This window comes from Pongo pygmaeus, chromosome 4, assembly GCF_028885625.2.
Source record: "Pongo pygmaeus isolate AG05252 chromosome 4, NHGRI_mPonPyg2-v2.0_pri, whole genome shotgun sequence".
Classification (NCBI taxonomy): Eukaryota; Metazoa; Chordata; class Mammalia; order Primates; family Hominidae; genus Pongo; species Pongo pygmaeus.
Genome location: NC_072377.2, coordinates 66,626,840 through 66,915,197, shown reverse-complemented (window position 1 = coordinate 66,915,197; position 288,358 = coordinate 66,626,840). Strand labels below are relative to the sequence as shown.

The 288,358-nt window shown below is 39.9% G+C and overlaps 2 protein-coding genes and 1 pseudogene across 2 annotated transcripts; 1 reads left to right on the top strand and 2 right to left on the bottom strand.

Annotated features, from left to right (window-relative positions):
* Positions 1 to 73,462: 73,462 nt before the first annotated feature.
* On the bottom strand, positions 73,463 to 286,588 carry ZSWIM6 (zinc finger SWIM-type containing 6). Its single transcript, XM_054487360.2, has 14 exons — positions 285,915 to 286,588; positions 146,237 to 146,593; positions 128,319 to 128,467; positions 124,782 to 124,932; positions 98,099 to 98,278; positions 93,572 to 93,748; positions 93,152 to 93,298; positions 89,384 to 89,530; positions 87,862 to 88,122; positions 83,973 to 84,108; positions 80,630 to 80,787; positions 79,846 to 80,009; positions 77,666 to 77,747; positions 73,463 to 76,176 (listed from the first exon to the last, which is right to left on the bottom strand). Exons 1-14 carry the CDS (start codon positions 286,564 to 286,566, stop codon positions 75,314 to 75,316), a joined length of 3,624 nt encoding a protein of 1,207 aa, XP_054343335.1. The 5' UTR covers positions 286,567 to 286,588; the 3' UTR covers positions 73,463 to 75,313.
* LOC129036362 (large ribosomal subunit protein uL3-like) lies at positions 225,763 to 227,021 on the top strand. The gene is given in 2 exon segments (XM_054487361.2): positions 225,763 to 226,722; positions 226,724 to 227,021. Coding segments are annotated over 2 exon segments (1,221 nt in total). The 5' UTR covers positions 225,763 to 225,772; the 3' UTR covers positions 226,995 to 227,021.
* Positions 248,760 to 271,884, bottom strand: LOC129036363 (ATP-dependent RNA helicase DDX25-like; annotated as a pseudogene).
* Positions 286,589 to 288,358: the final 1,770 nt, after the last annotated feature.

Genomic DNA, 288,358 nt, shown 5'->3' with positions numbered 1-288,358 from the left:
CCACAAAAGGATACATATAACATACATGTAAGATATGAAGCCAGGACCCAAGTTAAAAATATAGAAAAGTTACAGGCTTCCCTGTATGTTCTGTCATACACGTGCACACACATCTTAATAACTTTGAAACATTCTGTGTGTTTCATGGCCAATGCTCATCACCAGAGACACACATGTGGGTGTGCACACACATACACACACAGGCACCATTCACCACAGCAAAAGGCTAGGAATAAAATAATAACCTTCCTTTTCTACTTGTCAGCCCAGAGCTCACAACTCAGCTGGCCCAAGACACCATGTGAACCTGATAGCCACACAAAGTTAGACCCCCAATGAGTAGAACGCTGGAGAGGGGGAACATTAGAGTAATTCTCATCAGCCCTTCTGTTTTCTAACGGGGAACTAGGACAGAATGCCACACACCCAGGACTTCAGGGCAGCTTTTCTTCCTTCCTGCTGCGATAATCATTACTGTACACAGCCCAGCAATTTGGCGCCTCAGCAACCAGACTCCTGGTAGGTGCCTGGGCTTGACCATTACAGGGGGATATTATGATCATGATTACATGATGACTGAGCCGTCCAGCAAAGTGACCAGTAATTTGCAATCTAATGGCCATTCAGTGGTGGGTAATATTATGGACCTTACCCTGCAATTGTAAAACAACCAGCCCTCTCTAATGTAGCATTTTTCCCATCAAAAGCCCAGCCTTTGCTTTTGATTTCTGTTAATCAGTGGCTGTGCCAGCTTTGGCTTTAGATTTGGAAAAGCTAAACAAGGGAGCATGAAATGATACACTTCTCTTTAGAGCCCCTGAATAGGAAGTTTAGGCAGTTCTGTCAAGTGGAGGAAAAAAAATAAGTGAAAGAAGCATCTGGAAGGCAATTTCATTTCTTAAAAGAGCAACCCCAAAACCTTTGCAGAACATAGCAAGAGTTGCCTGGGAATCTGGGAGACCAACAAAGCCAGGCATGACAAAGAAGATAGGTATGTACACAGGTCCAGTTGGGTCTAATTGGGTGCACACCACAGCCCATGCTCACTGTGTGCATGCTCACACATGTATCTGCATGCATGCACATGTATACACAAAAGAATACAACTTCCTCTAACCACAGGGTTGCCTGCTGGCAGACTCCCAGGTTAGGTTTTGAGGGTCTCTCCTGTATGCTGTTCACAATTCTACCACTGGTAACAGCTCAGTTCCATCTACCCTGAAGTCAGTGGGCATGGGTCAGGAGAAAAGACTGTCTGAATTGGAGGTAGATGGATCAGGCCAAGAGGAACAATGGACAAGATGAGATTGTTGTCATTCCTGGACTCCATAGAGTCTAGATTTGGCGTGTCCACCTGCAATAAATTCAGAGGGGGCTTTTAACAATGGAACTGGAAGGTAAAGAGAGATAAATGGCAAATAGCTAAAGAGGAAGATGACGGAGCCAAAAAAAAACAAGAAAACCAGTTCACACTATCAAGCAAGAAAACAGATACACTAGAAATAATGGTAAACATTGGGTTGACTCTTCCAATCCATTCTACCACAGATGATTAATCTAAGCCAATCAAGCAATCCCAACGGACATGTGACTGAACCAGAGCCTATGAGACGTGAAAGAAAATTTCCTCCCTCTTAAGAGAAAGCCAGAGAAAGGGACAGTCTCTCTTCCTTTGGATATCATCACATCCACATGTGATGCCTGGAACAGCAACAACTATCTTGCTACCAGCCAGATGAAGAAGTTAATATCAAAGATGGCAAAGGGATGAAGCACAAAGTACATGGGTCTTTCATTATGTCATTACTCTAACAAACAGCCAAGCCTGGTATCTATCCAACTGGATCATCAAGTTATGTAAGATCATATGTATTCTTTATTAGAACCAATATCAGTGAGGTTCTCTATTAATTGCAGCTTAGAGCACATTAATTGAGATCAGAGCCAAATCCAGGAGGAAAGGCCAGAGTGGACCCACAGCCAGACTCAGTGCTGATCTGCTGAGAGCTACTCACCCACTCCTCTAAGCCCAGGATCAGCCCCAGAGCAGCCTGGAGCTAGCTGAGTGTACAGGCGTGGAGTTCCCAGCTCAGCTGCCACTCGGGTTTGAGAGGGCAGAGAGCCAGCCAGGCCATGATAAAAATCTATTCAAGGGCTACGGAACACAAATGTCCCGGCCAGTTGGGCACTCTCCCTTTCCTCTAGAGGCCTCCCCTCAGCCTCTTTCTCAGCCAGGGCCCACAGCTGCCAAACATAGAGGCTGACTCCTCTGCTCCATGGAGCCCCCCTTGGAACGCTATATCCCCTGGACAGCTGGGGCTTTGGGGCACTTGTTCCCCTGCAAAAACTCCTCATTCCAGAGTAGTGAAAATGCACATTTATTTTTATTTTCATTTATTTACTTATTTTTGAAACGGAGTCTCGCTCTGTCACCCAGGCTGGAGTGCAGTGGCACAATCTCGGCTCATGCAACCTCCACCTCCCAGGTTCAAGCTATTCTCCTGCCTCAGTCTCCAGAGTAGCTGGGATTACAGGCTGTGCCGTCACACCCAGCTAATTTTTTCTATTTTTAGTAGAGACAGGGTTTCATCATGTTTGCCAGGCTTGTCTCAAACTCCTGACCTCAAGTGATTCACCCACCTCGGCCTCCCAAAGTGCTGGGGTTACAGGTGTGAGCCACCGCGCCCGGTCAGAAATGCACATTTAAAGGCATCTTCCCTCACATTCTCTGTTTGGCATACTGGGGATGGCAAAAAGGTTGAGTTGAATATGTTTCTAGTAGAAGTCAGTATTTCTGACTTTCAGCTTCAATGTTTCCTGAGTTCTTATGCTATTTGTGACTAATAGTCTTCCAATGAGAAGGGCAGTCCAAGGATCATCAGTGTTGACTTAATTACCCTTCAGAGATGCACAGGATACCAAAAGCAGAAAAATCTCAAAAAAAAAAAAAAAAAAAGCACAACTCTTTATTTTATAGATGGATAAACACGGAGGTCTAGAGAGATGAGACAGGTGGTCATGGTGGCACATACTCAGCAATTGATTGTTATTTCTGTCATCAGCTATGACACAAAGTCAAGGTAGGGGTGCCCAGAACATGGTGGCTAATGTTTCCAAATTAATAGTGCCACTTCACAGAGCCCTCTGGGGACAAAGCTACTTTTTCACCTAACCATTTTTTTTACTCGTAAATCATGAGCAACACTGCTGGTGCATCACACTGCTCCGTAGCTAACAGAAACCAGTGCAAGTGCTTGTTACACATTTTCTAATTTCAGAAAAGGAAAAGGGGTTGTTGCCTGTGAGTACGGAGGCCAAGCTGCATGCAAGCTGTGCTAGCAGGTAGTGTGGGCACTGAGGGAGCCGGGGGCCATCCTGGTCTGCACGGACATACCTCCTCCAGAATGGGCTCTGGGAGCAGCCAGAGTCTCAGAGCTGACCCCATTCTGTTGTCTGCCTGCCCAGGAGGCGATCTATGGGCCATGGCCATGCCCACATCAGTGCTAGGCTGGGCCAGTCCCACAGAAGCCAGGGAAGCTATAGCCCACCTTGCCCCAAGAGAGAGGACACAAGACCTAGCACAGTGGTTCCCAAAGCTGGCTGAACATTAGAGTCACTTGAGGGAACTTTTCCCTGCCCCCCCCCCCCAGACCAATTCAATCAGAATCTCTGGGTGGGAGCTCAGCATCTGGACTTTTCCAGTCGGCCCCAGGTGATTCCAACATGGAGCTGGTAGACTGTAAATCCAGAGGTAAACAGTGTGGGATGGCACAACCCAGGCAGTGGCTTCCCAGGCTGAGGGGAAGGAAATACCTCTATCTTGGGACTCTTTCTACTTGTAGTGAAGTGTTTCCTGGTCAAAGGCACCTTCGTGTGTGCTAGATATGGCATTGAATAGGCCCACTGCTGATCTGCTAATCACAGGTAAGAATTTGGCCCAAGCATGAGCACACTGCCTTACCAGGGGGCAGAGGGATGGGATAGAGTAGGATGGCAGCCCACACCATAACTTCCTACCTCCTGGCCCATGAGATAGAGGAACATCTGGGCATTTGAGCTTCTTTATGCAGCATGGTGTCACAGGATGCCATGGGAGAGGGGTCCTCATTCCCATCTTCTCCTCTGACTTTCTGGAGGAACTGATACAGAAGGCAATGCTGTTTTTGGACTGACTGTTCTGAACCCTGAGATTTATAGCTGGAGATCTCTGAGAAGGGGCCAGTGGTTTCAGTACAGGACTCAGGATCAAGATCAACTGGCTGCTTAAGTGTCAGGGACATAATTTAAGATGGCAGTTTCCAAGCTTGTCTCCAGAGATTCTGATGCTGAAGGTGCAGCAAGCTGCATGTTTAAGAAGTTCTCCAAGTGACTTCCCAAGCCCTGCAGCCAGCTGGTCCTCCCTCCACAAGAGAAGAACATTGAGATTCAAAGGTCCCAGTTGCTCAGCCTGGGAGGGCACAGCACAGCAGAGTTGAAAGACCACGGACCTAGTCCTTCCAACAGAATTGGAATAGCAGCTCTGCCACTCACTGGCTGGGAGACATTGGTGAGTCTCTTAACCCCTCTGACCCAGAAATTCCACTATTAGAAATTCCCCTGAGGCCATAGATTCCCAATGGCATGGTTTATAATAGTAAAAAATGAACCAACCTAATTTTCCATCAACAAGAGACTAGTTGTATGAATTATGCTGCAGAAGACTGAAGATTCTAAAAGGAAAACAGCAAAACAGCAGCTGAGCTCTGCATGTGCTCCTGTAAGAAGTGGAAAAAGTGTCTGGGCACAGTGGCTCACGCCTATAATCCCAGCACTTTGGGAGGCCAAGGCAGTCAGATGGCTTCTGCTCATGAGCTCGAGACCAGCCTGGGCAATATGGCAAAACCACATCTCTATAAAAACCACAAAAATTAGCTGGGTGTGGTTGTGCACGCCTGTAGTCCCAGCTACTAGGGAGGCTGAGGTGGGAGGATCGCTTGAGCCTGGGAAGCAGAGGTTGCAGTGAGCAGAGATTGCGCCACTGCACTCCAGCCTGGGCGATAAAACCAGACCTTGTCTCAAAAAAAAAAAAAGAAGTTAAAAAAGCAAGGCATGGTCCAAAGATGACATCCTTACCTCTGTCCCCTTCCCGCCTCCTCAGTGGCCTCTTCCTTCACCCTCATCTCTCACATTTCACAGAAGACCCTCAGTCTGGTTGACTCCTTCTCACAAATGTCTCTAAGTTGATGCCCTTCCATCCCCACTGTACCACTTCTGTGTGGACCCCTGCAACAGGTCCCCAACAACTCTTGGCACCTTCAACTTAGCCCCAGGACACAGTCTTACAAGCAAACCTGATCTCTCTTCTCCCTTCCACCATCAGATCCCTTACCAGGGCCTTGAAAGTCATTCCCAACCCCTCCCTACCTCTTCAGCCTCATCTGTTACAACAGCTCATTCTCCAACCACAGAATTTTCAATTCTTAAAAGGCATCCGGTTTTCTCTCTTACTTCCAGATCTGCTGCTCTCTTCCTCCCCCCACCCCTATTCCTGGCCACAGCCACACACTCTTCATTTAGCTAAGGTGTCATCTCCTTCACAACTTTTCCCTGGTCCCCCACCCCAAGTCCAAGTGCCCCCTTTCTATCCCCTGGCCTCCCCCGTCATAGCACGTTTCTTGCCTTAGTGTAATTGCACGATACGTTTCAGTGCATCTTAAGGTCTGGGAGAGGAGAGACTCGACCCATTTCACCCCTAGATCTCCAGGGCGCAGCAAGACCATGAAGCAGATGCTGAATAAATATTTGTCTAGTGAATAAACAATAGCGCTCATCACAATGTATTAAAGATTATCTGAGCTCATTGATGGTGAACTCTGTGTGTCAGGTGATGAGGACAGAAAGCTGAATTGGACAGTGTCTGGAACATAGGGAAAACCAAAAGAAAAAAATTGCCAAATGAGAGTACAGGAAGGCTGTCTTCCTCATGCTGAACACTTGACTACCCCAAGCTCTAAATATCACCAGTGAGACACAGAACATCACACAGCAGTAATCAAAGCTGATGAAATGGGTTAGAGAAAACTGATGAGATTATTGTGGAGGTCAAAGAACTTCATGAATAATCCAATTCTCCCTCAGAAAAACATAGACCACTTTGAAAATTAATACTTTTTTTTAAGGTATGAGGAGTGTACCCTAAGAAAAATATTATTTGGAGAATACTAGGTATCTTTTGTGTCCGTTATTAGTGTTGAGGACCAGTATTCCTCTTATACACTTAGATTGCATGCAAGAATATGAGCATTCTCTTCTTTTTCTTTAGTGCATTTATCATAATTTGCAAAAGCGTATTTATGTGAGTGTTTGTTAAATACCCAGCACTGTCACTAGTTTTTAAAGCTACGTAAGCAGGGGTAATGTCTGTTTTATATCCCCAGCACCCAGCACAGTGTTCTAGCACTTAGTAAGTGTTCAATAAATATTAATTATCTGAATGAATGAATGAATGAATGAACACACAGAGAATACAGCATGGGAGCTCATTCATCCTTGGAAAAATATTGAGCATTTGATAGGAAAAAAGCCATCATGAAACCACTTTGAAACACAAGGCAAACAGGAAACAGGGATAAGCCAAGGTCACTAATGTATCAGATTTTTTAAATGAGAGAAAGAACCAAAAATATGGAACCAAAAAGAGAAATGCTATAACAGACCATTGATAAATTCAGAGCATTGTTACACCACTGAGCTGTGAATAAAATCCTGCTTACCTAATGCATACAGAGAGTTTATGTATTGTTTGTGTTTTGCTTAGATGGCAACACCATGGCTGGCCCCATCAGCCTCCATGTTCAACTGTCCCAATCAACTGCCGGCTGTAATTAGGGAGTGCTGGGAAAAGGACGTTGGAGAAAAATCAGCTTGCATATTTTTTTCTTCCATTGTGGCTGGCTCATTTGAATGATAATGTATTGCAGTCTGGGGTGTGACATTGAAGGCACTGAATAATGAGGCAGCTCTGGACTCCAGTACCTGAGCGGCCAGCCGGTTAGTGGCCAGTGACAAAACAGTAGCAGTATCTTTGGGCAATAAAAAGATGATCTCCAAGTGGCAGGAGACAGATGCTGGGAAATACCCCATTGTCAGCTCCATCAGGAGCTTCCATCACTGAAAGCTTCATTTATTTTATTCATAGTCATTTTTCCAGCTGAGAGACCTTGAAGGCATCTGGCTGGTGGCATCCTGAGGTGATAAAACACTGGGGTAGGCAACCAAGAGAGGTGCAGAATCCCTGTCCCCGGGGGATGCTTAACACCCACAGAGCCTGTTAGCTGTTTTCAAAAAACCAGGGGTGAACTTGATTTGGCTCAGGGGACAGAACCAGATGACAGCTGGTGGGCCCTGCCAGTTTATAGGTTTCCAAATATCACTTTATTTTTGTTAACAGAGACATCCCTTGAAAGACACCAGCATGTGTAGACACCTGGCTCTGGACACCTGAAGCCAGGTATGGTGGATGATGAGGAGGGCAGTCTCTGATTCTAGACTGCCTGGGTTTGAAGCCTGGCCTGCCACTTATCACCTGCAGGACAGTGTGTGCCTTAGTTTCCCCATCTGTAAAATGGAAAGATGATCATAACAGCACTTCCCTCAAACACCAGGTTGTTGCAAGGTTTGATTATGTATATCAGTGTCAAATCAGTGCAAAAACAGTACCTCATCCATATTCAATGCCCACTAAATATTAGCTATTATCAGCATTGCTCTATGCAAAGGCCAGGAGACACTCGACCTCCGGGTGGCAAAGCATGACTTAAGGAGATCAGTGTAGACTCTGGAATTAAACTCATCCAGACATTGCTCAACAACCTGCTAGCTGCGTGACCTTGGGCAAGTCACTTAACTTCCTGAGCCTCAGTTTCTCATGTTAAATGGGAATACCTAATAGTAACTACTTCATAGGGTTGTTATAAGGGATTTATTAAATAATATGTGCACTTAGTACAGTACCTGGCACATAGCATGGGCTCAATAAATGTAGGATCATAATAATAATGTTAGTCCTATGCTGCTAGTATTATTATTACTACAAATCATCACAGGGAGTTTTGTCTTTAGACAGTAATAGGCTGTCATGAAATGTTCATGTGAGGACTTGTCTGTCCAGGTCTTTGTGCTTGAAATCTCACTCTGGCGGCAAGTTAGAAAGTGGACTAGAAAGTATAAGTCTGGCCAGGGAGACCATTCAGAAGCTTCTGCCGTAATCAAAATAATCAAGGCAGAGGTTGGCAATCACAAAATCATCTTTTAAAATTCCTGAAATAACCAGGACCTAAGCACTCGCAGTGAACTAATTTTATTCCAGTTTGTTTTACTGCTATGTCATCCCTTTTCCTGTGGTACTAGTAGAGATGGTCTAGTTCACTTGGGAAAAATGACAAGGTGAATGAAGGGATCTCTGTCTCTCTCTCTCTTTCCCTCCCTCCACATACCCCTCACTCCAGTACACATTGTTTAATTTGTCTCAAGTGAAATGTGCAGCTCAATGCTATTAATAATATATCACACCAACACTTCTTAAAACCTTTCTGGAACAAAACACAATATTAATACACAGACAAATCATGTCAGTGACTTGGGGTTGGGGAGTAGGGGAGGAATTGACAAGGGGTAAAGATGCTTTGAATCTGTACCTAGACACCAACCCTGAAAAAGGCACCTTGGGTACCAATCTCCTAAATCTTCTGGGCCCAGAGCCTCAGAAACCTCCCAGGAAACAGACTGGAGCCGCTTCCCTGCCCCCAACTTTGGTGTCTAGCCCCGCCCACTTTCGTTCAGTCGACCAGCATTTCTAAGTGTTCTTTCACACAGGAATTTGGGGGCACCCACTGGCTCCCCACCATCTGCTGAACCTCCCCCTTCCCCCCAAGTGACAGGACTCACCTTCTCCATCGATCCTCGGGCTTGTCAGCTGCGCCGGATGCCTGAATGGCAAAGCCCGCCGAACTGGAGCCCAGACAGTGCTCATCATCCTGTCACCAGGACAAAGGGAAGAAATCCCATTATGTCACCTTCCACAAGCGAGAGACAGCGACAATTTCCCCCATAAACACTGCACTGACACTGTTATGATGTATCTCAAGCACTTCTAATCAGTATGGAAGTGGAGAGACTGCGGAAGCTCTTCAGCCTGAAAGATGCCATTCAGCAGTAACTATGGTCTCCTGTTGTTATTGAAATGACCTGGCTGGGAGCAACCACCACTCTGCACCCATCACATCAAATATAAATATATATATATGGCATTTTCTATCTTTTCAGAGTGCATGCACACTGTTCATTTACTCTGGGTGAGCGCCAGAAGTCAGAAGTATTTTAATTCAGTTCCCATTTTTTCGCCTGTTTTTACCCATAGCCCTCTCTGTGTTTTCTGACTTCCAAATTTAAAAAGGGAAAAGCTTTTTCCTTCTCCTGAAAGTACTTTTCTTTTTCTAGTTTTGAAGAGGGAGAAGACTTTTATTTTTATAACTTCCTCTTGCCAACAGCAGCATTGGGCTTGAGTTTCTAAAGTGTGATCAACACTATTCAACTGTGAAAGTGTTTTTAGTTTAAAACTCGTTTGCTGTCTCCCTGCAAATTATTCATTAATTCCAAAGGGGTACCGGGTACATTGCAGTGAAGCAATCTGGTAAATACCACTTAAACCATAAGATCAAACTTAATATCACCACTAATGGGACAAACTGACATCACGTGCTTCCTAATATGATGTAGTGAAGAGGATAGAACAGCACTTCTGTGATATTCCTGCCAAAACATGCACAACCTGAATCAAATCGTGAGGAAATACCAGGCAAACCCAACCTGAAAAGGCTTCTACAAAACAACATCTCTACCCTTCAGAAATGTCAGTGTTGCCAAAAACAAAGCCAGACTGGGGAACTGTTCTAGACTAAAGGAGACTGAAGAGGACTGCAAGATAGATCATAGTATTGCATCCATGTACAAGGTCAAGAACTCGATTATTGCATTGTGATTTTCTAAGAGAACACCCTCGTTCTTAGGAGATACATGCTGAGTATTTGGAAGTAAAGGTTGCGATGTCTGCAACTTATTCTCAAATGGCTTAGCAAATAATAATAAAAATGTATATATGTATGTGTATAGGGACATTTACAGAGAAAATAAATGTGGCAAAATAGTAACAGCCAGTGGATCCACCAGAAGGATCAATGGTTGTTTGTTGCACTGTTCTTACAACTTTTCTGTAGAGAGAACGAGACGTGGTTCTCTCTGTCTTTCTAACAATCAAATGCAGGAATCTCTGGCTTTCTCTGTTCTCACCCATAGACATTCCAACTGCCACTTCTGGTCAAGTAGACAGCCAAGTTTATCTCCATGAGCGAGTAAGAGACAAATGCCGGTGCCCAGGAGGATGGGCCCCTCAACCATACAGTCACTATGTGTACCCTACCCGCAGGTCTGACAAAGAACCAAGGGCTGCAATGGTTCTGAGGTCCACCAGGCAGCCGTAGGAGCCAGTTGTGAGAAGGGCAAGTTCCACAGGCTTGGGCTCTTAGCTGAAAGAGCTCCTTTCAGAATTTTCTTTTTCTTCTTTTTCTTTTATTGCCTTCCCATAGAAGATTATAGATAGCTGAAGTTTGTGAGTTGGATTACTTCCATCCATAAAATAAAGACTATAAAATCTTTCCACCCTAATCAGAAAAAAAGCATCCTTTTGTACCACTGTATTCATCAATATGTCATATTTAACAGTTACAATTATTGACAGGCATATAAAACATTTTGTGACAGAGAAAATAGCTTCCTATAAAGTGTTTATTCTTTTTTATTGATAATAAGTTGACTTCTCTAGCTCTACCAAGAGAATACGGACCACTAACAAGAGATCAAATCCATTTATATGACTTCCTACAATCACTCCTTTTACTCTGGGGTTCTGGTCTAGACCCTGTCTTTTAAATTTCAGCATCAGTGAGAGCTTGGAGCCCCAAAGCAGGGTCATATTACTTCTATAATGAGGAAAGTATAATTCTAATAGCATCATTTACTACAGCCTTTCATTTTTCTTCTTCAAGACAGACTGTGCTACTGTGTGCCTATGATTTAAATCTTTAAAATAGAAAAACTTCAACTGCAGAGGAATATTAATCCAAGGATCTGTCTGCATGCAATGCCAGGTGGGTACTGTATATAATAATAATAATGATGTACTAATAATAACTATAAATATAATTGCTACTTTTATTTAATACCTACTGTATGCCAGATATTTTACGGAGGCCACAATTTACAGATGTGCTCTGCATAAAGGTGTCTGGCTGCAAGGCACGTGAGGACTGAAATCCACTCGCAAATTCTTTGTCTTTGTGGCGTCTGTACCATCCCAAAGCAAGGGGTGTCTTTTTGTGATCTGTTATGATATGCACAAGTGCATGCCTTGCTAATTTACATATCATTTCTGGTCACTAGGACATCAGTGCATTATCCCAATAAGGAAAGCCACGTTTCCCTGATTCAAAATGTATATGCTTTCTCTCATGCAACATTGCCTTTCTACAGAAAGAGAATATACAGATAGAATTATTTTTTTAATTCTAAGGGAACATCAATCAGGCATAGAATTGATTCTGTTAGAAGTGATGGTTTCATGTCACAAATATTTACCTGCCCTGCACAAGAAGCAGTTCAGCAGCGTCCGTGGGGGCAGTGGAGTTGAAACCCGAGGTGGTCCTCAGGAGCGTACATGAGAAAGATGAGAATGAGATGGGCAAATAATTACAGCCCTAAGGAAGATAGGAGTTCAACAGAGGGAGCAATTTTAGCTCTGAGAAGTTCAAATGACATTTGAGTGAAGCCTTGAAGGATGAGAAAATTGTACATACAGAGATGGTGGTAGGGGAAGAATTCCAGCGAAGGCAAGAAACCTCCATCTGTGAGAGGAAATAGAACCCCCATTGTTGCTGTTCTGGCCTCAGCCTCCTAGCCTCCTGACCTCCTTCCTCTCGGAAGTGGCTGGGTCCTTTCTCTCTGCTTTTCCCTCCCCATCCGAGGCCCCGTGGCCTGTTGCTTGCTCCATCACACTGGCCCGGTGCCACAGTAAGCTCTGATGGACCCCCAGTCCCCTTCCTTGCGCCCACACCAGCCAGGTGAGGTATGCGAGAGAAAAGTGCCACCGTGTGGCGCCAATGGTGCCCCCCCCCCCCCCAACTCCAGCGTCCACCTGTTCTGGCCCTTCAGTCATGCCTCCCAGTCCCTGGGAGCTCTCTTCCCATTCCTCGTCACCGCCAACTCAAAATGGAGGCGTTCCCCCAGGGCGCTCCCCTCCATCGCTATCCTTCATCCCCAGCAGGGCGGTGGCTCCACCTCCCAGCTCGCCAAGGGCTGAGGCAGGCCCTCATCAGCTCCTCCTCCCCCACCCTCACCACCGCCCCACAGGTGTGTTTCCCACATACCCTCATCTCCCGCCTCCTGTCAGAGGGGAGGCTGGGCACCACCTCCACCCATTGCTCAGGGCCTCCCCTCTCTGGCTCTCTCACAGGTGTTACTGGGGTCATTATCTCTTCTTGCCTCCATTGTAACCTCTTCTTTCACTTTCCTTTAGTCAACCAATTATTTATTGTTTTCCAAGTGCCAGGCACTGCTGTTGGGGCTCAGGATATAGACAAAAATGGTTGCTGGTTGAAGTTGATAATCCAGCTCACCTTCCCCCTTGCCTCTTCTGCCTCAGCTCTGGATGGGTTCCAGGGTCTCCAACTGTGTTCCCAGCCACCAACGCCTGCGACTTGCTTTGCTCACTCCAGCCTCCCAGCCTGCGCCTCTGCACCGGCCTTGCCTGGACCGTCATTCCCACCCGGTCCCTCCATTGCATCCCTGCCTCCCGCTGCTGCGCACTCTCCTGTGTGCTCTGGCCTGGCCTGCAGCTGTCATCATTCACCTGCTGCAAGATGAAAGAAACACCTGCCTAACTTTCTGTCTCCACAACTAGACTGGATGATCCTCACAGCCCCGAACTGTGGCTCCTTGGTTCTTTGTGTCCTTGGCACCCAACAAAGGACCTGGAACAGCCTCTCCATGCATGACAACTGAAGCATTCCATGCTTACATACAATCATTATCTTAGTAGCTTTCATATATAACTATGTGCCAGTCACTGTTCTAAGCACAGTTCTGTACACATTATCTTATCCTCTCAACTATTGTTCAAGATAAGTGCTCTGTAATCTCAGCACTTTGGGAGGCCGAGGTGGGTGGATCAAGAGGTCAGGAGCTCGAGACCATCCTGGCTAACACGGTGAAACCCCGTCTCTACTAAAAATACCAAAAAGTAGGCGGGCACCTGTAGTCCCAGCTGCTCGAGAGGCTGAGGCAGGAGAATGGCGTGAACCTGGGAGGCGGAGTTTGCAATGAGCGGAAATCACGCCACTGCACTCCAGCCTGGGCTAAAGAACGAGACTGCGTCTCAAAAAAAAAAAAAAAAAAAAAAAGATAAGTGCTAAGGTGACCTCTGCTCTTACAAAGGAAGATACTGAGGGTTACAGAAACTAAGCAACTCACCCCCGTTCACACTGCTGGAAAAACGGGGAGCCAGAATTCCAGCCTTATTCACTGCAAGCACCAACTCTTAACCATCACTCACTAGACCTCCCCACAGAGTAACATAACATGACATAACATAACATAAGGAATGTTGTGTAGACAAGTGATTAGTGGAGGAAAGGAGCTAACATTTGAATGCCTACTTGGTGCCAGCACCTCGCTCCATCCTCTTAATTCTTACACTGCCTCTGTACCATGTACCTATTTGATATTACCATGTAGTAACTTGTCAAATTTGACTGATAGGCTCAGAGAAGTTAAGAAACTCAATCAAGGTCACACAGTAAGTATGTAAATGGTGGTCCTTGTTGAATCCGGGGCTCTCTAATAACAAAACACTCTGTCCAGCACAGGATTCAGTGCTCCCTGGTGGACACTAGGGTCTCAGCACCTTCTGGGGGTATGTGGGCTGAGCCCAGCACTTTGGGAGGGTAGGGAAATTCTCTCAATTTCTGCAATGTAATCAACTCCTTTCAAAGTTCTTTTCACAGGAGCTTGAAAGGAGAACAAAGCTGGCCCAATTCTTCCTCTTTTCACATTTAAAGAGTTTTGTTTTGTTTTGCTTTGCTTTTTGTGCCGCTAATTCCTATTGCTTTAAATACTAAAGTGTGCACTAGACCTCACTGAGTTTTTAACACAGATTTCTGGTGGTCTAAACTCCACCCTTGGTCTCTCTGCCTCTGGGAGGCATTATTCTGCCTGCATAATCCTGATCATCATCCTCAAGACACTGAGCTGATGAATGGCCACAATTCCATTCCCCACCTCCACGCCGTTTCAGAAAGAAGGAAGCAGAAAGACGAAGCAGCCTCCAGAGAGGCTCAAACTTGAAAGAAATAAAATGTCTACAAGACGAAGACAGTTTAAAATGAGCAGGACAGAGAGAGCACTGACAAAACACGTTTTATCTGTGCTGCTCAGAGGAATGGGATGGGGTGGGAGAGATGGTCTTGGGCTCACAAGGACATCAGTCTGGTCCTAGAGAATAAAGAAGCTGTTTTCTTTGGGGAAGCAAGGACTGAACATCCCCCAAGCCTCTGCTTTTGTTCAAGGACACCAGCAGCAGGATGCACTAGCCCATGGTGTGAGAATTTGCTTCCCCGCATTCCTAAACACTCTCACTCAGACTCCTGTGTCCTCTCCACCCAACTCTGAGGGTCACTCAACCCTCTAGATCGTGAGGCCCTGCTCTGCCTAGGGTTAGTCAGACTTCTCTGCTCCAGGAAGTGAATAGTTTTCCTCATTCCCACGAAGTAAAAATGTCATGAGAAATGCAGGGGCTGTGCTTGTTGAGGCAAGCCCAGTGGTGATATTCACAAGTCATGTCCAGCACAAGTGGGAGCTCCCAGGGGCCAGGGGAACGAGGCTGAGATGGACCCAAACCCACCAACTGGGAAGGCTCCACTGTGCTCGCAGTTTTAGTCAGGCTCAGGGACTGCGGTGTTTCTCAACCTTGGCAAGCATGAGACTTACCTAGGGGGAACCCTAAAACACAGATGCCTGGGCCCTATCCCCAGGGATTCTGATTCAGCAGTTCTGGGGCAGCACCCATGAATTTACATTTCTAGCAAATTTCCAGGGCTGCAGCTGCAGCTACTGCTGCTGCTGGTAGAGACGCATCCTCCACACTTGCACTACTGCACCCTGTCCCTCAGCCTAGAACTCCAGGGACTAATAAGAGATTAAAACATTGCAAAGGCTGGCCTTTGTACAGCTTGTGCACTGCCTAAAGGCACCTGGATGAGGAGATGAGGAAGGTGGCAATTGAATTCATGCCCCACCAGCCAAGCTGTGTGCTCTGCCAAGAAGCTGTGTTGGCCTGGAAAAGAGGGCTTATGTGTCCAGAGAGAGCACCTTTTTCTAACTCATCCATCCAAAGAGAATAGCTTTTTCTAATTTACACAAAAGCATACATAGGCAGTGATGACCTTAAATAAATGTCCCTTATTCACCAATACACATAAAAGGACATCAAGTGCATACATACTCTGAGACCACCGGAAAAGTCACAAGGTCACAGAACCTTCCCAACCTTAGTTCTTGCTTGACATTGAAGCTCTCAATCAAATGAGAGACAAGTCGTTTCTGCAGCCTTAGGGATAATCAAGGCATGTGGTGCTCTCTCTTCCCGCACATCCTCAGAGCACTAGGCAGGAATGCTTGCACAGAAGGAATGTTCTGTAGCTAACACCCGTGGCGGCTCCTAGCAGTCACCACTTCGGAGCACCTTTCATATCCCAGGAAAAATGCTCCCAGACAGCTTCCCCCAAGCAACTGGCCCAGTTGGCTAACAAGCCCTTTCCTCTCCATCCAGTCTCTCCTCTGCTGCCACAGCAGGCAGAGCCTCTCAGCTGCAGTTCATCCCTCTGGGAAGCCTGGGCAGTCTTCTGCCAGCTGAGCTGCATGCCAACCAAGAGTCGGCTATGTGTGTTCCCAAACCTACCAATGCCAGCTGTGTGTGTCACTGTGATCAAGTAATTTAATTAACTATCCTGTAAACTGGTAAAACACACACACACAAAAAAAAGAAAGAGAGAGAGAACTTTTTGTTTCCATGAAAATTAAGTTGATTGCTTTGGAAAAGCTCAATGAAGGCAAGTTTCCAAAAAAGATTACTGTCAAATTAGATAGCAATGGAGGGAGACAAATGTAAAAGATTGAGGAGAGGCATGTGAACATCTAAAAGAATTCCAGACTCAGATTGTTTACCAAGCATTTTAAGTTCTCCATCTAAAGACACTGACGTTAGAAATCATAGACAAGGTATTTCAAGAATGTTTTATACCATAAGGATGGGGGAATCTGGAATAAGTAGAGTCCACACTGAAAAACGAGGTTTGGTCCTAAAGCAAAAGGATGGGAAATAAATGCATGTTCATGAGTTTTAAGTTAAAATGCATTTAAGTCAATATAGGTACCAGAGAAAGAGTGCTGGAAACAGCTGCATCAGGGGGCCCAGGTCACTCTTCCCCTTTTCAGTTGAATGGCCTTGGACAAATAACTGTCCCAAGCCTCAGTAGGCTCACCTGTGAGTGGACAGAAAGCCAACTTACAGGTGAAGAAATGCACAGTGCATGAATATGGGTGGCTACCTGCTGTTTTTGCCAGCCAGGTCCCTCCAGAGTAACTACTCTCCCTTTCTTCCCTGAGGAACCACCCCTCCCCAACCCTCAGCCTCAGACCTCCCAGGGGCAGAACACCTGGCTCAGGATGGGCAACCTCCACACACCACCTGCCTGGCCACCAGGACTGCTTTAAGAGTGGCCCATGGCTCATGTCTGGCCAGTCCAGACCAATAGGATTCAATTCTCTCCAGGATTTTATATCAAGGAGTTGGCCTTGCTCTGCCCCCGGTTTGGCCACTGTGATGATGTGGCCCTGAAGCTGCCTGGAGAGCTTCTAGAAAACCGAAAGGTACAAAACTAGAGGAGGAGAATGGGGGTGGATGTGGGGGTGGGGGAGTGAACAGCATTTGAACCCTGAATTGAGCCAATCCTGAAGCTAGACTTTTTATTACGTGGGCTAATACATTCCTTTTTTTAACCTTAAGACAGTTTAATTCGGGAGTTTTTGTTTATTTTCCCCAGAAGCCGACCCTAAGGCAAAAACTCTACTGCAAGTAGTTTATTTGGGAGATGACCCCAGGAAACACAAGAGGAGGGAGAGCAGGGCATGAGCCAGGAGAGGGAAGGAAGCCAGTGCATTGTCCCTTATTCCACCAGTGCCACTGGGAGAAGCTGGAGCATAATTCTGGGGAGGAGCTCTAGGAAACCGCAAATCACACCACCCTGGAGTTGTCCCACCTGAGGCCAAGGGAAGGGGTATTGACCCACCAGCTTCCATCTGTCATTAGTTGAGGGCTGCTCCAGGGTAGGGTGAAGCGCATTACCTCCCTACCACTCTGGCCAGACCTGCACATAGGCAGTGGACTTCTGCTTCCAGAAAAGGCCCTCGAAGAGTTGCAGGAGCTGGCAGCTGGAAGTTGAGTTGGTAGACACAGAAATGATGGGGCCAAGAGGGTATGGTGGGCACCAGCAGCATCTGCTGTGTCTGGGTTCTCCATCACTTGCAATAGAAAGACCTCACTGATAACATCATACTTACATGCTTAGCAGCATGCCTGGGATGTAGTAAGCATAAAAAATTGCAATCATCATTGATATTATTATTATTATGATTATGATAGTTACTGACCAGTAATGAGCATTATGAAGACTCAGCTTGTTATATAAGTATTGTCTTGTTAATTGAAGAATTCTTCAGGTAGAGGTAAAGAGGTAATATCTCAAAGAGTCCCTCCTCAGTCTCTCAGGTACTCATGCCAACCAGAGCTCCAGGTTCATAACACTCCACCCATCAGCTGGGCCCTCCCTGTGGCAGAAGACCTAAGCCAGGCGGGGCAAACCACAGAGAACATGAGAAGCCAGGTGGGGAGGGGGTTGCTATAAAGTTGGAGAAGATGAGCACAAAAGAGATCTTTTTGTCTCTTTTTCATTTTCCAATCTTGGTTGCAGTTCCTGCTTTTCATCTTAAAGCCTGGATGGAGAAACTGATATAATGTTGAAGACTATGACTCATTAATAATTAATTGTTTAGAACAAACATACTTAAATATTTCAAGGGTTTGGCTTGAGAGGTTTTGCTACAATAGGCCAAAGATCTGTCAAGAAGAAAGATTTGGCCTTACTGAGATCACACCCAGCTGATCTGTGTGGGTCTTGGGATGGGTCCAGGGCAGGGAGCCAGTAGAGCTTCAGGTTTGGGCAGGGGCCCCTCACTCCCAGGCTGGGAGGGGAGGCTCCCTCTTCCTGCATTCCAGCAGCTCCTGAGTCCCATGGTCACATGTTCCAGGCCCTTTTTATAAGCATTTTACACCCCTGTGAAGTAGGAACTATTTCTTCCCCATTTTACAGATGAAGAAACTGAGGTGCTGAAAAGGCACAAAGCAAGTGAATTGCAAAGCCAAGATTTGAACCCAAGCATTCTGGCTCCAGAGGCCGCCATGCTCTATATATTTTAAAAAGTCGTGCTTTGAATACATGGTTTATACAAGCCCAGGTTAGGTACGGGCCTTCTCCACACCACCAGGAGATTGGGGATGTCCTCCCACAGTTCCCCTCTACCTACTGCCTCCCTCTGCTCTGCCTGAATAAGGTAAATAGTGAATCTGGTTGACTTTGTCCTTTTAAGCATCCTTTTCATATGACATGTTCTTCAAGGGCCACCATTCTCTCAAAATTTTCTCCTGCAAGCTCCACCTAAGTAAGGCAGGGTCTATTTCATCAGCCTCATGAAGTACAAATGCTGCCGAAAAGCTGTTAAGTCCCATTTTTTAAGAAATGGGACTTTTTAAAAACAACAGTTTTTCAAGGAGGTCTAGGGGGGAGAGAAGGCTTAGCAGGAACTCTAAAAGTAACGGGGAACCGCATGGCATTGACTGCATGCAGAATTGGCCAGACGTGAATTCAAACGGCAGCTGTACTCAGTGACATTGAGAAAGTGACCCATTCTTTCAGAGCCTTGGTTTTTTCTCATCTGTAGATTGCAAACAATAGTGCCTATTTGACAGGGTTGTTGCAAGATTTCAGTGAAGTAGCCTAGGCAAGGTTGGTGCCAAGCACAGGGCAGGGCACACAGTGGGTTTCCAATACTTGCTCATTCCCTTCTTCTTTTTTCCTAGAGGAAAGAAACAGGGCATGTGGAAGGTTAATTATCCTCCAATTCCAGGAATAATGGAAATGGTTTTGCTGATGTCATGGGAAGAAAAGCCTCACTTGGGAATGGATGCTGTCTGGGGAAGAAAGCGCAGCTCAGCATCTATACATTGTGTGTGGATTACTTAGCTCAGGTTTCCTGCAAATCACTACTATGAAAAGATGGCAGTTGTTGATGTGGCCAGGGGAGGGGGGGAAGGGAAAGGATTCTTTGCTCAGATCCCCACATCCTCGGCCCACACGCTCACCTCCTGGGACTCCAGCTTTGGACTGAACATGAACCCTGCAGTTTGTGAGTTTGTTTGCTTTGGGCAAATAATGACTTCCTGTTTCTTAGAAGACAGAGCAGAGCTTCCCAAGCTTCTCTGCCAGGCAGCAGCTCTAACCAAACAACAGGAATGCATGTGGGGTAAACAGAATGGAGACATGGGGATGAGGCCCGCCCACTGAGCAGCCCCAAGAAGTGGAGCTGGGGTTTGAGAAATAGGGCATTTCAGCTTCCCCAACCTTCCAAGTTTTAATGAAATCCCAGGAGCATTTTTTAGGACTCCAAAGTCTTGCCCACACACACTACATCTGCACCGTGAAACTCTCACTGGACCTCCAGAAGCTGGCACAACTATTCTTCTGCCTCCCGTACCACTTGGCAGCTCTTCCTACCCACTGGGCAGTCTGAAATCCTCTCTGTCCAAAAAGGATGCCAATCTCATTTCCATCTCTAAGTCCCATAAATTGTCCCACTTGCTTTCCCACCCCTCTCATATGCTCAGCTCATCCCTCACTTCCTACAGGAAGCTCTGCAGGACTGTTCCTCTGAGCTTCCTGTTCACAGCCCTCAGCACTCGGTACTGTTCACTAAAGTTAGTCTCATTTCCACAGCCCCAAATTGTAAGTTTGTCTGAGGGCAGGGGTTTGAAAACTAGCCAATGTGTGTGAACAGCTTTACAAGCTTGATTTCATTTAAATCTTTACAACCCTTGTGAGGTAGGCAACTTGCATTATCCCCATTTTACAAACGAGGAAATGAGAAGGCTCAGGAAACGTAAATAACATGCCCAATATCACAGAGTTAGTTAGTGGCAGAATCGAGCAATGATGCCGTTCTGATTCTCGCACCTAGTCTCGTGAACACTACGAGATGTTGCTTCTTAGAGCAATGTTTGTTAACTGATTGATTGACTAAACCAGAGGTTCTCAAAAGGTGGCTCCCAACCAGCAGCATCCACAGCATCTAGAAACTTGCTAGAAATGGACTTTCCTGGGTCCCACCCCAGACTCACTGAATCAGAAACCCCAGGGCTGGGGCCCAGCAATCTGTGTTTCTAAGAGCCTTTCAGCGTTCTCTGGTGTGTGTTGTTGGTGTTTGAGGCTACCTGACTAGACCAGGGATTAAACTGTAGACTTTGCAAACCAAGAAGTAAAATTGAAGCTATAATTTAGGTACTTAGCTGACAAGATAGAAAACCAATTCCCACAAAATTTTTATTGATCAAATTCAAAATATGATAATAATCATTGAGTATGATTTTTTTATAATACAGATCTAATAATGAGAAGCATGAAATTCATTTGTGGGGATAACATTTTGCTTATTTGGGGTTCAAAGTTAGTGTTCCCTATGACCAAATAATTGCAAATGTTCATGTGTAAAAAAACCTTTCTTAGCTCCCTGTACAAAGCAGGCAGCAGACCAAATTTGGGCTGCAGGCTGTTGTAAGTGACCCCTGCGCTAAACCATCCCAGCTGAATCCGTAGCATTTGGTACACTTGGGTCAATTCTTGTCTAAAGAGGACAGTCACTATAAACAACCAGTTTGGTGACTCTACACCTCCAATCCCACTCTCCCCAGCCCTCAGAACAGTTGCTAAACTGAATTGACAGGTTTGACCAGGCATTTTGGCATCCTAAGCAAGGCTGTGATAAGTCAAGCAGTCCTTGCCTTACATAGCTCCCCGATAGGGAGAACAGCTGTCCAGCCAGGTGGCTGAGCAGCTGCAGGAAGCCCTCAGCCCTGCTCCTGCCACCACCTGTAGCTTCCATCCCTTCCTTATCTGTCCCCTCCTGCACTTCCCTAGGGCTACCCCCACAGAGCTTGCCTCTTCCTGCTTGCCCAAGGAAGGTGGGTGTCTGGAGAGGACAGAAATTGACCTCCCCTCCATTTTTGTCCTTGGCCTGGCTTTTTCAGCACCTGTCTGAACTCTCAGCTGGATGGGAGATTATAGAGAGCTGACACATAGAAATAACAAGAAGCTTTAAAACTTTTCTGGTTCCTTAAAAAGATGGGTGAAAAAACAATTGGCTGATGCCCTTGGATTAAATTATGTCCCCTGAAACAATATGTTCAAGTCCTAACCCCTAGAACCTGTGAATGTGGCCTTCTTTAGAAACAGTCTTTACAGATGTCATCAAGTTAAGATGAGGTCATACTATATTAAAGTGAATCCTAATCCAGTGACTGGTGTCCTTATAAGAAGAAGGAAATTTGGACATAGAAACACAGCGGGAAACCGAGAGAACACCATATGAAGACAGAAACAGATATTACAGTGATGTTTCTACAAGTCAAGGAACAAAAGATTGTCAGGCACTGTCAGAAACTAAGAGAGCATCATGGAACAGATTCTCCCTCAGAGCTTCTGGAAGGAACCAAGCCTGCCTACACCTTGATTTTGGACTTCCAGCCTCCAGGACAGGGGGAATAAATTTCTGTGGCTTTAAGCTACCCAGTCTGTGGTGCTTTGTTACAGCAGCCCTAGGGAGCTAATAAAACTGATAATAAAGAAATGGTAAAATACAGTGAGAGATGTCAGAATCATGAACAAGAAAAAATCATTATGCTTTCAAAAATCCTTAGCATATGAGACTTTGCTTCTGACAAAAAGTTAAGCAAAAAAAGCAGATTTCAAAATAAATTCTGCAATTTTAAAACTTGCATTTTTACACACATTGGTGCAAACCAAAGGTTAGATGAAAGTGTAATATACTCGTTGCAGTATTTATCTCTGGGTGGGGAACCAAAGTTAACATGGATTCTTATAATTAGAAAAAAATGATAATTTAAAAAACAATTAAATAAAAGTAATAATCTATGTTTACCTTGGACAAGAAAAACAAAAAGTGTGAAAGCAAAAGGCAGTTGTCTAGAATCTGAGCAGTTGTGAAGTGGGTCTCAGATAAGCCTGAAGACTAGATTGCTGAAGGGGCAGCTGGAAGTTACTAGGAGAGCAGCTAAAATAAAATCAGATGCCAAGACTGCTTCTCAGCCTGTGCTGCACTTCAGAATCATCTGGAGAGTTTTGTTTTTAGTTTTTTTGTTTTTTAACAAACCAATGTCCAGGTTTCACCCCAGTCCACCTGAATAAACCAGGGGAGTCCAGTTAGGATTGTATGAAATTTAAATAACATTTTAATTACTCTTTGCTTTGAGAAAATCCTGTATAAGAAAACCTGAGTTTAGCCAGATCAGTGAGGGGAGATGACAGTATTCATAATAGGTAGCATTTTTGGACATTTTCTACATGCCGAGATTATTCCATATTATTTACATGGCTTATCTCCCTTAAACATCAAAATAATGTTATTATCATAGTTACCATGATTATATATATCCATTTTAGAAATTAAATAACTGAGACTCAGAAATGTTAACTATCATGGCCAGGATCACATAATAGGTAAGTGGTACATAGGAAGTCAAATTCCTCACTACCACACTATATTCCATCTTTAAATCTTAGGACATGATTATCCAAGCTGCAAGTTTGGTAAAGAAGGTTGTTTGCTGCTCAAATCCGGGTCACTATCTAAAGCCCTACTTTTCCCCGAGATTTTCACAGCATGGCCAGCATATGTCAAAGCACCTTCTTTAGTGTATCCAATTGATTTAAAAACACAAAGTCCATTATGCACCTGGGAGAGCTTCATGCTGTCAGAACTGAAGGTGGTAGACTTCTATCCTTAAAGATCTTTGCTAAACTGTACACAATTCACTGTTTATGGTGAATAACCAGAGAAATTTCTCTATGGCCTCAGGACCAGAGACTGTGAGACTTCTCCTGAGAACCTTCTTCTCATTCATCATATGGACCTAAAACTCGATATTATCACCTCACTCCTGGCTTCTACTTCTCTTTTCTACGTGCATTTCTCCACTGTCTTAATTTCTTCATCCATTTATTACTGATTCTATTTTGCCTTTTTTGCATTGTATCTGGTTTTATATATCACTTAAATCAGTGACCTTGAAATTGGCTGCACTTCAAAATCATCTGAGGAGCTTTTAAAAATCCTGATGTCCAGATGACACCGCAGACCAAGGGCATCAGGACCTTGGAGTTAGACCACGCATCAATTCTTTAAAGTTCCTCAGCAGGTGATGAGCAGCTAAATGTTTCAAAATTCTTCCTGGAAAAATATGGGGAAATAAATAAATAACAATATAGCCCTAAACCATCTCAAGTTTCAAACAGCGAACTTACAGTCGTTATACTCACAGATCATATTTTTAAAAATGTTTTCTCTGCCCCTTGACCCTGAAGCTTTTGTGTTGCCATGAAGGGCCACAGAATTTTGCTGCTTCTATTGATTCCCTTTAGGTCTCCTCCTCTGCTGTCCTTCCAGCCAAGCAGCCTGCCTCCTCCCATTCAGAAACCTCCTACCACTCCCCCCATATTTAGGGACCCCCTCCCCACCATTTTCCAACATCTGTGCCTCAACCAGGGACTTAAAGAGAAACCCAAAACCACAGCAAACCACTCTTGTGTAATTTGCTGAGCTGCCAGCCTAAAAAAGAGACTAAATATTCCCTTTTTGCTGTTGTTTAAATGAACTGTGAAACAAACCAAAGTTGTGGTTTTGTTTTCCAGAAACAGTTTAGTAAACTAGTTTAATGCAGAAGTAAAGACAATATACTTATAAAGCTACACAATTCCAAAAGAAAAAAATCCCCGAAGGGAAACTTAGGTTCCATTCACTTAGAATCAGATACACACATACACGAATAAAATGGGGAGAGGGAGGGGGCAGAGGTAGCCCAAGCATAAGAATGGCTAATCGTTGAAAAGCATAACAGACGAGCCCTGAAAACAGAAGCATAAATGTTATCTGCATAGTTGGGGCGACAGCCCAGTGCATAATTTTCATAAATATGAAGCTGCCATCTACCCTCATGGGAAACCTTGCCATCCTTCATGCCCTTGGCCTCTCCTGTTCCGTTCTGTCACATTCTCCTCAAGAAGTAAAGCTTAAGCCCAACTCACTGTGGACCATTCATCATATAGAAAGTACTTCTTGGTCATCAACTCTGCCCAACTCTGCTCTGGAAGCCATGAAGGAGCCAAATAAAGTAAACTTTACTCATGCGAACAGCAGGTGTTAATGAGTATCTACTATGCCACGGCTCAGGCTGGGAGCCAGAGATGCAGAGATGAAGAGGCGTGTAGACGGAGTCTCCATCTTCCAGGGCTCACAGTTTCCTTGGGGAGCACACCTGGCATAGCTAAAAGTCAAAGACTGTGTTAAGTCCTTTAGCAAAATTGACTGATTGCCTTCCAGTTGCCAAGCCTGCTCTCAGTTCTGAGACGGACAGTCTGCGCCCTCAGGGAGTCTCCAGGCCAGTGCAAAGCCAGGCTGACAGCCCCCATGAAGTCGGTGGTAAAGGTACACCTGGGAAGTTAGAGAAGGCAGACCCAGCTTTCTCCAACCTTGTCCTTGGCCTTTTACTCACATCTTCTGTTCTGGCTCCTTATGCCTTTCATCAGTTCTTCAAACACCCAGGCTACACACAGGGCCTCTGCCCTGCCATTTCTCTCTCTAGATATCTGTCCCCCGATCCTTATGGGTGTGACTTTTTCATTCTCATCTGTCATATCTTGGCCCAAATGTGTTCATCAGATCATCCTCAGCTACCTATCAAAGGAGAGCCACTTTCATTATTTTCTGTATGTATTGCTTGTTGGTTTCTTTCTTCATATTGCCACAGTTTTAATGTATTTTATGTATTTGTCTCTTTACTTGGATTTTTGTCTGTCTTGTCTCTTGAAATACATGCTCCATAGAACCATGTACGCCTTGACTCCTGTATCTCAGCACCTAGTATAGCACTTGACACATATTTGTTAATTGAATGAATGAATAAGGTGATACAAATCTGAATGCCAATACTCATAGTTTCAAACATTTAAACAGTGCCCGTGCCAGGTTCTAGATGCATTATAATTATTAACTCATTTAATAATACTTAAGCTAAATCTTGAAAGACAAATACAGGTTGCCAGGTGGAGAAGGTAGGTAAGGGTGTTCCAGGCAGAGAGAACAGCACATTCAAAGGCCTGGAGGTGTGAATACACCCAGCACAGTCAGGAGCTGAGAGTAGGTGGGTATGGAAGGATGGTGGAGTAGGGCAGTAAAAGTGGTCAGAGACAAGCTGAACACAGAAGAGGCAATGAGACGTTTTGGGAGGCAAAGACGTGATTTTGTGCTGAAGGCAAAGTAGAATCACTGGGGGAAAGATTTGGAGAGTCCCTTGTAATTTTACAGCAACCAGTGCTGATGGTTCATCTGCCAGCCCAGGGGCCTTGGTTTTCTTCTTGTGCTTTATAGGAACATTTCTCCACCCCAGGCTCCACTTCCAGCAAAGATGCACATAGTGACTCTTGTGATACTGAACTTTATGTGTCAACTTGACTGGGCCACAGTGTGCCCAGACATTTGGCCAAGCACTATTCTAGATGTGTCTATGAGGGTGCTTCTGCATAAGATTAACATTTGAATCTGCAGACTGAGTAAAGCAGAGTGTCCTCCCCAATGTGGGGGACAGGGGGCACTCCACCAATCAGTTGAGGGCCTGAATAGAACAAAAAGGCTGACTCTCCTCTGAGTAAGGGAGAATTGTTCCTGCCTTCAGATTGAAATGGAAACATTGGCTCTCCTGGTTTTCAGGGCCTCCAACTTGGTTTGGAACTACACCATCAGCTCTCCCAGGTCTCCAGCCTGCCAACTTACCCTACAGATATCGGTGCTTGCCATTTATAATCATTTGAACCAATTCCTTAGAATAAATCTTTTTCTGTGTGTACATCCTGTTGGTTCTGTTTCTCTGGAGAACACTGACTCATTCAGGCATTCCTCAAATCTTAACATTAGAGTGATGGGGCAAAGCGGGAGGGAGAGCACTCAAGGGGCTCAGAGGAAGAAGAAAGGAGCAACATGGGAGTGATGAGACAGCAGTGGAGAAGGCAGAACCAAGCAGCCAAAGGCCACCTCTGCCTCACCCCTGGGCCACTCATGGGCCCCAAAGCCTGCACTCAGTGGATGAATGCAATCCTAAAGGCATCAGGGGCAGGCTCAGCCAAGCATTGCCCAAGAGATTCAAGATGGCAGCCCCTGTCCTGTATCATCAATGAGCTGGCATCTGGCCATTGATAAGAGGGGACTTCTGGCCATTGACCACGGCACCAACACGAAATGCCCCCTGACAGTTTTTCAGCAACACCCTGTAGATGCCCATCCTCTACACCCCAACCCCTTCCAAGGACAAGGCTTCCAGCAAGAAGGAGTTTCCCGGCATCCTTCCCCATTTTCTGCTGTTCTGTCCCTCACTCTACTGCGCCAAGCATGTGGGACTGTGGCTGGCAATGGAGTATCCCAGAAGGCGTGGAGATAGAAAGGGTGCTACTTGAAGGGGCAATTGGGGTCAAAGTCTCTCAAGGTCTGAAGAGGGGCTGCCCCTCTTTTTCATTTGAGACCTAGAATGGCAGACCTTCTGGTATGGATTAAGTATGCTGTTTGTCTTCAGTAGGGCCACGGGAGATAATTACAACAAAACAAGATAGCCAGGAGAGGGACCTGGCTAAGATAAGATAAGAGGGACCTGGTATAAGAATACTGTGTTTTGAGTCAGCAAACTTATGTTCCAATTCAATTCAGTTCTGGCACTTGCTCACTAGATTGCTTCAAGCAAGTTAATTTGGTATAAAATATGTCAAATAGGGCTCATAATACCTACTGTGTTAAAGATGGCCCCCAATTCACTACTCTTCTCGCAGTTTATTTCTTCCACTAAAATCTCAGCCAGCCTTTGTGACTTGCTTGACTGACAGAATGCCAAGGAGATGACACTCACTATCAGCCATGGATAGATCATATGTCATCTCAAACTTCCACCCCTGTCTCTTGAAACTCACTCTCTCATGCCCCCTCTCAGGACCCAGTTGCCATGTGCTGAGAAGCCCAAGCCACATGGGGAGGCCACCTGCAGACCTTCTGGGCCATCAGCCCCATTGAACATCCAGCCAGCAGTCAGCTACCAGCCCTACTAAGCAGCCCCACAGCACATGCCAGGCATGTGCATGTGCATTAAATTGGGGGAAGTTTGCAATAAAATCATTGGAACACCTCACCTCTAAAGCAAGTGACTCCCATGTGAAATTCGTCATTTAGATTATAGAAAAGCACCTTGTAAACCATAAAGTGCTCCACAAATGTGAAGGGTCATTGTTAATATCACGAGTTCCTGCACTTCCCTTCCCATCCTGTCCCAAAGGGCAGCTGTGGGCCCTTGTTTCACCCCATGGCAATTTTCTCTATGCCCAAGCACTCAGATTTTCCAGGTGTGCTGTTTTTTTGTTTTTGTTTTTGTTTTTTTGAGATGGAGTTTTGCTCTTTTTATCCAGGCTGGAGTGCAATGGAACGATCTCGGCTCACCACAATCTCCGCCTCCCAGGTTCAAGTGATTCTCCTGCCAGATGCAGTTTTAAAGGAGGTCAAGATTGCAGAGAGGTCCCCCAGAAGCCCCTGGGGTTGCTTACCTGAGGTTCCTGACTTATATGCCTGCACTCTCATCCCTACATCTGCTCCCAGCTGACATTTCAAGCCCTGAGTTTCCCAGTGCTCAAATATATCTGGATATGGGGATACAAACTCCTCTGTCCACTTGTGCCCTCAGAACTGGATGCTCTAAACTGTCCCTGAAGCTAACGCTCTCCAGCCAGTCTCCTACCACGGTGATTTACTGTCATGGTGAACCACAGAGTCCTACATTCAAACAGAGGGTCACAATGACAGTAGAGGGGATATATGGCCATAATTAGCTTACTATGATTTCTTCTCTGATGACCTTAATAAACCCACTGCAAGAGAACTGTGGGACTAATTCTTCAACACAGTTTGTTCACTGACATAGATTCTTTGTCCTGAACCATCTTCAACAGAGTCTTTCTCTTTTTCAATACTCCAAATATGACATCAAACATGAGTGAGTGTTAATGACAGACATTTTCAAAATTCACTCAACTTGAAATGTTCTGGTCATTTAGAGTAGAAATAAATAAAAAGATCTTTTTCATCTAGAATCCAGTCCTTTGGATGTAAAATTAATAATTATTTCTGGATTCCCCACTAGATTAGTATTTGAAGTTGGGTTACTCTTGTCACCAGTCCCTCAACTGGTCAGTGCAGACAAAAGACAATGTATCACTCCTGCTGCCTCACAAACCTGACAGCATCGACCGCTGCCTCCTCATACCCTGCAGAGGGCGATGCCTATGGCATCATTTGTCCAGAACACTCTGGCTATCTGTGCTCCCATGTGGCAGCTGAAGCCTGCAAACATTTCCCTGGTCAATTCCCGCACCAGCTGGCTTCCAGTTAGCTTCTGCCAATGTCAGCACTGGCAGGAGACTGGAAACAGGGATGAAGTGAGAAGGCATCTTTTTGTTCCTTCTGGTATCATCAGTGGCAGCAGCAGTAGCAGGCCAGGGGGACACTCCTGGGTTCCTGGGCTGTAGTGGCAGCAGCTTTGGCAGCTTAGTGCTTATGGTCTCTGGCTCTTGCCACAGGATCCCAGGATCCCCACAGTATCAATGAGAGCACAGGCTTCTGGCTTCCCTAAGGTGGCAGCAGCAGCAGCAACAGCAACAGCAGCAACAGCAACAGCAGCAGGTATACCCCAGCAGTTCAGGAGTTCAATAATCCTGAGTTTGGGGTAACGTTATGCAAGCATACCTCACACATATTGCAGGTTTGGTTCCAGACCACTGCAATAAAATGAATATCACAATAAAGCAAGTCACATGAAATTTTTTGTTTTCCAGTGCTTATAAAAATCACGTTTACACTATGTGGCAGACTATTAAGTGTGCGGTAGTAGCATTATGTCTAAATAAAAGTATATACCCTAACTTAAAAACACTTTATTGCTAAAAAATGCTAACAATCATCTGAGCCATCAGTGAGTCATAATCTTTTTGCTGGTGGAGGGTCTTGCCTCAATGTGGGTGGCCTCTGAGTGATCAGGGTTGGAGTTGCTGAAGGTTAGAGTGGCCGTGGCAATTTATGAAAATAAAACTGCAAGGAAGTTTGTTGCATCAATTGACTCTTTTTTTTCATGAAAGATTTCTCTGTAGCATGTGATGCTGTTTGATAGCATTTTGCCCACAACAGAACTTCTTTCAAAATTGGAGTCAGTCTTCTCCAACCCTGCCACTGCTTCCATAAACAACTTACATAAACAACTAAATTTATGTAATATTTTAAATATCTTGTCATTTTAACAATGTTCATGGCATCTTCACGAGGCGTATATTCCATCCCAAGAAATCACTTTCTTTGCCCATCCATAAGAAGCAACACCTCATCCATTCAAGCCTGATCATGAGATTGCAGCAATTCAGTCACACCCTCAGGCTGCACTTCCAATTCTAGTTCTCTTGCTATTTCCACAACATCTGCAATTATTTCCTCCACTGAAGTCATGAACCCCACAAAGTCATCCACGAGGGTTGGAATCAATTCCAAATCAATGCTGCAAACTCCTGTTAATGTTGGTTATTTTACTCCCTCGCATGAACAATGAACATTCTTAATGGTACTGAGAATGGTAAATCCTTTCTGGAAGGTTTTTGATTTACCCAGATTCATCAGAGGAATCACTACCTATGGCAGCTATAGTCTTGCAAAATTTATTTCTTAAATAATAAGACTTGACAGTCAAAATTACTTCTTGATTCATGAGCTACAGAATGAATGTTGTGTTAGCAGGCATGAAAACAAGATTCATCACTTTGAACATCTCTATCAGAGCTCTGATAGAGGTACACTGTCTCTGACCAGGTACATTGTCAATAATATTTTGAAAGGAATATTTTTTCTGTGCAGTAGTTCTCAATAGCAGGTTTAAAATATTCAGTAAACCATGCTGTAAACAGATGTGCTGTCATCCAGGCTTTGTTCTTCCATTTATAGAGCATAGGCAGGGTAGATATCTCATAATTCTTGAAGGCCTCAGGATATTTGAAATTCAGTAAATGAGCATTGGCTTCGATTTAAAGTCACCAGATATGTTAGTCCATAACAAAAGAGTCAGCCTGTTCTTTGAAGCTTTGAAGCCAGGCATTGACTTCTCCTCCTTAGCTATGAAAGTCCTAGATGGCATATTCTTCCAATACAAGGCTGCTTCATCTACTTTGAAAACTCTGTGATGTAGCCACTGTCATCAATGATCTTAGCTAGATCTTCTGGATAACTTGCTGCAGCTTCTCCATCAGCACTTGCTGGTTCACCTTGCACTTCTGTTATGAAGACAGATTTTTTCTTTAAACCTTATACACCAACTTCTGCTAGGCTTCCGACTTTTCTTCTGCAGCTTCCTGACCTGTCTCACCCTTCTGAATTAAAGAGTGTTAGGGCCTGGCTCTGGAATAGGGTTTGGCTTAAGGAAATGTTGTGGCTAGTTTGATCTTCTAACCGGACTACTAAAACCTTCTCCATATCAACGATAACGCTATTTCACTTTCTTATCATTCATGAGTTCATTGGAATAGCACTTTGAATTTCCTTCAGGAACTTTTCCTTTGCATTTGCAGCTTGGCAAACTGTTTGTCCCAAGAGGCCCAGCTTTTGGCCTGTCTCAGCTTTCAGTGTGCCTTCTTCACTAAGCTTAATCATTTCTAGCTTTTGATTTAAAGTGAAAGATGTACAAATCTTTCTTTCATTTGAACACTTAGAGACTATTGTAGGCTTATTAATTGGCCTAATTTCAATATTGTTGTATCTCAGGGAACACAGAGATGGGGAATAGCCAGTCAGTGGAGCAGTCAGAATACACACAACATTTAACAATTAAGTTTGCTGTCTTATATGGGCAGGGTTCATGGCACCCCAAAACAAATACAATAGTAATATCAAAGATCACTGATCACAGGTCACCATAACAGATATAATGATAATTTAAAAGTTTGAAATGTTGAGGGAATTGCCAAAATATGACACAGAGACATGAAGGGGAACATGCTGTTGGAAAAATGCTGCCGACTTGCTGGACACAGGATTGCCACAAACCTTCAATTTGTAAAAAATACAATATCTGCAATGTGTAATAAAGTGAAGCACAATAAAACAATTTATTTCTGTATTCCCTTCAGCCTAAGGTTGGTAGGGACTTCCTGCTTCCTGTGATTCCTAATGCCTGGGTAACTTCATTTTTCTTCCCCCCTTCCCCGACCCCCTGCCTTTGGCCCTTCTGACACTTTTTGTCCAACAACAACAGCAAAATCCCTGCATTGAATTCTCTCTGTTTGATACACCTAGAGTGGTTTTTATTTCCTTTACTAGACCTTGCTATTATTCAGTAGTCTAAGCACCTACAGAAGACACTGTTTATTTCCTACTTAATATTCATCCCCCCGTCTTTCTTGTAAATGGAATTCCAATTTTGACCAGATCAGCCAGGTTTCCAGATAAATACTCACTTTCCCAGTCTTCTTTGCAGCCAGGGGTGACTATGTGGTGGTTTTTGGTCAATGAAATATAAGTAGTTTTCTGGGATCTCAGGGAAGGTTTTTGCTTTCCTGATAAGATGAAACAGACAGGACTAACATCATCTCTTTCACCCTGTTCTCTGCCTTGAGCGTAGACATGGCATTTGAACCTGCAGTAGCCCTCTTGCATCTGAGTCACCAAACATGCAGACAAAAGGCAATGCTCTAGCAATGATGTAACGGAAGAATAGAAAGCCTGCGTCCATCGTGGCATTGCTGAGCAGCTAAACCACCACCTTAGCCCTAAGAGTCCTGCTTCAGTCCCATTCTGTAATCGTCCTACATTCTGGAGCTTTTCTAATAAGTTCCACCTCTTTTCAGTAACTGCTGTCTTAATTTGATTACATAGGAATATTGGAAAGTGGTCCCAGCTTCTGCTCAGCTTAGTTTTCATGTAGACTTATACTACAGGGGCTTCTTCAAAGAGTGGGAAAGAGGCAGATTCAGAAATGAATAAAGGAGTATTCCCACGAGCAGGGGAGCTGACAAGAGGGTGTGTCTGGGCAGAAATCCGACAGGAGCATCCCACATAGTATTTGACCTCCCTGTTCTCATTTTAAATTGCCCTTTATAAAAAGCTCACCACACTATTCTCATTAGAGCCTCTGAGATAAGATGGAGTAGGTCAGAGGCAGATTATTTGACTTGTGGCCAATAATACAATATCACAAATCCTTTCCTCTCACTCTACTTTTTTCCTCTTCTTTTTTTGTTTTTCCAAAATTGGCTTTGGAGCCCCGTTTTTCCAAAGAGGTGAGCTGAGGATCCCTGCTGACCACTGTTTCTCTTGGCAGCAGGTCTAGTTTGATCAGTACCCAGTATTGCTGAGTCTCACTCCCTGGGAGACACCCACCGCCTGGCCATGCTTTAATTAAGTGGACATCTTGTTCCTGGAGAGGTTGTGCAGCTGCTGTGTTTTGCTAGTATCTTGAAGCCAAATTAGAAATATAAAAATCCTTCGCGTTTATTTTCTGAGTTTCTTGACCTCTGGCGGGAATTGCCCCCCTTGTCCCCCTTTCGCCCCCCCTCCAGCCATTGTTCTTTAGGAAGTGTGGCCAAGGGGGGAGGGCAGCTCCCTTGAACTGGTCACCTGCACATGCCTTGTTAATGAGTGCTCTCTTTGTGAAGAAAGGGAGGGAATGAGGAGAAACCTCATTTCTCTCCTTCGATTTGTTTTTTAATCAAATCAAATTCTTAATTACATTTGGCTGGAATGAAATTATGCCTCTGAAGAGCTTCCAGATGGAACTAGGAAAGTGACTTTAGCTGAACTCCACAGCCATTTTGGTCCATATAAGAATGTTTTCCCCTAAAGGGGCTGTCAGCCTGGTGCTTTTGGTCTGAGGGACAAAGGGCACTTCACCATCTCTCCCTCCAAATGTTGCTTAGAGATGTCTTTCCTGAATAGGTTGGGGAACTTCTAAGTGTAGGGATTCTCTAACAAGTCAGCTAGATAAGGACTCTGAAAGGTGGTCCTGTGCAAAGGCATGTGGGATTTTACAGATGCTGACCTGCCCCGCAGCAGCTGTGTAATACTAGGGAGTGCATAACCTCTCTGAGCACCACTTTTCTCAGTAGATTTCTCTTCATGGGATTATTGTGAAGATTAAATCATATGGTTGGCTGGGTGTGGTGACTCATGCCTGTAATCTCAGCACTTTGGGAAGCTGAGGCAGGCAGATTGCTTGAGTCTAGGAGTTCAAGACTAGCCTGGGCAACATGGCAAAACCCAGTCTTTACCAAAAATACAAAAATTAGCTGGGTGTGGTGGTATGCACCTGTGGTCCCAGCTACTCAGAAGGTGGGTGGGAAGATCACTTGAGCTGGGGAGGTTGAGGCTACAGTGAGCCAAGATTGCACAACTACACTCCTGCCTGGGTGATAGAGCAAGACCCTGTCTCAAAAAACAAACAAACAAACAAAAATATATGGTTTGTGCATGATATTTATTTCTTCTTTTTTTCTTATTTTTCATCTTTTTTCATCAGAGAGAAGCTACCCGTAACACAATTAAAATAAATTCTAAGAGGCTGCTTCATTTAAAGAATCTTTGGGCCGTGCATGGTGGCTCATGCCTATAATCCCAGTGCTTTGGGAGACCAAGGTGGGAGGTTTATGCAGGGAGTTTGAGACAAGCTTGGGCAACATAGCAAGATCCCATCTATACAAAAAATAAAAAAATTAGACTGGCATGATGGCACGTGCCTGTAGTCCCAGCTACTAGGGAGGCTGAGGTGGGAGGATCCTTTGAACTAAGGAGTTCAAGGCTGCAGTGAGCTATAATTGTGCCACTGCACTCCAGCCTGGGTGACAGAACAAGACTCTCTCTCTAAAAATGAACAAACAGATAAAAAAAAGAACCTTTGTTTTATAATCCACTGTTTTCAGGATTTCATAAAATGGTCCGGTAAACAATCTTATCCTAAAGATAACTAACATCTTCATCTCTATCCTGGCCCCAGCGTCACATGTCCCGAAGTTCTGCTATCCTCAGCCTTATGATGGAGTTTATATTGCCTGAATATTCTCTTTCCTCCTGTCTGTGAAAGGTCTATTCAACATTATCTCCTAGAAGTTATTTCCATAAGGCAAACACAAGTCCAGCTAAAGGGAGTCTGGCTAACTTGATAGGATAGCCTTTGGGAGCCCAGGAAGGATGCTTAGAAATTCCTTCTTGCTCCATCCTGAGCCCAATGGGCAGGTAGGAAGAGGGAAGGAGGGAAGAGAGCAGATCTGGTCATGCGGGGCAGAGGAAACTCATATTTTAACCATTGGATTGCTGGGATGTGATGAATTAACCACCTCATCCAAAATTGAAGCTGTGAGGCCCAGCCATATGACCAAGTTTACCCAACACTCAATTTAGATCCCAGCAGTCAGGGAAGATAGCATGGCACCTGTTGCCGAAACCTTCAGAGCAGGGCAGCAAATGTCTTGGCATCCAAATTGGCCATTCTATTTCCATGGCACATGTCACCATAAGCACATGTAGAATTCCCAGAGAGGACTTGAACTGGAACACACTTTCAGGAGAGCTTCTTTTAGATTTTTATCAGAGGCTCATACCAAATCACCCTAAGTGGCTCATCTCTCTCTCCCTTAGTCCAAGGGTTATTGCCTAGAGAGCTGAAGTCAAGCCTGCTCCATTTGCTCAGGGAAAAGAAGAGATTCTACTTTTTCCCTTTTCCCACCATGTTCTTCATTCCCTAGCTCTCAGTTGAACTAAAACATTATGAAACATTGTGCTTCTCAATAAAACTGTTATGAAAATCTCTGTTGAGATACGATTGTTTACCAAGCATAGCTACTTTGGGGCCAGCTATTAATCATTAGGTTTAATTCACTGATTTATTAAAAAGAGGAAGTATGTATGAGTTTTTGATTTTGGGTTTTTCGTTTTTGTTTTTGTCTTGGAGACAGGGTCTTGCTCTGTTGCCCAGGTTGGAGTGCAGTGGCACAATCATAACTCACTGCAGCCTTGAACTTCTGGGCTCAAGGGATCTTCCTGCCTCAGCCTCCCAAGTAGCCCCAAGTAGCTGGGAATAAAGGTATGTACCACCATGCCCAGCTAATTTTTTTTTCATAGAGATTGGGTCTCACTATGTTGCTCCAGATGGTCTTGAACTCCTGGTCTCAAGCAATTTTTCCATCTCAGCCTCCCAAAGCACTGAAATTCCAGGAACAACTACAGCCAGCCTGTAATGAGTTCTTGTACTTCAAAAATTCCAAAATGGTTCTCTGACTACTATAGGATGGCTTACTTATCCAATTTCAACCACATTTTTCCTTACCTTTCTCTAACAAAGAGGCTAAAGCTAAATACAGATGGTCCCTGAATTACTATGGTTGGATGTACAATTTTTTAACTTTATGATGGTGCAAAAGTGAAAGGTATTCAGTGGAAACCGTACTTCAAGTACCCATATAATCATTCTGTTCTTTCACTTTCAGTACAATATTCAATAAATTACATGAGACATTTAACATTTTATTAAAATATAGGCTTTGTGTTAGATGATATTGCCCAATTGTAGGATGATGTAGGTATTCTGAACATGTTTAAGAAAGGCTAGGCTAAGCTATGATGTTTGGTAGTTTAAGTCTATTAAATGCATTGTCAACTCATGGTATTTCCAACACACAATGGGTTTATTGGGGGTGTGATCCCATCCTAACTCAAGGAACGTCAGTACTCAGTTTTCCTAGCCACGTTCCAGCCAGCAATGGCCATGTTCTAGTCAGTGGACGTCACAGGGAAACACTTCTCTTTCCAAGTAAAAAGATAAAGGGTCTCAAGGAAAAGACTGGCATTCCCCCTTCTTCCTGTGTGGAGCAGTCTTGCAAACAGGAAGCTTGAAGCTGCATGCTAAGAATGATGGGACAGGATGATCCAAAGCAACTGACAGCATCTCAGAGCAGCGGGATCAGTCTTGGGCTGTCCACCTCCACACTTCTTGTTATTTGAGGAAAATAAAGTCCAACTCATCATTTAAATATCTTATAGTTGGATCTTCTGTTAATTGTAAAAACAAAAACAAAATCTTCTTCCTAAATTGTACAGGTATGATCACACAGAGACATCTAAGATCCAGCATATTTCTTCACTTCTGATCACAAAGAATCACAATTAAAGTGTTATTACATGTTTTGGTGGTGTGGGGAAAGGCACAAAGAGGAAGACTTCAAAATCCCCCACAATTTCCAGAACTGGGGAAAGAGCTGCTGATATTGTGTTGCTTGAATTACAGACTTCCTATTCCTTTGTATTCAGGGATTTTTCAAATTTTGATATTTAGAAGGCTGGATGAGACTCAAGTCTCCTGACACAAAAACATGAATGGTTTCACTTCTCAAACATTTCAGTTGAATGTTTGCCAAAGTTTTTATCTCAGGGAAACTATTTGCTGAGTTTCTAATATTATGTAAAATACTGAAGTAAGACTTCCCCCAGGGGATTATATTACTATTTAGTTTTATATTTCTTCTGATGCCTCCAATAAATCATGAACTTCTTCAGAGATGTCAGAGGGCAGTCTCTCTTTGACTGCAAATGACAAGCCATGAATAATGCACACAGGTCTTTCACAGAGAGGCTCCCAAACCATACAGCCTATTGCCTTTGTCTCTGGCTTGCTATTGGACAAACTGCTTCCATGGAGCCTGGTTTCTGACTTGCTGGATGAGCTCTGGGCTGGTCAACCACTATGAATCCCTGGGGTCAAGCACACCACCATAGAATCTGGGGTATCAAGAGGTGGCTCCAACTTCCAAAAGAATGAAACTAGAATACGCCAGAGAAGGCAGCCAGTGTGTTCTAATCTTCTCAACTAGACTAGAAACTCCTTGAGGGCAGTCTTAGTTCTCTAAATTTCCTAAAGTAGTGCCTGGATCTTAATAGTGGCTTTATTAATATTTATTGTATGGAAGGATGAACATGTGGATGGATGGATATGTGGTAGGTGGGTGGGTGGATGGATGGATGGATGGATGGGGTTACCCTAAAACTTAAAGTATAATAATAATAAAATAAAATAAAATAAAACAAAAATTAGCAGAAATAAGACTACCAGTATCTAAGCTCATAAAGAGTAGAGACAATAGTAAATAAAAGTTTGTTTACTGAACAGTAGCTCGGGAGAAACTTCATTAAAATAGCAAATGGAGAAGATATAAATATAGATTACTTTATGTAGCAAAAGGACAGCTTAGAGAGCCTACTCACTTGGAGGTAGGGCAGGCATAATACTTTCTCCAATGTTCTTTATCCTAACACATATTTTCAACATGCTTTCTCCCTCCTCATTTTTTATTGAATTACCAAAGTAACAGTGTATACTTTTTTTGAGACAGGGGTCTCACCATGTTGCCCAGGCTGGTCTTGAACTCTTGGCTTCAAGTGATCCTCCTGCTTCAGCCTCCCAAGTTGCTGGGATTACAGGTATGAGCCACTGTACCCAGCTTAGGAACTGTGTATACTTACCATCAACACAAATACATTAGAATCTGGCTTTCCCTTTAGCCAACCTTTTGAATCTGCTTTTAAATACCTCATTAATGGCCTCCAAGGTGCAATATCTGTCTAAAACATCTTATTCTCAGATTATATGATGTTTTAACACTTCTCAGCACTTCTTAAATTTTCCGAGTTTCTTCTTTCTTGGTTTCTACTTCTCTGCATTCTCTTACTCCTTCACTTACCCCATCCTTACCCTGCTTTTTTTTAGGTTTGCTGCCTCTTCCAAGCTCACTCCTTCCCATTCAATAAGCTTTTGTCACATTCTGCCTTCATCCTCTTCTCTGCTCATGCTACAGTCCTCTGGTGATCTCATTCACATCTCTAACTTCAAGTATCCTTTTGGGGTAGATGGTCCCCATGTGATGTCTTTGACCCCAAAGTCTAGACTGTATGTCTTCATCCACCCTTTAATTTATCAAACATTTATAGTGACCTTGTCACACATGATGTTACTAAAAATTGAGTACCAAGAAAAACTTGACTTCTTTTAATGAATCAAAGTTTAGACAGGAGACATAAGTAAACAACAATAATGAAGGATAACAATTGCCACCATAGAGGAGTACCCACCAAGGAGACCTCAAAGGAAAGACCAAGTGGCAGGTGGCCCAGCGGATGCAATGGCAAAGGGCATTCTAGGCTGAGAGAAGAGTAAGGGTATGAAGACTCAAGAGAGCTTTTATTGATCACCTAGTAACTATCAGTTTCCTGTCAAATGCCAGGCACCCTAATAGATGTTTTCACAAAATAATATTACCTCACATTCACTCAGTGATTATTAAATACCAGGCGCTTTTCTAAGTGCTTATCATAGAGTATCTTACACAATCTTCATACAACCCAAAAAGATAAACATTATTACCCTCATTTGACAGATGAAGGAACTAAAACCCATCTACAAAGTGAGCTCTGTGGCTTAGTTAAGGCTTGAAACAGGAAGCAGCAGAGCCAGGGTCTTAGGACTGTGTTAGCTCCATGAAGCAGAAATTCCTCAGGTTAACAAGTAGAAGCAGATCTTATTATAAGGTAAGCAGATGTCTCCTAGAACTCAAGAGTAAGAGCTATGAGAAGCTGGAACTGGGGCCTGCAGAACCAGCAGATCAACGCAGCTACTTTCTTTCTCCTTCCCTCATCAGATTGTATGTCATCCCTGCTCCTCACTAACTAACCACTTGTTCCACCCTCCTGCCTCTCTCTGCAGCTGCAGACTGGCCCTCTCCCCTTGCACATCATGCTCCATTATATCATCATGGATGCTCCAAAATGGCTTCCTTGTCCCCCCAGACTACAGCACCCTTACAAGTCCAATATCCACAAAGACGGATCATAGTCATGTCTACTAATTCCAAATTCTCGTGAGAGAAATTTGGATTCACCAGCTTCTATCAGGTAACAACTCCTGACCCCATCAACTATAGCCAGGAGTGGGTAGAGGTGGATTAGAAAGTACCAAACATGGAGGCAGGAGAGGCAATTCTCAGGGAAAGATGCATGGATTGGGCACACATCCTCAAAACATGTCTTTTTTTTTTTTTTTGAGACGGAGTCTCGCTCTCTGACCCAGGCTGGAGTGCAGTGGCACCATCTAGGCTCACTGCAACCTCCACTTCCCAAGTTCAAGCAATTCTCCTGCCTCAGCCCCCCCAACTGGGATTACAAGCGCCCACCACCATGCCTGGCTAATTTTTATATTTTTAGTAGAGACGGGGTTTCACCATGTTGGCAAGGCTGGTCTCGAACGCCTAACCTCAAGTGATCTGCCAGCCTCAGCCTCCCAAAGTGCTGGGATTACAGGAGTGAGCCACCACGCCCAGCCAAAACATGTCTTTTATAGTTTACGTTCCATCCCAGGTGTTCTGAGTTCAAGTCATATTTTTTTCTCTATGCCATACTACCTTATCTTAAACAAAGCATATCTAAAATCAAGCTATGCCCCCTTAAACAAGCCCCTCTTGTTTTCCTATCTTAATTACTGACTTAACATCAGCTCACTCTTTCTGTTTAACATTTCAAAGTTAACTTCAATATTTCCCTTTCTTTAATACCCTACACCTAACATTCGGCCCTAAAAATATTCAAAAAGTCTTCCAGATTAGTCACTTTTTCCAACCCCAAAGATCATCTGCTGTTTCAAAATGCAATAGTGACTATCATGACTTGTAAACCAAAGAGCCAGACCAACATTTTACTCAGAAAGCCCAAGAGTAAAGTTGTTTGATGAAAGATGGATTAAGCTATTTTAGGCTGAATCAAGAAAATTGTAGGAACAATCATTATTAATAGTATACAAAAGAAAACTAGTAGCAGATGCAGGATGACACAGTGAGTAACATTTGTAAAGTGAGTAAAGTGAAAGGATGGCATTGGGTTTGGTCTATTTGGTTAAACCTGAACTGATGAACTGAGAAGGAGATAAAAGAAAAGGAAGAGTGAGCAAGTGAGATGGTACCTGGGGATAGAAGACAGCAAGCTAAAGACATGGGTGACAAATGGCAAGAAACTCACCAAGATTAATGAAGGTCTCCACAAAACAAATATGACCAATCTGAATTAATGTCTCCAGCAGTGTTCTGGTAAATATTTAACCATTGGCCTTCCAGGGGGAGAATGGCCTGAATTTATGCCAGTTTCTGTGGTGTAAATACTCCCACTATGGCCATTTCAAACTACCATTGTAACCTCACTGAACGAGAAATTAGGAAGAGATGCTTGCAATTGACTTCCATGAGCCAGTGACCATTGTAACCTCACTGAACGAGAAATTAGGAAGAGATGCTTGCAATTGACTTCCATGAGCCAGTGAGACCTAGTTCCAGCACACCACTGGGTATCTCTAACCTCCCTGGCTTTCAGCATGGCCTAGAATGGCGGGAGCTTCCGCTCACCCAAATTAGAACCCCTTCGAATAAAGAGTTCCCCACTCAGCCAAATGAAGTGATTCTGGGGTCTTTCTGTTAGTTAAAAAAAAAATAAAAAAATCCTATCCTATTCCAAGATCAAACATCTCTCCAATCTTCCCATGAATCAATTTGTGACCTACTATACATTTTAAGACATGACAAGGCAAGCTTTGAAAAGGGCTCTTGAAGAACAGAGGAAAGGAAATCTCTGTTGGCATGAAAGAGTTAGAATTGGATCTGGATTTGGTGGGTGGGGAGTACAGGAGGGGAACGGGCAATTGCAGACATGGGGACTAGATGGAGACTCTGAGGCGGGGATGAATGGTCTGTTCGGGTGTGATATTTAAGTGGCGGGAATGGAGGTAGGTGTGCCTGGCTGTTGAGAGGTGAGCTGGGTCACCCTGTGTGGGCCACTCAGGCTTATGCAGCATTGTCTAGCCACAGAGAGATTTTGTCAAAGCTGCACAAAGGGGATGACTCTGGAAGCAGTGCTGTTTATGGACGGGGTGGCAGGGCTGTGAGTGTGCACATGTATGTATGTGTGTGTGCATACATGTTGGGGGAATGGTGAGGGTAAAACAGAAAAATATTAGCAAAGAGACAAGACACACGAGACTTTGTATTTGAGAGAGAGGTAACAGTAGGAATGGAAAGAAAGCAATGGATTTAAGTGAATTCAGTCAAATAAAGAGATAACTGATCAAGATGATAGAGGGGATAAGAAACTCTATAAACACTCATAATAAAAGTGATTAATGTGTGGAGTTCAGGTGGGAGCTGAACACTATGGAACACAGGTAGAAGTGAAATCCTTACTGCATCATCTTTCATGTTTTTGGATTTTTGAACAACATAAGTGCATTTCCTATTTTATAAATGTAAAGATTTCAAAATAAATTTACAAAGACAGAGAGTGAACAGAAATGTCTGATCAAGTCTCCTGGCTTTATTCAAAAGAGCTCAAGGTAGATCTCTAAGACATCTTCGGATGTGAAATTTCCCCAGGTCCTCAATCACCAAGGCCAACTCTTAATGGGCTGCAATGACTATAAAATGTCTGTGCAGGAGTTAGGGATGGGCAGGGAAAGATGCAAGGTGGGTATGCATCTGTGAATGAAGCTTCTTGACTCACCTATTGAAAATCACAATTCAGAGTCCAACAGCCCTTTCTCTTTAAACTTCCTCCCCAAAGTCTTGCATCTATAGAAGTATTATTTACCTCTTTATTTGACCAAAACCTCTTGAGTCCACTGCTTCCTTTTAATTCTCCCTGCTACCTCTCTTAAATCCTAGGTCTCATGACCTTGAAATGGTTTATTTACTATCTCTTTGCCAACGGTCTTATCACTTACATCCCCATCACACCCCCAACACACATGGGTACACACGTACACACACGCACACACGCATGTGCACACTCACAGCCCTGCCACCCCGTCCAAAGACTACACTGCTTCCAGAATCACCTCCATCAAGTGCAGCTTTGACAAAGGCCCTTTGTGGCCAGACATTGCTACAAAGGCCTGGGTAGTCCACCCAGGCTGACACAGCTTTCCCCTCTACACCAAGGCACACCTGCCTCCACTGCTGCCACTTGACTCTACCACTCCCAAACAGATCATTCCCCCCCCGCCTCAGGGTCTCCATCTAGTCTCCCTGTCTGCAATTTCCTGTTCCCTACCTGTACTCCCCGCCCGCCAAATCCAGATCCAATCCTAACTCTTTCATGCCAACAGAGATTTCCTTTCCTCTGTTCTTCAAGAGCCCTTTTCAAAGTCTGTCTTACATATTTTCTATAAAGTATGCTAGATTGTAGGTTCCTTAAATTAAATGTATCTTTTGAAAGTGGACCCCATCTTGTTTCTCCTGAGTCAGCACCTACTTAGCATCTTACATATTACACACGCAAGAGAGAAATTGCCAACTGTCCCCTAACATCCAGTCTCTGCTTGTTTCTTCTGGTAAGAGAAGGGCTGGCTTTTAGCTGTGCGCATGGCCACCTGGTAAGAGCTACATTTCTTAGTCTCCCCTGTGTTAGTGGCCATGGGCAAAAGTTCTAGCCAATGAGAAGTGAACCAAAGGGTATACGCAGCTTCTAGGTTTTTCCCTTGAAGAGGAACGTGCTCTCCTCTGTCCTCATTTTCTTTAGCTGGGATGCAGATGTGCTGACCAGCCATGTTGGTCCAAGTAGAAGCGAGTGAAACACCCTAGTAACAGGACAGAACAATGACAGAAAGGGCTTGTCCATCCCAGATTCCATGAAGCCACCTTCCTAGCCAACCAAGCTGCTTATGCACAGACAGTTATACAAGACAGACATATTTCCACTGTGTTTAAGCCACTGTTCCTTTGAGTCTGCCTTAGAACCACTGCATTTATATTCTAAACATTACAGGGTGCTTAATATATGTTTACTGAATTAAATTCAGTGATAATGGAATCTGCGTTTGCACAGGAAATAAGAAAACTGAGGAGATCTTTCATTGTGTGTTTTTCATTTTAATCTTCTTTAAAGATGGGGTCTCATTCTGTTGCCCAGGCTAGAGTGTGGTGGTGCAATCGTAGCCCACTGCAGCCTCGAACTCCTGGGCTCAAGCAATCCTCCCCTCTTGGCCTCCTGAGCAGCTGAGAACACAGGTGCACACCAACACTCCCAGCTTCATCCTGTGTTTGTGTTTAAGTTTTAGGCAACTGTATCTTGCAGGACCCATTCCACAATGACCCTGCCAAACAGAATTCCCATTAGAAACTAAACTGACTCTGTAGCTACTGTACTGATTATATACACTCATCCCAAGAGCAAACACACTGAAGATGTGCCAGAAATCAACTTCATTGGCAGGCCTGGCTGAGTGTGGCAATTCTCTTTGCCTGGGTGGTGGGGGGAGGAGTGCCACATCCGGGAAGGCAAATAAAAACGAGACATTCCCCAGAACAGCGTGACCAAGTGTGGCTGCTTAACTAAGGCCCCGGCAAACATTCTTTCAAAAACTTCTACAACCTAGAGTGTCCTTTGACTTTCTTCTGTGTTTAATCTTCTAATTTTCCAAAGTGACAGGATTCCCCAAGGAACCTGAGCATCACACGAATGGAGAGCCGTCTTCTCATCTATTAATTCTGCCACAGTTAACCCACCCCTGCCTTGGAGCGGATCATCCAAGATGCTCACAAATGAGCACACAAACTCCCACCCCAAGGCTGCTCCAGGGCAGGGGGTAAGGGGCCAACAGAAGGGATGTGTCCTGTCCTTTATCAGAAAGCATCTATGCCTCCCTGAACTGCCACCTCCCCTAATCACTACGTTCACATCATGCTCCTTCCAGGAACTGCACACCACATGTCCAGAGAAATAGGAGATACAGGAAATGAGCCAGATGCCTGGGCTGGAGATGGGGCTCATTGTTAACCAGAAGGGGTCAGACAGAACTAAGCAGCCACACATGGCATTCCAAGGTCTGGGATACAAAGGGAGGCTGTATCTGCCCATTCTAGAGACAGTTCAGAGGTTGGATTCTAACTTTTTTAGGTTGGAATATCTTCCAATCTGGAGATAGGCCTCTCTGTCTCCAAGCTACAGCCTGCAGGAGGGATAGCTTAGCTCAGTGGTTACACTATTGCCTAGGCTGGAGTGCAGTGGCACAATCATGGCTCACTGCAGCCTGAATCCCCCTGGGCTCAAGTGATCCTGCCACCTCAGACTCCCAAGTAGCTGGGATTATAGGCAGGCATGCACCACCATGCCCAGCTAATTTTTGTGAGTTTGTGTTTTGTTTCTTTGTTTGTTTGTTTGTTTTTGTTGTTGTTGCTGTTGTTTGGGGTGGGGGGACAGAGTCTCGCTGCGATGCCCAGGCTGGAGCGCAATGGTGCAATCTCGGCTCACTGCAACCTCCACCTCCCGGGTTGAAGCGATTCTCCTGCCTCAGCCTCCTGAGTAGCTGGGATTACAGGCACGTGCCATCAGGCTCGGCTATTTTTTGTATTTTTAGTGGAGATGGAGTTTCACCATGTTGACCAGGCTGGTCTCGAACTCCTGACCTCAGGTGGTCTGCCCACCTCGGCCTCCCAAAGTGCTGGGATTACAGGGGAGAGCCACTGCACCTGGTCAGGTGTTTTTTAGAGATAGGGTTTCACCATGTTGCCCAAGCTGGTCTCAAACTCTGGGCTCAAGCGATCCACCTGCCTCAGCCTCCCAAAATGCTGGGATTGCAGGTGTGAGCCACTGCGCCCAGCCTCTTTTTCTTTAAGCAAGAAACATTGAAAATACAAAGTTGTTTCTGTGTGTGTATGCACATATGTGCATGGGCATTTTAAACATGGCTGTGGATCAAACCTTCTGAGGCTCTGTAGACATTTAAGGGACAAAATGGGCTCACAGTAGACAAAGCCAACTCTGGAGAGAAGCACAATCATGAGGTCTGTTGGGAAGTGCTCTTGACTCAGCAACTCAAACCAGACATCCAGTCCAGCCCTTTCAGAGCCCATCTGTGGCATTTAAAATGGGGGTGACAGGATCTGCAAGGAGTCTCAGCATCCAGATTGGGGGATACCCACACACAATTATCCTCTCTTCCTTCCTCCTTCAAACCAGAATCACTGACCCCTGGGTGCAGACCCTTCTACTCTGAAAAAAAAACAAATTGATATAAACTCACGTGTGCTTGCTGCATTCCTCTGATTTTTCTTTAATCTTCATTTCCCTCAAAAACCATGTGCACATGGGCCTTGGCTCCTTCAATGGGACTGAAAGCCTCTTGGGGGCAGAAACTTGGACATGGATGCCCTTACTGTCTCCATTGTTGCGCATTGCCTAACACAGGCAACTCCACATGTATTTGGTCAGTTGGTTTGATTTTCTGTGGAAGGGTTCCTCTCCTCTGCACTTTTCAAGAGAAGTTAATGACATAGTCAGATCCCCACTGTCAGATCCAGGTACTTACTCCACAGTGGCTGCTTGTCCTTGGTTGTGAGAAAAAGCTGAGAAAAATGCATGCTGAGGTCTCCTTTGTGTGGCCCAAAGCAAACAGCCTCCCTTTCTTCTCTCCAAATCTCCTTGCTTCTGGAAGGAAGCCAAAACACAACTCAGTGAGTAGAACTGACCTGTAACAATTAGAAGAGAAACTTAATGATAGAATTTACTTCTTCACCATCGCTGGTAAAGGTTCAAACACAGGAACGCAGTCCTTACCAACAGGCAACAGATGGAGTTCAAAGAGATTGCACCGGCCCTGCTGTCTCTCGCTGTGAGGTTGCTCAGTATCCAGAGGCCCATTGTGTCCCCAGAGCTCAAGGACCTCTTCCCTGGGCAGGCTGGCCTCAGGGAAGGGGGAAGACGAGGGGTCCGTGGGGACAGGGACTTCTTCCTATAGGGAAAAAACCTGTCTCTACCTAAAATGGCTTCCTGTCAGAGCCAAAGGATTAGGGAGCTTTTGTCGGCTTCTACCTGGTGACATCAGCATAACGCTGACCTTTTGATTTTTCTTAGCAGGTCCCAAACATCTCCAGACATTACAGCCATAGGTCCCACTTGTGCAGGAGGACTGAGCTGCCTGTTTCCTGGAGGTGGAAAGGCCAGCCCCTTTCCTCATCACAGCACAGAGCTGCAGGGAGACACGAGCTTGGAATCCCCAGAACGGAGAGCACATTTTCATCAGCTGCTCCTGTGCTCTCCATCACCCCTGCCACTTCTGCAGTCCAGGCTCCCACAGTTTCTCAAACGTGCCGGGCGTTTCCCAGGCTCAGGGTGTTGCTCAGGGCCAGGCTGATGGCCTGGGATGCCCTCCCTCAGATACACACACTCCTGACACTCCCTCCCTCATCAGGTTTGCTTGGACATCACCCTCTTAGAGAGCTTTCTTCACAAGTTGCTCCCATCCCCTCCAGCAGTCCTTATTCCCCTCTCTAGATTTATTTCTCTCCGCTACACTTATCGCTGCCCGATGGGCCATCACTTTCCTTACACGTTGGGTTTATTGCCTCCTTTCCCTCTCTAGAATGTAAATACCATGAGGGCCATTATGTTCTCTGCTGTATCCTCAGCACCTAGAATATGCTGGATAAACAGAAGATGCTCAAACTTACTAAATTTTTAAAAAATAAACAGAGGAGTTACTATCATCACTATTATTAACCACGTGGGAGTTTGCCACCCTTGGCATGGGCAGGGGGTGAAATTCACCCAGGAGTTGCCCCCCTGGAGAGGAGATAAAGATGCCCCTAGCTGAGCAGCGTACACACTGTGTGAGTTTGCTAGAGCTACCGTTACAAATGACCACAGGCTTAACAACAAAAATGTTCTGTCCCACAGCTCTGGAGGCTAAAGGTCCAAGATCAAAGTGTCAGCAGGGTTGGTTCCTTCTGAGAAAAGTGAGAGAAAATCTGTTCCATGCCTCTTATCTAGCTTCTTGGAGTGTCCTGGCAACTTCTGGAGTTCCTTGGCTTGTAAAGCATCACTTCAGTCTCTGACATCAACTTCACCAATTTGTGTGTGTCCAAATTTCCCCATTTTATAAGAACATCAGTCAATTTGGATTAGGGCCTACCCTAATGACCTCATCTTAACTAATTACAACTGCAGAGACCCTATTTCCAAATAAGGTCATATCCTGGGGTTCTGGGAGTGAAGACTTCAATAATATGAATTTTAGGCAGGGAGCAGTTGAGGAGTGGTGGAGGCGTTAGACACAATTCAACCTGTAACACTCCCATCTTGTCTAGAGGCAGAAAGGTTGCCTTTTGGCCAACAACATTCTTTCTTCACGCCCCTCTCACTGCTTCTCAAGGGAAGGACCATGGACATGAAATGGGGTTGGTCCAAGACCAGATGAAGAGCCTATTTCTGCCTTCCTCTGCCCCTCCCTTTAGATGACTGTTGTGTGGGCAGTGCAGCCTTCATGAGCCTCTACTCCCTGTGGCCCAGAGAGAGGCCACCTGCCCATCCAGCATCCTGCAGACCCACTGATGGTTCAGCCCCTTGGCTGGATCCACATCCATTCATCAGGAAAGACAACTTAGGGCCTTTCTGTCTAGCTCCAGTCCCGCACTAGCGGGAGCATATCAGCCTCCCAACATAAACTTTGCTCAAATAGTGCTCCTTAATGAGAGCATCAACCCTGAAAACCCAGGCAGAGGGAATAAGCATCAATGAATCCCTGAAGCAAGTGGGGGCTCACAGCTGGGTTCCAATGGCTCACGCTGACACCCATAGCTGGGGATGGGCCAGGAGGAATTTCCCAAGGGCCTGGGGCAGGTAGAGCTGCCAGCACCTAACTAGGGCACCATGCACCCAGTTCCTGATACAAATGCTTTGAGAAATAGAAACGACAAGATTTACCTTGAGCAGCAACCAATATATCCTCTCCAAACAGCACATGCATCTTCAGAAGGCTCAGTAGGATTTATTATAGAGCTGCCCATTAGCATCAGCACACGAGGCTGGTGTCAGTGTCTCATCATAAGCCCTGGTTCTTGGTGTTTTATAACCTACAGCAAATCGGTGGGGCAGTCCCTCCTAGAGCCTCACCCAGGTTTTAATTCATGTGTGTTCACCCCTGGAAAGGGTGCTAAAGAACACGGGAATGCTGTAGATTTTACCGGAACTAAAACTGGAATATCTGAAACCCAGTGGTGTAAGCCTAGGTGTGTGACCTCAATAAATCCTGAACCTCCACTTCCTCGTACTGTCTGCACAATGATACTTCCTTACTGCTCATTGGAAGGATGAGATAACTATGTGTCCTGTGCATAGTAGGTACGCAACTAAATGCAAAGAGAGTCTTAGCTGAAGAAGGAAAATCTTCCAGGAACGTACAGGAACATGCAATCAGTCCCACACGTTGGGGGCTGTTTTACCACCCCGCCCCCTTTCCATGGTGCCTGCTGCAGCCAGAGGCAAGAGACGTGGGAGTTGGGGCTTTTGGCAGAGTGCAGTCTGCCGCACCTTTTCTCCTGCTCAGATTTAAATTAAACTACGAAATTTGCATTCAGTCCCCTCAGGGTCTGGCTCAGTGACCGAAGCCTCAGGTTTGAAATAATTCCGCTCCGGGGAACTACAGGTTCCAATCCCTGAGGGATTTCTGCTAGGCCTGGCATCCTTCTGAGACACATCATTTGAATAAATGCAATTTAGTGAAGCCAGGCCTTTGGAGGAGGCCTCTGGAAAGGAGAGTAGAGGCCCGTGGGAGGGTGTGGAGGATCAGCATTTTCTCAGGGTTTTCCCAGTGTCCTTGCCAGATGTCATGAGTGCTCATAAAACTTTGGGGAAACCAGAGAAAGTTCCCAGAGTGCCTTGTGCTCTTCCCGCAGCACATCCCCTCCTCATCTTTCCTGCAAATCCCCCATCATTTGCTTTCTTCTTACTCCCTCTGCCCTACAAGTGGGTGCTTTTTAAGAATGGGATGCTTCTATCTAAATCCTTTTCCAATCTGGAGATGGGCCTCTCTGTCTCAGAGCCACACCCTACAGGAGGGATAGTTTAGTTCAATGGTTACAGCTCTAGACTCCAGAATCAGCTGAACTGCGTAGAAATTCTGGCCTGTCTCGGTCTTACCAGGGGCATCTTCTATGGTTCACATCAAAAGTATACTTATCTCTCTGCATTATCAAACCGCCCCCCCGCCCCCCCGCCCAGTGTTATTGACTTTAAGGCATTGCCACAGTATCCCACCGCCCTGAGCTTGGAGACTCAAAGGATAAAGGAGTCTCCGAGAAAGCTCTCCCACAGCCTTCTAATTCTCCTAGCAGGGGCAGCAAGGAAGTGTCAGAGACAAAGGCTTCATAACGTCTAAGACATACACTCAAAAGCCACTTCCATTCAACTCCCTAAGCTTCCCTTGGCCCACCACAGGCTAACGAGAACTTCTTCAGCTTTTTAGGGGCCATTGCTCTCAGGGCCCTGATCTACATGGGAAAAATCTAAAGGGCTATGGAGCAAGGGTAAGAGGTGGAGCAAGAAAGGAATCCTGTTCCAAGTTGGATTCCCCGAGAAGGACAGAGATTAGTGTGCAGCATGTTTATTAGGGAGTCCTCAGGGGACCAACAACAGACGGAAAAAGAGCAGCTGGAAAAGGGAGCTGCTGAGTAGCAGTCTCAACAGAGGCCTCTGCTGAGTAGCAGTCTCAACAGAGGCCTCTGCTGACTGCACAGGGAGCTGTGGAGCTGGAGCGCCCCTACGGAGTCATCCCAAGTCAGGGAGGGAAACCAGGCCTTCACATCTCCCATGTGGATTAGTCCTTGGATGTGGGCTGCTCCGGGAAGGCGCCTGGCTCTGGGCAGGGTGGCTCTCTCGGCAACGCACTTCCCAGAGTGCTGAGTGCTCAGGGCTGTCTTCCTGCAGCACACCCAACAGCTGGGTCTAGGTCTTCGGGTCCCAAAGGGGTTACAGACAGCAGATCACAGTGACCACCACCAGCCCCGACCAGGAATACCTCCACGTTAGGAGAGCCAGAGATCTTTAACAATTGGTGCAGTTAAAAGAGGGAATTTCATTTTGGCCAGGGGTACTTCCAGGCCTACCTTGGCCACTGAATCTAGGACTGTCCAACAGTCACCCAATTCATTGATAAACAGTGAAAAAGATTTCAGGTTGTAGAATCCTCAAGCCAATAAGGAATCGACAGCACCTGATTGAACTCTCAGGCCAGGTGAAGACCCCCATCGCACCTCCAACAGATGGTCTTCAGCCTTTGCCTGGATATTCCAATGCCTGGGTTGGGGGGTGGGGCTCCCTTTACCACAAGTCTGACGCCACTATTTATTAACAGTCCTTTCTAATGTTAAGTTACTATCAATCTCCCAGGAAAGATCACTCATAACTCACAAAATAAATCTCTCAGTCGGGCTGGGCTCAGTGGCTCACACCTGTAATCCCGGCACTTTGGGAAGCTGAGGCTGGAGGATCGCTTGAGGCCAGGAGTTCAAGAATTCAAGACCAGCCTGGGCAACATAGTAAAACTCTATCTCTTAAAAAAAAAAAATGTGTGGCATGGTGGCACGTGCCTGTAGTCTCAGCTACTCAGGAGGCTGAGACAGGAGGATTGCTTGAGCCCAGAAAGTTAAGGCTACAGTGAGCTGTGATTGTGATTGTGCCACTGCACTGCAGCCTGGGTAACAGAACAAAATCCTATCAAAAGAAAGAAAGAAAGAAAGGAGGGGGGGGGAAGGGAGGCGAGGGGAGGGGAGGGGAGGGGAAGGGAGGGGAAGGGAGGGGAAGGGAGGGGAAGGGAGGGGAAGGGAAGGGAAGGGAAGGGGAGTCAGCCAGGTGCAGTGGCTCACACCAGTAATCCTAGCACTTTGGGAGGCCAAGGTGGGTGGATCACCTGAGGTCATGAGCTTGAGACCAGCCTGGCCAACATGGAGAAACCCGTCTCTACTAAAAATACAAAATTAGCCGGGTGTGGTGGCGCATGCCTGTAATCCCAGGTACTCGGGAAGCTGAGGCAGGAGAATCACTTGAACCCGGGAGGTGGAGGTTGTGGTGAGCCAAGATTGCGCCATTGCACTCCAGCCTCTGAGCAACAAGAGTGAAAATCTGTCAAAGAAAGAAAGAAAGAAAGAGAAAGAGAGAGAGAGAGGGGGAGGGAGGGAGGAAGGAAGGAAGGAAGGAAGGAAGGAAGGAAGGAAGGAAGGAAGGAAGGAAGGAAGGAAGGAAAGAAGGAAGAGAAAGAAAGAAAGAGAATCCTTCAGTCATAGATTATCCTTCAGGTATTAGGAGACAAGTATTCTGTGTCTTCCATGGGCACCATCCGTACGCCTCCTGAACATTCGACAAACATTGCTTTCCTGCCTTCCTGCCAAGCCCTTTCATGTACATTGAATCATTCAGTCTCCGTAAGAGTCTTCACAAGGATACAGGGTCAGCATTATTATCCTTTGTTGTTGCCCTGGAAAATTAGGGAAATTTTTCACAGAAAAGGAGGAAACCAAGTTGGGTCTGGAAGCATGAATAAGAAATCTCTTAATCCCGGAAGAAATAGCATTCCAGGCTGGGTAATAAGACTCCTAAAGACCTGTAGAGTCAGACAGCTTGGCATGTTCAGGGAAATCTTTGGATATGGCTAGAGCAGTCGCTGTCAACTGGAAACAGCTGACCCCCAGGAGACATTTGGCAATGTCTAGAGACATTTTTGTCACAATTAGGGGTGTGTACTACTGGCATCTAGTACATAGAGGCCAGTAACACTGCAATGCACAGGACAGTCTCCACAACAAAAAAATTACCTGGTGAAAAATTTCAGTAGTGCCAAGGTTGAAAAACGCTTTAGAGAGGGCAGGGATGGTGAACAGGTAAACTGGGACTAGATTATGAAGGGCCAAGCTTAGAGGTTTATTATCTCCTGTGGCCTGCAGGACTTCGGAGCCTAGATTTGTTAAGAAAATTGAAGCATAATTTAGAGTGAGCTGAGTCTGGGATCTGGGAGATCATTTAGGAGACTATTGGGATTGCCCATTTATTCATTCTTTCACTAATCATTTGTTAAACACTTGATGAGTATCTGTTATGTATAATACTAGCCTCTGTGCTAGTCACTGTGAGGTCATGATGAGTAAAACAGACCCAGTCCCTGCCCTTGGGGGTTTTACAGTCTAAATGAAGAAGAGAAATATGATTTGAATAATCACACAAATATGTAACTACACACTGGTAGGTACAATGGGGCAAAAGTACAGGAACTACCAATATATTTGACAACAAGAACTAATCAGTGAAGGCTTCAAAGAGAAGAAAGTTTTAAGCCACAGTCAGAAAGATAAAGAATCTAGGCAAGGGACCAGATGAGTCTTCACTGGGCAAAACAAAAAAGATGATGAGCCCATTGAAGGTGTATTTTCGAGGCAGAATCCATGGGACTTTGTAGATCTGTTGTAGTGGGTGAGTGGGGAGAAGTCAGGCCCCTGCCTGCATTCTGCTTCCAGCTGCTGCATGGGTGATGGTGGCCATTCCAAGATGGGACATGACAGAGGAAGAAGAAACTGGGGACCCAGAATGGTATCATCAGACCAAGAGGAGACAACTTCCCAGTGCTTTTGTCTCTGCGCCCTTTGGGCCTCCTGACACACTGAAGTAATCCAGTCACAAACCATTGGTTGGAGCTGCCTTTTCCCACTCCCATTTACCTCATTTTCCCCTTGTTGCTTCTGGAAGAGCCCTTAGAGATGAAGCCCAACTCCATTTTACGTGAAGTGCTGAAGGCCATAGGGGCTGAGTGACATCCCCAATGTGTCCCAGCTGCTTAGGGGCTCAGCCAAAGCTGGTCCAAAATCCCCAGCCCTGAATACAGCAGAACAGAGGCCACGCCCTGCCTCCAGCCCAACCACAGTTCACATTCCTTGTATTGAGGTGCCCATGACCAGTTCTCCGGCCAAGGCAGTTTGGGCTAAATTGATTTGGAAGCATTTCAGCCCCACGTTGCCTCTTCCCCAGAAGTGACGATATAACAGGAGAATGTGGGGCTCACAGGGAGACTAAGTCCATCCAGGAACAAAGACAAGCTTGAGATGAGGCCCAGGAATTCCACTGGTGAGAGGGCACAACCAGCCTGCCTTTGAGGGCTGCTGATGTCCCAGAGATGCAGAGTCTCCCTGGGCGTTCCCTGTCTGAGCAACTGTGAAACAGGATTCTTCCTGCCAGTGCTGCCTGGGGTCCCAAACTGAGAGCAATAGATGCTCAAAGCCCACGCTCCAAAGTGAGGTGTGGATTTCTAGCAAATAGCCTTCTCTTACCTGTAGCATGGAGGTGGTGATGGGCATTGCTGGAGGACTGGTCGGAGTGAGGGTTCAGGAGCGTGAAGAGGCTGGTAGGAAGGTCTTCTTCAGAGAGGGCCGGACCGTGTCAGGAGCTGTCTCCTGGGGTGGGAAGAGTCAAAGTGAGGGCGCTCTCAAAGAAAGCACTCCAGAGGAGTGCGATTTGTGTCTGCGGGACTTAGACTGTGCTCATGCCTGCTTCTAGATGGGCCCCAGGAATGGAGCATGCCTGAGGAAAAGGCAGGAAGAGAGGGAGAGACTCCAACAGAGGGATGGGCTTCTGGCCCCCAGAGGTGTAAGAAACACCCCGAGAAATCATTGCCACGGCAAGTCACTGCAAATGAGAGACCCCCAGGTAGCAGTGAGTATCCAAAGAACCCACAAATGCATCACATTTGGGCCTCCCTGAGGGCCCTGACCCAGATTACAGCCTCATCATCTGGGATCTGTGCACTTTTTCTTGCATAACCCCCTTTCACTTAGGCTGGGCCCCAAAACAACCAAAAGAAGAGCAATGGGGTGAGTGAGAGAGGAAGAGGAGCAAGGAAGAGAGACCTTCCCACTGCGGGCTTCCAAGGTCAGGCCTATGCTGTGTGTGCACGTGTGTGCGTGCATGCAGAGCTGCGAGAGTCAAGCAGGGGCCAAGATTTGAAATATATGAGTAGAGCTTTGATTTAGATGTACTGGATATTTAATATTTGTGGATAATTAAAGTATTTTGCATGGTGAAACTGATGATGTATGGAAAAGCCCTATGACCACCCAATGACGTGGAAGGAGGAACCAGGCTACAGCACAACTTGAAGGGCAACGCTCCACCTTACCAAGTCCACCTATGTCAATAACCTGCTTCTATCTATTCAAAGAAGCTGTTGGGCCAGAGCCTGCTTGTGGGCCAGCCACACCATGGCTGGGTGCTGCAGCACTGGAAGGAAGGGGTGGCCAGCCTCCTGGAGCACACTGTGGTCTCTCCAAATACCGAGGAGCCTACCCAGAAACTGTGTAATTGGACCTTTGGGAATGAAAGGGAGAAGGCAGTGCAGGGCTTTCCAGATAGAAAATTCCAGACCTCAGAACTAAGCCTGATTCCCCATGGGCCTCTGTGGCTGCAGCACAGCAAGGCCCACCAGGAGACCCTCACCCAGGCCTACTGCCTGGCCAGGATGTTTGCCTTGCATCCCCTCTCACATGGAGGCATGGGGGCTGCAGTGGAAATGGCCTTGCTCCCTCCCAGAGTGCGGATGAAAGCATTGACTGTGGGCCTTTTCAGCACATTTCCTTCCCAGGAAGCTGCTGCTTTCACGAATGAATTCCTCCCCTTGACACGGAGGATAGCTGTCGCCTGTCTCTCCTCGTTGAGGCCTCGTCCCTTCTGGATGTTATGAGAACAATGCCTAGGGCCACTTTTATCCCAAAAGTGGCAGGAACTGGCCACCTCAGTGCTCGGGGACTGGGCCGGCATAGGTGGAAGTCACCCTGGCTCACGGGGCCATGGCTGCATGATTCAAGGGAAGGGCTTGGACTGGGGTGGTCAGTGGCATGGAAAGGAGGTTCAGGGCTTGTGGTCGACAATCTGGGCCTGCGTCAGTGTCCTCTATCAAAGGTCAAAATGAATCTCTTATTCTGACCAGCAGTGTGACTATGGAGATGTGACCTCACATTTCTGAATCCCATTCCCTTCATCTATAGTGAGTGTAATAATGTTAAACTCAGGGGGCTGTTGAGATAATTAAATAAGAAAAAGTACGGAAAGCGCTAATAGCAGTGCAGGCACAAAGATGGTGATGTGGTTAAGCTTTGTGTCCCCACCCAAATCTCATTTTGAAATGTAATCCCCAGGTATTGCGGGAAAGACCTCATTGGAGGGTGACTGGATCATCGGGGTGGTTTCCCCCATGCTGTTCTCATGATAGTGAGGGAGCTCTCATGAGATCTGACGGTTTTATAGATGGCAGTTTCCCCTGGGCTTCTCTCTCCTGCCACCATGTGAAGAAGGTCCCTGCTTCCCCTTCGCTTTCCACCATGATTGTAAGTTTCATGAGGCCTCCTCAGCCATGTGGAACTGCGAGTCAATTAAACCTCTTTCCCTTGTAAGTTACCCAGTCTCAGGTATTTCTTTATAGCAGTGTGAGAACGGACTAAAACAGACAGTTTTCAGTCAATGTTGCTAGCTTAAGAATAAACCCATCCATTTATCTCCTTGATGGCCCCACATTAGCCAGCTTGCCCATAAGCTTCTTATCTCACTGGCTGTTCTCCAAAGACCATGAGTAAGGTTGGGAAATACAGCCCATGGCCAAGGGAAGGGTGTGTCAGGGCAGTCTGTTGGCAGCTCAAGTCACCAATAGACCCACAGTCCACAGGCCAGATCTTATCCTCCCAGATTTACAAGCCATCTTCTCTCATATCTTCAGTGACCTCTTTTAGTGATGGGGGCTTAAATAAAGTATAGTCACATATGGCCCATGGATAAGCAGCCTGTCAATGTGCTGATACCAAGAGGAGAGTATGGGGGAGGAAAGGGTGGTCCGTTTCCAATGTCTGCAGTGCTCACAGCACTCTGTGCAGGATTCTGATGTCCCCAGTCCCAAGGTTCTCTTCTAGTCAGTGGAACCACATTGTTCTTTCCTCCCAAGATATGCATTTTTCTGAGTTGCATTGCAGATTAGACACCGTTGTGCCTTCACCAAATGTGTTACTATCACTGATTTTATGTCACTATGAAGTAGATGTTTCTATGGGCTTGGGGAGAGCTTAGTATCCTCTCATTATGCATTGATTTAATTGGTTTACATTTCACTGCTCCCAACTGACCACATAACTAAGATACTGTACATGGCCCCAGTTTTCCGAGGTCTGGGACCATCCCAGTTTTCAGCCTCTTAGAAAGCCTCTATCTAAAGATGATCTCCAGCCCAGTAGAAGGGACAGTTCTGGCCTCTGAGTGGGACAGGACAATAGCGCCACATCAATGTCTAAAGAAAAACACACCTCTGGCTCTTCTAAACCATTATACCACACATGCCATAGCCAAGGCAAGGAGCCAACTAAGAGCAAGAATTTGGGGGCCATATAGCACCTGTTAGAGAAGAATTTAAAGGACATAAAGAGGAGAGTTTGGATCAGAGGCTGCTCAGAGTGGAAAAAGTTCAAACTTGTTGCTAGATTGTCTGGTTGAACTTGGCTGCTGAAAATTAAATGTGCATCTTGCCAAATTGAAACAATAGTCCAAATCTGTACCATGGGGCATTTTTATGTCTTCACTGCTAAATTCTTAATCCTGGAGGAGGCAGCACTCACGGCACCTCTTGGAAGCAGACACCCGGCCCTTACCAGACAATGAACCTGCTTGATATTGGCCTTCTCAGCCCCCATAAATGTAAGAAATAAATTTCTGTTCTTTATAAAGTATCTAGTCTTAGGTATTCTGTTATAGCAGCACAAAATGGAATAAGACAGGTGTGTTTCTCCAAGCCCAATAGTGGCAGAAGTGAGTATGGTGATGCATGGTATTCCTGCACAGTTCAAGAGCTCTAGAGTTAGCTCATAAGCTATCCCCAGTGAATAAAACTGACAGGAAGCTAACTGTTATCTAAGAACCCCCTCAGCCCAAACAAACGGGGGCCCATGCAAAGAGGTTTGGGAAAGGAAAAAGACTGGAGAAGCCCAGACACCACATTAGCAAGAGAGAAAAACTGGACTCTGGGTTACCTCCAGTCTGGCAAACTTCTGGTTCCAGTTGGGGTAGACCCCTAAATAAACACTTCTGTTCTGAGGTGACTGAGGTATGGCTCTATTCTTTGACATGGCAGAAGCACTCATTAAACTGTCTTCAGCCAAAGAGATAGCTGAAGGCTGAGAACTCCTTGAGCACAGGATGGCTCCTTGTGGCTGTTGTGCTGTGAGCTGTGCCCTTTGTTTAGGAATCAAGTAGCTGCATTTACTGAGTGCCTCCTCCATTCCAGTAGGCCCCTTTTACACTCTAGATTCTTCAACCCTCACAAAAACAAAGCAGGGTAGATATTATTAGTTCCATTCTACAGATGAAATAGATTACCAAAATGGCTTAGAAAAACCCTATGGCTGGAACTCTCACACATTATCAGTGGGAGTGTAAGATGGTACAGCCAGCTTGGAAAATGGTCTGATGGCTCCTTAAAGTGTTAAACGTGGAGGTTTAACCGAGCAATTCCACTCCTAAGTATATACCCAAGAGAATCTAAAACATATGTCCACAAAACTTGTACATGAATGTTCACAGCAACGTTATTCATAATAGCCCAGAGTGGACAATCCAAGTGCCCACCAACTGATGAATAGATAAACAAATTGTGGTATATTCACACAATGGAAAATTACTCAGGAATAAAATACAAATACATGCTACAACAACAGTGAAATTTGAAAACATATTGCTAACTGAAAGAAGCCAGTACAAAAGACCACATTTGATTCCACTGACATGAAATGTCCAGAATAAGCAAATCTGTAGAGACAGAATATAAACCAGTGGTTACCTAGGGCAGAGGATGGGGAGAAATGGAGAGTGACTGTTAATGATTTTAAGATTTCTTTTTGGAGTGAAGAAGATGTTCTGAAATAAGATTATGGTGATGGTTGCACAACTCTGCAAAGCATATTTAAAACCATTGAATTGTATATTCTAAATGGACAAATTATATGGTCTGTAAATTATTTCTGAATAAAACTGTTTTTAAAAAGTAACATGGCTGGCTGAACCCTGATGGGTACCTGTGCCTACAAAGTAACCTTTGAATGTAATGTTTACAGCTGTTTTTCCAAGAAGAGCACAACCGAGGTTATCTGTGTGTTGTGGGAGAAAGCACAGAGCTCTGATGACAGGCAGATCTGGACTTGTGTGATCTTGAGTAAGTTACTTAGTTCTTCTCTGAGAATTTCTAAGACTCTTGAAGATGACATGGGATAACTCCTGCCACAAGCTCCTGTATACCCTTGTGATTGAGTATATGTTAATTATAACCCTCCCATTTCCTAAAAGGGCAACTCAAAAGAACATGCCAGTGTCTTGTCCCTGAAAAGGGAAGAGGCCATGAATCAGGGGAACATGATAAGATTTTAGGAATAGGAATAAAACTCCCAGGGTCTAATGTGAGGACTCAGGCTCAGTAACAATTCTAAAATTCAAGTCTTGGTTCCAACACCCAGGCAGTGATACTGAGCCTTACACTGGTAGAACTTGAGATATTTATTATACATCTCTTCTTGCTGGTTATGACTGGCTCTGCAATTAATGGGAGGCTTGAGAAGCCTGTGGAAGCTACAGCACAGGACATCAGAAACAGGGCTAGAAGGTGGGACACTTTCAAACAAGTAACAAGAGACCTGGGTAGTCCCAGTCCTTTAAAGATTTTCCACATCCCACATGGCCATTTGAATCTATAAAAACTTAATTTCATTGTTGTGAAACGGTAAAATAAATAAATAAATGCCGTAGAGATGGGAGAAAGAAGGTGGCCCTACTTAAATTATCTTAGCTTCAACCTTTTCATTAATCTCATTTATTCCCAAAGATTCCCATTCCCATGTCAAAATTCTAGGCCAAAGGCCTCAGGACACTCCTTACTCCTCAGATCTTAGAGGGAAAAAGAGGAAGCAGTGCGCCACCACATTCAGTCCACAGGCTCTGCTAATCCTTCTGTCTTCTATTATGTCTTCAGCATTTGCCTGTTTTTGAAAAGAGGCAGAGAAAGGAGAGAAAAAAATCTACAGGTGTGTGGTTAAAACTTCAGCTCCTGATTTTCAATTCAGGCAGCCCACTTAAGATTCAAGAATAGTACCATGCTTAGTGATGTAGGTGCTAGAAATATCGATAATAATAAGTACCTCACAGGATTACTGTGGAGATAGAATAAGATGCTGACCCAGTTCAAAACATTGTAGATTTGGAGTCAGGTAGAAATAGGCCTGTGTATGTCTGAAAGTTCTTTAAACCTCAAACACCAACCTCAAAAGGCTGTTGTGAAACTTCACTTATAAACTTCCTAGTGCAGTGCCTGGCATCAGTAGGCCCCAGTGAAAGATAGGAAAAGTGATGCACTTTGCACAGTGCTTGGCACTTGGTAGATCCCAGGGACAGTGGGAGTCAGATAGCAAGGGTGTAAGTGAGAAGAGGACCAGAAGACCCCAGTGTGGAAGACACCAGAGGAGACCTGTTGGACAGGTAGTTGGCTCAGTCTGGCAACCTCATGCCAAGGGTAATTTTTGGTATCAGACTTCAAAAATGAGGCTTCCGGTGGGGAAAACACCTTTCCTGGTGTGCCTTCAGGAGGGAGCTAAGTGTTCCATCCAAGGAACTGGGCAACCTAGCCGGAGAAGGGAGTCTGAGATCAGAGAGGAAGGCACTTCTTGCCAGAAGCAGTCACAAACATGAGAGGAGACTAAGCATCCACAGTGATCAGCAGCATTTGACCTCACTTGGTGGCAGCTGCTCCATCCAGCCCATTTCCAAAGTCCACAATTCTGCAAGACGCATAGAAGTGCAGTGGTTTGGAACAATTCACACCCCCCAACTCTTCTGTGCCAGTCTGAGGCTTCTATTGAGCTCTTAGATTCCATAATAAAGAAAGAGGGCACTGCTCACATAACCAGTCTTTTGTGCATACCGTTCCTGCCTCAGTGGGTTGCAAGTTTTCTGCAGAGAAAAAAGACAGCTACTTTTATTAAACCTCTTTGTGGTCCTCAACTTTTCCCCCAACCTTCTTGATGACAAGCTTCTCTCCCTTGAGTCATGCACATTCATCTCAGAGGCCAGAGAGGAGAGGTTTTCACATCAAGGCAAAGGGTACCTAGTAAGAAGAAGCTATAGAAGAGGTGGTGAGCTGGGGTATAGATGAGAACTAGAGAAGGTATCTTCCAGCAAAGGGTGGTTCTCACCAGGGCCTTAAATGTCTTATGTTAAGAAAAAAATGGTGTGCATTTCTTCAGGCAGGCGCAAGATGATATTCTGGAGACTAGCAGAGGGAGCTCAGAGTCAAGTTAATAAGCCAGAAAAGGCAGGAAATAGAGTGACCCAGAAAAATCGTTAAAGAAAAAAGTGTTGTAAACCTGAGGCTCTTAAAGATATATCAAAGCCTGGGTTAAAAATAATTTATTAATTAGTTCATGTAAGCTCATGGTATAAAATTCTAAAGATAGAAGTGGAAAGTTAAGTCTCCCTTCTACCACTGTATCTTAACCAAGCAGATCTTCTCCCTAAAGAAACAATTCCTTGTCATTTCTTGTCATTATTAACAATTTCTTGTATATTCTTTGGGAGATAACCTATGCATCTATAAGTATATGTCTATCATCGTCCCCACTACATAAATGGAAGTATACTGTACACATTCTGACTTGCTTTTTCTCCACTTAATATATATTGGAAACTATTCAATAGCTCTAATTATTTACAATTAAGTATATTTATACTATTGTCATTTACCTGCTTTAAAAATATCATTTGACCTCCAGCTCTAAAATACTTGAAAATTAGTGTGTTTGCCTTTCCTTAACCTTCTAGAACCTCACATCATGGTGAAATTTATAACTTCTACATTGAAAGAGCATATGACACTTACATGCTGTATTACAACTATAATTTCCACAGGTGTTTTAATTTTTAGTCCTACAGTTGAATGGGTTCGATGGTCACCATCATTCCTTTTGGCAAAAGTTCTCCACTGATCTCTTAGTTAACCAAAATTTGCCTTTCTGTAGTTTCTTCAAAAAGTGGTTGACAGAGTTGCTGGTCTTGCATATTTGAAAGTGCTTGTCTCCTGCTTTTATATGTGACCAACATGTTTACTGGGTATAAAATTCTTAGATTCCTCACATTTTCTTTACATGATTTAGAAAAGTGTTGATTATTGCTGTAGAGACATTTAATATCAATCTGATATTTTTCTTAGTATATGCAATTTTTCCTCTTTGTTAAGATGCTCATAGGATTATCTTTGAATTTTTGTTACTGTGTTATGATTTGGTTCTTAGCATGCTCATTTTTCTTGGGACATGGCATGCCTTCATAGTACAAATTCAAGTCTTCATTTATTTCTGCAAATATTCTTGAGTAATATTTTTCAGTATTCTCTTTTAGTTACTTCATTCTTTTCTACAGGGATACTATTTATGGATCTCATTGAACGGACATCCCTAGCTATTATTTTCACATTTCTTGTCAAACTGTTCTTCATTTCCAACTCATTTCACTTGCTTTTCAAGCCTTTCCTTCATGTCCGTCTTGTATTTTCATCAGTGTTTATTCCCTTGTGTGCTTATTTCAATGAGGCCTTCAGTTCTCTGTATCCTCCCACCTGGCTTTCCCAGCTTCTTGGCAATGTAACATGGTGGTTAAAAGTGAAAGCTCTGAAGTCCGGATTACCAGAATGCAACCCTGGTCAAGTTATTTGATTTTTGGTACTTCATCTTTAAAATGAGTAAAATGAGGACATCTACCAAATAGGGCTGTTGTAAGGCCTTTGATGAGTTAATACATATTAAAAAGTAATGGTTTTTACCATTACTTTTAATGGCAAAAACAGCAATTACTTTTGCACCAACCTAATAAACACACTCTGAACCATAATGGACACAATTTAAGTTCTGTTTGTGAATTAACAAAAGGAGATTAATAATAATAATAATAATGGCTGAGCTCTTTTTCCCTGAGCTTTTATGTCTCTGCTTTGAGCTCCTAGGTTAATGTGTAACATTTTAAAAATTCATTCATTTTTGAAAATAGGGTCATGATTTTTATGTGCTTGGCAGCCACATTTTTCTGGTGCCTGATTTTTATCTTTTTTTTTTTTGGTAACATGTTTGTATAGATTCTGTGCTGATGATTTTTTTATTATTACTTATCTTGCAGTGAAGTTAGTTCTCCCTGGACAAGGCTTTTGCAAGCAATTCCTATGGGACAGGTCAGCCTGGGTTTCAGACCAGCGGAAATTCTCTCTGGAATCAGAATTGTGTATGTGGGTAAGTTACTTTTTCCTTCACAGAAATCAACATTACAAGGCTTACAAGGCTGTGTAGCATTTGGTGTCTCTCTTTCCCATCCTGTTCAACACACTATCACCTTTAAAGATGATTTTTGTGTGCTTCTCATTTGACCTCACATCTCTGCCACTTGCTGTATCAAGCAGGGGCCAGAGAAGATCCTACCACCCACTGATGTAACCCATTGCCACAGATTCAGACAAAAGAGGGGTAGTTGTGTCCTCTGGAATGTGGAATATGATGACAGAGTGCGAGTTTCTGTTTCTTGATTTCCTTCTTTACTTATTGTAGGGTTGTGGCTTTCATGGCTTGCAAAAGGAGAAGGAAGAGCCCTAGAAATGTCTTTGTCTTCAACAGTATTTATGAGGTCAGACCCCATAACACAGCCATGTTGAGGGAGGAAAGCCTCAGAGGACTAAGGAGTAATTGAAAAGCCTATGACGTTGGTAAAGCCATGTCCCCACATCACCATGGTTTTACAGAATCATTCAGAAATCCAGATCCTGCTCTGGGTAGAATAAAGCATTTCTATCACATCATACAATCTCTTTATAAGGCTTAGATGCTTCACAATCATTACAATCTCTGCCACAGCTTTTATTTATTTATTTTTAGAGATTGGGTCTCTCCATTGCCCAGGCTGGAATGCAGTAGCACGATCATAGCTCGCTGCCCCCTTGAACTCCTGGTCTCTAGTGATCGTCTCGCTTCAGCCTCCCAAGTAGCCAGGACTACAGGCACACACCATCATGCCTGTAGGGACAGGGTGTCAGTATGTTGCCCAGGCTGGTCTTGAACTCCTGGCCTCATGTGATCCTCTCACCTCACCCTCCCAAAGTCCTGGGATATAGGAATGAGCTATAGCACCTGGTTGTCATAGCTTTAATTGGAGAATGAAGATGAAACAGATTCTTTGTTTCAGTAATTTATTGTTGAACAGTTATATTTACTCCCTGACCAGTAGATATAGAGCCTTTCTCCTCTTGAAGTTATCAGAATCAGGAGCACCAAATGACTGGGTAATCGTGAAAGGTGGATATTTAAAGTGTCTCCTTAATTAAAAAAAAAAAAAAAGTAGCAGCACCTGAGGGCTTGTCAGGTTCTTTACTGCATTCGAGCAGTAAGATGGTTTGGCTCTGTGTCCCCACCCAATCTCATCTCAAATCGTAATCCCCATGTGGTGAAGGAGGGACCTGGTGGGAGATGATTGAATCATGGGAGTGGTTTCCCTCATGCTGTTATCGTGATAGTGAATTGGTTTAAAAGTCTATGGCAGTTTCCTCCTTGTTCTCTCTCTCCTGCCACCATGTAAGAAGGTGCTTGCTTCTCTTCACCTTCTGCCATGATTGTAAGTTTCTTGAGGCCTCCTTAGCTATGCAGAACTGTGAGTCAATTAAATTATTTTGTTTACCCAGTCTCATGTAGTTCTTTTTAGCAGCATGAAAATGGACTAATACAGAAAATTGCTACCAGGATAATGGGGTACTACTACAAAGATAACCTGAAAATGTGGAAGTGACTTTGGTACTGGGTAACGGGCAGAGGTTGGAATAGTTTGGAGGGCTCAGGAGAAGACAGGAAAATGTGGGAAAGGTTAGAACTTCCTAGAGACTTGTCGAATGGTTTTGACCAAAATGGTGATAGTGATATGGACAGTGAATTCCAGGCTGAGGTGGTCTTAGACGGAGATGAGAAACTTATTGGGAACTGTAGCAAAGGTCACTCTTGCTATGCTTTAGCAAAGAGACTGGTAGCATTTTGCCCCTGCCCTAGAGATCTGTGGAACTTTGAACTAGAGTGATACTTAGGGTATCTGGTAGAAAAAATTTCTAAGCAACAAAACATTCAAGATGTGACCCAGCTTTTTCTAAAAGCACACAGTCATATGCATTCACAGAGAGATAACCTGAAATTGCAACTTATGTTTAAAAGGGAAGCAGAACATGAAAGTTTGGAAAATTTGCAGCCTAACCATGTGGTAGAAAAGAAAAACTCATTTTCTGGGGAGAAATTCAAGCCAGCTGCAGAAATTTGCATAAGTAACAAGGAGCCAAATGTTAGTAGCTGAAACAATGGAGAAAATGTCTCCAGGGCATTCCAAAGATCTTCATGGAAGCTCCCCTCATCACAGGCCTGGAGACCTAGGAGGGAACTATGGTTTCATGGGCAAGGCCACACGAAACAACACAATCAAAAACTATCCAAATACCAACATCATTCTTCACTAAATTAGAAAAAACAATCCTAAAATTCATATGGAACTTAAAAAGAGCCCAAATAGCCAAAGCAATCCTGAGCAAAAAGAACAAAGCTGGAAGCATCATGTTACCTGACTTCAAATTATACTACACCCTCTTCAACAAGTGGTGCTGGGACAATTGTATAGCCACATGCAGAAGAATTAAACTGGACCTCTATCTCTCACCACATATAAAAATCAACTCACAATGGATTAAAGACTTAAATATAAGACCCAAAACTATAAAAACACTGAAGAAAACCTACAAAAAACTTTCGTGGACATTGGTCTGGGCAAAGAATTTATGACTAAGACCTCAAAAGCACAGGCAACAAAAACAAAATCACACAAATGAAACTATATTAAACGAAAAAGCTTCTGTACAGCAAAGAAACAATCAACAGAATGAAAAGACAACCTGCTGAATGGGAGAAAATATTTGCAAACTATGTATCCAGAAGGGAACTAATATCCAGAATAAACAAGGAACTCAAGCAACTCAACAGGAAAAAAATGAATCAAATAATCCCATTAAAAAGTAGGCAAATGACATGAATAGACATTTCTCAAAAGAAGACATACCAACGGCCACTAGGTATATGTAAAAAATGCCCAACATCACACTAACATCAGAGAAATGCAAATCAAAACCACAATGAGGTATCATCTTACCCTAGTCAGAATTGTTATATTAAAATGACAAAATATAATAGATGTTGGTGAAAATGCAAAGGGCAACTTTTAGACACTGTACAGCCACTGTGGAAAACAGTATGGACATTTCTTTAAAAACTCAAAGTAGAATTACCATTTGATCCAGCAATCTCACTACTGGTAATCTACACAAATGAAAATAAGTCAATATATCAAATGAATACATGCACTCATATGTGTATTGCAGTGTTATTCATAATAGCAACCTAATCAACCTAAGTGTTCATCAACAAAAGAATGGATGAGAAAAATATGGTACATGATGAAATACTATTCAGCCATAAAAAAACAATGATATCATGTCATTTGCAGCAACACAGCTGGAACTGGGAGGCCAGGCACAAAAAGACAAATATTGCATGTTCTTCTCACATATATGTGGGAACTAAAACATTTGATCACGTGAAGGTAGAGAGTGGAAAGAGAGATAACAGATTAGGAAGGGTGAGTGGGGGGGATGGGAGAGGAGAAGTGGGTAAAAAGGTACAAACCTACAGTTAGAAGGAATACGTTCAATATCTGATAGAAGAGTAGGATGACTATATTGAACAAAAGTGTTTCGTACTAGGGTGACAGGCCTTAAATACCTTGACTTGATCCCTACACATTACATACATGTAACACAATTTATCATGCACTCCATATATTTGTACAAATAAAAAAATAAAATGCATTTTTAAATTATTACATTTTCAACTTACAATGGGTTTATCAGGATAAGACCCCATTACAGGTCAAGGAAGCCATCTTTATAGAAGGCTACTTTCTCTACCTAGGTCCTGGGGAACAGCAAGACCAAGTCTCACCAGAAAGGCCTCAGAAGGAACAAACCACTGCTCAAAGACATTGCCTTTATAAAGCATGTGGTGGAATTCCAGCGCTGCCAGACAAACTGCTAAGAGAAAGAGGCACTTGAGAAGGTCACTGAGATAGAGAGAAATGCACCACCCCCACTTCAATTTCACCTGAACCACTGACAGGATACTCATGAAAACCCAGTGGGACCTGAAGGGCAAGATGACCTTGAGCATGAATTCTCTGCCTTGCAGTTTAAGGAAGTGTTTTTCACACATCATCATTGGTTCTGAGTCCCCCAAATCTCCTAGAATGACAGCAATCAAAATTGATTTGGGGAATTTCATCCACAAATTAAATGTGCTGGTTCCCAATATGGAAGCTCAGTGGCTTTGTCTCACTGCCAGTGAGGGGACCTGAGGGTTTGAGGTATGACATGTAAAGGACAAAAAGGCATTTGATCATCAGGAACAATTGAATGGTTTAAAAGTGGATGCAAGTGCAATACCAGCTCTGAGAGCCATCTGAAACAATTTGGGCTGCTTACTTACTATGATTTTAGGAAGGCTCATGTCTTACAAGGTTACAGTGTCTTCTCCAATATATTCCCATTTGTTCTCTTTAGGTGCTGTGTATATGGGATAATGTATTGATTGCCATAGGAGGCCACCCCTGTCTGAAAGTTTGTTCCAAGAGAACTCTTTCGCAGAATGTTTTTTGGTTTCTACCCATGGTTGTCACGAAGAGGAACCTCTGTCAGTATTCAGCCTCTAGGTATTCCCTCATTGTTACATGCAGCATTTCAATGCAGTAGCACTCCATGCGCATGATGGGAAATGTTGTTTCTCTGCCTGGCATGAGGGAATCACAAAGGGAGAAGTGCTCCTGTGAAGGGTTGCTGGCAGAAAAGCAGCAGGATTTGACGCTGGGGGCTGAGATCTGGCTTTGCCCAGAGCCCAGCCTCCAAGCCTACTTTTTCCAGTCCATCTTGTTGCATAATCAACCCTTTATGTAACACGTGGGAATATTGGATGTGAGGACAAAATAAAAATGAGCTTTAAAACTAGGCTTCCTTATACAGATTCCTGCATCCCCTACTAAGACCATCAAAAATCACTAAGTCTGGGGTTGGGTCCAGGAATTAACTAACATAGGTAGTGCATGAACCATGCTCTGACAAACACTGCTATACTAGATGATTCAAATATTAAGGAGATTAAAATGTATTTTGTTACATGAAAAACTCCCCTTCCACTATCTGCTGCTAACCGCTGGCTAGGATGTGGATGTGATGACAGCATCTGGATTAGTCAACTTGGACCCAGAGATGGAAAATGTGGATGTGCTCTGGACTGCCTATCTTGGCACCGTGAGGTGAGCTATTAAGCTTCTATTTGATTTCAAACACCTATATACAGACATACAGACATGCAAACACCTATATGCAGACATACAGTATATAAAATTGGGTTTCCTTGACTCAGGTGAGGATATCCAATTGATCATATCATGTTGTTCTGTTGAGCAAAAATGCAAACATTCAGATAGTTGTTCAAGAGTTCCACCCACTTTGTTGCTTCACCGATTTTAAAACTCATTTTGGCAATTTTTTTGAAGGTCAGAGCTATGTCTTGTATTTCTTTGGATCCTCTATGGCACTAACAGCATGGCAAGTGCTCAAAAACACAATAACTAGTCCATGAGAAGCAGTAGAGCATGACCACTTATGAGTGTGATTTGGAGCCAGTTTCTTGGGTTTGAATATGCCACTTATTAGCTGCATGATTTTGGACAACTTGTGTCTCAGTTTCTTAGTTTCTTCGTTGGTAAAATAAGGAAAATAAATACATGCCTCCTAGGATTGCTATGAAGAGCAAATGAGTTAATCTATATAAAATACATAGAAACAGGGTCTGGCACATAAATGTAAAATGTGGTTGCCATAACTATTATGATGATGGTTATTATGGTGATAACCAAAATCATATTACAGGTCCACTATAATGCTAGCACTGGTGCCTAATGTCCTTTCAGTGTCTGTGGATGTGCATAGTGCACTATTCTAAAATGGAACCAATGTTCAAACCATTCTGAAGGATATTTCATCTCTTCTACCTTTTGTGTTACTTAAAGGAACATATTTACAAGGCAGCAGCCCATTTAAAAACCATCCGTGGAGGAAAAGCAGAACTCTTTTGTACATGCCTGTGTTTGAAGACCTGCATCCTTCAAGTTAGAATTTATCAGTGGAGCCAATTATTTTTTTCTGAATGTTAATACACACAGTGAAATAGGGCAATTTCTTTCAAAAAGCATTATTATTTTTTTTCCCTTCTTCATGCTTCTGCCTTGAGTAGGAAGGTGTTTCTAGTCTGGCTCTGAGTACAAAGAGAAGAGGAAAGAGGCTGTTTTCTTCCTTGCCTATTTTAAAACTGGGTTCCCTGTGCAGCAGCAATTCACCCCATCAGAGCCCAGCCTTTTACATAGAGGGGGTCTGGTGTCACCAGACCTATGAACATAAGTCACTAAAACACACTTCAAGTTTTACAGTTTATGAAGATATTTACAAGGTAATGCTTTTCATTTTGCTACTCTTTCAACCTTTCTGTGTGTTTGAAAACTTCAGAATAAAAAGTTGGGAAAAGAAAAAAAAAGAAAAATTAAAAAGAAAAATAGAGAGGAACAGGGATTATTGATTCCTAACTTTTAAGCAACCAAGATCTCCAAAATGTAAGAAATATGAAATTCTTGCCAAATGACAGCACAGAGTAGGAGAAGATCAAAATATTCACAAGGCAGTTATATTTGTAAGGCTGCCCATCAGCAGGTTATTATTGTTCCTGGCACAGAGGACACAAAATGATGATTGCACAGCTGAAAATAAATCTCTCTTCTCTGGAATCCCAGGAGTAGGGGCTCCCTGCTTGGCCATATCTGTGCTCTCTGACCCTCCCCTTTACGTCTGGGGCCAAGTCATGATGGAGTCTTCTCTGGGGTTTTCCAAACTAGAACTCAGAGGAGAGAGTCCTTCTCTGATGGAGAAACTGTGAGATGAGAGGATCAGAAGCTTGTTTTCTATCTGTGGAGAAACTAATGAGAATAAAGTCAATATGCAGAGAACAAAGAAGAAGGGCTCAGTGGGCCAAGTGCTAGAACGAGCCAGCATTTAAAGGCCAGGAAAATCAGGAAGGACTAGCAAAGGTTTACACCAGTAAGAATTCAATCGAGGAAATGAACATTTCCGGGACTCTCAATTTTCGATCAAATCTCTTCACTCACACCTTGTCTCATGGTTTTATATAATTTTAAAACCAGACTCCCAAATGTTTATATCTAGCCCTGAGCTTTATCCTGAACTAACTCCTATTTGACATCTCCACTTGGATATCTTACAGGCATCTCAAATTTAAAATGTTCACTACTGAACTCCTGGTCTTCCTCCAAAAAACTTGCTCCCAGAATCTTCTCCATTCCAGTTAATGTACACTTCTTCCTTTCAGGTGCTCGAATTTAAATTTCAGGGTCATTTTTGATGCATCTCTTTCTCACATGCTAATGCTCATATCAGGAAATGGCGCAGCTTTCCATGAGATGCAGACTCTTGTCACCATCCTCATTGACCCCACTGGGTCCAAGCACCATCATTTTTTGCCTGGATTACTGTTAATAGCCTCTTGTCTCTCGGCTTCTCCCTGGCTGTGCTAACCACGCAGCAGCCAGCGAATGTCTTCTCATCTCACTTAAAAGTCAGATCATATGGTTCTTTTCTCTACTTTGGATCCTTAAAAAAAAAAACCAGGCTGGGCGCTGTGGCTCACGCCTGTAATTCCAGCACTTTGGGAGGCCATAGTGGGAGGATTGCCTGAGGTCAGGAGTTTGAGACCAGCCTGGCCAACATGGTGAAACCCATCTCTACTAAAAATACAAAAAAATTAGCTGGGCATGGTGGCGGGTACCTGTAATCCCAGCTACTCAGGAGGATGAGGAAGGTTGCACTCTAGCCTGGGCGACAAGAGTGAAACTACATCTCAAAAACAAACAAACAAACAAAACCAAAAAAACCACAGAGCAAAAATCTTTACCATGACCTACAAGCCAGGAGCTGCAACTTAACTCTCCTGCTCTTTAGCCCCACCTGCTCTCTCTGTCTCTCTGCCCACCTCACCACCTCCCACCCCATTCTGCCCCAGCCACAGTTCCTTTGCTGGCTGTTCTGACTAGGCTGGCACATTTCCACACCTCCTCCTCGGGGTCTTAGCACTGGCTGTTCCTTCCGCCTCAAACATACATCTGCCCAGGCACTCACAGGGCCAGCTCCCTCACTTCCCTCAGGCATCTGTGGGGACGTCACATCAGCAAGGTCTTCCAGAATCATTCCACCTCAAATCACACCCTTTCCCCCTGCCTTTCTCTACAACACATATCACCAGTTAATACATTTGATACATTTTTATATGTCTCCCTCCCACTAGAATTTATGCTCCATAAGAATAGGCATTTTGCTTTCTGCATTATTTGTCTTTTTAGCGTTAGAACCATGCCTATTGCAGGATAGGCTCACAGAAAAATGTTCGCTGAAGAATCCAATACATTTCTTCTTTGCTCAAGCTAGATTGAACTGGTCCACTTACCAACTGGTGTTAACAGTTCTTAAATTTTACCTCAGTCAGAGAACAACACACACTGGGGCCTGTTGGGGGAAGGGGGTGCTGGGGAGAGGGAGAGCATCAGGACAAATAGCTAATGCATCCAGGGCTTAATACCTAGATGACAAGTTGATGGGTGCAGCAAACCACCATGGCACACGTTTACCTATGTAACAAACCCGCACATCCTGCACATGTATCCTGGAACATAAAATAAAATAAAAATTTTACCTCAGTCACACATTTATTAAAATGTATCAGGTTAATTTTTTTCCTACATTTTCCCATCTTCTCACTGACCATTTAATTTCTGAACCAGCTGCAATTTAACAACTTTTTCAGCAATTTAGAAAAAGTTCAGTTCTCCTTTGCTACTACACTGTACTACTATAACATCGTGACTACAGTGACTTCAGTTAATTTTTATTCAACTTATTAATATTTGAAAGTTCTGAAACATTCATTTTCTCCCTGAAAGTATAGCCCCTATTCTCAAATGAAATCACAAATCAAGAGCCGAAAAATGCAGAATTCCAGTCCAGGCCCCAATTAGGAACACATTCTCTTGCCTTTGAATTATCCAAGCTTGTCACTTCTATTTCTCATTTCTGCTATTCCAATTTTAACAGTCTCAGAAGTCTTTCTAGCACTGGCCCATTGGAAGTTAAGAAAACGTGTACAAATCAAATCAGTTTTGTCTACTTGACCATAGTCGTAAAAATGGAGTTGAAGGCATGGTGGGTCAGAAACGTTGGCTAAAACGGGGGTGGGCAAGTCATGTCATCCTTGGTCTCCATCTGTATTCTAAAAGCTCATGATAGTTTAAGATCTCTCTGCAAAAATGGCCAGTTAACACAGAACAATTTCCATCAGGGAACATCTCAAAGTCTTAACTATTAGAAGTCACCTTTCTTCTTTCTTTGATGCCATCTTTCCTAACTGTATCACAGTCTACTTCATTATGAAATGTCCCAGTGTTTTAGTAGACCCACATAAACTGTATTTGCCCTTAGGCAATGTCAACTTTCAAAAAAGTAAGAATAAACTTACAAAAAAGAATCAACCTTCAAATCACTTTATGGTTTTTATTTCTACTTAGCATTAATGGGATTTTAAATGTCACAATGGACTTATTTACTTTAACTTCCACCTATCGACTTAACCTCTTGACATTTGGAATCCACTGTTAAGACCATATGTCAAATAAAAACTTAAAACATTTCAAAGGAATAAGTATTCTGAAAATTGTGGATTTAAAAGAAGTATTTGTCAATCCCACTTCTGGATATATAGCCACAAGAATTGAAAACAGGGTCTCAAAGAGGTATTTCCACACTCAAGTTCACAGCAGCATTATTCACAATAGCCAGAAGTGGGAGGAATCCAAATGTCCACTGATGGATGAATAAACTAGATGTGATATAGACACACAATGAATGAAAAACTATGCAGCCATAAAAAAGGAAATCCCCTCACATACTACAACATGGATGAGCCTGTAGGACAAAAGTGAAATAAACATTGCAAAAAGACAAATACTTTGTGATTCCACTTACATGAGGTGCCTAAAATATCACAGATGGTATTATAATAGTGCTGTGGCTACCAGGGGCTGGAGGGAGGAGAAAAAGGGCAGTCACGTAATGGGCATATAGAGTTTAGTTCTGCAAGATGAGAAAATTCTGGAGATCTGTTTTACAACTTTGTAAATATTTTTAACACTGCTGAACTGTACACTTCAAAATGGCTAAGATGGTAAATTATGTGATGTTGTTTTTAACCACATACACACGAAAACTATTTGCATCATTTTGGGTACAGATCCTTGATGGAAATACTGGATACAAGTGCCTATGGTGTGCATGTAGCATTTGCCCTTTGTAACTTCCTTCTAAACCACACACACAAGAAAACCTCTCACAAACTCAGCCTTTATTAAATATATTAAGTACTGAGCATCCTAAATTATAGCTTATTTGAGGAATGACCAAGGATTCAGACAGAAAACAGACTATTCTGTTTAATATTTTATCTTTGTGATTATTTGGTTTATGTCTGCCTTCTCCATTAAGCAGACAGTGAGGTCCAGGTCTGATTTTGTTCACCATTACATTTCCAGGGCCTAGCACAGTACCTGGAAAATAGCATATAAATGTTTACTGGATGAGTCAATATAGTATTAGACACTTGGAGATGTAGTACTACCCAAGTCTATAACCACCAAATTCAGGTGCAATAAGAGATATACCATAAAGGAGGCAGAATCAACTTTCAAAAAACTAATTTTAATCAAAACAAAAATTGTTGATCATTAACAAGTTTATAAAACAGTGATTTAGTTACATAAATAAATTGATATCAGTGTATCAAATCTTAATTACTTTCAACTTCATGAGCATGTTTACATGGGTGATGAAGTACAACCTTTTTTTTTTCTTTTTACCTATTATAATAAATAAAATGGAGCGCATGAAATAGTTCTTCTAAACAAAAATACCTACAAACATACCTCTAAGCATGTTCTCTAGTGAAGGGAACAAGAGACACTGGACAACTTTTGCACCAAAACATAAAAAATTGCTTTAAAAAGCACAAGGTTACAGAACCATCAGCTAAAGTAAAGACACTATACTGTAACCAAAGTTGGTATTTAATAATATAATGAACAGTTTGGTAGTTAGATCTCCAGTTTGGTTATTTTAAAGCATTAAGACAAGGCAAGATAGAAGGCTGCTTTTGTTTGAGTAATTTCTAGAGAAAATAAAATATATTAAAAAAAAAGAAAACTGAAAAGTAGAACAGTCATACCTACACAACTTTCTGTCCTGCACAAAGTCAAAATACCTATGCAGAATAGATATATAATATATATAATGTTATTTGTGCACAAAGGTTAGCTTATTATTAGCTCACTGCAAAGGCGTAATGTATCATTATGTCAATTGTTTTGGAAAACATTTTGCGTTTTGTGTCAAAAGGATATTTCTTTTAAGTTTCCTAGGCTAGGAGGCACGAACCCCAATTCCGGCATATTGTATATTCTTAATGCTAAGGCTTGCTGCTCTGGCTGTGTATTTTGTTGTCCCTCTTTATTCTAGTGCCTGTTATAAGCATGTGTGGTGTAGTGGTTGTTGGTGGTGGTGTGTGTGTATACATATATATATGTATACATAAGTTGTATAAATATATATACATATATAATTTCTCCCAATAGATCTCAGTCCAACCATGCAATCCAAAAGGTGGCTCTGCATAGATGCCCAGCATGAAGTTCACCACCTGAGCCAACCCTGAAGCAAGGCGTACTTTTAGTCCTTCTGATAGGTTTTCTCTCAGTTTTTTTTTTGTTTTTGTTTAAAACCAAGCTACTGCAGCTTCAAGTATTTTGCATTACATAGAATATTTTTTATAAATTAGTTAATGTTATATTTTCAATATTCAGACATATACTATAATATATATACAGTACAATAAATGCTCTCATTCTTTTTTTAATTTTTTTGGATAAATCCCTGAGAATGTATGTTGACAGTCGCTAAGTTTCCACATGCACAAGCATCGTGTGCCATGCTTCTGGACGAACAGCACTGCAAAGCCACATGGGTCAGCCTTTTTACTATTAGTATTTCATTTTGTTGGTTTGTTTAAATATGCTGAAAATGTAAAGATGAGTTACAAAGGAGTAAAGCTGAATCCATTCGAGGTACTTATCACAGGATGGAGGTGTTTTGTTTGGTTTTTAAAGCCATTTCAATTATTTTTTTTGAGGCTGTGAACGTATACAGAAAACAGGAGAGCTATGTGGACTTTTGCCACTTGACAACATATACTCAGTGTAAACCAAACCTTTTTAACCTCTCTCTCATATAAAACCAGAAAAAAAAAAAAAGAATTAAAAAAAATAATAAAATAAAGGAAAGAAAGAAATAGGGAAAAAATAAAAAACACACAAACTTTCACAACATGACAATTTAGTCTGCAAACGCAATATAACTATACACATATAATACCGGTGTGGCTCTGTTCTTTAAGTTAAAAAGGGTACAAAGGCAGGCTCAAGTAAAAACAAACCATCCCTCCCATCCCCACCCCCCACCCCATTCATACAAGATCTATCAACCAAACCTCTCCCGAACCAACATCATCAGTTTCTTTTTGCCTTTGTAGATTTGTTTCAGGTTGTCAATAAACTGTGTAAACTGAATGTGTCCATCATGCGCCATTAAGAAGGTCTCTCGGGCTTTGCTGAGGAACTCTATAAATTCACTATAGTGCCGAGGACTGATGTGTGTGAGCCGTGAGTGCGTTGTGTTGATGTAGGCCCCGATCGTGGCATCCAAGAGTTGCCTCAAGGGGGCTTTGTCCAGTGACATGAGCTTACCAGAGTTCCTCCTCCCATGAAGTCCCACCATGCCAGGAGTGGTCAGAGTGCATCTGCGCAAAATGTCTGACAGTACCGTTGCACACTTGACACTCTTGACCACCAGAGGTATTATAGCTGCAAGCTCATTTTTACCAAGGGAGTGGCTAAGTGCACAGGCCCACAAAACGTCATTAATGGCAGGGTGTGTGTCCTGATTGTAGCTCAGGTTGAGATGGGTCATGGCCAGGGTGGCCAGCTTGTAGGCCCTCATGGGGTACCCGCGGTGCTCCATGTACCGTGCTATTGTAAAGAGCTGTGTATAGCTCATGCCGGTCGTAGCAGCATCGAGAACAATTTGGTATGCCGTCTCAAAAGCTATGTGATCCTTTTCACAAAGGGTTAGCGCAGAGAGGGCACAGTTCTGTGGATCCTTCATGGCACACTGCAGTGCAAGTGTCCGGGCACTGCTGGCCAGCTTTTCCTGCTGGTGGCAGTCCAGGTGGAGGCGGACGATGGTGCTGTTGGACATCACGGTAGTTGCAACTATACTTGTGGCCTCGGTGGGAGTAAAGAGTGTAAACCAGGTCTGCATGATGCTGTCCAGGGCATAAACCCCTGCAAGGAACACAAACAGGCTCTATTACTGACAAGGAGGCTGGCCAGAGGTCCTGCCTTATTTTGAATTTTACAACCAGTGTGTTTACATTGTTAACCGTCATAGGACATGAGCTAGGCTAGAAAATCCTGTAAAGTAATGTGCCTGGGAGAAACCTTTAAGAATAAGGTCATTATGAATTGTTATTCAGTGAAATGCCTGAAAGGAACATGAACTTGCTATAATAAAGAACCAATCCTCTTGGTAGCTGGTATTTGTACTGTGCTGCTTGCCATTTCTGACAATGGCTTTTTGCTAATGAGTTCTAGTTCACTGGGGCTTCCTGTCAGAATTTGAGGCTCAAAAATTGCAACTTAACCAAAACAGGGACTTTACATGGCTTGTGTGCTTGTGTGTAAGGTAAAAGTACACATAATACAAAATTTTAAAACACACAAAGAAGCTGGAAAATGTGGCCCATAATCAAGAGAACAAAGTCAACAGAAGCAGACCTACAGATGAATCAAAAGTTGGAAATGGCTGACCATGTCTTTAAAATAATCACTTTACGTTCACAGACCCAATATGCCTCACTTGTAGGAAAATCCTAAAAGTGAATGATTTGAAGAGAAGGTACTAGGTCTCAGAGAGAAATCAGGTTTATATCTCGGGGCAGGGGCAGAGAAGTTGTGTGGCAGTTCTTCAATTAGTATTATTTTTGTTTTGCTTCACTAAAGCATGCCTTTAATGATGTAAAGATAATCTTTATATTGAGACCAGCTTCCCTTTTTCCAAAATAAAAAAACCATTATACATTAGTGAAAGAAAAATAATAATTGTATAGTATATGCTGTGTCATATCTAAACACTGGGATGGCAGTGTTTTCTCAGCATGAAGTATGTATCCCTTTCTGATGCAAATAAGAAAAAAGAACGTTTAACCAATATTTATTTTAAATAGCAACCATTTGTTTCTGTTGGCATTCTTGCTGAGAATGTACAGTTTTCTTCTGAACTGATCTACTGCTGCAGCGGGGAAATAGTTAGCTGAAGGGCCTCACAAAATGGAAGCTTATGGGCAGCCAGGGAATCTTCTTATGGCCAGCTACAATTGCTCACACATCTGGAAGATCACCTAAACCACACCCAGTGGTCATCACTTCTCTGCTGGATACCATGATGTATGCCTTCAGATGATAAAGAAGAAATAGTGCAACTAGGTAACTTTATATATATGAACTGAATAAAAACAGTTTACTCACTGACTTATACCATTTTATATAAGAAGATGGAGCTTCACAAACGTGACCATTTCAAGTTGAATAATACAAGTATGTACAACTGAAGGTTAGGGGTAGGGGGTCAGGGAGAAGGGAGCCCTTGTAGACTGCTAGAAGGAGCCTTGGAGAAGTCAATGTAAAAGAGTGAATATGTTCACGTGTCTGTAACTGACAAGTTAAATCCTACCATGAGGCACCTAAGAAAGCTTCTGTTCCAGAGTTTACCTACCGACTTCAGTAGCACACGTTACCAGCCACCTCACCATCTCCCGCCGTCGCCAATTTAAGGTTGACAGTGTCATTCGCATAACCTATAAAAACAGGATAACAAAATGTTTTGGAAAATTATCCTGAGTCAATGAAAAAAAAAGGGGGGGATAAACTATAAGGCATATAAGGCATACCTACTGTCTACCACCAGGAAGATGAAAGCATAATTTAGAGCAAAGCTCTACATATGAATTTGGATTTGTCCATGGCTACCCCAGGTGGCCTTGCCACAGCCACATTCTCTTCCTGGCAAGAGGCCCATATTCTCCTCCTGGTGGGCCCACTGACCAGATGTGGTATCTGAACCAGTTACTCTATCTTTTCTCATCTGCAAAATCAGAGGGCTGGACTGGAGCATTAAACACAGCCCATGCCCTTTTTCCCTCCCCAGATTTAACATTCCATAGTTCAATTTCTGAGGCTCCTGTGAATTCACTCTAACCAGGAACTCTCAGTGGGGAAAGAGGTATTTTAAAATAATCATTTTAGTTATACCTTCAATCTCTGATTGCTCTTTTCTGGTGACCATGAAGGTAACTCCAGGTTTATGGGGGAAAAAATCTTCCTTGATATCATTAGTGATCTGATTTTGTTTTTCACTTTCTAACAAGAAGTCCCTAAATAAACATATCTACCTCTTCATACTTCCCCCATTCTTTAAAGATTCAAAATATCCAGGGACAACCAGGTGCAGTGGCTCACGCCTGTAATCCCAGCAATTTGGGAGGCTGAGGTGGAATGGATCACGAGGTCAGGAGTTCGAGACCAGCCTGGCCAATATGGTGAAACCCCGTCTCTACTAAAAATACAAAAATTAGCCAGGTGTGGTGGCGTGCACCTGTAGTCCCAGCTACTCAGGGGGCTGAGGTAGAAGAATTGCTTGAACCCAGGAGGCAGAGGTTGCAGTGAGCTGAGATTGTACCCCTGCACTCCAGCCTGGGTGACAGAGTGAGAATCCATCTGAAAAAAAAAAAAAAACACACACACAAAATATCCAGGGACATCATATCCCCAAAGGCCCTGAGGGATTCCTTTTTAGGTTCTAGAAATACTCACAAAGGGCCTGTGAAATTCCTTCTTAGGTTCTAGAAAGAATGAGTCAAGGAATAAGCTCTCATGCATATCCTATTTACCATGAATTCCAAATAACAAGAGAGCTCATGTTAATGGTTCTTTCTGCATCACACCATTAAGATGAGGCAAATGGTGACAAAAATTAGCCAAACAACAAGAATTAAAAAAAAAAAAAAAACTTCTGAACCATCACTATATAGCTTAAAAGCAATCTTCTATACCCTTTGCTTGTACAGTACTCTATGTTACAGTAGTAGGTACATTTTCCCGTGATCCTATTATTTAAACACTATTAGTCACTGTAAGGGAGAATCCACAACTAAAAAACCAGATTAATTATCCAATCAGGGGATTATACTCCCCATACTTTAGGTAACTGGGGTATAACAATTTTGTTCACTGCTTTTTAATGGGAAGAAAGCAAATGTTAATAGAGATTCCATGAGAAAAATGAAACAAACTTTTTAGTTCCTGGTTTATCCAGTGATCTGTTCAGAAACTATAAGGAAGCAAACATCTATCTGCATGACGAACTCAAAATGTCCTTGGTATTCTGTTCTGCTGAAATCTAAAACTGGACTCTGGCCCGATCACTCCTCCTTTACCTGTTTTTCTCAGAGTTATTAAAAGGAGCTAGAACTGCCCATCTATTATGAAAATGCAAACATCAATAAAAATTTATACTTCCTCTAAAAATTTAACCCTAACAACTGAATCTTCATTATACATGCTAGCTTTATTTAAGTCTCTTATTAGCAATAATTCTTCTTCCTTCATTCAAAGGAGAAACAGTGTCGTTAAGGCTGCAATTCAGAAAATGATTTTTTTTAATTGAAAGACACAAAATAGGCTGCTAAATGTACAGTCCATGCACCTTACATAGCAGTCTGGTTCAGTTGGGAATGACCACGTCTCTGAAATACAGTTCTCTCCTGAAGTCTAACAGATTTGTACTCCAAAGAGTCATTTACCTGCACTCAAAAATCCAATCAAACAAAAACAACCCTAAGAGGTGCCTTTATTTAGCAGTCTTTGATGTCCCAGGAAAGACTACCAGTCATGTACCTGCAGGCCCAGCTCCAGAGACACTTTCAAAAGAGTGATGTCTGGCAAACTGTCCATGAGAGTTGCTATTTTAAATGCATCTTGGGCAAGCTTGAAGATGTGTGATGAGGAGTGAATGTTTTTCTGGATGGATTCTAATACTGTTTCCAGCCTCCGAACATCGCCTGCAATGAACAAGGGAAAACCAAACCAAACCAAATCAAAGCAAAGCAAGACAAACAAATAAAAACCATACAACCATACACACACACAGAGGGGGAAAAAAAAAACAAACAAAACATAAAGCACAAGTTAATTTACCTAACATGTTCACAGATGGCACAGGTGTTACAACTAGGGCTCCCATAATTACTGCAATGTCTATGAATCTCGGCTTCACAAAAAAAGATACACCGAGACACACCCTCAATGACTCAAAGCACATATGAACCAGAACCAACATGAGACAGCAAACAGCTCTCCTAGTTTCTACTTATGTATTTTTGGTGAATATTTCAGGAAGAAAAAAATGTAACCCAACTTGTAAATCTGCTTCTGAATTTCAACCATTTATATTTTCTTGGCATGGTAACTAACCTGAACTCTGCTGGCAGCAAGTTAATGATGCAGGTAAATGAGGAAAATGCCACCTGTTTTGCCTTAAAAGCTAACATCTAAAGAAAAAGATCCCTTCAACCTATCTGACATTAACACCACTGCTGAGAATTTGATAGAAAACAAGACTTAAAAAAAATAAACAGGCAAACAAATGAAACAATTATGAGGCCTCAGGACAGTACAGTACCTTTGGCTGCAGTTAGCATGGTGGATGCCAGCTCACACTGCTGGGACTCAATGTGGCTTAGAGTGAACCAGCGAGGGTAGCGGTTGGGAACAACTGATGCAATGTGGTGTGGGCGGGTGAGGTCTCCTGATGGAGCAGTAGATTCCAATACTAGTAACCTATAATGAGAAGACAAGGAAGGTGGCCCCTAGTTATTTCTTGACCATGTCCTTGGCCAGAAAGACTGGCCAGCAGAAGCCAGAAGAGTGGGTAGATGTTCAGGCCTCTAGTTCAGCAAGGGCTGGTACAGCTATACTCTGCTGTGTGGGTGCAAAATACCTAAATTTTGTGGACTATTAATTGTTTGCTAATAATAACTGTTCATCACCCAAACCTTGTTAGTTGTTCATAATCTAAACCTAAGAGATTTTCTTTCTTTAGCACCATTCAGAAAATTACAATATTCAAGGAAATTAAGATATGCAAACACTGAAGAACTTTTAAACACAGGTCTTGATGTTTACCTACAAATTTTGAATTGTATGACTCAAAAAATAAATCAACAGAAACTGATAGTGAAATGGATATTTAAGACTGAGATCACAGTCAGGAAGCAGTGAGTACTTAAGATGAATAAGCTTAACCTATTCAAACATAAAACAAGAAGGGAAGTAAGACAAAAATTACCTCTTTTCCATCCATTCATACTTTCTGCACAATTAGTTTCTTATGACTCCAGGAATTTGACATTAGACTATGTTCTACCAACCATATTACAGAAGATAAATGTGACCTAAGTGTCTGTCCCTTGACAGTTTTGCATAAATTCAGAGTGATTTCTGATTTTTTATTAAGAATATACTGTCATGGCGAAACCCTGTTTCTACAAAATATAAATTAGTTGGGTGTGGTGGCATGCGCCTGTAATCCCAGCTACTTGGAAGGCTGAGATGGGAGGATCAGCTGAGCCTGGGAGCCATGATTACACCACACTGCACCCCAGCCAGGGCAACAGAGCAAAACCCTGTCTCAAAACAAATAAAAAAAAATATGCTGATGAAAAAATTTCTAAAAACAAAGCAAATATTTAGTAATCTCTTCTAAAAGTACCAAAAAGCTTAGTAGAGTACCTAAAACTGAAATAATTTATTTACAACCATCAAAATGCTGGCCTTCAGTCAAGTACACCAGCGTTAAGAACTATGAAATAAGATAAGAGCTGGAGACCAACAAGAGTCAGCTGGGTCTGGGAGTGATGCTGGCCTCAAGGCCCCACCCAAGAGCAATTATTGTCCGGTAAGCCAAATGGCTCATTCTCTTCTCCTTTTATCTAGGAACAAAAAGATGTCAGCAGTAGAGAAGGTGGCAAGGTAGGCAGTTAAGTAGTAAGAATATTGGCAGGGTTGCTATTTAGCTTTTTTTTCTTAAGCTCAGAATATCCTCGTATTCACAGGCAGGTCTTGCCAGACTTACTGTAGAAGAAACTAATCAACATCCCTGGGAAGATGAGAAAATGAGTGCTGAAGATGACCTTCCTTAGCCTTCCCCTTCCAGAATGACTAAGAAGCAAGCGAGCTACATCTCTCTTTTCCTTCCTGTTCCCTGGGATGCCTTGCAATACCTGGTGGCGCACATACCTGCCTTCCATGGCAGACCTTTGGCAGGATAGTAGCGGCAGATAGAAGAGAGAAAGTGGAAAAAAAATTCCCCTGTACCCTGCTAGTATTCCCCATGAAGAAACTGCCTTGGCAGCAACCAAGGACAAATATAAATGAGTTTGTGAGTGTTAGAAAAGCAAGCCTTTCTGCCTGGCACATACCATTACATAAGCCAGAACCACACAGAAACTTTATCCTATTTTACCCTTAAACTTTGCCAGTGGTAGTAGCAACAGCATCTGGCGGCATCATAACATTAACATCTTCCCTTTAAAACAAAATTAGAATTCCTAAGATTTGAGTAAGTATAGAGCTGAGCATATGTCTTCATAAGACAGCTTCCATTTCAGCTTCCAAAAATAAAAATAGGAACCCACTTATTTTAAAATCGTGCTCTAAAACATAAACCAAGTGGTATAATGTAATTTGGTGGGGGACTTTTGCTGTTTGTTATTGACTTATTTTTTGTATTTTAAAAATAGAAAAAAGAATACTTAGGAAGATTCTCCAGCAGGTTAGTAAGATTCCATATTGCCAAGGAAAGCATGTCAAATTACAGGATGTCAGCCTTAAAACACACCGACACATAGGTATACACACAGACACATACACACATCCTTATCACTGCATAAAAAAGAGGCGTCCTGATAGACATAAGCTACACTCAACACTTTCAAAACAGAGTAACTTTGGGGACACTGGTAATTTATAGGCAAGGATTTGTTTTAGAATCTACTTCACTGATTACAGACATAGAATCTTTGATGAAAAGCTTCTTGAGATCAAACTATTAATCAGCACACGCAAGCTTTTAGGTCTACAACATGACTTGTCCTTAGGTGATCTGTACTTTCCATTAGAAGCATAGGAGTGTTTTATTAATTTTTTTAAAGGAAAAAGAAAATGCTGATGTTTTAAGAAAGATGGATGTACCTTTTAGGTCCTTAAAATTTAAAGGTTATTTGTAAGATTAAAATATAATCTTGAACTCATTAAAATATTCACCTTGAACAAACCTGTGATAAAAATAATTATTATGTGAAGTAACTTTTAAAACAATGTAGAAATAAAAAGGTGGGTGGTAGAGAACAATATGTTCTAACTGTTATTGCTGAAAAGGAGGGACTGATGAGGAGATGGAAGCAGTCAGAAGAGAGGTAGGCAGAGCCTGAAGGACCCCAAACAGTGACTCCTTCACTGCTAAATGCACGTCCCACCTTCTCTCAGCCCCCAGTGAATACAGATGTGCCTTGGCAATACAGGGAGTTGCTTTCCCGCACTACTGATGGAATGTGGAATTACAGCAGGTGTGAAGGTCTCCCTCAATTATATTCAAGCCAGTATATATATTATTTACTACTGCTTCAAAAATCAATTTTTTTCAAAACAATTAATCATTTATGAAGGTTTCAACTGTTGCTGTTTAGTGATTAAACTTGGTTTGAATTGTGCTTCACGAAAAAGTAGGAAAAAGCCACGGTGTGCTTGAGTCTGACAGCAGCAAGGATAATTCTTCCCTTACTTTAAACAGAAGCAAAACAAGCCAACAAGCAAATCACCTCCACAACAATCCAGGAAGCATAAATACATAGTTTCTTTAGCTTTTCTGTTGCCTATAAGAAACATGAAGGAGTAAGTCAGTTAACAGCCATGCTTCCCAGTGGGAATGTGGCCTGCCTCTGCCCAGCTGGGCTGTGAATACGTACCGCATTGCTCTCAGTGCAATTTTGTATGCCAATTCAGCATCGTGAGGTAGGAGAGAGGTGAAGAGATACTTGGCAAATGTGTGCATTGGAACGCTCTCCCGATGGATTATTTCACCTAAACCACTATATGGTCCGGCTGTGGGAAGAGAGCATACACATTTTACATTCCTAAAAAATGAACTAACACTTCTTGTAAAGCATATTTTTAAAATGTCACATAAAGTTATAACATATACAAATAAGAATTTCAAGTAAATGACATAGAAAGGAATATAATCCTTAATCAAAAAAGATTCTTCAGGGTATATAGTATCCCTTACAGATTTCACCTCATAAACAAAACCCTAACTGTCCCACAGCTAAATGAAAAACCCAGAACTCAGGGGCAGACAGCATTCACAATACAAGTGCCTCAGAGAAAGGAACCCTCTATAGCATAAAACCTTGCTGCATTTGAGCAACATCCTCTCTCAATGTGTGGCATCAGAGCACCTTGATTTGCAAATGCACACATGACACCACAGCTTAACTATGGAACCTACCCCTGGACCCAAGAAGGGTTAGGGGCACAAATATGCCAGGTTTCCAGAAAATGGTGCTCTGTATCGGGGTGAGAGGTGTGGGAGGATTCTGAACCACAGCTCTCTAACTATACACATTGTTGCCTCTAATGAGTAGCAACAGATATTAATTCCTAGAAAGTGATTATTAATAACAAGAATAGTTACCCATTTCATACGCATCATAGGCAAAAGAAAAAAAATTAAAGTAACTGGAAGTTTACTACTCTTTGGGCTCCTGAAAGCCAATTTTAAAAGCAAAATTACACTTAAGCTGTCAAAATTCATTTCTTAGTAAATTCTGACAGGCGTGGTGGCAGAGCTGACTTCCCCTGTGTGCTCCTTGAATGCTGCTTTGAGAAGGGCAACATAGACTTTTAAAATAAATTCTGAAAGGAAACCACAGTGGTTAGTTCAACCACTTTGCACTAAGGTACTCTGAGGTTTAGTTACTGTAAAGTGTTTAATAAATTAGTTTCCATGTCACCTTCGGGTAACATCTGTTTCATGATTTCTAGAATTATGAACCATGACACCACTGCTCAGAGGACATGCTATATTTGTTTTCCATGAGAAAAATCAGTGTGGTGAAGAGTTTAGAATGCAAGAAATGCAGTTCAGAAGAAATGGTAAGAGCAGTTACTGAACTGGTGGTTGGTTATGAGCACAATATATTCTAGGTCATTTTAATGGAGGTTATTTTTTAATTCAGTTGAGTTTTTTGATAGTATTTTTGAATTATTCATTATATAAGTACTTTAAAAATCATACAAATTTTTTCACCTAAACTAACATCTAAATCTCTAATTTTACCAAATCCATTAATCTTTAATTTTAAATGTTTTAGTGATTTGATATTCTTCAAAAGTTCATACAGCATTATGACTGCACCTTTTGTTCATATACCAAGGCTACATTATTTAAGTTATTAACTGTTACAGACTAAATATGTATTTCTTCCCAAAATTCACATTTGGAAGCCCCCAGCCCCAATGTAATTGTATCCAAAGTTGGGGCCTGCATTAAAGTAAAATGAGGTCATAAGGGTGGGGCTCCGATCCAACAGGATTAGTGTCCTTGTAAGAAGAGACACTAGAGAGCTTGATCTCTCTGTCATGTGAAGACACAGAGAAAAGGTAGCTGTCTTCAAGACAGGAAGAGTGGCCTCATTAGAAGCTGATGATGAGGCTGGCACCATGATTTTAAACTTCCCAGCCTCCAGAACTGTGAGAAATACATTTCTGTTGTTTAAGCCACACAATCTGTGGTATTTTGTTATGGCAGCCCAATCTAAGACACTAACTATTTTACTTAAGGACTAATTATAGCAAATCTGTAGATTAGCCACAGTCTTCATTTCTCCTTCATTTTCTTTCACTGTTTCCCTTTAAACCACCAAGTTACCTTTTTTGTATTATTCAGGAGATCCAGGATACATAATCAATTATTTGCTATGATACCACTCAACAAGTAAAACATTCAGTCAGGTATCCAATAATTATTTGTGGATTAATAATTAGTGTAATTCCTGGACTCTAGTGTACTACTGAATAATGACAACTTGACATTTGGCACCAAGTTTCCCCAGAGGTGCTTGTTCAATATGCTAATTTATCTATCTAATATTGTGGCCAGGAGGGATTAATACTAGCAACAATACTGGGTTACTCCTTCCTCTTTCCAGATATCTGGGCCTGCTAACTAATTTGCCTCTGACATTTGCAAAGAGTATAACTGCACGAAGAACTTGGTGCCCTCGTGTAGTCAATTCAGTCATGGAGTTCTCAATCTTCTAGCATTTACAGTAATGACCCTGTGGCCTCCCCGCCTTGGACTGCCTCCTGTCCTGCACCTATTCACTCTTTGTGGGCCTTGCAGGGCCAGGAAAGGAGAAGAGGCAGAGATGAGTCAACAGTGCTCCTTCTCAGGCACAGTACTCATAAAAATGTTTGACGGGAGGGATGGACGAATCAAGACTAGGGCAAAGTCCAAAAATATTCATGAAAAATGAACATGGAGACATATTTAGGAAGGTAAATACAGATACCACACACTATCAACTTTGAAAATCACAGATCTTCTTTCTAAACTTCAGTATAAGGGAAATCAAAAGTCAGTATAGCCAGTGACAGGCAGCATTTAAAAAATGCTTGTGACTAATGACATTGCTTATAGCATAAGGAATTATATGGGATAAAACTGAAAGAAAACAGTAATTGAAGACTCAGGATCACTCTTGAAATTTGTCAAGATGGGCTTTTTATCTTTACAGGGAAAAAAACAGGTTCAGGAGAGTGCTTCAAAAAATTACTATTAGGAATTTTTACCAAAATTAAGCATGCTATTAAGAAGGTTTACCTGAAGAGCATTTTCCCTTTAAAATGCATTTCTAAAACATATAAAAGTATAATATGTTTGAAGAAAATGTTTTAAGTAGATCTTTTGCTTTGGACAAATAAAAGGGATGCTGAAAATCTAAATCCCTTCCCTATATGTAGTAGTTCTGAACATAAGATGAATATAACATACTTTATGAGCCTATCAATCACAGAGAATCCCATAATAACACACTAATAACACACATGTACTTGAGAGATAGAAGCAATAGTTAGACACCACCTAAATTTGCACAAAAGATTACACTACCACACAAATTACATTTACCTTTTTAGAGGGGAAAAAAACTGAAAAATAGTGTCAGCCAAAATTTGTTAGGCCCTTTAAAACTTAACTTTATGAGAAGAAGGAAATTAGACCATGCCTCAGAGATTCTATGAAACTTTTTCCTTGATGAATCTGTGCCTAATGAATCCTCTGAAATAACCAGTCAGTGCAGCAGAAATTCACTTGCGCAGCCTTCAGTCGTTTGTTAGCATGTGCGTATAACATATTCAAAACCCATGTGTCATGTAACCGCCAATAATTTGGAGGAAGGCCAGCCAATTACTGTTTTATTATTTAATTGATCAAGGAAATAGGAACGTGCCTGCCAATAATAATGCACTAAATATCAAAATTGCATTTATCTCAGGAACAACACAGTCTAAATGAAATAGATTCTTTTCAAGGTTTGAGGCATTAAATGCAGCTATTTTGTAACAGGCTATCATATATAACCACCTAAATCAAATGATACAAATCTAAACATCCACACTTTTTTATTCAGTGACACTATTTTTTAGACAGCGAACATGTCTTTAATACCCCATGACTATAGCAATCAGGATAACTACCATATTACATGCATTCAGATAGTACTTTTAACATAAGAAAGATTAGCACCTAAGTCAAATTGGCTAAATAAGTGGAAAACTTCTGTATCAGGCTACCTTCTAATAGGAAGACTGCTTGCTTGCGAAAAATTTTCACCAGTGTGTCATCCAATTCAATTTCCTGAAGCTTAGAAATGAGCTGCTCCTCATTCCGGCAAACTTTCTCTTGTGTGTACAGCCCATCAGGCATGATACGCTGCTGTCCTAGCCCTATCAGGGCTACTTCCACAGCCAGCGTTAAATAGGATTCCCCTTCTTCTAAGAATTTGTGTGCAGGTAGATGCTGGTATTCCAGAGACTTGCACTGTCCCATATTCTCTGCAAAATGCCACAAAAGAAATCAGAGTTCAGAAACTACTTTTGCAGATGATATGATAAGTACAAACATTTATACTTCCCAGTACAAGCAAATGAATTATTGACTAATGCTGAGAAAGCCAGAAAACATGTTTTTTAGGCTAAAGTGCAGTCTTCCAGTATCTTTTTAAAAATGACCATGAATGATTAAATGTTTATGTTTTGGGGGATATAACATTACAAATACTTTTCTCCCTTGAAAATAAATCACCAAAGAAAACTATAAATCTAAGAAAATATGAACTAAGAATACTTAAGAGAAAAACAAAATTTAATTACACAATAGTAAAATTACATGATGACTTGCACTCACCACTTTTTAAATCTTGGCATTCAAAAAGTTTCCATAATAAAAACAGTAGGGAACACAACATATATAACCCAATTTCAAGTCCTTTTTATTATCCAAGAGTCATCAGTTATCACAAGAGGAATGATTCTTTGAACATTCTCTTGTCTCCATTAAAGTGCTTCTATTATAAATCGTAACAAACTTCAACCATCAAACTCCCAAGGAAAGCGAATTCAGACTCATGCCTTTCACCCTCCTGACAGTGTCTGGGTTACCCACAGTCCATGAAGGCAACTATCACGGGGGAAATTATGAACGGCCAAGACTTGAATTCATCCAGCCATAGAAGCAACAAACGGACATCGTTACTCCCTGCCTTACCTCCATCCACTGCCCTTGGGCAGTCTTTTGAGTCAAGATTCTTAAGTTTCAATGGGCCAAAGTGAAATCTCAAAACACAGCTTTCAAGGAATGTATGATATAAAACAGTTTTAAATGACATTTAATACCCCCCCTTAAAGTAGACTAAAATATTTAAGTGACAAGTCACTTTCAATGCAAAGACAAATTTGAAAAGCACCTAGATTTTCTAGTTCTAAATGCTAAGATGTACATCTTTATTTTATATCTTTATGCTAAGAAGTAGTCATAAATGTGGATAAATTCGTAGATACAGAATCACTGGTTAGAAGAGAATAAATATTTTCAAGATTCTCGAAACAGGCTGCCAACTATCAACTCTAAGACTTTTCCCAGTTTTGCAGCAGCCTGCATGAAAGCATGAGAGTGCCCATTTTCTTGCTCTTTTGCTAACCAAAGGTGCTGTTAACTACATGGTTCCATAAAACATAATGTAGAGAAAAACAATGACTACTGCCATTCAGGGTTTAGAAAAAGAAAAGCACATGAGACAAATGTCAATGCTTTTACCTGTAAAATCTGAGAACCCAGAGAGGTTCTCATCATCAATGCGGCAGGCTTCCATAAGGCTACTGAAGAGAGTGCCCACAGGGTCCAGGGGATGTCCAACCCAGCCCTCTAGATTGGTTATCGAGGTTATGCTTTTATGGGGTAGCTCTGTGTAAGAAAAGGGAATTGAGAAATGGGGGAGTAGAAAGGAGATGAAGGGAAAGAAGTGGGGAAAACAGAGGCTTTATCATTTAATAGCAGCATCCTGATAAATCAGTTGTGAATTCTGTTCGAAATTCTCCTTTAATTAAGAAACCAATCAAAAGGTACCATAATTCCCACCTTGTCAATTATTTTGAGTTCTAAAGGTTCATCTGTAAGTCAATATAAATGGTACTGAATTCCCAGGACAGCTCCCAAACATCTATTTAATTCATGTGTCTAGGGTACTGAGTCAACATTACTACTCACACTATTAAATTATGTTGTATAGGAAAAAATGAATTCCAAATTTTCTTTTGAGAAATTAGGAACAACTCTCCCACTTCCCTAGGAGGGGGCATTAGAGAGGACTAAGAAGTCCCACTGGAATTATCAATTGGTAACTCTACCACGATATGCAGAAGAGACCTCTCTAAATCAGTGTTAACTGGGTCATGTAAATCAAGGACTTGAAGGCAGCTGTAGCTTGGGTTAGACTTGTATTCTCACATGAATATCCTTAAATTACCCCCATCACCTTATGAAAGTCTTCCTTAGTGTGAATCTGTAAGCCATTTAAGAGAGAACCTTTGCCATAAAGGGGAATGATAATAGACGATTATATATCATTTGAACGAAATAATCCTTTTCATTTTCTTCACAGAATATTAACGCTTTCAAGTTAAACTGCAGAATGCTGGGAAAAAAAGCTATGTTTAAGATATATTCCATTGTTGTAAGTAATGCAATATTTTACATCTAAGTGTTTACTAAAGTAATAAATAATAGTAGCTCCTTCTTTTCTTTTTTTTGAGATGGAGTTTCACTCTTGTTGCCCAGTCTGGAGCACAATGGTGCGATCTTGGCTCACGGCAACCTCCACCTCCCTGGTTCAAGTGATTCTCTTGCCTCAGCCCCAAGTAGCTGGGATTTACAGGCAAGTGCCATCACGCCCAGCTAATTTTAGTAGCTCCTTCTTAAAGGGAAACATAATAAAATTTACATACAATATAAAATATACAAGAAAAATACTGCCGTGTAAATATCTGAAGAGCCATTCCATGAATCCAATGTTCCTTCACAAGTCTTCTGGTTTTAAGCAGTCAACTATCAGTACATAAAAATGAAAGACAGGCCGGCATGGTGGCTCACGCCTGTAATCCCAGCACTTTGGGATGCCGAGGCGGGTGGATCACCTGAGGTCAGGAGTTCGAGACCAGCCTGGCCAAAATGGTGAAACCCTGTCTGTACTAAAAATACAAAAATTAGCTGGCCGTGGTGGTGGCCTATAATCCCAGCTACTCAGGAGGCTGAGGCAGGAGAATCGCTTGAACCCAGGAGGCAGAGGCTGCAGTAAGCCGAGATTGCACCACTGCACTCCAGCCTGGGGGACAGGGCGAGACTCCATGTCAAAAAAAAAAAAAGAGGAAAAACGGCTTGGCACAATGTATTGAAATTTAAGTCGAGTCCTAGATTCCTTAAAAAGGTCCTTCTATTCAGTTTCTGTCACTGGCTTTCATAAACATAATTAGTAGGAAAAAAGAAACATGAGCACTACTCCTGGAAACAACCAAATAAATATGTTTGCATATATATATATACACACATATACATATATATGTGTGCATATGTATATATGGATGGGGCTAAAGGAAATGCTGTGCTTATATAAACAAATATATTGTCAAGTGATGGAAACTGAGGAAATACGAGAAATCAAAAATAAATCAAGTAAATTGTTTTTTTTCAGAATCAATAAGCTAACACATCATGCCAAATAATTTTGAAAATGTAGAAGATATTCCATTTACTAATCTTGGCCCATAACAAGTAGCTGTTATGGTACTTTAGACTTGTAACAGCTATGAAAAGCCTATTTTTAAAATACAGAAAAACAATTACCAAAAATAAAAGTAGGGAAAGACATAGGTATAGATATGTAATCCTAGTAATACCTAAGAATGGTTGGAAATAAAAGTTTTCATAGCTTGCAAGATAAAAGAGAAATGGGTCTAAGAATGGTCTAGACCTAAAGGTTACAGAATTATCTCAAAGACAATCAAAGGAGTCTAAGTTAACATACTCTGTAACTTACCCAAATGTAAACATGTTTAGGAACACTAGTTAGTTAGGAACTAACATTTTTACACTTTCCTTTTTTATTACAACATTTGAAACAAATTTTAAAAATCAACGTTTATTCATAAAATTTATAATGATTTTTTTAAAAAATCAGATGATCATCATGAACTGGCTCTCTTTTTGCACAGTATAACAAGTGCTGCATTCTTCGTTTGAATATTATCCTTTATACTATTCAGAAATAAATTCCATTCACCATAAGCTGTGTATGTGTTGGAGGAAGAAGGATTTCAGAAAAATTTTCCAAAGTACCTAGCAATGTATTTTGCACACACCAGTGATGATATGAAGAACATCACGAACTGGACAAAGTCATGACAATCGGGGCTCTCACATTCCAATCCCATCTGAGCTTCCCCCTTTCTTTTGACTTTTTTTCACTGTTAAAAGTTACAACAGACACTTGCTCCAACCTCTAGCCTTTTAATAATTTTTAGTTGTACTCTAGTATGTGTATTATCACCCAAGCATTAAAAACAAAAATATAACCAAAACAACAACAAAAACAAAAACCCAGCAACTAAAACTATCCCTCTTAATGAAAAATAAAATCACAGAGTGAAAACGAACCTGCCAAAGAAACATAAAAATAAAATTTATACCTATAGAAGGAACAACATATACATGGATTAGTCAGAAAAAGCATATACATTTCTTTATCTGATCAGGGTCTTATGCATGTAATTCAACCCTTTGCAATTACTATTACTCAGTAATGGTTATTCAAAATTTAAAAGATTAATAAACTGAGATAAAGAGAAGTTAAATGTGTTCTTTCAGCTGACAGCTCATCAAATGTCATTTACAGAATTTGAAAAATCCAGTTCTGTTCTGGTCACTTTAAGTAAATATAGTAACATGTCCTGATGTACAAATTATTACAGCTAAAAAGTTTTAGAATGCTTACACATTGTGCCAAGCTTTGCTTTAAGTGCTTTACAGAAATTAACTTGGTTTAATCTTCTCAACAACTCTAAGAGATAGGCCCTCTACTGAGCCTCACTGCACAGAAGAGAATTCAAAATCACAGAGACGTCAACTGATTGCCTAAGGCACCCATTTGGGATGTTAGGATTGCTGGGATTCAAGCACAGGCTGTGTGTCCTTATTGTTAGAATTAAAATGCACTTCCACAAAATAAGGCATTTAGCTAACATGCATTTTAAATAATTTAGACATACTTGTTATTAAAACAATAAAAAAATTATCCCCCTTAAAAAAGTAACTAACCTGAGAGATTAAAAAAAAAAAATCTTTGCTTACAACATTCAACTAAGAAAAAAAAGCCCCAAATTTCTCACAGATCGGCCATTATTTTAAATGAATGGTGAGTAAAGCCATCATCTATGGTTTTAGTTCTAAAAGCCATCTCTCCCAGAACACAAAACCTAGTAATGTCATCACCAAGAATCCCATTCCAATGGAAACAAACTCCTTCACATTCACCTTTTTTTTGGGTTCGGAACATTTCCAACTGTTTCTGCTGCTGTCGTCTTAATGTATTAACAATAGCTATTGCTAGTCTCAGTGCTTCTCTGGGGTACCCATGAGAACGTAATGCGTCCACTCTTGCACAGGCTGTAGGAACATGTTCTAAAACAGAAAGTCAAGGGGGTAAAGTTGCCACTGTCAGATATATCCATAAAAAAAGAATTTAATAGTAAGATGTTTCTCCCAAAATACTATTAAAAAGACACAAGAAACAATTTCTGAACTTGGATTTGAATGAAAAACTCAGCTCCTATTGCCAAGCATTCATCCATCTCCCATTGAATCCTTCAATTCTCCACCTCCCATTCCAGTAATGCTATAGAAACTAAACAAAGAAGTAAGTCATGGAAATGTCTTTCCGGTTTGGTCACTTACCATGCCAGAGGGGCCACCCGCGGGAGTCGAAGAGGGAGTTTTCAGTGTCGTCATGGTAACAGTAGTTGGTGTATAGGTCACTGCTGATAATGTGCTGCAAGTGGCTATCCTGCCAGTGGAGATCACATGCCTCGATGGCTCGGGTGAACACTGTCCGATGTGGCCTGTTCGATGAATCTGTTTTTTCCACAATTCAGAAAGCCGTGTCAGCTATTATTCACATGTGAATAAATCAGTCATACCATTCTGTGGCCAGATGTTCATGAACACACCCACACACATTGTCCTGCATCCCCTAAGCAAAAGGGTGAAGGGTGAATACTCTCACATCCTAAGTACTAAGAGGCAGGTCAGCCCAATAGCCACCATTCACTCACTTGTTTATCAAACACAAACATTCTGCAGCCATTAAAGCTAAGGTTAAAGGCGTCCTGCAAAAAGAATTGTCAAGTCTAGTTTCCATGCCAAATACACTCAAAGGAGCCACTCGGCACAAAACTCACAGGAAAACTCACTGCTCCCCACTTCTGAGGTGCTGTGGTGGGCTGCCCTGATGGGATCAACAGCTCTCACAAACACTATGCAAGAGATGCGACACCAGCCATGGAACCTTTCAGGATTATGCAGTCAGCCTTTAAAGATATGCATAAGGGTTGTGCTTTTGGTTGTATTTTTTAACTATATTGTGCGGTTTTGCACAATTAAAACTATTATGCTTCTTGGGATATAATGCTTAAATACCACCTTATATCCCAAAGGGCATAAATGCATATATTTAACATTTCACAAAGCCACACAACATAGCTACAAAACAAACCAGCGCACTTACCTTGCCCCTACAGGCTGCCTCCTGACTCCTGGGCAGGTTCCATGACTGGTGTGATGTCCCCAGCATAGTGTATGCCAGGGCATCACAAAAGAGCAGAGCCATACACTCCGAAGAGGGTTCAAGTTTCAGGACCTGACGGAGAAAAGAAATGTTTGGGGAATAAAGGATATTCTCACCCCAACTCCTGGGATTATTCAATTCTTAAGGATCATATGGTTCAAATTCTACCTACACACCCACCCCTTGGGTTCCCACTCTAAACTTACCTTCAACTGTGGCACAAACTTTAGCAATCCTCAACTGGAAATCAGGTTAACAAACTATTTTTATTTATGTGTACTTAACCTAGTTCAAGTATAACCCCTCATTGTTCTGAGACTTAATTATATGAGAAGCAAAATCTGGAGCTTCCTTAATTGGTAAGATTTCATTTTCCTGTCACTGGACCTTTGGCTGAGCACAGACATAAGGGAAAACACAAAAATCAAAGGACAACTGAATTGAGAAGAGACTGGAGAACTCATCCACGCCAACCCCTTTACTCTGCTGATGGAACTGAAAAGCAAGGGAAGTAAAGTGACTTGCCAAGGTCACACCGTCAGGCAGTGACAGTGGAGATTAAAACACAGATACCCTTACTGCAAATTCAGCTAATTCAGCTGGTTTGGAAAGGCTTTCGGCAAGTCTTTAACAAAGAGACATTACTTCAGTTTGGTCTCAGGTCAACTTAGCTATCTGTACCTGAATGGTAGACATATCAAAATGCATGTGTGATAGATCATTTGAGAGGCACATATAATGATGATCTGTTATGGCTCCCACCCAGACTCCTCACTAGAGGTGGATGGATAGAGAAACTGCAAGGGAGAAGGCAAAGCCCTACATTTAAGGACGTTTTGAATCTATTGGGGCTTTTTTGCTGAGCAGAATAAACATAACCATGCCCAGCAAGAAATTGGTTCCATGACCTCTCACAGTCAATTGATCAAATCTTTCAAAGTCCAAGCCTCACATAAGTGTTTTTTAGCCTCATGTAAGTATCTTTTGTCATTTCATTTATTTTGTTAAGCTGAAATCATAGAAACAAAATTTAAAACTAAAACGAGACTTTAAAAGAGCAACTTAGTATTATGCATGTATTAAAAGAGTGAGTTAGAGGTCTGCCTATTGATTTGGCTCAAATAGCAAGCTGTTAACATGATTCCATTTTTATAAAACATTAACAAATACCTGAACCTTTCACATGTTTATATGTGACCGTATAAGTGTAAAGAAATGTTGCGTACACACACTAGGCTTTCAACATGGTTAGCTCTAATAAAACCAATGACAACAAAAGAGGCTAAATACTCATGAAATGAAATTTAAATGACAAGTCCTGTAATAATATGGGAAACACATAAAATTAAGTATGTAGCTAGACATAGAAGATATACAATTAAAAATTTGGTTTGACTAGGTATCAAAATTAGTCAACTTTTTAAAATCTTGAATGTCGGTGGCTATTCAATTTTGCAGTAAGATTGAAAAAAGAGAAATAATTATCTTGATCAATTTTTTTAAATGATAAATACATATATTTGTAAGAATTTTTCATAAAGTACACAAAATAGTAATACATGCTGATTAAGGAAAACTTGGGAAATTAAGAAAAGTAAAAAGGAGATATTTTTGTTCTACTGAAAAAATTATAAAACTGGCTATAATTTTGGTATATTAAAAATTATTCTCCTTCAAAGGGTATAGATTGCAATGTTGTTATTCATTAATTCTAACAAATTACCTCAGCAGAGGCAGAGCCTGGATAAGCCCTTCACATTCACTCCAATGTGTAAACACAAGAAATTCTGTCCCCGGCCTACACTGTGTGCACACTCAGTCCAGCCGCAATGGCACAGCTGCTGGACTCTATTGGCCACCACAAGCTCTACCCTGGGTAGCCAGCTGAGCTGTACAGGGAAGGCACTACAGGTATGAACGCTACCAGACCTCCTCTCTTCTGACAGCCCCTCAGAAGGATGGGGGTATTCTGCTAAAAGTAGGTACCCTGGTGCCTTTAGGTCCAACAGATATAAACACTGCCCTTAGAAACAAGGTCCCAAATTGTATCACCTAGGCCAAACCGTAAGTGAAATGAACTCTTTAAGTCTGGAGGCTGGACCATTTCTTACCAGCTTTCTAAGGCCATGAAATATTCATGCTTAATCAAGGGTAACAGAACAAATGGAATGTAAAAAGTAAAATGTAAAATGTTTGAGTAGCAGTCCCCAAAAGCAGTGGGGAATGAAACATAGTAGAAATAGAAGGGGATTAAGGATATTACCTATGTAGATGTAGGCATACCCTTTCCTAGCAATGGAAGAGAATAAATGTTGAACAATTAAACTTAAAAATTCTGAGCACCTGGAAAAAAACTGGGGGTATGTGGGATACATTTATTTTCTTCAAAGTTATTAAATACAATCAGCATGGGCAATAAAGATATGACAGACTTCAAATACTGAATTCCCATGGCAAATATCTCTAGACAAGGCAGAGTCAGACAATTGTCTTTCTCAAGTCCTAAAACTTCTTTTTGATTGGAAAAGTCCCTATGGAGTAATACATATCATTTTCTTTCTTTGCAGAGACTAAAAACACTATACTAACATCACATTCAAACTCAGCACATTGTTCCAGTTATTTCTAGTAGTACAAATTCCGCATGTGGCTAGTACATAGAGAATGTAGTCTTGACTCTGAATCCTAATGTTATTTAATTCCCACCTTGCTTCTATCATGACTTTAAAATCTTTCAAATTTTCTCCCAAAAAATGCACTGAATCATGCAAAAATAGCGCCATGAATTAGTTAATAAAATTTCTACTGGCAAGAAATAATTACTTAAGAATTTCATTTTGAAAGGGAAGAGAACATTCTGCAGCAGGTAGAAGGGAAATGGGGCCAAGGAAGGAAGTTTTTTAAAGATGGGAGAGACTTGGGTTGAATAGATATGTACAATAGAGACGGAGGAGCTTAAAAAACAAAACAAACAAACAAACAAACAAAAACAGGACAGAAATGAGAGACAGAGGTTCTTTTGGAAATGTCTGGGAGCATTTCTTGGTTGTCCCAAAACTCGGAGGGCACTATTAGCCTACAGCAGGTGGGGACAACTATGCTAGACAACCCCTCACAATAAAAAAATTTCCCAGTAAAATGTCAACAGCATTCTATGTCCTTCAGTCGAGTCATAAAATATTTCCTTACTACATTTTAAAACTAAGAATTTTTAAGTGACTAAATTATGCAGTAGATCAAACATGGATTGACCAACAAAGATAAAAACATATAGCTCCTCAAGCCTCTTGATAGTTTGTTTTAAAAGTAATATATTAACCATCCTACTCCATGATCTTTTTAAACTAGAGAAGAATGTCCATAATAAATCATTAATAGGCCATTTTGACACATACTAGTATATAAGTATTATATCCATCCGTATTCTGAGAATATAAAAAAGTGTACAAATATCTCAGTTAAATTTAAAACATACCAACAGACACACATACACTCACAGTCAACATATATTAAGTACTGGAGTTGTAAGTTCTTAAGTTGGTAAAATCATTTTCCCATATACATTGTAAGTTACTATTATAAGCACATATGCATAATTAAGTAGCTACAATTTAAGCAGAACATTATGGTAGACTCACCTTGGTTGGCATTTGCACCCTGAGGCAGAGCATTGGTTAAGTTGGGTAATTCACTGCCATGATTTCCATCTTCCCATGGACAGACATCAACACTATTCCATTTCTTCAGCTGTTTTAGCCAACTGGCCTTTTGCTCCAACTTGCAGTGGGGGTTTAAAACTATACACATCCACAGAGCACCTAATTTAAAGGAGGAAAGGAAAATAAATGTTCAAAAATTATAAAAATATCCAATGTTATCAAGTTAAATTGTTTAAATTTATTAAAATTTAAAAATGTAATTTATATTATATTTAAAATTTTAAATTTAAATTATTTAAATTATCAACTTAATTATAAATTTTAAACAATTTCAAAATAGATCCAAGTCAGTCATTTTTATAACTCAATTCTCCTTAACGTAAGCCACAAATCCCACAGAGAGTTTATTGAAAGAAGGATAGTAGATCCAAAGTTTGAACCAAATATCCAAATACTCTTACATAATAAAATATACTTCATATTTCACAAATGCCAATAGTAATCAACTTCTTACTTGTATGACATTTTAGACAAAAATGCCAATAACATATACAATCCCAGTGTCCAATTTACAGACTCTATACATGGATACTGCAATATATCACTCCAAATGGTTCTGCACAAAAATTGAATTTACTTTCTAAAATTACTTTTTACAATAAAATCATCAAGGCATATAGTGGACACAAATAACTTCCCGTTCTCCTTATAATTTCAAACTTTATTATGTTTATTAATTAGTGTGCATATTTATCTGTCAGTAAATATGTCTCTTTTCTGAAGAAAAGAGAGAAAATGTGAATAGTTTGGGGCACAGAAAAGCCAGTAAAATAGGTCTTTCAAAAATAAAATTCATTTAAACATACTTCCCTAAATGATTTAATCAGGAACTGATTTTAAAAATATAGTTGAAATCACTAAATTTATATGTTCATGAGGAAAATTACTAAACCATAATCAAAATTTCCCTAGTTTTTCAAAGGAAAGGCAATCATACATTTAGAATAAAGGCATAACTCATAATTTGAATAATTAAGGTCCAATAAATTATTCCTTTCTACATTCTTCGAAGAGGTAGAAAATTCAAGCAAATATTTCACAAATTTTAAAAGTTCAAGTTTTACTTAAATTTCAAAGCAAGGCAGATACCTGTATTCCAAAGCTTTTCACAACACTACTTCTTTGAAAAGGTATGTGTGCATGTCTGTTTATGTTTTAATCATTTGTTAGTTAAATGCATAATAATGGTAGGAATGAAAACTGTTTATGTTTTATTTGTCCAAAAGATAGGGCTTACATTCTTCCTCATTAAAAATAAACAAGCTTCTTCCATTAGGGCAGGGGTCCCCAGCCCCCAGGCTGCAGACTGGTACCAGTCTGTGGTCTGTCAGGAACTGAGCCATGGCCTGTTAGGAACCTGGCCACACAGCAGGAGGTGAATGGCAGACGAACAAGTATTACCGTCTGAGTTCAGCCTCCTGTCAGATCAGCGGTGGCATTAGATTCTCGTAGGAACACGAATACTATTGTGAAATGCTCATGTGAGGGATCTAGGTTGCATGCTGCTTATGGGAATCTAACTAATGCCTGATAATCTGAGGTGATACAGTTTCATCCCGAAAGCATCCTCTCCCACCCCCCATCCGTGGAAAAACTGTCTTCCATGAAACCAGTCCCTGGTGCCAAGAAGGTTGGGGACTGCTATGTAAGAGTATCTATTACTTTAAATATCAAATAGCTTTTATCAACAGAAAACAAAAAGGGCCACAACCTATCTAAGCCACAGATATTTACAATCTGCATTTCTATATTTTAAAATGCCAATTAAAAATACAACATGGCTAGTGAAGATGGGGTAAGCCCACACCCGTCCCTCCCAATGACAACAACAAAAACTTTGGAGAAAATACAAAAAGTAGTACCCTGAGGATTCTGAAAAGTAAGAGCAAGCAGATTGGAGAGATAAAATAAAACCTGGAGAAGCAACCCTGATGGGGGTGACCTGCCATTATGTTTCCTCTTCTTTTTTTTCTCCTAGCATTGAAATAAAATTAGCCCCATCCAGGGAACTTTATAAACGACACATGCAGCAAAAACTTGAGAACCCTTATCTAGCTGGTGTAAGCACCGGGAAAAAGGACCCCCAAACCACGAGGTGGAAAGGGGGATCTCTGAATTCTGTGTACAAACTGGTAGAAGTCCTGGTCACACTTCATGTGCATGAGGCAGATCCAAGGCAGCATAACCAAGGCTTTGAAAACTAACTGACATTGGAACTATCACCCAGTGGAGGGGAAACAATTTATGGTCTGAATCTACCCTGGTTTGTTGCATGCTTTAAGGAATTTTTTAAAACAATCTCCTGAGGATTTCAATTCTTTAAACAATCCCCAGGCTCTCATGATACAATATTCAAAATGTCCAGGACTCAAAATTATGTGACTTATGAAGAAACAGCAAAATGTGACCAATTCTCAAGGGGAAAAAACCGTCAACAGATACCAAGCAAGATGAACTAGATGTTAGAATTATCAGTCAGAAGCTCGATACCAACTACTGTAATTATGCTCCATGAGATGAAAGTAAACACTATTGAAAGGAATAGAAAGACAGTTTTCACAAGTGAAATATAAACTATACAAAAAGAACTAAACAGAAATTTTAGGGCCAATAAAACAATATCTGAAATTAAAAATTAAATGGATGGGATCAATAGCAGAATGGAGATGACAGAGGGAAAAGTCAGTGAATGTGAAGCTAGAAATGATCTCAACTGAAGAAAAGAGAGAAAAACAACTAGGCATAAATGAGCCGAGCCTTAAAAACAAGTAAGAAAATATCAAAAGGTTTAACATTTATGTCGTTCGATTCCCAAAAGATGAGGAGAAGAAAAAATTGGAAGAAATCATGAATGAAAACCTCCCAAATTTGGAGAAAGATAAGAACTTACAGATCCAAGAAGCTTAGCCAACCTCAAATAAGATAAACTCAAAGAAAACCATTCCCAAACATATCATAAACTGCTGAAAAGCAAAGATGAAGAAAAAAAATCCTGAAAACAGAGAAAATCAAAATACCATATATAGAAGAATAGTGACTTGAATAATTAGAAATTTCTCATCAGGAAACAGAATACAAACGAACAATATCTTTAAAGCATTAAAAGAAACTGAAGTGTCAATGAGAATTCTATATCCAGCAAAAATATCATTCAGGAGTGATGATGAAACATAACCATACCCAGATCAGGGAAAATTTACAGTATTCGTTGCCAAGACATCTGTTCTAAAAGAAATGTTGAAGGAAATTCTTTACGCCGAGGAGAAATAGTATCAGAAGGAAACTTGGAAGTTCAGGAATAAAGGAAGAACAATAGAAATGATAAATATCTCAGTAAATAGATTATTTTTGACTTAAAAGTTCTTTAAAAGTATGACGGTTAAAAGCAAGAATTTAAACACCATTTTGTGGAGTTTTAAATGCATATAGAGGTACTGCACATGACAACTATAACATAAAAAAGGGAGAGTAAAGGAAAAATATATATAAAAACTGTATCTATAAACTATATATATAAGATACATATATATTTGCCATGTTAAATGGCATGTAGAGCCTAACAACCACAAAACTATATATATATACAGATATGTATTTTTTGTTATACTCTACATGCCATTTAACATGGCAAAATATTGACTTCAAGTAGACTGTGAAAGCTTAGGTCTGTTTACTACAATGCTGATACCACCAAAAATATTCTAGGAGATACAAACACAAAGGATAATATAAATTAAATTATAATAAAATATTTGTAAAATAAATAATCCAAAAGAAAGCAAGAGAGAGGGAAGAGATGAATGGAAACAGAGGGGATAAACAAAAAACAAATGATTAAATGGTAGACCTAAATTCAACAACCACATCAATAATTATATAAAATATAAATGGTCTAAACATACAAATTAAAAGAAATGGTCAAATCAGGCTAAAAAACAAGACCTAAATCTTTCTTATACTGTGTATAAGAAATCCACTGTAAATATAATGACACAGATTAAATGTAAAAGGAAGAAAAAAGATATACCATGAAAAAACACTATAAAATAAGGCTGGTATGACCATATCAGTATCAGATAAAGCCAACTTGAGAACAAGGAATACTATACCAGGTATAAAGAGGGGCATTACATAAAGATAAAAGGGAGAGTTTTCCAAAAAGACATAATCCCAGATGACTCTGCTGCACCTCACAATAAGACCTCAAAATACAGGAAGCAAAACTGACAGAGCTTAAAGGAGAAATAGACAAATCCACAATTATATTTGGAGACTTCAACATTCTTCTTTCAGTAACTAACAGAGCAAGTAGCCAGAAAATTAGCAAATACCTGAACACTGCTATGGTCTGAATGTGTCCCCCAAAGTTCATGTGTTAGAAACATGATCCCCAATGCAACAGTGTTGAGAGGTGAGGCCCTTAAGAAGTAATTAGGTCATGAAGGCTGTACTCTCATGAATGGATTAATGCTGTTATGGTGGGAGTGGGTCAGTTATCTCAGGAGTAGGTTTCTGATAAAAGGATGATTTGGGGCCTCTACCCTACTCTCTTGCATGCGTGATTGTCTTGCCCTTCTGTCCTGTGTCATGGAATGATGCAGCAAGAAGGCCCTTGCCAGATGCGGGGCCCTCAACCTTGGACTTACCAGCCTCCACAACTGTAAGAAACAAATCTCTGCTCTTTATAATTTATCCAGTCTCAGATATTCTGTTACAGCAGCACAAAAAGGACTAAGATGAACAATATCAACCAACTCAACCTGACATTTATAAAACACTTCACCTAACATTAGCAGAAACAAACCAACAAACAAAAACCTACTGTTCATTTATTTATTTATTGAGACAGGATCTTCCTCTGTCGCCCAGGCTCGAGTGCAGTGGTATGATCATAGCTCCCTGCAGCCTAAAACTCCTGGGCTGAAGGAATCATCCTGCCTCAGCCTCCCGAGGAGACAGGGTCTTACTATGTTTCCCAGGCTGGACTCAAACTATAGCTGTCCTCAAGCAGTCTTCCCGCCTCAGCCTCCCAAAGCTCTGGGATTATAGGTGTAAGCCACTGTGCCAGCTAAAACCTACTATTTTAAAATGTACAAAAAACATTCACCAAGACAGTCTATATCCTAGGCCATAAAACAAATTTTGACAAATTTAAAAGAACTGAAATCACACCACGTATACATTCTCTGACAAAACAGAATTAACTTAGAAATTAGTAAAAGGTATTTGAAAAATTCCAAAATATCTGGAAATTAAACAACATACTTCTAATAACTCATAAGTCAAAGAAATAGTCACAAGGAAAATCAGAAAATACTTCATATTGAATAAAAATGAAAAAATATTTTGAAATTTATGGTATACAGCTAAAAAAGTGTTGAGAGAAAAATTTAGAGTATTAAATGCTTATAGTGGAAAATAAAAAGGATTCAAATCAATGATCTAAATATCCACCTTAAGAAAATAGAAAAAGAATGAGAAACCAAGGTCAAAGAAAGCAAAAGAAAGGAAGAGATCAGAAATCTATGAGACTGAAAACAAGCAGGAAAAAAATCAATGAAACAAAAGGTGGTTCTTTAAAAAGATTTATAAAATCAATGAAGCTATAGCCAGGCTGACACACACACACACACAAAAAAAAAAGAGGAGAGGGACAGAGAGAGAGAAAGAAAGAGAGAGAAGATACACACTACCAGTGTCAGGAATAAAAAAAGGGCACGTCGGCCAGGCGCAGTGACTCACGCCTGTAATCCCAGCACTTTGGCAGGCTGAGGCAGGCGGATTGCCTAAGGTTAGGAGTTTGAGAAACTCCAACAGCCAACATGGTGAAACCCTGTCTCAACTAAAAATACAAAAAAAATTAGCCAGGCATGGTGGCATGTGCCTGTAAACCCAGCTACTTTGGAGGCTGAGACAGGGGAATTGCTTGAACCAGGGAGGTGGAGGTTGCAGTGACATCATTATAGATCTCAGAGATATTAAAAGGATCCTAAGGGAATACTCTGGACAACTTTATGCTCATAAATTCTACAACTTAGATAAAATGAAAAAATTCCTTGAAAGTCACAAACTACCAAAGCTCACTCAAGAGGAAATAATAATCTAAATGGTTGTAAATTAATTAAAGAAATTAAATTTGCAGTTAAAAATCTCTAACAATACAGATCCAGATGTTTCCCTGGAAAAGTCCACCAAACATTTAAGAAATACTATCAATTCTACACAATGTCTTCCAGAAAATGGAAGAGGAGGGAAGGGTTCCCACCGTATGGGGCCAGCATTATTACCCCGATACTAAAACCAGATGAAAACATTACAAGTAGGCTCAACTGCAGATCAATATCCCTCAAGAGCATAGAAGTAAAATGTCTCAACACAAATATTAGCAAATCTAATTAAGCAATATCAGAAAAGGAAAATACGCAACAACATAGGGTTTATCACAGGACTGCAAAGCTAGTTTAACATTCAAAAATAAATTAGTATAATTCACCATATTTAGACTAATGAAGAAAAACCATATGATAATCTCAACAGATACAGAAAAAGCATTTGGCAAAATTTGACATTCCTTCATGATAAAGCAAGCTCTCAGTAAACTAGGAATAGGAGCGAACTTCCTTAACCTGATAAAGGGCATCTGCAAAAAATCCTATAGTTAACACAATAATAGCAAAAGACTGAATATTATTCCCCTAAGATAGAAACAAGGCAAAGATGTCTGCTCTTACCACTTCTATTCAGCATCACACTGGAAATTCTAGACAGGCCAATAAAGCAAGGGAAGGGGATTAAAGACATCAAGGGGAAAGGGCAAAATTGCTCCTAGAACCAGTAAGTATAACAAGGTCATATTATATAAGTTCAAATGAAAAAAAAAAAAAACTCAAATCAAACAAAAAACTGTAGATATATATCCTAATTATGAACAATGGAAATCAAAACTTACCCAAAAAGTACTATTTATCTTAGTACCAAAAAATCTTGGCTTATAATTCTAAGAAAACACGTGCAGTCTCTATGTTAAAAACTACAAAACGCTGATGGAAGAAATCAAAGACAATATTGAAAAGTGGGAGGTTACCATGTTCATGGATTGGAAAACTCAATACTGTTAACATGTCAATTCTCCCCAGATTGATCTATATATTCTACATAACCTCACTCAAAAGTGTTTGTGTGTATACTGACAAGAAATGCAATAGAATGAATAGCCAAAACAATTTTTAAAAAGGGCAAAGTTGTAAGAAGGACAAAGACAAAAGATTTAAGAATTCCTATAAAGCTACAGTAATCAAAACTGCACTAGTGATGAAGGGATAGGCACATAGATCGAAGGAACAGAATACAGTTCAGAAATATACCTACATAAATATAGTCAATTGAAGGTTCAAAGTCAATTGAGTGGAGAAAAGGTAAGTTTTTTCAACAACTGGTGCTGGGAACAATTAGATATTCATGTGAAAAAAAATGAACCAAAATCCATATTATATACTTTATAAAAAATTAACTCAAAGTGGATCATGAACCTAAATAAAAAAATTAAAACCATAAAACTGCTAGAAAAAAGTTTAGGAGAAAATCATTGTAACCTCGATTTAGGCAAAGATAATATTAGATGCAAAATCAAAAGCATGACCAATAAAAGACAAAATTGATAAAGTAGACTTCATCAAAATTTAAAAGTTTTATTCTACAAAAGACACTGTTTAGAGAATGAGAAAACAAGTTACAGACTAGGAGAAAATACCTGCAACTTGTACATGTGATAAAGGACTTGGATCTAGAATACATAAATCCTCTCAAAACTCATTAAGGAGTTTAACTCAATAAAACTGGGCAAAGAAAAGACTATTAAGCCAAGAAAAGACACAGAGGAAACTTAAATGCATATTAACTAAGTGATCCAATCTGAAAAGGCTACATACTATAATATTCCAACTATATGACATTCTGGAAAAGAGAAAACTATAGATAGGATGGTAAAAAGAACAGTGGCAGCCAGGAGTTTGGGTGCAGGAAGAGATGAATAGGAACAGCATAGAGGATTTTTAGCATAGTGAAACTACTCTGTTTGATACTTTAATGGTGGATACATGTATCATTATACATTTGTCCAAACCCATCAAATGCGTACTACCAAGAGCGAACCTCTAATGTAAACTGTAGACTTTGGGTCATAATAAAATGTCAGTGTAGGTTCATCAATTGTATGACTCTGGTGGGGGATGTTGATAATGAGACAGAATATGCATAAGTTGGGGGGAAGGGGTATATGGGAAATCTCTGCTCAATTTTTCTGTGAATCTAAAACTGCTTTAAAACACATAGTCCATTTTTTCAGAAAAGGGCAAAAAATTTAGAAAGACATTTTACCAAAGAAGATACACAGATGGCAAATTGCAGACAAAAAACATACTCAATATTGTTAATCATTAGAAAATACAAATTAAGATCACAATGAGATACCATTATATATGTATTATAATAGCTACAATTATTAAAAATTTTTTTTAACCTGACAGCAACTGCAGGCAAGGATGTGGAGCAATTTGGAATGCTCATAAATTGTTGTTTGAAGAGTGTTTAAAATGGCATAGACTCTGGCAAACAGTTTGGCAGTTTCACATGAAGTTAAAATGTATTTTGACCATATGACCCAGCAATCCCACTCTTCGGGATTTGCCCAAGAGAAATACAAATTTATGTTCACACAAAAATTTGTACAAGAATGTTTACAGCTGCTTAATTTGTAAATGTGAAAGACAGGAACCAATCTAGATGTCCTTCAACTGGTGAATGCATAAACAAACTATGGTACATTCATACAGAGGATACCACTCAGCAATAACAACAACAAAAACCCACTGATGTACACATAATATCTCAAATACACTATACTAAATAAAGGAAGCCAGAATCAAAAGGGTATACACACACAAGCTTATTATTCAACTGATATGATATTCTGGAATGGCAAAACTAAAGGGACTGAGAACAGATCAGTGGTTGCTAGGGACTGGGACAGCATGAAGGAATTTTTGGGGGGTGGTAGACTGTTCTCTATCTTGACTGCGGTGGTGGTTACATGACGATATGCATTTGTCCAAACTCAAAACTGTACACTAAAAAATTTTAGTGTATGTATTTTTATAGTACTTACAGTATGTATGTATTTTATAGTATAAGACTTGTACAATCTTAAAAATTAAATAATCATATTCCCATTAATAGTCACCATTTATTGGGTGCCCACTATAGGCTAGAGGCATCATATTTAGGGCTTTACAATCATTTATCATTAACTTGTTACAATAACCCTTCACAGTCAGAATTACTATTCTATTTTAAAGGTAAGTGTCTTAGTCTATTTAGGTTGCTATAACAAAAATACCATACATTTGGTAGCTCATAAACAACAAACATTTACTGCTTACAGTTCTGGAGGGTAGGAAGTCCAACATCAAGGTGCAAATTTGGCTTCTGGTGAGGGCATGCCCCTCATAGATGGCACCTTCTAATTGTGTCCTCGCATGGGGAAAGGCGTAAGCAAGCTCCCTGAGGCCTCTTTTATAATAGCACTAATCACACTCACCAGGGCTTCACCCTTATGATCTGATCACCTCCCAAGGGCCCCAACTCCTAATGCCATCACCTTGGGGGTTAGAATTTCAACATAAAAATTTTGGGGAGGACATAAACATTCAGACCATAGCGATAAGAAAACTAAAACTCAGAGAGGTTGAGGTCCTTAAAAACAAGATGCTAAATATTCTTGGCAACTTTAAACAATGATTTCTATGATTTTGAAGAAAAAAGAACTCCATAAAACTCAGATGCTTACAGAAATGCATGCTTACATTTCTCTAATTAGAAAATTTCCATTTTGCAGAATAAGAAATTTTTAAAAAACCAAGCCTTTATTAATTTGCTAGCAACATTCTTTTATTGCTCACCTCCCTAAAGAGAGGTTTCATCCTGAAAGATGTTCTTAATGTTAGATTCAAGTTCAAAGCTATAATAGATACGGTCTTTTATCTTAACAGTCATCACTACAAAAGCTGTAATTACCCTTAATAACCAAGTTAACCAAATTGAGCAAGTCATTCTCCAAATTTTATTAATTCAGAGTCCCACTTTGGGCATTTATCTCTTTTCCCTTCAATACGCCTGAAACATGTGTAGCTTTAAAAATAGAGCTATTTGATGATTAAACACTTCATTCTGCTGTCCCTCTGAAATAGTAACCCTTTAAGGACTCGGCCAAAACCAGGACAGAAGGCTCAGTGAGAAGTCATCATTTTCTGCACCTAACAGAGGACCTGGCACCTAGTCAGGTACTACTGGTTCTTTCACAAAGAACACTTAATTATTTGCTATGAATTACAATAAAAGCAAGTTCAATACTTTTAAATTACTTTTCTGGCTTCAAGGCATCAAAGTATATAAAGGCTATTATCAAATTGCTGGTGTGTGCATCATCTGGCACATATCAGCTCTAGCTTTTCTCTAACATCCAGCATGTTTCTACTCTCCTTTCTAATACTACGCCTATTCCATACTCAGTGATTTTGGCAAAAAGATGGCACTGTAATATACAAGGCAAAGTAAACCAAAACTAGGGAGGCAATCCCCCAGGGAAGAAAAAAAAAAAAGCATTCGTCACACAAAGTAAATGGTTCCAATCCACTTAGTGGTCTTAAACCTATTCACATCTTACACCTAGCCAGTCAGAGAATGTGGGCAGAATGTTGCTGAGGCAGAACACAAATAGTCATGCAAGCCATTTGGTTACTTCTGCACCCCCCCAAAAGCAGAGTGCCAGTGGACAAGAACCCATACTCGGCAAATGTGGGTGGCAAGAATGAACTCTACTCCTTGAAAGCCAATCTTTTCCACCAAACATTCAGATGTACAAATTATCACCACCATTTTGCCCCACCTCACACACTTATTGTTTTACATTTCCAAGCAGAAGAAGTTTTTGATGAACAAGGTCTGATCTGGAAAGGTTAAGATATGGATTACCAGCCATAAGACCTTAGGCAAGCACACTGAGGCTCTCGGTGGTGGCAGTTCCCTCATTTAACCAATAGGAACGATAATTTCTAACCTCATCAGGTTGTTTAGACTTGAGTGTTTTTGCTAAATGTTGAATTCACACAGCTTCAAAAGGTGCACTCCTGCAAACCATTGTGATGAAAGACTTGGACGTTGAAGAAACTGAGAATCAACAGTTAAAACAGAATTGGAGTGCTCAGACTAAAGAACCACTCAAAATCACTCTGAATATCCTTATAAGTATTTTACATTTAATAAAATAAAACAAGACAACATATTAAACAAAAATCAGTAACTTTAAATACTTCTGAAACTTGTAATGATGAGTTCTTGAACAATTAATTTCCACTTGGCATTGAAACACATTTCAATCTCTCCTTTTCCCTTGGTTTCAATAAGCGACTTTTAAATGTGTTTTGTTTTCCGGTAGACATTATTCTCTCTAGCTCCCAGGACTCCAGTCTGGGCCTATAGGCAAAGAGAGTGATTTAAAGGTCTGAGATGCTTCGGCAATTTTCAAATCACTGGTGTGTGCATCACCTAGCTTCTGGATTATCAACTGCATCCTCACCTACTCCCACCAGGAGGCATTTCTGAAACACATCTCCAACCCAACAGGGTTACTGAACATTTTCTCTATGTGTGTACTCTTCCTTCAGCTTCCTTCTCTCTGGATAACCTCCTATAGTATCTTTGTCAAAACACTTCTAGTCTACCATCCACTCTGCCATTTTAGTTTTAATGCCCAGGTTCCATAGTCATCTATAGAAACTTAAAATTAAAAGTTATCAGAACTTATTTTGGGGAAAATAACTCAGAAGTCAAACCATGTGAAATCCTACATAAGAGTTTGAAGATGATGATAAATTACTGTAAATGAAATATTATGAAAAATGAAAATGTATAATACTCTAAGACTGTGTTATACTCTTTCCTATAATATTGACAAACATCTAACAGTCCAATTCAAGGGATATGATTAAGTAAAATAATAGAACTTCAGTTTTACACATCATCATATATTACATTTCTGGGGCTACTAGCATTTGGAGAATAACCATTAGAAGAAGGCATGAAGTGTTGTTAGACTTATAACCACTGTTCTTGTTACTAAAAACTACTCTAAAACTTAGTGACTTAACAATACACCATTATATCTCACGATTCTGTAAGTTAGAAATTCTCTCTCTCCTCTCCCCTTTCACCCTGTGTCAATATGGCCTCTGCATGTGGACAGCATGGGCTTTCTGATAGCAAGGCCGACTGAGGATAGCCAGACTTCTTACATACAGAAACTCAGGGCTCCAAGATCTTTGATGAGATGAGAAGTGGATGTTGCTCGTCACGTAAGGCTTGGGCCCAGGAAGTGGCCCAAGATATCCTTTGATGTATTCTGTTGATCAAACATGTATAAAAATCACCCAGATTCTAGAGGAGGGAACAAAGACTTCATATTTTCATGAGACAGTAGTAAAGAATCTGTGGCCATCTTTAACCTATCACAGTTACCAAAAAAGATTATAAATCTGCTAGATTACAAACTAGAAAACTAAATTATTTGCAAATGAGTATAAGAATGTCATTAGTTAAAATAATCAAACTCAAACAAACCATTCATCATATGAGAAGAGCTGTTAAGTCAAGCAATACAAAGAAGTCATTATGAAAATTTAATAGTATAAAAGGTATCTCAATATACCTTGCAATATTTAATGCTGGTTTGTATGCTAATTTTATCCCTTCAAAGAAAATCCTAAGAATATCGGGTAACACATTTTGGATTCCTAATTAGATTCTACATTTAAAATTTTAAATATCTTTAGGGTGCAAAGATTGCTCCACTTAATTCCGCTAACATACTTCTAAAAGTGAGTGGCATCTACACTTATCCACCTGACAATAATTGCTGCCATTTATTGAATGTTTATTTCACACTAACCCTGTACTGAATGTTTTACACGTATTTTCACATTTCACCCTCACATGAAAAAGAAGCCCGCTTTATAGATAAGGAAACTGATGTGCAGAGAGAAGTAGAAAATTGTGCTGCTATTAAGGGAGCCAGGATCTGGTCTAAGATTCATGTGCCCCTAAAACCAATATTCTTAAACACTATGGTGTTTAACCTTCGATCTAGCTATGTGGTCAGAAGGTTCTTCTGTAAGTTGGAATTTGTATGTATAGTTATGTATATATGAATTCCAAAATAAATGATATTAGTCTTGACAGAATCATCATTCCATTTCTCATATTTCAGCATATGATATAAATAGTATATTATCGTCTGAAATTATGAAGTATCCTTAAATGCACAGCTAATAAATTCTGTACTTTAACCACATGTTCTTATGTACTTAGAACATGTCTCACCTATATATACGAAAGCACATCCAACAAAAACTTACACAGGTCCATCTAGAAATAGCTTAAATTAACAAAAGAAAACTGCATTTTTCAGGACTGACAGGCAAAGCAAATAAGTAATTTCATTGTAGATTGAAACGGTAGAAAAATAAAAGCTCAACTTATGATTCAAGATTGATTATTCAAGTCAGAAGAAATCTGTTTTCTCTGAAAACATTGAGCTTGGCTCTGTTAGAGTTAAGTCAGTGTCAGCATTTCTGGAATAATGCACATGTATGCTGTTTGCCTCCTGGGGTGTGTTTCTGGGTAGAGCATTATGATTTGTGACTCAATACATCAGCTGTTCATTGCTACCCCCCACCACCAATAAAACTTGTTTTTCAAGTTCCTTCTCCTTCATGGTTTTTTTGTTAACATAATCATCCCAGTAATTAAAATAAAAGCTGTACCTTTTGTGGGGTTTTTTGAACAATGAATTGATTGATTAAGTAAAAGCTATGCACTTTCTATCAAAGATACCATTGGAATTTTTGACAAATATTGGTCTTCTCCATATATCCCAGGAAAACAACTATGTGTATAATATTACTGGAGAAAGCACAGGGCCATTAACAGTGGGGAGTGTGGAGCAGCCGGTGGGGGCTGAGGAGCAGTACAACCAGCATCACCTTCTCTAAAGGTGAATAAGAAAGGCCAGTGGCTCCCTTTCTTCTGTCTCAAATTCAGAAAAACAAAGGTTATTACAGGGAAAGTTTAATTTCTACTTTTTATTATGTTTATCATTATAAAGTAATGGCAGGCAAAGTAAAACAATCACTTTTGGTATTTCCCAGGCTTCCACGGCTATTAAACAATTCATAATATTTGTCATATTTATTTTTGTTCTCAGAGGCTATTATAAGAGTCTAGAATTTCATGCATGATCCAATTAACTAATTATACTTAGAGGCCATGAAATGCCTAACTGCAGTCACAAATAAGAGATCACTGGCATAATTAGTTGTGCTAGCAAAACTATTGTCACAAAATTTCTTAGGTCAAACCACACTAAAATTGTGACCCTAATTATAGTATTGTTCTCAGTACAATGCTGTCTTAATATGTCAGTCATCCCATGTTTGGAAAATAACTTTTTTTTTTTCTTTTTGGAGACAGAGTCTCGCTCTGTTGCCCAGGCTAGTGTGCAGTGGCGCGATCTTGGCTCATTGCAATCTCTGCCTCTCAGGTTCTCCTACCTTAGCCTCCCGCAAGTAGCTGGGATTACAAGTGTGCGCCACCACATCCAGCTAATTTTTGCATTTTCAGTAGATATAGGCCAACACTGTATTGGCCAGGCTGGTCTCAAACTCCCAACCTCAGGTAATCCACCCGCCTTGGCCTCCCAAAGTGCTAGGATTACAGGCGTGAGCCACCGCACCTGGCCTGGAAAATAACTTTTAACTGGGGAAAACTTTCTGCTTTAAATTTGATATGCCAGTTTTTAATTCACTAAAACATTTCTAGGAAAATTTCAAAATAAAACCTCGGGAATACGGCAAAAATAATTTTTGAGATTGTTCCGGTCAAGCATGGCAAAACCATTAGCTAAATGGCACACAATTGGTTATTACTTAACCAAGTTCTGACAAAATTCTAAAGTAAAATAACCAAATTTTTGTTGTCAAGAAAGAAAATAAATCGGCCGGGCGCGGTGGCTCACGCCTGTAATCCCAGCACTTTGGGAGGCCGAGGTGGGTGGATCATGAGGTCAGGAGATCGAGACCATCCTAGCTAACATGGTGAAACCCCATCTCTACTAAGAATACAAAAAATTAGCTGGGCGTGGTGGTGGACGCCTGTAATCTCAGCTACTAAGGAGGCTGAGGCAGGAGTGGCATGAACCAGGGAGGTGGAGCTTACAGTGAGTTCAGATCGCGCCACTGCACTCCAGCCTGGGTGACAGAGCGAGACTCTGTCTCAAAAAAAGAAAGAGAGAGAGAGAGAAGGAAGGAAGGAAGGAAGGGAAGGAAGGAAAATCATAGATATTCCAAAACAATTAACTGGTATCCTGGATAATGTTCCTCCCTATAAACCTGTGGCCCTTATCTGATATGTAGTCTTCCCATTCCATTTGATTTGTCGGTGCAGTCAGTCAACATGCAAGATACATCAAAAACAGCCTGACCTCACTGGAAGCCAGGTTCTATAGGAGGTCACCAGAGCCACCTCCTCCACCTCTCACTAACCCTTCTCCTTTTCAAGAGAGGGAAGGAGAGAGGTAAGGAAAAACTAAAAAGTTTTAAATGAGAGAAAAGAAAAAAAGGCACAATGATAGATGCTTTCTTATTTTGAGATACAAAAAGGCAAAAAGGACTGTCAATAGCTGAAGGAATGTGAACTGTGGTAAGCTGCAAGAACATTTTCCATGTGTTCTGCACTGGCTGCTTAACTAAGCCAGTTAAGCATAAGAAACATAAAAAACTGTTCATAAACAGTTTCATGGTTCATCCAATAGTCCTGACTCCAAAGTCTATATAACTCTATTTCTAGAAGACTCAACTGACACATAATAGTGACTTGTAATAGTGACTTATTTTATTCTAATACATAAAACATATTACATCTATTGCCAAAATTTTCCGAAACATGTCCTACATTATATTAACCTTGTTTCTATAGTTGTCTTAACGTGTCCAGGGTTGCTTTTTATTTTTCATTTATTTATTCTGTTTCCCAACTAGACTGTAAGCTCCACAGTAGCAGAGCCTACAATTGAGGGCACTATAAACAGCAGATTCTTGTTAATTTGTCTCCTATTCAACTGTCCACCATCCATATTTATGCATAAGTGCTTCCCTGAGCCACTGATACAATGCCCTTCCATTCATTTGCCATGGAGAACCAATTTAGGACAAAATACAATCAAGAGTCCACTAAAAAATAATCATATTTACCAATGATGATTAGTATGGAGTCCTGATGGTCAGGTAGACACTTTAGCACTATACTTGTGTAAGAATTCTAAGAAAACTGGCTTGTAATATTTCGTCAGCTTGGAACTGTAATTCTATTCAAAAAAAAACAATTTCTTAACGCACTGACTTTTCTGTGGAGTTCAGAAAGAACCTATGATGGGTGTTGGGTTTCCTAGAGAACAGAATGTTTCATTTTGCTCTAATTCATTCTATTACTGAATTAAACTTTGATGTATTGGTCTTGACAAGTGCTTCATGCTGATTGTATTGTGTATGATAGTATAATCACTCCCCATGCATTTCCCACTGGCTGGCTGATTAATGCAACAGATTACCTGCAGCATTGATGGCAAGGGGGAATCATTGCCCTTCTGTACTCTAAACTGTTTGTATTTCAGAGTGCATGTGTGTGTGTCCAGGCACACACAGGCACCCATGAATATCGCGCACATGGGTAGAGAAGGCTAGATAAAGCAGAAGAAGAAAATGGAGGACTCACTAAAGATTAATACCTTTCAATCATTGTTTTCAGTACATCAAAAATAACTGCTTCTTGATGTCTCCAAGTAAGTGTCAGCATTACACTTCAATTATTCATTCACTTTTTTATTCACAAATATTTACTGAGCATCAACTATAATATCAGGCACATATTTTCACCTTTGTGGGAAAAATAACTTTAAAAATTACTTTCACTATTTGTGGGAAGGAGTGGAAAAAAGGGGTAAGATTATCAAATGGACATTAATACAGGAATAAAAAGGGGATTAAGAAAGGATGGATACGATATTAGTTTAAATTGGCCAATAAAGACAATAACTGACGATAATACTATTAAATACAGTGAGTGGTTAATGGTTTCCAAACACACAGGCAATCTTTCAAATTATGTGGTCTACATATGACCCTAATGCTTAGCAAAGAATATCTTCTAGTGCATGGTCAATCTGTTCTGGTGAACAGGTTGCTGGATATATTAATCTCATCTTCAAAGTGGCGGGGGGAAACAGACTTTGTGCTCTTGGGAGCATTTTGGAAGTATTCCTCCTAACAGGATTTTCTCTCCATTCCAAGCTTATATTTGACCCAAGTGCCCTGTTTGGGATTCTCCCATCCAACTCATTCCACCCTTGATCATACAAAAAGGAAGACTATGGCTTCCAATCTAAGCCACTTCGAGGTCTCTCTCTGATTCCTACTTTATTAATGCTTCTCACTCTCTTCTCCAGGTTTGCTGAAGCAAATTTTGAAATTTATTAATCTAGCTGGTCATAGCTTAAAATCACAGAGAGTTGGCTTTCTATTTCAAAGGTTATCTTTGCAGCAGAAAGCACAGAGAACTGAGTGAGTTACCTACATTTCAGACAACTAGTATCATTACCCTGGGTATTCTGTCACCAGCTCAAAGTCTAAGAAAATAGCCCTAAGACCAGTTATTAACTCCCTAAAGCAAATTAACATCAGAAGGCTTTAGCATTTTACTATACAGAGTCTTTTTCTTATATTAGTTTTGGAATTTTAACACGAAAACAGTGTTATACAATTATCAGACAAGCTTGCAAGCGGCCTCACAAAAGTTCACTTGTTGCAAATCATTTGCCATCTTGCCTTCCCCTAAAGTATACAAGAAAAAGCTATTTATATAAATTAAAAAGTTGTCCTTTAGTAAAGCAGTCCCCAACTTTTTGGCACCAGGGACTGGCTTTGTGGAAGACAATTTTTCCACGTATGAGGACTGGGGGTGGGGGCGGGGTGGCAGTTGCCGGGGCATGGTTTTGGGATGAAACTATTCCACCTCAGATCATTAGGCATTAGATTCTCATAAGGAGCACACAACCTCGATCCCTCACGTGTGCAGCTCACAATAGGGTTTGTGCTCCTATGAGAATCTAATGCCACTGCTGATCTGACAGGAGGTGGCACTCAGGCAGTAATGCTCACTTACCTATCACTCACCTCCTGCTGTGCGCCTCAGTTCCTAACAGGCCACGGACTGATACTGGTCCACAGTCCGGGGATGGGGGAACCCCTGTTTTAGTACATGTCTAACAAGAGTACCTATTAAAAGCCTGTTGAAGATAGTGATTATCAAGCATGCATTTATAGTATCGGAATCCTTTCCTCCAGAACAATCTTGATGAAAACCCTAGTAGTAATGTGGTAAAGTCACACTGCTCTGATTGAGAAGGATCTGCCTCATCCCTTCAGCACTCTCTTCCCCCTGACCCCAAACCTAGGGGCTCTGCAGGGCAGTGTCTGAACACCCCCTCTAAGGACAACCATTTCTAACTTCCTTGGGTTTTCCTCCCCATCATCCTCCCCTAACGAAGCTTAAATTAACTATGATAACATTTATAAAGCACCTTGCTTGATATTGGCACATACACAGAGCTGCCTAAGGAGCTGCTTCAGCCTTCCCTTTGCTTCCACTTCTTTCCTTCCTGCTCCTGGCATCCCTGATTCTCTGTGAAGCCCCTGGGAATCCCAGATGGCTTAAAATGAAGCTTCTCAGACCTCATTAATTTTTCTATGCTGCCACTTCAGGGTAAGAAATGGTGAAAGGAAATTTTCTTCCCCAGCTTGTGTTGCTTCATTTTCACTCTCGCTCTCCCCCTCCACCCTACCATGATAGTACTCTCTAGATCCACAGCCTAGTAAGGAGGCTTCCCTAGCCAGAATTCCCATTGGTGGATGTTTCTTGAAGGCAAGTGCAGTCAGTACTATCTCTTAGGAAATAGGAAAAGTAGGGAGAGAACTTTTCTAAGAATTATGAGAAAGAAGAGGACACCTTATACCAACGCTATGACATTCCTATTAACCACTAATGTGAGAAGAGTATCTACTACCAATAGACTAATGCTATAAGTAGAAAGATGACATAAAAGAAAGTAACTGGAATCCATTCTTGATACAAATAAAGCTACTAACACACAACATATATAAAACAGTAACACTCAAGTGTATTACAATGAGCCTTAAAGCATATTAATTCCTCACCAAATCTCCATGCTCTATGTTTAGCATAAGGTTTCATAAAAACACACAAGGAGGTGAATCTCAAGTGTTGTTACAAATTATCTAATTCTATACAGAAACAGTTTAGACAATGGATACTACTAAGAATTTCCAATTGGTTACACAATAGGATCAAATGACCTGTAAAGTCTCTTTCAATCCTGAGAATCTATTTTTTTAATTCATATTTTAAAGTTTTTCTCTTTATTTCCACTTTTCCCTATACAGGGAACTGAATGGATAATTAAACCCTAGCAGCCACAGTCAAGAGGATAGTTGATAGCAGTACACAGCAAGTATTTATCCTAGGTTTGCCCATACATTCTCTCTTTTGGTTTACTTCTGACCCAAACTAGAGATTACTCTGTTTACTTAAAGAAGTAGAAAATAAACCCCTCTTTTCCACCCCCACAGCAGGGCAGAACTCCGAGGTCTATGACCCAAGAATACAGAGTTCTGAGTTTTAAGAGACAGAAAGCAGTAGGACAGCACAGGGAAAGAAAACAGGCCCCAGTAATGAGGACCTAGAAGCAGATGAGCCTTCTGAGAACAGTGCTGGAGGGAAGTAAAGCCTTCTCAGCAATACAATTGACCAATCCTCTGTATTTACAGGAAACTCTGAACAACGCAGAGAGAAGCAGAAACTGAGACCAGAGTATACAACCCCATCCCAGCAGGACAGCTTATGTCAAGAAGGGGCCTGCAGAGCCTACAGAGCCATATGAGATAAACTGGTGTTGGCAACTCTGTGGTCATTATCAGGGCCTAGTTCAGGCCAGGGCAAAGACAATGAGCTAAGGGTCTTCACCGGCTCCTTACCAAAGGGGACCTGAAAATGGGATACAAACTTCACTGTATTCCACCCTACAGTACTACCCCATACTACAGCATGTAGTATCTATATTTATGATAAGCTGAAGTTTATTATTTAATACAGTTCTCAGTCAATGGCATGTATTTGGCTATTGCATCCATGTGCTTGTTTTCTCAGAGAACCTGAAGTTAGAGGGTCCCTGTAAACATGGGTACAAATGGGCGACTAGACTAGGTAAGCTCAGCTGACTATGGTAGTCAGGATTGTGGTACCATGGGTAGGCAGACCAGGCCAGGCAGCTCTTACAGGGTTTATTCCCCACTAGGTGAGCTTCGCTTTGCCCTTGCTCTGCTCTGAGTAGACAGACTACCTGGAAGAGAGGCATATAATAGTGTTTAACAATAAGCTGGCTGAGTACAGTGGCTCATGTCTGTAATCCTAGCACTTTGGGAGGCTGAGGCGGGCATATCACGAGGTCAGGAGTTCAAGACCAGCCTGGTTAAAATAGTGAGACCCCATCTCTACTAAAAATACAAACAATTAGCCAGGCGTGGTGACCAGCGCCTGTAGTACCAGCTACCTAGGAGGCTAAGGTAGGAGAATTGCTGGAACCTGGGAGGCGGAGATTGTGGTGAGCCGTGATCGCATTACTGAACTCCAGCCTAGGCGACACAGCGACTCTGTCTCAAAACAATAATAATAATAATAAACTGAGGACATCGTCTAGTCTGGTGGTTATGTTTTTGAAGTAACTGACACCTGGGATTAAATTCCTGCTTTGCTACTGTGACCTCGGGCAAGTTATCAAGCCTCCTTAAACCTCAGTATTATTGGCTGTAAAATTAGGGCAAATAATTGGACCTATTTCACAGGATTGTTTCCGGGATTAAATAAAACACCACATGCATTAAGTGCTTAGCACAGTTCCTGACAAATAAGTGTTGGCAACTATGTTATCATTAGCAGCTACACCAAAATGAGAAATAAAGCAAAAATCCAGGTTTTATGATACCTGTCTACCATCTCCCTCTTCTCCGCTTTTAAGTAACAATACAGAACAGCAAGGTTGGATTGAAAATCTCAACAGTTTTGATAATGAGTTTGAAGGCTCTCTACTCTCCTCCACTGAGCCCACTGCTGTCTTTGTTCAGGTTGTTTCTTTTTTCTGGAGTATTCACACTGCTTCTTCCCTGCAACACACCTCCATAAACATCTTATAAAACCATATTAAATTTGGTTTCTACAAACCTTTGTACTAATTTGTAATGAAATTACTCTATCAAAGTTCTCCTTCATCCATTCTTGGCTGTTCTTATTTATCACATCTCCTAATGTTTCATCTCTCTACCCTCTCCTTGCTACCGGTACTATCACCTACCCCAAAATCAAGTATTTAATTCATCTATTCCTCTAGACATAGCAAGTGCTTCCTACACACTGATAGAGAGACCACAATAAGACTTCTGGAAAGAAGGTTAACAACATAGCACTGACGGTGGTATGTCATGGGAAAGCTGTACTCTCCTTATGCCCAGGGAAGACAAACAGGTAGATGACAAGCAATCCTGATATGCGGTTCATTAGAATTACATTCTATACTTCCAGCTATTTGGAAGTTACCAAGTGTGTACCGACATCTTTTTGCTGCAAGGGAACTCTGGGAATTGCTTTTTCTTCGTGGTACTAGCAAAGAGGTAACTATGTATATGGGGAACCATTTTGGTAAGCTTTCCAGTTCTCAAAAAGAAGCAGTTGCTCCTTAGCCATTAATTAACCACCATCAACTGTAAAATGTGGCAAGCTTGAGTTAGTTGGAATAACTCAACTAAAGTAAGAAGCTCAAAACAGGGATGGGGGGGTTGGTGGGGGCAGTTATTAAGCCTACTGCTTTCAAAGATGTAAGACAGCATTCCCCAGAAATTTCTCCACAATTACCTATAAAGCAGAGTAAAGCAGAGCCTTTAGAATTTTACTTCTGGTACACAGAGACTGTCCTAAATTACTTAAAAGTATCATTTTGAATGTGTGACTTAAGCATGTTTTTCTCCTTATTAAAGAATAATGTAGGTGGTTACAGAAAAATCACTATTTGAGTCTGGGATGGAAGATGGAACAGCATTTGGGTCCATGGAGCAGGTTAATTCAAAAAATATAGTCTCAAAGGGTAGGCTGTGTTCTCTACCGCCAAACATAGCTAGATTTACTCTAATTCTAAGTGTCCTGAATCTGTATACCACTCAATCTATCTAGCACCCTACCAAGGAACATTATAGCTGTTGCTTAATAACTAGTGGTCAAACTAATCATACAATGAAATTCAAACTAGAAAAAATATCTAACTATGGCTATTTCTGCTCACACAGAATTAGGTCTCCAGATGAGAAGCCGTGAAAAGAACTCTGAGAGATGCCACTTTGTTCTTGTGAACTGAATGAGCAAAGCTCAGCGCAGCAAGGCTCTTGCAATGGTAGCCCATCCGCTCCCTAAGAAACAGGATTTATATGCTAGAAAGCAAAGCGCGTGACTCAGCTCCGAGAGAAAGTTAAGTGTTTAAAACTTGGGGAGAAACATATTATGTAACAGTTGAAGATAAAAATTTAAGAATATTTCCCTGTGATAAAACTGTAATTAAGTGTTATTTAACTGTTTCCTCTAATGACATCATTTTATTTAGGTTTTAATAGACTGGCAGCCACAACCTATAGTTTTATGAAGCAAAGTAAAATTGCAGTCTAGGAATACATTTAAGAAAAGAGAGCCATCAACACAGATGAGAGGTTACAGTGTATCCCCTCATCCCTAGACCCCCACAGTAATTAAGTGTGCTGAACAGACAGCCATTACAGCTAACAGTAGGTGTGCTCACCCCCAATCAGCACTGGGTTGTTCTTGGAAATCCAAAGGTTATTTCTGTGATCTGCTTTCCAGAAAATTTGCATGTCACAGAATAAAGAATGTAATTCAAGAGGTGTGTGTTCTATAGATTGTACTAAATATGTAGCTTCTATCAAACATACAATCTCTACCATTGCAATGGGGCTTTCTATTTTAATATATACCTTTTCTTATAGCTGATTATGATACAACATTACTCATCTTGAGAACACTGGCGAATGTTTGGGAAAATGAACACCATGTAGAGAAAGTAAAATTAATATTTGAAAAGCTTACTTATGTACAAGATAAATGTATCTGTAAATGAGATGCAATAAACAGGATCTTAAGAGTATGCATCTGTACCTATTTCATACTACATTATGAAAATCAGGGAGTAAATCACAAAAGTTAACTCATACCAAATGAATGTCATAGGCACTTATATTAGAAAAGAAAAACAGAATAATCAGTCCCTTTGTTAGCTGGAGCACGGGGGGAAGAAATTGGGCCTGTGGCTACCACAAATAAGTTTTCATATATTCACTTGAAAGAAAGAAAAAGTTAAAATAAATGTTACTTTTACAATTAATTTTGAAACATCAACACTTAAATCTTCATAGATCACACGTAAGCAGGAAATTGTAAATCTTGGGGAGGGGACACTGGGCCATATGAAAAAGATTTTGTAATCTTCTGGCTGACAATCTCTGATGGCTCCAAATCCATCTGCCAAGAAGCAGAGTTACTTGGCTAGCATACTCTCGCTTGTACACTTTCATCAGATTAAGGCTTTCATGCCAGGAATCTTTTTTTTTTTTTTTCCTGGTGTAGTGGTCACTTCCAGAAATGGACCCAACGAATCCACCAATGCTAAGGAGTTAAGCATCTGAGATTTAATTTAACAGTTTCAGCTTTATTAAGCTGTCACAGAGCAGCCCCACTTTGATAACAGTAGCTGCTCCAATTATGGCTTGGTTTAGGGTTGACAAGTATAATGATTCATTCGTGGCACATGAGAAGCAATAAAAGGTTGTTTTGCATTACAGCTTTAAAAATGTGGGCATTTTTTTCATTTAATTTGTCACTTAGCTTTTGCTAAGAGGACACTTAAATTGCAGTAAAAGGCAAATGGGGCTTTTAGTTTAAATGTAATCCCCATATTTAAATGATCTGTAATGGCGCGGTGTTGGAGTGGGAACACTATTGTCTCACAGTGGGTCCTGATGGTGACATGTGACATTTGTATTCAGGTCCTGTATTATCCAAGTGGCTAAAGGGCTTCCAATTTCATTTCACAGCCAGAAGCCTGCAGAAAACACCAATTAACTTGCAGATCCCATTTGCCGACAAAACTCAGCCTCTTCTCAATGTCTGGCATCTGGCAGTGCTCAGCATTTAATTCCAAAGCAGAGCCTTGAAGCAATGTGAGCCCTGTGTAGGGGCACAAAGTCAAATTCCCCCCTTTTATTAAGAAGCAAAAGCCTTTCCTTTTGTAGTCCAGAGCAACTTTCAGTTAATTTTTTGGTGAATGAATATTAAGATGTGCTACTTACTGTTAACTTCTACGTGAGATTCTTCACAGAACTTAGACCCCATTAAAATGGCAAGTGACCTCTGCTTGTCATCAGAGTACACAGGAGAATTTCTAGCAGTCTAGTAATGATTGGACGGTGGGTGGGGGGCACACAGGACAAGAAGTTGTGGTCTTTATGCTGGACTGAAATCAAAGAATTTGTATAAAGCCTGGTCCTTAATTAGAAAGTAGTCCATAAGAGGGCATAACTAGAATCAGCTGGTGGAAACTTCCACCTAATAAAAATTTATACTTCTGATTGAGGGTTAAGGTACGTAATTTTCAAAACCCACTTGGAAAAGTGGCATTTGACCATGAATTAAATGTGAACACTGCAAATTTTATTTGACTGTATGTACCACCAGTACCCTTTTTGGTAACCAAAAAATTTAGTTGGTATTTTCTTCCTAAACAGTTATTTGTAATTCTAAGTTTCTCTAAGTACCAAAGCTCTTTAAATTGCATTCATTTAATATTAATTTAATAATTTTTCCTTAAATGACCCCTTCATTACAGTTGTCTTAATGCTAATCCTTTTTACTTTATAAACCATCTAACCAATCAAGTCTATACTACAGAGTTACAAAATTGAAAAAGGTTTACTTGAAAAGTAAAACATTCAGGATTTTATGAAAATATTTATTTAAACCATGTATTATACTTGTGTTATTTAACCACCATACTGTGCCCCCCAAACATCATTCTAATACATTGAAGCTATCTATTGTAGTTACAGATTGATTTACATTTTGATTAGGGGGAAAGGGCACTACCATCATTTCAGGAGACTCAAAGAAAGCAGCAAGATTGTTATTACAAGATACTTAAGAAAACTGCCAGGGAAAAAGTCAACAAATATCTAATAGTTCACAAGTAGCGAACCTGTCCACAGCCAACTTCTGAACGTATACCCTATTAATAGAAAAAGAAAATACTGATATCACATCCTTTACCAACTTGCTGCATAACCCTAGATTACACAGTGTCATGTTGTGGAAGTCTCCTAACCTCTCAGGACTTGTTTCCTTATCTGTAAAACAGCTAATCTCAAATACCCCTTCCAATTATGGTCATTTGGTGTATTCACGGACAACAGCATCTTTTGGTTTAGACTATACCTGGGATCAATCAGCATGATGTGGTCCATCATTAGACAAGAAAAATTTCACTGAGACTAGGATCTTCTAGTAAATATAGACAACATTACTTCTCATAAAATTAATACAGGTACTGATATATTTGTCAAAATTTCAGGTGTCACTTATAGATTTCTTAATAAAAAGACAACATAATAAACACATCATTCATTATTTCCCTAGCGATGAACATTGGGTACCAAGACTCATCCAAACAAAATTCCCAGTATTCTTTTAATGAACATGACTAGTGGATTTCTCATTTTTTTGAACACTTGCTATATTTGTATCTTTAACCACCAGGAATTTAGGAAGCAATAAATATTAGAATTTGCCGTATTTTTCCATTCTGAGGATCAACAATTCATTTAAATCTATAGCAGCCAAAAATAAAATGAATATCCAACTAATTTTAATAATTCCAGTGTGGGGAGAAGGGGGAAGAAAGACTCTAAATTTTAGCTGAATCGATTACAATATTAATCTAGAAATAAGTAACCAGCTCTACAATATAAAACTGCCTTTTAAAAATCATACAGCTTTTTTTTTTTCAAATACTTAAAGGGAGATTCCTGCACTTAACTTTCCTCGAGATCAGGCAATTCCCCCAAAACCCTGCTAAGGTTGTTTTCTGTAAATGCCAGCCCAAGTTCTAAATCCTCCCATGCTTCTAACCTGTATATTGGCAACACGTTCCATGCATGAGCAGCTCTCTCTTCAGCAATACTACGACCATGTTTTTGAAACATCTGACTATGGTATTTATCCATATGCAAATCAATGGTAATTTGTGAGGAAACATGCTTACCCAGCTCATCCCAGAGCTGCCTGTATTTGTCAGTCATTGCAGTGCCTTGTTGCCGCCAAAGTGACAGGCGAGGGTCAGCCATGAATTGCTCTGTTATCAAGGTCAACATGCGGGCCCCATTGGAGTCCCTCATCTTTAACATCTCCCGCACCTAGTGGGGAAAAACAGACCTTTAGAAAATTGTTCAAAACAAAAACACAACAAAACCCCACAGCAACACAAGAGACAAACCACCACTTTTCTCTGTTTCTCTCTCTCTCACTCTCTCTCTGTGTGTGTGTATGTGTGTGTGTGTGTGTGTCTGTGTGTGGTGGGGGATGGGCGGGGAGATGTCAAGCCTTCACACTAGCCCTCTTAAGCAAACAAAATATATAATTTAAAACCACTCCCTACCCTAAATAGCAATTTAATCAAAGAAATGACCATTAATTATTTTGAATTATATTTTAGAATCTATATGAAGAAAAAATGCTCTCAATTACAAAAATGTTCTGGTTGGGTCTTACACACTGATTAAGGTGAGTAAATCGTGTTTCATATGTCCAGTAGAAACTTTTTTTCCAGTTCTCCTTCAAAGTATCTCTCTTATCTAAACCAAGTACACTTTGTGATTCAAGATTACACTCCAACAAAGTAGGCATTCATGCTTTGACAAACCACAGAAGTAAAATCTGGCACTGGGAATAGGTATCTGAACCTACCTAGTATACCAAAACAGGTTTGAGCAAGGTGCTGCTGTTTCCTTGCATAAAATGAGATGTCATAATTTTAGTAAGATGCCATAACTTTGTTAGCCTAAAGAAATACAATATCAAAACAAACAGGACAAACAGTTTGGCACCTTCCTGACTCTCCAACTGATTGTACTTACCATCAGAGAAGCACAGCCTAATGCAGAGTCCATTGAGAACTCAAGAAATCTTCTAAGTAGATCTGATAATATATATAATAATAACACTTGGCCTTTAGTTTTTTTAGGAACAGCTTTGTTGAGACATAATTCATATACCATACAATTCACCAATTTAAACCATACAATTCCATGGTTTTTAGTATATTCACAAGTCCTTCAATTTTTGAGATAAATTGTGCAAGTCCTTCAATTTTTGAGATAAATTAGTAATTGCATAAAGGTTCTCTCTCACTTAAGTTTTTTATATAAAGAGCAGCAGCATACTTCTATTCACTCAGATGGGGTTGTTTTTGCAATGGTAAAAGAAAATGGACAGACCTGTTAAGTTTAAGAACTCTCTTGCTCTATATGAGTGATCCATGAAGCAGAATAATAACCACAGATCTAATAAGTTAACTTTGCCTCTCAAGTTGGAACTTTAAGCTTTGTCCATTACTCTTGTGCTACATTTCCCAAATAAAAGAAAGGAAAAAAGAAACACAAGGGTAAGCCTCTCTGCAGGAAGCCCTAAATGAATCCATCCACTTCAAAAATGTATACTGCTATGTATTCAATAAGTAAGAATCTCAGCTGTAATTTCCCTGTAAGAAATTACTAGAACAAGGTCACAAGCAGTAGAAAAGGTGGGGTGGTTGGTCCTTCTTTCAGGACTCTCTCTATGTGAAAGGCAAGGAAAGGAGAAAATAGTAGATCTTCAATAAAGCAGCCCAAATCTAGAATAGATCCTGCCTGAGGTCTGCACCCTCAAGAAATGGAACTTCCTCACCTGCTTTAGAATTTGAACTTTATAAAGAACTCAAAAGCACTTCTACCCTGAATCACAAAGGTTGTGCTTCCAGGAGCGTTACTTCAGTATTCCTATAAAGGAGTTTGTTCCCAATAACAAAGTACTAAAAACTCATTAACAGGTGAAGATGGAGGAAGAAAAGGAGTTGCCATTTATTGGATACAATGTTAAAGAGTTTTACATTGATACTTACTATTTAATTTTCACAGCAACCATGTAAAATAGGCCAGATTATAATCCCCATTTTATGAATTATAAAACCAAGCCTCAGAGAAGTAAAATAATTCGCCCAGTGGACAAGGGGAACAGCTTGGATCAGAACCCGTATCTGTCTTAACTTCAAGTTATGCTAATTCCAAAATTAGAGGTTGCTATTACTTCATATGGGGCATACATAATGTGTATATAATATATAGGGATAAAAAGAACAACTGCACACCAGGCTAATAATACATCTTTCGAACTGTTTCTAACATAAGAATATATGAAATACTTCCTGTGTGTCTAAATATACTAAACCTTTTACATTATTAGTATTTGTGGATTTGATTTAATGTTTATTTTTTCTGGTAGATTTCTAACCTATTACACAGCAAAAGCAATGAAAATAAACACTTTACTCTTAAGTATATAAAACAGAACTCTCTATTTAACCAGCGCTCATGTACATCTATAGCCTAATGGTAATTAATTTTCAGACTGTTGACACGGAGGCATGACATGAGTTTGAAGTGCCTGTGAATCACCAAAGAATGCTTAAATCATGTGTAAAGTAGTATTAGAGTTAAATGTATTTTATTGTAATCTAATTCTGGGGAAATTGGCAATCTACATATGGTACACAGGAAAAATCTTTATGAACATGGTATTGATTAAGCAGAATACACTATTCCTGGCCATATCCAGTAACAGGGTTTACTCTAATTCTTTTGAACTAAAAAAAAAAAAAAAAAATCTTTTAATTATAACAAATATTAGGGAAGATATTCAACAAAAGCATCAATGAACAGCTATCTGTTCCTTTAAAACCAATGTTAATACATTAATCACAATGATGACTATACCCCCAATGAAAATATAATGATTTAATATTATTCAAAAAGCATTTTATCCAGTATTTACAAATGTGTGTATGGTACTGAAACTTCTGTATAAAGCAAAATACACAGCTTCCGCTCACAAGGAACTTATGACCCAGATAATTTAAATTCTTGAGCCATCAGTTTTTAATGATGAAGATGAACAGTAGACAGCATCATTTAACACCATTATCACAACAGTTTTAGGAGATATGTTATTATTAGCTAATTTTCTAGATGAGAAAATTAACAAATCATTTGCCAAGGTTTATATACTTAGAAAGATCTAGAACTTGGATTCAAACTGAGATCTATATGACTCTAAAACTCAAGCTTTTGAAATTAACTTACAGATACTGACATTATTAAACTAAATAATTAAAGCACATTTTAGGCATTATAAAACTATGTTCTCTTGGGAAAATTAACTAGAAAGGGAAAAACTTGAAAAAAATGGCATTTTGAATAACACTGTTAATTATTTTGCTTTTATTATTGTAAGAGGTTTTTCAAAATTGTATAAATTATCACCATTTTATTGACAGGAACTGAGAAAGACAAAAATGTCCCATATCTTGTCTAAGATCACCTAAGGAAAAAAAAGCTTGCATTACAATACAAAAGTTTCTATTGGTCAACTAAGACCCTGTTCTTTAATTTTTAAAAGAGGTTTTATCCTATTGTAGACATGATCATATTTAGATAGTCCCTATATATGTATATATTTAGAATATTTCTTTAGAAATAGACAATCATACCTTTGCAAAGAGCAAATTAAGCTGCTTCCCTGATCCGTGGTACCCGCCCTGGGAAAGGAACAGTTTAACCTGTTCTTGAACCTGCTCTTCATCTAAGTGCCAGCAGTTTTCATCATCTATACTAGCACCTGCTGTTGGATCAGGAGCACCTAGAAATAGAAAGAAAAATAATAACACACAGGCTAGATAAAAACTCTGTGCTAAAAGGATTAATTAAGACTCTTTTTGCCTACTTTTTAATTCAATCTCAATTTCAATTATACATACAAATTTGTGACAAAGTAAATACAAGGATCACTCTTATTTCCAGAACTTTCCTGACTTGTGCTAAGTCAAATGCAGATTACTTTAGAATTGAGATATTTCTATCTTTTAGGTTCAGAGACTATTATCTCTGGAGATGAGTTTATAGGTTCTCTAAAAAATCGAATTCACAAAAGTGTTTCATTGTAAATACATGATGTTTATAAAGCTGTGTAGGCCATGCTGGAAAAAATGTTTTTCAAAGACTTTAGAAAAATATGAGACAAATAAACTTAGCAGAGTATTTCTCTCTTTACTACGTTAATTCAATAAGTTTTCACCATTATCTGCTGCTGTATAAACTACATGCTGACATAAGTCTTTAGTTGCAGAAAACCGAAAATTAAAAAGGGAAATCAAGCCACATGGGAACAGGCAGTGCAGCTGTTGTATTAAACCAGGTTGTAGTATCACCTTGCCAAACTGCATAAATATTTTATTGCTGAAGTACACACAAAGATAGCAGCTAAGTAATAAGCCCTATGTGTGTAGACTACCTTAGAAATTAAAAAACTACCCAGATATTTAGGGAGGTAAAGATTGTTTCATTATTTGCCAATAAAACAAAATGGTATTTTAAGGTCTAAGATTCGTAAGTAATACAAAAAAAATTAGATCTAAAAACTGTTCATCCTCAGTGTTTCATCTGCTTATCAACCCTTAAAAAAATACATCTGTAGGTGTGGTTTTGTATTACTTTTCTTGTCTTCTAATGATCTAAAGCAGACTCAATTAACCAAAGAAATAATCACTAACATCTGCTTAGAACCAAGGTCTACTAGTCCCTAGTAGAGGAAGGCAGTGGGTCCCTGAGCCTGCCTGCAAAAGTGTATGTTCATTCATTCATTCAGCCAGTCAGCATATTTACTAAGTGCCTGACTCAGTGCCATCCTCTCTGCTAGACTTGAAGATAGAATGGTGGTACAAAATAGACAGAATTCCTGTCCTCACTGAATCTACAACCTAGTTCAGGGGCTTTCAAATTTTGCTGAACAAGACCCACAATAAGAAATATATTTTACATCATGCCTAATATGCTTATGTGTCTGTGTGTTTATACGATTAATCTGCAAAAATTTGATGAAAGTGTCCTCACTATAGGCAGAGGCTCAATATTTTCTACTCTATTTCATTTTTTAAAGAGGGCTTGTCACAATTTTTAAAACTGATTTTATAACCTATAACAGGTGGCCACTCACTATCTGAAAAACACTCTTTTAAGTTTTTGAGATAAATATCAATCTCATAATCATATAAATAAATGTATAATAAATGGTAATAACTGCTCAGAGGAAGAGGGCAGGGTGATGGAAGACTCTATCATCCGAGAATTCTGACTGGGCCTTGGATTGCTAGGGTAAGCATACCTTGACGAAATGGCACTGCGCTGAGATCTGCCTTAAGTGGATTAAAAGCTAATTAAAAATGAACTAAAGGTCAGGAAAGGAGAGGAGGGTCTGCACGTGAGAAGAACTTGAGCATAGCCCTTAGGCAGGAAAAAACATGGTGCACGGAAGAAATAAAAGGCAGTCTATGCAACCCAAGAATAGAAGATGAGAGGAAGAGTAATACAAGATAATCCTGGAGAAAAGAAGCAGGATCAGACTGAGTGCCTTGGTTGGCAAAGAGCTTAGTTTTTTTCCCTGAGAGTAATGAATGGGAATTCATGACAACTTATCCAAAGTGGAAGAAAGAAATACTCTAAATAATAAAAGATGTTTTGTCCTGATATGCATCAATTTCAACATTCCTACCATGAAATATTATGCAGCCATAAAAATGAATGTGGATACTATGCATTACAATGGAAAGATATCCAGGACATACTGTTGATTGAAAAAAAAAATCAAGGAGAATAAAAGTATACACAGTGTACCACTTTTCAGGCAATTAATGATGTTTATGCTAGATAGACTAACCAAGAAAAGGAGAGAGAAGATCCAAATAAATAAAATCAGAAATGAAAACAGAGACATTAAAATTGATACCACAGAAATACAGAAGATGATCAGAGACCTATTATGAACAACTATATGCCCCAAAACTAGAAAACCTAGAAGAAACAGAAAAGCCTGAGCAGACCAGTAATGAGTGGCAAGACTGAATCGGTAATAAATAATCTCCCAGCAAAGAAAAGCCCAAGATCAGATGGATTTACAGCCTAATTCTACCAAACGTAGGATGAAGAACTAATACTAATTGTCTTGAAACTGTTCCAAAAAATCAGAAGACAGAATCCTCCCTAACTCATTATACAAGGCTGTCAGTATGGTACCAAAACTAGACAAGGACACCACACAAAAAGAAAACTAGAGACCAATATCCCTGATGAACATAGACATAGAACTCCTTAAAAAATACTAGCAAACCCAATCCAATAGTATGTCAGAAAGATTATACACCATGATCAAATGGGTTTTACACCAGGGAGGCAAGGACTGTTCAACATGCAAATCGAGAAATGTGATACCAGAATAAAGAACAAAAACCATATGATTATCTCAATAGACAGAAAAACCATTTGTAAAATTCAGCATCTCTTCATGATAAAAAACCCTCAGCAAACTAGGCATAAAAGGAATATACCTCAAAATAATAAAGGCCATATATGACATACCCACAGCCAACATCATACTGAATGGGGAAAAGCTAGCTGAAAGCATTCTAAGAACTGGAATACGACAGGAATGCCCATTTTCACCACTCATATTCAACATAATGCTGGAAGTCCTAGTCAGAGCAATCAGTCAAGAGAAATAAATAAAAGGCATCCAAATTGGAAAAGAACAAGTCAAATTATCCCTGTTCACGGATGATATAATCTTCCATCTAGAAAAACCTGAAGACTCCATCAAAAAATGATTCAATTTGATAAATGAATTCAGTAAAGTTGCAGGATGCAAAATCAACATACAAAAAGTAGTGTTTCTATATGCCAATAACAATCTACCTAAGAACCAAATACAGTAAGTACCAAAAAACAAAATAAAATACTTAAGAATAAATTTAACCAAGGAGGTAAAATATTTCTACAAAAAAACTATAAAACAGTGATGAATGAAATTAAAGATGACACAAACAAATGGAAAAACATCCCATACTCATGGATCAGAAGAATTAATATAGGTAAGATGACCCTATTGCCCAAAGCAATCTACAGATTCAAACTGTCTTTATCCAAATATTGACATTTTTCACAGAATTAGACCAAACAGTCCTAAAATTCATATGGAACCAAAAAGCCAAAGCAATCCAAATAAATAAAAAGAACAAAGCTGGAAGCATCATATTACCTGGCTGAAAATTATACTACAAGCCTATAGTAACCAAAACAGCCTGGTGCTAGTATAAAAATAGACACATAGACCAATGAAACATAACAGAGAACTCAAGAAATAAAGCCACATATTTACAACCAACTGATCTTCCACAAAATTCACAAGAATATACACTAGGGAAAGGATGCCCTTTTCAATAAATGGTGCTGGGAAAATTGTATAGCCACATGCAGAAGACCAAAACTGGACTCCTATGTCTCATCATAAAATGTTAAGACCTGTAACTATAAAAATACTAGAAGAAAATCTAGGGAAAATTCTCCTGGACACTGGTCTAGGCAAAGCATTTATGACAAAGACCTCAAAAGCACAGAAACAAAAATAGAGAAATGGGACTTAATTAAACTAAAAAGCTTCTGTACAGCAAAAGAAATAACAGAGTGAAGAGACAACCTGCAGAATGGAAGAAAATATTTGCAAACTATTCACCTGACAAGGAACGAACATCCAGAATTTACAAGGAAATCAAACAAAAAAACCCCACAAATAATCCCATTAAAAAGTGAGCAAAAGACATGAGACATTTTTCAAAAGAAGACATACAAATGGCCAACAGGCACATGAAAAAATGCTCAACATCACTAACCACGAGAGAAATGCAAGTCAAAACCACAATGAGATATCATCTTATACCAGTAAGAACTGCTATTATTAAAAAGACAAAAAATAACAGATGTTGGTGAGGATGTAGAGAAAATAGAGCTCTTATACACAGTTGGTGGGAATATAAATTAGTATAACATCTATGGAAAACAGTATGGAGATTTCTCAAATAACTAAAAATATAACTACCATTCCATCCAGCAATCCCACTACTGAGTATCTACCCAGAGGAAAAGAAAACATTATATGAAAGACACCTGCACTCCTATGTTATATCACAGCATTTTTCATGATAGCAAAGATATGGAATCAATCTAAGTGTCTATCAATGAATGATGTGGTACAGACACACAATGAAATACTATTTGGCCATAAAAAAAAGAATGAAATCACATCCATGCAGCACCATAGGTGGAACAAGATGCCATTATATTAACTGAAACAAATCAGACACAGAAAGACAAATACCACATATTCTCACCGATAAGCGGCAGCTTATGTACAGAAGGGCATGGAGTGTGTGGAACGATAGACAATGAAGACTTGGAAGAGTTGGAGGGTGGGTGACAAGAAATTACTTAATGGGTACAATGTACATTATTTAGGTGATGGATGCCCTAAAGCCCAGACTACACACCACCATGAAATCTACGCATGTAACAAGATTATTCTTGTACCTCAAAATTTATACAAATAAAAAATGATAATAAACAAAATACATATAAATATTGAGGTTTATAAAAGAGCTTACATGTCAGTATCTCCTTATGCATACCTAAAATATTTTGGAAGGACATTTTAAAGAGTACAGGTAACCTAGTTACATGGGGGAAGGAAACATCTTTTAAAATTTTGGAACCATGTGAATATATTTACGTATCTAAAAAAATCACTTTATCTGAAATATGGAGGATGAACTGAGGGGCAAAAATACATAATGCTATTCTGATGGTGTGCACACAGGATGATGATAGTTGCTTGAAAAACAGCAATGACAGCAGAAATGGAGAAGCTGACAAGATTTCATAAATGCAACAAGAACTTGGTGAGTAAGTGGATATGTGAAGTATGGGAGATGAACGGATGGAGACAGACATGAGTTTCTGTATTAAACAACCATACGGAATACTGGAAAACTCACTGACACAAAGACCACCAGAAAAGGACAAGATGTGGGAGTCAGGAGGGGCAGTGTTTAGGTCATGAGCTTAGTTTTAGATATGGTGAATTTGACATACCCTTGAGACAGTGGAGAAGAGGGAAGAGGATTTCAAGGAGGAAGTTGGATATACTATGGGAAGCAGTAAACTGTTTAAGAGCATCTAGGACCAAATCCTAAGGAAGGCCAACATTTAAAGGCTGCATAAGTAAATGAACAAGGACGACAAACGAAATGAGTGGCCTCTTAGGAAGAGGTGGAGAGACCAAGTCTTCCAGAAAAAGGAGAAAGTCATTCCAAGTAGAGACTGGACAAGTACATAGAGGTGAAGCTCCATGAGAGCAAGAATTGTATCTGCCCTGCTCACCATTGCTTCCTAACACCCAGCCACTATCAGGAGATCAAGTACTGGGAGGAAGGGGGAAAAGAGGGAGGGAGAAAGGCACATATCATTTTCCCCCCTGGAAAAAGAATTCTTACTTAAAAGGTTAAGAACCACTCTAAAGCATCCTCATAAACATTATCTCATTTTCTCCTCACAATGTCCCCTGGAGGCGAGTATAGATCATGATCTCCATTCTACAGGAGAAATGGGTTCCAAGTTGGTTATGACTTGTACACAGCCACACTGCTAAATCCAGTCTCCAGAATCTTTTTTCTGCCAATGAACATATTCCAGGATCCTAGAGCTAATGTTGGGCCCCGAGGTCATCAAGGCAGGGGTTGTCAACCCTAAAGCAAAGAAATATTTAAGGAAGGGTACTGGTGTGTTTGTAGGCATTTGTTAGCGTGCCTCTCTTTTACAGAAAGCTTTAAGGACACACAATGATGTGAAGTTAACTACTAGGTCTATAACTGTATCCCACAGAAATTCAGAGACTCTAATCCATCCCATCTTTTTGATTCCACAGACACACATGCACACACCCCTGCACAAAATACCTATAGATTCTTTACATAAATGCATCAAAAGAGACTTTCCAAACAACTATAGAATCTTGACTTTTATTTTTAAATTCTTCCCAACATCCTCCTTGGAAATCTGACATATTCCTCCTTATCCTCTTCACAGGGAAAACTCTAATTAGCTACTGACCATCCACTTCCACTGTTCCTTCTGATAAACTGAGCTAAATAATACAGTCTTCCATCTCGAAAAACATCTAGCCTCACAGTGGTTACTTCTCCCAATTTTTGTCATTTTTTTAAGTTGTTCTCTATGGTCACCAAGGGCCAAAATCCACAAGGAGATCTGCCCCAGAACTACTTGGATGGGGGTTGTCTGCTGTGGCATGACTGAAGGCATTTCAGCTGCTTGGGTCATATCCATGTAAGACTTGGGGGTTTGGTTTGCCACAGAAATAGCCAAATATTTTAAGTAGACCTGAATTTGGTCCAGTCTTCTGTGGCCTGCTTGAACTGGCAAAGGGGTCACCATTCAGATACCCTCCAAAAACTTCAGAATATACTCCACTTATTTTTTTCATGCTAATAGTGAAAAGTGATAGAAGAATAAAGAAATTACTCTTGACTTGAATTACACAATGTATATTTTTCCTTAAAATTGGATAGGTTTTAAATACACTATTTATATACATATATTTTTTATTTTATTTATTTATTTATTTATTTATTTTCGAGACAGAGTGTCGCTCTGTTGCCCAGGATGGAGTGCAGTGGTGCGATCTTGGCTCACTGCAAGCTCTGCCTCCTGGGTTCACGCTATTCTCCTGTCTCAGCCTCCCAAGTAGCTGGGACTACAGGCACCCGCCGACCACGCCTGGCTAATTTTTTTTTTTTTTTTTTTTTTTTTTTTGTATTTTTAGTAGAGACGGGGTTTCATCCTGTTAGCTAGGATGGTCTCAGTCTCCTGACCTCATGATCTGCCCACCTCAGACTCCCGAAGTGCTGGGATTACAGGTGTGAGCCACCACACCCAGACACTATTATATATTTTTAAAATATGACAGTTTTTAAAATTGCTGTAATGGACAGTTTACATACATACATACAGATTTTGGTTCAAGTGGAGAAAAATCTAATAGCAAATGTATAAATACATGAATTATGTTTTCTCAAGTTTTAAGAAAATTTGAATACTTGTTCCCTCCAAAACTCACGTGGAAATTTAAACCCCAATGTGGCAGTATTGAAAGGTGGGGCCTTTTAAGAGGTGAATGGATCATGAGGGCTCTGCCCTGGTGAATGTATTAATCCATTCTTGGATTAATGTATTAATGGATTAATGGGTTATCATGGGAGAGAAGTGGTGTCTTTATAAGAAGAGGAAGAGATACCTAAGCTAGCATGTTAGCATGCTCAGCTCCCTTACCACGCAACGCCCTGTGCCCACAGAGTCTCCACCAGCAAGAAGGCTCCCACAAGATGCAGCCTCTCAACCTTGGACTTCTCAGTCTCAAGAACTATAAGAAATAAATTCTTTTTCTTTATAAATTACTCAATTTCTGGTATTCTGTTATAAGCAACAGAAAAATGAATGGATACATTAAGTTGGGGTTTTTATTTTTATTTTTATTTTTCTTGGTAAGCTAGTATTAGAATTAACTTACTTCTTGACAGTACTGGGCAAGAGGGAAATGCACTGGAGGAAAAAAAAATGGCCCAAAGTCTACATACCAGTTGAGAGGATGGATTAGAATTCAGAAGATTTCAGTTCTAGGCACTGTGTGGAAAAACTATGCATTTTCCAGCAAATAACTTAAGCTCTTCAGGCCTCCATTTGCTTAACTCTAAAATTCTATAATGTAAGAAAAAAAATTAACTGAGCAATAAAAATTAGAAATCTGCTCATGCGATATAGAAATCTTCCTGACTTACTCATAAGACTGCAAGCCAAGATAACTAGTAGATAAATAAAACATAAATTCACTCTATATACAACTCAACATTTTAGGAATAAGACATGTACCCTATACATCATAGACCAGGAAATTTAATGTCTACGACAATAATTTCCCCCCAAAGTGCAAATTCATGTATTTAACTTTAATGCTTTGTTTTAACTATTTATTTATTTTTACTATACTTTAAGTTCTGGGATATATGTGCAGAACATGCATACAGGTATACACGTGCCATGGTGGTTTGCTGCACCCATCAACCTGTCATCTACATTAGGTATTTCTCCTAATGCTATCCCTCCCCTAACCCCCCACACTCCCTGACAGGCCCCAGTGTGTGATTGTTCCCCTCCCCGTGTCCATGTGTTCTCATTGTTCAACTCCCACTTATGAGTGAGAACATGCAGTATTTGGTTTTCTATTCTTGTAGTTTTAACTATTTAAATCCTAACATGTCTTCATTACATGCATTACAATGTTGCCTAAGCCTTATATAAAATGTAAGATTTGCAAAATTTATGTCTACTTGTTAATGGCTGTCTATAATCAAAGACAAACCTCTCAACATTTAGCTTTGAGAAGGGAATGCAAAAAGAAACATAACTCATGTATTTATACATTTGCTATTAGATATTCCCACCGTTGGGCAGGAACCAGAATCTGTATGTATGTAAATTAAATGGTCCATTAAAATGTTTTAAAGCCTATCATGTTTTTACTCTTATTTATAATAAGAAATGCTATAATATTTACAACTGTATAATTAATCTTTGTGGGCATTTTATTACTGAAGCTTAATTCTTCAGGCCTTCAGGGAAAGTCAAATTATCTGTTGGAAAAAAAAGTAGAACAATTTGGTCTCTCATTCCCAGAGATGGATGTGTAAATTTGATTTACCCGCCTACCTTGGTAATGTAATGTCACAGGCAGACAGCAAAGGAGAATTCATGGACATGAAGGACCACTATCTAAGTCTTTGGCGTCCCCTGTCTACTGCTTGATTTGGTTCTGATTTAGTTGTGATTTATCCCAACATCAAACTCCCTTGCCCCAGTAGTTCTCAAAAGTAAGGGCATATCAAAATGCTGGAGGCATATTGTGAAAAACAGATGCTGAGATACCACTTCAGACCCACTGAATCAGAATCTTTGCTGGGGATAAAAATGGTGGGAGCGGTAGAATTCTGTTTGGAGAGAATGTTAAGCAGGGTGGCACATTCTAGATCTTAATAATTAAAAGTATTCATGATCCTGAGGCATCAGACAGACACCTCTCCAGTGTATCTAATAAAGCATATATAAGCCATACCGAATGAGGTATCCGTCTCACACCATGGATACAGTTACTTATAGGTGTCAGATACCACCAAATCATTATGCAAATTTTAAACTGGGCTATGAAGACACGTTTATAATTGGCTTATGCTGTGTCTGGTGCATGGAACTATTCACAGCTTTGACTTCTAATTGACGACTTAGTGCTTTATTTTATCTTACTTTGCTGGAAAACAAATTCAAAACATGAAAGAGTGAAAGGTCTTTTGTTTACAAAGTTAACATCTTCATCTTAACTGTGACCCAACTGCCACAGTAACACCGTTTTCCAAATAATGCTTTTACATTTATATTTATGTAGCAGTGTCCCTTTTTGTTAAAATTGATTTCTCAAATTCAACCTATTCAGGCAGAATTTAGGCAGCAGATGTCTACACTGCAGAGGTGATTAATTCAACCTCTTCTGGGGACCTAGAGAAGGCCATCTCCTACAGTTTCAGTGTTTGCTGTTAAAGCTAGGAAACATTAAGTCGGTGGCTTACAAAGGCCTTGGTCGACCTGTCTTACAGGCAAAATCCTGACATCAACCACTGGCACTGAGAGGGAAAAGGCAAGACAACAAACTTTAGCGACTCAGACTCAAAAAAATGTCTTTCTTTACAGCAGAGAGGAGAGAACTAGAAGACCTCTGAAAAATGATGTACACTCAATAAACACACTCTTTAGAAAAAGATTTAAGGTTTATCCTGAATTAAAGTCTCCTTTCAAAGTGGTAAAGAATGCCTTTATTTCAATTTACAATTTTGTTGTAGTTGAAACAGCCAGATCTTTAGTCACCTTCTATCCTCTATGGTCACTCCACATAATTCTACTGCCATAATATAGTGTGGTGTCCTCTCCAGGAGCTGTCAGAGGACAAGCCATTTTCCTCACTGTGGAGGCTAATGACAGAGGAAGGGCTGATGTGCACCCGGTTCTGCTCCCCCAACAAACCACCTTCCTTTTAGCTAAATGCCAAGGAAGTAAATAAGCAGCATTGCCATCAGCATATATCTCAGGGAACTCAAATAGACCTGTCAGGGTTTATGGCCCCTCCTCTATTATTTTCCTCTCTTCTGACTTTATTATTCATCTCTTATTATTTAATTTACTTCAGCAGTTCAATAGTATATGTATTCATGCACAGAAATAGTCATGTATTTTATATGGAAAAAAGCAATAAAGTATTTGTACATTCTCCAATGCTCATTAAAAAAATGCAGAGTAAAAACACAGAGTGCTTTTCAGGTAAGTTATTTTCCATTACTTATCTAATAAATGTATTAATGATTACTCAGTACACAAATATAAATATTTAAGTGCAAAGTTCTCAGGAAGTCTTACTATTACATAATCCAACTCTTCAGATTTATTAAAAGAGATCAACTATGTTTGCAGGCTTTAAGAATAGTTGGCTCCAATTATTTTTAAAAGACTTAAAAAAAAAACTGGTTCACAAATATTTTCCTTAAATATTTACCGCTGCCCTTGAGGATTCCTATCAACTGCCACATCACAATGATGATGGTAATAGCAGCTCACTTTTACTCCTTGACCATCCTAACCTTATGAAATGGGCACTCTTCATTGTCCACATTTTACAACCAAGAAAACTGAGGCCTGAAAACATTCAGTTACTTGCCCCTGGTAACAAAGCTGGAAAGCAAAGGGCCAGTACTCTAACTTAGGCTGTCCAACTTCAAAGCTGGAACTCTTAAACACTCTGAATAGTCTTACAGTGGGAGGTATGAGAAACGCCATTGTGGGGGAGATGGGAATAATAAGCTCTTCTAGTCAACCTGGAGAGATTGGAGGCCAGTTAAATGAGAGAGGGATGGGCGAGGAAACTGATCACAGCTGGCAGCAATCTTTTTAAATTATGAGGGTTGGGATGGTGTCAGAGATGACCAAAGAGTGTGAGGGAGGGCAAGATGTGGAGGCGAAGAGAGGATGAAGGGTATTGGGCTAAAAGTAACCTGGCTGTTTTTGCATTCCCCAGCAAATTCCTCATGGGCTAGAGATTTGTAATTCCTCCTAATTAAGAGACATAAGTTCAAAGACTACTTCTTTGGCACTAAAGTGAAATGTAAAAACTTTTCATATTAAGAAAAAAAAAAGGGATCACCTGTACATGATCATAGATTCTATCCAAGTTTTTTTAAAACACTTTTTTTTTTTTTTTTTTTTTTTTTTTTTGAGACAGAGTCCCGCTGTGTCACCCAGGCTGGAGTGCAGTGGTGCGATCTCGGCTCACTGCAGTCTCCGCCTCCCAAGTTCAAGTGATTCTCCTGCCTCAGCCTCCCAAGTGGTTGGGATTACAGGCACACGCCACCATGCTCGGCTAATTTTTGTATTTTTACTAGAGACAGGGTTTCACCATGTGGGCCAGGCTGGTCTTGAACTCCTGACCTCAAGTGATCCACTCACCTTGGCCTCCCAAAGTCCCAAGATTACAGGCACGAGCCACCAAGCCCTGCCTAAAACCATTCTTATAGAAACATCAAGTTTTACTTATAACTTAAGGGCAAAACTGGTAATTTTTGAAGGGAAGTTCAGCAGTACTTACAAAATTCAAAATGCATGTATCATTTATTCTGGCATTTCTACTACTAAGAATCTATTATATCTATACAAATTCACACATCCACACACACACACATGCACACACACATTCACACATAAAGATGGCCACAGCAACAGTGTATATACAGGGAAAAATGGAAACAACCTCCTCAAAGTCATTCAGTGAGTTAAAAGCTAAATATGTCCATACTATGAAATATTGTACTACAATTAAAACAACTATATAATAACAGTACTAACATAAGATATTCATGATATATTAAGAGAAAAAAACTGAAGACCATATTCTGAATTATTTATTTTAAAACTTCATATATATGTGTGCACATGTCTGCACATGTGTGTTCGTGAGGAAAAATGTCTCAGAATACGAACCATGCTCTCCACAGTGGCTGCCTTGTGAGAATAAGGGTGCTTTTGGAGACTAAGGGAGCTGTTGGGAATGGGGAAAAAATGAGGACTTGCCTTTTTAGATACTTCAATACTACTACATGAATTCTTCTTTTATAAATTTTCTTTAAGTTTGACTCTACTGCACTTTAAGATAGTATAGTGAAAGCAACTTTAACTATCTCCTACAGAATATATTTGCTAATTATATAGACCATCAGGAGACCATACCTTTGTTTTACCAACTGTCAACACCAGAATGTTCTATTATACAATAGAAAGGGTATGACAGTAATAATCAAATTACCTCCCTAGGATACCTGCAAAAACTGGTTGCTAAGGCAAGCCCAATTACAATAAACACAACCATCCACAGGGAAATAAAAGGAAGGAAAATGTGACATGAGGCCTCCATCAGATGACTCCAGCTGTCACTCACTGGTAGATTTGGAATATAAAAGTGTATATGTCCTTAAAGAATAAATACCCAACTTCCTACTCAGAACAAAACAGAATGAAAAATTACAGTCATACTTTTTGCTTAACAAATATGAGTGCTTATTACATCTTAAGTATTGTGCTTAGAGAAGCTATCAGGATACACAGGCCACAGTTTCAGCCTGATAAAGCCCACAATCAAATGAAAATGAAGAGCTATGCAGTGAAGGTGGGACTGCTGAACAGATTTGCTTGTTTGTTTGCTAATATCTGAGATAGTCTGAATAGACTGATATACAAGGCGGCCAGGACACAAAGGCATTCAGAGGCAAGGTTAAGCAGGACAGGCAGACTTAAATGGAATTCTTGGTCTTGGTTGTGTAAGACCATGCTCAAACAAATTGAAATGGAAAAACAACACATGAATGCACACCTGGGTGAAGCTACAGAAGGTACGCCTTTGCAGTACAGAGCCTAGGTTCCTCCTATGCCTCTGTAGATAACCACCAGCAAAGACACAGAGCTGGAAGACATCTTAGATGTCACATGTCGACCCTCATCTGATATATGAATAAATACCTTCTACATTTGGCTAGCTGAGATGGCATCTCTGGACACATGACAGGGAAGTGAGGGGTAAGTCTAGGCTACTTTCAGGATTAGTCCAGGCCCTGGGAGTAAAAGGGCTACTGAAATGATCCTTTCCTCTTTTCCTCTATTCTAGGTTGGGGTCAAGGCCACAGTTTCCCCTCAGACTGTCCCTCTTTGTGGTAGTCTGCCCAGTACAGGCTAGCCCATAGGAAGATTACTGTAAGAAAAGCCGTAGGAGAGAAAATAAAAGAGGAGGAAATATGTGCCAGAAAGTCAGGGAAAGCAATCTGACCTCCAATTATAGTATTATCCATCCCTTTACTGGCTTCTCTCTTCTTAACTGTGATGAGTACTTGTGGATACCCCAACATGAGGTAAGGTCAGTTATCTTTTTTATAATTATCCATTGTATGATTAAAATTATCCCAACACTGTTAGAGATGATTAAGAGCATTTTAAATACGAGAAAAAATGGGTCCCATTCAAGGTCACACAGGTAATATGTAGTGGAGACAATACTGGATTCTAGGCCTCTAGATTTCAAGTTCAGTGTTCTGTCCCTATACCACAGTTTACCAATCTACAATATGTCTCCTTTAATGGGAAGCATAAAGGACAGAAAAGACGAAGTTAATTAACTACGAGAGTGGGGTTAGTACTTGGAAATCTATAAGTCTCTAGAAAAGTACTTAGCAAAGATACCAGCTTCTTTTTTAAGAATATGGAAGCTAGAAAGTTTTATTAGAATATAAAACCAAGAGCAAACAATTTTGCTTTAAAAATACAGAACTACAACTGGCAATCTCCTTGGTGGGCCATTAACATTAACTATCTTTACAGCCTCTTTTAGTATGTAGTGGTTAATTTTATAATCTAATTAAAATTATGTGGGAAATTTTATGAAAACATATTGAAATGTTAAAAGGTCTACTGACAAGGACTGAGCTATTATGATGACAAACTATATTCCAACAACCTTCACTAAATCTGTGACTTTGGATAAGTCATTAAACTCATTCTCCTTGATTTCTTTATCTACAAACTATTGCAATTATAAATTACAAGAAAATTGCTCACAAGGAAATTGTGAAGAACAATGTGCATGAAATAGGCTTGAAAAACTTTAATTCCCCAGGATAAAATCTTTAAAAAATAAAATATTGCAAAATAATAAGAAAAACAACTACTAAGAACAACTACTAGGATAAGTTCACAAGGAAAGGGGAAAAACCTACTGTTATCAACATATTTTGTATTTACTCATAAATTATAATATGCCTTTCTTCCAAAAAAGATTTGGATAAACCAAATCTTGTCTTTATGATGCCAACTAATCAAGTCTAGATCATATCTTACTTAACCCTTTTATCTATGTGAGGTAAAAGTGATGCTTTTCCAAAGAGAAAAATTAAATCCTCCCAATATTCATGTTCAAGACTTTTGTCTCTAAGAAAAAGTGTATCCACAAAACCACACAAGAAAGTACTGTTTTAGAAACAGATTTCTTAAAAGAGAGTGCCTTACATACAGATCTTTATAGGCAGGTGGGATCAAGTTGTCAAGTAACTGCAAAACATTTTTAATCCCACCTCCTATTAAGTCATTAACAATTAAAACAAGACCCTCCAGGGAGCAGATTTCCCATTTCATCACTTAAGGTCACCGTGGCTTGCTTCCTACCTCTTCTTTTTTACCACTTGTCAAACTAGAATGGAAGGCAGGAAGGCAGCTCATGTAATTGGTCCATTTCCAGGCTGGGAGCAAATTTGATGATAAATTAAGTGAAGAGAAAGCTGGCGGGATAAACTGCTCAAGTTTGCTGCTCTGGAGAAGCTGTTCCTATACACAAGTTATTAGGAAATCATATTGAGTCTAAAAGTAACCTGCAATCTATCCTTGATAGGCTTTCCTATTTTAGAAACTATGAAAGAACTACATCACGTGAACACATTCTCTCATCCAACTTTAGTTTACATTGTTTCATTGGTTCCATTATTTCAAAACAGATTGAAAAATCTTTCTGATAAGAAACTTTAGGGGCTACTATCCTTCAAAACAAGCAAGACAAATGCAGAACAAGCAACTGATTATTGATGGAGGCTTTCGGTTTTACTAAAACTCAAGAGAACAAAGTGACGCTAGCAGATTACACGTCCTAAGGAAAAAAGGAGGGAAAAGAAAGAAAGCATAAAAGTTTGAAGAAATGGTATATTCTGTTCTCTGCTTCCACCGAACAATTTAATAAGAAGCCACAAACAGAGAAATCTCTGGGATGACCATTAGCTGGCCCGAATTTTCACAAGGCAGCAAGATTTGAGGCAGATGATATGACAGAGCAGAAGCCTACTTGAAAAAGTCCTTGAATACATGCGCTTTTGGAGGGCTGAAGGTACTTCTGTGGCAGCGTTGTTTACACTCCTGTTATTTAACATTGGCAGACTCTACCAAGTCAAATGCTTTACACACCTTATGATAGCTACTTTAGTAAAGCTGAGCCTGATATGGGGAATACTAGAAGAAATACAACTATGTGGATTTCCTGACACAGAAACCACATTAAAAGTACCTCACAGCACCAGGAGACTTATAAAAGAATGTTCACAGCAGCTCCTTTCAAAACTAGGCCTATCAAAAGTGCACAAGGACAAATAAATAGTAGTATTCTCATACTCAGAAGACTCTAGAGCTGTGCTGTCCAATATGGCAGCCACTAGCGACATGTGGCTGCTGAGCACTTGCAATGTAGCTACTAGTGTTTTGAGCTATGTTGTAAGGTGTGAAACAGTAACCAGATTTCACAGACTTAACATGAAAAAAAGTAAAATAACAACATTTTTCTTGAATATTTATGAATATTATGATATGTGTTGGATCGATATTTTAGATATATTGAGCTACAGAAAACATACTACCAAAGTTAATTTTACTTGTTTCTTTTCACTTCTTAAAATGTGGCTATTAAAATATTTAAAACTATGCATGTGGTTAGTATTCTATTTCTATGGGAAGGCTCATGTTATATTTCTACTAGACAGTGCTTCTCCAGATGAATAAATTACAGGTATGTGAAAAAATATGGGTAAATCTTAACATGATTCTGAGTGAAAGAAGTCAGGTAATACAAGAATCATACTGTATTATTCCATTTACACAAAGTTTAAAAACAGATAAAACTAAACCAATGTTTAATAATGTCAAAAACAACAAAACACAAACCGCCAAAGAAGGGATTACTATAAAACTAGGCAGTGGTTACCAAGGGGAAGAGAAAGGAACTTGTGACTGAAAGGGGGTACTTGGAACCCTCTCAAGTGCTAAGAGCCATCTATTTCTTGGCCTGGGTGACAGTTCACTTTGTTAATCTGCACATTAATATTGTATGTTCTTTTCTACATTTTTACATCTCATAATTTTTAAAGTTTACAAAAAAGGACCTCAAACTGCTTTTCTGAAACATTTTATTTGCTGTCAACTAACCACTGAAGAAAACCTAAAAGAATAGGGTTGAGAGACTAGTCCTAGATTTCAAATCAATATAAATAAAGAAACGTAACAACATTAGGTCCCAGAGCTGTTTAGTCAAAACTGCATTACTTTTTTCAACATATTTTTAAATATTTTTAAAATTATGTCCAAATGTTTTAAAAGCACAAGCAACCTATGTTTTGACAACATTATATATCCTATATTAATGTACTCTATGAAATAAGTGGTAAGTATATTTCTGAAAAGTTGCACCTATATATTCTTGTGAGTTGACATATTTGCACTGCATAAAACACTCGATAAATGCATTCACAAATAAATGAGAAAACATGTTCAATGTATAAAAGTTTTAAAAGAAAACTTTTTGTATTTTCCTATACAAAATATTCATATTCTAAATTATCTCTAAACAAGCTGTAATGTTTTTCTAAAAATAATTTATTTTCTTAATATGAAGCAACCGGTCAGAGACTTTCCTGCACTGGAAAATAAATGTTAAAAGAAAATGAAAAAATTCACAATATGCACAAGTCAGTGTATTGACAAGGGTGAATTAAATAAGTGTTCTGCATAACTAATATCTAGTACTTGATAAAATGTGACTAAATTTAAAGGAAGTATAAGAACCAAGCTTTAACATGTATGATTTTTCTGAGCACAAAAGCCTTGGCACCTAACACGAAACACTTCAAAAGAAATGTTTTAGAATACAAATGTAAAAATCTCTTTTGACCAACTAAGAGCAATGCTGATGATCTATTTCACATTTAATTCATTTTTATGCAGAAGAATTGAATTTATAAGTGAAAAAGGATCCAGAGAGGAAATTTAAAGAGTCAATGTCTATACTCACCATGAACTTGGTTGATTTCTGAATTTTGGGAAAGAATTTCATCTGCTAATTTTTGAGCAGTTGGCAAAACTTCTGTGTGGTGCACTGTGATCAAATACTGTACAAACTTTTGCAGTTGGTCTCTATTCATTTGAAAGAGAGTCTCTGAAATGGGAAGATGCAGTTTGACCTGATCTGGCTTGCGGATGCGGTATAAAGACAGTGCCACAACATGGGCACAATAAAATATGTCCTTGTTTCCACAGCTGCAGGTCACTGAGGTAATCTTGCAACGATCAAAGCTGATGGCCACGTTGCAAACAGTTTCTGGCTCCGATTGTATTGCAGGTTCTGTCACTGTGCCGCTCAAGTGGAAACCTTGAGGGTGAAAGAAAGAAAGGGACGGTTTAGCTTCTGCATTCAGATGCTATGAAATGCTCTAATTCTTTGAAATGTGTGGGACTTGACAGCAGCAAGAAAAAAATATGCAGCCTTTATATTCAAGTAAAAGCATTCAGGCCACTAACCACTACCACCACCCCCTTACAGGTAAAAAAAAAAAAAAAAGAAAAAGAAATAAATGGTATTCAACCGACATGCTGAAGTATTTTACACAGCCATATGAAAACATATATTGCCGTACATCACCATCATACCTATAGGAAGTGGTTAGATCACGCACTAAGAGGCCATCATTACTCTACTCTGAATCAGTGGTATACAAGACAATAATCCCCTAGATCAGTGGGATCAGTGGTTTCTTCTTTTTTCTACTCCTTTTTTAAAGTAGAGTCACCTAGCTCAGCTTTCTTCTCAAAAACAAACTCTCCCCACCTTTATTCTAGGCAGCCACTAGCTGGCTCCAATCAACCAATACTGCAACTCTAAAGGGGTCCCTTTCACAAACTTTGACCATATAAATTCTTAAATTTAACAATCCTTTCTGCAACATGCATAACGTATACCCCAATACAGCAATGTCTACGAGCAGCAACTGCTTCTAGAATTGCAAGGCCCACCAAATCTCATATACACTACCACCTAAGTAACTCATAATGATGATTCTCTTCCATGTCACATACAGAGGAAAGTTATATAGATGTACAGTTATTACACACACACACACACACACACAAACACACAGTACAAAATTACCAAGGTGGAAAAAGTCTTAAAAGGCCTTATACCTTAAACTTAGACCCACACAGAAATCCTCTATGACAGTGGTCCCCAACCTTTTTCGCACCAGGGACCAGTTTTGTGGAAGACAATTACATAATTTTCCACGGATGGGGGAAGGGGATGGTTTCGGGATGAAACTGTTCTACTGTTCCACCTCAGATCATCAGGCATTAGATTCTCATAAGGAGCATGCAATCTAGATCCCTCACATGCACAATTCCCAATAGAGTTTGTGCTCCTATGAGAATCTAATGCCACTGGTACTGGTCCACGGCCCAAGGTTGGGGGACCCTTGCTCTATGAGCTCCATGACCAATGGCCATTTTGCGGCCTATAATGGTCCACACATGAGGCACTCACCCTGCCCTGGGGCCCAATCCCACTTGGACAGTACTAGCTACAGCTTACTGCCAATTGCAAACTGCCTTCCACCACCACTGCCCACCAGGCAATCCTGACCAGCTTGGCCAGAGGACAACTCCACGCTCTCTTTCCCTACATTGCATAGGAAGGCTATCCTAAATTGGGGTGGGTGGTAAGGGGGAGCATCCATTCAGTTCCACCCTCTCTCTCTCTCAAAGCCATATTCAGTGGCCAAGGATAAGCCTGAAGGGAGTAAGAAGAATATAGTTTTGGGAACCTCCACGACTCAGACTGACCTCAGGATTTCAGGTACCTGACAGAAACTTGAATGCTACACAGTGAAGCCCTGGGCTCTCTCCCAGTCTTCCTCTATTGATGCTACTTTAATAAAATTCATCTAACTGGCCACTGTTTCTTCCAGTTCCCCTTCATTCACAAAGAAAAGGATTGCTACCATGTGGGGACTCTGGAACGGGTAGTGCACATGGAGCTGCAGAGGTAAAACTCAAGAATGATGGCCAGACAATGGTAAGAGTTTACACACAGGACATCTGAACCCCGCTTACTGTCTTCCCCTGCAGAGTCCACCCAGGCCAGAGAGTTGAAAGAAATGCTACTCCTAAGAAATCTTTCAGAGGTAATGTAATTTCACCTTGATCATTCTTAGTCAGCAACATTTAGTAAAAGGAGAAAGGTGCTGCAATAATCTTTATCCAATTAATCAATGAAAAAAGAGCATTCCCTAAAAACAAGTCACTATTACTCCTTCACAACAAGAAATTTTGAGAACTGTCATATAATAATCTTTGGTTTTCTTTCACAAATATTCTCACTGTTTCAGAATGGATATTCTAGTCTCCTTTATCTCTTTTAATCAACAACTTTTTCTGAAAAACCACAATTAAAGAAAGAGTACATAGTATATATTCTCAAATTTTTAAATATCTATGTTCCCATGAAGAAAAAGTCACATGAAAAAGTAAACACCCCAGCAAATCTCAAAAATGAAGAATAATGAGGGCCGTCTTGCTGTAATATATGCAGATGTACTATAAACCTACAATAATTAAAAATTCATGGGACAGGCACAGATCAAGACAAAAAAATTACCAAGGGAGCATAAGAGAGAGTCTGGAAAGCTCCCAAGCACATTCTGTACATTTAGTTCAAGGCAAACTCTGTTTTCCACCTGTCATATATGTACTTGCACAGCGAAACCAGTTATCTTAATAGGAAAACAGTTATCCTAAACTGACCATTTATAAAATCAGTCTCTTCCCACTTAACACTATCACATCTCTCTTCACCAACCAACTCAATGTCTTTGTCTCTCTGCAAAAGTGATATTGGAGATAACTTTTTCCCCATCCCCACACCTTGAAGATGGAGAACTCTTCTAATTACTGGCAAAGCCAAGACAATTAAGGATCCAAGCGTTAAACCAGTTAGTATTTAAAGAGTCTACCAGGAAATAACAGATGCTTCAAAAAAGACTGATTTAACTATTGGCCAGGCGTGGTGGCTCATGCCTGTAATCCCAGCACTTTGGGAGGCCGAGGCAGGCAGATCACGAGGTCAGGAGATCGAGACCATCTTGGCTAACACGCTGAAACCCCATCTCTACTAAAAATACAAAAAATCAGCCGGGCATGGGGACAGGCGCTTGTAGTCCCAGCTACTCGGGGGGCTGAGGCAAGAGAATGGCGTGAACCCGGGAGGCAGAGCTTGCAGTGAGCCAGTGAGCCAAGATCGCGCCACTGCACTCCAGCCTGGGCGACAGAACGAGACTCTGTCTAAAAAGAAAAAAAAAAAAAAGGGTGGGGGAGGCCTTATAAAAACTGGTGAAGCCCTCAAATAGTTTCTGCAAAAATGACCTCCTTTATTCACATGAGTTATACAGTACAAGTCAGAAAAGAAGTATATTGAATCTTGACATTATACAATTATGCAGAAGGGATCCCACATATTATACAGTTTTGTTACTTAAAATTTACTATTCTTGTAAAGTTTTTTAAAAAGCAAACTATAAAATATTGTGACCTCCAAAACAATTTAAATCCAAGAGAAATGTGAAGGCACAAATAAATATATACATGTCTTACAGCGTAACACTCATTATTCTGAGATCATCAAAGATTACGGTGTTTTATGAATGTTCATTTTCCAAGTAATTCTAGATTATTTTTCAAATGCCCAAAAAATTTCAACCATTTTTGACAGAAATATTTCTAAATGTCATAAATTCTACTCTGCCCCCCTAATCAGGAGACCATTTAGGGTGTTACTGAATGAGGAAGAACTCTAACAGATAACTGCAGACGGCAGTATTTTTTAAGTTGGCTCTTTTTGTTACCTTTCTTCACCATCAGCTACCAGGATGACTCCTCTCCTATACTGCTAACTTCTTTTCCTCAGTTAATGCCATCTCTAATTTGACTAGCTTTGTGGCAGCTATTTAATGCTCTGAGGCCTATTTGTTTTGTTTTGTTTGGCGGGCGGGGGGTGGGGGTTCCCTTTACCTTTAGGTGAGCATGCTAAAGGAGAGAAGTTTTACCTTAAATACAGAAAATTATATACATACACATAAAGGGCAGCTGGTATATTACTTTATAAGACTATGCAATACATTGACTCAGTCAATATGCAGGAATTCAACCAAGCCTACTTCAGGTTTGTATAGTGGTGTATTTTGGCCTCTCCAATTTGAGAAACCTTCTTTGAAATTCTACCAACTCATTCTCTGTGGATCCTAAATCATACCAGAGAACCCACAGGACAAACAAGGACACTGTTCCTCCCTCAATAATCCCAAGAAGGCTGTAAGACATCCCTCTGCTGGTCAAACCTCTTAGGTTTTGTTTCAAGACAAAATAATGTTCCTGAGAATTGATTTTGCCTTTCTGGAGTTTTGACAAACTATGATGACTGGCTGTTTTAGGGCTGCAAATGCAGAATCTTCCTCTGGGATAGTTAGCTGTTCTATATAACAGAATTGAGCACACAAAACGGGACAATCCTGCACTCTATGGAAAAACACGGATAATTAATTGTAGAACTAAAACTTAAATTATATAAACCTTTTCTTAAAATATTTATTTCACTTTATAAAACAAAATCTGTGAAAGACAGTTAATTCCACAAGAGCTTCACAGAGCAGTCAAACTGTTTTATCATCATGCTGTCACGGAACCCAATAAAATGTTAGAATCCCCATTCTTAATCTGCAGGAACTGAAGAAAAACAAGGCACAAACCAAGGCACGGTGTTGTATAGTACTTGGGAATAGACTTTGGTTTGGATCAGGTTCTGCCACTTAAATGCTACGTATCTTATATTAAATATTTAACCTCTCTGAATCTTGCTTTATTTGTGTGCAAAATGTGGCTAGAAAACCTCCTAGGGTTGTTTGGGGAATTAAAATGAAATAACATATGTAAAGCACCTGGCACATAGTAAAAGTGCTCATTAAATTTTATTTCCCTTTCCTTCCCTTCCCAGCTGGAGAAACAGGGGAGGGGTGTGGACACATTCCCTTTCACCCATAACACTTTCTTTTTCTAAGCTACTGGAATCTTGAGGGGAGGAGGGGTCTAGCCCATGGAAGTGGCTTGGAAAATGAGAGGGATCACTGAGAATGTCTCAGTTAAGTGAGTCAGATAATACTAGAAGAATCACTGCTATTTGATGGCAAAACCAAAGTATTTCAAAGAGTTACTTACACCTTTACTTAACCCAGCTCCCTTTCCCCATTTTCCTATTAAGTTCTGTCAACTCACAAATAGTTGATTTTGTAAAAGAGTGTTACTTTCATACAGAGAGAAACTAGAAAGTATTAGGTGAGAATCTTTTCTAATAACTATAGGATTCTAAAATGTTATAATGCAATGATTCTCAATGTATGGTCCTGGGACCCCTAAGAGGTCCCTAAGTCTCTTTGAGAGGGTCCACAAGATCAATATTTTAAAAAATACTTATATCTAGACATTATTAACCCTTTAAAATCTTCTTCATGAATGTATGTTTAGTTTTCCAGTATCACATTAGTATGCAATGTGTAATGTAATGATACCACATTTCAGTATCATTAAACTGAACACAGAGACAGACAGCAAAGTCCAGCTCTCTTTTGATAGACATTAAATAGGCTTGCAAAAATATAAAACCATGTCACCCTGTTCACTAAAATATTCTCTGTTTTGAGAACTGCAGATTTTTTAATAAAGATATATTATGTTGTGAGTTTATTACTGTTATTTGATATATTTTTTTTGTTTTTTTCCTTTTTAATTTCAAACATAGTAAATATCACTAGATATAATTCTCATAAGCAAAAGCACTATGGGCACTTCCATTATTTAGAGTGATACCAGAAAGTTGAAGAACTGCTCTTATAATGCACTGCCAACATGTGGAAGAAAGAACTCTTCTCTACGCCCTATTGATGTGGCATTATTTGCACTTAGCTCTTATAGTAGGTCAAAAAGACTCAGTAGAGAAACACTGAAGGGGCAAAGTTCTCACACATGAACACATATTCAAATCATCTATGTTAATTTCACATTAACAAAGATTAAGGTTTCTAGAAACCAAATGTTTAATTCTTCAGACATTCCAAATTAAGCTTAAGAAATTAAGCTTTTCTTAAAACATATTTTTCATATCTTAGGTTAAGTTTTATTTGCATATTAAAGGGAACAAGGGGACACACGATATCAGACTGAAAAAAAGGGATTTTAAAATACACAAATAATTTCTAAAAGTTGGCCATTTTGTGCATATTATGTATATGCACTCAGTTAACTGAAAGACTGTTATAAACTCAAAGCATTAGGAAATTTCTAAGCTGAAATAAACTGGCAGACATGAAATAAACATGCACACTAAAAACTACTGCTTTCATGGCACATTCTTTCCAAAAAAATATGCGCCCGGTGTACAAGGCGCCCAAGTAACATATTCTTTGTTGAAAAAGAATTTAACAGAAGCACTGGTGTAGTACTTACACAAATACATCTTTCACCCTTTTCCTAAATAAAAAGAACCCCCAGGGAAATTAAAGGCAGAAACCAAGGCAATGTAATGTTATGGCTGAAAGGGTGGCAAGGTTTGTGAGGAGTTTTTCTGTAATTTTTTTAAAGGCAAGTCTAAAAATGCAAAAGTGTTAACACTCCCATGATAATGTATTCATTGATTAACTAAACCCACTGCATTAGCTAAATGTATAGTAACTAATACTTGATTATGTAACCTTGGTAAAGTAGATGAGTTAATCATTGCCCAAAACAAGCCCTTTTACCTTTCCCAACTCTGAGAACTATTGCACATAATCTAACACCCCACACTACAATAATCAATATTAAAAACAAAAAGTTTTAATGTAAATCATGTACAATTTCCAGATCAGCAGAACAAACAACATAAGGGCCCAAGATGGAAACCTGTATAAAATATCATATTCCTTTTCAACTCCATAATTTTCTCAAAGGGAAATCCTAAATTAAAGGGACTGCATCCTGTGAGCTGGCTAATTAAATCCTCTAGCACCAATTTCTAATGCTAAGCTTAAACAGCTTATAGAAAGACATTAGGAGATTTTGCCAGCAATCACTAATGAAGTGGTTTTCATCTTTCTGAAAAAAATATTTTTTTAAGGAAAAGCTTTATTTTAAGACTACCTTAAAAATGCCTATTTAGAACTCAATCACTCCTACACTTCATTAATATTTGAGAGAAAAACAATGGCAAATTAATGCAAAGGCCAGACTGTAAACCACAGCATACCATACAAACAACATAAAAATTTACGGAGCATGCACCGGATGGGCCCAACTAAGAGTTACCAGCAGCATTCTGCTCAGTATTGGTTGTTTTCTCATTAATGTAGATTCTTAACACCATTTTCTTACAAGAATCCAAGTGATCAGAATACCTGTGTTAGATATGAGTGGCATTAGATAATTATTTAAAATTATTTTTGAAAATAAGACTCTCATTCACTAATTTGGATATCTGCAATGGGCACCTAGAAGTAGCACTAGTTTAAGGGGAAGTGTTGAACTAAAAAAAAAAAAAAAAAAAAAAAAGTCATATCACTCCGTCATACCAAATCCTGAAGCACATAAGGGTTCCCTACCACCAACAAATTACTATCAACTAATTTTTCAAGGTATATTTCTGTATTTTAACTTGCATATTTAAGGGAAACAATCGTTGTCTAGCCTCAAATTCTGGGTGGGCAGTTGGGGAGGGGGTTGTGATTAAAAGAAAAATTGGTGGAATTTGAATTATTTTCACAACTGTTAACTCTGCAAAATGCTTAGGAATGTAAATTATTTGCCCCAATCTTTTAAATGTAAGCTGCTTTCTCTGATGCCAACCTTTTCTAATACAAAGAAAGCAGCTATGGCCTTCCACCCTTCTTAAAGGTGGGGACAGCCCTGCAGCCCTTCCTCTCTAGGAACCCTTGTCACCTGCACACCCCACATTACCCCCACCTCAGTTCACTGCTGCTTCCTCTCACTGCTCACTTTGGCCTCTCACCTGGGTCCCAAAATTCTGAAGTGCAGATGAAGTTTATTAGAGCCCTTTGGTGCCCAAGTGGCAACTCTTGGCATCTCTGCATACTTTGTCTTGCCTCCCAAGGACCGGGTGTAAACGAGGAGGAAGCAGAAGATCCTTTTACCTATTTACTTCCCATTGCTGCTCACAGCAAAACAACCTTTGGAAATGCTTGGCTGTTTGCTTTAGGAGTGGTGGTGAAGAGGAAACAGGAGACTAATTCTGTTTACCAGGGCCAAGAGGAAGGGGAAAGTATGCTCAGACCTGGGAGGGGAGAATTGTAGGCCTTTGGCAGCCAAATTCTTCCACCCACACTCTGGAGCTCTCGCCTGATCCCTCACCCCAACATGAGTCCTCACATTTTGGCGCTAACCATTCCTAATGCCTTGCCCTATGCCCAGGCTCTAACCCACTTAATTCTCACAACCATCCTGCAAAGCAGGCATCATATTCCCCTTTCTACAGGTGAAGAAACTGATGTTCTCTAGGAGTGGCCGTGGTAGAACACACTCTGGATTAAGTAGAACTGAAGGGAACACAAGGTTTCTACAATTCAAACAATAAACTTACACAAATAAAACCTTTCTACTCCAACATAAATGATTTTAAAAGATGAGGGAGGCAAGGCATGGTGGCTCACGCCTGTAACCCCAACACTTTGGGAGGCCGAGACGGGCGGACCACTTGAGGTCAGGAGTTTTGAGACTAGCCTGGCCAACATGGAGATACCCCATTTCTACTAAAAATGCAAAAAAAAAAAATTAGCTGGGTGTGTTGGCATGCACCTGTAATCCCAGCTACTTGGTAGGCTGAGGCAGGAGAATCGCTTGAACCCAGGAGGCAGAGGCTGCAGTGAGCTGAGACTGCACCACTGCACCCCAGCCTGGGCAACAAGAGAGAAACCCCATCTCAAAAAAAAAAAAAAAAAAAGAAAGAAAAAGAAAAGAAAAGATAGATGAAGGAGAGGCAAACTAACAGATCCAGACACTTGAGTAAACTCTGCTAGGGTTAAGAAGCTTGGAGGCAGAGCTCTTTCATCTCTGTAGCCCAAGGATCCAGCACAGTTTTTAGAATAGGCCAGGCCCTTGAAAGTACATCAAATGAAAGAACTCATGGGGTTCTTCCAAGTAATGCCCACCCTGCACTGTAAAAGTCACAAATAACTAAATGCTCTGGCCCCAAGCCCAGGATACTTTAACTTCATGAAAGACTATTTTTAAGAGTCCACTCCTCTCTATACTTCAAGTTAAACGGGAAGCTCAGAGATAGCAGAGGTCTGTGGAATCCCCATCACAGAGGACTATCTTGGAGGAGGTACTCCAGAAGAATTTGTTAAGATGAAAGAACACACAAACACTCTTGGCACGTGGAACATATAGATCGGTGGTTCTCACACTGGAATGTGCATATGATAACAAAGATTGCTGGACCCCATATGTCCATGGTTTCTGGTTCAACCCAGGTGATGCTGATAATGCTGGTGTCCAGGGACCAAAGTTTGAGAACCACTGACTTAGAGGATTAGAATTACAGCCTCAACAAGTCTTTTCTAGCCAAGATATATTTGAGCAAACATAGTAAATGGAACAGTGAAGAATATATAACTCATGATATTAAAAATATATACAATATCTTGCTTCTTATGTAACCTAAATGTTCCCATTCTAAGTCAGAAACTGGTCTGAGCATTACAAAATAAAAGTAAAAATAACATAATAACAAAAGCTGTTACTACCATAGTTATTAATACTTAAAGCTAGACCATCTTTTCAGTAAAATCTTCATTAAAAATCTAAATTAAAATATTAAAAGTTTTAAATAATCAGAGAGTATTTACTTCTGCAAAGAGACTGTTTTACAACATCCCTGGGATTCCTCATAATTGGGAGTTATTTGTATATTAGAAGCAATTCAATTAATGAAAAAAATATATAGGCGGCTATTTTAGTAACACATTTTTCACCTAAGGCAAAGTACACCTTATATGAGAAAGTCAGAGGCAACAGAATGCAGGATGGCACAAGGTGGGGTAGGACTGGAAAGAGAATTAGCACTTTTTAAAACAAGATCGGTCTTCCTTCAAGCTCCATCACTATCTCAGTTTGGTGAACTTGGCCTTGATGTTTTCATCTATAAAAAGGGATAATAATACCTATTTTGTAGGACAGCTGTAAGGACAAAAGCTGACTATATACGAACCATCACAACTCCTTTTATGGAATGCCTGCCATCATCATTATTGTAATAGAAATGCCACATACTCTGGGAAGCTTGGCGTTTTCAACACATGCACTAAAACCCTAGCCCGTTAGTGTAAGTGCACTTGCTGCTCGAAATGCCAAGCTCCCAGGAGCATGCTGGTATTCTACTACAATAATGGACTATGGTTTGTTGTTGTGCTAATCCATAGCTAATATATCCATACTTCCAAACTAATAGAACTGCCGTCATTTTTTTCCGTTGTTCCAATTTTACATAGCACATTTTTAAAATGTAATTTGAAGGAAAATGAAAAGGATTTAGAAGACTTAATTTTTCCACAAAATAACTTTTAGTTTTAATCAGTTAAAGAAATGTTTCACTCTTCTCTTTGAAGATTTCTCTCTACTAAAATATAAAACATCCCTTTTATCCCTAATGTTTGCCTTCCATGTGAGGTATATAAAATTATTTTGTACAGCTCAAGTCTATCTTGTCCCTGAGGGGAAAACTAATTCAAAGTTGGATGCAAGAGTAAGGAGACTTGTAATTCTTGTTATGGGAAGAAAAAGTGACCACAGCTTTTCATCTTCACTAATTTATGGCCTGACAAGCAAAGTGAAGTCAGAGCTCCAGCTCTCCTCAAAGAATCTCAAGGAACACTAGCTTCTGCCAGGACTGTTAAGTTATTGTCATTTGCCTTACTGTAGAGAGCCAGCTGGGAAGAAAATCCTCTCTGCCCAATTTGTATGCTTTAAGAACAGTGAGGTAGATATAGTTTTACCTTGGCTAAATGGCATATTTTTTCTTAAATACGTAATGATGAAAAATAAGCAAAGAGGTCATCTGTTCAAAATGCAGATAAAACCGGCTAAGTCATTACCACCCATATCTTGGAGCACTGTAATTACAGGTAATATTTTATTTTCCTTGCTTTAGTTGGTTGAGGGGGAGTGTTTTTTCCTGAAATTTCTACAATGAACACATACTTCTTATAAGAAAAAAAAGTGCTTTCACTGTTCAAAGTCTTCCTGAGTAAAGAATTTGACTTATAAATGATTTCCAGCACCTGTTCTGCGAGCCTGGTAATAACCACACCCCCAGTACAAACACTGACAGTCATCAATGCAGCTCTGCCTTACTGACTGGTCCAGCCTACTATAGCAACAGGGCACTCCAGAGCTTTCCACTGATGGCTTAGCCACAGTCCACAGAAGAGGACTGGCTACACAACTCAAAAGTAAGACAAGGCAGAGAGACTGGGTCTCTTGATTCTAATTTCAGCCATTATGTAATTTTAGCCCCATTGACAAGTTATTTAATATCTATTTCTTGTTCCCTCTTTTTCTCTCACTTATTAAATAAGGGAAATAGATAATGAATGATTTCTAAAAAATTATGGAGGGAGGCAGCAGTAATAGAGAGCCAACCATGACAAGATATGGGGTGGTAGTTGCTATACTCACTTATATAGCATAAGACTTTTGACCTCGCCTGGCTACTACAGGGTTGAATCAATGGTCATCTCAAATGACCTGGTGGCTTTGGCTCAGGGAAGGGGAGAGAGAAAGGATAAATACGACAATAGCTGCAGTCATATTTGTGTCACTGGCATTTGGGGGAAATTTTTTTTAAACTCCGAAATTAAATACAAAAGCAAGTAAGTGTTTAATTTTTACCAACATAATTTTTACTCATCTGCCTGAAAGTGAGATTCTTAGGGCATTATATCTTTTTGTTGTGTTCTATATAGCTGGCAAAATTTCCAGCTGTATAAAGATATCTCAAAATACATAAATATAGGTAGGGTTTATCTATGCAAAATATATAAAATATAGAATAAATAATATAGAAACACAAAATAAAACCAATTAAAAAACAGAATGAAACCTATGGATCATCTTGTCTGTCTGCTACATAAAAGGATGTATTCTTTCCCTTATTATCTATTATATATTATGAACATTATATATTATGACTACTCAACAACCACTTCCTTAATCCCCTACTTCATAACAGGAAATATACAAGTCTCCCGGGAGGCATCCATGACTAACACAGGGTTCCAGTTCTGAGAAGTCACTGCATTATTGGACAATTTGAGTTAACAAGACAGATTAAGTTGAATTTGGAAATAAGTAAGAAGAGATAATATCTAATACAATGTAAATTTTAGAAAGAAGATAAACTACAGTACAGACCCCATTTCTGAAGCCATGTTCTATGCATGTTAACAGAAGACGGAAGGGTTCCCAAGGTCTTACAAGTTTGGATTAATTTTCACCACCTTTTGAAGATTCAAAAGCACATGAAAATGGTAACTGCTATAAGAACTCATACAGTAACAGGACACCTAATGAGCTCTATTTACTAGTAAAAGGTCTACAATAACTGCTGTAAGATATTAAAAAAAACCCCATAATTCAGGATAAGCAGTGGAGCTGATAAACAGAACTATGGGCTCAACTGAGTTTAGAATCATCAATCAGCATGAGCCAACTGAAAGGATTTTGTGATTTTTCTCCAGGAGTTCAAGACTACCTGGACATGTATGGCTGAAAGGCTGGAGATGCTGCATCATCAATATCCCTCATCCACTATGAAAGAACCAAAGAACCAAGTATTGAATGGAAAAGGCAAACATCGTTGAAAGTCAACCTTCTTATAATGCCAGACAAAAGAAAATACACCAATGCTGTTGTTACTTGCAGCACAGTCAAAACTTCATCTGGCATACTCTCAACCAGAACTATCTATTAATATTTGATTAAACAGAATACCACACACTCTTGACTCACATGGCTGAGAAAGTGTTTACAATATTTTATATCCAAATCCTTAAAACTTGAGTGGCAAAGCTCAAATTCCCTTTGCAGGAGGACCTGAAAGAGTCTAACATGAAAATACTGCATTGGAGTTTATTCTATAATACAACAACAGAGATCCATGGCTATATGCAAAAAAGACTGTTAAGATCTGGTGGCACTTAGAAGTACCTAGAACAGTGCCTGACATATGAATACTTATTGAGTGAATGAATAAATAAAAATGTAAAGCTTTTATTTAATACAAGGTTAAATGAAATCTGAATATCAGAGAGTTCTATTGTGAGAAGCTGCAAGATAGCAAAGTCTGAAAGCAAATGATCTATGTATCTTGCCCATGAGGCATATATGAAAGAGTTGTGACTAAGAACTAAACCCTTATTGTAGATAATATCCTTGATTAAAGTGACTTTTGCAAAAATCTCATAAAAATTCCACTAATACTATACACTACACTACTATACACAAATAGAAATGTGTTTTTACTTACTTCTTCTGAAAGCAAAGCATCTATAATATAAAGGAATAGATATATTCCATTTTATTAGCCCAAAAGAGCATGTTTGTTGGACACTGATAATGACATTATAGAAAAAAATCAGAAAAAAAATCAGCTACTGACCTAGGGATCTAACTGCAATTTTCCTTTCAATATCAAATAACTGTTAAATAAAGCTATTTATGAACAATAATTACCTTATGTTGCTAAACTTTAGGATTTAAAATAAATGTTACAACAGATAACTATGAATCACTGCCAAATTTTTGACTTCTGTTCTTTTTTAACAAGAAATGTAAACCCAAATGGTTTCAAATGTGAAAGAGTGCTAATTAAGTAGCAATTATGTACACAGTGGCTTAGGCTTCAGAATCAAATATGTGTCTGAGGAATGGTAGATAAATGGAATTAGAACTGACCTGGGAAAGAAACTTGAGTTTTAATCCCAGCTCTGCTACTAATTAGCTGTTTACCTCGAGTCTTTGGCCTCTTTTTTTTTGAGAAGGAATCTCGCTCTGTCGCCCAGGCTGAAGTGCAGTGGCGTGATCTCGGCTCACTGTAGCCTCCGCCTCAGGGGTTCAAGCGATTCTCCTGCCTCAGCCTCCCGAGTAGCTGGGACCACAAGTGCCCGTTACCATGCCCAGCTAATTTTTGTAGTTTTAGTAGAGATGGGGTTTCTCCATGTTGGCCAGGCTGGTCTCCAACTCCTGACCTCAAGTGATCCACCTGCCTCAGCCTCCCAAAGTACTGGGATTACAGGCATGAGCCACGGCGTCCAGCCTGGCCTCATCTGTATACCTGCAAAAGAAAGCTGAAGGACTAGATCAGTGGTCTCTTACCTTCTTTTTCAGAAGGTTGGGAGGGAGCGTAGATAACTACAGAATCTGAAAAAGGGCAACAGATGTTCCCCTCCAAATATGCACAAAATTATGTAGAGTATTTCAAAGTTTAGGATCTCTGTTATCTACTCATTTATTTAGGTTAAGGGCATTCTTGTAGATCTCCTCATAGATCCTCAAACTCTAAAATTTTTAGATTCTAAGTAAGTCAAAAGCAGCCAAAATATATATACTCATAGTCAAAATGCATGGTGAAAACCTAGACTTTTGCCTCAAGTTATTTTTTTCTCTAGTTTATAATAAATACTTTTGAGGATGCTTTTTAAGAATTTTATTGTATTTAAAAATGTATATTTGGTATATTTCAAGTCATTTAGAGGTAACTAGAATACTTATCCAAGCATGTACATACTCAGAGGCAAATATATGTATCCAACCTGAAAGAAACTATATTATTATCCATTCTTGAGAATAGGTGATGATTTAAATATAGTCCACATAATATGGGGCATCAAATGATAAAACAAGAATAATTCTAGAAGAGGTTTTTAATGGGAATTAAAGAGGGGGGAAATTTGAGAAATAACTGGCATAATGTATATGATTCAATGACTGATTATTGCCCTATTTCATCATAAAACTAAAATAACATACAGATTAAATGCAGACAAAAACACAGTACTTCAGTATCATCAGATACTAGTCAAAAGATATATGGGGCCGGGTGCAGTCGCTCACCCTGTAATCCCAGCACTTTAGGAGGCTGAGGCTTGTGGATCACCTGAGGTCAGAAGTTCGAGATCAGCTTGGCCAACATGGTGAAACCCCATCTCTACTAAAAATACAAAAAATTGGCCAGGCATAGAGGCAGGTGCCTGTAATACCAGCTATCTAGGAGGCTAAGGCAGGAGAATTGCTTGAACCTGGGAGGCGGAGGTTGTAGTGAGCCGAGATCACGCCACTGCACTCCAGCTTGGGCAACAAGAGTGAAACTCTGTCTCAAAAAATAAAAATAAAAAAAAGATAGAGGGGCCACTTATTTAGTCAATCACAATTGTTATGTTTACAAAGGATACTTTACTTGCCTAAAATATAAATATATTGGATATATAGTCAAGGAAAATTCCTCAATAAAAACAAAAACAACAAAATGAAAACTGCCTGAGAACTGAACTATATGGCTAGTTTTCAGGCTCCAGAATTTTGAGGAAAAGGGAAATGGTCATACATGTATAAATCGAACACATTAGCTCATCAAATGTTTCATAAGAATTCAAACTAATTTATTTGGCACAGTACAAACCCTGGTACTTGAGGTTAAAATGAATTTGCTTCTTTTCTCTAAGGTAGACAGGTAGTCAGAAATTGGAAAAGGTTTAATCTTCAACAGAAATTGATTTCCCTGCTTCAGAAACCTATAAATGTTAGTACTGTAAAATATGATAGAAGAAAAGATACAATAAATGACAGCTACAGCTGTATCTTACTACTGGTGTAACTGGTTCTCTTTCATTCTCTCTCCTCCTAACATTTATTCTTTCAAATTCTTTCCACACTTTCAACCTCTACTGAACACATTTGTACCTTGCCTCTTTCCCTTATCCTTCACTCTGCTATCAAAGTTACCTTTATATACATATGCACAGCAGGAGAAATTCATTTGAAAGCCTAAGAGAATCGTTTCTTGTGGCAGCTGTATTCCCCAGCAACTGTAAACGCTACCTGGACCACTTATAAACTAGCTGGGGACATCTGCAGTTACCCTACGAATAAGGTTTTTGTTTTCTTTTTTTTCCTTGGTGGGGGCAGCTCTGCCGGTCTATTAGGAGACCAAGTCTACATTTACATATTTTTTTATATATCAAAATTCAGCATTTTGTTAACCAAGAAAGTAAAAAATCTAGCCAGATTAGAGAAGTATTAGCCTTAAAATATTATCTTAAAAACTAAGGAATCCCACTTAATTCCCTTTGATGATTCTCCTAAAACAAATTTTGTTTCAGATTTTTTCTAAATAAATATATGAAAATTATATTCATATTCTTTTTGAGAAGGCCTCCAATATATAAAATCTTTCTGTGAAATTGAACTCTCCTGGTGTAACAATGACAGCCCTATAATGATATAATTTTAAGGGAGAAAATCAGAATAAAAGATTGATACCTTAAGGGAAGACTATGCTGGCATAATCAGATTAAATGAGGATCCAATTTTCAAGATTGTGACTTTACAGACAGTAGTACTAAATAGGCAAAAACTTCACCTCTCGATAATTCTAAAGAATAAAAGGTTCAGCCTGAATAACTGAGGAAAGGTTTATTCTTGAAACCAGCATTTTCATTTTACCAGGTGATGAAAGTCTTTTGAAAATGTATCAACACTTCCCTAGCTTCCTAAACAGTGTTAACAGTGCGGGGGTAGGGGGGAGAGAAGGGGGGGTTGGGGAATCTAACTTAACACTTGCTTAATGACACAAAGTTATCATTATGAACAAATTTACTGTACTAGGTCCTCCCAGTAGTGCCCTCATAGCCTCACTAACCTGGGCTACCAGTCCTTTAGCTATAGAGATCTGCACTGCCCCGCTGGCCAAGTGCTCCGTCTGCTCCCTCTCTCCTTCCTTGCGGAAGTCAGCTGCCCCTTCTCACTGCTGACATCTTACTTAATAGATGCATCCTTCTGGTTCTTCTAAAATGCTGGTTTAAATCTTCTAGGAGTTTGGAAACCAGATAACCACTGTTTTTAGAGTTTTGTATAAATAAGAGTAAATGAGGTCCGAGTACAAGTCGGAGATTTTCTTCTGAGTTCAGGCTTAAGCTTCAGTGCAGGGATATTGGTGAATTTTGCTCGGCAGCTCCACAAGCCCTTCCTTTGTCCTTGTTTCATTGTTCTCAACTGCACCCCACATAGAAAATAATCATTAGAGGAAATGAATGGACTTTTTCAAGTTTTCCACAAAAGTGCCATGAACTAGAAAAGGAAAATTCTAAAATTATTTCTTATTACTAGAAATATGATGTAGTAACATCTTTAATTACTACTGCTAATATTAACAAGGAAGAGAACTATTTTTTTATATAAATTACTTTTCTCTCAAAAATAAAATGACTTTGAGGATAAACTATTTAAATCTAACACAGGAAAGCTATTTTTTTCCCCAAGACAAATACCTATTTTTTAAAAAAGACACACCCAGATCTTGGTTTCTCAATACTACTCCCCAAGAAAGGGAACCAAAGCTTCTTAAAGGAATGCCTGATTCTAGGACTGGGACAAAGAATCTACAAGATGAACCTGGAGAATGTGATGGTGCCAGAAAGGAGGTGCAAAAAAAAAAAAAAACCTTCACTGGGGGCAATGGCTCACGCCTGTAATCCCAGCACTTTGGGAGGCCGAGGTGGGTGGATCATTTCAGGTCAGGAGTTCGAGACCAGCCTGACCAACATGGTGAAACCCTATCTCTACTAAAAATACAAAAAAATTAGCCAGGCGTAGTAGTGCATGTGTCTAGTCCCAGATACTTGGGAGGCTGAGGCAGGAGAATTGCTTGAACCTGGGAGGCAGAGGTTGCAGTGAGCCGAGATCGCGCCACTGCATTCCATATTCCAGCTTGGGCAACACAGCGAGACTCCATCTCGAAAAAAAAAACTTAGGGATAGGCACGGTGGCTCATACCTATAATCAGAGCACTTTGGGAGGTCACGGCAGGAAGATCACGTGAGCCCTGAGCCCAGGAGTTCAAGAACAGCCTAGGAAACATAAGGAGACCCCATCTCTACAAAAAATTTAAAAATTAGTTGGATGTGACGGCATGTGCCTGTGGTCCCAGCTACTCATGAGGCTGAAGCAGGAGGATCGCTTGAGCCTAGGAGATTGAGGGTGCAGTAAACCATAATTGTGCCACTGAATTCCAGCCTAGGCAAGAGTGAGGACTCGTCTCAAAAAATAAAATAAAATAAATTAAAATTTAGGGAACTCTCCCAATCTGAAAGAGCTGCCAACAAACAGGCTGCAAGTATTTGAGCAACAAAATCAATAGTGACAATGTTAGATTATAACTCAAAGAATAAAATAAGCATTTATGAGACCATACTGATATAAATAAAGTATTGAATAAATAAATGGGGGAAGGGACACAACTTCCTTACAGAAGAATTTCAATTAATAAATGTAGAAGGAATGAGGAAAATGAAACTAATCATTAGAATAACATAGTAATAATGCTGCAAAGAAGTTCACTGATGAATGATAAAATTAGTGGGTGAAGCTTTAAAGAAAAACAGAATATTTGCACAGCCTCAAAGTATCTTCCCCCCCAATATTTTATTAATAACTGTGGTGATTTTAGCATATATATACAAATTATTTGATACTCCTCCTCCTGTAGGTGGAGTTTAATCTCTCCTCCCAGTGTGTGGACTGGACTTCGGTGATTCCCTTCTAATAATAATTAAAAAAAAAAAAAAAGGCATGGTTATTCTTGAAAAATGCTAAGAGAGTAAAAGTAGCTGGGTGTGGTGGCTTACACCTGTAATCCCAGCACTTTGGGAGGTCAAGGCAAGTGGACTGCTTGAGCCCAGGAGTTTGAGACCAGCCTGGACAACATGGCAAAACCCCATCTCTACAAAAAAATACAAAAATAAGCTAGGCACGGTGGCACATGCCTGTAGTCACAGCTACTTGGGAGGTTGAGGTGGAGGATCGCTTGAGCCCAGGAGGTCCAGGCTGCAGTAAGCCAAGATCACGCCACTATAACCCAAACTAGGTGACAGAGTAAGACCCTGTCGCAAAAAAAAAAAAAAAAAAAAAAAAAGAGAGAGAGAGTGGATGTAAAGTGTTCTCACCACAAAACACAAAAGTGATAATTGTATGAGGTAATATATATGTTAAGTAGCTAGATTTAGTCATCCCACAATGTATATAATACTTCAAAATAGCACGTTGTACATAGTAAAATACATACAATTTTATGTCAATTAAAAACAATAAACTAAAAAAAGGAAAAAGAAAAAACCATGGAAAGCAAAAATAGTAACTTTAAAGTGAAGAAACTTGGCAGATATCATCTTAAATAAGCCAGTGATTAAGGTTAGCATAGCCAATAATATATCATGTTGCTATCATGTACTTCCCTGATACGATGCAATGAGAAGTATACGCCATCACTTCTGTGGTATTCCTGCAAAAATCACACAGTCTCAATCTAATCATAAGAAAAGCATCAGACAACTCAAATTGAGGGTCCTTCTACAAAGCATCTAACCAGTACTCTTCAAAAGTGTCAAGGCCATAAAAGACAAGGAAAGACAGATAAGTTGTTGCAGACTGGAGAAAACTAAGGAAACATGATGAGTAAATACAATATGGTATCCTGGACGAAATCCTCAAAGAGAAAAAGGACATTAGTGGAAATGCTGGGGAAATCTGAACAAAGTCTGTAGTTTACTTAATGGTATTGTACCAATGTTATTTCTTAGTTTTGATGAAAGTACCAAGGTAATGGTAATGTAGATATTAACATTAGGGGAGGCTGGGTAAAGAGTATATGGGAACTCTCTGTACTATTTTGCAACTTTTCTATAAATCTGAAATTATTTCAAAATAAAAAGTTTTAAAAAGAGACAATCTGATATGGTTACTTAGTTGTGGCAAAAAGGTCACAAACATCTAAGCCACAAACATCTGTGGGGTCACTTAAGGTATATTCCTAATATTTTGATTTAATGATTAAGAGAATTTTTTCATACCATGAGAACGGGCAGGAGGACCCTAGAGAAATACTTGCACACGTGCACCAAGAGACATGCAAAATAATGTTCATAGCATTTTTGTAATGAAAAGCTGGTAACCCAAATATCCACCAGCAGCAGATTCAATAAACTTAATATATTCATATAGAATACTATATAGCTATGAATAGGAATGAACTATAAACACAACCTTTTGATGAATCTCAGAATATAGTATTTTTAAGTGGAAAAACTAGAAAAAAGCAACAGGTTACAGTATATAAAGGAACAGGACACTCAGTGGGAAATTATTTTCTTTAAAACAGCAAGAAAATGATTGACTCAAAGCTCATGATAATTTCTGCAGTGGGTGGGAAATGGGAAATGAAGTAAAGGTATCTGAGAGAGGCATACAAAAGGCTCCAAGAGTACCAGTAACCTTACATTGTTAAGGTTGAGTAGCGGGTACTAAGTGTTCCTTGTATTGTTTTGTTTTATAATTCATACATACTTAAATATTCTTTAATATATACTACATATATATTTGTAACTACTAAAAAGGTAAGGGAAGAGGTTCACCTTTTAACTTACAGCACATCCTGACAAATAAACAATTTATTAGGTGCTAAAATTTTTTCCATCTCTATAAATTCCAAACTTAAAAGTTTACACTCATCTTTCTTGAATGAATCTAGAAAATAGCAATTTCTAAAAACCAATGCAGAAAGTATTAACACCCATTCAGAATCTATAGGGTAAAACAAGCTTCACTAACTAATGAAGTCTAATGAGAAATCTGCCTTCTCCATTTAACAGAAAGAACCTTTCCTCTATCTTTATTGCCATTCTAGGGTAAAGTATTTTCCCTTCACAAAAACAAGAAGTTTGTCTATGCTGGGAAAGACAAAAAAGAGAAACCCATTTGAGCTGCCTCAAATAATCATGAATACTCTTGCCTCCCTTACAGGACCAATGTTAACTTAGTACTCCAAGTAAAAATGTCTTCCGATTTTGAAGTATTTTATGCATCTGTCTTCAAAAGCCCCAAGTTATTCATAAAAAGCCCTCAAAATTTAGAAATGTTTAAATAACATATTTAACTTTTAAATAATATACTTAAATAGGATCATAATTTAAAGCATAATTTGGATTTTAAAAAAATAAAAAGTAGTTATTCTGTCAGTTGAATTACTCTGACATTGGTATCCTGACTTCCTGAAACTAACTAAAACATTCCTGCCACGATGCCAGCTTCCTAGCCAGGCTTTCTGAAAGAACTAAGGGAGCTCAAGTTCCCCCAGCTGCATAGGAGCCAAAATATGAACCACTGCCTCTTCTGTGCAGTTGTAAGCAGGATAAATTGCTCATAAATCAAAGTTGTCTTTATTGATCACAATGACAACAACCACACCAGCCAGATGGTCAGTCTTCAGGGATCAGGACATACTTTTAAGGTAAAAGGAGCTTCAAACTATAGACCCTGGAAACAGACTTATTGGAACCACATTATCCTTAAATAAATAAACCTCAATTTAATAAAGAAAAATTACAGATAGCCCTAAGAAATACACTTGACTACTCAAGTATTCCCAAAATGACCATGGCAAACGTTCCTGGGGTTCCTCTTCCCTATGCTCATTTACTTATTTCTCCATTGAGTACAGGCTTATCCCTGCCACAAGCTTTACCTTCATAAGTCATTGTTTATTATTTCATGAGGGTAAGAGTGGTATTTGTTTTGTATACTACTTACTAATTTGGAGTCCTTTAAACATTTAGTAACAATAATACTAATATTGATTATGTAGATCAAGCATTCATAGTACAGTGAAGTATAATCATAAATTCACCACCAGGAAATGATTAAAAAAAAATCCCCACCAGTGGCTATCCTATCAGAAGGCTTTATTAACCCACTCTAGGAAAAATGTGGCAATGTGGCAATTCAATGAAGTGTATACTTTTTGTGTCCCTTACTTGGCCTAGCAATTATTTATTTTTAAATAAATCACATAAATGAGAAATCATTTAAAGCAAGAGTCTCTGGAATGCATTCCCATCTGGTCCCAGCCCTTCCCTTTCCCAGCAGAATGGGAAGACTGATGAGTCACTAACAAACCACCCACAGCCATCTATTTTTCACTGCCTTCAGCAGTACTCATTTCATGTGTGGGGCAAAGAAGAATTTGAACAAATCACCATTCTTCTTCCCACCTTTCCTACTACTGCCAGATTGTTGGAGGGGAAAAATGAGTGGGTAAGATTATCCAACAAGGGCAGAAAGAAAGGCAGGACAGAAAAAGCGGGCTGAGGATGTTGAAAGGCTCAAGAGGCTCCTGGACTGTTATTATATTGAATTTCTAAGAAGAGGTTGAGAGGTGGTGACAGGGGTATATCAATTTGGAACACATAATTTTACTAAAAAGGAAATTATTCTTTCATTCCACTGAAATACTGTATTCGCCAGGGTCAGTCCAAAACTGTTCAACACCCCAACCCATCTCTGTGTCTTTCTGGTTAAGCTGGCGGTGAGGTGACTGATTATTCATACATTCAGTCATCCTTCCTTATTAGCTTAATGCCTGGTCACACCTGGAGATCAACTGGGAACAGGTCACTCACAGTGCCTTCCCATTTGCTTCTCCTTGTTCCTGTCCTAAAGTACCCACCCTTACAAGGAGAGGGGAAAAGAGCATAAAGTGATGGAATGGGTGCCCCATCAAGCTTTGTACAGTCAGTCTTAGAGTATACTGTCAATCCCAGTTTTGCTGCACCTTTTGAGGTGCAGACTGATATAATTTTACCAGAGAATTGTGAAGTGGTACATATGGCCTTATTCAAACCTAGGCTGTTAACAATTAAATAAAAAAGTATTTCTGGGTACAACAGTGTGCATCTGCAATCTCAGCTACTCGGACACTGAGGCAGGAAGACTGCTTGAGCCAAGGAGTTCAAGGACAGCCTGGGCAACATGGTAAGACCCCATCCCTAAACAATAAATTTAAAAATATTAAAACTCTGGAAATAAATTTAAAAAACAAATTGCTAAAGAAGTTTTATAAGCCTAATAAAGAATGCGTCATTACATACCTTTCAGTAATATTAAACATGAAAGGCAATGTGTGACCTCTTTAAGCAAAAAATTGGGCCTATAACTCAAACAAAAATAAATGGTTTTCTCAGCTTCAGAGAAATAGGATGAGAAACCAATGTGACTATAAAATAGTGGGCATCCTACTGGTGTAGGTATTTTCTAAATTACTGCTCTATTCTATTATTAGGATGAACCCAGGACTATACAAAACACTTACCAGGAGTCAACATTCTTAGGTGTAAATGCCCAACAGGAATTGTATAGGATGGCCAAAGGGCTTTAAAGTGGGAACAGAGATGCTCTGGTTACAAGGACTACCAGGGCAATAGTGCTACTGTTTTGTGAGGTTTGCCAGCAGGTTCTCCTTGCAGGCAGCATTACAACTAAAAATGTCAAAATATCCTATATATACCTATTACTCTCTATTCCTACTGCAACTGTGATTTTTTTCAGACTACTTCAGTATTTCTAGTCAAGGCTAGTCTTAACTTCCACTCCCAACTATGGCCTTTTCCTTTCTCTTCATTCCTAAAACATGCTTTTGTCTTCTGCATAGCAAATAAATATTCTTATCATACCCCCATATATTTCTTGGTTCAGTGTGTTTATTGTACTGACACTAAGTGCATCAGATCAGAACCAGTCTGTCTCTCTCAGGTTGCAAATCCTTTCGGAATGCATAGCAACACCATTATCATCTACCCTCCCCCAAACAGAACATGTATATATTTATATACATTATCTCATTTACTAGAAAACTATAGTATTTGATAAAAAGAAAAATTAAGTTTGCTAAACATTTTAATGAAGTAGCATTGTTATTCAACAAACCAGTTACAGGGAAGAAAATGAAATAATGAACGAGAAGGAAACTAATTTAATATAGGCCTATGTTCAACTGTATAGAATGTGATATTCTGAAAAGTGGTTTTTATGATCTCACTTGACCCACAAATCCAAATATATGAAGAAGAAAAGACATGGGTGACAAGAGTCATGCACTGTGTTAAGTGCTTTTCACATTTGAAAGTTTTACAACTCAATAAAATACGTATTATTTTCCCCCTTTGGAAAATAGGAAACTCAGAGAGGCTATGATGCTAATGCGCTATGGAAACCGGCCCAATTGTCCCATAGAACTGATGTTTATGGTTTCTTTTGAATAAACACAGAAATTGATCCTCCCAGTCTTAAAACTTGAGAAAGTTAAAACTGTCTTATCTGAGTTCCTTTCTCAAGAAACCAACCATCAGGTCTCCCAGAAAGTCTCAAATGAACTGTAATTACCAGATACCACATCTGGATAATGAGATACCAGACCCCTCACCCATCACAATTGCCTAACTGACCACCTGCTTTCTGCTGACCAACTTCTCTTTACTCCTCCCTAATTCCTATTTTAGCACACATGGTTACATTTCTTCCCTGCTATATAAACCCTTAATTTTAGTCCATCAGGGAGATAGATTTGCGACCGATCTCCCCCATCTCCTTAGCTGCAGCACCTGAATAAAGCCTTCTTCCCTGGCAATACTCACTGTCTCAGTGATTGGCTTTCTGTGCAGCTAGTTGTAAGACCTAGAACAAACCTCTAGCATGTCAGTAACAGATTTTGATTCCCTGACCTGAACACATTGCTTGCCGGTCAGCTGCTGCAAGCCAGGAGAATTCTTAGAAGCCTTCCTAAGAAGTTGCCTGACCCTTTTTTGGCTGGAGGTGGGTTTTGGTCTCTCTCTTTGGCCACGCTGCTGCCTGACTGCCTAGAAAAAAACAGCCTTTGAAATCTGACATCTATGTTCAGATGAGTGAGTGTCCTTTGTGGATACCAGCAGCTGGATTTGCTCCTCTGAGAAATTCTGAAGGAATTTCTGTTTGCAGGTTGAACAAGCCCAACTGACTGAGAGAGGAAAGCAACCTTTCTGTTTCAGTTTGGACACTTTGGGGGCTTGTCTGTTGCTTCAGCAGTTGGATTGTGTTTCAGTAATTGTTTGTATGTGTGTTGATATAGTTATGGGAAATCATAATTTGATAAACTGACTTTTTTTAATAGTTTGGCCCCAAATTCTTTGGAATCTGCATAAGTTAGGTCTCTCCTAACTTCTTATTTTGCTGTTGAACAGGAAAGCGGGATGGAGTTCCATGTATCCAGGCTTTCATGCTGCTGTTCTAAGCAGGGTTGGGCCTGCTTAGTACATGATGTTCTTCTGTGCTGTGTTTGGCCCCAGAATTCTTTGGAGTCTGAGGGGGTTTGGCCTTTAAAAATCAAACACCTATGGAAACTGCTTTACCCAAAATTTTGGTTTATAGCCTTCACTGGATTACCTATCAGTGCAAATAAGGTTTAGCCATTTGAACATGTGTGTAGACCAGTGAGTTGGTATTGCTATTGCATGGCTAGGGTTCTGAAGTAAAAGCTATTGGATCTTTGTGTGTGCATGCATGTGTGTGTGTGTGCGTGTACATGTTTAGAAGTGTTTATGTGTATGTACATTTATGTTATTATGTTTTGTCTACCAAATTGGCTTATAAATAAAAGAGCACTCATAAATTAAGTAAATACATCCAAGTATTTTCCAAGTTTATGTGACTTAAGTAAATCTTTAATAAACGAACTGGCTTTAAAATTTTTGTAAGATAAAAACAGAAATGTCTTCAGAATTGTTAGTATATATTTTTGTCTGGGTTTTGTATTTGTCTCTGCTAGATATTTTGAGGTGCTGGGGTTTGGCACAGAAGGTTATAAAACTATAAACCCAGCCAAAATCAAAATGATCTTTGTGTGATTTTGTTGATAAATAAGATTAATTTAATGTTGTTGGTTTAATGAAAATGCCTGAATTTTCTGAGTTATTGATGAAAATGTCCAATGTATTTAATTTTAACATTCTTACTTAGGTAAACATCTGATATTCACAGATCATAAAGTAGTTAGCAAGGAACTGATGACTAGCTTTGTCTAATACCTCAGTTTTCAGAAGTAGTCTACATAAACTGTTTTTAAAAATGAAGGTACTGTGGGAGGCCGAAGTGGGTGGATCACGAGGTCAGGAGATTGAGGCCATCCTGGCCAACATGGTGAAACCCCATCTCTACTAAAAACACAAAAATTAGCTGGGAGCGGCGAAGAGTCTGTAGTCCCAGCTTCTCAGGAGGCTGAGGTAGGAGAATCACTTGAACCCGGGAGGTAGAGGTTGCAGTGAGCCAAGATCGTGCCACTCAGCCTGGCGACAGAGTACACGTAAAATGTGATAAATGTTTGCATTGCTTTGTTTCACACTACGTTTGCTATTCTGCATAGATAGTACTAGCACTAAAGTACTTACTGGTCACGTACCTTAAGTCAATGCCTTCATTGCACAAAATGTATAGTGTTACTGGTGGATTTAAATACATTAATGTGCATACCAGGAACAAAATATCCATCATTTGTGTTTCTAGGCTCTGGATAACACTGTCACCCCCAAGGTAAAGTTTTTTTTACCTTGAGTATGAGAAAAAATTTGGGGTTCATTTTCTATTTACTTTTGCTTTCAATTTTCATTTACCTGCTGTTTGTTCTTTGGGTTTTACTTACACATACACACATCTATGAAACCAATGATGTTTTTCAGTTTCTAATGGAAGGATTGTATTTGGTTCTATAAATAGTCATTTTGTTTCCTCTGCATTTCCAACAATTTGTCATTTGCTTTCAAACTTTAGTTGTGTTCACCATTATCAAAATTAAGTAACATTCACTTGGATTAAGTAGCAATAAAAATGTGAGACTTTGTACTTTCCAATGATTTTTTTATCCCAAGCCTTTTATCACTGTTGGGACTCCAGGTGTATACTTTATAACAAAATATATACAAATGTTGCACTGATTTGAGGATTCTAATGGTGAAAGTTAGCTAAATAGTTGTCAGTACTGTATCTAGAAGCCAATCCTGGAAATGTATGATGATGCTCATTTTATAGCTGAAAAGAAATTATTGTTTGCTTGTTCTCACTTTGTCCTTGTTTTGTTGTATGGTTCACTTCATACTGAATTTCCAAGACTGATATTTGCATTAAACATTTTTTTTAAATGACAGAGAGAAAAGTTAATTGTCTTACTTTGATAAGTTTGGCACAGGACCTATCACATTTTTGATGCTTTTGGTCACAATTCTGTCACTAGAATGCTAGCAATTAGACACATGCAATGAGTATTGCATAAACTATTTTAATACAGTGGTTTGAAATGCTTCAGGCAGCAACTACTGGACACCAAATCACAGTGTTTTAATTTGTGACATGTTAGAATGATAGGGCTTTCTGCAGAATAAATGTCCTATTAACTAATCCTTGTGCTGTTAAGTTACAGGGCTTTGACTCATGGGTCTGAAAAAGGTACCCACTCCTGCTAAATCTTGAACATTGACACTACTCAAAGCCTCGTCTTCAAACCTGGGAGAAGTACACAAAAAGTACTGCTCTCATGAGACACACGGCCAAAAAAAATTAAAGCTATTCAATCCCTCTAGGCCCAGGGAGTATCACAGAAGAGGTGGGTACTTGAGATTGTAAGGGCTGATTTTGAGGGAATAGGTTACTTAAGAGTTTTTCTATGAATTAAACATTAATATCAAAAACACACTGATTCAAGGCCAACATCTAGGCCCCTATGTCAGAATAACAGGATTTTCTTGGAGCACTGATCTGCTTTTTAACAGAAAATTATAAAATATTTAAAAAGGTTTATGAAAGTCTTACCTTGGGACTGTAAACTAGTTCAACCATTGTGGAAGTCAATGTGGCGATTTCTCAGGGATCTAGAACTAGAAATACTATTTGACCCAGCCATCCCATTACTGGATATATACCTAAAAGATTATAAATCATGCTGCTATAAAGACACATGCACACGTATGTTTATAGCAGCACTATTCACAATAGCAAAGACTTGGAACCAACCTAAATGTCCAACAATGATAGACTGGATTAAGAAAATGTGGCACATATACACCATGGAATGCTATGCAGCCATAAAAAATGATGAGTTCATGTCCTTTGCAGGGACATGGATGAAACTGGAAACCATCATTCTCAGCAAACTATAGCAAGGACAAAAAACCAAACACCGCATGTTCTCACTCATGGGGGGAATTGAACAATGAGAACACATGGACACAGGAAGGGGAACATCACACACCGGGGCCTGTTGTGGGGTGGGGGGAGAGGGGAGGGATAGCATTAGGAGATATACCTAATGCTAAATGACGAGTTAATGGGTGCAGCACACCAACATGGCACATGTATACATATGTAACAAACCTGCACATGTACCCTAAAACTTAAAGTATAATAATAATAAAATTAAAAAAAAAAAGTCTTACCTTATAGTAAAACTGATTAAAATTAGATTTGTTTATGTTTCATTAAAATTAACTTTAACATTAATAATGTACCATGCAAAGGTAAAATTGGTTTTCTCTTTCAAATAAAATTTTTGTGTAATGATAATAAAAGATTTTTGTTTACTTTTCAAGTAAACTGCAGGGAAAAAAAGTAGGAAGGAGAGGCAGATGTGGTTGGCCTCATGCTGTCTTCATTACATCTTATTGCTTGGGAAACTGAGTCTCCTACCTGTCAAAGAGTAAATGTTTTTATCATTTTAGCTAAATCAATGACTATTTTATGGACACCAATGATCCTATTTTGTGATATCAAGTGAAAACCTCTGACATTTGACAGACTTTTTCCAAAGGCAAAATTTCAAGTTCTAAATTCAGTCATTTTGACCTCAAACTAACTTCTTCTGGATATTGGGTCCCCTGAACTTCAAGAGAACTGTACTAGGCTCATCTGTTATGTTAGAATTATACAGGGTGGACTTCAAATCTGAAGTGGTGTTTAACTTTCTTTGGGTTATATTTATATAGGTGTGTTGTTAGTATGTATTCCAGAATTGAATGTGATTCCTGAAATTCTGGTATGTCTTCATTTAGGTTGTTGTAATGATTATGATTATTATGCTAAATTGTTGTATGCCACAGAAATAACCAGATTTCCTTATCAACTGTGTATTTATGGCTTTCCAAAGGTCTTTCTCATCCACAATTGTTGTTTTGCTTTGCTTCTTCTCAAAAAGTGGCTTATAATCAGCCACAGTCCAGTGCTTGCTTCTTTGGGGGAGTTCATGACAAAGACTCTTGAATACAGGTTTCTGATAACTTTGGAGAGTGTGCCATTGGACTAGAGAGAAAACTTACAGGACACTAAGTGAAAGGCTGGTGTGTTCATAAAGATTGCTAACCTAGTATGAAGCAGAGTAGGAGCTGATTGCAGGCACTGAACTAATGGAAGACTGAAATAATTTTTAATGGGTTTTGTTTGTTTGAAACATTGCTGATTGTTCAGTCTGGAGAACGTTTTTTCTCTTGAGCTTTTTATAGCCTTAAACAATGGAGTAGAGTATACTCTTATATATAGAATTTAAGGCACATTTCTCTCCCTCTGCCTAATTTCTCCAAAATTCATAAACTATTTGTGAATATTCTTAATTCACTGTAATGTGGTTGTCTGCATAAGTTCAATGAGAAACTGTTTTCTTTTATAACAGGACACAGCTGGAGGAACTGGTCATTTTCCTAGGGCTTTGACTGAAATGGCCTTGTGATAGGTTCCAGCAAAGCCAATTTAGGAGAGCCTGTGTAGACAATGATTCTTGTTGCATTTCACATGACTAATCAGGCCAAGTATATGGGACTGAAGCTTATTTTGCAGGTAGGTTGGTCCTGCTGTGATCTGTCTTTGATGGAAGTGAAGGACTAGAGAGAGAAAGATTGTGCTTCAGAAGAAAACTATGTATTAGATTAAACTTTGATTCCTCATCCATGGTATGGAGCTGCCCAAAACACCCCTCCTAAGCATGAAGCAGCCAGAAAGACTAACAAGACAGATTCCCTATAAATGATGAATTGATCAATAAAAAGGGTGGGACCGAAACTGGCCCAACTGTCCCACAGAACTGACGTGTACAGTTTCTTTTGAATAAACACAGAAATTGACCCTCCCAGTCTTAGAACTTGAGAAAGTTAAAATTTTCTTATCTTGAGTTCCTTTCTCAAGAAACCAACCATCAGACCTCCCAAATAGTCTCAAGGAACTGAAACTTAACCAGATCATCACATCTGAATAATGAGACATCAGACCCCTCACCCACCATGATTGGCTAACTGACCATCTGCTTTCTGTTGACCAACTCCTCTTCCTTACCCCTCGCTAATTCCTATTTTCCCACACATGGTTACATTTCTTCTCTGCTACATAAACCCTTAATTTTAGTCCATCAGAAAGGTAGACTTGAGACTGATCTCCTATCTCTTCAGTAGCAGCAACCAAATAAAGTCTTCTTCCCTGGCAATACTTACTGTCTCAGTGATTGGCTTTCTGTGTGGACAGCAGCAGCACCTAGACCAAACACTACTAGGTGGCAGTTCATCAGACTCTGCTATACCATGTTGCCTCTAACTCGGTCAAACAGATAAGTTCTCTAAACCATAATTGCAGTAAATGTGAGAAGGCTAACCTGTGATATACTCAAACCGTGGGCATATAGAAACTGAGTCTTAACTACAGGAATAAGCCTGGGCAGTCAGAGAACCCTTGCACACTCCACATCCCTACCTGGCCCTAGGCTACAAGATGGGCTGTGTCATTTAACCAATTAAGCCTTAATTTCCTACATATAGGAATGCAGGAGACAGACTAGATAATTTTTAAGGTTATGTCCACCATTATTTTATTTCTGATAGTAATATTCAAATGTATAGATTTATTTTTTACAATTGTGCATAATATATAGGGGGAGGATTGAAACTCACCACCCTATAAGGCAAATATTGAGCTTATTAAGCTCCTCCTTATCGCTCCTAAACACAGATGATTTATATTTAAGCATTTAATAAGTAGCTCTAAAGGAAGGGAGATGAACTGGCTGGAGTCTAACCATAAAGCTATCCTCACATCCAGGACGAGCTCATGTTGAGTCTGCCTAATTACCAATTCTTGGCTGAGAGAAAAAAAGGAAAAGCTATCAAGTCTATCAACTTCGAACTTTGACTCACTGACTAAACTGCCATGAGATTTTAATTTTTATACACAATATAATCTCATGTAGATTATCTCTAATCTAGATGAACAATATAAACCTCTTAGCTCATGCAATTTCCTCTGCCAAATATGCCCCTTCTCCTCTCTCTGTAAGTCCCTAGTCACCTGTATGATCTACTTCAAGTTTGTTTCTCAACACAGTGAAAGGCCACTATTACCTAGAACCTCATCAGCCCCACACACAAAAAAGTATTTGTTGTCTCTTTTGTGGACCTAAGTACTTTCTGCAGATTGCTATTATAGCCCTTAGCACACAACACTATAGTGAATTGTTTATATGCCTGTCTGTTCCAGTGGACTGTAAGCTGTTTTATTCATCTTTGTGTCCCCAGTACCTACCAGGACCAGGCACATGGCTGGCACGCATTAAATGTTCACTGAATTGGTTGAATAGAACAGAAAATTTCCCTTTCAATCAACCAACATAGCTTAGGGCCTGAACGCCCCAAACATTCATGCTCTAACATGTTTTGAATAGCAAAGGAAACTCCAAGCACCCTGTAAATTCAGTTCTCACACAGACCTATGGGGAAAAGGTATTTTTAAAAGCAAGGTTTATTTAATCCTTCATATTTCTTATGAATTTGGAGGCCAAGAAGTAAGTTAAATGTCCCTGGTATCTTTAATGCTCTGCTAATTATTCTAATACTCATGACATTCTTTCTCCTGTCTGGGAAGGTAAGAGACATTGATTATGTGAAATATCCACTAACTCTTTTTATCTACTCTCCTACTATATGAAGAGTTAGCACTTCACCCTTAGGTTCAACCATATCTTTTTTTTTTTTACACCAATGAATAGCACTAAGAGGCTGCCATTTTTCTTTTTCACACAAAATCTGAAAAGAGATCTGGGCCGTATGCCAGAGTTGTCAATTTTTCAAAAAAGATTACCCTACCAAATCAGTCATCTTTCTTCCTCCATTAGGAAAGAGATTAAAATAGAATTACACTTCCAAATGTGAGCTTAACACTTTAAAACCACTAAGTTTTTTGTATACTTAACATACTCTCGTGCTTTTTTTTTCACCTTTCCTACCTAGCACTAAACAGAACTGTGGCATAGTTTCCACTCTCAAAGATCTTTCCCATATTCCCATACTTCCTGATGCGTCAAAGACTATTCCATTTACCACAGTAAAATACTAAGTCATGATTTGGCATTTCAAGCATATTCCTGACAATCCAGATTAGGTAGAAAGGGCATTTGAACTACATATTAGCAACATACAACCATTCCTACCTTATTCTCATGAGAAAACCAAATTCCATGAGAAAACAGATAACTTTAAAAACCACCAATGTAGAAAAACCTTTCAAAGGTCTTTTTAAATTGGAAAATCACTTATCTACTAAACTTAAAAGCTACATATATTCTCTATGACCCAACGATTCCATTCCTAGGTATATATTCCTGGTGCGTGCACAAATATACCAAGACAAATAATCAAGAACACTCTTAGCATCATTGTTAATGATAGCCAAAAACTGGAAGCAACACTAATGTCCACCAACAGTAGAACAAATAAAGTATGCTACAGTAATGATGATGCTACAAGCAACACAGATGAACCACAGAATGTTGAATAAAAGAAGCAAACATAAAAATACAAAGTATAATCCCATAACTATCTGTTTAACTGTTGACATGTTTTATGCATTGTTCTACATGTACTTTATATTTCACAATTTAAAAATCAGCCTTTTAGCTTAAAAACCCTAGTCCTGCACATAAAATATTTTAGTTATAAGCATTTTTAAGTCTGTCATTCCAGCAGACTACAAACTGCTTGAGGGTGTAGATTGATTTTATTCATTTTTGGCTCCCAGAACATAATGGTACACAACAGATGCTCACCAGATATTGACTAGATAGATGGGATTAATTAATTATGAACATAGGGAAATCTCAAATGGCAAGGGAACCTCCATGTGAGGCAGAAGAATAAAAGTCATTTGCCTTTTCCTATGTATAGCCAAAGGTTAGTTTTAAAACGTCAGCCTGAAATTTCAACTACCTAAACACATTCTCAAATGTCTGTTTCTCATGAATTGCTCCATTTGGACAAAGGATAGGTTTAATAGGAATTTTCTTAAAAGTGCAAGATATTCCTGAGCTCAGTCCAGTCAACAAATTCTGCTTTTCCCTTTTGCAATATAGCTGCCAGACTCCTGGCTGTCTAACTGTATTAATAATTCTTTAATTTAAATACAAAAACACATGCACAACTGTCTTTACAAATTTACCCCCAAGAGTTATAAAATGTTTCTCCATTAAAAAGCACATCTCAGCACATCCTGCTGTTCTTGGAGTTGGAATGCTTTCCTCCTCGCAGTCCCCCATCAGTCTCCTATGGACCATAGGACTAAAATTAGCTATTCATTACATGTAAAGGAGTGCTGGCTGGAGCAGAGCCCTGCAAAGAAAGCGTACTATTTTACATGTCAATTTCAGCACCGAAGCATCTGCTACCTTACTAATATGTATATTTAATGTCTCTGCATAATATACAGAATTATATGCTGTTCATTGCCTGTTTGTTCTGATATTACGTGCTCTTAAGTAGCATTATTCTCAATTATTCTCTTTGAAGAACATGAGACTTTTTATTAGGTCTCTTCCCTGGTGTTGTCTGTAACAGAAGGCACACATGAACAGTACACAGAATACTAAAAATCATGACTCAGAGTCAGATAACTAAATATAAGTTTCTGACCTGCAATTACTAATACAATTTACTTTATATTCTAGATTCCTTACTCCTGAATATAGTTTTACATTAGGTTGTCATGAGGTGGGGGAAGAAAGCAGAAGAGGTGTTAAATTTTCAACAGCTGCTAGTAAATCCATAATACTGGAATTGTTCTTTTACTGGGAAATCTGTACACTTATGTTAAATGTCATATTTCGAACATGACTATCTTTCATCAGCAATTCATTCCATATTCAAGATGTAATTTTTTTCTGTAAACTGACAATATTTGCTACTGAATGGGGGAAAGGGGTAGCTGAATAGGATGTATGAGGAAAGAAATAATATGCTAAGCCAGCTTTAAGTTATATGGTCTTCATAGTATAAATTATAATTGCTTTTGTTCATGAACCTTCATACTCAGCAGGAAACTGAGAATGTTCAGTATTTAAGAACACCCTGAATGGCAATATTATACTAATCAAACCTAAGTGATACTAGATTAACAATAAACAATTAAGAAAATTAAAAATGTCATATTGGCACAATAGTTTGAACTGCTTTACCACAGTTAGTAAGTTACTAACCATAGTTAGTATTGCTGTAATTAATGACATTCAGATAAATAAGATTATTCTGACTTTATAAATCTACATTTGTTAGTGAATACTCATGGTTCTAGGAGTCAACTAGTGGATTTTTTTTTTTTTTTTTTTTGAGAAAGGGTCTGGTTTTGTCAACCAGGCTAGAGTGCAGTGGAATGATCACAGCTTACTGCAGCCTCAACCTCCCAGGCTCAAGCTCCCACCTCAGCCTCTCAAGCAGCTGGGACCAAAGGCACACGCTACCATGCTCAGCTAATTTTTGTATTTTTTATAGAGACCAGGTTTTGCCATGTTGCACAGGCTGGTCTTGAACTCCAGGGCTCAAGCAATCTGCCCACCTCAGCTTCCCAAAGTGCTAGGACTACAGGCGTGAGCCACCGCACCCGGCCTGGATTTTGTTTTTTTACATAGTCTAATGCCAACTATTGGCTTGCTGATGTGATGTAGATCAGTAGCAGTCTCAGGTGCCCACAGTAAATGACTGGCACTGTACCACTAGCTTGTACTCACATGTCCAAAACATGAGGCCTAAAAATTCAGTAATAAACTTTAAAAAGGTTAATCTATTTTCCTTTCAGATGTAGAAGTTTAGGTTCCACTATTCCCAGAAAACAAACCCACAAGTACATGTTCATTGTCACCCACCCCACTCTACCTTTTACAAGTTCCCAAGGAACCCTTTGGCTGCTGAAGCAATCTTAGTGCCTCCACTTCCCTTTCCCTTATGTTGTAGAACCCTTTTTGCTTGGTTTTAGTGTGACTTTACACCAGCTAATTGGGAATGTGTGTGCCTTGAAGCAGATGCTCATACTCTCAGTTGGAGGAGGTAGGAAGGGCAAGATTGAAGAATGGCTCTAAGTGGCTCTCACCTTTAATAGGTCAACAGGCAAAACACGTTAGATTATTAGTCAGTGGAAATGACTGCAGGCTGACATAATTAAAATCATCAAGAATATTTCAGGCTGAAAATCATTACAACCTGGAAAGACAGACCAGTTTCATTGTTTTCATATTGATGAACAGAACTAGCTCTATTTCTGAGGAGCAAGAACCATCTTGCTCTACTTTCTGACACTTTATCACAGCTGCAGTTTTACATTTGTCATATACTTAACATTTACCTTTCCACTAGAAGGTACACTTCTGAGGACCAGGGTCATCCATTTGTCCCAGCACATTGCCTAATATTTAGTAATAACAACTCAATAAGTATTTGTTGTAAAGACATGTGAGCATGAATGCTAGAAATAAGTAATCTCATACAAATTCATGGAAGTAGCCAGAACCTATCATCAGACCAGAAAAGCTGGTAGTGAATAGGGCTTCCATAAATAAGTGAGTTCACAGTCTAATGTCAGGATCTGCAGGATATATAAGGTCTGTACATTTAATGAACAGTGTGACATCTACCTAGCAAAGATCTTGAGAAATAAACTAAAAAAACACATCCAGGAGGAAAAACTAAGTTAAAGTGAAGGAAATATTTTCTAACATTTTCAATATGTAAACTTTAACACTAAGATTACTACCACTGTATTGTTCAGTTAAAGCACAGGCCAGCTGATGTTCAAGCTGCTACCAACATCTCATTTAGTGATAATTAGTGACTAAAAATTTTTTTTTTTTTAGAGTCTTGCTCTCATTGCCCAGGCTGAAGTGCAATGGCGCAATCTCGGCTCACTGTAATCTCCGCCTCCCGGGTTCAAGCAATTCTCCTGCCTTAGCCTCCCGGGTAGCTGGGATTACAGGCATGCACCACCACGCCCGGCTAATTTTGTATTTTTGCTAGAGATGGGGTTTCCCCATGTTGGTCAGGCTGGTCTTGAACTCCCGACCTCAAGTGATCTGCCCGCCTCGGCCTCCCAAAGTGCTGGGATTACAGGCGTGAGCCACTGCGCCCAGCCTAGTGACTAAAATTTTAAAAATATAACAAACTGCTCATCTTAAATATCAATTCTTGACTACAGACCAGAAAATAATTTTTAACTGGTGATATCCCACCTTTAATCAGATTTCAAAAAATTTAAAAAAATCTAAGCTCTCTGTCATCTAAAACTAACACCAAAAACAAACCTTATAAAATATAATAAATCAGCTTCTTAATCAACAATAATTTAAAAATGTAATCCGTTAACAGTTGTTTAAAATATGCATAACTCAGTTTGGAATAGTTATCCTGATTTAAAGCAAAAGCACATCTGTCTATGAGTAAGTAAATATAGTCTGACAGCAATTTGGAACATCTATCAGAAGGAATCAACTGCAAGCTTAATAAGCATTATTTGTATTCCACATAATACTCTATTTGTTCTTTCTAGCCACTGCAGTAACAAAACACACTCAAACTCATTTAGTGTGTACTAAATCTAAAGTACCTAGGCAAAACACTAAAAATTCCATTTGGATGGTTCCCAGCCCATATAGACCAACTTTTTAAAGTATTACTACCATCTGGTTACTAGTCTGTGTTTACCAAAACAGTAGCTGTGCACACATTTCTTCAGCAGCTGTGGTCAAAAACTTTAAATCAATCCATTTGGCTAAATGAAAACTCTTCAAGGGAAAAACAAATATCATATTTTAAATATATACTTAAAATAAATTCCATTACTGCCTTTAGTATTCCCCAAGGACAAAAACAGTAAGATTTTAAGTAGTATTTGAGACATTTTTATATTTTCAATCATTTATCAAATGACAGAAGGTCCATAGAAGTCAAGTGAATTGCCCAAGGTCATACAACTCGCCAGTAGTTAGACTCTGTCCAGAACACAGGTACTATATCTCTTGGTTTCCAGTACAAGGGTCTTTTCACAAGGAGTTAAATTGTGTCAAGGGAATACAGCATTTCAATACAGGTTAAATGTATTTTAAGGGCATATTGTATTTTCACAAACTTTATCAGCTCATCATAAATTATAAAATGATCTGTATTTCATAACTGTGATAAAGAACTTAAACCATCCTGTGAAATTTATGACAATTTTAATTTTACAAACATTTTCTTTTTTTCACATCCTCCACTCAACCTCTCCCATAAAAAACTAAGTCTATTCACTTGCACACACATGTTATTGCAGTACCATTTGCAATTGCAAAAATATGGAACCAAGCTAAATGCCCATCAACCAACAAGTGGATGAAGAAAATGTGGTATATAGACACTATGGAATACTACTCAGCCATAAAAAGAAACGAAATAATGGCATTTGCAGCAGCTTAGATGGAGCTCGACACCACTGTTCTAAGTGAAATGACTCAGGAATGGAAAACCAAATATCATATGTTCTCACAAGTGGGAGCTAAACTACAGGATGCAAAGGCATAAGAATGATATAATGGACTTTGAGACTCGTGGGGGAAAGGTGAGGGGGGATGAGGGATAAAAGACTACACATCGGGTACGGTGTACACTGCTCAGGTGACAGATGCACCAAAATCTCAGAAATCACCACTAAAGAACTTCTCCATGTAACCAAAAACCACCTGTTCCCCAAAAACTATTGAAATAAAAAAAAATTTTAAGTAACTGTAGTATTAAAAAGTTTTCCATAGTAACATGTACATATATTTTACTATATGTATATATATTATACATATATATGTTATATATATAGTATATATAATTATACATATATTTTATACATATATTTTATTATATATTTTTATTATACATATATTATACATATATTTTACATGGACATGGCCATGTATGCATGTAATGTGATTATGTAAGTGATCATCAATTAATTGTTCCTTCTTATTGCTTATTTATATTTTTTGTTTGATATTTGTATCAGACAAAAAGATCTCTATATTTCTATCAATATTGAAAATTTGCCAAGTTTTCTTTATATTTACAAAATTAAATGTACTTTAAAAAAAACTAAGTCTAGGTTGGGCACGGTGGCTCATGCCTGTAATCTCAGCACTTTTGGGAGGCCGAGGCAGGTGGATCACCTGAGGTCAGGTGTTTGAGACCAGCCTGGCCAACATGGTGAAACCCCGCCTCTACTAAAAATACAAAAATTAGCCGGGCATGGTGGTACAAGCCTGTAATCCCAGCTACTCGGGAGGCTGAGGCAAGAGAATTGCTTGAACCCAGGAGGCGGAGGTTGCGGTGAGCCAAGATCACGCCATTGCACTCCAGCCTGGGCAACAAGAGCAAAACTCTGTCTCAAACAAAAAAAAAACAACTAAGTTTATAAACCAATCTTATTTCTGTGGTCAAGAGGCTAAGCTATTATATACTGCAGATCCAAAGTTAATTTATTTGCTCCTACACAGATCTCACACACACACACATGCACACACAATTAAATGCCACACCGCATGCTTTCTTGTAAATAGGAAGCTTCTTCTTAGACACTATCAAACTTTGAAATGATCCCTTTTCTCCTAAGAAACAAACCTAATCCCCAAATATAAATTAATATAGAAATTGTCTATGTCTTGCTTAGAGGGGGAATGAAAGGTAGTAAGCCAAATGTACTCCACAGAAATCTTTTTTGATAGCACTAAAAATTTCTGTAATAAAACTTAAGAAAAACAAATTTTCAAGACATAATGGAGAATATTTTCCATTTATTTGCGTTAACAAGCCATTATCCTTGCTTAGACAAAAATGCATACAGTTTCCTTCCTTCCTTTTTCATGTTCCTAAGAAGAAAAAATTTAACGACCCACCAAAACAAAGCATGTGTTCTTTCCTTCTATATGGAGTACTAAACCAAGGGAAATAAATGAACATTAAATTATATGAGGGTAAGGGGTATGGAAGGCGTGAGTTATATAATGTTTACAGGTGGACTGTTTTTTTATTTTGTTGGCTTCCTAATTGCTGGTCATTTATTTTAGAACATGAGAACCCAATGAAAAACCCAAACTAAAATCTTTTATCTACTTCCTTATATCATATCCAAGAAAAGAACCATCACTGTCAGTAGACAGTATCTAGAACAAACTGGGAATAAGTTAACAACACAATCATTAAGACAATGAATATTATCTCACAGGTACCTCACAAGAAACAGGCTTGAACAGTTGTTCATGGGGCAGGATAGGCAATATGATTCCCATCTGACATAAAGAAACTCATGGAGATTACATGGGGCATTGGGGCCCAAGGCTAATAAGCCAGCTGTGAAGCTGTGATGAAAACCCAAATCGTTTGGTGCCCAGTCCAGTAGTCATTCCACAACACTGATTCAGTTCATTTCACCAGTTTCAATTAATATGCAAGGATAACAAGATGAAGCTATGTAACAATGCCTCACTCTGCTCATCTACTGTTTTTGGTCTTCTTTCTCTCTTTCTTTTAACACTCTTATGTACTTTGTGGCTTGGCTTACAAGCCCTGAATCCTGTAGTTCGTTTTGCACAGGTGGTCAGGATTCCATTTAACCGTTGTGTATACACAATTCTTTCTACATTCAAACCCAGCACAGGCCGAAGTTTAATTTAATGTTTTAGAGAAGAGGGAAGCAAAATTGTTTTGAAATTCTCTGTGAAAAAACAGCCTGTTGTATTAGAACAAACAGCAGCTTGTTCCTATCAGTCCTTTGTTTGACAAGTCTGGGCTGGCTAGAAAGGTCATTTATGCCTCAAAGCATCAAATTAACATTTGAAGACATGAATTTTAAAAATGGCTATTTGCTTCTGTTCTGTGAATGGCTAATGTAGTTCAAAAAAACAGAAAGGAGAAAAATCCACTACAGTTTTAGCCCAGTCCTAAAAAAGACCAAAAGAGAAAAAAAAAACAAAAACAGAAAAAAGAAAACCCGAAACTTTCTTCAGGCAAACTAAGCATTGATTTTATACCCATGTCAACACAAGCTATGCCTTAATTAAGCCTCATTCTTTAATGAAGAATTAAGAGGGTAGGTGAAGTAGTCAAAGTTTTTTCGTTTTTTTGTTTCGTTTTTTTTGAGACGGAGTCTCACTCTGTCGCCCAGGCTGGAGTGCAGTGGTGCGATCTTGGCTCACCGCAAGCTCCGCCTCCCAAGTTCACGCCATTCTCCTGCCTCAGCCTCCCGAGTAGCTGGGACTACAGGCGCCCGCCACCACGCCTGGCTAATTTTTTTATTTTTAGTAGAGACGGGGTTTCACCGTGTTAGCCAGGATGGTCTCTATCTCCCGACCTTGTAATCTGCCTGCCTCGGTCTCCCAAAGTGCTGGGATTACAGGGTTGAGCCACCGCGCCCAGCCAGTAGTCAAACTTTTAACCAATACAGGAAGAAAAAAAAATCACAATTTATTTACCGTAAGATGATTTTTTTTTTTTTTTTTTTTTTTTTTGAGACGGAGTCTTGCTGTGTCGCCAGGCTGGAGTGCAGTGGCACGATCTAGGCTCACTGCAATCTCTGCCTCCCAGGTTCAAGCGATTCCCCTGCCTCTGCCTCCTGAGTAGCTGGGACTACAGGCACGTACCACCACACCCGGCTAATTTTTTTCTGTATTTTAGTAGAGACGGGGTTTCACCATGTTGGCCAGGCTGGTCTGAATCTCCTGACCTCGTGATCCACCCGCCTCGGCCTCCCAAAGTGCTGGGATTACAGGCGTGAGCCACCATGCCCGACCGGTAAGATGATATTTTGGCAAATCATAAAAACCTTTAAATAAGGCTTTTCCTTCTCATACATATCCCTTCTGCCCCAACACCAGTAATGACTGTATAGAGTAAACTCCCTATTTAATACTGTCTGGATTCAAATACAACAGTTTTTTCCTTAAGTTCTTATTTTCGTAGCACAAGTCTATGATCTGAACATTTAAAATATAAGCCATCATTACTAACTGCAACTTTCAACTATATAAATATTAATTCAAGATCAGAAAATACTTTGGTTTCATTGGAATGATCAAGGTATCTGGAGTCTGAAATTCACTATAGACAGCCTTTTAAAAGTCATTCATTTTCATAATAGCTATGTTTCACAGATGTATACTGGAAAACAGTCATGCCTCACTATAAGAGGGGATTAGTTCTAGGACCTCCTGAGTATACCAAAATCCTCATACACTCAAGTTCCTGCAGTCAGCCCTGCAGAACTCCCATACGCTGTATTTTCAATCTGCATTTGGTTGGGAAAAAAAACTGCGTATACATGGACTCACACAGTTCAAACTTGTGTTGAATGGGTTTGTGGTAAAGGTCAACTGTACCACAAGCAGCTTCTATAATATTATGTAAAATATAAGATCTAATATCAGATTTAAGATTAATATAAGATTTAACATAACAGGAAACCAAATTTGAGAATCTTACTAATTTCCCAAAATATTATAGAAAATTGAGAAATTTTCCTAAATATGAGGAAAATTATAAAATATTACTATCAACAATTCAAAACAAACTCCAAAATGGAAAATCATTTTGATATGATTACCTTCACTAGAAATATTCTACAATGTCATGAAACTAGCTGATAAAATCATGTCTCAGTGCTACTCTCCTCAGGCCACCTCCCACCTTTCTTCTTCCTGCTTAACCCCTTGCAATCTGGCTTCTATTCCAAACATCCCATGGTCAGAGTTCTCTCGGGATTAATTAATGATCTCATAAATGCAAAGCACAAAGGCCTCCTTTCAGGCCTCATTCTCCTTGACCTTTCTACAGCATCTGACACTACACCATAAAACTCTTTGACTTCGCTTCTGCAACACTGCACTGGCATGATTTTCCACTGACCTCTCAGAACATCTCTTCTCAGTACCTTTCACTTACCATTCATGTATCTAAATGATTCTCAAGTTTGCATTCGCTTCATGCAGATCTGCCCCACTGCACAAATCCTGGGGATACCATTCACACAAAAGACAATGTGATCAGTACCCACTGGAGCTGAGCAATGGAGTGTCCCTGTCCTTGGATGTCCCTGTCCTCAGGCCTTACCAGAGGCTTCTTCCTCCAAGACAGTAGCCTTCATTCCCACACCTTGCACTACAATACACACACATGTAGACACATACACACACAGGATGGCTCTCAAGTCTACATCTTCATCCCTATTTTCTTCTCATCACCATCCTTCCTGACCAAATGTTTGCTGGCTAGCTCCATAGGGAAAATACATATTTACATCCACTCATATCTCACTCTAGCACCTCACACTTGATATGTACATAGCTCAATTTATCTTCTGCCAAAACCTGCATCACTTCCAGGCCATGCCAGACTCCTTCATTTCCTTCATCTCGGCCAAAGCAGATTTTGCCAAGGCCTTCCCCTAAATTTTCTCTTTATCTACTGCCTCTTCTTCATTCCCAACGCCCTTCTCTAAATTAGGCCTCACCTCTCACCTTAAACAGACAGGCTTGAATTAAGACAGGCTCTCCCCTACCGTCTTGTGGCTTGAATTAAGCATCGCCACTACAGTACAGGTAAATTTTAATACAAAAGCAAGATAAACATTCCACTTGATTAAGGCAAGAAGCACACCATCATTCTCTCTGTAACAAACCCTACCCCCTGTAGGGAAGAGCAGTGCTCCATGCAAAGCAGGCACTCAATGAATGTGTCAGAATCTGAACCTCAAATGAGTAGCAACACTTGACTGTCCCCCCAACACACAGAGGTTTCGTTTTAAATTGAGGTTTCCCTGCCATTTACATAAAATGATAAAAATGTAATGGAAGATTTCCCAAGAAATGTAAGTTTTTCTCTAAATCATTGAGAATTTGTTTTACAACAATGGTGGTGGGCCTTAGTAAATAATTCACAGTGTTCCCTCTTCCCTGCCTTATGAATAAGAGTGACAGTCAGCCAAGGTGAGGGGCACAGGCCACAGCTATTAAATAACACAAAGCTACCCAGAAATCCAACATGTAAAGACTACTGAAAGCAGACCAGAAAGAAAGGAAAAAAAAATAAAAACAACAGAAAACTAAAAGCTGAAACAATGTAAGTTGTTATAATACAAAGACATCTAATGAAATGGGACCATGTTCTGTATCCCTTCAAATATTTCTGGCATCCCTGTAATTTTTAAAAAAATAAAATAGCCTAAGAGGCTGAGTACAGTGGCTGATGCTTGTAATTCCAACATTTTAGGGGGTCGAGGTGGGAGGATGTCTTAAGGTCAGGAGTCTGAGACCAACCTGATTAATATAGCAAGACCCTGTCTATAAAAAAAAAAAAAAAATTGTTTTAAGTTAGCTGCATGTAGCAGTGTGCACCTGTACTCCCAGCTACTTGGGAGACTGATGCAGGAGAATCACCTGGGCCCGAGAGTTTGAGGCTGCAATGAGCTAAGACTGCATCACTGTGCTCCAGCGTGGGTGACAGAGTGGGACCCCATCTCTAAAATAAAATAGCCTAAGAGAATCACCAAAATGGCTCTTAAAACTCAGGAAAATTACTAGAGCACTGACTTCAGTTAAGAGAACCAAACCAGGCCAAGTGAGTTAGTTCACCATAGTATTCATGTCTGTGTTTTCTTCTTGCAAAAAAAGATGTGACAGTCCTTAACCTTAAGTCAAAACAAATGTCTTTCTTGCCAGAAACTAAAAGATTAAGGAAGTTCCGTATAAATTAGAGCTCCCTTGTGCACTGCCCACTGTAGACATAAAATTCTCTGTGGTCCCCTCCATAGATAATGTTGAGATCTAATAAGCATATACCTAACCTGTCCAACAGCCATTATCAAAGTAAGCAGAAATTAAGAAAGCCATCTCCAGTAGCTGGAAAACGGATTCTCAATATGGAATAGGTGGTATCTACAATAAAATCCCATTTTTATGGACTCTGTCAGAAAAAAAAATCATGTTAAATATAAGAAGTTTGACAATTTAAGATTTTTTTGAGTTGTTTTATTAGCATTAAATAAACATATACACTAGAATACAGTTGGTCTTTGACATCCATAGATTCAACCAACCATAGATTGAAAATATTTGAAGGATCCTGACATGGTGGCTCACAACTGTAATGTCAGCACTTTGGGAGGCCAAAGCAGGAGGATCACTTAAGCCCAGGAGTTCGAGACCATCCAGGGCAATGAAGTGAGTCCCTGTCTCTACAAAAAAAATTAAAAATTAACGAGGCACAGTGGCTTGTGCCTGTAGTCCCACCTACTTGGGAGGCTGAGGTAGGAGGATCTGTGGATCTCATAAGTTCAAGGTTGCAATGAGTTACGATCATGCCACTACACTCCAGCCTAGGTGACAGAGCAAGACACTGTATAAAAAAAGAAAAAAAAATACCTGGGGGAGAAAAGTTCAACGAAGTTCCAAAAAGTAAAACTTGAATTTGCCATGTACAGAGTACTACATTGAATTCATGTGAATGAAGTTATGTGTAGGCATTCTATTAGGTATTATAAGTAACCCAGAGATTATTTAAAGTGAATATGCATATGTTATATGCAAATGTATATGCAATATATAAAATAGCCAAATGCCATTTTATGTAAGGGACTTAAGCATCCTAAGATTTTGATATCCACAAGGTTCCTAGAATGAACCTCTCACAGATACAAAGGGATGACTGATGACTGTATATATAAACACCAAAAAACTTTAAAATATAGGCTATTTAATTATTCTGCAACCATTGTAGTAAAGATAATTCAGGCATGAACCATCAATAGATGCCAAGTCTAGGGGGAAATTTTGATAAAGAGCAAGATATAGTCATGGTCTTAAAGTGTTTCCCCATAGATTGCTTATTAGTTCCAAGAGAAAAAAGAGTAACTACATAGTGAACTGGAAAACGCTTTGACTGAGTGATGATCACAATTAGCACTACCAATAAGGAGCAAATGGATTTTGTGTGCCTCCAGATGTGATACCCTGAGAAGGACACATTACTTACACAGTATTCAGGCAGAGAATCCACAGCCTGAATTTAATCATGAGAAAAAAATAATAAGAAGAAAAACTCAAATAAGGAAAATTCCCAAATAAGAAATGTTCTATTAGAAAAAGGTGGGCATGCTATTCTTTAAAATGTCAGTTGTAATAAAAGATAAAGAAAGTCTGTAAAGTACTCCAGAGTAAAGGGGGATAAAGAGACATTGAGAACTAAATGCATAACTGGATCTAGAATGGATTCTGTTACTGTGAAGGAAAAAAAAAATCTCATGAAGAATATTATTAAATCAATTGACAAAACTGGAATATGAACAGATTAGTTAAAAGTTTTTACCAATGTTAAATTTATTGAAGATGACAGCTGTGCTGTCTGTACTGTAGTTTTGTAATAAAATATTCCAAAATGGTTTGGAAAAAAAATATTGCTTGTGTAAGTGTGTATGTATGTGTCAGTAGAGAGAAAAAAATGTATCAAGTGGTAAAGCAAATGGTGTAAAATGTTAACAATAAATTAATGGAGGTAACATGTTTACAGTTATTCTTTGAATTATTCTCACAACTTCTATATACTGAAATTATCAAATAAATTATTTTAATATAGAAGGTTTATATGTATCACAACTCAGTATTCTGCCATTTAATTTAATAAGTATAGTGTTTATATTTAAATAGTACTGGGAAAATAGTACTTCATCACAATATCACTTTACAACCTTGCAAATCATGCAATGGCCTAAACTGCCTCATGATGTCAGAGAAGGATTTAACTGTGTCAAATGTTTTAAAAGCAGCCTCCAGGTTTCCATAGCTGAGTGTAAAAGAGCAGATCCTGCTTCTAGAAGGCATTTTGTTATTGTATAATAATAAAATAGGAAGAAAGAATAGCTATCCTGCTCACATCACTCCCCGTTATTTAAGAAATCCAGTTATCTGCCCATTTCTTATTAAATGAACATAACGTTCGAAGTTCCTAGCTGAGCACAAAAGACCCTTCACGATCAGGGGCAGCTTACCACTTCAGATTTATCTGCTGCCACCAGGCCCATATACTCTCAACATTCCAGTCATTCTGATCCCTTTTATAAGCCCAGTGCTTTTGCACATTCTGTCCCCTCTGCCCAAAATGTCCTTTTCCAATGGCCTTCTCTTTCTGATGAATCCTCCTCTTCTCTTCCTTCCTGGTTAACCTGAAATGCCTCTTTCCCTCTGAAGCTTTTCCTGACTCCTCTGACAAAAGTTAATCTTACTCCTTACGCTCCTTATGCAATTCCCAAATAACTGTGTTCCCATTTCCAGGTTGTATGGGGATTTCTCTCTTTTTGTGAGGTTCTCCATAACTAGAACCGAGATCTCTCAGAGCACAAATTATAGTCTAGAACCACAATGTCTTCTAAGCATGGTGCTTCATAAACACTGACTAGATGACTAAATTAACTTTTTTAACTGGCACAGGTTCAAAAAACAGCCAGCCCTGCAGCATTTATTTTATGCCAGATACTAGTGGAAATGCTTTACAAATGCCAATTTATTCCTCATAACAATCCTAAAATGTAGATGTGCCACTGCTATATTTCATCAATTCTATGAATATACACCTTTTTCTCCATTTTAACCTCTCTGAAATTGGGATGTAACTAATATTCAGTGGTCTATCATAGTTCCATTGACAATATTTTTTTCTTCCTTAGGGGTATATAAAGCAATGATGCATTTTACAATCAATGGTATTGGTTTTGATAAAATACAGTTATTATTCCCAGATATTCCCTAATATTTACAAGTGAGGAAACTGAGGCACAAGAGTTTAATTAACTTGCTAAAGTTTACACATAAGAGCCAAGATTAGGGCCAGGCGTGGTGGCTCACGTTTGTAATCCCAGCGCTTTGGGAGGCCGAGGCAGGTGGATCAGGAGTTCAAGACCAGCCTGGTCAACATAGTGAAACCCTGTCTCTACAAAAATTAGACGGGCGTGGTGGCAGGTGCCTGTAATCCCAGCTACCCAGGAGGCTGAGGCAGGAGAATTGCTGGAACCCAGCAGGCGGCGGTTACAGTGAGCCAAGATCGCACCACTGCACTCCAGGCCTGGGTGACAGAGCAAGACTCTGTCTCCCAAAAAAAAAAAAAAAAAAAGAGCCAAGATTAGGTAGACTGGCTCAGAACTCACACTCTTAAACTACATATTATAATAGCTCCTCAACAAAAGTAATTCCATAGCATGAGTGGGCTACTGGCACCAGAGCTGGAACAGCCCAAAAGTGAAGCTTGCTCTTTGAGGTTTGAAAGATTCTGGGAAACAGCTGAGGTGAAGCCCAAGATTAGAAGCAGTGAACTAAAATGGACCTTGAAGTGCCTGAGGAAAAAACCGAGATTATCTGTCAGCGTCTGCTCTTCCTAGGCAAGACCAGGGTCTGAGCCCCGGCTTCTCTATTTCCCACCTCAGGAGACATTCTCTACATCTTTATTTTCTCCTTTATGTTTGCCCTTAAGTTTCCAATAAATGCAATTATAATTCTCTCAGAGCTAGTAACTACTCAAAAAACAACCTAATCGAGCCCTGTACCTTATATCTAATCCCTGTAACATCATCTCTGGTAAATAGTTACCTAGCCTCACCTCAAACACTTAGGCAGTTCCTTTTATTTTTAGAAAGATGGAAAAAGATACTCCGTAAAGTCCATCTCCTTCTAACTTCTGCTCCTATGTATTCCTTCAAAGCCTGCACAGCAAGTTTTAATTCCTCTTCTTCCTCACAGTCCTTGTCCCCTTCTTTGAGAACTATACTTTTGAGATAGCAACTCAGAGGCATCCTTGCTTCAAAAACTGGCCATCGGCAGAAGTGATCAAGGCACAAATTGCTGGCAGTAACACAGGCACAGGAATTTAAGGACACGGGGAGGGGCTGCTCATTTACAGGGGACAGGAGGCAACTAAAGGTTCATTGAGGAGGTGGCTTTTGAGGGATAAAATGTTGTCAGCCAGTGTCGAAATTCTTGCATGGGGAGTGGGGGGAAGTGAATTTTTAATGAAAAGGAAAAGCTGAACTTTCAAACATATGAAGAAGTCTTTTTGGCTTCCAACATTCTTGCTTTCATTTTATGATTCTGGGCAGAAGGCTCACTGGCTTGTACAATTTGTGCAGTGCTGAATGCATAGATAACCATCCTACTGACAGTGGAATGCAGAGTTGGAATAAACATAGTGAACTTACCATCTGGGTGGTGCCATCTGATTTGTAGCAATATCACTTGCTGAAGATTCTACATGTATTCTTCACTAAAAGTGGTTGCCTCAGTCACTTCCTTTCTGATCACCTAAGATAAGAAACTAGCACAAATGCAACCTCTATAATTGCTTCTTAATTATCAGTGACCAATAACAAGGATGCCCATTTTCACCACTGTTTTTTGTTGTTGTTGTTTTCTTTTTTTGTTTTTTGGTTTTTGGGCTTTTTTTTGAGATGGAGTTTCACTCTTGATGCCCAGGATGGAATGCAATAGCACGATCTCAGCTCACTGCAACCTCCACCTCCCAGGTTCAAGCGATTCTCCTGCCTCAGCCTACCGAGTAGCTGGGATTACAGGCATCCACCACCATGCCCTGCTAATTTTTTGTATTTTTAGTAGAGATGGGGTTTCACTATGTTGGCCAGGCTGGTCTCGAACTCCTGACCTCAGGCGATCCACCTGCCTCGGCCTCCCAAAGTGCTGGGATTACAGGCGTGAGCCACTGTGCGTGGCCCTCACCACTATTATTCAACATAATACTGGACGTTCTAGCTAGAGTAATCAGACAAAAGAAAGAAAAAGAAAGAAAAGAAAAGAAGAGAAACGGCATCCAAAGTGGAAAGGAAGAACTCAAATTATCCTTGTTTCCAAATGACCTTATATTTGGAAAAATCTAAAAACTCCATTAAAAAACTATTTCCTCTGATAAACATATTTAGTATAGTTGCAGGATACAAAATCAAGTAGCATTTTTATATGCCAACAGCGAACAATCTGAAAAATCAGAAAGTAATCTTATTTACAGTAGCTACAAATAAAATACCTAGGAATTAACCAAAGAAGTGAAAGATCTCTAGAATGAAAATTATAAAACATTAATGTAAGAAACAGAAGAAGACACACTCAAAAATGGAAATGTACTCCATGTTCATGGATTGGAAGAATCAATATCGTTAAAATGTCCAAACTACCCAAAGTAATCTACAGACTTAATGCAATACCAGTCAAGATGCCAATGACGTTCTTCACAGGAACAGAAAAAAAAATCCTAAACTTTGTATGGAACCACAAAAGACCCAGAATAGCCAAAGCTATCTAAGCAAAAAGAACAAAACTGGAGGAATAACATTACTTGACTTCAAATTATACTACAGAGCTATAGTAACCAAAACAGTATAGTGCCAGCATAAAAATAGACACTTAGTAAGTGGAATAGAACAGAGAACCCAGAGATGAATCCATATATTACAGTGAATTCAGTTTGACAAAGGTGCCAAGAAAATACTTTGGGAAAAGGACAGTCTCTTCAATAAATGGTGCTGGGAAAATTAGATATCCATATGCAAAAGAATGAAACTAGACCCCTATCTCTCACCATATACAAAAATCAGGTCAAAATGGATTAAACACTTAAATCTAAGACCTCGAACTATTAAACTTCTAAAGGAAAACTTTAGGGAAACTCTTCAGGACATTGGTCTGGGCAAAGATTTATTGAGTAATATCCCACAAGCACAGGCAACCAAAGCAAAAATGGACAAATGGGATCACATCAATTTATTACTTAAAAGCTGCTGCACAGCAAAGAAAACGATCAACAAACTGAAGAGACAACTCACAGAATGGGAGAAAATATTTGCAAACTACCCATCTGACAAGGGATTAATAACCAGAATATACAAGGCTGTGCTCAAACAACCCTAGAGGAAAAAATCTAACCGATTAAAAAGTGGGCAACATTGATGACATACTGGCTAAAGAAAATGTGGTACATACACACCATGGAATACTATGCAGCCATAAAAGAGAACAAGTTCATGTCTTTTACAGGAACATGGATAGACTTACAGGCCACTATTCTTAGCAAACTAACGCAGTAACAGAAAACCAAATACAACATGTTGTCACTTATAAGTGGGAGCTAAATGATGAGAACTCATGGACACAAAGAAGGGAACAACAGACAATGGGGCCTACTTGAGTGTAGGAGGAGAAAGAGGAGCAGAAAAGATAACTATTGGGTACTGGGTTTAATACCTGGGTGATGAAATAATCTGTACAACAAACCCCCATGACATGAGTTTACCTATGTAAAAAATCTTCACATGTACCCCTGAACCTAAAATTTTTTTTAATGTGATACATATGCACAATGGAATACTATTCAGCCATGAAAAAAATGAGATCCTATCATGTGCAACAACATGAAGGGAACTGGAGGTCATTATGTTAAGTGAAATAAGCCAGGCATAGAAAGACAAACTTTGCATGTTCTCACTTATTTGTGGGACCTAAAAATTAAAACAACTGAACTCATTAAGAAAGAGAGTAGAAAGATGATTACCAGAGGCTAGGAAGAAAAGTGGGGATGGTTAATGAGTACAAAAAAAAAAAAAAAAAAAAACAGAACAGAATGAGGCCAGGCACAGTGGCTCTAGCTTGTAATCCCAGCACTTTGGGAGGCCAAGGCCAGCAGATCACTTGAGGCCAGGAGTTTGAGACCAGCCTGGGCATCGTGGCAAAACCCCATCTCTAATAATAAATAAATAAATAAATCAGCTGAGCATGGTGCGCCTGTAATTCCAGCCACTTGGGAGACTGAGACATGAGCACTGCTTGAACCTGGGAGGCAGAGGTTGCAGTGATCCAAGATCCCACCACTGCACTCCAGCCTGGGTGACAGAGCAAGACTCCATCTCAAAAGAAGGAAAAAAAAATAGAACGAATAAGACCTAGTATTTGTTAGCACAGCAGGGTGACTACAGTCAAAAATAATTTAATTTTACATTTTAAAATAACTAAAAGAGTATAACAGGATTGCCCGTAGCACAAAGGATAAATGCTTGAGGTGATTGATACGCCATTTACCCTGATGTGATTATTACATGTTCCATGCCTGTATCAAAATATCCCCTATAGTCCATAAATATACATACTATGTACCCACAAAAATTAAAAATTAAAAATAAATCATCATTATAATCAATTATCAAATCAAATTGTTCTAACGTGCACCTCCCTACACACTCTCTACCACCACTCCCCGGCAGCCTCTGTTCTACTGCTATTTAGTCAGTATAAAACATGGATAATGCTTAACACCATTCCCCAATTCACTGTGACATCAAAAAAAAAAATACTAGAAACTTCTGTATGGAGAACATTTTAAAACCTTATTATAAGTGATCTTTCTTCCTATCTGATGTTAAATGACTCATCTACTGGTCTAGGAGCAAGTGAAATGTCTACAATATTGTTAAAACGTTCAGATATATAGTAAAAAGCTGGACATTAGTATCATTTTGTAGGTCTTTCACATGCTCCATAACTTAATCCTATTCTGTCATTAGACAATGTGCTGGTCTCTAAAACATGTGTTAGGTTCTTTGTACGGTCATTTTTTCATTCTTTATCAATTAATTCTATGTGATGCCCTCCAGGCAAATATGAAAGAATTTAAAGATTACTCTTGCAAATTAAAATGTCTGGTGTTCCTACAATAACCATAAAAATATCTGAATAGACTTTACAGTTTATAAAGTACTTTCTAATGTATATGACACTTACAACAATCCTGTGAGGTATGATCTTCGTGTTAGAGGTTAAAAAACTGAAGTTCAAAGATGTCAAATGGTTAACCCAAATCCATGTTTCTAGTAAAGGGCAAAGTTGGATCTCAACCCAGACCTTCTGATTGCAATTTCTAAGATATTTCTATTGATGAAACCACAACTACTTCTAGCACAATTGCACACCTAACTCCAGGCCAGATCAACCTATTGCATATCCTATTCTGTAATTCATACAACCAGAAGGCAAGGGCCACAAACTACCATTGTCCTGAAGGGCACGTCCCTTTCAGGAGCGGCTTGCATTGTGTGGACAAGGCATGATATTCTAGACCAGTGCTGTCTAATAGAATTTTCTACAATGATGGAAATGTTCTATACCTGAGCTGTTCAATATATTAGCCACTAGCCACATGTAACTATTGAGCACTTGAAATGCATCACCGAGAAAATGAATGTTTCATGTTATTTAATTATAATTAATATAAATCTAAATAGCCACGTGTGGCTAGTGGCTGCCTTACTGGGCAGCTCAGGTCTAGACCTTGAAGATTGGAAGCAGAGCTTAATATTAACATCCAAATAGTATAGCCTTGAGTACCAATGAAAATCAATAGTGAGCCCAGAGCACAGCACTGATTTACTCAGTGGTTCATGAGAACTGTAATGGGTGTGATACCATCAACAGTAATATAACCAGTGAGATAATGGTAGAATTATCTTTCAATCTTTGTAAACCTCTCTGGTGAGCCAAATCCAAAGAGTGACTAAAGACACCAAGGCATGTTGATAGTATCAAATACAAAGGGCAAATAACTTTAATCTATAGGCCACAATGGCTTTCCTGAGAGAAAATCCATCACTATACATGGAAACTAACCCAACTAAGTTATAAACAGGAGGCCGGGCGTGGTGGCTCATGCCTGTAATCCCAACACTTTGGGAGGCCAAGGCAGGGGGATCACCTGAAGTCAGGAGTTCAAGACCAGCCTGGCAAACATGGTGAAATTCTGTCTCTACTAAAAATACAAAAATTAGCCAGGCATGGCGGCACACACCTGTAGTCCCAGCTACTCAGGAGGCTGAGGCAGGAGAATCGCTTGAACCTGGGAGGTGGAGATTGCAGTGAGCCGAGATTGCACCACTGCACTCTAGCCTGGGCGACAGGGCAAGACTCCGTCTCAAAAAAATAATAATAAGTTATAAACAGGAGCTGAGGGATGTGAAAAGCAAGGTGTCTTATAAAGTAAACATTATTTCTCTAATAATACCACTTTATCCCCGCATTGAAAAATTTTAAAGAGCATCTTAAAGGCCATTCCCTTGTCTCTGTCCTTAAAGTACCACATCCATATTTCTATTGCCATCTACCACTTCCCTTGGAAACATCTGTTTCTGTGTCTTGACCTCTCTCTCATCTAGATAGTCACTAGAAGGTTTCATTTAAATAAAAATCAAAGAGTAGGCCGGACACAGTGGCTCACACCTGTAATCCCGGCACTTTGGGAGGCCGAGGCTGGTGGATCAACTGAGGTCAGGAGTTCGAGACCAACCAGGTCTCGAAAATTTCTACTAAAAATACAAAAAAGTAGCTGGGTGTGGTGGCAGGCACCTTGTAATCCCAACGACTTCGGACGCTGAGGCAGGAGATTCACTTGAACCCGGGAGGCGGAGGTTGCAGTGAGCCAAGATCACACCATTGCACTCCAGCCTGGGCGACAGAGCAAGATTTCGCCTCAAAAAAAAAAAAAATAAATAAAATCATAGACTAGTTCTGTATCAAATCCTTCTTTGTGTTAAAATTATTGAGCCTTTCAAAATCCCTAGATAGGTTTTATGAGTGCTATGAACAAAGCAGTTATCATTCCCCATTCCTTTAGCATAATCCACATTCAAATCACCATATTTGGTGCTGATAAAAGGACTGGACTGCAAGTTAAAAGCCTGTAGTCCTGATTTTGATTCTCCCACTACTAGATATTTAGACCTCTGCAAACCACTTAATTTCTCACTGCCTCAGTTATTCATTTGTAAATTGATGGACTGATTAGATCATCAATAAAGTACCTTCGAATTCTAAAACTCTACCATCCTGTGATATCCTCAATGGTTTTCACTTGGTTTCAAGGTCTTTCTTGAAGCTTCCTAATAAGAAAAACCACACAGTTTGCTTATGAAGCAAAACTGTGATATGTACAATCTGCTTTAAAAATTCACAGATAAACAATCTACCCATTCTCCAAAATTCTGAGTATATCAGTTATTTAAATATAGAAAAAGACACGCATTCACCTATAGCATTTCAAAACAAAAGTCCTTAACTGTACAAATTTAAAAGTATGCACTTCAGTGGTAAGGATCCGATTAGCTACAGTAATGATGGAGCACCAAGAAAAGCACATTCTAACATGGACCTCTTTTGATTAGCTTTTGCTTTTCATTTATGTTTCAGATTCTACTCACACAATCCAATCACAGCCTCTTAGGCAGCCTTTCTAACTACTGTGTTCTACAATTCTGAAACTGTGTCCTCTAACAATACCCAAAAACAGTACCCATAGGAAAAGAAAAAACAGCATTTCTACCCATTTGAAGGCTTCTTTGGGAAACTGGATCTATTTATACTAAAAAAATCCACTTTGAAACTGAACTTGGATAATTTTAGTTGGCACACTTGAGTGATTTTCATTTAATAATCTCCTAAACCTGTTTAATGTAGATAATATATATTGAGGCAGGATCTTCTAACAGATATAGGTAGTGAACTACTTTGTGAACTCAAAGTCCTTTTCATTTCTGCAACTACAGTTCCAACCTAATTTCCATTAGTATACAGGCAGATGCTAACAAAGGTATGCACTTTTTTTTTTTTCTTTTTTTTTTTTGAGACGGAGTTTGCTCTTGTTGCCCAGGCCGGAGTGCAATGGCACAATCTCGGCTCACTGCAACCTCCACCTACCGGGTTAAAGCAATTCTCCTGCCTCAGCCTCCCGAGTAGCTGGAATTACAGGCATGTGCCACCACGCCTGCCTAATTTTTGTATTTTTAGTAGAGATGAGGTTTCACCATGTTGGTCAGGCTGGTCTCAAACTCCTGACCTCAGGTGATTCACCTGCCTCAGCCTCCCAAAGTGCTGGGATTACAGGCGTGAGCCACTGTGCCCGGCCTTATGCACTATTTTGTTGTCTTTCTGTTGATACTTCTCATTCATTCCCTGTCTACCTTCCTCAACTTCTGTTCTTTCAAATAGGCTTTGTGTTTTCTAGTCTTAGCAACTTATTTGTGTTTCAATTCTCTCTTGCAATCTAATGGTGGTTGCTGGCAAGGCAGCTAGCTAGGGCTAGTGCACTGCGTGAGGCCAAAGGAAGGGGCAGAGCTAAACTAAATCACTCCAAGAGGGATGGACCTACAGGGATCAAACCTTTGATTCATCTCATTGGCATGAGGTCCTAAGCACCTGGCGAAAAAGCCTGCCTGCTGGTCACTCACCACTTCTGAGAGAATCAAGAAACAGGATTTATCATACCCCCAGGAGGAGATCAGAGCTATATAAGCTCTAACAGGTGATATAATCAGCTAGGAGGAAGATCAAAAGCAGCATGATATCAGAGGCTGTGGCTCCTGGAAATTACTGCTAGAGTGTCTAAAATTCTTATTAAAAATTTCAAGAAGTCTCATCTTTTCTGCGGGAGGAGGGGGAGATGAAGCTGTAAGAGAAGCTTCACTAGTAGGGAAATCCCAAGAGTTATTAGAATTGACTCATCTCAACTGGGCCTTAGTGAGTTATCAGCAGGTAGAACAACACTGTGAAAACCAGGCCTTTCTGCCTCCTTCCTCTCTATTCCTTCCAAGAACCTGGATTAATTCAGCAACAAAGGAATGCCATTCGTTCCACAAACACACATGCAAAGAGAACACGTCCATATAACCCTTTTTGTATCCAGTGATTCCTAGACTCTGCATACTCCTCACCCAACACACATGTAAGAAGGTTAGATTTAGATTACGATCCGCACTTTTGGTTTTATAGTAACATCAGATTGCTGGTATTCCAAGCCCTGATAAGCTTATCTTGAACAACTTAAGTTCCCATTACCTTTCATCAGTAAATGTTTCATGAAGGCTTTTTGTCCTTGATGTTCTCAGTTGTTTAAAACAAACCAAAAATCTTTTTCAAAGTTTTAAAGATCCAATTATTCCTTCTGAGGTAGAATGCAGCATATACATTAACTAACTTGAGTTCATCCAGCAGCAGATACTAAGTGACCTGTAGTTGACTGGTTATGCTATTTTTTAACTGTGTCCTTGATGAACTGTAGAGAAATGGGGCCCAGAACCTTTACATGGCCAATCAGTCCCCATGTCATATCCATCCCAACACACAAACATATTTTTACATAGGAATCAGTAGGGTTTTTTTTTTTTTTTTTTTTTTGGAGACAGAGTCTCAGTCTGTCACCCAGGCTGGAGTACAGTGGCGTGATCTCGGCTCACTGAAACCTGTGACTCCCTGGTTCAAGCGATTCTCCTGCCTCAGCCTCCCGAGTAGCTGGGATTACAGGCACGTGCCACCACACCCGGCTAATTTTTGTATTTCAGTAGAGACAGGGTTTCAATATGTTGGCCAGGATGGTCTCGATCTCCTGACCTCAGGTGATCCGCCCACCTCAGCCTCCCAAAGTGCTGGGATTACAGGCATGAGCCACTGCGCCCAGCCCAACGGTTTTTATCCTAAATATTCCTATGTCATACATCAAAATAACACTCCCTTCTTGATATATGATGTATCTCTAAATTACTTTCTAGGCTCTACTTCATACATTTCCGATCATAAACTAACATGAAAAAGCCTACTTGAACTCCATCACATTCCCAAAAAGACTGCAAAAACAAAACTATTAGCTCTGTGTTGCAGCCATAGGGAACAGTGACGAGGAGCATCAGCTTTGGTGCCAGTCAAACCTGGGACTGGCATTTGCTAGCTGTGTATCCTCGAGCAAGTACTAACCTCCTTGCAATCCAGTTTCCTCATCTATAAAGAGAGGATTCAAATGCCATCTATTTCACAGCCTTCTCCTGACAATTAGGGTTTAGATAAAATAACACAGAGAAAGGGATTAGATGGTGCAAGGCACACAGTGTTCAACATTTTTTGTTGTAACTCACCTAAAATCTCTTAAGGAAAAATAACCTAAAAAGTAAGCAAAGAAAAACTTAAAAATCAATTACTCAACAGCAGTATTGAATGCTGACCCCTTTGAAACATAAATAATCTTATTCAGTTTACCTCTCAACCATATTTAATGAGCACAGCAGAGTTCTCTCATGCTGACTGCCTCAGTTTGGGGATATGTTTGCTGGGCTTATAACTATTTCAAAATACTTCCCCTTCCACAGAGGAGACGGAAGTCTCCTCCCATAAAGTAATTCAGACTGAGCTAAAATCCTGTATTTTCAAATTTAAAAAGCATAACTAATTTTATAGTTGGCACAGGAAATATCTGTTTTCCTCTGCCCTAATTCTACAGGGCAAAGGAAAAAAGATTTCAGCCATGCTATTTACCTCACCTCTCCACTGCATAGCTCAGACTCAGGTCCAAAACTAAACCCTTGATTTGTCACACCCCAAAACTGTTCTTTTCCCCCCCATTCCCAGCTCCAATAAACAGTCACCACCCCGATCCCCAAAATAGAAACCTCAACATCACCTTGGCTTCTTTTTTCTTTTTTTTCCCCATCCCATCCAAAGCCATCACTAAATTGGGCTGATATGTCCACTTCTCTCCATCACTGCCCCACCCTAGTCCAAGCTAACACTGAACTACTGCAACTACCCTCTTCACTGAACACCTTGTTTCTACTCTTGCCCTCACCAACATATTCTCCAAATAGCACCCTGAGGATGGCTTCCCACTACACTCAAGTCAATTCCTTTTAATGTACTAGAATTACCTCACAGGATGATCTTTGCTCTGTCCATTTCTCCTACCCCATCTGGTATCACTCTCTCCTCATACTCCTCTGCTCTACAACTCACACTGCATTCCTTCCTTTCAGTTATTTGAATACATCAAGTCGCCCCACCCCCACCCCACTCCTGCCCTCAGGAGCTTCCTTCACACACACTTTAACATCTCTAATTTCCATTATACTGCAAGTTTATTTTTGCTCAGCAATATGTACCCAGCAACTGACTTTAAGTCTGGCACACAGTAGGTATTCAAAAGGAATGAATGAATGAATGAATGAATGAATGAGAACAGAAAATAAATTTTAATGATAAACACTTTCAACAATAAAATGGAAAACAATACAAAAGACCAGGCTTAATGAGAGGAAATTCACAATAAACCATTTTAAATTAATATTCAAGATGGACACTCCTAAGAAAACATAGATTCTTCAGCAGGGCTCTTAGGAACCAATACAGAGATTAACAGAAGAGTTTTGAAAACTGAGCACAATGTGCCTTTTTTCTGGTTTTGACAATCTGTTTTCACTGCAGAACTTGCTTTCTTCAATTCCATCTCAACGCAAGCCAAGAAGTGGCCCATAAAAAGAATATGCAAATAGTTAAAACACTAAACAGAACCTAAGACACAAACGTGCTGCCAGCTGCCCCAAATAACATAAACAATAAATGCCTCCACATCACTAATTCCTGATATGCAAGGAAATGGAAAGGGAAGATTCTAAATTCAAGCCCTGAAACACACTAAAATCACACTACACCTGAGCTATCAGTCTTCAGGGGATCAAACCAAGGATGCTGCCTCTCTCCCGACCCCATTTCCCAGCAAACGATGCCAGATCCGAATTATGGTAGTTGCAATTCTGACCAACCCAGGAGTTCTATTCCTGCATAAAAAGCAGTTCAACTTTCTCCTGTGAAGTTTTTCTCTTTTTATCATGAGATCTCAGTATAGGGTCCCAATCTCAATTCCCTGTGATTCATTGGAAGCAATAAGGTATCACGCGCTTTGTCCAAAGTTTCAAACCATCTAATAGAAACTGTAGGTTTACCAGAAGTAAAGTTACAAGGCTAACATAACAAAGATCAATTTTTCATTTCTTGTGGGCTGAAATTAAATCAATTTACTGTGGTTACATTGGTTATTTGATCGGTATTAGCAGCTATAATGTCTTTGATTAATTTCCTAAAATCGCAATATATGAATGAAAATGAAAATGCATGCTATGGTCTGCATACTTATCCCCAACCCCAGTTCATATGTTGAAGTCCTCACCTCCAAGGTGATGTGCCACCTTTAGGAGGTTAATTAGGTTACGGATGTAGAGCCCTCATGAATGGGATTAGGGCCCTTAAAAAGAGGCCCAAGAGAGACCTTTCAACCTTTCCTTCTACCACATGTAGACACAGCAAGAAGGTGCCATCCAGGAACCAGGAAAACAGGCCTCATCAGACACCCAATCTGATGGCACCTTGATCTTGGACTTCTTAGCCTCCAGAACTGGGACAAATAAATTTCCACGGTTTATAAGCCACCGGTTAAAGGTATTTTTGTTATAGCAGCCTGAGTGGATTAACACATTGAAGACAATATCTTTCAAAACATGTGTTAACTGGACAAAAGTAATTTTAAAGTGTTCTTATTAAAGACAAGGTTGAAATTTCCTGAAACATTTTAGAGTATTCAGGAAGCAAAACTATACTCTAGCTTTGTCCAAAAGCTTCCAATTAGGGGGTTGTTTCTTCACTAATATCAAGACTGCAGGGCAGCAATTTTTACTGTATTCCCATCCTTTATAACTCAAAATATGCTCACCTTAGTTGTCATTAAAGTTTAAAAAACAATTAAGTCATACTTAAGTCCAAATACAGACTCATCCAACAAGACACAAACATTCACTCCATATTTTGAGAGGACTGTATTTTAGAAGAACTGATAACTAATTTGGCAAAAACAAAGAAAGGAAACCTCATTCTAAATACACACTCAAATCACTCAGGGCTCCACTCCTAGAGCACAGGACCTCCCAGCGACTTTTTTGTAACAATGCTGCAGTGCTTCAGACAAGCAGAGAGATGGAGAGACCAGTTAGCATCCACACCAGGTTGCCATTTCTTCTGCTGCCCCTTCCAAGCATGCCAAACCATAGTGTATTATTAACCAGAATATTCTTATGTCTTGATAAAAGCATTTTTTGCCTTGAGTCCTGTTATAGGAAAACTAATAAAAAGCATTTTCCCCTGCAGAAACTAAGACACGATGAGATTAAAAGTGGACAAAGTCGTATAACTGGTGACTTAGCAAACTAAGCATACCTCATTCCTCATTCTTAATTCAATGTTCAATCTACCAAATATTCCTGTTGGCTATTCTATGTATTAAATGAAATGACCTTAATATTTGAGTTCAATGTAACAGTAGTTTACAACTCTATACTCTTAAAATTATTCTGCATGAAGTGCACTATCAACAAAAAGGTATCTAAGTGAAAAACACGAGTCTTTAGAATCTAGTCAGATGGTTTAAAAAGGAAATAAATCGCCGGGCGCGGTGGCTCATGCCTGTAATCCCAGCACTTTGGGAGGCCAAGGTGGGCGGATCACGAGGTCAGGAGATCGAGACCATCCTGGCCAACATGGTGAAACCCCATCTCTACTAAAAATACAAAAATTAGCCAGGCGTGGTGGCACGTGCCTGTAATCCCAGCTACTCGGGAGGCTGAGGCAGAAGAATCGCCTGAACCAGGGAGTCGGAGGTTGCAGTGAGCCGAGATTGCACCACTGCACTCCAGCCTGGCAACAGAGTGAGACTCCGTCTGAAAAAAAAAAAAAAAAGGAAATACATCCATTATTACAATACTATTCACAAACTCAGAACACTTAAATTCTGTGCAATTGTCAATGTAGGGCTGAGCACTAGAGTACCTGGGTAATTTAGGGCTACACATTTTGCCTTTTGCCAAGGCTGGTCCTGAGTTTTCGTGGTTTTGTATCTTCCTGGTCTATATGCTGACTTCACCTTAGCTGGGCTGCTACACATAGGTGAAATCACAGTGATTGTGCCTAAGGAAACCATGAAGATCATACGGAAGCTTCTCAACAGGAAGGACAAATAAGCCCAAGGCTTCCTCTCATGAAAGGCTAAAACCTTTATCAAAAGTCACAACAGTGCCACTTTTACAAATCTGGGGTCCCTGAAAGAGTTAATCAATTAAATTAACTATCAGATAACTTCAGTAGCCACTCAAAATAGTCTTCCTTTACTGGCCTGATCAAGTAACAATGTTTTCCATGGAGCTTAATGGCTCCTTTTAGATCCTTGTCTATGAACTGGTATTGCACTCCATGCTTACCACCCACAGCTCTCACCACCCCACATATCCCTCTCCACAAAAAGCTAATAAATTTGCATTCCTGACTCTGACTCATATAACTAAGAACCCGAAGACTAACAAAACTCTTAGGTATGACTAAGCAAAATGATCTAATTAATAAATAGTCAAGAAATACTAATGTTTTTAAAAGTAAAATTAACCATCATGAAAACAGGATATGGTGGAGAAGTGGGAACTATAGCTCTAAACACCATCCTTGTAAGTTGCTACCAAGAACCCACATTTTTCTTTAAAGGCTGAAAATCAGCAGTAATAACCCAAAACTATCTTGCGCAAAGGTGGTCTTAATAGAGATATAATTAATCTTGCCAATTTTCCACATAATTTCTCTCCTTTTTTGATCTTTTGTTTTACAAAATCATGCTTGAAAACTTTTACAATTTCTTTCTGGTACCAATTCTGAAATGAAAATGGACTGTAGGTAAGTAAATTTGAGAACCTCCTTAAACAGCAAAAATCACCTCCCTAGCCCCTCCACTGGTAAAAATCACCAAAGTTTTTACTGTGGCCCCCTCCTTCTCAGAAACAAAAACAAAAACAAAATGGCCCTTGAAGTTGGACAATTTGGTATGTGTTATATTTAATTTTGTGCTTATACTTAATACCTAAAGTGAAGCAATACAGAGCCCTGGATTTCAAACACGGAAAAAGAAAAAAAAAGAAAAAATCTTTCCCCTCATTACAAAGAAAATCTATAATCATAATATAGAAGTCATCAAGGAAACGCAAATCTTGTGCCACCCCGCCTCTGCCCGGTCCGGTCAGTCACACACACTCCGCCCTGCCCCCGAGCCGTCAGTCACACGCAGGCCTCGCCCCATCCTGACTCCCAACCCCGCCCCTCGCGCTGTCAGTCTCTGACTCTGGCCCGCAGCTGAACCGGCGGCGCTGACGTCAGCTGGCGACCGCGGCCGCATTCCTAAACAGTTCAGACAAACCCACTGATGGGAAGCTTCGAAAGCCCTCAGCTGTAGTGAGGAAAGCAAAGGCTTGGCTGGCAGCCAGACTCCTGAGCTCAGCATTTTGTAATGCACTTCCTTTTTATTTAACAGCTTGCATAATGCCCTTAACCCTTCCTTTACCTGCATCACACCTTTAACCCCTTCTTTTCCTGGTCGAACTTCAAAGCAAACTTCAGAACTTGGTCTCCCATAGGGTTTTAATATACTCCTCACCAATTTACAACTGACTGATTTTTAATACTGCTGAAGAGGCAATTTAATTAAACACTTGCTCCCCTAAACTGCTGTTTCCCCCTTAAAGCAATGTTAATTTTCAAGCAAAGAAATTAAAACATTTTATTAAAACAACGTATTTTAAAGCTTTTTTAGACCCCCTCCTTCACAATTTATCTTCTTGAAATTATTGTCAAGAGATAATAGCTTCAAATGGTCCAAAACAAAAGGGTACACAGTAACAAAATCTCCCTCCAACTTCGTCCCTCAGTTGCCCTGTTCTCATCCCATGATAAATTGTTACTTCTCTTGTATTCACCCCGAAGTATTTTAGTGATTCATAAGGAAATACACGTATATTCTATTTTCTCCTTTTTAAAATGGTAAACTCTATACATGCTGTTCTCTACTTTGCTTCCTTATTCTTTTTTAGAATTGCATGGAATTCCACAATTTAGCAGTCCCCTATATATGAGCATTTAGGTAATTTCCCATCTTTTTGCTATTGCAAATAATGCTGGTGTGAAAATTTTGCATGACTGTCTCTCTGGAATAAATTCCTAGATGGGAAATTGCTACATCAAAACAAACACATGCATTTGTAATTCTGAGAGGTATCAGCAAACTGTCCTCCACTGAGACTGTAACTTTACCCTCCCACAAGCAGTGCAGGAGGATGCCTATTTCCCTCATGCAAATCAGGCTGTCCCAGAATTCAGACAAGAGGCTCTCTCTCAAGCTTATTTTATTTTTAGAAAACAGATCTGTGAAAAATTGTATCTTAGTGTAGTCTTAATTTACATTTTTCATATTATGAATGAAGTTGAGCGTCTTTTTATATATTTTAGGAGCCATTTGTATTTCTCTGTGAACTGTTAAATCATCACCTTTGCCCATTTTTCTATTTGTTCATCATTTTCTTACTGCTTTGTAGGAGCTTATGTTTTTCGAAAAGCAGCGTTTTGTGTATGACACTTTGAAAGATCTTTTTTATATATTTTAAGAAAATTAGCTCTTTGTGACATGATTTGTGAAAATTTTTTCCAGTTTGGTAAATTTATCTGTTTCATGGTTTCTGCCATAGAGAAATTTAGGGATTTTTATATAGCTGAATTGTTACCAATCTATTCTTTCATGGTTCTTGGTTACTATTATCACAGACTGTCATTCCCCATGCAGTTTGTAGAATAATTTTCCAGTGATTTCTTCAAATATTTTTGTTTTCAGTTTTACCTTTCAATATTTAGAGTCTGTACTTTTTTTCCTAGATATATATCCACTAGTCCCAACACTAATTGAATAACTTATCTTTTCTCACTAATTGGAAATGCTACCTTTATCATATTCAATAATTTCTCTTATGTAAAAGTGGGGCTCAGAGGAATTTTATGCTGCACTTATATCAGTGTTAATTTTAAAATCTGGTATAAAGTAAGATATGTTTTCCATGGACAACATGATCCAGTTCCAATAACTAAATTTCAGATTTGGGGAACTGTGTTTGTTATTTTTAAATGAAACTAAATCCTTTTTAAGATTTCTGAGAGCCCGGGTGCAGTGGCTCACACCTGTAATCCCAGCACTTTGGGAGGCTGAGGTGGGTGGATCACCTGAAGTCAGGAGTTGGAGACCAGCCTGGCCAACATCGCAAAATGCCATCTCTACTAAAAATATAAAAATTAGGCAGGCATGGTGGCGGGCACCTGTAATCCCAGCTACTCAGGAGGCTGAGGCAGGAGAATCGCTTGAACCCAGGAGGCAGAGGCTGCAGTGAGTCGAGATCACGTCACTGCACTCCAGCCTGGGTGACAGAGCAAGACTCTGTCTCAAAATAAATAAATAAATAAATAAATAAAAGATTTCTGAGATAAATTATAGTATCACATGCCACCTTTAAAGACTCAGGCTTTTTGAAAGTAAATATCCACTCGGAAATATTACTTCTGACCAATTACGACAGATTTTAGTCTTCATAGACTTCATATAATTACCAGAAAGATGTAAAATGTTGAAAACATTGTTAAAGCAAAATTTTGATACTGACTGTAGACAACTTTGCCTTTTAATATATTCTTTAAGGAAAAATGAGTGAGGAATGAGGATGATCTAGTCCTTTCAACTAATTTTTACCTTTCTTTCAATATCTGTTAGGGATTACTATACCAGGTCCCTATAAAATTTCTAGGCTTTACATTTATGTAAACCATCATACTGATAAACAAGTAATATATTATTAATATATTAAGTATACAAATGTTTTCAGCTTTAGTAGATGTTAAAAGACTTTTAGTCTTTTATGTAATATGCAATATTGATCAGTTGCTGAAAAGAGCAGAACCACAGTTTTGAACAGAACCTCATAAGGTTAGGCAGGTGGTTCCCCAAAGAGATAGCAAAATGACACAGACCTGCAAACATAAAGTTCAAAGTACCTGTGTGTTAATGGGGGAGGCCAAGACTGGAGGGAAGAGAAATTCTGCCAAAGCAGGGAGAAGCCTCCAACCCTGAGATGCAGAAGACCCTAATGCAGCTCAGGCTGTCTACTGAATGACAAGGTTATCATTTATTTCACAGTAGTCCCAAGCCCCGGACCTCACAGGACCACAGACTACACATAAAGAAAAAGTCTTTAAAGGTATTTTCTTTGTGTGATACATATACATACATATACATATTTTAAGATTCTGAAATATAATTCAAATAAAAGACTTTAATCTTCCAAATAAAGATGTGGTGCTACAATTATTTTTATGGAGTTACTCTTTTAAACTCTGAGCCCCTTTCCATATAGAAACTATGACACTGAGAATAAAGTCCAAACAGAAATGACTTTAGAGCTCTTGACACTCTGTCTCTAATCTACTCTTGTACTCTTGTGTTTTACAGAGCCTACACTTTGGCCTCATGGAAGCAAAGCCTACTGTTTTTCAAACATGCCTGTTGTCTTTGCTCAAGTTTTCCTGTATCTGGAATATCCTCCCAAGAACAGAAAATACCAATCTCTAACGCAAATCTTCTCTTATTTTTAAAGGCTCAGCTCAAATGCCACCTCCATAATTTCTTCCTCCTCTGAGGAGTTAGCCCCTCATAAAGTCTATTAGCCTCTGCATGATGATGATGGTGGTTGTGGTGAAGAAATTGAAAGAGAAATGTCATCAAAATATATTTAAATTCTCACTAATACAAAGATGAAAGAAACTATACTCCGTTAGACAGGCCACTACAAAGAAGAAAAATGTAGATCCTATTTATTTAAAAAATCTACTTAAGACATCCCACTTATGTGAACAAAGTATACATTTTGATTAATCCCATCTTTGGGGGTTGGAGGTTACAAGTATACCCACCATATCTTCAAATACAGCTTTCCATCAACAAATGAAAAGGAATATAAAAGAAGACAAAAGCTAATATACCTTAAATATAGCTATTATAGCAACTAACCTCTACAACAGGATAATTACAGTTAAGTTCAACTAGTCTCTCACTCCCAGAAGCTCTGGCTGTTGGTTCAGAAACCCTTCGTATTTATGGCCCTATTTGTCATATTGTAAGCCCAACCATTTCTGCTACTGGTATTGACTCCTATAACTTAGGAACCTGACCTCCAAAGGTTAGGGTGGGAAACATATCCTACAGTTCTCAAATCTAACTGGGCATCAAAATTACCTGCATAACTCAAGAAATATACAGATTCTCAGGACTCAAGCCCCAGACTTCCTTAAGTATAATAACTAAAAGTGGGGCCCAAGAACTCTATTTTATAAAAACAACCAAAAACCCGAAGACAAAAAAACAACCCTCTCTAGGTGATTGGAATGTTTGGAAAATGAGACTATGGGGCAGAGCCATGAGTAAGGAGGCTAAAGGAGGCGGTGAAATCCCTCTCCTCTCTTGGACTTAGCTTCTCTCTCCTACTTCTCTCCCAGCAAACAAACAGGCAGCAACTGGCAGGAAAGAGCAAAAGCTTTAGCAACAGTGGCTATAGAACTCTTCTCTTTAAAGTTCATCTTCCCTCCTCTACCATAAGGTCTGCTGCCTACCAACAAATCCTAGCCAAAGACAGCAAAACAGGGATGGGAGTTTGCCTTGAGAGGTGGTAGCCATGGCTTAGAGGAGCTGGAGACAATGTGAACTTCAAGACAGCAATGGCAGCCCTTTGAAATTTTTCATCTGCCTCAATTTATACCATTCTTTCCCCTAAAGATCAGAAAATACATAAAATTTAACCATTGGGAACAAGGGGAAAAAATGCAATCATTTTAAGAATGTAACTGGTAAGTGAGAAAATGGGAAGGAAAGTTTTCCTGTGGTACAAAAAATACTTTTTTAACATCCTGGCTAATACGGTGAAACCCCATCTCTACTAAAAATGCAAAAATTAACCGGGCGTGGTGGCGGGCGCCTCTAGTCCCAGCTGCTCGGGAGGCTGAGGCAGGAGAATGGAGTGAACCCTGGAGGCGGAGCTTGCAGTGAGCCAAGATTGGGCCACTGCCCTCCAGCCTGGGCGGCAGAGCGAGACTCCGTCTCAAAAAAAAAAAATTACTTTTTTAAACCTCCCAAGATGGCTACTGAAGAGACCTCAAGAAGTCACCTAATTCATCTCTGGGAAGACAAGACTACAGTTAAACTATCCAAGGAAGGCTACTCAAAAACATACTTCAGGGACTGAATTCCCACATAATTTAATTTCCTCACTGTCAAAAACATCACTTAATTATCAAGAAGCTCCCAAGATTGAAAACTAAGAACTGCACATTAAAAACTGCTTCCTCTTATGACAAAAATCTACACTGGCCAAAAAAGTTTTCAATTCACACGCAGAGTCTAAGCATACATTATTTTGTACGATTCCAGAATCTTGTTTACAGGCGTGTATTCCCTTCTGATTTTATTCAAAAGATTCTCTTTTCTTTTCCAAGTGTGCTTTCTAAATCTGAAGACAAAGTGTTCCTTTTCCCAGGCTCCTTCTTCCCTGGCCTCCATGTGATGAGGCACCCATGCGAGAAATAAAGGAGCTATAGGGCTCATAGTGGTCTTAGTTGTTAGTCTGTGAAAGGCTGAAGTTGCTAGCTGCATATGGATTAGAATTTTCCTGTTTACAATGGTTCCCTGCTCTATAGCAAGAGGAATAGGACTGACCACAGGTCACATGGTTTAGAAATCTTAGGCCATTTTTTACATTTTTCTAAACAACATGGCTTTAAGAGCCCAAGAGAGTTCTAAACCCTAAAAACTCTATACTTTTGGTAATAAAGAACTGGGCCCCAGGGAATAATTACTCAATTTTAAATGGCTGCCTCAATTGGAAGATTTTTAAAATAAATCCTGCTGATGGTTTCAAGGTAGTCTTAAAGGACTAGAGTTACCTCAAGAAAGCTATCAAAGACATGTGTCCTCAATTAAGTCTGAAATCTTTGTTTCTTCTAAATCAGATGTGTAAACTTGGCAAGTGACATCCATTTGTAAACAGCACATTATTCCTGGTGTAATGCACAATTACTCTCTTAATTTTACCATGAGATCCAGAGTTAGATACATGCATTTACCACCATATTACCTAAGTGTACAACATAAGAGCAGAGATTTTTGTTTGATTTGTTCATATGTGCAAATCATTAGCAATTAGTGAATGCTACACAATTAAATTATATACAAAAATGAGTTAATTTCTCTCATTCATTTAGATATAAGGTTCAACTATAAATACAGTGAAATATAAATAAGATATTATGCCCAAAAATGCAAATTCTAAATATTCCCATAGGGACAAAGTAATAATTATTGTGGGAATAACAACTTTAAATTTCCTAAGTTGTTATTGGATACAAATGGATACTTAACCTTTAAGGTGCAAAACCTTATATTGGAGTTCCAGTTTCCACATTTAGCCCTAAAGCACTGTAATCTAGAAACCATACAGTATCTTATTCTCTGAAGAAAGTTAGCCATTAAAAAACACCTTCATTTGGTTAGTTTCTGGACATAGTACTTCCTGTTTTTCTTCCTGGGGGGAAAAAAAAAAACCTAGAATCTCTGGAATCCATGCTACAAAATTTTAACTTACGTCTATACTTCAAGCAATTAAGGTTTCATATAAATCAGAAGACAAATCTAGTTAAAGTAGAATTCCAACTATAATGAGTGACATAATGGCAAAATTCCATTGTAGTTTTAAAAGATCTACTGTAACTAAAAACCACATTAGAACTTCAAGCATTTATGGATATATCTTCAAATTCATTCTCTCCATTGAATCATTCCTTCCCCTAAATGTACTTAAAATTTTTATAGTCATCTTTTCTAAGGTTCTTTAATTCTACAGAATGTGTGCTCTATTTGCTGCTTGATACTTTACACTAAAGGGCATCCCAAACACAGAAATATCTACAAACTCTGGATGTACATGTTCCATTAACGACATTTTAAACATGACAAGATGATAAGAAATCATTTCCTTGAATTTTATCCCATATCTAAGACTTACAGAATATTTTTTTTTCAGTCTCTCCTTTTACCCCTGGAGCTAGGGTGAAAAAAAAGAGAACAGGTATCAGTGTGGATGCTGCTAACATAAGCACACAGATATGCAAGTACTTGGCAGGAGGGAGAAAAGGGAAAGGACAAAAGAAATGACAGCAGGGAGAGGAGACTGGTCTTGCTGATTCATAAAATGCTTGGCTTAATGGGACATTTGGGCAGTGATATTATTTTGAAAACATTTATGCTAAAGCTTCTTTTGTAGTACATCAAATTAAGAAAAGGTCATATAGGTTGATGCAACTAAGTAAATTATATTACAAAGAACAAGTTACAAAACACAATAATGCAGATGTGGCCTACCCTATAAACTATCTCCATGTCAAACCCTGATACCTCTCTTTAGACAGATAATTTACGTAGTATTTCTGATGCACCATTATCCCATTACATTCTTATACAGTATGTTTTTTACTAGCTATTTGTCAGGTAAATGTCATTCAGATTTTTTAACCTATCTCATATACCTCATAATATATGAGATATTTAATGAAACCTCATAATAAAGGGTTATCTATATACCCTTTATTTTCTAAAATGTAATTTTTCAACATACAGCATCCATCAGGATATCTGGAATAAGACTTCAGTATGTTTCTCTTTATGAATTGCTTTTTAAACTTTATCTCCAACAGAATATTCTTAAACTGTTTAAAGTTACAGTCTTTTGAAAAATCTTGGCATGTATTTGTAGCGGTACCTCTGGAAAAAAGACTGGAAGCCTTCTTAATTTAAGAAATTTCTTCCTTCTGTTGCTCTACCAGCACCACCATCCCAACCCCCATTTATCACTCAGTACTAGGCACTCCAGGTCAGGAATGCAAAAAAAAAAAAAAAAAAAAAAAAAAAAAGAAAGAAAAGATGGGTGAGGGGTTGGTGGCAGTATTAGTAAAGACCACTAAAGCAAAAGCTAACTAGACCATAATAATTGTCGGGGGGAAAATAGCTAACACCACTAATCCAAATGTGTATAAACATAAAAACAAATACAGAATTTTCAAAACAGAAGACGATAAATTAATGAGAAAACAAACTGAGTTCAAGACTTCAGAGCAAGACAAATTATATCTAAATTACATCTAACCAAGAATAAAAACACATTGTCAATAGGAGCCTGGAAACACTGTCAGGGTTCCCCACCAGTCAAATGTAAAGACAGCAGAAAGACCCCAGCAGTTTACCACAAGAGCCTCTACTTGACGTTGCCCTGGTCAACATTTTTATCAACCACTTGGGATGGACTCAAAGGTATGATCAGTGAGGATAATAAGGAGACAACAGCCTGACAGGAACACTAATTCCCAGAGCAGATGAAAGGTTCAGAAGGATTCAGCAGGCAGAACAAGGAGCAGATATAAAATAATCCACAAAAGAAAAAATATAAAGCACTGCCAACGGCCAAAAAAATAAGCTGCCCATCTATAACATGAGGCCTTGCTTATGAGCAATCAATCCATGTGAACTCAAGTATGTCACAGACAGATGCTGTCTATAAAAGAAACCAATAACAACAAAAAATCAACTTAGGCTGTACTCATCAAATTACAGTTTTTAAACCTTCTTAGCATGCCCTGTGCTGCTCACATCCTATCTGAAGTATTATATGCTTTTCTGAGAATCACATTTTTAAAGTGGCAATGAAAAACTGGAACATTTCAGGAAAGCTAGCATAATTGTGAAGGGTCTGAAATCACATCAAAGAGGGAGGGAGGGCAGACAGAGCTTTTGCAGCATAACTGGAAAGAGAACTGACATAATTCTTGTTCAATATCTAAAGATTTGTCACATAAAACATGAAAAACACAGAATTAGGACTACAGGACGGCAAGGAATGCATACACTATGAAAAGCTACCTAATATTAAGTTGCTCAAAACTACCTTGAAAACCAACGGTTCCCCATCTCTAGAGTGGAAGCCAAGCAAAGGCTGAACACAGACAAATGGAGATGTAATGGCGACCTGTCAAGGCTGCTTCAAAGATCACGTCCATGCTCTTCAGGAAGGTTGCACAAAGCTACTTCCAACCCTGTGATTCCGTAATTCTGGAGATCATCTACACCCCTGAGTGTACAGGTAGGAAAACTAAAGCCAGATCTGCAAACTGCCTTGTTTAGTTATAATCATTAAACAGCAAAACCAGAACGAGAGGGCAGTTTTCCAGGGTCCCAGATTTGTGCTCTTTACTGTGTTCCAATCTTTTCACTCCAGGTATCAGTCCAACCTGACCAGGCCACCTACAGAGGAGGCATTTTCTTCTTACAAGTTCATTCAGACGTGGGAAGTAGAAATTGGAGAAACCAATTACAGTGTTTAGGACAAGAGATTTTGATTGTTTTTCATTTCTTTTTGTAATGTTCAAAGTTACTCAGATAGCCAAAGAAACACAAACCCTGAATGTACACTGATACTGTACATGTGTCCCCACTAAGAATTTAGCTCTGAGGGCTTTGTAACCAGAGGATTCTGGTCCCTCAGGAACACGAAGATGAAGCCTCACTGTGCTTAAACCTTCTGTCCAACTCAGTAGGTGTTGACAGATTGTGGAAAAGGCAAAAGAAGGTCTTATGTTTTCACCTCAGTCAAAAGACAGAGATGGAATCTATTCTGGTAAATAAAGAGGAGATTTCAGTGTGTGAGATAACTGGAATGCCAATTTTAGTAATTTTCTCAATGAAGTCACATATTAGGATTTAATCCATAATTAGACAAACTCAGTGTTTTCAAATAAAACACATTTTTCAAATAATAGACACTGATTATCTTAAAAAAAAAAAAAAAATACACAGCCAGGCGCAGTGGCTCTCACCTGTAATCCCAGCCCTTTGGGAGGCTGAGGCGGGCAGATCACCTGAGGTCAGGAGTTTGAAACCAGCCTGCCCAACATGGTGAAACCCCGTCTCTACTAAAAAAAATACAAGAATTAGCCTGGCGTGGTGGCATGTGTCTGTAGTCCAAGCTACTTGGGAGGCTGAGGCAGGAGAATCACTGAACCCAGGAGGCGGAAGTTGCAGTGAGCAGAGATCGCACCACTGCACTCCAGCCTGGGTGACAGAGCGAGACTGTCTCAAAAAAAAAAAAAAAAAAAAACTATACACAACTTGCTCTCCTTCAGCCCCCTGCACTACCATTCCGCCATAAGCTCAAGGTCATCCTTCCTTCTCTCACTAAAAAGCATCCTAATGACATCAGTATACAAATTCAGTTTGCTTCATAACTCAGAGAAATTTATTCTCAGAACTGAAATTATACAATGTTTACTTTAATCCTTTTAATCCTAAAAATCAAAATTGTAATGAACCTCTGCTAGGGCTAATTAGGTACCACAATACTGTGCTATGCACTTTTTAAGCATGTTGATAAATATTTTATTGAATTTTACAGATGAGGAAAAACGAGGTTCCAAGAGATTAAGTTACTTGCCCAGGGTCAAGAGTTACTAAGTGCTGGAACCAGGATTCAAATGCAGAACTTCAGGCTCCCAAATCTTAAACACTATACAACATTGCCTGGCTAGTTGCTCAAGGAGAGCTGATGCTATAAAGGCAGCAGTCCCCAACCTTTTCGGCACCAGGGACTGATTCATGAAAGCCAATTTTTCCATGAACTAGGGGTAGGGGGATAGTTTCAGGATGAAACTGTTCCACAGATCATCAGGTATTAGATTCTCATAAGGAGTGTGCAACCTAGATCCCTTGCATACACAGTACACAATAAGGTTCACCCTCCTATAAGAATCAGAATCTCTGCTGATCTGACAGGAAGCAGAGCTCAGGCAGTAATGCTCAATTGCCTGCCACTCACCTCCTGCTGTGTAGCCCAGTTCCTAAAACGCCAGGGACCTGTAGGGTTCCATGGCCCCGGGGGTTGGGGATCCCTGCTGTGAGACTCCACACAACAACTGGAACCACAGCAAGAGAGCAGGGCCCAAGATCACTTAAGGGTTTCACAGGTATCAGATGGCAAGAAGTCCCATTCTCTGAAATACTATTGAGATTCTGTTTTGCAACTAGAGGCTTACAGGGCAGCAGGGAAGACTAAGTATAGACATGAAAATGATATTCCTTTTGTTTTGAAGGTAAAGTGGGAAGTCTCTTAATAGTTACATTAATAGGTAAATTTCATTTCTTTCTGTGCTAGGCACTGGGACCAAACGCCTTTTCTGTTCCCTCTCAACGTGGATTAAGTAGATTTGGACCTTAAAGCCCATTCTCTACACTCGGAGTTAGTGAGCTAAAAAGGCAACAAGGACTCCATCCCCTTCAGAAGTCACTCACAACAAAAGATTTAATTCAAAATTTAGGTGGAGATTACTTCTATGCTAAAATTTTAGGAGTCATGTAACATTTTCCTTTAGTATGTTTGATTATAATTTTCAATGTGTGTGCTACTTTTGGAATTCTTTTAAAGGTTCATGTTTTTAAAACAAAGGAACCTGCCTCTTACAAAGAAGAAGAAGAAGTCACTCACAACAGCTTGGCTGTCACTGATGGGCTGTGCATGCCACAGTCCCTGGAGGACCCTACTGCAGGGCTGATGACTTCACAGCACGTGCAGACCAACAAAAACAAACTGCCATTTTTCTCCTGAAATGAGGATTTATAGTCATGATTGCCACCCCCTGGGGGCACTTCACTGACTCCCTAATATAACACTCAAGGTGAATCTGATTAAAATCAAATTTATCAGTGGTAAAATCCAATGTATTTAAATTTAAGAAAACTCATTTTGATTACATAAAAACGTTTGTATAAGATGTTTTAGATATATATACAGTATTACACATAACTGGGATAATGTTTTTGGGGGACAGGAAGGTACTGCCTGAACTAATTTAATGGTTTTTAGATTGAGTCTAAACCAATGTCCAAAATTGAAAAACCTGGTTATTTTGTACAACAAACAAATTCAGGCAAATATTGACAACATGGCAACAGAACTTAGTTCTAGTACCACATCTTACTGCTGAATATTGGGACAATCATGGGTAAGTCATTACCCTCTCTGAGAAGCAGTTCCCTACCTAACCTGTAAATTGGTAACAATCATTTTAAACTCTGTAAGGGCAAACAAATTTATTGTTATTACGTTTATAATACTCCTAAGAGAATAACTATGTCCACTTCAACAATTTAATAAGGAATATTTGGAAGACATTAGATGGATAATTCATTTAACTCCCCCTTCTCCCAAAAAAATCTGTGTTTTCTGTATATTTTTTATTTAGCAACAGGTAAAAATTTTAACCAAAAATTTAATTTTAAAATGTTTAATTAATTTTAAAGTGTAGATAACCCACCAACCTTGGTAAACTATTTAAACCAGGCCAATATGAATGAAACTAAAATATAACATTAGGCCACTGAAAAAAGAATCTGCCACCAACACTGCCATCTTACATTTGTTCAGAATTTCCACATTAAATACAGTGTTTTATTCACATTTGAATGAAAACATTCAATTCTCTTTTTTTTGAGACAGAGTCTCGCTCTGTCACCAGGCTGGAGTGCAGTGGCGCAATCTCGGCTCACTGCAACCTCCACCTCCCGGTTCAAGTGATTCTCCTGCCTCAGCCTCCTGAGTAGCTGGGGCTACAGGCGTGCACCACCACACCCAGCTAATTTTTGTATTTTTAGTAGAGACAGGGTTTCACCATGTTGGCCAGGATAGTCTCGATCTCTTGACCTTGTGATCTGCCTGCCTCAGCCTCCCAAAGTGCTGGGATTACAGGAGTGAGCCACTGTGCCTGGCCAAAAAATATTCAATTCTCAAAATAAATATGCATGGTCAGGAAGGTTACGTGTTGTTGGGATAATTTTACAAATGAGGAAGATGAAGGTGATAAAGAAAAGTAATAGATCCAAAGCCCACAGCTAGCAGTGCTGGTGTAAGTAGAAGCCAAACCCAGCCTTCTGGTTCACCCTGCCCAAGATCATGTCTGCCTCCAAACACCAGACTGTACTTTCCAATCTCGGTTTATCTGTAGACTTGTACAGAAGTACAAACTCTCCAGATCTTTTAGTTTCCAAGCAATATACTGATCTAATAAATGATTTAGAATGCCTTAAATCAATACCTCCCATTAAAAAAAAAAGTAGAGCTTAATAAAGTATTCAAAGTCAACAGCCCACTACACCCCCACCCACACTGAGTAAAGCAATTTTCTTTACTCCATCTAAATAATTTTGTAGGAAAATAAATTCTCTGAGAACACTCTAATATCAGATAACTAATGTAGTTCATGGCCTACTGTGGCTTACTTATAAAAACTTTGCTTAAAAGGTCAAGTGAATAGAATGTCTTAATTTATAAATTAGAAATTATAAATATTAATCTTTCCTGATATATCAAAAAGCAGCATAGAAATTTTTAACCAAGTGTTTTTCAATTTTTGAAATCCATTTTGTTTTAAACTCATGTTTTTAAAAAATCAGTTACTGAGCTATCATCATGTGTAAAGCCCTGTGCTCATTTAATCAATTAAACCATTGATTTTTATCTTAACTCTGATATTGCTTAACTCAGTATTCAAACATGACACCCTGATAGATCCATATCTGTGTACAGGTATGAATGGGGGGAAAAAAATCAATGCACAGCAAATGGCCTTTTTTTGCACTGCACAAAGACTGCTCTTACTCTTTACATAGCCTGCTATCTGTCCTCTCTTGGTCTGTCAGGCAAGACTGGGCAAGGACACACCCAGTGCCCCCCATCAACACACCTTTATACCTTCACCAAGTTGGACTACCTAGAGAAGTTGTCTTAGCACTGAGAAGTTACACAATCTGACTGAAATTGTGCCCCCTTTATTAAAGGATTCTTTCTGCTCACCTTCCAGGCCATGAGAGCACTGAAAGGAGGATGAGTTGCCTTATAAATGTACCCCCTTTGGCACTAATGCTTAACACATCCCCTAACTTATAAAAGTGATTTTATAACTCCCCAAAATGAGCACAATGGGCTTTCATTTGTTCATCATGACTGTGCCCATAAATCAAAGCACAGAGCTAATTAAAGCCTCATGAAGGCAGTCTTCGGTCCACAGAGGATCAAGTTCAACTCCTCATCATGGCACACAAGGTCCACTATGGTCTGACCTGCCTCTGCCATCTCCTCTCCTGCACCACCCTCCTCTAACACTTAGTACCCCCTGTAGCAGCTGTGCAGAATCTGAATTGGAAACAGGGGATAACTGTTTCACACTCCCACATTTTTGCACAAGCTTTACTTGCTGCCTAGAATGCCTTTCCATACCCCCTCCTCTGGCCAACCATCTGTAAGCCCTCCTAACAGTATTTACCTTGTTAATTCCTTTCATTTGCCATTACTGAATCCAAGTGTCCCTTTCTCTTTTGGACAACTTCACAGATCCCCAGGAAGAACTGGTAATTCCCCCCTCATATATACCATATACACCATTCAGAGGGTACTTAACATGAGTCATCTTACTTTCCACCCAGTGAGCCCCAAGAAGATGGGGAAAAGGTCTGAGTCAGCTCTGAATTCCCAGGACTCACCCAGTGCTGGTATAAATCAAACAGTCAATACTGGAGGAAGAATTAATATTGCTTAGCAGGCCAGGGAATTCTTCCCATGCTGGGGATACCAGGGTGCAAGCAGTCAGGACTTGGCTGAGTCTTCACTCCCAGCCCTGGAGAAGACACTGCCTGACAGCCCAGGGCACATGTCCAGAGACAAGGGCACACTCTCCCAAAAAGGAGCACTCCAAGTGGGATGTGCCAGACAAGGAGGGAGTGAGGAGGCAGACACTGCACTAGTACTTCCTGGGAGTACTGGTGCAACCTAAAGGATGGGAATTTTCTTTTAATCATAAGAGCTTGCCTTTTAACTCCATTTATATGGCTTTGTCTCCTATATTCATCAATAAATGGCTGCTCTGTAATAGAAAAAATTTAATCAAACAGAGCATCAATATAAATATTCCCCAAACTAAAACAAAGTCCTTACCTATGCAAAATTCAACCAGCCAACAATGTTCCTATCCTACCCCTAGCACTAGAACACTCCACATACTTTGACTCAGGGGTTGTTTGCTTCTATTTTATACATCATATAATGAGGTTGGTTATATTGTTTCCAAGCCTCCTGTAGATTAAAAGCCGCATATTTGGAAAAGACGTAAAGACGACAAAAAATTTACAAAAAACCAGACCCAAGAACCCTCAAGTCTAGCAATCTGAATGATTTTTGCCCTACTGGATGCACAGTACATTCCATCTAAAAGTAGGAGTTTCACTCTGTCACCCAGGCTGGAGTGCAATGGCGCGATCTTGGCTCACTGCAACCTCCGCCCCCCAGGTTCAAGTGATTCTCCTGCCTCAGCATCCTGAGCAGCTGGGATTACAGACATGCGCCACCACGCCCGGCCTAAAAGTAGGTTTTTAAAGGCACAAATTATCAGCTTTCTGGGAGTGATGACTATAAAAAATTAAACATTTCTCAATATATTCCTATAAAGCATAACTATATGTAAAATAAAATTATATAAGCAATTCTACTTCTAGAAATTTGCCCTCAGAATGTAAGTGGGCAAGATGAATACACCAATATGTTTATTGTAGAATTGTTCATAATAGTGAAAAACTAAATACCTATTAAAAAGATATTGAGAAGCCGGGTGCAGTGGCTCACGCCTGTGGTCCCAGCACTTTGGGAGGCCAAGGCGGGTGGATCATGAGGTCAGGAGTTTGAGACCAGCCTGACCAGTGTGGTGAAACCCCGTCTCTACTAAAAATACAAAAAAAAAAAATTAGTCACGAGTGGTGGCATGCGCCTGTAGTCCCAGCTACTAGGGAGGGCTGAGACAGGAGAATTGCTTCAACCCGGGAGGTGGAGGTTGCAGTGAGCCGAGATCGCACCACTGCACTCCAGCCTGGGTGACAGAGCGAGACTCCATCTCAAAATAAATAAATAAATAAATAAAAATAAAAATAAAAAGGTATTGAGAAAGATTATATATAGATATACATATATATATGTATATATATATGAACACAACATGGCCATTTTAGATCATATTCATTAACATGGGAAAAGAGCCAAAGTATTGAGTTAAAAAATAAAGGCTGATGGGCCGGGCGCGGTGGCTCACGCCTGTAATCCCAGTACTTTAGGAGGCCGTGGTGGGCAGATCACCTGAGGTTGGGAGTTCGAGACCAGCCTGACCAACATGGAGAAACCCTGTCTCTACTAAAAATACAAAATTAGCGGGGGGTGGTGTGACGCATGCTTGTAATCCCGGCTACTCAGGAGGCTGAGGCAGGAGAATCACTTGAATCTGGGAGGCGGAGGTTGCAGTGAGCTGGGATTGCGCCATTGTACTCCAGCCTGGGTAAAAACACCGAAACTCCATCTCAATATAAATAAATAAATAAATAAATAAATAAAGGCTGGTAAACAGAATGTGAAGTTATACAACTTCACTCACATTATATCATGAGAGTGACACGTGTGTATGTTTTGGTATGTGCATGTGAGCGCACATGCGTGCATATTATCAAACTGTTAAGAGTGACAACTCCTGTCTCACCAAACTGTTAACCGTGATTTTTGCTTCTTCACAATTTTCTGTGTTGTCTGAATTCCCTATAGAAAGATAGATTTTCATATAATCATTTAAAAAAAATTTTAAAGACATACTCCAGAACAGGCATATTCATCACAAACACTACTTTACAGGATAAAAGATACAGGAGAAAAAGGTATATAGATGCATGTCTGTAGCCAGTTTGGATGCAACTACCATGTGTTGCTTTCCATCTTTCTCCAATACTACTGGAGAAATCAGCAGAAAGCTATAGACTCATCACTGCAAATTCATCAACACTACTAGAAAACACAACATTGAAAGTTAGAGTATCTATACATAAAGATATCTCACATAACACTCCAGTCACCCTATCAATGTCACAGTTTTCTTAGTTCTGTCTGGAAGAAGTACTTCATCAAATTTTCAATGTCGAAACACGAATGCATGTCAATCTATGAGGGAAATACAATGTTGAAGGAAAATATACGCAAAATGAAGGTAGACCCGTAAAACCCCACTGGATGGCAAAGAGGATCCCTGGCTCGAAAAGTTTTGAAAATACCATTTTTTGCTCTACCGGCAGGATTTGATGGCATGATGTCTCACAGAAGGTTCTCCGCTCCCAGACATGGGTCCCTCGGCTTCCTGCCTCAGCAGCGCAGCAGGAAGCATCATGGGAAGGTGAAGAGCTTTCTTAAGGATGACCCTTCCAAGCTGGTCCACCTCACAGCCTTCCTGGGATACAAGGCTGGCATGACCAACATCGTGCAGGAAGTCGACAGGCCAGGATCCAAGGTGAACAAGAAGGAAGTGTTAGAGTCTGTGACCATTGTGGAGAGACCACCCATGGTGGTTGTGGGCATTGTGGGCTACATGGAAACCCCTCAAGGCCTCCAGACCTTCAAGACCGTCTTCGCTGAGCACATCAGCGATGCGTGCAAGAGACATTTCTATAAAAACTGGCATAAATCTAAGAAAAACGCCTTTACCAAGTACTGCAAGAAATGTCAGGATGAGGATGGCAAGAAGCAGCTGGAGAAGGACTTCAGCAGCATGAAGAAGTACCGCCAAGTCATCTGCATCATTGCCTACACTCAGATGTGCCTGCTTCCTCTGCACCAGAAGAAGGCCCACCTGATGGAGATCCAGGTAAAGGGAGGCACCATGGCCAAGAAGCTGGACTGGGCCCACGAGAGGCTCGAGCAGCAGGTACCTGTGAACCAAGTGTTTGAACAGGACGAGATGATCGACATCATCGGGTTGACCAAGGGCAACGGCTACAAAGGGGTCACCAGTCGTTGGCACACCAAGAAGCTGCCCCGCAAGACCCATCGAGGCCTGTGCAAGGTGGCTTGTATTGGGGCACAGCATCCTGCCCCTGTGGCCTTCCCTGTGGCCTTCCCTGTGGCACGCGTTTGGCAGAAAGGCTACCGTCACTGCACTGATATCAAGAAGAAGATCTATAAGGTCAGCCAGGGACACTTTATCAAGGACAGCAAACTGATCAAGAACAATGCCTCCACTGACTATGACCTGTCTGACAAGCCACCCTCTGGGGGCCTTTGTCCACTATGGTGAAGTGACCAATGACTTTGTCATGCTGAAAGACTGTGTGGTGGACACCAAGAAGCAAGTGCTCGCCCTTCACAAGTCCTTGCCAGTGCCAACCAAACGGCAGGTTCTGGAGAAGATTGACCTTAAGTTCATTGACACCACCTCCAAGTTTGGCCATGGCTGCTTCCAGACCATGGAGGAGAAGACAGCATTCATGGCACCACTCAAGAAAGACCGAATTGCAAAGGAAGAAGGAGTTTAATGCCAGGAACAGTTTTTGCAGCTGGTGGGGTCTTAAAAGTTATTTTCCACTGGAAAAAAAAATACCATTTTTGAGATTCTGACAATGCTCATTCACAAAAGTTTTAACTTTTGTAGGCTCTCCAGAGCAAGGGGCAAATTCAAGGAGGAACGGGAAAGACAGCACAAGCAAATAAGAACTTACATTTTCACTTTAAAAATATTTTGGAAAACACTAAAAATATTTCTGTCACAGATTCAAATTTAACATTGGAGGAATAAAGTATCTGAAGGTATCTAATCTTTAAAAATTCTGATTTGAGTGCAATGCTAGTTACATTATTTCTGAATTCTAGTAATTTTATTCCTTATAAAAGGCACAAGAGGATTAAAAAATATGAGTTAATTACAGCAACCTTCTTAGTCAAAATAAATAGCACAGAAAAAAATGAACTTTAAAAAACAAATATGGTAGATTACTCTGAAATGTCACAGTATCATTACAGCAGACTAGCTGCCCATGAATACTTTTGCAAAGGTGGGATGTATACATAGACAGGCAGACTGGCTGGCAGGCAGATAGGCAGGCAGGCTGACAGAGAAAAGGAAAGGAGATATGGAATGAAGATGAAGAAAGGGACTCTACAGCAAATGGAAAAAAAGAAAGAAAAATTCTATTCTGTCTCATGCTGCAGATGCCCTCAGGAAATGTCATTAATGACATGTTCTCATTACAGAAATTCCCTAGATTGGTCAGAGAACTTGCTTTTTTTATTCCCAGATCAAAAACTACATGCACTCTTTTGTACATCAAGGCTCATGCATATACAGCACGTGGCTAAGAAATTATTCTCTGCCCAGCATGTCCTCATCAAGATATATCTGTGGCCTGCTGTAACCTCTACTGACAACACTGACAGTTGCACAGGAAGACCAACACAAAGACAGAGCAAACAGACATAGAACAGACAATAAATCTGTCAAAATTGTATTCTGAGATTCAAGATTTTTTGGTCCACGTGATAATTTCCAAATGCATTTAGACCTTGAATCACTGAAGACTTTCTCGCTTTCCCAGCTTTTCTGTCAAGCTGCAGGATTCTTTTTTTTTTTTTTTTTTTTTGCACTGTCGCCTGGGCTCATGTTCAGTGGTGCAATCTCGGCTGGCTGCAACCTCCACCTCCCAGGTTCAAGCAATTCTCCTGCCTCAGCCTCCCGAGTATCCAGGATTACAGGCACCCACCACCATGCCCAGCTAATTTTTTGTATTTTTAATAGAGACAGGGTTTCACCATGTTAGCCAGGATGGTCTCGAACTCCTGACCTCGTGATCCGCCTGCCTCAGCCTCCCAAAGTGTTAGGATTACAGGCGTGAGCCACCGCACCCGGCCAAGCTGCAGGATTCTTAAAGCTTCAAGAAAAGTACAGTATATTTGTACTTCAGGATACAAATGTGGTACCATGAAAACAAGTCTCTGGTCAGAGAGCACCTTCCTAAAAAGATAAGCCCCAACTAGGTGAGAGGAAGCCCTATAGAGTGCCCTCAAAGGTGAAAGAACAAACCAAGATTCCACTGACACGTGGTAACTTTCAGCATTTTTCATCTCTTCTCTCATTTCTTCTCCCCGAATGAGTTTGCAGGTATGTGTCCCGGTACATCAAAATGCATTTACAGATCTTTTAAGTTACAAAGAATAAAGAAACACTGATCTAGAATATTTGAAAACCACATTAAAGGCAAAGTCCTTCTGATGACTAACGAACTAAGTGCAAAATTCCCCAATTTTATCAAATTTTCAAATTTCATAATTGTTCCTACTTCAAACAATGGATGCAAACAGAATGGATCTCCATTTTAAGGTTTCCTTGCAGCAAAATGCCCAAAGCCACAATTCTGATCCAAGAAAACTCAAAGCTCTCAGTCACTACACAGCAAAGCAGTTAAGAGTATAGATATTTTTGAGCCACTGTGTGTTCAAATACTAGCTCTGCCATTTATTAGTTGTGTGGCCAAAGCCATATTACTTGATATCTGTGCCTTGGTTTATCTCTCACATGGTTGTTGGAAGTTTTAAATAAATTAATACATGTAAAGCCTTTATAACAGTATGTGGCACTTGATGTAAGTCTTTTCAAGGTTTTTTAAGAACTTAGCTCAAGCAAGGTTTTGAAATATGAACTGTTCCAACTTCCAAGAGGAAAAGGAGAAAGTAGAGATGGTTTTATAGGGTTTTTGTTTTGTTTTTCAAAGGATAGCTTTGACAGGCCACTAATTCAAACAATTTTAAATACACTTGTAGTGTTTAATGTGTTAAGTGCTTTGCCTTACAGTTCTAGAGTATAGACTTTTACAAACACACAATTGATTTAAAAAGCAGCACTTAGCCAGGTGCGGTGGCTCATGCCTGTGATCCCAGCACTTTGGGAGACTGAGGTGGGTGAATCACATGAGGCCAGGAGTTTGAGACCAGTCTGGCCAACATGATGAAACCCCATCTTTACTAAAAATACAAAAATTAGCTGGGCATGGTGGTGGGTGTCTGTAATCCCAGCTACTCAGGAGACTGAGGCATGAGAATCACTTGAGCCCGAGAGGCAGAGGTTGCAGTGAGCAGAGTTCATGCCACTGCACTCCAGCCTGAGCAACAGAGCAAGACTCCATCTCACCAAAAAAAAAAAAAAAAAAAAAAAAAAAAAAGAGAGAGAGAAAGGGTAAAATATCACTTCTGTAAAACTTAGGTAGTAGGAACTTAGGTAGGTGGTGCTTTCCCCGCCACCCCCCCACCCCCAAAAGAGGGAGTCTTGCTCTGTCACCCAGGCTGGAGTGCAGTGGCATGATCTCGGCTCACTGCAACCTCCACCTCCTGGGTTCAAGCAATTCTCCTGCCTCACTCTCCCGAGTAGCTGGGATTACAGGGATGCGCCACCATGCTCAGCTAATTTTTTCTTATATTTTTAGTAGAGACAGGGTTTCATCATGTTACCCAGGCTGGTCTCAAATTCCTGACCTCAGGTGATCTGCCCGCCTCGGCCTCCCAAAGTGCTGGAATTACAAGCATGAGCCACTGTGCCTAACCTAATTTTGTATTTTTAGTAGAGGCAGAGTTTCGCCAAGTTGGCAATCCTCCTACCTCAGCCTCCCAACTAGCTGAGACCACAGGTGCATGCCACCACACCTGGCTAACTTTTTTGTATTTTTTGTACAGATGAGGTTTCACCACATTGCCCAGGCTGGTCTCGAACTCCTGAGCTCAAGCAATCCACCTGCCTCAGCCTCCCACAGTGCTGGGATTAAAGGCATGGGCCATCACGCGTGGCCCTTTTTCTCAATTTCTTACATTTGAAATATCCCATTATTTTATTTAGTGCAGGGGTGATAATTAAAATAATCATAAGTTTCATCAGCATGAGATATGGAAGAGAACATGGAATGGACACAACCCTAGTTTTCAGGCAACTTATATAAATATGCTGTTTGGTTGGGGCAGCCAATTTACTCTATCTTATTACTGATATTACCCATTTGCTGACTAGGGGAAAGTGTAGATTTCTCCCAAAAGCAGATGGCCAATCTACCATAGAAAGCTATTTTCTGACATAAGCAACTACCAGCAGAGAAGTAAACTCTCAATAATCAGAACAAGTCCTTTTGAACTATATATAGTGCTCATTATCAATATCATAAATAATACAACAAAAGGCAAAGCCTCCCTTGAAAACAGTCTTAACAACTAAAGATAAAGGAACTGGCCCATAAATGAGTGAGTTGGTAGAGGGCATTTGGCAGGAGCACGTGGATAAAGAGCCTCAAAAATAAAATGAGAGCTAGTAATGTTCTCTGAGACAGCAAACTGTTCAAAAGTATGAAAAACATCTTTAAAACCCACACAAAGAGATTTTTAAAACAGGAAAATCTATTAACCCACACGTTGTTGGGTTATTTTTCTTAAGTACACACGTTTTGGAAACTTCAGAATCTCTAAATATATTCCTGATTAGCAACACTCAAGTTTCCAGCTGCCTTTACATTTGTTCACTTTGTGAAAGCCCTAATTCTACCAAAGTCCTTTGTCCTACACAAATGCCAGCTCAGCTCACCTTACTAGAAAGGCTCTTCTGGTTTTGTCAGCTGTGCCCATGATAAGCAGCTGGGGAGTATGGAAAAACCATTAACCATTGACTGAAAAAGAGGGTAGCCACGGAGTTTCACCATTTGTTGCAGAAGTGGTTATAAAAAAAATGTAAATCAAAAAATGAAATTAAAAAGACTATTCATTGCTCCACACCTGCTCCAAAAAGCTTTGCAATCACCAATCCATGTAAAACAGCCACAGCCCAATTAAAGGAAGCATTAATCCTTGTTTAAACAGAGAGAGAAAAAAACTAACAAGGTACAAAGCAAAGGCAAATCACTCAGGGCAAATAACTCAGAAGCAGGAAGAGAAATGTCCACAGATGCACTGGGGATAAACCAAAGGTCTTTCTGAGGTCTGTGTTTCCCCGATGTAGCACTCTAAATGTATGGCATATCCAGGGCAGAGAAACATCCATTTGGAATGTATGCAGGAGAGCTTTTTACAACTTCAAAGCATTGAAATGTGTTCCTAATTAGTATGCAATATATGAAAACCAAATGCAGATTAGGCCTCAAATATTTCCCATCTTTAGCATAGTCCAATTGCTGGGCAACAGTGCCACTGTTTCCATTCCCTCCTATGCCTACCTGTGCCCACCACCCCAAGAAGTGTGGCTATTGGGAGGGCTCTCCCCTAAGCCTGTGCAAGAACACCACTGAAAATCCCACATCCAAAGCTGGCCATGAGTCGAATCCAATCAGGCACCAACAGTCTAGGGTGTTTGCCTCTATTCAAAAGACAAGAGAGCCAGTAGCTGCTCCATAAAACCCAGGAAAGTGGACATCATCACTATGGCTAGCAGGATTATGCACACCCTGGGGCACAGGGGCTGAGGGAAGCCTCCCAAAAGAACTGAATGGATTTTCAATGAAGAAGCCAAGTAAACTACGCTGCCTGGTTATGTTAGACAGTATGTGCCATACAGAGGATGTGCATTCTAGTATGAAACAATGAGAGGGAAAAGAGCATTAACCCTGATAGAATGCTAATGCAGGGGCCAAGATACTAGAAACAAATTATCTCAATTAATGCAACTGAGGGCCACAGGAGTTAAAAATTGGCCCCAGGTCACAATGGTAGTAAGGGCTAAAACCAGGATCTAAACTCAGGTCTAACTACAAATTAAGTGTTCTTTCTGTCAAATCGGATGCCTTTCATTATTTTTCTCATTTATCATGCCATCCTGAAATAGTTAAGCTTCAACTATGGGCATCATAAAAGTGATGTCAAACTCAAGAGTAAGCCGAGAATTTCCCGGACAACCCAGGAATACATGCTGGCTTGGGAGAACTCCTTTAAACTCTAAAATGTTTCCCTTTTACCACTTTTGATGAAAATATTTCTCAAAATATTTGTCTTCTTGAAGAGAATATACCAAATACCATTAACCAGTATATGTGTTGTCCACGTCCATGGAGTTCTGCCATTAGAAATGACAGACTGCACCGCACCTTAGAGATGGAAGGTGCTGCACAGACCACTTAGTCAAACCCCAGGACTGCAGGAGTTTCCCCCAAGATTCTTTTTTGAGATGGAGTCTCACTCTGTCTCCCAGGTTGGAGTGCAGTGGCGCGATCTCAGCTCACTGCAACCTCTCCCAGGTTCACGCCATTCTCCTGCCTCAGCCTCCTCAGTAGCTGGGACTACAGGCGCCTGTCACCACACCCAGTTAATTTTTTTTTTTGTATTTTTAGTAGACGGGGTTTCACTGTGTTAGCCAGGATGGTCTCGATCTCCTGACCTCGTGATCTGCCTGCCTTGGCCTCCCAAAGTGCTGGGATTACAGGCGTGAGCCACCGTGCCCGGCCTCCTCCAAGATTTTTACAAGCTGTCAGAGCAAAAAAAGAATATGAAAAGAAGGCCATTTACATATGATCCAATAGATCTAAGATTTAAGCAGTTTGGGGGACACAAAAGTTCTAATATTCCATCAACATTCAAAGTCACCCCACCAGCACCTGAGTTTTATCCAAGCAAACAGAAACAATAATCTCACTAAAGCCAAATGGGTCGCCTATCCATCTTCACATTTTCTAAACCCCGTAATCTCATGAATTCAGACTCAACTGTTCATCAGGTTTTATGAGAGTGGTGGCTTGTTTTAGCCTTTGTGAATTTTCTTTCTTCCCTGCCCAGACTCAAAGGGCTATGTATACTTTTCACTACCATGCATGCTCTAAAAACTTTTATTCAGTTCAGAAGAATTCTTACCAGCAAAGATCAAAGAGCTCTGTTTTAGCAAAGACAGCAACATTTTATCTGGCAGAATTCTTAGGTGTCAGTAAAGTAGTAGTTTTTCTCAGTAGAAATATTACTGATGTTAGCATAAGTTTTTTGTTTTAAAAAATAAGATGTCCTATTACTTAAACCAATCCCAAAAGGTATTAGCATGTATAAGAAAAAGTTCTGGCCAGGTGTGATGGCTCATCCCTGTAATCCCAGCACTTTGGGAGGCCGAGGCAGGTGGATCACCTGAGGTCAGGAGTTCGAGACCAGCCTGACCAATATGGTAAAACCCCGTCTCTACTAAAAATACAAAAATTAGCTGTACGTGGTGGCATGTGCTTGTAGTCCCAGCTACTCAGGAGGACTTGAGAAGGAGGAGACAGGAGAACTACTTGAACTGGGGAGGCAGAGGTTGCAGTGAGTTGAGATTGCACCACTGCACTCCAGCCTGGGCGACAGAGCGAGATTCTGTCTCAAAAAAAAAAAAGAGAAAGTTCTTCCACATCAGTAGGTACCAGATTAGAATAAGAAATATTAACAAATATTGTTATTTATCAACCTTTCCAGGTCTTCATTCACTCAAAATAAGATCAAGATTTCAATTATGACTACCGCCAGCTGCTGGAGGTAAAGAGAAAGCCAGCCAGACACATGGTCCTCCACTCCCATCACCTGCCTTTCATTATCCTCCCACCTCCAGGCTGCCTAGATCTTTAACCCAATGGGGTGGGGGCTGCTTGTCAGCTGCCTAGTCTCTTTGTTGACTGTACCTAGTTATTTTAGCACTATGCTTGAAACTTAAAAAGAAAGGAAATCCTAAATAGAAGCAAAATACAGGGTATCTGAAAATTCAATAAACATACAATAAACTTATTTTTTAAAAGTATGTAAGTTACATTTTCAAGTAAGATGATCACTGAATAACACACAATTTTCCCTGTGTGTCCAGACTTTTTGGACACTGTATTTATTGTACCACTTTCAGGTTAAGAATGAGATTCGATGATTTGAAATTAAAGGAACTTCACCTGGAAAGGTGTTTGGAGATTAAAGAAAATAACACTGAGCATGTTATTTAAATGCGTCCTATGTTCTCTGACTTTGTGGACACCCCGTATCTTAATCTGCTATAAATTAGCTCCCTAATTTCCTACCTACTTCCCCATGCACTCTAAACACCAAATTTTTTCTTACTTTCTTTTTTTATTTTTAGACAGAGTCTTGCTCTGTTAACCAGGCTGGAGTGCAGTGGCACGATCTCAGCTCACTGTAACCTCCACCTTCCAGATTAAAGCAATCCTCCTGCCTCAGCCTTCCGAGTAGCTGGGACTCCCATGCACCACCACGCCCAGCTAATTTTTTTGTATTTTTAGTAGAGGGGGGTTTTGCCATGTTGGCCAGGCTGGTCTCAAACTCCTGACCTCAGGTGGTCCACCTGCCTCAGCCTCCCAAAGTGCTGGGATTATGGGCATGAGCCACTGCACCCAGCCCAAATTTTTTCTTTCTACACATAAGGCATCACGACTTTGCCGCTGTATTTTGGAAAACTGAAGAAATTATTAAAGAAAGAAAGAATTGTTGGCATCATTAGAATCTAGTCAATTTTATTACTAATTGCTGTGTAACTCTAGGTGAGTCCCTGATCATAAATAAAAATGCATCTTAAGATTATAAATGTTGATCGGAGTGCCACACCAAGGGGCAGCAGACTACTCAATTCCTTTGAAAAAATATCAGAGAAAAGTTGAGGTAGAAAGGATTGTCTCTTTCTAATCCAAAATATTAAAGATGCATTTTCTGGCTATTTTGTCACCAAATGACTGACAGCTATGTGTGGAGAGAATCGGCATGCATGAGACAGCATGCAGGACCAGCCATCACCAGCCACACTTGTCTATCAGATGAACATGATGCTACTTAGTCTTGGCTGCATTCATCTGGAAAGGACCAGCTTTTGGCCTGCATTCCAGTTCTCATTTTCCTCATGTATCAGTATCACTCTACTGTCTATACCTCAACAAAAAAGAAAGTTTAGCAGGTGGACCTTTACTAGTATAACACATGTTAGCTACAACCAAATTCATTTGTTATATCAAGAAAGATATCTGCATTCTACTTCCACATGAAAAGCCCTAGTAAATTTTACATTTGTTTTGAACGGATTGTATTACATGTATCCACACAAAAAACTACTATATAATGTACTGTGATGGAGGGATCTATTCACTCCACACTGCATGAATACCTCAATTACTAAAGGGAAAAAGAGCCCTTCTTGTGGCATTCAAAAGGGTGACTATACGGAGTCACAGCTGAACAACAGGGAAAAATATATCACTCTGATGATCAAAGAGGTAATATACTGTGTGTTAGTTTTCCATAGCCAAGTAGCCACGTCACAGAATAGAACAAAAAAAAACTATAGACAACTGCTCACCACTGAGGCAAGCATGTACTTTTATTCACCCTTTAATATGAAGCCATGACACACATAATGTTACTTTGAGCTTTGTGTAGGATAGATGTAGCTTGCCTTATTTAAATTCAATAGAGTCATAAAGGAAAAAAATGCTGAAGGTAATTTTCACTTTAAAAAAGAATTTGGAAAACACTCTTTAAAAAGTAAGTCCCAGAATGACTCATTCTACAAATATATTACATACTACAAGGAACAATAAATGTTTATGAATACACGTAGCAGGGACTACAGGCACTTACCACCACACCTGGCTAATTTTTGTTTTTTGTTTTATTTTGTTTTGTTTGAGACGAAGGCCCACTCTGTTGCCCAGGCTGGAGTGCAGTGGCACGATCTTGGCTCACTACAGCCTCTGCCTCCCGGATTCAAGTGATTCTCCTGCCTCAGCCTCCCGAGTAGCTGGGATTACAGGCACGTGCCACCATGCCCAGCTAAGTTATTTTTGTATTTTTAGTGGAGACAGGGTTTCAACGTGTTGGCCAGGCTGGTCTTGAACTCCTGATCTCAGGTGATCCACCTGCCTCAGCCTCCCAAAGTGCTAGGATTACAGGTGTGAGCCACCACACCTGGCCTGTATTTTTTTTCTTTTTTTTTTTTTTTTTTTTAAGTAGAGACTGGTTGTTGCCATGTTGCCCAGGCTGTCTTAAACTCCTGGGTTCAAGCGATCCACTTGCCTCAGCCTCCCAAAGTGCTGGGACTATAGGCGTCAACCACCTCGCCCGGCCCATTAATGATTTTATGCTTGTAGTAACAATTCTAAACCAGGGGTCAGCAATCTCTGGCATAAAAACCAAAGAGAGCAAAAGTCAACAGTGAAGACTTAATGGCCAGTGCATAACAGTATAATCTCCCTTGATTCAAGTTAACATTTTCCAATAAACATTTCTTAACCTTGATTCAAGTTAACATTTTCCAATAAACATTTCTTAAGTACCTGCTAGGTGCCAAACAATCCTATCTGGATCAGCATTTCCTACACCTACACCTCCTGACTTGACACACAGAAAGGACTCTCAGGCTGCATATGAATGCTGACGCTGATACCATATACCCAATACACTCAGATTTTGAAGTCCTAAAAACTATGAGTGGATACTACATACTAGTACTTGCAAAAATTAGAGTTAAGTCTAGCAAGAAAACCAATGTACACAGATGTTAATTGTTAGGAAAACTTTCTGGGGCTACTACAAGAGAGTACTTACTAATGACTGTCTGTGGGCTGGGTGCGGTGGCTCATGCCTGTAATGCCAGCACTTTGGGAGGCCAAGGCAGGCGGATCACCTGAGGTCAGGAGTTCGAGACCAGCCTGGCCAACATGGCGAAACCCCGTCTCTACTAAAAATACAAAAATTAGCCGGGCGTGGTGGCGGGTGCCTGTAATCCCAGCTACTCGGGATGCTGAGGCAAGAGAATCACTGGAACCTGGGAGGCAGAGGTTACAGTAAGCTGTGATCACGCCACTGCACTCCAGCCTGGGTGACAGGAGCGAAACTCCGTGTCAAAAAAAAAAAAGAAATCTAGTATGAAGACAGAGTAATAAACAGAACGAAATAGTCCTAAGGCTATTCAAAGTCATAAAGAATAGGCAAAACTATTTTCTCACCTTAAATATCACACAAACAGGCTTAAGAGTTTGCCTGTCTATCAGATGTAACTTGGCATTTACATTGCTAATAGTGCTTTTTCAAAGAGTGCTCACACTTTCAGTTCCTTTTGAATGATAATACCTGGATCTCCTACCTACCCTAGGACTCAGACATACTAATAATGTCAAGCTGCAGATAAGCACTTTCATATTCAGAGTAGAAATTTTTTGAGGGAGGTGTTTGTTTTTGTGGGAAGGCATTGTATAGGAAGGTTCGTTCTGCTTTGTTCTAGTTTTTACGTGATGCTCCATAAACAGTGAGTGCAAATATAATTTATCCCTCATGAAAAGACATATATCACAAGACAAAAACCAATGGAAATGAAAAATTCCTAAAAGAGCTGTTTTCAATACACACTAGAAAAAAGGATCCTCACTTCTTTGTGGTATTAAATTATTTGTCTTCATACAGTTTTCAACTCAAAACTAGTCGTCCAAAGACCCTTTGGAAAAATGAAACTGTAAAAGGCAATGGATTACTTGACCACAAGTAAATCCCTACAATTTTGAGATGACAGTCTACTTCAGTGCAATCATTTATACAGTAAAGATTTAAAGGAAAAGAGAGGCAATAAAACACTTCACAAATCCAAAAAATTGCTTCCAGGATACAAAAAGATTTCCCTACACAAGGTCTAGCCTTGAAATTGCAGAAAGAAAAACATTTCTGAAGTAATAAACTGAAGATACAGACTTAATGTTAACTTACAAACTATTCTTTATTTATCTTTTTAAATTCTTTTTTTTTTTTTTTTTTTTTTAATTCAGAGACAGGATCTTACCCTGTTGCCCAGGCTGGAGTAGACAGGCATGATCACAGTAGCTCACTGCAGCTTTGACTCCTGGGTTCAGGCAATCCTCCCACCTCCGCCACCTGAGTAGCTAGGATTATAGGCACGCACCACCACACTCAGCTAATCTTTTTATCTTCTTGTAGAGACGGGGTCTCGCTACATTACCCAGGCTGGTCTGGAACTCCTGGCCTCAAGTGATCCTCTTGCCTCAGCCTCCTAAAGCACTGGGATAACAGGAGTGAGCCATCGTGCCCAGCCCAATTTCATGTAATTTTTATTATGGCTTATATACCCAAAGGACTATAAATCATGCTGCTATAAAGACACATGCACACATATGTTTATTGCGGCATTATTCACAATAGCAAAGACTTGGAACCAACCCAAATGTCCAACAATGATAGACTGGATTAAGAAAATGTGGCACATATACACCATGGAATACTATGCAGCCATAAAAAATGATGAGTTCACGTCCTTTGTAGGGACATGGATGAAATTGGAAATCATCATTCTCAGTAAACTATCGCAAGAACAAAAAACCAAACACCGCATATTCTCACTCATAGGTGGGAATTGAACAATGAGAACACATGGACACAGGAAGGGGAACATCACACTTTGGGGACTGTTGTGGGGTGGGGGGAGGGGGGAGGGATAGCATTGGGAGATATACCTAATGCTAGATGACGAGTTGGTGGGTGCAGCGCACCAGCATGGCACATGTATACATATGTAACTTACCTGCACGTTGTGCACATGTACCATAGAGCCTAAAGTATAATAATAATAATAATAATAAAATAAAAAAATAAAAAATAAAAAATAAAAAATAAAAAAAAAAAACTGAAAGGGTAGCCAGGTGTGGTGGCTCACACCTGTAACCCCAGCAGTTTGGGAGGCCGAGGTGGGCAGATCACCTGAGGTCAGGAGTTCGAGACCAGCCTGACCAACATGAGAAACCCCATCTCTATTAAAAAAATACAAAATTAGCCAGGCGTGGTGGCGCATGCCTGTAATCCCACCTACTTGGGAGGCTGAGGCAGGAAAACCGATTGAACCTGGGAGGCGGAGGTTGCAGTGAGCTGAGATCACGCAATTGCACTCCAGCCTGGGCAACAAGAGCAAAACCCTGTCTCAAAAAAAAAAAAAAAAAAATCTGAAAAGGTATTAAAGAGTGTCCTTGTCCCTTAGTTTGTCTCAAGGTAAATTAAGGTTATCATCTTCTTGCGAATCCATCCACAAATGTTGTATGCATATATAAGCAACATATAAATATTTCTGTATTTTCTCCTTTCTACTCAAATGGCAGCAAAACACATATACTGTTCTACATCTTGTGGAGTTTTAATTTTTTTCCCCATTTAATATCTACATCATCCTATATCAGTATTTTCCTTATTCCTTTTTAATAACTACATGCTACTCCATCTTGGATGGACAAATTTTTATTTAACCAGTCTTCTATGATGAACATTTAGCTTGTTTCCAAGTGTTTTGCTACTATAAACAATGCTTCAATAAAACTTGGCCATTCTTCATTTCAGTTTGGCATAAGATAAAAATCTGGATGTTAAATTGTTGGGTCAAATAGGTCTGTGCATTTATAAATCTGATGGATTCTATAAAATTATCCTCCATAAAGACTGTCCTAATTTACATTCCCACACAAAATTCGAGTACCTATCTCCCCATTCAGGCTAACAACTTGCTAAATTTTTATCAATGTTAATAGGTTTTAAAAAAATGGCATCTGGTGTAGTTTTAATTTTCATTTCTCTTATAAATCAAGTGAGCACCTCACCTTCTCATCATGTACATTTATCTCTCATTTCTGTGAATCTCCATATTTGTCCTTTGTCCATTTTTCTACTGAATTGTTAGTCTTTTTATTGGTTTGCTGACATTTTTCACACATTAAGGAAATTTGTCTATCTTTGTGGAGCTGTAAACATTTTTCAAACTTGTCTTTTGACTTTGTTTGTGGGTTTTTTTTCTTTTTTTAAGACGAAGTCTTGCTCTGTCGCCAGGCTGGACTGCAGTGGTTTGATCTTGGCTCACTGCAACTGCTGCTTCACAGGTTCAAGAGATTCTCCTGCCTCAGTCTCCTGAGTAGCTGGGATTACAGGTGCATGCCGCCACACCCGGCTAGTTTTTCATTTTTAGTAGAGACAGGGTTTCACCATGATGGCCAGGCTGGTCTCCGATCTCCTGACCTCGTGATCCGCCAGCCTCAGCCTCCCAAAGTGGCTTGTGGTAGTTTTAAGTATGCAAAATCTTTTATTTTTTATACAGTCTAACTTATGAATCTTTTTTTATTGCTTCAGGGTTTTATGTCAAGAAAAAAAAAAACTTTCATTCTAAACTATAAAAGTTTTCTCTCCTGCTTAGTTCTATTTCTTTTGTGACTTTGCCTTTTAAATTTAAAGTTTGATCCATTTAAATTTCATTCTGGTGGAGGTATAAATTATAGATCCAACTTTATTTTTCTCCAGATGGCTACCCAGTTATCCCAACACCCTTTGAATAAATTCCCTCACTGATTTAAAATGCCACTTTTATCATGTCCTGTGTGTTCTGCGGTCTCCAGGTTCCCGTCTTCATATTTTATTTCACTGATCTAGATCTATACATGTGCCTTCATCACACAGTTTTAATTATTGTAGCTTACTATCCTTTAATATCTTATAGACTTGGTCCCACCTCTCATTACTCTTCTTTTTCATAGTGTTCCTATTATTGTATGCTCATTTCTATATTAATTTTAGCCTTAGTTTGTCAAGCCAAAAAAAAATTCCTGTTGGCATTTTCACTGGAGTTACTTCCAATTTACAGACAAATTTAAGGAGCTTATTTACCTTTAAGAAACAACCCTGCTGGGCGCCGTAGCTCACGCCTGTAATCCCAGCACTTTGGGAGGCCAAGGCGAGCGGATCATGAGGTCAGGAGATTGAGACCATCCTGGCTAACACAGTGAAACCCCGTCTCTACTAAAAATAAAAAAAAAATCAGCCGGGCGTGGTGGTGGGCGCCTGTAGTCCCAGCTACTCGGGAGGCTGAGGCAGGAGAATGGCATGAACCTGGGAGGCGGAGCTTGCAGTAAGCCGAGATTGGGCCACTGCACTCCAGCCTGGGCGACAGAGCGAGACTCCGTCTCAAAAAATAAAATAAATAAAATAAAATGCTGGCAATTTTGCTCCACCAAGTACAAATGATGTGATTCATGGCTCAACTAGAGCATTCATATTTCATATTAGTATGGGTCCAATCACAAGATGATGGTCTTCCTCACAGGTAATAATGGTGTTTGGCATTAACCTCCCTCCTACAGACAGAAGGGCTATATGAAAAATGTATGAATGTCAAAAGTACTGTTAAAGTAGCAGATTCCCTGAGTTTATCCATAAATTAAATATAAATAAGAAACAATTCTATGGTGACCATATGTTTTCTTAAAATGGAAGCTAAAGACACAGGCATAAAGAATTTAAAAAGACCTCTACAGATGATCCGGAAAGGTTCTAAGCAATCTTTTCTTCTGAACATATCACCCCTAACATAATGGTTTATTTTATGGACTGTTTTCTAATTTTCCATTCAAAGGACATTCCAAATTAGAAAATCATGTCCATTCTACTCCAACATTCCTACAGAATTATTACCACATGTATAGTATCTTTTATCAAGTAGATGAAAGAAAAGGCATGATAGGAACAAAAAGTAAAGAGAAACAATATTTTACATTAATGTTTTACAGTTCATAAACACTAAAAAACTATCTCACTTGACACATATGCATAAAGTGAGCTAATTATGAATATACATTAAAATGAAGAATAATTTTACAGGCAATATTTTTAAACTTTCATTTCTACTACATCCTATAATTTTAATGCTAAAAATCTTAGATATCAAAAAAAAGTTCTCTGTTGAAGGGTGGGGGGAGTAAGATATGATATTAAAGAAGTAAGTGGGGCCAGACGATGAAGGGCCTTGTAGACAACAGTAAGAATTTTAGACTTTAGCCTTAAGAATGGTGAAAAATCAGTAAGATTTTAAGCAAGAAAAGATTATGATCATTAGATGATTTTTAAAGATCATTTGGTAACAATGTAGAAGATAGGTTATTTGCACGGTGACAAGGGTGGAAATAGAGAAAATAAGTTACTGCAATGAACCAGACATGATTATTAGACTTAGGGTACCAGTGGCAGCAGCAGTATGATGAAGAAAGGATTCATTTAACAAATACTGAGTAGAAGAAATTTTAGTAGTCAAAATGTTCTAATATTCCCCCTCCAAAAAAAGACCCAGTGGTTACTGACACATTCTATCAAAGCTTCAATAAATCAGTACTTAAATGTAAATAGAGCCAGGTGCAGTGGCTCATGCCTGTAATCCCAAGAACTTTGGAAAGCCAAGGTGGGAGGACTGCTTGGGCCCAGGAGTTCAAAACCAGCCTGGGCAACATACTAAGACCCCATCTCTATAAGATTTTTTTTTTTTTTTAATGTAAATGAATAAAAAGAGTTCTAGAAGTATGCAACCAAACTGATAATAGTGGTTAGTTCTGGAGAAAGGAGGTGAAAATTATGGGTAACAAAGAGATAATATTTTTACTTTTATAAGAATATATTCATGTATGACTTGTATAATTTATAATTTTCTAAGAAATTTTCCTACAAATTAAACACAAAAATCTTAATTCATATCTAAATTAAATAACTAAATTAAAAAAGAAATATTGAAGAGGTAAAAATTATAAGACGCTGCTAATTTTCTGACTTGAACAACTCAGAAATGATATAAATGATGGTGTCATTTACAGAACTAGGAAACTAATAGACAAAGGCAGGTTTGAAAGGAAAATAGTTAAGTCTGAGGCACAAGTGTAACAAATAAATAAAGATGTCCTATGAATAGGTGGACTACAGGAGTCTGGAGCTCAGGAGAAGTAAACACTTGAACCTGGTACATAGTAGTTTGAGAGTACAGGAGAGTAGGAAAAGGGTCCAGAAAAGTGGGAAGAAGAAGGTGGCTTAACTAAGACTGGAGTTACCAAAGAAGTAAGAGAAAAACCAACAGATCTGGATTTATCAAAGTCCAGTAAAGACTGTTATGAGAAAGAGTGGTCAGCTGTGTTCAGTGCTACTGAGTTGTCAAATAAGATGAAGAATGAAGAGCCCACTGAATTTAGCAACACTGGCATCTTTAGCAGGTTCAGTGGAGTGCTGGGGCAGAGACCAAAGTTAAAAGAATGAAGTACAAGGTGAAGAAATAAGGTGAATGTGATCACTCTTTGAAGAAATTTGGATATGAAAAAAAAAATAGGGCAGAGGGTAAGAATGGGGTAGCAAGGCTCAGTGTCAAAGGAGGGCTTTTTTTTTTAAGGTGGAAGAGATTTCTCCATGTTTAAATGGCATTTATGCGCAATGGTAGAAAGGGAAAAGAATGATTATTTCTTTTCAATAATGCCCCAAAATTAATATAGGAAACAAACTGGAATGCTGCTCATTTCTGTAGTATGACAGGGAGAAATCTCAGCCGTCAGTAAATGGAATTTATTCACTCCGAAAGATAATAAATCAACAAAAAAAAACCTCTTCTGTAGACATGAAAGATCTGCTTACATTTATATCACAGCGAACTTTTAGAATATTCACATCAAAATGGAAAATGGAATTTGAAGTTCATGTGCTTAATGTCCAATCTGTAAATTCTAAAATATACTTTATCAAAATATTCAGGTGAGGGAGGATAATAATACAATAGGTCAACTTTCTCTGATTCTTCCACAGATTAAAGGTTTCACAGATGCCTTGAAAGGAAACTGATGAGTACATGAATAGCTTAGTTATTTACACCCCTTGAGGCACATACACAGCACACCTAATGGTTCTGCCCTGAGGCAAAAGACTTAACAGATTGCCCTCCTAATTGCTCCCTGGACGCCCGGTACACAAAGCCACGTGATCCCGAGGTACAGATTACTATATAAAACTCACCTTTAGGAAAAAAAATCAAAAGATAAATATCTCGCCAACTATTTCTAAACAAATAAAACTCTCTTATAATACCCAAAACCTAACAAATCACCATGCCACGCACTAGCTAATATGCCTAATAAAATTCTGATCTGTTTCTCTTTAAAATAAAAGCAATTTAGGTAAAGAAATTAGCCAATTATTTAAACATCATTACCCAATAAACTTCTGAACATCTAGTTTTACTATAAATGCACTGCCAATTTTATAATTTCAAAGTGAGAAATTTCATTTCTAAGGAATGCCTGTTACATCTTCATAATAAGCACAGATAGTTGATAAAGTCATCAATTTTAAGAGTTTAAAATATAAAATAAAATCTAGGTGGAGTAAGGAGGTAAAAGAACTTTCTAAACTTGAAGAAATTCAGAACTGGTGACTAAACATCTAAAAAAGCAAGGAATTTTATCCCCTTTAACATAGTGTTGGAAGTTCTGGCCAGGGCAATTAGGCAAGAGAAGGAAATCAAGGGTATTCAATTAGGAAAAGAGGAAGTCAAATTGTCCCTGTTTGCAGATGACATGATAGTATATCTAGAAAACCCCATTGTCTCAGCCCAAAATCTCCTTAAGCTGATAAGCAACTTCAGCAAAGTCTCAGGATACAAAATCAATGTGCAAAAATCACAAGCATTCTTATACATCAATAACAGACAAACAGAGAGCCAAATCATGAGTGAACTCCCATTCACAATTGCTTCAAAGAGAATAAAATACCTAGGAATCCAACTTACAAGGGATGTGAAAGACCTCTTCAAGGAGAACTACAAACCACTGCTCAAGGAAATAAAAGAGGATACAAACAAATGGAAGAACATTCCATGCTCATGGGTAGGAAGAATCAATATCATGAAAATGGCCATCCTTCCCGAGGTAATTTACAGATTCAATGCCATCCGCATCAAGTTACCAATGACTTTCTTCACAGAATTGGAAAAAACTACTTTAAAGTTCATATGGAACCAAAAAAGAGCCCGCATCGCCAAGTCAATCCTAAGCCAAAAGAACAAAGCTGGAGGCATCACGCTACCTGACTTCAAACTATACTACAAGGCTACAGTAACCAAAACAGCATGGTACTGGTACCAAAACAGAGATATAGATCAATGGAACAGAACAGAGCCGTCAGAAATAATGCCACATATCTACAAGTATCTGATCTTTGACAAACCTGACAAAAACAAGAAATGGGGAAAGGATTCCCTATTTAATAAATGGTGCTGGGAAAACTGGCTAGCCATATGTAGAAAGCTGAAACTGGATCCCTTCCTTACACCTTATACAAAAATCAATTCAAGATGGATTAAAGACTTAAATGTTAGACCTAAAACCATAAAAACCCTAGAAGAAAACCTAGGCATTACCATTCAGGACATAGGCATGGGCAAGGACTTCATGTCTAAAACACCAAAAGCAATGGCAACAAAAGCCAAAATTGACAAATGGGATCTAATTAAACTCAAGAGCTTCTGCACAGCAAAAGAAACTACCATCAGAGTGAACAGGCAACCTACAAAATGGGAGAAAATTTTCGCAACCTACTCATCTGACAAAGGGCTAATATCCAGAATCTACAATGAACTCAAACAAATTTACAAGAAAAAAACAAACAACCCCATCAAAAAGTGGGCGAAGGACATGAACAGACACTTCTCAAAAGAAGACATTTATGCAGCCAAAAAACACATGAAAAAATGCTCACCGTCACTGGCCATCAGAGAAATGCAAATCAAAACCACAATGAGATACCATCTCACACCAGTTAGAATGGCAATCATTAAAAAGTCAGGAAACAACAGGTGCTGGAGAGGATGTGGAGAAATAGGAACACTTTTACACTGTTGGTGGGACTGTAAACTAGTTCAACCCTTGTGGAAGTCAGTGTGGCGATTCCTCAGGGATCTAGAACTAGAAATTCCATTCGACCCAGCCATCCCATTACTGGGTATATACCCAAAGGACTATAAATCATGCTGCTATAAAGACACATGCACACGTATGTTTATTGCGGCATTATTCACAATAGCAAAGACTTGGAACCAACCCAAATGTCCAACAATGATAGACTGGATTAAGAAAATGTGGCACATATACACCATGGAATACTATGCAGCCATAAAAAATGATGAGTTCACGTCCTTTGTAGGGACATGGATGAAATTGGAAATCATCATTCTCAGTAAACTATCGCAAGAACAAAAAACCAAACACCGCATATTCTCACTCATAGGTGGGAATTGAACAATGAGAACACATGGACACAGGAAGGGGAACATCACACTCTGGGGACTGTTGTGGGGTGGGGGGAGGGGGGAGGGATAGCATTGGGAGATATACCTAATGCTAGATGACGAGTTGGTGGGTGCAGCGCACCAGCATGGCACATGTATACATATGTAACTTACCTGCACATTGCGCACATGTACCATAAAACCTAAAGTATAATAATAATAATAATAATAATAAAAGAAAAAAAAAAAAAAAGAATTTCCTTAAATTTAGTGACATTCAGATATTAGTGATTTTTAACTAGAACTGTTTCGTGGAGCTCTGGTGGCAGAAACCAGACTGTGGTAGGTTCAAATGAGAGGGAAAAACAAGCACATGGAATCAGCTGTAGTAAACAACCATTGTTGATAAATAAACATGTAAAATATTTATTGTCAAACAAATATGAAAAATAAATTTTCTTGGTAAATTAAATTAATATATAAAGTACTTATACTTTAAAACTCTCTGGTAATTGATTAAAATTATTCATTATCATTTACCTCTTATTCTTGCCTAAGAATTTTCCAGACTTCTGAATTTAGGGGTATGCTTCCAGAGAAATTTGTATTCCTGTATTAAACTACTCTGAATCTACTATCCATTAGCTTTATTAAATTGTTTTAGTTTTTCTTCAGGTTTTCCATAGTATTATTTCTTTTATTGCTTGTTTGTTTTGAGACGGAGTCTTGCTCTGTTGCCCAGGCTGGAGTGCAGTGGCATGATCTCGGCTCACTGCAACCTCTGCCTCCTGGGTTCAAGTGATTCTCCTGCCTCAGCCTCCCGAATAGCTGGGACTACAGGCTCGCACCACCATGCCTGGCTACTTTTTTGTATTTTTATCAGAGACGGGGTTTCACCGTGTTAGCCAGGACAGTGATCCACCTGCCTTGGCCTCCCAAAGTGCTGGAATTACAGACGTGAGCCACCGCACCTGGCCATGTTATTTCTTTTAAATTTCATCATTTCAACCTTTGTCTCTCAATAACTTTGGTGTATCAAATAGCTTATGATCTTTGTGAGGTTTATCATTTTTAATGTGCTTGATATATTACATTTGCTAACAATAAATTATATAATATACATTTGTACTATGCATTTGATATGTTAGAAGTATGCTTTCTTTTTCAGTAGCCAAACAGATAACAGCCAGTATGTTGTTATTGTATTTTTGTTGTTGTTTTAACCTCTGGACCCTGGGCATTATTTGGACCCTGGGCATTATTATATCTTTGTCTTTATAATAAACTCATGCACTTGTTTCTAAAAAAAAAAAAAAAAAAAAAAAAAAAGAAAAAAAAAAAGAAAAAAAATAATAGAAATTGAATTCCTAAAAATAAAAAATCTTCCACTCCTCTGTCCCCAGGACATATTCTCCACCCTGGGGCAGAGCCCAGGTTCAGACCTGACAGTTTGTCCCCAGAGCTCGTGCTGTCCACCACTATGGCCCTCCACAACCTTTACCAACTGATGAAAAAGAGGATAGGAGTAAAGTTCACAAAATAGGAGATGCAATGAATACGCAAACATATGGGAAAATACTTAACTTTGTGAGTAACTTTAAATTTTCACATTAAAACAACAGGTAACTTGTAGGGGTTCTTTAGTTTTTTATTTTGCTGTTAACTGGCAAAAAAAAAAAAAAAAAATGTAAAACTATGCTAATATCCATTGCAGGCAACTGGTGTGTGAAACTGGTAGGCAATTTGGCAATACATATAAAGTGCCATAAAAACATCCAACATGCCCTTTGGCCCACTATTTCCTCTTCTGGAAGTCTGTATTAAGGGCGAAAGAAAATACGGGCAGAGTGAAGGGTAGTGCTTACTCCACTTGCACAAAGACACTCATCTGAGCCTCACACATAAAATGAAAACTTGGAAACAAATTTAAATGCCCAAAATAAGACAATGATCAAATAAAATATAAATCCACTGAATTATTTATGTTTACACCTAACATGTATATAACAGAAAAATGCTTCTTATACAATGTCAAACCAAAAAGAGCTAGATATAAAAATGTACAAATAATGAAAACCTGCATTTAATGCACAGGAAATACAAGGAGGAAAAACACTAAAATAGTGACTATGGTTGGTTAACACAATGGTATAGAATGACTTTTCCCACTTCCCAGTATCTTGCACATGTTTCAAAATGTGGTTTAATTGCTTCTATTATTTTTATACAGTTTTTAAAAAATGGGAGGGGAGGATTTCATAGGGTATTTGCAAATTTAAAATAGAATACAAATCTGAGTGTTCTTTGAAACTTTTTCAAAAATCAAAAATAACAGTGCAATGATAAGGATGTTTCATAATTTGTTCGATGTAGTTCAAGTTCTTTTGTACAGAGGATGCAAAAGAAAAAATGGTTATGATCTCACTTAGGGCCTTAGAAGTTATCTCAGAAGTTATTGAATTCTAAATACAACTGGAAAGCCATTTGAGTTTTAAGTTGGAATGTTCCACAATCTGATTTATGCTATAGCCTCTGTTTTCTAGTTTGTTTTTTGGTAAAATCTGATATCTTAGACGTCCAGTGAAATATCTGTGGGAAGAGGAAGAACCATTTATACCACTTAACTCTTGATCTAAAAAACATCATTAGATAAAAAAATCATTTTTAGTAATATTGCAAATCTTAATATCTCCCCTACTAGACTGACAGTTTCTGAGGTATGGCAGGGATGCATCTTATTTTCGCATGGTGGGTGGTTCTCATGTAAGTATACAGAGCTGTGCTTGAGGAGGTATACAAGGGGAAAAACTAATGCCCCATCAGTCAGGATCATCACAAACCACCACTCAAGTAAGCAGACATAAATAGGGCTGTCCGCTTTCAAATAAATCTTTCTAAGATAGTAAAATATTTCTGAGAGAAGAGGTGGGTACCCAAAGCACCAAACCAAAACAGTCCAGGCAAGCCCCCAGGTCATCTAAGCCTGAGCCCTGGAATACTCAATTGTAGCCAACCATAAAGTATACATTACTACAATGGATTCTGAGAATTTGGCCTTTTGGTTAGTGGTGGTTAACACAGAATGCTCTTTTCTTGGGACACGTCGAAAGAATGTATTTGAGTTTGATCCAATGACCAAATTACATAGTTAATTCTGTAATATAGTAACTTGGCTTTCACTGACCTATGCTCAAAGATCATTTTGATTGAAATAAATGTTATATAAGATAAATTCTCCAATAGGGACTGAGGCATTTTAGTTAACCAAGGCTGCTACATTTGCTATTAAAGCCACTGGGTCTTTAGGTCTTAGAACAATATGGTAGGAAGAAGCTTATAATCTATATCCAGTGCCCAATGAAGTGATGTACAACACACTAAAAGCACCAATGAATATGTGTGTAAACACTCTAAAAAGGACATTACATACAAAATATTATTTGATAACTAAAATGTATCTAGACCTTTCTTGGGATCTTTCAACATGTTCCCTTCACACATTATATGCCACTTCATATTCAAAGAAGTCTTTTTAGTTAAGCAAGGCAGGTAGTATCACCCCATCATAGGTGTGGTAAGTGGTAAACTTAAGTGAGCTACAGAAGTTCATACAGCTGCTAGATGTCAAAGCAGAAACTACACTTGCAAGGTGAAGGACATTCTCATTTGCCTCTCCTCCCCTTACCAGATCTCCATCAGAGAGCTGACTGACTTGCTTCTTGTGCAAGCAATGTGATCAAAATGAAATTATTTGATGACATCCCAGATATATGTCCTTTCTTGATAGCTGGCCAGCAGTAAGAGTTGTTTCATCTACTAACACCCCATAATAGAAAATCCATAGATTTTTACCCAAAAGGCAAACTGATAATTAAAAAGGTAAGCCTCCTACTGAGCCAAAGCCCAAACATTATTTTAAAATAATTTATTTAAAAATTCAAGGGCTAACATAAAGGAAAACCAAAGGCAGACTGCTCAGAGGTTTTTCTCCCTTGTTTTCTACTGTTTACATCAAGCAAGACATTTCAATTATCTAGAATAACTATGCCAATTATTTTGCATAGTCATTTGGCAGTAGTCCTAAAATAAGTCCTAACTTATTACGCCAATTAATATGAATACTTTTAAATTATTTCAACTGAGTAAAATGTTTCTAAATTTTAAAATATCTATCTTAAGTATGGAGAATTATTGGTGTATCTACTATGAATTACTAATAATTATGTTTTATATAAAATACAGCAGCTAACATGTTTTGAGTTCTTTATCATGTGCTGGGCACTGGGCTATTTAAACATGAAATCTCACTGAATCCTCACAACAATCCTACGGTGTAGGTAGAAACTTTTGGTTTTTGAGACAGGTGCTTTCTCTGTCGCCCAGGCTGGAGTACAGTGGCATCATCACAGCTTACTACAGCCTCAACCTTTTGGCATCAAGCGATCCCCCTGCCTCAGCCTCCCAAGTAGCTGGGACTACAGGTATGTGCCACCATACCTGGCTAATTATTTTTTTAATTTTTTGTAGAGATGGAGGCCTCCCTATGTTACAGAGGCTGGTCTCAAACTCCTGTTCTCAAGTTATACCTCTCACCTTGGCCTCCCAAAATGTTGGGATTAGAGGTGTGAGCCATCATGCCCAGCCACAAACAACTTTTAAATCTACTTCATAAATGTGGAAACAGAGGCACTAAACATTAGTTAACCAATCAGAAGGTAAGAAAACTGGGATCTGAAGGTAAAAAGTCTAGCCACTATACTATATGGCCTCTGTGATCTACCTGTTCTCTTGTATGGCTTTGGGATAATGGAAAAAGCATAGACTCCAGACTCTGACTACCTGTGTTCAAATCCTAGTTCCTGTGCTTATAGATGCAATCTTGAGAAAGCTAGAGAAAATGTCCTTGCACTTCTCAACAACAAAAGGCACGTAAGGACCGGGGTAAAGTGGCTCATGCCTGTAAATCAGGACTCTGGAAGGCCAAGGCAGGAGGATGGATCACTTGAGGTCAGGAGTTCAAGACCAACAGAGTGATACCCCATCTCTAAAAAACCTTTGTTTAAATGAAATAGCCAAGCACGGTGTTACATGCCTGTAATCTCAGAAGGCTGAGTTGGGAGGATCGCTTGAACCCAGGAGTACAAGGCTGCAGTGAGCTATGACTGCACCACTGTACCTAGCCTGGGCTACAGAATGAAACCCTGTCTCAATTAAAAAAAAAAAAGAAAAAGAAAAAAGGCACTTAAGGCCTGATGTAAGCGTTTCTACACTGCGGAATTGTTATGAAGAGAAAACGTAATGCCTAGAAAACAGTGACTGGCTCACGCTTAGGGATCAAAAATCTCAGCTGTAACACAGTGACTCCTCAGGGGATGGTGAGGTGTCTGGGGCTATGGTTCCACACCAAATGGCCTCAAACTGCTCCTGTTGAATTCTTAAGTCTTCTTTCTTTTTAAAGGTTTTACTTCCTCATGCTGACACTTAATCAAGCTGACACTGTCTGGGGATGTGCCTGTATATAAGGCATTGCCTTCTGTGCCTTTTTTTTTTTTTTTTTTTTTTTTTTGTGAGACAGCATCTCACTCTGTCACCCAGGCTGGAGTACAGTGGCAAGATTATGGCTCATGCAGCCTCGACCTCCTGGGTTCCAGCGATACTCTCACCTCAGCCCCCCAAGTAGCTGGGACTACAGGTGTGCACCATCACGTCTGGTTAATTTTTGCATTTTTGTGGAGATGGGGTTTCACCATGTTGCTCAAGCTAGTTTCAAGCTCCTGGCTCAAGCAGTCTGCCGCCTCAGCCTCCAAAGTGCTGGGACTACAGGCATGAGCCACCACACCCAGCATGTGCCTCTTTCAAATACATTATCAACTAGAAAGCTGAACTAGAACGCTAAATACACTATAAACTAGAAAGCTAAACTTTCTAAAACAATTTCTAAGTGGAATATCCAAATTCTAAGAGAAGATTCTGGGTCTTTCCAATTAGCTAAGAGAAAAACTTCAGTGTGTGGACATTGTAACATCTAGTTTTGTCTTTTTGGAGTTCAATTTGCTTATTCACCTTCTTTGTGAGGTTTGAAGAATGCTGAGGATACCACACATTTCAGACCTACACATAAACTTGGTCTTGCTGGAGCACACTAAAACGTGGCACTGCCACTATCCCAACCAATCAAATATACAGGACAAAGAGAGGCAAAGTGGGTACAGGTTGGTATATTAGATTGCTCAAAAAATGCATAAAAGCATATGCAACCTTTTCTGGCTAAGAGTTAAAAGAAATTAAAAATGACACTTAGGCTGGGCGTGGTGGTTCATGCCTGTAATCCCAGCACTTTGAGAGGCCAAGGCGGGCAGATCGCTTAGAGCCCAGGAGTTCAAAACCAGACTGGGCAACATGGTGAAACCCAGTCTCCATTAAAAATACAAAAATTAGCTAGACATGGTGCCCGGCGCCTGTAGTCCCAGCTACTGGTGGGAGGATCACTTGAGCCTGGGAGGTGGAAGTTGCAGTGAGCCAAAATCACTGCCAGCCTGGGTGACAGAATGGGACCATCTTAAAAAAAAAGACACCTGATAGAAGATACATTTGGAGGTTTAAGGTGCTTTACAGAAGAGGAACTAAGGTATTGGGCAGATGTGCTCATTTTAGACACATTTGCCAAACTTACTGCCAAATATGGTGGTCTGACAGAACTTTTCAGTACACTATGCCAACCTAATGCTATTTGCACACACTCTCTAGTAAGTCAGCAAAGGGAATTGACTCCATCTTTCAGTGATGAGCCCATTAGACAAACCTAAGTACTGAAAACCGCTAAGTGGCAGAAGAGAACATAATCACACTGTTTACTGTGAGACAAAGTCTTCAATGGATTAAAATAAAAGCACACAAGGGAGGGTGAAATGGAAGGATCATACAAAATATATCTGAGATGCCTCAAAAATAAAAGAGCTGTCAAATCGGAAACAGAAGTTTAGAATGTTCCATTCTTATTACAGCAACTGTATCAAGGACTGCTATATTTCTGTATCACACGATAGAAACTGCCATTCCCAAACATTTTTCAAAATTCAAGGTGTCAGCCATTCCCTATCCAAGAAGCTGATTGATAAAATATATATATATACAAAATTTTTTTTTTTTTTTGAGACAGAGTCCCGCTCTGTCGCCCAGGCTGGAGTGCAGTGGCGCGATCTCAGCTCACTGCAACCTCTGCCTCCTGGGTTCAACCGATTCTCCTGCCTCAGCCTCCCGAATAGCCGGGACTACAAGGCCTGCCACCACGCCTGGCTAATTTTTGTATTTTTAGTAGAGACGGGGTTTCGCCGTGTTGGCCAGGCTGTTCTCAAACTCCTGACCTCAGATGATCCGCCAGCCTCGACCTCCCAAAATCCTGGGATTATAAGCGTGGGCCACCGTGCCTGGCATGTGTCACATTTCAAAAAGGCTATGAACCATAATAGGGCAGGGGTCAGCAAACTTTTTCTGTAAAGAGCCAGATAGTAAACATCTTAGGCTTTGAAGGCCAAAGTTTCTGTCATAACTACTCAACTCTGCCATTAGACCATGAAATTAGTCATTAACAATACATTAAATGCCATAGTCTGAATGTTTTTGTCCCCCCAAAATTTACCAATGTGATGGTGTTAGGTGGTGGAACCTCTGAGGGACAATTAGGTCATGAGAGCAGAACCCTCATGAATGGGATTAGTGTCCTTAAACAAGAGGCACGCATGACCCCCTCATTCTTCCCATCATGTGAGGTCAGAACAAGAAGGTGTCATCTACGAACCAGGAATAGGGCCCACACCAGACATTGAATTTGCCAGCACCTTGATCTTGGGTTTCCCAGCCTCCAGAACTATAGGAAACTAAATTTTTGTTGTTTATAAGCCATCCAGTTTACGGTATTTTGCTATAGTAGCCCCAAGGGACTAAGACATAAACTAATGAGTATGGATGTGTTACAATAAGGCTTTATTTATAGACTCTGAAATTTGAATTTCATATAATTTTCACATCACAAAGTATTATTCTTTTGATTTTTTTTCCAACCACTAAAAAAGAAAAATAAAGAACATTCTTAGTTTGCAGGCTATACAAAAACAGGTGGCAGGGCAGATTTGGCCTGTGGGCCATAATTTTCTGATCCTTGATAATAAGCTGCCCTAATATTCAAGTACGTATATGCAAAAAATCTACCGACTACAATTTTAGAATTATGTTACTTTTGAATCTAGAGGTGGTGGAGTATGCTATTATATTTTCTGAAATAGAAATTATGGGCCGGGCATGGTGTTGCGTGCCTGTAGTCCCAGCTACTCAGGAGGCTGAGGTGGGAGGATCGCTTGAGCCGGAGCCCAGGAGGTTGAGGCTGCAGTGAGCTGTGATCATGCCACTGCATTTCAACCTGGGTGAAACAGTGAGACCCAGAAAAGAAAGAAATAGAGAAAGGAGAGAAAGAAAGGAAAGAAAGGAAAGAAGAAAGGAAAAAAGAAAAGAAAAGAAGGAAGGGAAAGGGAGGGAGGGAGGGAGGGAGGGAGGGAGGAAGGAAGGAAGGAAGGAAGGAAAGAGAGAGAAAGAAAGAGAGGAAGGGAGGGAGGGAGGATGGAAGGAAGGAAGGAAGGAGGGAGGGAGGGAGGGAGGGAAGGAAGGAAGGAAAAGGAAAAGGGAAGGGAGGAAGGAAGGAAGGAAACAAACTATCCTACAGAGACTACTTAAAACTCTTGGCCTCTAAAGTTAATACCAAAATGTTAAACGAGAAACTGTGTGTCTTTTTCATAACCTTTAAACATATTTTAGCTTACCTCAGGAATGAGTTAAACCTCAGTAGTGCTCATATTAGCAAAGTATTTTTATGTCCATCCTTGATAGCTAGGGTCTCTCCCCACCCCCCAAGCCAACTAATCATTAAGGCACTGTGCCAATAATAAGTTTCCGTAATATGATACCAGCTATTTCCAGAAGCTTCATTAGAAAATATATTGAGTCTAAAATAAGTATGAGAACACTTTGGGATTAGAGATGAGACTGCCGAGAACAAGGGCTTAGTCGGCCTTCTGTGAACTCAGCAGAAGTGTGCAAGGTAAGTACTATAAAATCTTATAGGCAGTTCTGTTACGATTCAAAACTGGTTCTATATGTCACTAGATTACAGAGTATTCTTACCAGTTCTATATAACAAACAATTCCGAATAACCAAGAGGTTACTCTGATTCCATGATGACACTTTCCACAAGTTGATGTGATCATTCTTGTATGGATAGCCTTGTAAACTGGTGCTGTTGGCCTGTACTAAACCTTTTCCATTTGATTGGCCTCAGTGGGTTCAGATCAAACACCTTCCTTGCAGGCAGTGCCCCCTGTGGGGTGGGGAAAGGAGGGCACAGTCTCCCATATGTAAGCTGGCTCCCTACAATATCTCTAAAAACATCTACAGTGGCTCAAGAACAGTGTTTGTCAAATAGTGGGTTCCTGAACCACTAAGAGGTCACAGGCCAATGCTGTGTGTCACAGAAAGCATTTTTTAATGGAAATGAAATAGTATTATTGAGAACATCAGCAAGCATGGCATGTTTTAGGGATAAGTCTTGTCTTGTAAAAATCTGTTTCTGTTATTTATAGTAACTTATGTGTATACTGGACTGTGATGTAAATTTTCTTACTTTACAGGGGGTAGCAGTCTAAAAATGGCTTGAAATGCCTGCCAGACCTAAACAGATATAAAAGATAAGTAAGCAATCAGGAGAGCAGTCAGACCTGGAAATAAAAACTGCAGTCATCACTTGATGGCACAGAAAGCTTTGGGATAATTGGCATAATCTAAGAAAAGGGCATCAGGTAGGAGAAAAGTGCCCAGCCTTAAACGATAGGGACACCAACATTTAGAGGGCAGATAGAGGATGAACCACCAAAACTCAATGAAGGAGTGGCCAGAGAGGTGGGAGGAAAATCATGAGCTGAGGCTTCCTGTGAAAGCTTCCTCTACTGCAGGGAAAACCCATAAAACTAAAAGTTAAAGCTGGGCACAGTGGCTCACACTTGTAATCTCAGCACTTTGGGAGGACAAAGTGGGCGGATCACCTGAGGTCAGGAATTGAAGACCAGCCTGGCCAAAATGGCGAAACCCCATCTCTACTAAAAATACAAAAATTAGCCAGCATGGTGGCGCACACCTGTAATTCCAGCTATTCAAGTGGCTGAGGCACGAGAATTGCTTGAACCCGGGAGGCAGAGGCTGCAGTGGGCCAAGATTGGGTCATTGCATTCCAGCCTGGGGGACAGAGCGAGAATCTGTCTCAGAAAAAAAAAAAAAGTGAATAAGAAGGCATATCTCAATTTCCCATTTAAAAAAAAATAAGGCATGAATGAGGAAGGGTTGGAGAATGTTTATAAAGTAAAGAAAGTAAAAGATGCTACAAAGCCTGGAAATTTACTTACTTTGCTGATACATATCTAGGAATACTCGCTTGATATTTTATGGTAAGTACCGTATACCAAGAGAGGATGTTGGTATCCATTTAAACCACCTGTTTCCATATGTGAAAACATGTGGGAGACTCACATAATGGTTAATCATTTTAGGTTTGTCTGTTAGTGTTCTAAAGGTGCCAAACTGCACCACAGTGAATCTTGTCCTTAAAGTATGTTTTCCACGATCTTCTTGCAAATTTCACACTAAATTTCCTGTGAGGAAAGGATAATAGTTAATAACCTGGAAGCAAATGCTTTCAACATAAAGTATAATAGAATAACAGGGTTGCCTTTTGTTTAGACTGGAGTTGTCCCAAGGCTTTATCCTGAGCCCCTGTCGTTAGAAGCCACAGCTTCTAATCTTCTCGGCAGCAGCCTCAGTTGGAGGTAAGGGGGGTTCCCTGGAAACAAACATGAAAATCCAGTATCATGACTACTTTAAATGTCTTTGTCTAGTTCATAACTTCTTACAAATAACCTGTCAGTACTCTTGGTCTTAATAATACAGCACATTTCTGTAGTGGGATGCTAACTTTCTTTTTCAATATTTACTTAGAAAAGAGGTAACTACTGCTCAGGACAATTAGTATGTTACAGAATCAGGAGGATGATACTGAAAAACGGGCCTTAAAAATTATCTTGCCAAGTTCCCTCATTTAACAGATAAGAAACTGGAGCTTTTTCCAGGTGATCCAGAGGAAAGAACCTGGCTGTCAGAAGCAGTCAGATGAGGGTTTCAACCCCACTTCTATTACCTTTTCATCACACAAAGTCAGTTTCATTTGTAAAATAAAGGTAACTACCAACCTCACACAGGATAATTAAAAGGAAGCAATGTGTTTAAAGCATTTAGCATAGTGCTGGCACATGGTAGGTATTCAAAAGTAAGTCCCTCTCCTTCAGCCCAGGGAAAAGTCCACATTGGGACCTACGCCCACTCCTCTGTGACTTTACCCCTCCCCCACAAACACACACACAAGCAAAAAGACCACAAGAATATATATGTATTTCATCTTTTTATTGGTCCTGATTTAAATATAAAATTAAGGGGCTTCTTATATAACACACCTAAATTCAAACTCAATCCAAAAGATGGCAATGGTCTAAGGAATGGGTAGAGAAAGAAGAAAACCAAGGAGCCCCAGTAAGACAAGGCGAAAACAAGCAAGTTCAACATCACAGAAGTCAAAGTTGGAATTCCATATAAATGGCTACTGTTATCAAAAGCCAGGAAAAGATCAAAGAGAAACAGAAGCTTAAATAACTCATTGTATTGGCTATAAAAATCAGTGGTGACCTTGAAGAGAGATGTTCCAAAGGTGAGGGTAAAAAACTAAAGCCAGTAACAGAAGTCAAAATAAAAATAAGTGCTAGATAAGTAAAATCAATGGAAACAGCCACTCATTTGAAGTGCTCAGCAGTAAGGAGACAAATCAAACAATCATCATGTGTGGGGGCAAGATCAAAAAGTAGGAGATAAGAGCACAAGCTCTGAAACCACACTGCCTGGATTCACATCCCAACTCTACCAAGTAATAGCTATGTGACCTTAGGAGAACTACTTACCTTCTCCATGCCTATTTCCACATCTGCAAAGCAAGCTTAAAAACGTTACTTCCTCTGCCAGTTATTTTCCTGTTGGTTCTCAATTCTTCTCTTCACTACAAGGGGCTAGAAGTCTATAAACTATATTTTCCAAACTCTCTTGTCAACTTGCTTCCAGGTGGGTTCCACCCATGGGAAACACTGTCAAGAGACTGCAAGGTGAGAGAAAGAAAAGGCCTTTTTTGTTTCCTGGTTCTAGTGATACCTCCAACAGCAGCAACAGATAACTCTAGGCTCCATCATCATCTGTGGTGGCTCCAAAGCAGCAGAACCAATGAAGATCTCCAGCAGACCTGCAGGGCATGCACTTCATGCAGGCAGTGGACACCTGATACTTGATAACATCCTCTTCTCCTTTTTACTCATTCAACAATCAACATTCATTCACACATACACTCTCTCTCTCTCTCTGCTTTTCTGGTCCAACATTACTCTCCCAACACACACTTTTTTCTTTTTGTTCCTCCAGCCCTTTCAACATCACTATAACCAATACCCTGCATTAAATCTTTCTCTGCTTAAAACATCTATTTAATGGTAGGTTTTTGGTGGTTTTTTTTTTTTCCATTTTCCTGACTGGACACTAACTGATAGCACCTACTTCTTACAGTCGTTTTGAAAATAAAATGAGTTTAGAAAGTAAAGACTTTAGATCACTACCTGGCCCCTAGATAGCACTTTATCAATATTAACAATTGTTGCTCTTCAAGCATCAAACCCACATCCAAAATCGGGTTCCTTGTCTCCCATACAGAATCTAATTCTGAAAACAGTCCCATCATCCTTTCCCTCACCCAGCCTCCAAATCTGAGGTGGTTTTCTTCACATCATAAGCAAAATCTGCGGGTTCCCTCTTTAGCAAGTCCACCCATCTTCATTCACCTGGTGTACGCCTTTAACTAGCCTGGATGAAGGCCCTCCCCCTCCCCAGGGATTTCTCTGCTTGCAGGCTCCAGATCATTCTACAGGGTGCCCTAGAATAATTTTTTAAAGGGGGAGGGGAGCGGTCAGATCATGTCATTCCCCGCATAAAAACTACCAGTGGTGCCCAAGGTCACAAGTCCATTCAGCCACATACAGCCTTATTGAACCTGTGCCTTCTTTCTTAACAGTAGTTCTCACTATACCTGTCTCCTGTGTGCATCCTCAAATCTTGCACCCCAACCACATGAGAAATCTCTGGCAATCCCCAAACTCCCCCTTTGGTCCCTCCATATCTGGATGGAATGCCTTCTGTGATCCACTCCCACTGCAGAGCCTTATCCTTTCCATCTCATTGAGAACTAACTTCTCTTATTCTTCTTAAGCATTTCACCAAACCATCACTATCATAATTTACCACTATGTGTGTTATATGTATTGTGCTCTTAATGAGACTAAGGTTCATTATACCTGAAATGTCCTCTATACAGCAGAGCTTCCCCATACGAGAGATTAAAGTTCCAAGACAGCAAAACCTCAGCTCTTGAGCCAGCCAAAGCCAGTAGTGTCCAATCACCAGCCTGTTAGCAGCTTATCTACAATTAGAAATCACCTCCTACCCCAGTGCAGTACAAATTATTTTCTGTGTGCTATGAGGTAAAAGAGACTGGGAAGCACTGCTCTATAGCATCTGGCTCAGCACCTTAAACACAAAACAACAGCGCTGGTCTTCCACCAGAACTCAAGAAATGGAAAGAACTCCTTCTCCATTTCCAAATTTTTACTAGCAGCATTTCCTTGTACTGGTAAAAGCTCTCAAGTAAAACCATACCAGTTCCTCACCTATTTACAATTTTCTTAATTTTTGGAAAGTGAATAAAAGTTAATGAATGAAAACACAGAACTTTTAAATATAAGACGACTATATATTCCAGACTCATTTGTATTCATAAATATTAGATTTTATTTTGGACCATTTAACACATAACTGGATTCTAAGACAGTCAACTGGAATTCAGAACACAGTTCCCTATCAAGGGAGAAAATGGTGGTTAGCTTCTTAGGCTTCCGTTTCTTATAAATACTTTAAAACAATACTGCTTCAAATAACAGCAGTTAAATACTGCTGTCTGGAAAAAAACATTAACTTAAAAGAATGAGGAAATACATGATTTTTTGCAGATTTTGGGGGCTCTTCAAGATCCTTTCAAGGGCTTAAAAGGTTCAAGACATTATTTCTAACTTTAAAATTCTACAAGCTGCATTTTCCTTGTTACAGGGCTATCACTGTAGTAACTTTTATCAGCCATGTATAATCACAATTGAAACAAAAAGAACAGAAAAAAGAGAACACTGGAAAAGTAAAGGAGGCAAGGAAATAACTAGAGGCAAAGAAGACATACAAAATGGTGGAACTTAGTTTTAAGCAGTAAAAGAGAGATAAGAAAAACCATCCAGGATGTTCCAGGAAAGTTGTCAAAAATTGAGGAGGCAACTTTCCCACGTCTGCCATAAGATGGCGCTAACAACCAAGGACAGCTTGGTAACTCATCAACTAGGAAGAGTAGAGCTAAAACAGGTCCTGGAGTAAACAGGAAATTTTTTTTTTAAATCCTTCAAAGGTGTAAGGTAAGGTTTCCAAATTTACAGACACTTGTGAAAACATTTCCCTAGCCAACAGAGAAATTATAAAAGGATGGTTTAGTTTTCATAAAGCTATGATTATTCCATTAAGAAGACTGTCTTCTATTCTGAGATTATTTTTTAATTATATTAGAATGTTTTGTTTTAAACTGTAATTACTACATGAGCCAGTTCTGGGTGTGTTTACTCACAGATACACTCTGAGAGCTCTATATCTCAAGTGAGCTGATCACCGCCAGACCCTATTTCTCAGGCTCCTAGATCAGCTGGCTTTTCTCTGGGTTCAGTCTACAAGAGGCACTGGTGCAAAACTGGAATGTGAGAAGGAAGGATTCACAACATTTCTCCCACTCCTTCCATCTCTTCTTTAGGTAGTGTTTCCAGCAATGGCTGCATTGCTTCCATGGCTCCAGCTCCTACTTGCCCCTACCAGGAGGTTTCAGTCTCCTGAGGTGAACCCTGGCTCCTAAATTCCCATAGCCTAACCCTAGTGAGTGTATTACCTTTGTGTATTATCTTCGTGCTGCTTTAAAAGCCCTCATCATTCAATCTACCTTGCTGTTTCAGCTGCATAACCTGAATAACCAATACCCTGCACTGAATTCCTGTTTCAAAAACTTAAGAGTAGTTTCTCTTTTCCTGGGTGGACCCTGACCACTACATTAGGCCAGTGGTTCTGTGCGTATCAGAATCACCTGGAATGCTTATTAAAACCCAGATGCTAGGCCCCATCTCCAGAGTTTCCCAGTCAGTATATCTATGTGAAGCCCAAGAATGTATATCCCTAACAAATTAAGAGGTGATGATGATGTTATTGAACTAGAGACTACGTTTTGAAAAACACTACAAAAAACAAAGAATTGACCATCTTACGTTGGTCTGTTTCTCCTCCTTTTTATAAACTGGATAGTAAAATCCAAGAAACACTGAAACTCAAGAAAACCCATATTCTTCTGTCTTCACACTATATAATATATATATTTTATATATATATATATCAAACCTGTAAGACAGCTTATTACTATAAAAGCCAATGTTTTTAAGGAATGAGGGTTTTCTCTTTCTTAATTTTCACAGCCAAGTCCAAAGGAATGATTTTTTAAAGTAAATATATTAGGTTGGTGCAAAAGTAATTGCAGTTTTTGCCCTTACTTTCAATAATTTCATTAATAGCATTCATTGTATTTTACCAGAAATAAAATCCCAAATATCATAACCAACCCACTGAACTTCTATGAAAATAAAATGAATTCTAACTCATTGTAAATAACTCAGCCAATGAAGTCTGAAACCTACAAAATAATCAATTGGCAGATGGTTCTTCTGCCTTAAAATTTAAGATAAAAAACAGTCTCAAATAATGTGAAGGGCAACTTAGAGTGTTCTGAAGCTGGGCATGGTGGCGTGCACCTGTAGTCCCAGCTATTTGGGAGGCTGAGGCAGGAAGATCACTTGAACCTGAGTTCGGGGCTGCAGTGAGCTATGATTCTGACACTGCAGTCCAGCTTGGACAACAGAGCAAGGCTCCATCTCTGCTGAAACACACACACACACACAAACACACACAGTCCAGTTTGGACAACAGAGCAAGGCTCCATCTCTGCCGAAACACACACACACACACACACACACACACAAACACACACAGTGTTTTGAAACTAAGGTTTAAGAATCACTACAGTGTTTAGATTTATGCTGGCAAAAAGTTAAAATCAAGTATGTAATCAAATCATAGCTGAATTGTATACATAAACAGAAAGAACTTATTATGAGACCAAACGGCCTAGAGACTAGCACTAATTAAAAAATAATGAAGCCACTATGTAATTTTAAATTTCCTAGTAGTCACATTTTAAAAATTGAAATAAACAGGCTAAATTAATTCTAATAATACTTTTAACACAAATAGTATCATTTCAATAAACTGCTCATGTTTTACATTCTTTTTATTGCACTAAGTCTTCAAACTCTGGTGCATGTGTTACACTTTCAGGAATCTCAATTCCAGCCTGCCACATGGCTACATCAGACACCAAAATTATAGATGAATAAAAATTTGCCAGTCTCTTTACTGAACAGATTGATATTTAGCATAATGGTAGCAATCTACTATCCTTTTCTACAAATTACTTGTAAATTATATTTTTTAAAAGTTTAAAGCTTTAAATGTATTGTTCTCATTTAGTTACAAAACTAAGTTAACATTCTGGCTCCTGCCATCTAATAGTGTGTGTGTGTGTGTGTGTGTGTGTGTGTGTATGTGTCTGTGTGTGTGTGTGTTTCAAAGTCTCTCAAGAGAATCGCACTGTAAACAGGTAAGCTACATCACTTAGCTACATCAATACCATCACTGCTATTTTACTTCTAGTCTGAAAGCTGGGGGCATCTCAACTTGACTTTCTCTAGCCCAAAGGAAGACCCAGGAGCCACTGTAGGCCTCCACTGGTACCCAGACTAAGGAATTCTCATCTCCTGGGCTTGAGAACAGAAAGCTAAGTCATAACTACCAAGCTAAATCCCCAAGCTGACGTATCTGGTCCTTTGACAAGGGAAACTGATATAACCCCATCACTAATTCAACAGCAGCAGTTACTCAGTGGGGCTAGTAGAATTGTGATAAACAAAAAATATCAGTCACATTTTTAATGTGACTAAAATAATACTTTAATACTGAATTAAAAACAGGACAAATCAGCTTGAGATACCTTTAATTACTCATGATCTGTAAAATGAGACCAGATTATAAAATTAAAAATCTAAATAGACTACAAAATAGCTTTTACTTTCAGTAGAAAGTAAAATAAAGTACAACATATATTGCCTTAATGCAGCTGATGATCAAAATGCAGTCTAAGAATGGAATATATAACAAGTCACTGAATACAGAGGCAGACTATAAGTCATAAAATGGTGCTTTGAGAAACTCCCTCAACTGTCCTTAATATTCAGAATCCAGGGTATGATAATGGTTTACTCTAGAATCAAGTGATGTATGAATTTAAATTAGACCCTAAAGAAATGCAGGGGGATTGAAATGGAGCCTCTAATACCAAACAACTTCTGAGTCCCTCAAAAATAATGGACTGTTCCTTCGCTTACCAGAAAGTGAGTTTTCTTTTGCACATAAAATTCTTGCCATAAGCATAAAGGTACTTGTGTGTATGTGCAAGAATAGTGTGATAATTACATACCTTTGGGGCTTAAATACACCTCGTGTCACGTCACACCTAAGGCATACAGTTATTCCATTTTGAACCATTCACTCCAGAGAGTAATTATTCATCCTATAACTTGGTCATAAAATGCAGAGCTTACTCAGTATTTCAGCAATTGTATAGCATAGGTAGATTTTTACATGGTACTTCTATAAATCAGATAACCAAAACATGTACCTTAATAAGTTAAAGTGCTAAAATTATTGAGTTATATAGACTTCCTAAGCTTTTAACTTGTGCCCAGTCTACACAGAAAGCTGCAAATGCTACAGGCAGATCCAGCTATGGAATAAAGTTGAACACGCAGGCAGTTCACTAATTTGAGCAGGGATAAGTACGATGGCAGCAGGAATGAGGTCACAAGAAGGCATGAAGACATTCAAAAGACCATTCCTGGATGCTGCCTGGAAAGATAACCTTTCCTCATCAGCAAACAGAAGAGTTTCCTAAAACAAAGTGGGGAAAGCACACTTTAAGGCTTGCTCTAAGAGTTAGGTCTTTAAGCTACAATTTGGTAGTAAGAGAATGTCTACAGCATCTGCTGAATGTATCTACAGGGCTGCCAACACAATCCACAAGAACTCGAAGTTGCACCTTCCAGTAACTGAGGTGTGTGCACCTCTACTGCATCACACAGCTTGTTATACTCATCTCTCTCTGAAGGATGTCCTACACATATTGCCCCAGTCTCCCACTAAAATCGAGAAAATGGTAATTGTTTCAAGTCAAAGTATTTATGTCACTAAATGTTGTGACTGAAATTATTTGTAAACGTCCAACAAAGAAAAAGTCAGCCTCAACTGAGTGTAGTATCAGCTCCAAGGAGTAAGAAGGTACTATATCGTAAATAGGTTATACATCCATTACTACTTATCAAGGAGAAAAAAATAAAACATACACATTCAGAAGTAGTGAAACACTGCTCAGAGGTCAGGCCACTATATTTGAATGGTATCACAGACTAAGGAGGACTGTCAATGACACATGTGCAAAAAGACAAGCTGCCTCTAGCAACACTTGGAAAACAAAGTACAACATGATCCCACTAGAGAGCTGGGAGACCTAGGTGTTCAAGTCTAGCACAGACTTCCCAGATGCTCCTGACAAGTGACTTAACATATCTGTTTCCTCAGCCCTAGAATGTTAGAATACCTTCTCTTCAAAGTTGTTATGAGAGCTAGAAATCATGCTTGTAAAGCACAGAACTGGTACTACCCAAAAGGTGGTCAATATGTTGAGCTGCAACAATATAAAATGGCAAATAAATATGTTTCAAATGAGAGCTCATCCCAATCCTCATCCCAAACAAGATATTGAAACATTTCAGGTTTCTCCAAGACCACTTTGAGACAGAAATGACTTTTATGTGGCAGATCATTCTACCCTGCTACTTATGTTAACTTGAGGAAGCAAAGATTAAAAACAAACTGAAAAAAAAAGCTCAAGCATAAGCAAGAATGCACAGATCAACAGATAGGGAAAAAAAAAAGTTCAGGTAGACTTGCTATGGCCCACAGTGACCCTGCACATGAGCTCCAAGGTCAGTGCCTTGCCCCCATGACCAAACACAGTTGCTCATCCAAGAGAACTGACAAGACAGAAAAGAAGAGAACTGACCTATGCATGTGAGCAAAAGAGAGTCTCCTGCTCTAACTACACACCTACCACCATCTTGCAATCTTTGGCTGCAAACAGGACTGTTTGGTTTTTCCCTGTAATACATGCCAAACTGAATGTATTAGAGACTATGTCATAAAAATCCACATTCTAAGACAACTGACCTTGATAAAGTACTTACTGTAATTAAAATAGCATACCGTTTCTTAAACTTGGATTCTAAGAAAGTGCCTCTAACCATAAAGGTGAATGCAAGTGTACCTTTGGAAAATCTGGGAGTGGCCCAAAGTAGCCAAAAACACAAAACTAGACTGTATTTTTCAAACTGCCATATTCTTTGTGTGATGGGTGTGAAGCAATACACAGATGGAACCACTGAATAAAAGCAATGCCTCCTCCTGGAGAGTTATGAAAATATTCCCAAAGTAAGACACCACTTCCTTCATCCATTTATTCAACAAACTTTTATTGAGAGACAACTATGTGCAAATGGTTGTACTGGTAGCCATGGATACAAACACATGTACATATACATACTCACACACATATTTACAGTTTCTGCCCTCCTGGAGCCTACAATCTCATGGGAGAGGACAATCCAAAAAAGAAAAATCACACAAAAAACTATGATTAGGATTCAAAGGAGGTAATTTGTTGCCAGGATTATTTCTCTGAGCCAAGATGACAATTAGGGCATGAACCAAGCACAGTAGAGCATTCTAGACAGAAAAAAGAACATAGGCAAAGGCAGGTAGGAGGGCAGCCTGGACACATCTGAAAGGCAAGGGAGGACATTGTGCAGAAGGTGGCTGAGGGTCCAGGCCAGACCATGCTGGGCCTTGTACACCCATGAATGCCTTCAGGCCTCTGAACAAAGGGACGCCACTGAAGGTTCTGCACAGGGTAGGTATGGACAACATCATCCTGGCTGCAATATAGATTCTGAGAGCTGAGCCCTGCCTGTCTAAAGTTTGCAAGCTGATTAACACTCTTATACATACACAAAGTCCACTCTTACACATGCATGTGTGTACAAACATAGCATATAAAATTTTTTTAATGGCGCTCTATGGTACAAATTAGAAGTGCAGAAAGATACTAACAGGTCAGAAAGGGGGGAAATGCATGATGTGATGGCTAATCCAGTCTAAACTTCACTGAAAATATTAAACTGTGATAGCAAAAATAGAATGTGGAATAGGTAGTCTGGGTCGTATCACCACAACTTTCCAAGGCAAGGACTTATGAGAAAACCCAAAAATACAATTGAAAAAAACACAAGTAAGATTTCAGTTCATAATAAGCCCTTAAAATTTTATTTGAAATTATTTTTCTGAATAATTTATTTGTAAATCTTTAAATTGGGGGAAATGCTAACCAACTCTCTTCATTTATTAATGAAAGTTTCCAAAAGAAGGGAATGTAGATCTTAGTACAGTCATATGACATAAGGAATGCACAAACATAAATCTAAGAGTTGTTCTATTTTCTTCCATCTTCCACTTGCCATGGTACATATTCAGGGAAGCCTGGAAACTAAACCCTAAGTTGATGGGGTCAGCCCACAACTGTCCATTCTACACATGAATAACATAGAATTGATTTTACCTGTCCCTTTTCCATTTTCAGGCGAATTCTAGAGTTTCAAGTGAAGACAAAAATTCATGAGTCACTAGGGTCAAAAACAAGGGAGAAATTAAGACATTAAGGCATGATACACCTCGATGAATAAAACATGCTCCATTTAGCTGCACTAGATCAGGCAACAATTATAATAAACTATTAACAAAAATAAATCCGTGGATAGAGAAATTTGTGTTTTAATGGTAATGAGACAGATTTTTTTAAAACAATGTTTCCTTTCTCTAATTATGAAATCAATATGATTACAGAGTTTTTGAAAAATACAGAAAACTAGAAGAAAATAATAAATGAAGGAAATTAGGTAAAACTGGAGCAATGTGTAACAATGTATTTCCCTTTTGTGTACTATTTAGAATTCAAATACTTTCATGTATTCCCATGTGAGCCTCTTAGCAGCCTTATGACAGAGGTGATAAAGGTATAATTAGTCCCATTTTATAAGGACTTGAGGAAGTTCAGGGCCAGTAAGTGTCCTGCCTAGAGGCACACGGATAGTAAGACAAGACGCCTCCTAATGGCTCAGATATCTTCCCCAAGCTCCTCACCATTTGATTAGCAAATGATACATTACTTGAGTACAAGTATCTAAAATGAAAGCAGTACCTGTGAACATCAATCTAAGACTGCTAAAACAATACAACTTCGGATAAGAACATAAAATTTACCTATCTTTAAATTGAGAAAAAAAAAGTCAGGGGTGGTGACATCAAACCCATGGAGACTGAGAATCTCTTAACTGCTTCCTTTTGGTCCGAATAGCCCAGACAGAAATGTATCTCCTATATGAAAGATTAAGGAGAGCCCACTGATGGAGACCAGAAATAAGCCAAAGGTCACCTTTCAATCCCAAAAAACACCACCTTCCCTCTCTTACTCTCTCCCTACACACATAAGTGCACATAGGGCACAATTCTAAACTGATTTGTATCTTGCCCTCTTCCTTCTGAGAAACAAGATGTATGGCTAGGGTAACCATAGACTTTATTATCCAAACTGGAACACTTGTACGAGTGAAAGAGGTAACTGTATAGGAAAAGAGACATAAGCCAAGACTGACTGGACAAATGGGAACAGGTGGTCACGCAATATTTGGATAACCCATCCCTCTCATGGGCCAAGCACTTAGAGCCCTATTGTTAAATTATTGTTCAGAAAACTGCTCTGGTGTACCCCATGTTATGCAAATTCAGTCTTAAGCAAATTCTACCTCAAGAGAAAGTCATCAGCATTTTGGAGACCAGTGTAGCAAACCATTCCTATTAATTAGACAGTGTCATTTCACAATGTGTAAGATCTTGTGGGATATTCTGAAGTTATATGTGTTTTTTTGCATATCATCTGTGAGAGGGAGAGTTTTTAAAAACTAAATTTAGTTATACCAATTTCTTCTAAAAATGAAACATCAAATAGAAGGAAAAAGCAATCACTTAATCCCACAAAGGCATTTATAATTCAAAATTATTTTTCTAGGTAACCCAAAAGTACTGTTCTATGTGGGAATATTCAAGTTACTTTCTGTTTAGAAGTTGGAATCATCTAATAAATAAATTGCTTTCAGAATAGCTTTTGGCCTGATGCTACTATTAGCAAGTTAACAAGCTTAAAGAAAAGGTCTCGTCAAATGAGAAGAAAAAAAAGAAACCCTACACGGTATTTGGAGAAATATATTGATGACAAACCCAGTACTGAAAACCAGCCTACTTATCCAGCAGTCATATTCCTATTCACCTTCCTCAAAGACTAAGTCACAGCAATTCAGATTCAGAAAATCAAATAGAAATTAGAAACTGGAGCTATCTTTTTCAATTAAGAGAATTTCATGAGGACACCCACAGGACAGGCATATAGTCTAAGGCTATCATTCATTCAAGTGACATTTCAATGTCTACTGTGCATATAATGCACTGGCACTGTTAATACAGTAGTTGGCTGTTCTAGATTTAAAATTTGCCAGAATTTTTTTTCAAACTAGCAGATTCATCTTTCACTCCAAAAAAAGACTTTGTATTTAAATGCTCTGTAATTCTCACCCCAAAAAAACAAGACTAGAAATATCTGCTAAACAATGATAAATTCAAAATGAATATTCCATAACAGTGTATGGTATTTTTACATCTGTTAGCACTCTATATTTTGATTTAATTTGATTAGACAACTGATGCTTCCTCCATCAAAGATGCTTAGAAATCTACAATCCTACAAAGGATATTCTGATTTCTCATTTAAAAAAACTGTCCCTCATTTTCTCCGATTTTTACATTAACGATGAGTTCCACAGTTGTGTTCTCAAATTTGGAAAAGATCATGCATCAGGCGAGGGTCAGTCTCCACAACAATCCCTTACAGAAAGTCTACCCACATTCACTGGAGAGACAGAATGCCCCTCTATCTAGAAAGGAGGCCAGATTATCTAAATGGATCTGGTTTACTATTACAGATTTTTATTAAGAAACAGTATGAATCTAAGACATAGAATGTTTTAGGATTATTAAATAAGGCTTCCTGAAAGAGTTGGGTTCAAAGCTCAATTCTAAGACAAGGGAAACAAAAGAGGAAGAAAAAATTAATTGTTGCACAATTGTAAAGGATCGAAGAGGAAAACAGCAACTCATGAATTTTTAAACTAGCAGTTTAAACGTGGTAAAGCCAATAAATCCCTAAAACGACCCTAAAATAGACTGTCATATACTGAACTTTTACAGATTACTTTCTGAACTATAATGTTTCCTATCTTTAACAGGAAGTATGAAGGGGGAAAATCAAGATGTGAAAAGTTTTTATACAAGAATATTAAATAAGCATCCCAATGAAGTATAAATACCTGAATGGAGGTAGGGGTGAGAACTCTCTATATCTAAATATGGCTACATGAATTTTTTGTTTTTCAGAGCTTAATCCACCATGGCTTAATCCACTATCACCAAGACTCATCATACGTATGCTATTTTAAAAATACGAACTATATTCTTTTCTTTTTAAATCTTGCTTTTTTTTTTTTTTTTGAGACAGTCTCACTCTGTTGCCCAGGCTGGAGGGCAGTGGCATGATCTCAGCTCACTGCAAGCTCCACCTCCTGGGCTGACACCATTCTCCTGCCTCAGCCTCCCAAGTAGCTGGGACTACAGGCGCCCGCCACCACGCCCGGCTAATTTTTTGTGTTTTTAGTAGAGACGGGGTTTCACCATGTTAGCCAGGATGGTCTCGATTTCCTGACCTCGTGATCCACCTGCCTCAGCCTCCCAAAGTGCTGGGATTACAGGCGTGAGCCACCATGCCTGGCCCAAATCTTGCTTTTTTTTAATTCAAAAAGATCACATGCTTAACCTCAACTTGGTTTCAAAAATACTTCAGGTCTTAAAACTAAGGGTACTATGACACTTATTTTGCCATTTGTGAGTTTCACGTCGAAAAGTGGACTTTTTCAGCATGAAAACTTTTCAAAATTCACCAGGACATTCTATCATAAATTAGGATATTTTCACAAACAATACAGTTTTCTCTTTAATATTCTATATTTTCCATTTCTTCCACGTCTTTGTGGTCCAGATGCTTAAAGTTGAAGTGGTCCTGGATTTTCATAAGCACACCCAGCTTATTTGCTTCAATAATGTTGTAGGTGAGGCCTTTTTCTCCTAAAGCTGTCCTGTCCCCCCTATGCACTAGAGGTAGGTCTCATAGTCTGGCTCCTCTGCTTGGTTTACAGGGGGATCCAAGTTCACAACAATGGTGACTTGCTTCACATCAATCCCTCCAGTGCAAACATTTGTTGTTATGAGAAACTTCTCATCCTAAAACTTCCGAATGACGGAAACTCACTGCTCCATGGTCAGCTCTCCACTTAACAAAGACACCTGGTGGCCAGCCTGCATCATCTCCATGATCAACCACTTGGCATTTCAATGAGTCTGACAGAAGATGATGGCCTAGCCAATGGTGATGCCACCATAAATGTTGCACAGAGCTTGGTATTTGTCTTTCCTGTTCTTGCACAATACATAATACTGCCAGATGTTGTTCAAGGTCAGCTCCTCTTTGCGTAACTTGGTAATTTAGGGATGGGTACAATTCACTCAGCAAAATGCCACACGGAGTAGCTGTGAGCTACTGAAACAAATTCAGACCCAATTATGTAACAGTAAATTTTGAATAAACTCATAGTTACTATTATATCACCAATTGTTGTCTAACACATCTAAAATATAAACTACAAAAAATTTTAATAAAAATAGTGAAAACCTTGAATGAAACTTGAATCTGTACTTTTTAAAAAAATTCATCCATTTTAAAATAAAAGTACTTTGCTACAAATTGTTAAAATGAATAGAGTATTTTAAAGGCTTTTTCCCCCACTGTTAGTAGTCGTTATTGAAAGCAAAAATGCAATACAATCCAGGCCTTTGGAATTTCCTGCTATTTATGAAACAGCTTAAACAAAATGCTTCTTTAATAAGTTGCTAAGGGAGATCCATGAAAACTGCAAAGAAACTGCTCTGACAAGTTCTAATAAGGAAAGTCATCTGAGCACTTTGCTTATAAAAACTCTAAACAGCACTAATCAAACTACCTACTGGGCTTTGGTTTTAATAAGGCATGTTAAGCTAGAGCTCACATCAATTTACATGACTCACCTAAACGTAAATTGCATTAAAGATACAAAAGGTAGTCTCTTACCTACTAACATCCAGTACTTTACAATGTTCTATGCATCATATTAAATTATACATATACACAGATCTAGAGAGATACATTGATATCAATAGGTCAGTTGACAATCTATCTCCAGGCCACTTTTGAATTATCTACTATAACCTCTAACTACAGAAAGATTACATTATGATATAGTTCAATGAACTTGATATTCTATCCCCAAGATATTCACTATGTTTCCTAATAATTCAGCAAACTACCCAACTTGCTCTCATCCAAAATGTAAGAATCTGTTTTAAGATTTAAGAATGTGGGCCAGGCACGGTGGCTACCACCTGTAATCCCAGCACTTTGGGAGGCAGAGATGGGTGGATCACCTGAGGTCAGGAGTTCGAGACCAGCCTGGCCAACATGGTGAAACTCCGTTTCTACTAAAATACACAAATTAGCTGGGTGTGGTGATGGGCACCTGTAATCCCAGCTACTCGGGAGGCTGAGGCAGGAGAATCACTTGAACCCGGGAGGTGGAGGTTGCAGTGAGCTGAGATCGCGCCACTGCACTCCAGTCTGGGCCACAGAGCGACACTCCATTTCAAAAAAAAAAAAAAAGATGTAAGAATGTAAATAAACTCTAAAACATCTGCCTTCTGTCGTATACTAGACCAAGCAATTCACCTTTCACTAAATCCCCCAACATAAGCTTTCTTATTTCCATAAGAGTAAATTCAGCAGAATTCATCCAATAACTACCTGAAAGATAATGTAAAGAAAATCAATTTGATTCCATTTCTAGTTATTTGGGCCAATTAGTTTGTGTTACCTTAAGAACGGTGTCAGATCATTGCACTACTAAACGTTATCCTGCCATCTGATGGATTTAAGAACATTACACAAGAACATTACACCACTACTCATCGGCTAAGCGAATAATCATCAGCGTTTCTGTTTGTATTCAGTGTAGCTCATGGTACACCACAAATCATCCCCAACATGCCCTCAGCTTTTCTATGTACCTTTATAGAAAGAATACAATTACTATTCTTACTAAAGTCCCTTCCAAAGATACAAATTCACCTTGTGACATTTTTCTTTCCAAAATTACTCAAGAACAAATACAACATATTTACAGATAGCCAAGTTCTTAAATTCATATATGCATCCAAAAACTTTAAACTCAATTTGCAAACACAATCTACATAACACTGGTTCTAGGGTGTATAGAATCTAGACCCAGATATTAATATTTCAACTAAAACCTAGCTGCTCCCCACAAAAATGAATAGTAAGTTTTAAATATATTACTAGAGTATTAACCAAATCTAAACACACACAAATGAGTTAGCCAAGAGAACAGGGATAACTGTAGGAAAAACAGTATGTGTTTCTTTTTAATGTCTGATGGCACCTATAATTATATAAACTAATTCAGACTCCACAACTTCAACAGCTACAGCAATTTTAAGAACCCCCGAGGCATAGTAAATAAATCAGGCAAATTTCACACCTCTTGGTGGCACCACAAAATGAAAAGTATTGAGCTGGATTACATGTCTGACCTGACAAGACAATTCTTAAATCTTCCTCCTACCTAAAATAAACTATACATTACATGTTTCAAGATTTATGTACGGCTACTATTAAAGATCAATTACTTCTAAAAACATGTACATCCTATTTCAGGAAAAATAAAACCAAATACAGTACCACAGCACAGAATATGTCTGAAATTTAGTTTTGTTTGATATCTGAAAGTTAAGTTTTTGACATTTACCAGCAGTCTCACAACATGCTGGCCCTGTGCCATCATGGCCTGGTGCCAGCCTGATGTAGGGCCATGCTAAAAATAGCAGCCAAGCAGCAGCTGTAACACATAGGTCCTTCTCACCTCAACTTTATTTCCCTAAAGAGTGACTGGAGGAAGAGGGGGACAACTGGAGGGAATGAGGGAAATGGAATATACTCTCAGTTGGTATTATTTATCTTTTCTGATTTGTCTTTTCTACCACACACTCCTTTCTCCCCCCCTTCCCTCACCCCATCCCCAAGAAAGGAAAGGACAGAGGAAGAGAAGAAAGAGAATGAGGGAAGAAAGGAAAGAAAGAAAGAAAATAAACTGGAGCTGTGAGGCAAGTTGGGTTCAGAGCCTTCTGCACCTGCTGCCCTCAAGTCTCACTTGATTCTACCCTGCCATCATCACAAAACAGCCATTGGTCATTTCAGTCATCAGCTTTACCACTGTCTAGAGAAAAGTATAAACCACAATCCTGAAAAGACTGGCTAGGTCACCGGGCTGAAGATATATCAGACAAAAATTACATAAGTGATATTTGGGGGAAGAAGGGAAGAAGAACTGTAAAAATGGCATCAAGAATACAAAATCCTGGCCAGGCACAGTGACTCACACCTGTAATCCCAACACTCTGGGAGGCCAAGGCGGATGGATCACCTGAGGGCAAGAGTTCCAGACCAGCCTGGCCAACATGGTGAAACCCCATCTCTACTAAAAATACAAAAAATTAGCCAGGCGTGGTGGCACGTGCCTGTAATCCCAGCTTCTCAGGAGGCTGAGGCACAAGAATCACTTTAGCCCAGGAAATGGAGATTGGAGACTGCAGTGAGCCAAGATTGCACCACTGCACTCCAGCCTGGGTGACAACAGAGACACTCTTGTCTCACCAAAAAAAAAAAAAAAAAAAAAAAAGTCCAAAGTCTTAACGATAAGGAAACTTGCAGAACACTAAAAAACAAAGTCATAAAGGAACAGGGCTAACATATAACATATTTAAAAGTTTGCTCACATAAAACAACCAGATTACAAACACGGTATTTGGGTTTTAGAATCTTATTTTATGACAAGTACTTATTATAAAAATCACGACAATCTTCTTTGTAGAAATGAGTTAATAGAAAAGGTAGCAGCAGGAGTAAAGGTTCAGCATGACCAGGCCTCTACCAACAAAGACCAATAGCCACACCAGAAAAGACTCTAGGTATGCCCCTTACACCTAAATTACAGAATCCCTACACAGTACTACACTCATAAAAATGCTAGTAACTGTCAGCAAACATTTATCACATACAACCTGGCGTATACAAAATTCTAATCTGTACTGATTGTAATTACGTAAGAGAATTTAAAACTTGCTTTTGTGGACTTATTCTACATGCTATCTTCTTATGTATATTTTCTCTATAAACTCTTCCAACATTGGAGATCTGATACCAACTAACAATGAAAAATACTTTAAGTAAACAGACTCTTAAGTAAGGCAGGAATAGGGAACCAGTCACCTGTGTTTTAAGTACATTAATTCACTAAATCAGCTTCCAATGTATCTGATCAGCTTATTCAGTTAGTAAGAGTTTAAATGTACTGACAGGTTCTACTGCATCCTTCCAATTAACATCAGTGTTCAGGAATTGCACAGATAAAACTCTATCTTTCAAAGAATGTCAAATCTCTTTAACAGCAACAAGAAATAATATAATTGTAACATTTTAAAGGACCTTAAAATGAGATATTTAATTTCTCAAATATACTTTGAAAACCTAACTTTGCTGCATATATACGATTGGATCTAACCTGCAAGTTAATTTCTCTTTCAAAACTTAACATCTCATAGAAGATGATCAAAATCACCCAACACAACCATCCTCCAAAGCTGAAATTCATTCCTAAAAGACATTTTTTTAATGTAGTAGTTTTTCAAGTAAAATTTTATATTGCACAACAATGTAAATGTACTTAACACTGCTGAACCACACACATAAAAATGGTTAAGATGGTCAATATTATAGTATGTCCATTTTAAGACAACCAAAATGTTTTTAAATCCTAATATGTGTAAATATCCTTATGATTTTTAAGTAAATCCTCTCAATTGGAAAAAAGTAACATTTTAAAATCATACCTATAATCACAATTTAAAATCCAAGCCACTGTGAAAGTCACTCTAGAAAGTAGCAACACACTGTAAACCTAAACCTTCTAGAATAGGTAATGATGATGCATCATGGACAGTATTGCTTGAGCACCAACCAAAGAGGCTGCATGTGTCTGGCTCTGTTTTTAACAGCAACAAAAGTTATTTCTACTTTTTTCCCTGTGTTTCGGTTTCCTCATCTGTAAAATAGAAATAATAATGGTCCCTAACTCATATGGCTGTTAAGAAATACATAAAGGAAATGAGGGAAGTGGAATACACTCTCAGTAGGTCTTACTTACCTTTTCTGATTATATTCTAGGGCAGTATTTGGCACCTGGTTAAGTGCTATGAAATGTTAGTTGTTATTACTCTTACTATTAGTAAATGTTGTAGAAGTCTTAAGAGTCTCACCATAAATCACGCCCAGCTGATTCAGTGAAGAACTGCCCCAAGTCATACAAAAAGGCTTTAAAGGCCGGGTGTGGTGACTCACACCTGAATCCTAGCATTTTAGGAGGCTGAGGTGCGTGGATCACTTGAGGTCAGGAGTGCAAGACTAGCCTGGCCAACATGGTGAAACCTACTAAAAATACAAAAGTTAGCCGGGCGTCATGGCGCATGTCTGTAATCCCAGCTACTCAGGAAACGGAGGCAAGAGAATCGCTTGAACCCGGGAGGCAGAGGCTGCAGTGAGCTGAGATTGCACCACTGCACTCCAGCCTGGGCAACAAAGGGAGACCCCATCTCAAAAAAAAAAACAAAAAAACAAACAAAAAAAAGGTTACAGAGAGTACTACAGTTTGGAAGCCACATCATTTATGTGAAAGAAGTACGTGTATGTATAGGTACATCCCGAAGGATTATGTGTATACTATTTACTGGTGAAGGAGGAGGAGGCACGTTGACAAAAACAATAAACTATATTTTAAAAACCTGGTCAAATACAAACAATACTGGAGAAGTTTTCATATATATACTAAGTTGAGAGCAAACTTCTGTTGTTCTATATTAGCACTTCAAACTTTCAGTAAATTCTTTATTATATGGGTATATGTATACACTCATGTAACAGCAAGTCCTCCACTTAATGCCATCAATAGGTTCTTGGAAACCGACTTTAATCAAAATGACATATTACAAAACCAATTTATCATAGGCTAATTGACATAAACAGTAATTTCCTATGGCATATTTCTGGTCACAAAAACATCAAACTTCTAAATAAAGACCACAACACTTCTAATACCAAACATTGAAATGAATGTGAGATGTACATACATTTTACGACAATTAATAAAAACAAGATAATTCTTCACCCAGTTATTCCAGTTCAAGGTAGCAGGTGGCCAGAGCCTGTCCCAGCAGCTCAGGGAGAAAGGCAGGAACCCACCCTGGATGGGATGCCACCCCCATTGTAGGGCACACTCACACACACCCACATTCATTCAGACTGGGGCCATTTAGATGGGACAATCTGCCTTAAGGTGCACATCTTTGGGATGTAGGAGGAAACCAGAGTACCCAAAGAAAACTCATGTAGACATAGGCCAACCATGCAAACTCTACCCAAGATAATGGCCCTGGCCAGAATTGACGTTTTTATTTTCTCATCAATGATATAGTGATACAATGTTATTCAAGGACTTGCTGTATAATCATACAGCTGTAATACAGTTTTGTAGTTAACAATCCTTTTTCTGAACTTTAATCTCAAACATTACTACGATTTCCAAATATCCACAAATGTTTTACACTAGCATGAATTGAGCATGCTAGAACCACTACAGCACTGCAGCCACTAGAATTTAGCCTGAAACTAAAATGCTATCTAGGAATACATTTATTAACATTCAATAAATGTTAGCCAAATAACCTCTCCAAAGAGTTCAATTCACATTCAAGAATATGCTTGTTTTGATTTCGGAGACTACCAAACTAAGACACGGCCCAAACAGTAGGAAAAATACGCAACACAGCTTTGCCATTTCCTATGCCATTCTAAACAATTTACTCAACATGTCTGGGCCTCAGTTTTCTTACCAGGAAAATGGGAAAAACTGAAATTGAAGTTATCTTTTTATCTCTAACATCTCCATAGCTCCATTAGTAGATAACAACTACAATGCAAGAGTATTTTATTTACAAAAATACCTTTCATCTTTCAGCATATTTTAAGAAGAAATAAACTGTGGATCTGTACAGAGGGATCACTGAAATATGCATGTGGTTACAACATTCAAATTATATCTGGGTTAATTTGTCTCCTTTTCTGTTCACCTATGGACATCATCACATATATCTATTTGTAGACATATATACACACATATATTAGCTGACACAAAATTAGTTAAGTGAATTCCGCAGACATAAAACATTTAGCATACTCAAGCAACAGTTTACTATCAGCTGCAAGTCAATCTTTCAATCAGCTGAAAGTTCAAAATGACAAGGAATTTTGCACTGTATTGTCTCTGAAGCTTGCTTTAGCGATCTTTTCTAGATGAAAAAAAATAAGGAAGTGTCCTATTTTTAAAGAACTGAAAAGCAAGTACAAAGCATATTCTTAAAGGAACACAGGGCACTGAAAGCAAAAACTGAAAAGACAACCAAGTTTTTATCTAACAGACACACTTTACTTTTGAGATCTGGGTAGGATTGACAAACAAAACGTCTCTTCACAAGACAAGACTCAGTAACACTTTTCTCCAAATTATCATTTGATACTGATTTTTTCAAAGCAGATGCATTTAAAGAGGGAAACAGTTCGTGGTTTTGAACTTAAAGTAATCCCCAAATATTTACATGTTAAAAAATTAATAAACCGCAAAAACTAAATTAGCCTTTTTGTTGTGACAAAGCACTATTTTAAAAATTATACCACGGTAATTTGAAAGGTAGCTAAAAATGGTTTTGTGGGTTTCATACTATTTACTACCTTTTTAAAAACACCTGTCTATAACCCACTTTGTTTCTAAGATATTTATACTTACCTATAATCTTTCATTTTTAGGATATTTGTGCTCTTAAATATAACAGTTTAAGTCAACAACAGTTTGTTTAATGATTGCCCCTATAAAAATTTCTAACACTAAATGAGTTCGTTTTATCATATGTATATGTAAGCATGCTTCTTAAAATAAAGGTACCAAATTTATTTTGCCTCAGTGAAGAAAATTTACAGTCTAACACAAAAAAAATATAAAGCATGTGGAAATAGTACAGATCCAGTCGTGTGTTTTTTTTTTTTTTTGAGACAGGTTTTCACTCTGTCACCCAGGCTGGAGTACAGTGGTACAATCTCGGCTCACTGCAGCCTGCAGCCTCCACCTCCCAGGTTCAAGCAATTCTCCTGCCTCAGCCTCCTGAGTAGCTGGGATTACAGGGGTGTACCACTACGCCCAGCTAATTTTTGCATTTTAGTAGAGATAGGGTTTCACCATGTTGCCTAGGCTGGTCTCATGTGATTTTTCAAACGGACAACTCTTATAAAACAAAACATGTCATTCCTACACTGCCTATCACTGACCATATTACTAGCTGAAATCACACATTCTTAACTAAACCGTGAATATGAGTGTAAGCAGAAAGAGATGCTGGTCCGCATCTTTCCATATGAAACATTCATAGGGTTAGAATTGAGACAGGAATTGATTATCCATTGTAGAAAAAAAAGAGGCCCAGGATAAAAATCTTAAAAATCAGTGAGGACATACTTACGACAATAATGACTTAAACTGTTCAATTAATTGCAATAATTCTATTAAAGGACATGTTCCAAGGGCATCCTGATGTTTCTAAAAAGGCAGGCATCAGTCTCACATCCGCAAAATAGATGAAACTCAATGCAAACTGGAAAAAAAATAATGAGGATAGCCTTTTCAATCCAAGGGTGTACTTGTAACACAACTGAGTTGCAAGAAATTAAAGACTTTAGAAAGAGTGAAAATGTTTGCTTAACCCAAATCCGCCATTTTCACCTTCCATTATTGTCACTGTCTCTTGAACATTTTAGATTTTCTCAATGGAGCAATATTATCCTTCAGAGAACTAAGTATGATAACAAATTCCAAGTATTCCTAAAACTGAAAATTTAACTTCCTTCGGAACAACGCTAAGGACCTATCAAATACTGAAATACTTTCAAAAATCACTTACATAAATCAAACATCTCAACTCACACAAAAGAACAATAAAAAATACCTATGCAACTGGTTTCAAAATGTATTGTGTATTTCTTTATTAATCAAAAGGCAGAAAAAGGGTAGGATCTGACATAAAATTAGTCTATATTAACCTTGAAAAAGCATTCAATGAAATGTACTATCATCAATAAACAAGCATCCAATTTTCAATGTGCATTCAGAATCATCTTTATTTAGTGATCTGTAAAGAAAAATCAAAATATTCAAAACCAATAAATTATCTGACGGAAATTTGTACCCATCTTAATTCTAATAATGTTCTTTTACTGCTTTGCCACCCCCACAAAAAAAAAAAACACAAAACTTTAAGTTATGAATCTGAAAAGAGTGTAAGAATGTATTTACCAGAATGTTAAGTGGAATGCTGGGAGATATTCTTTTCTCCCAAAAGTAAATAGAAAAAAAGGCCAATTAAAAGGCCATTCCTTTTAAAATGTGTCTCCTTCCTTCAGAAAGGACCTTCACACACACTCAAGCACACACACACACGCGAACACACCAAAACAAATACTATAAATTAAAAACTCAAGGATTTTTGTAAGTTTATTACAAAAATATATGCCTCTAGTTTTAAGAAAAACCCAACCATAAAATAGGCATAAAGTAAAAAGTTAAAGTCCCCCCCAAAAACCTTGACCATTCACTTAACTGCCTTTCTCGAAAAATACCCATACTTCCAAGATTGCTTGTGTAGCCTTACAGACATTTTTATGCATCTATATGCAAGTCTTTTTGTTTTAAACACAAATTGCAGCATACTATATGAAGTTTTTAACTTGTTTTTAAATATTCTGGTCATCTTTCCTTGTCAGTATATATAAATCTAATTCATCTTTTCATAGTTGCATAGTACTCCATTGAGTATTTCTTAGACACTTCCCTTCTGTAGAAATGTAGGTTAACTCCAGCTTTTTACTCTTGCAAACCACACTGCAATGATCATCACTATACAGAACATCATTATACACTAATATCAGTATTATCTATAGGATAAATTCCTTAAAAAGACAGAAAAAGATGGTGTCAAGCAGCAGCGTAGGCAGAATCCTTTTTCCCAAATCTCTTCAACCAATTCTGGGTATTGTCTTTTTAGTCTTCACCAATGTGGTAGAAGAAAATGGCATCTCATTTTTATTTGCATCTTTTTTTTTTTTTTTTTTGAGACAGAGTCTCACTCTGTCACCCAGGCTGAAGCGCAGTGGTGCGATCTCGGCTCACTGTAACGTCTGCTTCCTGGATTCAAACGATTCTCCTGCCCCAGCCTCCCGAGTGGCTGCGATTACAGGCGCCCGCAACCGCTCTGGCTAATTTTTGTATTTTTAGTAGAGATGAGGTTTCGCCCTGTTGGCCGGGCTGGTCTCTAACCCCTGACCTCAGGTGATCCACCCACTTCGGCCTCCCAAAGTGCTGGGATTACAGGCATGAGCCATCACGCCCAGCCTATTTGCATCTCTTTATGTAAGAATGAAGATGAGTATGTTTACTGGCCATCTACATGTCTTCCTCTCTGAAATGTGTTGCCCATTTTCCTATTGGGTTATCCATGTCTCTTCTTGACAATTTTTGTAAGTTTTCTACCAACCTTTGGTCCAATGTGCTGTAAATATTTGGCCCAATTAACTGCTAAATTTGATTTGTAGTGTTTTCAGCCCTACAGAAAGTTTTTTTTTTTTTTTTTTCCTCTTGAGACAGCCTCAGTCTGTTGCGCAGGCTGGAGTGTGCAATGATGCGATCTCAGTTCACTGCAACCTCTGCTTCCCGGGTTCAAGCCATCCTTCTGCCTCAGCCTCCCAAGTAGCTGAGATTACAGGCATGTGCCACGATGCCTAATTTTTGTATTTTTTGGTAGAGACAGGGATTTGCCATGTTGGCCACGCTGCTCTCGAATTCCTGACCTTAAATGATCCGCCCACCTCAGCTTCCCAAAGTACTGGGATTACAAGCGCGAGTCACTGCACCCAGCCCTTTTTTATTTTTATCCAATTAAATTTATCTATCTTTTCTAAGTTCGAGTTTCAGGTCATACCAGGGAAGCTCTTCGCCAGACAATAACTTGGGGAAATTTTTTTTTATGTAACTTCTAAATCATTACTTAAATGTCGATAATACTTATACACCAGCACCTGCAGAGACAGCTCCCTTCCAATATCAACATCAATTTTTTTTTTCTTTTTTGAGATGGAGTCTTACTCCGACACCCAGGCTGGAGTGCAGTGGTACGATCTTGGCTCATTGTAACCTCCGCCTCCTGGGCTCAAGTGATCCTTCCACCTCAGCCTCCCAAGTAGCTGGGACCACAGATGTGTGCCACCATGCCTGGCTAAGTTTTTCTATTTTTGGTAGGGACAGGGTTTCACCACGTTGCCCAGTCTGGTCTAGAACTTCTGAGCTCAAGCAATCCACCCACCTCAACCTCCCAAAGTTCGGGGATTACAGGTGTGAGCCACCGTGCCCGGCAATATAAATTACTTAACAAAAAAAAGCCAACCACTCTTTCTCTAAAACTTTCCTATAATCAACTGATGGGCAAGCTCTGTGCCAATTAAATATTGCTTACAACTACTATAACAAAGGTTTAATTTTTTCCCTTAAATTTCTTTTTAAAATATAGAAGTAGAGAAATAGTAACTACCAATAGGTTTAATTTCTAACAAACCCTTCAATCCTTAAACTATCAACAGCATAAATGTAAAATAAAGTCCAACAACTAGATTTTCCCTATTGTAGCTATAATTTAGTCATCTCTACAAAAGTCAATGAATACTTTCTGTACACTTGTAATTTTGCAATACCAGAAAACTGCTTTATGGTGCTACCAACAAAGTATTCTGTTCTTTTCCATTTTAAGAAACTGAAACAAACAAAAGCATTCTACTTCAAATCAAAACTATAAAATAAGCCTTTCAAGTTAGCATATCAATTCAAACCACTACTTGAAGCTAAATTAAATGGTTAATCTAGCCACCCTCTCTCTGTTCCCCATAAAGGGAGGTGGGAGGAACCCTGATCATAAGTGTTCTATCTCACAGTGCCAGCTGCCAGGCATTTAACAGCCTTCCATCTCTAAAGCTGACTGGCACAACAAGTAATACAACTTGGAAGTTAAGGCAAATGGCAGAACTCAGAGGCGAAAAAAGAATATTTTCCACAATTTGTATAGCACTTGTTTAGCACGTATGTGTTTCTGAAGTGGTGGTCAACTCTTCAAACTACACGAGAAACATCACACCACTTCACGTCAACCACTGCCAATTCCATTCTGGCCTCCTTCCCCTTTGGGGACTATTCAAAAAGTTACTATTTTCTTTTACAACTACTCACCCAGGCCTCTTCCACTGATGAAAGCAGGCAAAGCCCACGCTGTGTGTCTGTCTCCTAGAGAAGATTGCCTCTTTTATTTATCGCCCCTTGGCTTTATTTTCACAGTGAATTCCTGGCTTAAATGCAATCAGCCAAGAAACCCTCCCTATGTGCTCTCCTGTCATTCCTCATTGCTTGCAAGCAGAGTCAAGCACAGAGAGAGGGAAAAAAAAAAAAAAAAAACTCTCAACATTGCCAGCCAAGCCATAAAAATTCGCGGACTCTAGTTTGTTATACTGAGAAGCCACAGATGTGCTTCCATCCATCGCTAACCGGCAGGAAACAGACAAACAAAAAAAAGGTATAACTTGAAAGAATGTTAATTAGATTTGTTTTAAGGAAAAAAGGATAGATGAACAGCCTCAAAAGCTAAACCCCCTCTAGACAGAAGGAAAGAGTGCCCAACATAGAAAAGGCAACACTGGGGGCTGCCTTTGGAAATAAATGACCATGCAGAAAATCACGTTTGCAGATTGCATTAGAATTCAAATTAACCAGACAGGATTAAAACAAATCGTAATTCTTTCTTGGGGCCCCTATCCAGACCCCCACCCCACTCCCAAAGAAAAGAAGGATAAAAGGAACTGACTACAGAAAAAGAAAAAGGATTAAGTTAACAATCAAAGAGATAGAGATGCGTCCAAATCTATCCCCATTCATTCGGTGCCGGATTCACCATGCTACAATTTCAAGTACACTAACATGGGAGGGGGTCAGAAAATATGCCATTTGCAATCAGGAGAAAAAAATGGGAAGTTTCACTACAGCATTATTCTTTTCAGTCTGGCTCAAACATTCCCATCGCTATGGCTGAAAAAGATCTGGACAGGCGAAAAAGAACATTTTGGGGGAGGGGGAACAGAAGACGCTTTTAAACTAAGGTATTTGAGAAAACTCTCAGGATCTGTCAGAGAAAGGAGGGCTGTGCAGCTCTAAATCACGAGTCCTTCTCTCGCCTTTGTCAAATATCTTCTACTTTACAAGCCCTGAAAAGAAATAAAGAAACTCTTTTGTTTGGTTTCTCCTTTTCGGAGGGTGACAGAAAACTGAAAAGGGCACAAATAAACCTGAAAATGAGAACAAAGTGCTGGGTCGTGCGGGGCTGCCGCGCCGCGGGGACGCGGGAGCGGCCGCCTAGCCCTCTGCCTCGCGCTCCTGCAGCCCGCTCGCCTCTTATGCTGCAAGCGGCAAATCCGCAACTGCTGACCGCGGCTCGCCCGGGGCACCACGACCTGACCACACAGCGCAAACAAAACTCGGGCGGCGGGGCACAAGGGCTGTGCCGCGGCCCGCACAGGGGCGTCTGGAGGCAGCTCCAGAGAAAAGGGAAGCGCGAGCGGCTCCTCCTCGGGCTCGCGCCCTTTAATTAGGGGGCGTCCTCCGGGCGAGATGTCCCTCCGGAGACGGAGTCTGGTCCGCCGCCACCTCCCCTCTGCGCCGCTTGGAGACTGAGGAGGCGCAAAGAAAAGGACATTTAAACCCCGGGCGGCCAGTGGAGCTCGCCCGGGCCAGAAGCCACAGCGACACGGGAGCGCCGCGGCCGCTCGCCCGTCGGAGCCCTGGGAGGAGCGGCCACCGAGCGGCTTTAAGCGTATTCCCCTCCCCTCAAATCGCGTGGGGCGGGGGCCAGAAAGAAAAAGGAGCAAGCGACAGGCAGTGGGAGATGGGGGGAGCGCCGAGCGGCCGGGCCGCGGCCGGCATTGTCTGCGGCCCGCGCCCCCTCCCCCGCCCCGCACAGCCCCGCCACACACACCCTCGCGGGAGGCCGGCCGTCCGCCCGCGCCTTTGTCCACATCCAGCCCCGAAACCGGCGAACAGCCCTCCAGGATGTGCTCCCCGGAGGAGGGCGGGGAGGGGAGCGCGGGCCGGGGGCGCGGAGCCCGCGGAGGGGCGCGTCCTGCTGATTCATTTCCCACTCTCGCTGGCCCGTCCGGGGCGACGGGGGGGCAGGGAAGGGAGGGAGGAAATGGGCGCTCCGCTCAGAAGGACCATCCGGACCAGTGAGAACACCCGCAGGGGTGCGGGCGCGCGCGGAACTAGGGGCTATCCGCAAGAAAGAAGCGGGCGGCCCCCCACCCAGGGACTGACGGACGGACAGACGGCTCCCGGCTGCCCCGTGACTCACCGACTTGCAGGACGTTGTCTACGCAGCCGCTTTCCAACAGCGCGATGCCCCGGCGGAAGGGAAGCCGCGTCTCGTCGCCGCCGTCCGCCGCCCCGGCAGGCCCCACCGACGGGGCCCCGGCCCCTGCGGCGGCGGCGGCGGCGGCGGCGGCGGCGGCCGAGGTGGCGGCCGGGGAAGACGAGGAGCCGCCGCCGCCGCCGCCGCCGCCCGCGCCGCCGCCCGCGCCGCCGGGGCCGCCGCTGTCGTCGCCGGGGCCGCCCGCGGCGCCGCCGCCGGTGTTGAAGGACGAGTACATGCAGATCTCCCGCTCGCTGCGGGGGAAGGACCAATAGACTATGCGGCGCTGCACCGGCTCCGGGATGCGCTCAAAGCGCTCCTCCACGCGCTGGAACGGCCACTTCTCCGCCACCCTGCGCGCCGCGATGTCCAGCAGTGACTCGGGGCTCTGGGTCTTGCCCGGCGGCAGCAACCCTAGCGCCGCACCGCCCCCGCACGCCGCCGCCGCCGCGCCACCCGCCCGCGGGCCCGGCCGACAGGCAGAGCTGTAGCCGCCACCCGCGCCGCCGCCGCCGCTGCTGCCCCCGCCGCCGCCGCCGCCCGGCCGGCAGCAAAGCCGTTTCGCGGGAGGAGGCTGCTGTCCGCGCTCCGCCATGACCGCGCCGCTTCTAACCCGACAGCGGAAGTGCTGGGACCCTATAAACGGCACTAGGAAGCGCGACACGCACACGCCGTCGCGACGCCACGATGCCATCTAGGGCCCGCCGCTCCTTGTATGGGCACAAGAGGTGGGGCCTCCGCTGTGACGCAGAGGCTGGGGCGGGGCTCCGATAGGGGGAACCTAGGGCCGGGGGCGGGGCCTATGCAAATCACTGGGCTGAAACATAAATAGAGCGCTTGGCGGACACGGGGGTGGCGGGGGCGGGCCGTTTTGGTGCCTGGTGGGTTGTGAGAATGTCAGGCTGCTGTGACGCGGGGGGGGCGGGGCTCAGGCGGGGTTCCCGTGGGAGGGGGCGGGCCGCCGGGCCCGGCCTGAGGTAGGTGGGTCTCTGCGCTCCCTGCCTACCCCACTTCCCCCTCCAGTTCTCAGCCTCTCTTTGAAGTCCGAGAAGTGAGGATGCGCCTCGTGGGTCGCAGCGGGGAGGAAAGGGGAGAAGAGGGGGTGAGCGAAGGGGAGGGTTCCGAGCTAAATGGAGGGCGGGGCCCACGGGCCGATGCCCCACCCCCCCGTCCCCCTGCCCTTCGGGGGAAAAGCCTCTGGGCGGAGGAGGCGCTTTCAAAACAAAGAAATGCGGCTTGGAGCCCGGGGGTCGCGGGTGGAGAGGAAGGCGGAGGAGGCGCGGCCGAACCCGAGCGCCTGCCAGCTTCCGTTCCAGCCGGTGCAGGGGAGCTCTCCCCACCACCCGCCGAAGCTGCGGCGGGGAAGGGGGAGGATGGCTGCGTTCGGCGGCGGCTTTCCACTTCACTTTTGCAGACCTGGTGTGGAAGGAGCGCGCCCGCTCTGCTACCCCGCGTGGCTGCAGTGCGCCCATCTCCGAGCCCCGCGTCCGTTCTGTCCCGGCTGCAGGGCTGTGCCCGAAAACACTCAGAGCGATCGGAACGTGCCCAGCAGCCGCGCGACCCGCGTCCGGAGCCGGCTGCCACCGTCCCGCCCTCGCTGCCTCAGCCCCTCGGGCCAGGAAACCGACCCGCCCGCTAGGCGTTGAGGAGCTCCGACCGCCCTTGTCGGTCGCGCGGACGAGGCCCCGCTCCGGGCCGGGGTTTCTCCCGCTCGGGGTGGAACGCAGCCCGGGCTGTGGGTTTAGCAGACACACCTTTGTGAGTACACACGCCGCAGGGGCGCGCGCAAGCCCCACGGGAGCGCGCACACACCGCCCAGCCGGCGACAGACGGCGGCTTCGGGCGCACTTGGGTCTGCGGCCCGGCTCCCACCCCGGCGCCCGGCTGCGCGGAGTCCAGGCGCTCGGGAGGTGCGCCGCGCTCTCAGTCGCCTTGGCGGCGCCCGCAGGGCCAGTCCCCTCGGGTCCGGGCAGCGTAGGGGTGGACCAGGGAGAGCGAGCGCAGAGCGCAGCTCGCTGGTGGCTGGACGCGGGCGAAGGCGGAGAAGCGAGTCCCTCTCTGAACCCGGAGCCCTGCGGACATTGTTCGCGCTCCACAGAGCTCGGTGAAATCTGCGTCCAAGCCGCAGACTTAATTACCGCGTCGGAGACATGCTTCCTCCCAGCCCCACCTTCTGTTTTTACTGTAAACAGTGGTGCTGATCCGCTCCCATTGTTGGAGATAAACTCTATCTCCTTTGACACTTTCGCATCTTTTAAGGTTATTGGCTGCTCCCCACCCGCCTGCCTCGCAGCCTGGATTTAAAGGGATAGCGCGCTTAGGCGTTTTAAAGAAAATCGCCCATTCGGGGCCGAGGCCCCGGAAACCTCGAGCTACACAGTGGGCCT

Excerpts from the sequence above, each read along its gene's own strand:
- ZSWIM6 (XM_054487360.2), bottom strand. The coding sequence starts at position 286,566 with ATGGCGGAGCGCGGACAGCAGCCTCCTCCCGCGAAACGGCTTTGCTGC. Across the intron at positions 98,279-124,781 it reads GCAGCTCTGGGATGAGCTGG|GTGCTCTGTGGATGTGTATA; the intron begins GTAAGCATGTTT and ends CCTTTAAATTAG. Across the intron at positions 93,749-98,098 it reads GGGTGCAAATGCCAACCAAG|ATTCATCGAACAGGCCACAT; the intron begins GTGAGTCTACCA and ends TGGAAAAAACAG.